Source organism: Delphinapterus leucas, chromosome 10 (genome assembly GCF_059928025.1).
Source record: "Delphinapterus leucas isolate spDelLeu-1000000601 "Yukka" chromosome 10, BTC_Dleu_Yukka2, whole genome shotgun sequence".
NCBI classification, from domain to species: Eukaryota; Metazoa; Chordata; class Mammalia; order Artiodactyla; family Monodontidae; genus Delphinapterus; species Delphinapterus leucas.
In genome coordinates, this window is record NC_143138.1 from 34072556 (window position 1) to 34357174 (window position 284619).

At 46.2% G+C, this 284619-nt stretch overlaps 11 protein-coding genes across 38 annotated transcripts; 7 read left to right on the forward strand and 4 right to left on the reverse strand.

Annotated features, from left to right (window-relative positions):
* Positions 1-24095: 24095 nt before the first annotated feature.
* LOC149748196 (uncharacterized) lies at positions 24096-25765 on the forward strand. Its single transcript, XM_089918769.1, has 2 exons — positions 24096-24222; positions 24321-25765. Exons 1-2 carry the CDS (start codon positions 24146-24148, stop codon positions 24865-24867), a joined length of 624 nt encoding a protein of 207 aa, XP_089774895.1. The 5' UTR covers positions 24096-24145; the 3' UTR covers positions 24868-25765.
* Positions 25766-42078: 16313 nt separating this feature from the next.
* LOC111178792 (adenylate cyclase type 10-like) lies at positions 42079-160137 on the reverse strand. 9 transcript variants are annotated; one of them, XM_089918778.1, is made up of 39 exons: positions 159938-160136; positions 158919-159023; positions 156343-156381; positions 155482-155625; positions 151292-151497; positions 150922-151012; positions 150737-150825; positions 149942-150133; positions 149097-149218; positions 144683-144759; positions 144394-144583; positions 143847-143902; positions 142994-143147; positions 142646-142868; positions 141341-141427; positions 139056-139327; positions 138394-138530; positions 137595-137720; positions 135111-135380; positions 133932-134261; positions 131620-131683; positions 130189-130408; positions 129724-129849; positions 127226-127398; positions 126517-126673; positions 124926-125130; positions 124740-124836; positions 124169-124287; positions 123801-123918; positions 123002-123200; positions 122246-122453; positions 121388-121743; positions 91491-91681; positions 90636-90710; positions 83670-87789; positions 77816-77930; positions 65855-65964; positions 48422-48583; positions 42079-43385 (listed from the first exon to the last, which is right to left on the reverse strand). In XM_089918778.1, exons 1-32 carry the CDS (start codon positions 160092-160094, stop codon positions 121676-121678), a joined length of 4821 nt encoding a protein of 1606 aa, XP_089774904.1. In that variant the 5' UTR covers positions 160095-160136; the 3' UTR covers positions 42079-43385; positions 48422-48583; positions 65855-65964; positions 77816-77930; positions 83670-87789; positions 90636-90710; positions 91491-91681; positions 121388-121675. The 9 variants fall into 9 exon arrangements, with proteins under 9 accessions (XP_089774904.1, XP_022437569.2, XP_089774896.1 ...); XM_022581861.3 differs by lacking the exons at positions 42079-43385; positions 48422-48583; positions 65855-65964; ... (3 more) ...; positions 91491-91681; positions 121388-121743 and having other exon boundaries at positions 121752-122453; positions 142646-142835; XM_089918770.1 differs by lacking the exons at positions 42079-43385; positions 48422-48583; positions 65855-65964; ... (3 more) ...; positions 91491-91681; positions 121388-121743 and having other exon boundaries at positions 121752-122453; positions 142646-142835; positions 150737-151012.
* Positions 50229-74598, forward strand: TREM1 (triggering receptor expressed on myeloid cells 1). The gene is given in 8 exon segments (XM_089919864.1): positions 50229-50365; positions 54531-54961; positions 56142-56326; positions 56328-56352; positions 59954-64360; positions 65320-69020; positions 69378-69502; positions 72210-74598. Coding segments are annotated over 5 exon segments (885 nt in total). The 3' UTR covers positions 60061-64360; positions 65320-69020; positions 69378-69502; positions 72210-74598.
* On the forward strand, positions 76721-86015 carry TREML2 (triggering receptor expressed on myeloid cells like 2). 4 transcript variants are annotated; one of them, XM_022581865.3, is made up of 6 exons: positions 76721-77019; positions 79353-79673; positions 82208-82628; positions 83699-83805; positions 84107-84185; positions 84660-86015. In XM_022581865.3, exons 1-6 carry the CDS (start codon positions 76971-76973, stop codon positions 85057-85059), a joined length of 1377 nt encoding a protein of 458 aa, XP_022437573.1. In that variant the 5' UTR covers positions 76721-76970; the 3' UTR covers positions 85060-86015. The 4 variants fall into 4 exon arrangements, with proteins under 4 accessions (XP_022437573.1, XP_089774905.1, XP_022437572.1 ...); XM_022581864.3 differs by having other exon boundaries at positions 76866-77019; positions 79353-79451; XM_022581863.3 differs by having other exon boundaries at positions 76868-77019; positions 82208-82598.
* On the forward strand, positions 102012-107182 carry TREM2 (triggering receptor expressed on myeloid cells 2). Its single transcript, XM_022581869.3, has 5 exons — positions 102012-102187; positions 103663-104013; positions 105453-105543; positions 106276-106469; positions 106552-107182. Exons 1-5 carry the CDS (start codon positions 102148-102150, stop codon positions 106566-106568), a joined length of 693 nt encoding a protein of 230 aa, XP_022437577.2. The 5' UTR covers positions 102012-102147; the 3' UTR covers positions 106569-107182.
* On the forward strand, positions 110436-119555 carry TREML1 (triggering receptor expressed on myeloid cells like 1). Of its 2 annotated transcripts, none has more exons than XM_022581867.3 (6): positions 110436-110599; positions 110787-111119; positions 113164-113281; positions 113672-113754; positions 114251-114303; positions 114663-119555. In XM_022581867.3, exons 1-6 carry the CDS (start codon positions 110557-110559, stop codon positions 114975-114977), a joined length of 945 nt encoding a protein of 314 aa, XP_022437575.1. In that variant the 5' UTR covers positions 110436-110556; the 3' UTR covers positions 114978-119555. The 2 variants fall into 2 exon arrangements, with proteins under 2 accessions (XP_022437575.1, XP_022437574.1); XM_022581866.3 differs by having other exon boundaries at positions 110439-110599; positions 113669-113754; positions 114663-116302.
* A 1859-nt stretch (positions 160138-161996) lies between the features above and the next one.
* On the reverse strand, positions 161997-185981 carry NFYA (nuclear transcription factor Y subunit alpha). 9 transcript variants are annotated; one of them, XM_022581853.3, is made up of 11 exons: positions 185741-185980; positions 180824-180909; positions 179662-179809; positions 178010-178096; positions 175139-175285; positions 171378-171509; positions 171073-171178; positions 169741-169907; positions 167185-167358; positions 166304-166405; positions 161997-163695 (listed from the first exon to the last, which is right to left on the reverse strand). In XM_022581853.3, the coding sequence occupies exons 3-11, from the start codon at positions 179734-179736 to the stop codon at positions 163642-163644; spliced, it is 1044 nt and encodes a 347-aa protein (XP_022437561.1). In that variant the 5' UTR covers positions 179737-179809; positions 180824-180909; positions 185741-185980; the 3' UTR covers positions 161997-163641. The 9 variants fall into 9 exon arrangements, with proteins under 9 accessions (XP_022437561.1, XP_089774907.1, XP_022437563.1 ...); XM_089918781.1 differs by lacking the exon at positions 185741-185980 and adding an exon at positions 182901-182918; XM_022581855.2 differs by lacking the exon at positions 180824-180909 and having other exon boundaries at positions 178013-178096; positions 185741-185981.
* A 46-nt stretch (positions 185982-186027) lies between these two features.
* On the forward strand, positions 186028-192256 carry OARD1 (O-acyl-ADP-ribose deacylase 1). 8 transcript variants are annotated; one of them, XM_022581850.3, is made up of 6 exons: positions 186028-186368; positions 187127-187206; positions 187543-187687; positions 188722-188780; positions 189810-189922; positions 191314-192256. In XM_022581850.3, the coding sequence occupies exons 2-6, from the start codon at positions 187168-187170 to the stop codon at positions 191414-191416; spliced, it is 459 nt and encodes a 152-aa protein (XP_022437558.1). In that variant the 5' UTR covers positions 186028-186368; positions 187127-187167; the 3' UTR covers positions 191417-192256. The 8 variants fall into 8 exon arrangements, with proteins under 8 accessions (XP_022437558.1, XP_022437557.1, XP_089774911.1 ...); XM_022581849.3 differs by having other exon boundaries at positions 186029-186303; XM_022581847.3 differs by lacking the exon at positions 186028-186368 and adding an exon at positions 186375-186503.
* Positions 192257-192802: 546 nt separating this feature from the next.
* APOBEC2 (apolipoprotein B mRNA editing enzyme catalytic subunit 2) lies at positions 192803-206082 on the reverse strand. Its single transcript, XM_022581846.2, has 3 exons — positions 205610-206082; positions 197011-197574; positions 192803-194343 (listed from the first exon to the last, which is right to left on the reverse strand). Exons 1-2 carry the CDS (start codon positions 205738-205740, stop codon positions 197031-197033), a joined length of 675 nt encoding a protein of 224 aa, XP_022437554.1. The 5' UTR covers positions 205741-206082; the 3' UTR covers positions 192803-194343; positions 197011-197030.
* An 8115-nt stretch (positions 206083-214197) lies between these two features.
* TSPO2 (translocator protein 2) lies at positions 214198-217716 on the reverse strand. Its single transcript, XM_022581450.3, has 4 exons — positions 217619-217716; positions 216025-216217; positions 215534-215675; positions 214198-215295 (listed from the first exon to the last, which is right to left on the reverse strand). The coding sequence occupies exons 2-4, from the start codon at positions 216195-216197 to the stop codon at positions 215095-215097; spliced, it is 516 nt and encodes a 171-aa protein (XP_022437158.1). The 5' UTR covers positions 216198-216217; positions 217619-217716; the 3' UTR covers positions 214198-215094.
* Positions 217717-223229: 5513 nt separating this feature from the next.
* On the forward strand, positions 223230-231669 carry UNC5CL (unc-5 family C-terminal like). Its single transcript, XM_022581844.2, has 8 exons — positions 223230-223906; positions 224430-224730; positions 225466-225728; positions 226437-226538; positions 226800-226867; positions 227735-227835; positions 227984-228097; positions 229918-231669. Exons 1-8 carry the CDS (start codon positions 223522-223524, stop codon positions 230138-230140), a joined length of 1557 nt encoding a protein of 518 aa, XP_022437552.1. The 5' UTR covers positions 223230-223521; the 3' UTR covers positions 230141-231669.
* Positions 231670-284619: the final 52950 nt, after the last annotated feature.

Below are 284619 nucleotides of genomic sequence, written 5' to 3' on the forward strand. Positions count from 1 at the left end.
CTATATTATTGAAACTCAACAGTAACCGCAGTAATTGCTTAGAACATAGCACAACAGATGAATTTTTTTTTCCAAGGGAGCAATGTTTTATCGCTGACACAGAATTGCTGGCGCTTGGTGATAAGAAAAAAGCAGACCGACTTTTAGTCGATTTTATTATTGTTTTAAAGTTCTCTACACACAATGGACCTCTTCTTTGCCTGCACCTGAGGCAGACTGTTCCCTCTGCCCCCAGCCTCGGTTCTCCACTGGGCTTTGCACATTCAAACCCCTTATTCCAGAAATCTTGGCTCCAAACCCTTCCCAATCAGGGCAAGTTAAGAAAACAGAGGCAAATAGCAATACATGTTAATCACCATCATCGTTGTTATTTTTAAAAAGTAAAGAACCTAGCAAATTTCACAGGACCCATACCATGGTCTAAGCATTATGTTTAGTACGTCACATCCATGAGCTCATTTGATCCTCACAATCATCTTGGGAGGTAGGTTTTATTAAGCCCATTTTATTGATGAGGAAACTGAGGCTTATGGGGATTGCATACTTCAGTTTACATAGATGGCAAGCATCAGAGATGAATTCAAACTCCAAAGCCCATGCTCTTACCCTCTATGCAATGGACAATACAAGGCTTTATTTGATTACACATCCAATGAGTAGAGCCAGCAATGTTGCAGACACTCAGAGGACAGGGGGTCATTTTGAAAGGCCGAGGGGGTCAGAGAAGACTTCCTGGACGAGGATGCTCTTCATTTAGGCTTTTATTTTCATTTTTTGTTGTTGTTGTTTGTTTGTTTTTGCGGTACGCGGGCCTCGCACTGTTGTGGCATCTCCCGTTGCGGAGCACAGGCTCCAGACGCACAGGCTCAGCGGCCATGTCTCACGGGCTCAGCCGCTCCGCAGCATGTGGGATCCTCCCAGACCAGGGCACGAATCCGTGTGCCCTGCATCGGCAGGCGGACTCCCAACTACTGCGCCACCAGGGAAGCCCTTTTTTTCATTTTTCATTTTTAAAAAATTTTTTGGCTGTGCTGTGCGGCTTGTGGGATCTTAGTTCCCTGACCAGAGATCGAACTGGAGCCCTCAGCAGTGAAAGCCTGGAGTCCTAACCACTGGACCACCAGGGAGTTCCTTCCACTTAGGCTTTAAAGCAGACTGCCCTCAGGAGCAGCACCTTCCCTGCTCATCCAGGTAAAACATGCTTTGTCTTGGTGACTGGTCAGGACGGAGCTCCTAGTGCCATCCCAGGCCCAAATCTTTTCCTTCTCTCTGAAGACTCAGCCTCCCGCCACAAGGCCGCCTCTGTCTCCCAGTCAGTCTTGCTTCCTCCACCACTCCTGCCTCTGGTTAACCCTTACCTGATTCTGCCCTGCATTGCACTCACTTGTAGACACCAAACAATCCCTCCCACCACCCCACCACCCCCTACACAGACAGAAGGGCTTTATTTCTATTTTACTTTATTTATCAAACACTTATTGAGTGCTTACTGTGTTCCAGGCCTCTTCTAAATAATTTCAAACATTAGCTATTAAATCCCCATCACAAGACTATGAGGTGGTTACGATTACTGCCTCCACTTTACAGATGGGGAAACTGAGGCACAGATGTTCACTTATTAAATAGCAGTTGAGATTTAAACCTAGGCAGTCTGACAGCAAACTGTGTATTTAACTACCAAGGTAAGCTTTGAGAGTAGGAAGTGTTCCTTAGTCTTTTCTGCAGACTGGACAAACCTGGGCATCAGGTCTTCTTCCTACGGTGTCAGATGATATGGAAATTTTCCTTTGAATGAACTGAACCAGGTGAGTCTGACACCTGGTTCCTGACACCATGGGGGTCCAACTGGAAGCGGTGGTTCTCAGCTGGGGATGGTTTGTCTCCCTCCTCCTTGGGGACATTTGACAATTTCTGGAGGCATCTGTGGTTATCACAACTGGGAAGAGGAGTGTGTGTGATGCCAGCACCTAGCGAGTAGAGGCTAGGGATGCTGCTAAACGACCAGCCCCTGAGTCTCAGTTTTCTCATCTCTAAAGCAGGCTTTGGTCAGGGTCAACCAAGATAATGGCTAGGAAGGTAATTGTTATTGTGACCATTATGGGGCGGGACTTGGGGTGAATCTTGCAGGCTTAAGTCTGCCTGTTCCTGATCCCTGCAGGAGTTGCTGCTTGTGTTGGTGGTGGGGGGGAGGGGGACAGACCTTGCTCCTCCCTCTCAGGAAAAGGGAAGGAGGGATGGGGAGTCCCACTAGGCGTCCCAGGCCTGCAGGTCTTTAGGAACAGTAGGCAGAGGAGCCAGGGGTCCGGGAGGCGCTCAGAGGCCAGCAGCAAACTGAGCTCTGTCCCACCGGGGCCTGGAAGCCACTTCCCCAGACAGGGGCAATTATCACAATCAAACAGTTGACACCAATTACGCACCAGGCCGAGAGGCGATGGCGGCTGTGCGGCAGCCTCGGCTTTGCATTTCTTAATGCGGACTGACAGACGCTGACCCTAGGGGGCACCGAGCTTGCCAGCTCTCAGCTGTTTCTGAGGCTTCAATTTTGAGAGCCAAATTACTGCCAGGGCCCGCCCGTTCGCAGCACAGACCTGCCTCTGGAAGGCAGAAGCATTCGCGCCTCCAGGGTCCCCATAATCGGCAGCGCAGGGCTCACGGGGCTTGGCTGGAACTGCCCTTCCCGGGAGGGCTGAGGATGCGCAGTGGGCCAGGTGCGCTGGGTCCTGAGGGAAGCGTCCACCGGGTCCCTGCCGCCCCACTCAGGGAACCCACCGAGCACCGTGGAGGGGGCGCTCAGCTTCACTCTATGTGTCCTACACTGTGAGGTCTCACTCTTTTTCCTGCATCCCCTAGGGAAGAGAGAGCAGGAGGGTCTTTTAGGAAGTGGAGCTCTCCCCATCGGAAGCTGGTCCTGGACAGTTTCTTTTCTTTTGGGTGGCAGGGAGGGCGGGTATTAAGCAGTGCTTACCATGCTGTTGTGCTGGGCACGCAGGAGTGCCAGCCATGCCCCGAGGGGCTCGGCTACAGGCAGCAGAGGCCACAAACCCAGCCTGCACGGTGAGGGTGTGAGGATGGACAGGCCTGCGTTCATGCCATGCTGTAGGTCAGTCAGGGACCTGTGGAGCTTTAGTTTCCTGACCTGTAAGTGCCTTCCAGTTTTAGGATCCCCCAAAGCAGGAGTTATCTCCTGATAAGGCCACAGGGAAGTCTGGGTCAGGATTCCTCAAACTTCAAACATTGAGATGATCAGGGCAACGTGCTTTCCCTCCGTTTACTTCCAACTTCATCCACCTCCCCCTTATGGGGTGCAAATTCCTGCTCGTACCCCCACCTCTGCTCAGTCCCCCCACCTCTGCTCAGTCCCAGGCACTCCGGAAGACTACTGGGTGGTGAAGGAGAAATGAATCCAGTTCGGGGCTGGTCTTTTAAGTCCCCAGCTTTGACAAAGTAAGCCCTCTGCCCATCAGTGCCTCTCAGCCTCCCCAAGGCTGGTTGCCCTCTGTGCACCTGAGACACACAGTGCTAGGAGGCACTAGGCTCTGTGAGAGGGGGTGCCTGGCCGTCTAACATGTCTCCTCTTTGCCCCCAGACCCTCCCTGGGCCCCATGCCAGCCAACCATCAGGCCTGCCTGAAAGTCAAGGACTGTGATGGGAGGGGCGCCTTCAGGGGTAGGAAGACTCACCAACCGTGCCCAGCGGCCTCTTTGCCACTGGGGTAGGAGGCGGATCACGTTACAAGAGGACCTTCCCAGGCGAAGAGTGCGTGTGCCCCCCAACCCACAGAGTCCCCAACACGCCCCTTGAGCTTCCCACTACCCCCTCTGGACTGCCAGCCCAGTCTCTTAGATGCACATCCATCCTATTTTCCGATCTTGTGAAAAAGAACCCTTTCTGGAAAACTGAGCATTCCTCCCTCCCCCAACGGTGTTTGGACTTCCCCACTGTTCAAACGGAAAAACAGGATTCAGCAGGGGCAGGGCGCCACTGATGGGAGAACTCCAGCTCGGCACATCAAGGGCACCTCCTGCGTGCTCGTGTAGGGTTCCGTCCTTGGGCTGGCCATCCTCTGCCCAGTCATGAGGATGGAGTAGCGCCAGGGTAACTGCCCTACTTCCGAGACGTGGCCTGGGGACCCCACTGAAGTCCCAGCGGCTCTCCTGGCCTGGGCGTCTGGGCTGAAACCACAGTTACCGCGCGGGTATCCGGGGCCACTCTCCTGAGTCCGGCTCAGACCCGGCGGCCCAGGGATCCTGATTCTAGGCCTTCAACTCGGAGCCGCCAGAGCCGAGTCGTTGGCGCTAGAGCATTCAGGGCTTTGCCCCGAGATCAGGGCAGCCGGGGCGTGGCGGCGTCCCCTCGGGCCCTCGCTGCCACATGCGCGTTCCGTCGGGCAGCCGCATTAGTCACCGTCCCCGCCTCGTGTGGCGCCCGGCCCAGGAGGCCGGGCCTGGGTGCCAAGCGGAAGCGGGTGAGATCCCGCCGTGCGCCGCCGGGAGGAAAGGAGCCCGAGCCCCTGTGCCGGGTGGGACACCCCGGCCACAGCGCGCCCGCCCCCAAAGCTGGGCGACATTAAACCCAGCGCGTGGCGATTCCCCGGGCCTCCGCGAGGGCGGGCGACGCCCCTGACAAGGACCGGGAGTGTTTATCTGTATATCGTGTCAGCAAGTGCATCGGCTTTAAAAGGCCAAGCGGGGTTCCTGGGGATTAAGGATCAGACACAGGGAGCCCTGTTCTCTCTGTCTCCGCCCTCTTTCCCACCCCAGGAACAAGAAAAAGAAAAATCTGTTGGAAATGCACTTTTCCCCCCCGCCACTCCACCCCCCCCTTTCCTCTGCTTTCACCGACTTAAAAGAAAAATAAAATACATTCCAGGAACTGGGACGGCTGCGGAGCAAACTCAAACCAGAAAATGCTTAAAGATGTTTTAATGACTTAAACACAGGGCCGGTTTGTGTCTAAAAGTTTCCACATTAAAAAAAGAAAAAAAGAAAAGAAAAAGAAGAAGAAAGAAAAGAAAATTCAATATTAAATATCCTTCCACCACCTCCTGGGCCCCTCCACCAGGCCCTCCTGGTTCCCCTCGCCTTCTGGGGGCTCCACGTCCCCATTTTCCTCTGCATCTTTGCCTTCAGCTGTGGGCTATTAGCACCCGGTGTGAACAGAGACCAGACCCCTCTATAAACTTTATATTCACATTCCAAAAACGAAAAAACAAGGAAAAGGGAGAAAAACAACACCCTTAGGTACAGGCCCAAATGTTCCTGCGAGCTGAGGCCTTCCCCTCTCCCCAGGCTCAGGGTCAGAACTGTTAACTAGCAGCTGACAGATTTTTACAACACGAATTAGACCCTCGTTTGACTCAGGATTAGCTCTATCTTCCATCTCATTGCTGCTCTGCCTTGTTGGAGCCCCCTTTCTTGGAGGTGGGGAGTTGCAGATAGGTCTTTGGGGTCCCGTCAGAATTCTCGCTCTCTGAGCTGGGGTGGGATGGGATGAGGAGACAGGGAGACACAGGTAACTGGTGAGACTTGGGATCCTGGATGGGGCTGGGGGTGGCTAGCTGGAGGGCCTGAATGAGTTTCTTGAGGCATTTGTCAGGTGGAGTGAACCAGACACCTGCCTCGTGATACAGGTAAGTTATGTGGTGGGTAAGGCAGGTGCTGGGTTAGAGATTGATCTTCTCATTATTCCAAGGGATCACAAACCTTGGGAACAACAATAGTGATTGCAATATTTACTGAGCACTTGCTATATGCCGTTTTGTATTTAATCCTCAAATTAAACCCATGATGTGGGCACTATCGTTATTATGCCCATTTCACAGATGACGATGCTGAGGCTTAGAGAGGGTAGGAAATTTACCCGAGGACCCTGCCAGTAAGTAGGAGATTCAGGATTCAAATCTGGCACTGGACGAGTCTAGAGCCTGAGCCTTCAGGTCAAACTGCCTCTAATGCCAAGATCACAGTGGGTGCCTACTACGTAAACATCTATCTCTAATCTCTTTGTTTTCATTTCACTCACTAACTGAATTTTAGGAACTTTAAGCCTGAATTCCTGCTGGTAGAGTTCTGACCATCCCCTGTTATCTAGTGTGAGACGAAGACCAGCAATCATCCTCTCATCCTGGATCTACCTCTGGGATTCAAGAGCTGTTAGGATAGGATCCTGGTTGGGTGACTGGCTTCTCTCTTATTCTTCCTGCATCCAAAGAAGCACTTTACAGGGTGTAATTTCTAATGAAGGCAGTTAGGCATTTGCCAAGAGGCCTGGGGAGAGAGAGGCGCTTTCATGTCACCAGAATGGAGAAGGGCTGGAGGAGCTGGAGCCCTGGGCAGCTGCCCAGATGTTTGGCCTCTGGGAGCTTGACTACAGAGGTAGCTCCAGCTGCTTATGCCGTCTTCTCCTCGTGAAGGTCAGCACAGGGTGGGGAGAGGGGAGGGTGGTGGAGCTACTGGTGTCTGGACACCAAGGACACAGTGACACTTTAGTATTCTCAGCTCAAGGGCTCGTCATGGGAAAAGCTGCTTTATGGACACAACTTACTACTCAAGGGTCAGCCCAGAGCAGAAAAATGTCTGGGAATTCTGGAGCCATTCAGAGTCTTTTTTTTTTTTTTTTTTTTTTAGTGGAAATTTGAGGAAATTTTGAAGCGTATGTAATACTTTGACTTTAAGTGCCCTTAACAAAGTTAAATCACTTTGTCAGTTTAGGAATGTAAAAATGCTTTATGTATAACTTGGTTTGCTCATAAAATCTTCATTTGGGTGTATTTAGAAACATGAGGCCAGAGAAAGGAAAGTTGAAATTTGAGGAAAAACCTCCAACCCTCTGACATGGAGTGAGAAAACAAATAGAAGTTTCTTTATAAATTTTGTTTGTCTCCTCGTGTGGTTAGGCACATGTGTGGTGCTGGAGGTTGGGGGTCAGAGACTGCCCCCCATATCTCAGGAGGGAGCCACCTAAGGAACAGGGCAGGGAGAAGGAGAAACATACAGAGAACTGACAAGGGCAGCAGAGCCAGGGAGGCTGGAGCTGAGTTTTCCTAGGGATTTTGGAGGAGGAGCAGCATGGCTCTGTGCAAAGGGTAGGTCATTGCCCTCATGGCAAAGTCACCCCATTCCCAGCTGAGACTGAAGTTTCAATGTCTTCCTATTATATTAGTTCACCCCCGACAACGTTTTCTTCTTCTCCTAGTCTTCCTTTTTTCTAGTCTTCTTGCTACCCTCTGACTTCTAACCTTTTCCCCCGGGAGCAGAGAGTCTCCCTGAAGTTCTCCAAAAGCTCCCAGACTTGGTTCATTCCAAGCAACATTTATTAGGATCCTTCAGGGATAGGGACGTGAATTAGACCCTGTCTTTGTCCTTGGGTGCCAGGTGCAGGCCGAGTCAGAAGAGGATAACTGCTATTTATTGAGTACTTTCTACGTGCCAGGTACTGTATTAAGTGATATATGTATTACATTAACACAGTTAAACTCAAGAGTTGAGTCTCATTAAACCCATTTTACAGATAGTGAAACTGAGGCACAGATTGATTAAGTAACTTGCTCAAGGTCAACTGCGGTTTGAACTCAGGCAGTCTGGGCTCCACATCTGTGCCCTTAACCATGCCAGTATCCCAAGGCCAGGGGTGTTCCCAGGATGCTTGATGATCACTGGGGATAGCACTGTCCCTGTCCTTGGGCATCTCAAAAGGCCTCTTTGAGGAGATGACCCCTGGGTGGCTGCAGAGACAAAGGAAATGGGATAGAACATTCCAGGCTGAAAGGATGGGAGAGAGAGGCATCACAGTATAAAGTCCAGTATCGCATGTCAGGAGATAAGCCATTTTTGGAATTTCTAGAATGTAAATAAAGTGTGAGGTCAGAGCACACAGGGGAGGAGGCTGGGGAGACAGGTAGGAGAAGGACCAGACCATGGTGAGCTTGTCCCATGCTTGGAGTTGAAGGTATCTTCTGTAGGGGATGAACAGCCATCCAAGGGTTTATGCCAGGGAATGAGGCAAGAAATGTGCATTCTTGATAGAATTATCTGGGGGAGGGGAACATTGTGGAGAAAGGACCGGATAGAGGTGAGACTGGAGGCATGAACACCAACTGGGAGTTGAATGGGGAATCTGAATAGACAACTTAACATTGGGAATGGAGAAATGGCTTGAACTAGAGGCAAGAAAATTTTGTTTCCTTTCATTTACTACTTACAGTCTGCCTTATTCCATTAAAGATTCTCAACTAGACCTCTGACTTCCTAAATTCTTCCCAGAATGTTTCCTTATTTTTCCCCCACTAATTGCTCACCGCTGGGTAAGTTGGCCCGGTTCACATTACTCAGCTTCTTCTCTGAAAACTGACCTATTTATTACAGCGAGGTGACCATGCAAGCTGGTGGCTGAGTTCAGTCCTGATTCCCACCTGTTACACAACTATTAATAGCACTCCCTTTTACTCTGCAAAGTGTTCTGCTTTGAACTACGTGGTCACCCTACTTAAAGCACATACATGAAAAACAATTGCGACAAAGCCTTGAATCTAGATGGCATTAAATTATGTGTAGGTACATTAAAATGATCTTACTTGCTCAGTGATAACTCTGAGAAGTAGGCAGGATAAAGGTTATTGCCACTCCTTTTTTTTTCCTCCTTCCTTCCTCCCTCCCTCCTTCTTTTTCTCTCTTTCTTTCCTTATTTCTTGTTGTTGTTTAAGACACAAAGAAAAGGAAGTTCAAGTACATTAAATGACTTGCTGAAAGCACACATGTAGTAAGAAGTAGAGGTAGGGTTTGGATTTGAATCTTCTCATCCTGCTACACCACAGTTTCTCTTTTATGCTGTGGTAGATTAAAGATGGCCACATGCTCTTTGCAACCCTCCCATTCAAAGGTAGAGTCTAATCTCTTTCCTTGAATCTGGGTTGGTCTTAGTGATTTGCATAACCAATAGAACGTGGGAGAAGTGACAAGGGTTGAGTGAGTAACAGAATTAGGTCCTGAGCCCAGGTTTCCTGACTCCTAGTTCAAAGCTCCCTTCACTTCCCCATGTCTCATCCCCAGTCTTCCCCTTTTCCTAGGGAGCATCTTCTCAGCCCTTCCACTCATCACTGATGCCCTGCACCCCTATCCAGCAACAGAAAGGAGTGGGGAGAGGCATGTCTTTCATCCGCATATACAGATCTGAAGATGGAGAAAGTTTAAGTTTCACAGCCCTGGAGAAAAAGAGAACCCGAGAGTGAATGCTGGGAAAACATGGGGGGAAGCAGCGTGGTGTGAGAGGGAGACCCTGGAGGATGTTTCAGTAGGTTAATAACCTAAGCTGTTGCCAAGCTGAAATTAGAAAGAGGAAGGCTCTGCCTTCCGAATGTGGAGGAGGGGGGCTAATCCTGTCCTTTGATAAATGGATCACATTCTAGCAAAATGAGATGCTCCGCCCCAGTAGCTGCAGTGGGACATTGGGCTGGGGAGGCGGGGGGGTGGGTAGGGGGCCTCCGGAGCCCCAGCAATGAGGTTAAGACGCAGAACTGTGAGGCATGGGTACATGAGCGATGAAATTGCAGTCACTTTGGTGGCTCTTTATTAAATAACCTGCAATAGAGACGATGGGCAGAGGTACCAGGCTCAGTTTGGACTCTTCACCTCCCCACCAGCCTTTCTGGAGACCTGTCCCCTCCCCCTGCCTTCCTGGGCCCTCTCTGATCAAGTCCCCAGCTCTGCTCTTTCCCCTTGTCACCCATTTCTTTGGTTCAGACCTGGGTTGGCGCGGCCTCAAACAGCAGCAGCTTTTAGTGCCTCTGCACGTGTGATGCTTTTGAGGCTCCCAGGGAGAGTTCAGGGACTCTTCTCCCCACCTCTCCCTTCCCAGTGTCCTCCATCTCTGGGTAGCAGCCTGGAGTGAAGAAGTCACTTGCCTTTTGGACATTTCAGGAAGGGCCAGTGCTGGCTGGGTCTCCCCACAGAGGGGTGGCCTCCTGGGAGCCTCTGGGTGTGCTAAATGTTCAACCACTCCCAGCTCTCCAGGGATGTATTTTTAAAAATCTCTTTAATTCATAGACTTTTACACCTCCAGAGGTCTCAGAGACAGGAACTGGCCCGTGCAAGCTTAAAACGAGCTCCCTTCCTCCCAATTACTCCCCCACCCCCACCTTCAAGTCCACCAAATGTTGAGTGAAAGGCCAGACATAATTTGGTGGAATGATTTTCTGAAAGGGAAGACAGCTCGAGGAGGTTAGGCAAAGCTCTTGAAACCTAACTCGAATGATGCAATGACAGTTTATCCCAATTCTCTCCATCTTTCATTGGGGAAAAAATTACTGAGCTTTTTATACATGCTGGGCAAAATCCTAGGCATTGGGGATTTACAGAGAAAGGGGATATAGCCCTGTTCCTCAAATCGCTCAGTTTGGTGGAGGAAACTAATGATAATAATTATGTGCTTATTAGAGCTGTGACAGAGCACTTCATATATATCACAACATATGAATATGTGTAACATATGCATCATTTAATTCTCACAACAACCCTATGAAACCACTACTATTACTGTCTACCATTGAATAGTGAGAAAATGAGGCACAGAGAGGTTTTGGAACTCATTCAAGGTCACACAGCTAGTAAGTGGTAGAGCTGGGATTTGAACCCAGGCTGTTTGTCTCTAGCTCCAGAATTTGTGCTCTTAAAAACTAAATTACAGGGGCTTCCCTTGTGGCGCAGTGGTTGGGAGTCCGCCTGCCGATGCAGGGGACACGGGTTCGTGCCCCGGTCCGGGAAGATCCCACATGCCGCGGAGCGGCTGGGCCCGTGAGCCATGGCCGCTGAGGCTGTGCGTCCGGAGCCTGTGCTCCGCAACGGGAGAGGCCACAGCAGTGAGAGGCTCACGTACCGCAAAACAAAAAACAAAAAACACTAAATTACAATTCAGTATAATTTTCATGGCGAGGGAAGGGAGGTGGCTAGTATTAGACCAGAAGGAGATGTTAAAGATAATCCAGACAAACCCGAATACCAGCTGAGAAACTGAGGCTCTGAGAAGTTGAGTGACTTTCCCAATGTTAGCATTACTAAGTGGGCGTTGAACTCACACCACCCATTCTAATGGGCCTCTTTCCCTTCCTCTATTGCTGCCAGGAATCTGGGAGAGCTGCACCCAGCAGGGGAAGGACATTCTAGTAAAGGAGCCTGGCAGGGACCAAGATGGAGACCCAAGATCCTGGCAGGTTCTGGAAACAGCAAGTAGAGTGGGTGTGGCGGGAGCACCTGAACGTGGGGACAGGGAAGGATGAGGGTGGAAAGGCGGGGTGGGGACAGATTGGAAAGGGCCAGGATATTTTGCTAAGGCAAAGGGGAGTTATGAAGGATGCCATGATCAAATGCACTTCACTTATGTTCTCTCTGGCCATTGTGTGGAGGGAAACAAGGAGACATCCAGAAGACTGGCTTGGGGGCGTCGCTGGGGATGCTCTGGTGTGAACAGGACATTCACAAAGGTGGTAAGGAGAGCATGTAACAAGAACAGAAAGGGGGACATAGAAACTCCTCGTAGGTTAGAGCCCTAACTTAAAATTTTCAAAAAGAAAGTTAAAGAGAAGAAAGTGTCAGGACGAGTCGAAAAGCCTTGGACCAATGGGGTTTTGCTAATAGATAAAAGCAAGAGTGAGAGCTTTCAACCTGTATTTTGCACTCATCTTCACAAGGAGAAGAATCTTTGGATCGAGGAGTGGAAGGTAAACAGTAGTAAGAGAGAGCAGAAGCTTGAGAAGGGCTAAGAGGCTGTGAGGCAGCACTTGGGCTCTCTAAGCAAATTCAAGTCTCCCGCGAGAGACCCAGGGAAAGAGCTCGACCAAGGCACGTCAGTATCCTTGGAGTGATCAGGGAGGATGGGGATTCCGCAAACCGCTGACCAGCTGTCTGACACTGACCTCAGTTATGATTCCAGATAGGGTTCCTGAGGGCATGCTTGTGACAGTCTCCCTGGCTTCTGTCATAAGTGTTCAAGCAACTTTAAAAAATAAGTTATATATAGTTTAACAAAAAACAGTACATGTGGATAGTTTAAAAAGTCAAGCAATGCTCAAAAGCTCACCACACAGCCCAGCGGCCTCCTGTGCTTCACTCCCCATGCTGGTTACTTGCCAGGCTCACTAGAGGCACCATCCTCAAACCTTTCCGTTTTTTCTTTTAGCTTTTCAACATGTTCTGGTATTTACTTCTATATTTTAAAGTAACATGCCTATGATGCTGTCTCTTGATTCATTCCTTTTAGATTGTTTTGTAAACTTCACCTGGTGAACGGTTCAGAGCTCATGGAAGAGTGCACTTCTGACACGCCTTCCGGTGAGAGAGGGACACGTGATTGTTTCTGGCCAATGAGAGTGTAAGAGGAAGTGATAAGTATCACCTTTGAGACAGGAAAAGCTCAAATGTGCTTCTTTAGTCTCTGCCCTGCCATGGGATTGAGGATGCCATGTATTCCAGATGGGGTAGCTACAAATTGGTAGAGCCACTCACTGAGTCTCTGAATGACCGTATGGAGCAGAACCCCTGACAACCCACATGAGAATAATGTGAGAAAGACATAAACTTTTATTATGTTATGTCATTTAGATTTTGGAGTTGTTACTATAGAATAACTTCATCCAACCTAATATATACCTTATGAGTTTAGCTCACTTATACCCCTTCTCCAAAGCCTACTAATTACATTTCAATTTTCAAAAACTTTGTATAAGATATACCCTATTACATTTTTCTACTCTGTCACACTGTAATTGATCAGTTCCATTCTTCTTTTTTCTTGGAAAGAGATCTCCTGGAGCGCTTCAAACTTCTGCTGTAATATGGACTGAAGGCTCTTGAGATCTATACAATTGTTCTTCCCTGTATTCTGGATTCCATGTTGTCTTCTTTTTTGGTTTAATTTCTCTTTTTGGTGGAGCACATTTTCCAGTAGCTTTCTGACAAAGGGTCGTTGGAAGATGCATTTTTTAGATTTTGGGTGTTTGGAAATGTCTTTTTGCCATCCACATACATGATCTGGGTATAAATTGGCTGGGTATAGAAGCCTAGGATGAAAATAACCATGGCACAGGCTACTAGCTATCCACCAAAATCTTGGGCACGCAGTTTGAGTGCATTTTCCAGCTTCCTTTGCAATAAGGTTTGGTCGTGAGATTAAGTTCCCTTTAATGGAAATTAAAATTCCAGACCTGGCTCATTCAAACTCTCCTATGTATGCTCTCCCATGCTTTTGTCCTTCCTGGCAAGATGGATGGAGGTGATGAAAATGAAATTCTATGGGTTTGCAAAGCCATGAGTTGAAAGGAATGTCAGTTCCTGAATAACCACCTAGAGAACTGTCCTGCCCTGAACAATGCACCCAGGTATGTTATGTGAGCTAAAAATAAATATCTATTGTGTTAAAAATAAACACCTATTAAGCCAGTGAAATTTTAAGGTCTATTTGTTCTAACCTGCTAAGGTTAGTCCTTAGCAGTCTAACCTACTCTAATTAGTACAGAAATTGATTCTAGGAGTGGGGTGATGCCATCCTAAAAACGAAAATAGTGGCTTTGTCTAGGGGTAGGTGGTGAGGAAACATATAACAGGATGGAGAGAAGGAGATACCGGTTATGCTGGGACAAAAGCATTTGGTAAAACTGATACCAGAGATAATTTAATATCCTACTGAGACTGTACTTACAGTGGAAGAGGTTAGAAAAGACAGACAGGCTTTGTTATCAGTTACTTACTTCACTTAGGTTGTCACCAGGCAAAGATGAGCTCAGGAAAGCAAGTAGAGACTAAAGTTTGAAGAAACAGTTTCTGGACCTAACAAAGGAGTTGATAAGACTAAATAAGTCTTTAAGTCACAAAGACCATGAAGTCATCTCAGTTAAACAAAGGAACTCGGGCTTCCCTGGTGGCGCAGTGGTTAAGAATCTGCCTGCCAATGCAGGGGACACGGGTTTGAGCCCTGGTCCGGGAAGATCCCACATGCCACGGAGCAACTAAGCCTGTGCGCCACAACTACTGAGCCTGCACTCTAGAACCCGCGAGCCACAACTACTGAGCCCGTGTGCTGCAACTACTGAAGCCTGCATGCCTAGAGCCTGTGCTCCGCAACGAGAAGCCACCACAATGAAAAGCCCGTACCCGCAACAAAGAGTAGCCCCCGCTCGCCGCAACTAGAGAAAGCCTGCGTGCAGCAGCAAAGACCCAACGCAGCCAAAAATAAAATAAATAAAATAAAATAAAAAAATTTATAAAAAACAAACAAACAAACAAGGGAACTCATCCCTGCAGCAGGATAAAGTTAAGGACATTGTCTCTCTAATAAGCCTCTTGCTACAGATAGCTTTACAGTAGCTGGTATTAATTTGACAGTTAAATTGGCATAAGGACAAAGCAGCAAAAAACAAACAAATAGATTTAAGAACCATGTCTAGGAAACTTTGGATGTGGTTACAGCATATGTAACCAATGGGAAGCAAATAGATCAGAAATCTATTTGAAGGAAGAAATTACATTCCGAAGGAAACCATAAACATAGCCTAAAAAAACTTTACAACAACATGGGACTCCCAAGTTTCCATGAGCAACAAGTGGGCTGTGAAAGCAGTGGGACCCCAGAAAGGGGAATCCTCCCAATACCCACTTCAGGTGTGGACACAGGAGATAACAGAGAATTTCCCAGAGGGACGATCAGGGGCTATGGAAGACAACGGACAGTGTCTCCAAGAGAGAAGGTACGGGCTCCCACGAAGTAATCACCTCCGTTGGCAAGGCTGGGGATCCCAGCAGGGTGCCACCATTGTTATGGACCAGGGACGGCCTGTGTTTCCCAATCTTAACTGCAATTATCCTATATATTGGGTGTGTGCAGGGTTGGAGTGTGGAGCACAGTTCCTAACTCTTTGGACCAAGAGAAATTCCATCAGACTTGTTAGAAAACACTGCACATCACCTCGAGGACCTGGACATGAAGCAGAATGCAGAGGCTGCATGGGGCTCTGCTTTGACTCCCTTGGAAGGGGACTGAGTGTGTCCTATGAGACGCAGGAAGGCCACACATGCCACTGACTATGGAAGACTGCTAGCTGGGCACCCAAATCTGTTCTCTTCTCTCTGGGTACACAGATGGGCTTATATTTCCCAGTATCCCTTGTTGGGAGGTGTAGCCATGTAGCTAAATTCTCTCCAGTGGAATATGAATGCAAATGACGTGTGCCAGTTTCAGGCTTGGCCTGTGCAGACTTAACCTGTGCAACTTCATATGCTCCTCCCTTTCTAACAGCTGGCTGCAGACAAGAGGGCTCCAGAGCAAGTGTCCTAACCTGGGGTTCATGGACCCAAAGGTCAACGGGTTCTATGAACTTGGATGGGAAAAGTATATCTTCATTTTCCCTAACTTTGAACTGAAATTTAGCATTTCTTCCTATGACGAATGCAGATGACAATCTACAGTAGTATTATCAGTACCTGCAATGTTGTCACCAGTAGAAATCACAGATAATTTCATATCATGTTACAGTTGTTGCAGATATCTCAAAATATCATTACAGTCATCACTACTAGGAAATTACGGTGCTTATTAGACCTGCCACTAGATTGCACATAATTGCAGCCTCCCTGTTGACAGACAGTCATGTAACACAGATGGCCGGTACTGAGCAGAGGAGGCATTCAGCCACCGAACGGGGAAGTCACATATTCTCACTGGTACAGCAGAGATCTGTGCAGCTTTCCGGTAGTCCCTGCCTGCCATCGTTGGTCAGTTAATATGTGAAGGTAGGTGAGTGGTTTTCACTGTTTTTTTAAAGGTTTGCAAAACCGGATGATTCAAATAAAAATTCTTCACTTTCCTTAATATTGAGAGGTATGCAGACCACAAATGTCGCCAGCCTGCCCATTGATAACGTTTTTTTAAAAATAAATGCAACTTTAAATCACCTATGCTTTAATTGTACTGTCCTGTTAGCTATTGAATTAATGTGGAAGCACATGTATTAGTTATTATATTACAGATTGTCTTTTTATATTTTGATAGCTATATGTCCATATAATTGGTTTGCTTTTTACTACTATGAGTTTTGTGTTACAGATTTAAAAATATTCTGAGAATGGGGCCACAGGCTTCACCAGACAGCCAAAGGGGACCAGGGCACAAAAAAGTTTGGGAGGGAGCCTGTGGTATGGCTGAGCCACAATGTGGAAGGAGCTTGGGTCCCATGAAAGAAAGCCTGCCTATTACCTGAACATCCATCCAGAACTATTATGTGAGCAAAAAATAAACTTCTGCTGTGTTAATTTGGGATTTGTTATTACCAGAGCACATCCCACCTCAAGCAAAGACATGGGTCCATTGTAGCTTTTGTTGTTATTTTTGAGCAGTTCAGTGCCATATGGATATCTGTTCTTCTGTGTCATTTCTCTGCTTGGTGTAACCCTCACTCCTACTGTTAAAAAAATATTTTTTACTTAATCTTTTTGTTCTGAAATTTCACTTGTGCCCTAGAGTGGCTCCATTAATTTTGCCAGGCCCTCAGTGGGCTTTTTAATTTTTTTAATTATTTTATTATTTAAAAAAAATTTTTGGCTGCACTGCGTAGCATGTGGGATCTTAGTTCCCCGACCGGGGATCAAACCTGCGTCCCCTGCAGTGGAAGCATGGAGCCTTAACCACTGGACCGCCAGGGAAGTCCCCTCAGCAGGCCTTTTTAAATGTGGCAACTTGTATCTTTCAATCTGGGAAATTTCGTTATCTCTTAGTCAGTGTTCTGGTTAGCTATAGCCTTGTAACAAATCACTCCCAAAACTTAGTGACCTAAAGCCAGAGCAATCATTTTATAACCTCTGATAGATCTGGGAAAAGCTCAGCTAGGTAGTCCTCTCTCATGAGATTATAGTCATATGGTAGCTGGAGCTGGAACAGTGGGGACTGAAGCATCTGCAGCCTTACTGGGAGCCTCTCTCTCTTCTCAGGGTAGCCTATGTGATCTCTCCACATGGACTTGCTTGGGTTTGCTGGCAGCATTGTGCCTTGGGGCAATAGGACGGCTTACCTGGTGGCTCAGGGCTCCAGGACCATTCTTCCAGCAGCAAAGCAGGAGGAGAATTGCCTTTGATGACCTAGCTTTAGATTTCACATAGGCTACCCTCCACTACATTATACTGGTAAATACAGTCACAAAAACCTTTCAAGATTCAAGGGTAAGAGAGTTAGACACCACCTCTTGACGGGGGCAAAGTTCTAGAAAAGTGTGTAGGATAGGAAATACTGCAGCCGTCTTTAGAAAATACAACCTGCTACAATTTCCTCTTCCTTTTATTTCTTTCATTAGATTTCTCCTAAGAGTAAGTTTTGATCCTCTGGACTAATCCTTTAATTTTCTTATCTATTCTCTGTTATTATCCTTTACTTTATCTTTTTGTTCTACTTTCGAGGAGATTTCATTGACTTTTTCATCAACCCTACTACCGACTTTTACATTTTGACTGCCGTTTTTAATTTGTTCTTTTTTTTTTTTTAATACTGCATCCTGTTTTCGTCTCATGGATGTATCAATAATATCTTCTGTTATCTTTCTGAGGCTATAAATTATAATTTCTTTGAATTGTTCTGCTTTCTACCATTCCCTCTTTTCTTTATGAATTCCTTTCTCCTTCCCTCTTTTTTTCTTTAATGTTTTCTCAAATACTCGATTAATCTTGGATGTTTCTGTTGGAAGCACAGTGGGCTTGTGGACTGGCATGTCTTGATCAGGTGGACAGGTGGCTGCTTTTATCGGGAGTTCCAAATCTAGTATTTGTTGGTCTTTTTTTTTTTTTTTTTTTTTTTTTTGTTGGTCTTTTCTGTGGGGTCCTTTGGTTTCACTGGAGAAGGCTTCTTCCATCTCCTGTGTGGGAGCCCAGCCACTGGCATCCGGAGCTCAGTGGGGAAGTGTCTAGGGAGGTCTTTACCAGGCGGACTCTGGTTTGATTTTCTTGGGCCTTTTGACGTTCCCATTTTTGAAGTCTCCCTGCTTTACTTATTTTATAACTCCCTGACTCCAGAACAAACGTCAGGTCTCCTGCAGGGTTTGGGAGTTCCCTGGAGTGGCCTCACTACCCCTTCACACAGGGTTTCAGATAATCCCCATGTCTAGCCCTCTGCCTCACTTTGGTTTTCTGCTGTATCTGGCGTCTCCCATTTCTGAATGTTTCCTAGGTTTTCTGTAACCCATAGGTTTTCCTCTTCTTGATGCCTCCTGCAGATACTCAGACTCTCCTCGTCTTTGCTCGGTCCTGTGCCATTCCGCCATTTGCTTTGTTTCTTATGTGCTTCAGGGATTTAGATGTCTCCTAAGTCTATTGATGGAGTCGTGTTTCTGTTTCTTGCTTTCTTTTATATTTTGGGTGACATTCAAGAGGAGAAGGGGGAAACCTGGAATCCCTCCATGCCTCCAAGGTCACAGCAGGCTTCATGGATGAGTTCCCACAGGCCCCATGCTTAGAAGGGCCCTGTACTTGGTTTCATGCTCTTCTGTCACCATCTTGAAATTTGAACTTATTTTCATTTTGCACTGGGCCCTGCAAACTATGTAGCCAGTCCAGCCCATTGTTGATCTCCTAATCCACCTTCCATGCTGCCAGAGTGACTATTTTGAAACAGAAACCGAGTCATGTCATATTCCTGCTCAAAAGACTTCGGTGGCCCCCAAACCTTCAGGATGAAGTCCAAATCCCTCAGTGTGGTATCTAAGCCACCATGAGCACGAGTAGACCACCATAGGGCTTAATAACTGGTCTCAGTTTCTATTTTTACCTCCCTACAGTGCAAAGAGGCCTCTTTAAGAGATAGGCTGGGGACTTCCCTGGTGGCCCAGTGGTTAAGACTTTGTCTTCCAATGCAGGGGGAGTGGGTTCAATCCCTGGTCGGGGAGCTAAGATCCCACATGCCTCGGGGCCAAAAAACCAAAACATAAAACAGAAGCAATATTGTAACAAATTCAATAAAGATGTTAAAAGTGGTCCACATCAAAAAAAAAAACCTTAAAAAAAAAAAAGGTAGGCTGGATCAGGCCACTCCCTTGTTCAAATCTGTTCACACTTAAAATACAGTGTGAGTCCTCCTTTGGGCTCTCAAAGCCTTCTCACCCTCTGATCTTGTCACACCCATCACCCCCTCCACTCCCCCACTGGCCTCCTTGCTATTCGCTCTGTCTGGAAAATCGTTCTCCCAGGAAACTGTACCCTCTCCCCTAATGCAGGTCCCCACTCAAATGTCACCTTCTCTGAGGGCTTCACAGATGACTCCAGCTAAAACGTACTTCTCAGGAATTCTCTGGCGGTCCAGTGGTTAGGACTGTGCACCCTCACTGGTGAGAGTGAGAGTTCAATCCCTGGCCAAGGATCCCACCAGCCGCGTGGCCAAAAAATAAAAAAAAAATACCTTGCGTCATCCTCTCTCCCCTTACCTGGCTTTAATTTTCTTCCTCATTGGCCATGCTAAAGTCACATTTGCTTATCTGTTAATTACCTGTCTTTCCCAATAGAACATAAGTCCCCAAAAGGTAGGACTTTTGCTTGTTCACTGTTTTATCCCCAGGACTTCACTAAGTATTTGTTGAATAAAAAAAAATTTTTTTTTGGAATGGATACATTTCAAGGAACATGCAGTAATCCTCACCCCTGGGTAAAATGCACAGAGGTAGCAGAATCTCAGCAGAGGTGTGTTTGGGTTGAAAGAAGCTCTGGGTGACTATGGCGTGGCAGGAGGGAGGGAGGGGGAACCTGACAGAACAGTACTGTGTGGGGTTGGGGCCATCTTCTCTGATATCCCAAGGGGCTAATTTAGGCATCCCCTTCCTTGGGGCTCAGGAAGATATGTCCCCTGTGCATAGATCGTATGTTTACCTGTCCATTTCCTACTTGATTAGGAACACGCAGAGTAGAGACTATTTCTTATTTACTTTTATTTTTCTAGATCCTAGGAAGACATCTGACACATAGGAGGTACTCAAGTGTCAACCGACAGTGAATAGATAAAGCAATTCCAAGATCACAAAAGGTATCAGGAGCAGAAGAAACCCCTGAGAGAAGTTATTTGACTGTTGAGAATTCTCCTAAGGCTGGGGCTGAATGACATGACTCTTTGCGTGTCCCTTAAACGTGACAGCAGAAGCAGTCACATCCTTGCGAGAGTAAATTCAGATTGTCAGTTGGTGGGAGACATTGCAATGAGGAGAGTGATGGAAGATGAGGTCAGAAGTTGATGACAGTTGATGGTGGCTTGGACTAGGGTGGTCCATGGTGGAGGCCACGAGATATGACTGGATTTTGGATGTAGTTTGAAATTAGAGCCAATGTAATTTGCTGGTGAACTGCATTTGATGGGTAGAGCAAGAGGGGAGTGAGGGATGCCTCCAGAGTTTTTGGCCTGGGCAACTGGTTGTTAAGTGTCCACTTACAGAGAGAGGGGAGGACCAGGGTTGCAGAGCACTGTTCATTCAGAACATGGTACGTCCGAAGGGATGGCTGGGCATGTGAGCAGAGGTGTGAAGACGGCAGCAGATATGAGGCAGGAAAAGCAGGAACCAACTGTGGGCTGGAGATATGTATTTGGGAGTCAGTAATGTATAGATTGTATTCAAAACCATGAGACCACGTGAGATCACTGTGCTGAGTTGAATAGCGTCCCTCACCCCATTTATGTCCACCATGAACTGTGGGTGTGATCTTATTTGGAAATAGGGTTTCGAAGATTTAATCAATTTAAGATGAGGTCATTCTGGATTAGGATGGTGTCCTTTTAAGAAGGGGAAAATCTGGACACAGACACACATAGAGGGAAGACTCCATGTGAACATGGAGGCAGAGGTTGGAATTTTGCTGTGAAAGCCAAGGATTGCATGCAACCACCAGAAAGTAGGAGAGGCTAGGGAAGAGTCTTCCCTAGAGCCCTTGGAGGGAGCATGGTGCCTGGATTTCAGACTTTTAGCCTCCAGAATTGTGAGAAAATACATCTCTGTTGTTTAAAGCCGCCCGGTTTAAGGTCCTTTGTTACTGCAGCCCCAGGAAACTACTGCAATCACCAAGGATATGTGTGTAGGTTGTGGGCAAGGGACTCCCAAGGATGGAGCCCTGCAAAACTGACTCAAACGAGGTCAGGAAGAGGAAGGTGAACCTGCAAGAGACTGAAGAGGCACGGCCAGGGAGGCAGGAGGTCGAGCAGGAGAGCATGACGTTCTAGAGCAAATGTGGAGAAAGTATTTCAAGAAGATAGAAAACCCAAGATGCTCCAGATACACTGATAACAATGAGGACTGAGAACTGGTCATTGAACTTGGCCATGAGGAGGTCACTGGTGACCTTGACTTGCCCAGTTTTGGTGGAATGATTGATGTGAACTGGAGGACGGGAGAGGAGGAATCGCAGGTAGCAAGTAGATAATAACTACCATTGCCCTTGATTTTATAGCCAGCAAAGAGAATTTTCTCATCTCACCCTTATAGCAAAGCTATGAGATGTGCATCATTATTTATAGAAAGGGAAACCAAGGCTCGGTATCAGAGAATTTGTCCAAGGTCCCTGCCAGACAGGAAGTGTAGAAACCCAGACCTTCAGAAACAAAAATCCAAGCTATTCCCATACTTCCAAGTGGTAGTTGATCTGATAAATAAACTTGGAGAGGGTTGGGGAAAAAAAACCCTAGCTTTTGCCTGTACCCAAACGGCTCCAGGGCCTTCCTGGGTGACACTTCCGTTTAAAGAGACCTTTTCCCCAGCCCCTCACCTGGGCTGTACTCTCACCTGGCCTCTCCCCTCCTGCGGGTATCTTTGCCTGGTGGGGGGAGGAGTTGCACAGGGATGGGAACCTTGCCCTAAATGGCTGGTCCGTTTCCTATTCTCGACTCTTGGTCCTCAAGTAGAGGCTGGGCACTCAAAAGCCTCCTGGGGCTGGGCAGGTAATGGACAGCAGTAAGGTGGGCCCTGGACAGAACAATGGGGAGTGGTCGAGGCTGAGCGTAAATCTGAGCATGAAGGCCCTACCTGAAGGTGTTCAAATTCAAGTTTCAAAACCTTGGAGTCTGCCAACGAACGTACCCAGGCCTAAGTTTGATCCTGAGCCAGTGTGTGGACTCAGACGCCTTAAGTGCTACCATCATACTTCTTTTCCAGGATCTGGCGTCCATCCTTCTACCCCAAGCCTCCCTGCCCTGATACAGATGGGTACCCAGAGCTCACCCACACGACTGAGGTCTAAAGAACACCAGACACGGGGTCTGGGGAGACACCCTCACTCCACAGTCTCTGTACAGATCTTCATCTGTACAGGCCCTTCCAGGGCCTTCATCTGTATCCTCTCAGTCTTGCTGATTGTCAACCCCTTGCTGGCTAACTTCCGTCTGCCTCTCCAGAACCCCTTCTTGGCCACCTTGGGAGGGTGATCTGTATGGGCTGCCTCAGTGGGCCCCTTGCCTCTGGTTTCCTGTTGGGTGGGAAGCATGACTGAAGGTGTGAGGGAGGGAGCAGAGGGCAGAGCACGTGTTGCCCTGCTGCTTTCCACCAAAGGTCACAGCTCTCCTCCAAGTGGCCTTCTTTGTCTGACTTTCCTTCCTCTTGCCTTTAAGAGGTGCTCACTGCTCTCTCCTTTTATAGCCCTGGATGCTGCGCTGTCCCTTGGGGTTTCCCTCCACCTTTGTAAATAAGAGTCCCTTTGTGCTGAGTTGAATTGTGTCTCCCCCCTCCCAAATTCATGTCTACCTAGAATCTCAGAATGTGACCTTATCTGGAAAGAGGGTCTTTGTAGATGTAATTAGTTAAGGTCATACTGATTTGGGGTGGGCCCTAACTCCAACGAGTGGTATCCTTCCTTATAAGAGGCCATGTGAAGACAACTAGGAAAGAAGCCCATGTGATGACGGAGGCAGAGCCTGGAGTGATGCAGCTCCAAGCCAAGGACGCCAAGGATTGTCCGCAATCACCAGAAGCTGGGAGAGGCACGTGACAGTTTTCTCTGAGTCTCTAGAAAGAACTAACCTCGCCGACACCTTGGTTTCAGACGGCTGGCTTCCAAAACTGGGAGAGAAGGAAATTTCTGTTGTTTTAGCATCCAGTTTGTAGTAATTCATTACAGAAGCCCTAGTAAACAAGTACACACTTTATCAAACTTTCTTTCAATTCTCCAAACTTGAGTGTGCCATCTGTTTCCTGTGAGGACCCTGCCTCTAGCTCACCTCATTTCCCTGGGGCTTTCCATTACCCTCAGTAAGCCCCAAATCCTCACCTTGGCACGCAAGATCCTCCCCAGTAGGGTTCCACGCTGTTTTTCCTCCCCTCTTATTGCCTGGTTCCCACGAATGTGAATCCGCTGCCCCAGCTGAGCTGGTCTTTCGGCTTCTGACCCTGCTTTGCAGTTGTCCCGGTTACCTTTTCTGGGATCCTCCACTCAAATCTCATCCATCCTTAAGCCCAGCTCCACACTTTCTCCTCCAGCAGGAAGATTTCTGGACTCCCCAACCCGCAGAAATGGACCTTATTAGCTCTTGGTGCCAACACTCTTGGTCCAGCGTACACACCAGTGGGATCCACAGAGTGTCCTTTGTGAGCTTCTCTCCAGCTAGACTGCAAGTCCCAGGAGATCAGGGAGACTGGCACGTTCTTAGGGTCAGGTCCCATGGTGCAGGCACACGGTAATGCATATGAGTGTTTCTGGAAAGGATGCTCCTAGTGTACCAGCAGGGGAAGAGGCAGAACCTTCCAGGCTCCAGGGAGAACCTGGGGTCCACAGCTCTTACCAGCTGGAACCCTTCTGTGACATCATAGTAGGGACAGGGGCCCTACTATGATGCATACCAAGTAGACTTCTGTGGAGTCAAAAAGACTTCAGTAGGTGGGAAAAGAGAATTCCCCCTCTGTCCCCAGTTACATCTTTCCTCTCTTCCCCTCTCACTTTTCAGTTCCAGACTATATAACAGTGAGTCTGACTGATTCCCCTACTGGAGGTGTGTGTTGGGACAGAGGGTTTGGGGGTCTTCTAATCCTCCACCCTGAAGGTACCACGCTTCTCCTTGCCCTTTGCCCCCCATCCCTCCTCTGAAAGCTCCTCTGGCTCACTGCTATCCTGAGCCCTCAGTTCGCTCCCCGCCAGCTCTCAATTCCACTCTCTTTTCAGAGAGAATGAAGAGATACTCTGTTGTAGAATCTGTCAAGTCCTCAATCCAGGAGGAAGAGAGCGTTCTTCAGAAAGAGGCAGAGTGAGTACTGTATTGAGGTAGGGAAGCACTGTGCCTGCATTTAAAAAAAAAATTCTTCTAAGTCTCTTTTCAACTGATCTGCAATTTCCCCCTTTTAGGAAAGCCTGGCACCCCAAGGAGTCGAGATGGGAGGCAGAGGGCAGCCTGGGGGCTCTGCCCTGTCACTCATCAGGGAATAGGCTCTGCTTCTCTGTGCCCCACGCCTCTGAGTCCTGCCTCTGTGGGTGCAGCCTGAGGACCAAGGCCGTGTTACACCCCCGGCCCCCTCCAGTCTCCCTAGCCTCTCCGGCGCTCCCCAACTTGTCATCAAGAAGGAAGCAGCTGCCTTCTCCGGGGATTGTCGCATTCAAATCTCAACTCTCCCGGAGTTCTCCAAAGCCCAAGGCCAAGGCTAAGTCCCAGCTGCTCTCTCGGGACAGGTCAAGAGCTTCCTGCAGTGCCACGCCACTACGCAGGCCGGTACCCATGGGCGTGTGGCCTCAGGGATTTCTTAACCCATTCTCCAAGTGCTGGCCAGAGGAGCCCCTGCACACCTATACCCCACTGGGAGGGAGCCACTTCCCAAGCCAGGAAGCCATAGCCCCAGTGATGTCACTTGTGGAGGGTGACAAACCCCAGTCCTCTCTACCATTCTGGTTTAAATAAAAATACATTTAGTCACTTATGGTCTTTCTCTTGTGTCTACTGAAAGCATGGTAAGGATCTGTTTTAACTGAAAATATATTTTATCTTCTCACTCTACTCCCGATTGGGTTTTCCAGGGTCCTGATCTTATGATTGAGGGTCCTGATGGTCTTTCAGCTATGGCTGCCTGTAACCCTGTGTATGCGGGACACTGTGACCCTTGGATTTTATTCTATAGTGTCCAGTTCCAGTGGGCCATGGAGTCAGGTCCACCTGAGTTCAATGTCCATAAACCTGATGATGGGATTTTGATTGGAACTGTATTGAATCTATAGATCTGTTGGTGAGAACTGATATCATTAAATTATGAATCTTCACATTCATGAACAGGGTATATCTCTCCATTTATTTAGGTCTTTAAATTCTCTCAATAATGTCTTATAGTTTCAGGGTAGAGGTCTTATACATTTTTCATTAGATTTATTCCTAGGCATTGGATGGTTTTTGTTGCTGTTGAAAATTTTATTCTTTATACTGAATTTTTCTAAAAATCGGTGATGGGTAGTGTAGGAAGGGGAGCCTCTGTAACACCTACTCTTAATTTTTTTTAAGAATAGCTTTATTGAGGTACAGTTCATATACTGCATTCACCCATTTAAAGCGTACAATTCAATGGTTTTTAGTATATTCATAAATATGTGTAACCATCACAATCAACTTTAAAACATTTTATCACTTCAAAAAGAAACCTCAGGACTTCCCTGGTGGTCCAGGCGTTAAGACTCTGCGTTCCCAATGCAGGCGGCCTGGGTTCAATCCCTGGTCGGGGAATTAGATCCCACATGACGCAATGAAGATCCCACACGCTGCAACTAAGACCCGGCTCAGCCAAATAAATAAATAAAAATAAATATTAAAAAAAACCCTCATACTCTTTAGCTATTTACCTGCCAATTGTATTCCTTTTATAATATTATTTTCTATTTTTTGTTGCTGGTATAGATTTATCTAAGTGTATCACTTGTATTCAGTGATGGCTAAGTACAAATATTAATTCTTGTAGTTTGTAGAATGTTTTGGATTTTCTATGTATGACATGTCATCTATGAATAATAATATTTCAACTTTCCCTTTTCAGTTCTAAGTCTTTTATTTCTTTTTCTTGTCTCGTCTTGGCTAGGACATCTAATACAATGTTGAATAGAACATTGTTGTGAATGGACATCTGTATCTTATACTGATCCAAAGGAGGAAACTTTCACTATTTTGTCTTTAAACACGATGATTGCTGTAAGGTTTTGTTTGTAGACAGTCTTTATCGGATTAAGGAAGTTCCCTATAAATTTACTAAGTGTTTTTTTTTTTTTTATCATGGATTGGTCACCTGGTTTCAAATCCTGAATCTTCCACTTATTAGTCATTCTACTCTGAAGAAATCACTGACTTTCTCTGAGACACAGTTTCTCCATCTTAAATTGGGGGAAGGAATTCCTATCTTGAAGCTTCTTGTGGGGCCTCTTGCAGTACAGTGGTTAAGACTCCATGCTTCCACTGCAGGGGGCATGGGTTTGATCCCTGGTTGGGGAACTAAGATCTCACATGCCTGTGGGTGTGGCAAAAAAAAAAAAAAAAAAACTTCTTGTGAAATTGAGAATATTTATGAAGAACACCCAACCCATAGTAGGTGCTCAATTAAATACCTAACATTACATTATATATTGTTTTATTTATCATCCTCCTGCCCACCCCAGTCCCATCCCATACATATGCCCCATGAAGTTTTGCTTTGCCTCTCTTATTCAGTGCTGTATCCCTGGTGTTGAGAACAATGACTGGCATAGATTGCTTCAGGAAAGAAAATTTTTGATTAACCAATGTCTATTTCCTCTTTTCTGGAAGCCTATGGCTATAAAGCATGGTTTTAGAGCCCAGAATTATATTTGTCCTTAGAGAATCACATAATTCTCTCGGGCATTTCCAAAGTTCAGTCCCAACTCTCCTTCTGGCTTTTAAAAAGTTCATATTTTCTGCTTCTAGATTATTTAATCAATTTCTGCAATCCCTTCTCCCTTAACTTATTGTACATCAAGAATAGAGCTTGGGCTTCCCTGGTGGCGCAGTGGTTGGGAGTCCGCCTGCCGATGCAGGGGACACGGGGACACGGGTTCGTGCCCCGGTCTGGGAAGATCCCACATGCCGCAGGGCGGCTGGGCCCGTGAGCCATGGCCGCTGAGCCTGCGCGTCTGGAGCCTGTGCTCCGCAATGGGAGAGGCCACAACAGTGAGAGGTCCGCGTACTGCCAAAAAAAAAAAAAAAAAAAGAATAGAGCTTGAGGATCAAGTCCCAGCATCCCCAGCTGCACTACATGATGGTGGACAAGTCTCTCCCCCTCTGACCCCTGAGACCTTAGGGGTTTCCTCCAATAGTGGTTCCAATGAGACTTGTGGCCTCACAAATTTCCTGAGAATCTGCTCTGCTTTACCCAAGTCTCTCCTAAGAGCAGCAAAGAAACCAGATCCAGGATGAGCCTTCTAAACCCTCAGCAAGTTCTGAAATCAGGGAGGTGGACAAGAACTTGCAGCCTGAGGGATGAAGATTGGAACAAGGGCACTTCTGGACATTCGCCAATGCTGCTTGGCCGCAGTTTGTATCAGGACTTCCTTTTCCCTGCTGGAATGCTTTCCCATTGCCACCAAATCCTATCCTCCAGATCAAGGTTTCTCAACAATGGTGCCACTGACATTTTGGACCAGATCATTCTTTGTTGTGAGGGCTGCCCTGTGTATGGGAGGATGTTTAGCAGCATCTCCGACCTCTACCTTCTAGATGCTAGGAGCACTGCCCACGCCACCTCACTGTGAGTTGTGACAACTAAAAATGTCTCCAGACAATGCCAATGGCCCTTGCTGAGAACCACTGCCCCAGATGATCTTTGTAAAGCCCCCCTTTCATCAGCCTCTCCCAGTTCAAACTGTCTCTTATTCAGTAGGCCTTTCCTGCCTCCCCCAACTTAAACTCATCCCCCTCTTCTCAGAACTCTGAGCAGCCCAAGCCAGAGCTGCCACCACCCCAGGTGAGAACAGTGTCTAACATCTATGGAGCACTTAGCCCATGCTGTTGCCCAGACTATCTGAAGGAATCCTCACAACAGACCCATGAGTAAATACATGTATGGTTCGCTCCATGTTTCAGATACTGGAGCCCAGAGAGGTGAAGTCACTTGTCCAAGGTCACACAGCTGGTGAGTGGTGGATCTGGGATTCAAATTCGGACTCACAACGATCATAAACCACTCACTTTATGCCACTGGATATTTCCTCATTTGTTTCCTATGTGTTCATCTGCCTCCAAATCCAACAGCAAACGCTTTGAGGGTAGGGACTAAAATACATTTGTGGATTTTCTGCTGTGCTCAGCACAGGGCAGGAGGGCCAAATACAACTTTAGCAATTGATTTCCTGCCAGTATGGAGTTTGACGCATTAGAAGGCACAAGTATGTGATAGAGACACAGACGTAGAGAACAAACGTATAGACACCAAGGGAGGAAAGGGGGGTGGGATGAACTGGGAGATTGGGATTGACATATATACACTACTATGTATAAAATAGATAACTAATGAGAACCTACTATATAACACAGGGAACTCTACTCAATGCTCTGTGGTGGCCTAAATGGGAAGGATATCCAAAAAAGAGGTGATACCTGTATACGCACAGCTGATTCACTTCGTTGTACAGCAGAAACTAACACACCATTGAAAAGCAACGGTACTCCGATAAAAAAAAAAAAGGCATGAGTATGTGGATGAGACTGAGGATGGGGAAGAAGAAATTTTCAATTTTAGGCTTAAATAAATATATTCACGAAATGCATTGAACAGAGATGCACATCTCAATGAATTTTCACAAACTAAACACATTGTGTAACCACATCAGGAATCAGAGCATCGTCAGCTCAGACTCCTCCCTCATACTCCCTCCCATTCGTCCTCTCCTCAAGCATCTACCATCTTGCCTTCTAATGACAAAGGTTAATTTTGCCTCGCTTTGTACTTTGAATAAGTGGAACCATGTATTCCTTTGTGTCTGATTTGTTTTGCCCAGCATTGTCAGAATCATCCATGGTGTTGTATGTAGCAATAGTCCATTCTTTCTCTTTTCTCTAGAGTGTTCCATGTGTGACTATACCACAGTTTGTTTACTGTTAATGGACATTTGTTAAGTTTCCAGTTTGGAGCTATTGTGAAGAGCGCTATGTGACATTAGGGTATATGTCCTTTGGTGAACACAGTATGCATTTCTGTTGGGGCAAGGCTTACCTATGGAAGTGCTGGGCCATAGGTATGCATCATGCTTCAGCTTTAGTAGACACTGAAAGGTTCTCAAAGTTTTTTATATTTGGAGGCTTTTAAAGCATAATTGATGCGCCCTTCCCCCACCCCGGGTGTTTTTCTGAAGAGATGGGAGGAGAGGAGTAGTAAGACGACCTCCCTGGAATCTTCCAGATGACTACGCCTGTACTAAGAACTTTCTTTATAGGAAAATTATGTCAGAGATGAAAGGGACCATATAGATCTCAAGTCCAAGGCTTTCATTATGCACAGGGAAAAACTGAGGCTCAGAGACAAGGGTTGACTGGTCCAAGGTGGTGTGGCTCTAGCCTGGTCTGGAAGCCAAGTTTCTGGATTGTAGATCCTCATTTTGCTACCTGAGTACTTGAAGAGACTGCTCATCTGGAAGGTGATGGGGTGGAACTAGATGCTGGATTGGACGCACCAGGATTATATGTGATGCGTGAGAGATGGGGGTGGGGAGGTGGGACTGGGAACTTGTCTTGCCCCCTACATTTTCCTTGAGTCTGGGCTGAAGCCAAGGAAAACACAAGCCTGGCGGCTCCTCCCACCAGGGGAAGTCAAAGTGAGGGGCTTTACAATTAGAGCTTGTGAGCCTTCCACCTCACAGCCTCCTCCCCTCTCCCCTCTCCCCTCTCCCCTTCCGCAGTCCAGGGAGAGGATGGGGTGGGGGAGGGCTCTGCTGGCAGTAGGGACAGGGGTTCCAAGGTCTGGAAACAAGATGGGCTTCCCCCTCAAGGGGCTCACAGTCTTCGGAAAAGCCAGACAGACTTTGGGCATAGAGCAAAACCCCACTTATTACGTACTGAAGTTCCATCCACTAGGAACCTGGCCAGAGCCTTGAGCCAACTTCCAGCGGAAACGGCTAAGCCCACGAGACCACCAGCTGCAGCCTCAGTCCTTACCTGGCGCCCCAAACCCACCCCTATTCCTGCAGCCCTCAGACTTCCGCATCCAAGTCCCCGCCCCACGGTCCACATCCGCCCCGCCTGAAATTCACTTTCCATTTTCATTAAAGTGGTTTAAGCCAACCATCCGGAGGGAATAGAAGATGTCCCCCTACCTTGCCCCAACTTCTCTTATCTCACACCTCCTTCCCAGATCCAGAGGTCCCCACCAGGTAGATGAGACCTAAGGGAAGGATAAAAGACAGGGGTTGTTTCTCTGTGCAAACTCTTTTGGCATCCCCTCTTCCCTCCCCATCTGCCTTCCCGCCCTGGCTCCCGCGCCAGGCTGGGGCGCCAACTAAATCTGATCAAAATGCAATTGCCAAGTCGTTAAGGCATTTGAATTAAAAAAAAACTCCCGAGAAGGAAAGTATTTGATGGCTAATAATCTCATTTCAATATAATGGGACCTTCTTCTGCAGAGAGCAAGACAGGTTAAGAGATATAATTATGACTTTGCAAACTCTCTCCCAAGCGCGGGAGACGCACTGACAGGTCTGCGCGCGGCTGCGCCCGACTCCGCTCGCTCCGAGGGGAGACGCTTTGTCTGCAGGGCCCGTTAAAGAGACACGGTCTCTTTTCCCCCCTCGGCCTACATTACAATTTAACTGTCAGCCGCGTCTTCACCCCAGGATCGGCTCTGAGTCCCACGCGAGGATCGGGGGTGGGATGGAAGAGGAAGACCGGACTAGGGGGAGGGGGAAGGAGAACGAGGGCTGACCTGTCAAACGCTGCCCCCTGGAACTGCGAGCTGGGCTGTCAAACCCGCTCCCTTAGTGGTCTCTTTAAGGTCACATTTACACTGTAGGGTTCCGGTGCAGCAATGATTGGGCGGGGCGCTGGTCGTGGTGGTAATTCAGGAAGCTCAGATTTATCTATCGCCCGTCTCCAAAGTAGCCCTTTCTGAAGGACCCCAAAGGAACAGATTCCTTCCTGGCAGAATTGCTCGGTTTCAGCTGGCGGAAAGGAACCGAATTAAGAAACTGGGGAGAGATGGCAGTGGTGCTGTTCATGCCTACCTTTTCCTTTTTCCTACACTCTAAACAAACTTTTTCCCTCCCCTTTACTATAACGGGAGAAAAATACTCATTTGAAGCCCAGATAGGAAATCCTTGAAGAAAGAGAGATTTTCTCGGTTTCACATCTCGCCCCTTCAAGAAAGGGCGAGAAAGAAAATCTCTAATTCGGTGTATACGTGTGTGCCGGGTGGGTGGGGAGGAGGCAAATGACCGGCCCAGCACAGTTAGAGAGTATTGATTGCAGTTCGGGTCAAGAGACCGGGGGAGAGTCAATGCCAGAAGCGCGAGAGGTGTTTGAGCCGCGGCAGCCAACGAGCTCAGCGGCACAGCGGCGCCGAGCGACCCGGGGCCCCGACTTGGACGTGTGGGCGAGCGTCTGTGCGAGCAAGTGCGCACGTGGGTGAGCACTGCTTCCAGGAGAGCTCTCCGCTCCCAACCCAGCCAATAGTTGGAGCCGGAAATCGAACGCAGGGACGCAGTAAAGACAGACCGACAGACTGACACGCCTGTCCAGAGAAAAGGAGCCAGGGCTAAGGGGGACCGGAAGCCCGTGGGGTCCCTGTCTTCGCTTGTCCGCGACTCTCTCAAAGCAGAAGGGAGATTTACCCTGGGTATTTCCCGCCGATCTCGGCGCCGCCCAGTTTTGCGCTGAAAGAATTCGGAGGAAGCGGGTGCGCCACCACCTCTCCCCAACACTCCAGGCCCCTCGAAGAGTGGCCGGGGGGACGCCGGCCATGTGGCCGCGAGGCGTGAGGCTCCGGCGAATCCCTGGGCCACTCTGATGGCGGGGCCGTTAGGCCCAGAGGCGCCGCGACCCCTTCTCGAGTTGATGAGGCCGTGGGGCCGGGGTCCCAGGATTCCCTCCGATCCTCGCGCCCGGCCCCGAGGACTGTTCGCGACGCCTAGCCGCACATCAGCCACAGCGACTCCCTAGAGTCATTCGCGCGGCAGTAAAAATGAGGTTGGCACTGTCGTGTCCTGCGTGGACAGCACACCTGGCTGCGTATCCTTAAAGTGCGGTTTGTACGCGAGCGGGGTCACCCTCACTCGCCAGACAGCTCCCCCTGGCGGCCCGGGACGCAGATTTCCGTGGCCGCGGAGGACTTCGGGAGAACCAGGCCCCCGAGAAAGAGAGAAGCGATGCTCACCTGGTTGGTTCGGGCTGAGCACCCGCCCCAGCTTAGCTGCCCCTTCGGCTTTGTCGGGCCCGGGGGGGCCTTACCCTGCTGTGGCGACCCTAGCTTCTCCCGCCGCGCACCGTAGGATGGAGAGGGGACGTATCTGGAAGCAGCCCCCCAACCCTGCTCAACTCACTAGTGAATACTTTGCTAGGCGGGTTTCTGACACCCCTGCCCTTTTTTTTTTTTTTCTTGGTGTTCAGTGATCCTATACGACAGAGGCCTGGCGCGCGGCCGCCGCAGGGGAGCGTGGCTGACGGGAGCCATGTGGCTGCGAGGGCGGGGGACTCGGCTGGGATTCCCCGGGTGGCGGGTCTGCACTGGGGATCGAGCCGATGGCTCTGGGGGCGGGGGCTAGTTCGCGGCGCCGAGGACTGCGGGCCGGGGTCCTGGCCCGGTGGGGGGCGCCGGGGAAGGCGGGCGCGGGCCGGGCGCGCCGCCGGCGGGGTCAGGGGCGAAGGGGCAGGCGGAGGGCAGCGCGCGGGGAGCCGGCGCTGCGTCTCGGGTTACGCGGCCCGGCCCTCCCACCCGCAGCTCGGGCGCGGGGGCCCGGGCGGACTCGGGCCGTCCCCCGCTGTTTGCATTTCTCTGGCAGGCGGCGGAGCTTGGGTTGAAAGGAATCGCCTCCATTTGGAACGTTGTTTATTTTTCTTAACTAGCCAGCGCCGACAGACGACCCCGAAAGCACGGCGGCCGGACTCGGCCGAGCCCTAGCTGGGAAGGGGGTCAGGACCGCAGGCGGCCCGACGAGGGGGGCTCTGCGAGGCCCCGCCCGGGGAATGCGCCCGGGTGCCCTCGCGGCCGGATTGGGGGAAGGGTCGCGGTAGAGCAGAGAACGACTTTCTTCCATGTAGGAAAACCTACTTTCTCCTGTCGCAGTTACCTTAGCTTTGACCTTGCTCGAGGCGGGGCGGCGAAGTGGTTAAGCTTTCCGGCTTGGGCGTCCCGCCGCCTTGGATTTCAATTCCGCTGCCTCCCTTTTTTTTTTAACCTCCGTGACCTTGAGCAAGCCGTCTTTGTGCCTCAGTTTCCTCAGTTTTTAAATGGGTATAACGTAGTGCTTAGCTCTTCGCGTTGTTGTAAGGACTAAATGAGCTCCTTCACGTAAACCCTTAGCGCTGGGCCTGGAACTTGCCAGGAGCTCAGGAGACGTTAGCCCCTCTCGTCGGGGCTGCGGATGGTGGTTGGTTCTCTGGCCACGCGAGGGTGAGTGGGGTGGGGGCCGCCAGCAAATGTGCGGCCCACCGGGAAGAGGCTCGAGCTGGAGGCCCACGGCTCTCAAGCCCCGGGAGAGGTGCGGGCTAGGGAGAGTTCTGAGCGTTTTGACATGAAATGAATAAAATGCAAATGATATTCCAAGACAGATGCTAATGAGGATCTATGCTTTGAGCGTCCACAGCCCCGGCAGTGCCCAGAACAGTGGCGGAGCTGGTGTGAACTCAGAGATGGACAGGGTCCAGCAGCCCGGGGCTCGTGTGTGTGTGTGTGTGTGTGTGTGTGTGTGTGTGTGTCGGCGCGCGCCTGCTCCGGAATGTGCGTAGCCGGCTCCGGGTGTGCTCGCGCCGTCATGAAAATGAGGTCAGGGAAGGTCGTTCCACTCTGCAGCATAAATCAAGGAGGAAAGGAGAATGGATGTGAGAGACAGTCCCTGGAGACCGCCCCGAGAGAGGCTGAGCGAGGAAAGCGGGAGGGGGAAAAGTTCTGCGGAGAATGGGCAAGAAGCGGGCCCAGGCGCTCGCCCTCCCCGCGCTTCCCGCCCGGCGGGTCCCTTCGCCGAGCAGCGGCGCCCCAGACTCAGGCGAGATCGTGCCTTTAACCCCAGCATCCTCCTCCCCAGGCTCCCAACACCTTTCTCTCCTTTCCCCCAACCCCCTAATTTAAATGGTCCTCATCTAAGCGCTCTTTGTGTGGACGGTGAAGCGCCTTACGCCCAGCCTCCTCAGGAGCAGATCAGTGCTCCCGCGCACACGCCAATTGCACTCGCAATCGCACACTTGTTACTCCCGCGCACAACCTCCGGGGCTCCCGGGGACGCCCTGCGGGGATCGGAATCCAACGTCCCGGAGCGGGCTGCTCTCCGCTGTCCTCGTGCCGAGCGACTCCGGCCCCGCGTCCTTTCTCCACGCAGCCCGCCTCCCCGGTCTCGATGACACTCACTACCATCGTCCTCCAGCCCCTCTGGCTCTCCGCTTTCCACCAGCCGCTGGGGGAGCGCGATGCTCCAGGCCGGTGTTTCCCTGCGCGCTGTCCTGTGACCCCAACCGGGGTCCTGGGCCGGAACCGAGGCACAAGTCCCGGGCAACCTGGCTCTCAGGGAAAGGGGGACCAGTGTGGGGCAGTTCGGTATGGGGGAGGGGGAGAGGGGGTTAGCTCTCCCTTCTTTCTTCGAGCTCCAGGCCCAGAGGGCTGAAAGTGGGGCAGGGCACAGTGCAGAAGGACCGCAGCCCGAAGCGCCCCTGTGGACCCTGGAGCGCTTTGCTCTCCGCTGGCACAATGGGTACCCGCTGCTCCAAGAACGCGAAGAGAGCAAGAAGGAGGATGGACTGGACGGCACCCACAGTCGGAGCTTTGGGCCTGCATCAGATTTATTTCCCACTGCATTCTTTTTATGAAAATAACAATGACGTCTAAAGCCTGTACGGTAGGCACAAAATCGGCACACAATAATATATATTGAATTAAATTTACATAGAGCTGTTAACCATCATGATTCTTCCTGAGCCTCCACATTTTGTAGATTAATTCATTAAGTCATGCATTCATTCAACAAATATTTAGTGAGCTCCTACTAAGTGACAGAGAAACAGAATGCCAAGAGCCTGGCCCTCCCGGCACTTACATTCTCCTGGGACAGAAAGACAGTAAAAAACTCAGACACATAATACGACTGGGTATTAGGCTGGGTAGCCCTGTGTGCTGTGAAGGAAAGATTAAGGTGGGTTAGAGAGGGCCTCTCTGGGGAGAAGACAGAGACCTGAATGAAGTCAGGAAATGAGCCATGCAAACTTCTGGAGGGAGAGGGTCCAGGCAGAGGTACCTGCCAGTGCCGAGATGGAGAGTTGGAAAGTGCCTGGGGTGCAGCCTGACAGGGAGGGGAGAGGAAGGAAGTGAGATGGAAGGTCAGGCCTGGCTTTGTAGGTCTTGGAGGGGAGTTTGGGATTATATATACGTGGTGTGATTGGGGAGCCACATGAGAAGTTTTTTAAAAAAGGACTGACACAACTTGCGTTTTATAAAATTATAAACAAAGACAGAATTTAACTACCATGTCCATGGGTTCCAGGTTTGTGAGTTTCTTAACCCAGACCTCCAGCTTTGTCTTAGTCCGACATGTCAGAGATGCATGCCTAGGCAAGACTGCCCCAGAAGGAGCCCAGGAGACATCTTGAACGGTACTCCGTTCCTCCCACCCATACTTTTAGGAAGGTATCCAGAGTGGGGCAGTGGGTAGGGTCTCTAAATCTGCCAGCCCGGGAATCTGGGCTGTGGGCGAGGACTCCCGGGCCTCCGGCTTGAGGATTCCTGGCTCCCCACCCCACCTGTTGCCTCTGCTCTGCCTACCCTGGGCGTTTTCCGGGCTGTGGAGACTGCGAGGGCCACTCTGACGCGAGAAGGTAAGATCCGGTCTCTCCGCGACGCTCCAATTCCTCTGCTCCGGCTTCAGAAATCTTTCTCCCAGAGCGAGCGAGTCCGCCTTTGCGCACAGCCAGCACCGTGGTCCCACACCGCCTCCGGGTGGCCAACAGGGGTACTGCAGCCGGCGTCGGTATAGGGGTGCAGACCAGTAACCAGAGACCGCAGGGGGCGCCGGAACAGGCTTACTGATGGCCTACCAGGTGCCAGGTGTTGTGCAAGGCGCTTCGCTTACTCTATTTAACCATCAGAGTAACCCCGGGAGAGACAGCTAGCATTTCCCTCACTCTACAGTTAAGGAAATTGAGGCCAAGAGAGGCAGTGTGCTCTGTCTGAGAACATATAGCTAGTAAATGGCAGAGTGATTTACTCACTTTTGCACTGTCTCTTGGTGCACATAGGGTGTGTGAGAAGAGGCAAATATTGGCCTCCATCCTAGGAAGCTCTCCCTCCCTTTGGCCTTGTAGAATCAGCTAGAAAATGTCTTTAGCAGGTGCACTGAGCTTCCAGATCCGTCCCTGGGAATGTCCCAAGGTCTTTTCACCTTCTCCCTCCGAGCCCATTTCAGACGGGTCCATAGTGTGCAGGTTGAGATCAGTTCAGGCACAGCTGCACAACTCCGTCTTGCCTGCTGCATGACTGAGTGGTGGTCAGGGTGTCTATCCCCTCTCTGAGATTCAGGCTGGTCGAGCACCCTTGTCCCTCACGGGGAAGAGCAAGGTGCACTGAGTGGGGAGTTCTTGAACCTTAGCACGATGGAAGGGAAGGCAGAGGTTGACCACACTGAGCCCACTCAGTGCTCCTTTTCTATCTTGAGTCCCAAATTCGGGAGATCTCTGATTGGCATTGGGGGTCCCTCTTATCAGGGCCTGGGACTGCTCAGGCTGGTTTTGCACCTGCAACCGGTGGGGAGAGGACACCTGGGCAGAGAGAGGCTGCCGCTCCAGCGCGGACGTGGGCGCCGTTCTCCGTCCTCTGCTGCCCCCTGGTGGTCTAGGATATGGCTGCCGCCTCCAGCCTCCTGCCCACCCAGCGGAGCAACCTTCTCGTCTTCTCACCTTCTTGCCTGGACAAAAAAAGGCTCCTTCCCAGAAGCCAAAGGTATGCTGGGAGAGAGATGTGAAATTTCTGGGAAGGTTAGTCTGCACAACATCCCTGAGCTGCGTCCACATAACACCAGGATTATTAGCCCCAAAAAATGTTTAAGAAGAGGCTACGGTGCACTACCCTCACAGGGCTCACAGTTTAACAGAGAAGACAGACCCCAAATGACTCCTACTATCTTTATTATTATTAATTTTTTTTTAGCTTTTAACTTTATTTATTAAAACAATTCTTTTTTGGGGGGGGCACGCTGTGTGGCATGCGGGATCTTAGATCCCTGACCAGGGATTGAACCTGTGCTCCCTGCAGTGGAAACGGGGAGTCTTAACCACTGGACCACTAGCTAAGTCCCAGCTTTTAACTTTTTTTTTAAACATCTTTATTGGGGTACAATTGCTTTACAATGTTGTGTTAGTTTCCGCTGTATAACAAAGTGAATCAGCTATATGCGCATATATATCCCCATATCCCCTCCCTCTTGCATCTCCCTCCCACCCTCCGTATCCTACCCCTCTAGGGGGTCACAAAGCACTGAGCTGATACCACATGGAAGATGAGCCTCCAGAGAGGACACTGAGACTTCCTGCCACCAGGAGACTAAGCCAGGACCAGACACACACAGCCTTCCACTGCTGTCCTGGGGCAGGGGGAGGGGTGGAGAGAGCAAGGCTGCTGGGACCTCTGATGTCCTCACAATCCACTCACTTCAACAGTCATGAAAATATTGCCATCTTATTTTACCCAAGTGCATTTTATTGTAAAAATATTCAAACAACGCAGAACACGGAGTAAAATGTGAAAGTCCCCCTTCACACACACCCCCACCCCTACCCAGACTTAACTCCTGTTAGCACCATGAGGCAATCCTTACACACTCTCCCCTGTTTTTACACACACACACACACACACACAGTATCTATGGATATAGATTTATCTTCATTTTAACTCATATTAATGAGGTACTATGACTATATGTGTCACTCAGCAGCTTGACTTTTTTTTGCACCTAAATGTTTTGGTGAGCTGATCTATGTACATCAGTACACACAGATCTGCCTCATTCTTTCCAACCTGCTGCACAGTGCCCTGTACTAGTGAGGAAACATCACTTACTTAGCTCCTTTCCTTGTCAGGGTCAGTTGATTTATTTCTCAGTTTCATTATTATGTAAAATGTTGTGACACATAGCCTTTTATTTACCTCGCTGTGCACATGTGACTATGTTTTCTCATGTAGACCCCAGGAATGATTGAATTGTTTGCAGAAAGGGGATGCCTGTTTAATAGTTGATAAATCTGGACAAATTGATTTCCTAAAAGGATGCGCTAATTTATATGTCCGCCAACAGCTTTTGAGACTGCCCATTTTCTCACAACCTTATCACCACTGGAAATGACCAATATTTCAAATTCTTATTAATTTAATGGGTGCAAAAATGATCCCCTCTCTCAATTGTTTTAATTTGCATTTTCCTATTTACTAATAAAATTGATCCTGTCTTCTGTATAACTTTTCCATGGGTGTTTTTTGGATTGCAATTTCTGTCCTTTTTCTTTTTTTTTTTTTAATTTCTGTCCTTTTCTGTTTCTTCTGTAGAGTTGTTGCCCTACTTATAAAGTAATTCAGACCAGTAAATTTGCAGATCTAATTGGCTTTATTCAGGGGTTCATGAATTGTCAGCATTCCATCTAGAAGGGCACTCCAAGGAGTTGTACAGAATGGAAGGGTCGGGGGCAAGGGAGCTGTTAGCAAAAGAAAATAAAGTATTATCTTAAGTCCTGGGCATCTTTTTTGGGGGGAGGGGAGAAAGGGTTTTATCATGCAGACGGCCTCTTCTTCCTCTGAGGGATTAGCTCATTAGTGCTGACCATAACATTCCAGACTGGTTGACTGATTGTTCCTGGGGGAGGTTGAGACTGCAATTAGGTGCTAAGTCTAGGTTAGTTGTCATGGGCTTTAGCACAAGTGGTGCCATTTTGGGCCTGTGGTTTTTCTCTTTAACACCCTTTACTTACTGATTTTATGAGTTCCTTATACATTCTGTATATTTTTTGTTTTTGTTTTTTTTTAGATTTATTTATTTAGGCTGCGCCAGGTCTTCGATGTGGCATGCGGGATCTTTTAGTTGCGGCATGCAGACTCTTACTTGCAGCAGGCATGTGGGATCTAGTTCCCCGACCAGGGATCGAACCCGGGCCTCCTGCATTGGGAGTGCAGAGTCTTACCCACTGGACCACCAGGGAAGTCCCTGGATATTTATTTTTTGTATAACATATATTATTTTTCTATCCTGTCACTTTTTAAAGACAGTGTTTATAGCATCTTTTGTCATACGTAAGAATTGGTTTTCTAAGTAGAAAATCTGTAAGGCTTTTCCTCCCTGGCTTCTGTGTGGGGAGCTGTTTGCATGGAGGGGCCAGTCCTCTGTGGAAAGGGTGAGGGGCATTTCTCCTGGAAGCCTGATGCAAGCGGAGACCCATTTCCTCAGGGAAGGACTTCACTAGGGACACCGTGGGCGATTATGAAATTTTAGCAGCTGCAGGGAGCCCTGTGTTTCCCACCAGTGTGCCTGAGCTCGCCTCTCGGAGCCCAGTTAGGGCGACAGTGAAGCCAGACCTGGGCTGAGTGTGGGGAGGACATAGTCTTGCTGTATACCTGGGCCCAGGGACTGGCAGGTCACTGTGATTTGCTGAGACTCCCTCCTTTACCCCGTGAACAAAGAACAAAGAACTTTGCTCACCATCCAGTTCTGCAAGGGTTAAGTCATAACCCACTGCAGTGGCCCATGACTGTACCCTGAGAGGAATTCGGGGTGAAAACCAGCATAAGGCACAATGAGCTGTGGACAAACGGGCCCCTAGAGAGTTAGACGCGTATGCCAGGAAGAATTCCAATGACCCCAGATTCTTGCATCTTCCCGTTCACAGGAAAGCACTAAAATCATTAACTCAAAATATCCGTTCTTTGTGATAAGCAATGATCTTTTACCAAGATGTAAACTTGACTGCACATATACCCTGGCCCAAAAAAATCACATAGCTGGCTTCTCCTCTTCCTTCTTCGGAGCAGTTTCCTCAGGGCTGCTGAGCAACCGTCTCTCGGGCTACAGTCCTCAGTAAGTGTCCCTGAATAAAACTTAAACGCACAACTCTTATGTTGTGTGTTTTTCTTTAAGTTCAACAGCCCTTCTTCCCGGGGTAGGCATGGCCCTGCCCAGAGAAACCCTTCCCATTCCCTCGGACTTGGGTGTCTCTCCCCAGGAGCCTGGGATAGCTAAATGGCCTCAGGTCCAGAGGGCCCTCAGACTGGGGGAGGGGAGTGGCCTCCCATGTGCCACACTGAAACACACCTCCTGGCTGGCCCGCCGGCCACAGGGCCTCGTCTCTCTGGCCCACCCCTTCCATCTCCTACCATCTCTCCCACCCTCCCCCTCAACCCCTCATCTGAAGTCAAGGGCACGTGCAGGCCAGGTGGAGGTGGTGTTAGCAGAAGGGGTCCTCCCAGCCAATCCGCCCCCTGCCCTGAGCCCTTGGGTGGGGTTGGAGGGTCTGAGGAATGATGTGGTCCCTGGGGAAGGGGCCTGATTCATCAGGGCTCCCCCAGCACCTTTGAGAAGAAAGAATTGAGAAGGATAAAGGCCTCCTTAAGAAAGTGGGAGGCCTGGGGTGATGGGCTCTAAGGGCACAGGGGAGAAAGGAAGCAGAGCCAGGAGAAGCCCCTGTCCCCCAGGTGCACAGAACATCTCTGGGCCCTTAGAGACCTCAGCTCTGGCCGCCCTACCCCACCCCACGGCAGCCACAGGAAACTGTTGTGCTCTTGGCTCTCCTTGCCCAGCTACCCCTCCCCCCATTCAGGTGGGGCAGGGATGGGGTGGGCAGGCAGGGGAGGAGTTGAGAAGTCCCCGGAGGACACTGTGGTCATCTCAAGGCTGTCCACTCTCCCCCGCCCCCGGCACTTTCTACACGGTGTCTCTCATTTCCTGGGTTCTGGTTTTATCCCCCCCACCCCCCAAAAGTTGGGCTAAAGACAGCTGACAAGGTCAGAGCATCATTTGGATCCTGACCACTGTCCTAAGCCCCATTGGACCTCAGAGGCCTCACGCTCAGGTCTAACTGGTGGGTCAGTGATGTGTTTCCACCCTGGGAGGTTTTGTGGGTACTGGAGGGGAGAAAAGAGCTGGGAGCAAAGGAGGGGGGGCGTGCTGAGCAGGGGTCCCCAGGGGGGCTGGGGCTGGCTCAGGAGGAAGGCTGGGAGTAGGGGAGAGGCAGTCTGGGTGCTGGGGGTACCACTGAACCTCAGCTACCCCGCCAGAGGACATGAGGTTGGTGAAATGCTGCTTGAAAAAATAAGTAGACGAAAGAATCTAACCTACTTTCCTTTAATGAATCTGAGGATTTTTAGAATCAGGAAAACATTGGTGTTTATATGTAATTGACAAAGAAGAGAGCAAAAAACCAAAAAACCTAGTGAGGTAGGTGCAATTCGAGGTGTGGCCATTGCAGACAGCAGCCGACCAGTGCCGAGTTCAGGGCTTCACTGAAACGGGGCACGTTGCTAGGACTGTGGCTGTGATGGTGACTGCATTTACGGCCATCATCTGTTGACACCAGGTGGGCCTCCCCAGCTGTGCCAGTCATCGGGCCTGTCCGGGGGCACAGATGAGGCTGGAAGCCCATGAGGTGCTGCCTGGGTAACCCCCTAAGAAGGGGGTGCAGTTTTCTAATCAGCAGGCCCAGAGAGGTGCCTTTTTGTAACCTCCCCACAGGAAGGGGGGACCATTTGTCTTATTTCCAGAGAGGAGCACGATGTGCCTGCCATTGGCACTGTCATCGGAGCTCAGGGCCCAGATATGCCACTCTGTTTCTTTATTTTTAACTCACTGTATTTTTTATGAGGAAGTATTTAAAAATAAATTGCAGATATCCTGACATTTCACCTTTAAATAATTCAGTAGGCATCTCTAAAAAAAAGAGCTTCTTGCTACATAGGAAATTAATATTATCACAGCCAATGCAATTAAAAATCATTTCTTAATAGCCTGCGTTCACTAGTCCGTATTCAGATTTCCCCAGTAAACTGAGCACTTTAACCTTGACCAGGAACCCATCTGCTTGAGATCTCTGGCTTCTCCAGAATCCCCTGCCTGGGGTCTGGAGCAGAACCTGGTCCCCAGAGGAGCCCAGAAAGAAGGCAGAGAACTGGAAAGAGGAAGTGAAAGACTGGGGTTTCTGAGGAAAAGACCCCAAACCTGGGAGCCCAAGGACACCAGCATATTGCCAGACTCTTAGAGGTGAGTGTCAATGGAATGGGGGCTTTGGCACCTTCCTGGGACTATGTACCCTCTCCAGGAAACTGTTAAAAGAAAAAGACATATTACAATGTTTAAGAGTTTATTTGAACAAAAACAAATTTGAATTGGGCAGCATCCAATCTAGCAGATAAAGAAGAGCTCTGAGCTTTTCATAAAATGAAAGACTTTTATAGGGGAGTGGAAACAAAGAAGTTATACTGGCAAAAAAGCAGGCTGGTTATTGCAAAGTTGCTTTCCTTTAGGGGATGGCAGGGGTCTATCAGGCAGAGACCTTAACTAGGGGTGATCAGGTGATTCCTGATGGACTGGCTTAAGATTTCATTTCTGGGAGAGCTGAAACCGTAGATTAAGTTTTGGTTTGGTGACGTGGGGCTTAGCATAAGTGACTCCATTTTGGGTCTGTTGTCTTGTTTTAACAGAGCTCATGTGAAGTCATGGCTATTCTGACTCATCTTCATCCCCTCCCTTTTCTAGAGAAAGAAACAGAGGTTCAGAGAGGGGCAGTGACCTACCCAAGCCCACACAGGGAGAAACTAACCCGGGTCTTGGTTCCAAGCCTTGTTTACCCTGGACCCCTCCACTCACTGGGCTTATGTGCAGAGCCCTTCCCCGCTTCCAACAGCACCCAAGGGGCTCCCAGGCTTCCGGTTGGCCCACAAGAGAACTGAGGATCTGAAAGGGTGATGATGGAAAAACAGAGGGCAAAGTGGAGAAGGTGGCCCCCTAGAGATCAAAGGTGGGAATACAGGGCAGAGTTTTAGAGCTTGAAGGAAATGTAGGAAAAAATATATATTCACATAATTTTATAATCTACAAGGCTTGTTCATTTGCACTGTTTATCTTAATCCTCGCAACAGTGTGGAGGTAATATGCATCTCCCTACGGGTGAGGAAACAGGTCCAGAGAAGGTCAGTGACCTGCTGAAAGTGGCAGGTGGCTTTATTGGCGTCCGAGACTCCTGAGTTCCATCAGGATTTTCCATTGCGGCTCCCCCTGCAGTCAGAACAGGAAGCCAGGAGGGGGTCACGGGCTGCTGCAGAATGGCGCACAGCCGCAGAGGCAACCCCGTCCCCATCCAATCGTATATCAGGTTGGTGGCCCCAGCCTCCTGGTGAGGAGGAAGGCTGCCCCTGGCTGCTGCTGACCAGAAAGGGGTATCGGTGAGGATGCGTGTGCTTTGGGCCCAGGATGGTCAGTTTCTCACCCTGATTCTTTCCTATGTCCCCTCTGCTATCCACAGAGAAGAGGAGCTGACTTCCTGTAGGTCTGCAAGTTCACCGTCTGCCCACACATTACCTGTCCCTCCAGCTGAGAACAGCTCTTTTGTCTCTGCTGTGTCACAGGCCAGTCCTCTCTCTGCTATACCTCACTCTCTCTAAAGCTCCGCATTTGTTCTGATGCTTCATGAATAGATGATCCTACTTAGTAATCCAAGTAGCTTGGCAATGTGGATGTTTTCAGTTCTGTTTCTAAGCAATGAGGAGATTGGAGGTAGAGACCGTAAGAACGTAGACCAGGTTCACTTAGCCAGTAGGTGAGGAGGAAAGGGGTCCCTGTCACGTGGTGGCAAAAAGTTTGCCAGCACCGCCACCTGCAGTAATGTGGAAAGTGGAAAATGTACCTGATGAACTGGGTGGTATAGCTGAGATCTCCAGGCAAAGTGTTGAGGGAGCTGCCTCGTTTTTCCTGTGGCTTATTATGAAATGTGAGAGGAGAGAGAGAAACTACAGGCAGGGCTATTAAATGTGAAGGGAGCTGGGACTTGATGGCTTCGAAAATTCTCAGCCTCTCCAAACAGTAAATGTTACTAAAATCAAATCCAGAGCACTCTCAGGAAAATATGGTCTAAAGATGAAACAAAGGGTATGATTGTAAAATCCTTTGTGAAGACCTCAGAAAGATCAATGATAGTGCCTCAGACCGAAGGCCCTTAATGAGTTTAAGGGCATGTGCCTCACAGATTCTTTCAATCAAACATGAGGTCTTCTAAGAAGCTTAAAGACAGTATGGAGGTTTCTAAAAAACTAAAAATAAAACTGCCCTATGACCCAGCAATTCCACCCCTGGGTATATATCTGAAAAAAACAAAAACACTAATTTGAAAAGATACATGTGCCCCAATGTTCATAGCAGCAGTATTTAGAATTGCCAAGATATGGAAGCAACCTAAGTGTCCATCAACAAATGGACAGATATATACATATATATACACATACATAAAATGGGATACTACTCAGCCATAAAAAAGAATGAATTTTACCATTTGCAACATGGATGGACTTGGAGGGCATTAGGCTAAGTGAAATAAGTCAGACAGAGAAAGACAAATACTGTATAACATCACTTATATGTGGAATCTGAAAAACACAACAAACTAGTGAATATGACAAAAAAGCAAAGTCACAGATATAGAGAACAAACTAGTGTATACCAGAGGGGAGAGGGAAGGGAGGAGGGGCAACATAGGGGTAGGAGAGTAAGAGGTACAAATTATTCTGTACAAAATAAGCTACAAGGATATTGCACGACACAGGGGATACAGCCAATATTTTACAATAACTATAAATGGAGCATAACCTTTAAATATTGTGAATCACTATATTGTACACCTGTAACTTATATAATATTGTTCATCAACTATACTTCAATTAAAAAAAGAAAGAAAAGCACTATTCCTCAGCAGAGGAAGCCCAAGGTACGGAAGAGATCTTATCTTGAAGAGATTTGAGGGGTGGCTTTTGTCTAATTGAGTGAATCCCAGTAAGATACACAGGAGACCCACACTTTTTTTTTTTTTTTTTTTTTTTAGGAGAATAACATTCACAGAACACTGCCAGCTTGGACTGAAAGGCACGAGGGAGCATAACATTTAAAAAGTCCTTTGTGAAGTTATACAATACAGATTGCCAACAAACACATGAAAGAATGCTCAACATCACTAATTAGAGAAATGCAAATCAAAACTACAGTGAGGTATCACCTCACACCAGTCAGAATGGCCATGATCAAAAAATCTACAAACAATAAATACTGGAGAGGGTGTGGAGAAAAGGAAACCCTCTTGCACAGTTGGTGGGAATGTAAATTGATACAGCCACTATGTAGAACAGTAGGGAGGTTCCTTAAAAAACTACAGATAGAACTACCATACAACCCAGCAATCCCACCACTGGGCATATACCCTGAGAAAACCATAATTCAAAAAGAGTCATGTACCAAAATGTTCATTGCAGCTCTATTTACAATAACCAGGACATGGAAGCAACTAAGTGTCCATCAGCAGATGAGTGGATAAAGAAGATGTGGCACATATATACAATGGAATATTACTCAGCCATAAAAAGAAACGGAATTGAGTTATTTGTAGTGAGGTGGAAGGACCTAGAGTCTGTCATACAGAGTGAAGTAAGTCAGAAAGAGAAAAACAAACATCATATGCTAACACATATATACGGAATCTAAAAAAAAATAATGGTTATGGGGCTTCCCTGGTGGCGCAGTGGTTGAGAGTCCGCCTGCCGATGCAGGGGACACGGGTTCGTGCCCCGGTCCGGGAAGATCCCACATGCCGCGGAGCGGCTGGGCCCGTAAGCCATGGCCGCTGAGCCTGCGTGTCCGGAGCCTGTGCTCTGCAATGGGAGAGGCCCCAACAGTGAGAGGCCCGCATACCGCAAAAAAAAAAAAAAAAAAGATTCTCACACCCAGTGTCGGCGAGGGTGTGGGGAAGAACCTATTATCTATGTTTATAGTGGCATATAAGTTGTTCAGCAGTTTTGAAGGTGAATAGGAAGGATCTATGAAGTTTAATGTGCATATTCTTTGGCTTGCCGATTCTACTTCTGGGTCTTCATCCCTGAGAAATACACACATGCGCGCGCACACACACACACACACACACACACACACGGGCACAGAAGGACCTGGACAAAGATGTTCATCACACATTGTTTGTAATTGTGAGCCCCTGTCGAGGGTTTAGCTAAACTCCCTGGTGGTCTTGCTGCCTGGACACCCATGTTGTTTGGCCAGGAGGCCTGTAGGGGCCTTAAACTGACGCCAGCCCCTCCTAGAAAGCAGTCCACAGAGTCACAAACAAACCTAAGCTCCCCATCTGACTTCCCTAATAGCCCTGTGGTCAAGAGCCTCCCCTGCAGCCCTGGGCCTTCCCTTTACCAAAACCCCACTCATTTTGGTTCAGGCTCAGCCTGGGTGCCCCAAAGCACTCCATCCACAGACCCTAATAAAGGCTTGGGCCCCAAGGTCTGTGCTCTGCCTTGACCTCCCTGTGTGGCCCCTCGAGGCACCTGTGAGTGATAACTTCTCTATTTCAATTTCCCTTGTGGCCTTTTGTTGAACACTAACTCACTATCCAGCATCCTTAACAACTGTTAATTTAACAAAGTCACAGCAGCCCCATGGGGCAGTAATAAGATAACCTGTGGTGCACCTCTTCCATTTGGTACCACAGAGCAGTTCAAAAAGAATGGGGTTCACCTTAGATGTGAACATAGCTCCATCTCTAAACCTCGTGTTGGATTTAATGGTTGTTGCAGAATGGCATGGATAGTATAATTCCATGTCTGTAAAGTAGAATCAACTCAGACTGTATATTTATTTGCTCATGCAAGCCTGTAGCTGCAGAAACTCAGAAATTGTCTGGAAAGCTACACATTCATCAAACAATGGGGGTACCTTTTGAGGGAAGGAGCTTTGTTAGTGTTGGGGGAAGGAGTGGAGAAGGGAACTTTATCTGTTTACTACTGTGGTGCTTGTTTTTAAGAAAGAATCTTTATGTACATGGGGACTTCCCTGGTGGTGCAGTGGTTGAGGATCCACCTGCCAATGCAGGGGACATAGGTTCGATCCCTGGTCCGGGAAGATCCCACATGCCACAGAGCAAGTAAGCCCGTGCGCCACAACTACTGAGCCTGCGCTCTAGAGTCTGTGCTCTAGAGCCTATGAGCCACAACTACAGAGCCAGCGTGCTGCAACGACTGAAGCCCGCACACCTAGAGCCCATGCTCTGCAACAAGAGAAGCCACTGCAATGAGAAGCCCGTGCGCTGCAACGAAGAGTAGCCCCCGCTGGCTGCAACTAGAGAAAGTCCACACGCGGCAACGAAGACCCAACGCAGCCAAAAAAAAAAAAGGAATCTTTATGTACATAATTTCATATGTTGCTGTGTAATGAAGATAATGTTTTACATGTTATATTTTAAATGGTAAAGGAGGTGGGACGGGGAAAATGGGCATTTGCCGAGGACCCAGGAGCCTGTGCTCCCGGAGGCCAGTGCAGGAGGGGTGGGTGGTGACAGCCCCAGGGCAGGACACCCCACCGAGGTGAGAGGCTTGTCTGAAAGTCCAAGAAGAAGGTATAAATTGAACAACAGCACAGGAGAACCAGTGAGAACACAGTGCTCAGGAGATAGCCAGCAGAGAGGGGCTTTAGACAAACTTGAGACCAGGAAGTGTCATGGGGACTGGAGCCCTTGATGACCAGAAGAGGGGCTGGTGAAGGGCATGGTCAGTAGTGATGGGGTTCAGGGCAGGCCACCCCAAAATATGCCACTTTGGTATGATCATTTTGAATGAAAGTTACTTGGGAAACAGCTGGTACAAGAACACTCTGACTGGCCTTTGTCTCCCTGAAAGCAGGAAATTAATCTCCCATGTAAAGGTACCCTCCCTGTAGCAGGAGGATAGGAAGCATGCTTATTGCTAGAGACAGGGAGTTCAAGGCTGAGAAAGCTGTAGAAACAAACTTTGTTACTTCTTCATTATTTGCAACCTCAAGCCCAAACCCCTTTGTTTTGTCAAACCTTCACAACTAATTGTTTCTTTGTCTAAAAGGTATAAAAGCTGCCTGCTTTGGTTGCTTCTTTGAACCTCATGTCTTTGGAGTTCCCATAGGTATGAAATCAAATTTGATTGTTTTCTCTTGTTGATCTGGCTTCTGTCAATTTAATTATTAGATCAGCCAAAAAGAACCTATAGGCCCTGCCCCAGGCCCTGGGGAATCTTTCCAAGTACCTTCAAGAGCCTCTGACTTGAGCCTGGCCTTGTCCCGAGTCCTCAGGTGCGTCCTGTGCTGTCCAGGTATCCTGAGTGAGAGGAGGTGACAGCGGGGGCATGGGGGGCACAAGGTCCACAATCTGGGACCAGAGGGGACAGTGCCCCTCAGCAGACGGCAGCCTGAGAGAGAGAGAGAGAGGGAAGAGTGAGGAGTGAAAGCCTGAGCTGGTGTTAAGCTAACCATGCCAGAGTGACCGTCCCTTATTCTGCCTGTGCCAGGCTTGTCTTGGTGGTTTCACAGACAAGGAACTCACATGCTTGTTGGAGTCAAAGTCACGGGCAATTTTGGTTTTCTAAATGACTGCTCAGGGTTCCCCACGCAAATGGTTTAAACCCTTGCAATGGTCAAGATGGAAAAATTTTTAAAAAAACAAATAAAATTCTCTAATTAAAGAAAAAACCCCTTCAAGTACTTGTATGTTCCTCTGTCGTAGAATATTGGAAAACTTTGATAAATATGCAATTTGAATCAATTGTGTTACAGCTTCAGTTCTGTCCCAATTTGTGTCGAACTTCAAAACTGCTTTCAAATACTCAGTTTCCTTAAGGAAAACTTTTTCAGTTTCTAGAATCCTTTTTCCGGTCTTCCCAGTTTCTGGAATCCTTGCTGCATTGCCCAGGTCTTATCTCCTTCCACCTGGTTGACAGCAAGAGTCACCCAACTGGACTCCCTCCCTGCAGTGTGGGCTGTACCTCCTGTACCTGGTCTCTGGAGGTCACAGAATTAATGGTGAGCTTTAGAAGGAGCATGGAGGAGTGGAAAGAGCCCTGACTCAGACTGATCGTGTGTGTGTGTGTGTGTGTGTTTGTGGGTGGAGAGGTATTGAGAAGATCTGGTCCTGAGCCCACTCCTCTGTGGGGGACCAGAGCAGAGGGCCCCAGGCAGGAAGACTCCAGAAAAAAAACATCTAAGGGAAGGCCACTGGAAGTCTAGCCAGAGCTATGGACCTCACGGACTTGATGGGAGAGAAAGTGTAATATTCCTATTTTACAGACAGGGAAATTGAGTCCCCTCTGTCCCTGCAGCCTTACTAAGAGGGAGGAGCGGCAGGTGGAGCTGCCTTTCCTCAGCCCTCCTGGGACTGCTGTGGCCTCAGCTTCTCCCAGATTCCTCTCGTGTCCTGAATCTTGGGGTTGGAGGAAGAAGTTACAGGTACTCCCTAAGCCAACAGAGTGGGTATGGGGGCCATCCTGGGCTGTTTCCTCTAACAGGGCCACAGACTATGCCACTCTTGGCAGTGACCCTGAGTGCCCCATTTCCCAGGCACCTCCCAGAGCCCAGTTCCCACAGAGCCACCTGCCCCCAGCTCCTCCTGGGGGAGCTGCACCTGTGAAGAGGAGATGGACCTCAGGATTGGGGACAGAGACTGATGTGGGGCATTCTCTCTCTGCAGCTTCCATTCGCAGAGATCACTCTGAGCTTCCAACAAAGGCCCAGATATTCAGCAGAGTCTGCACCCATGGGGGCTCTGAGACCTCGGCTCTGCATGAAGGATGCTCACCCCATTGACACCGGTGGGGAGACCACAGCTCAGAGAAATGGTGACTCCACCTTCCAAGCGCTCACAGTCTGTGGCGAAGGGAGGACCCCTTGTCACACAGCAAAGAGCAAGTCGGAAGGACAGAGGGCCACAGGGAGTAGGGTGTGGGGAGAAGGTGATCTTGGGACCCTGCTGGGAGGAGGGAAAGGAGGGATCGGTGGGAAGCTGCGGCGCTGTTCACACACACACACACACACACACACACACACACACACACACACACGATGGCTGTCGTAGCGCGCTTTGGCCAGCAGGGGGCGGGGCAGCCCGTCCATCACGCCAAGCGCACCCCAGGCTCCCTGGCGCTCCCCTGCTCTGCTGCAGACCAGCCCTGGCTGAGCTCCCTGTCCGGCCCGGGGAGGTACCGGCATCAGAAGGAGCTCTGAGCTCGGAGGCCTGGGCTCTGGTGATGCCACTAATTCACTGGGAAACCTTAAGAGAATCAACGAGACTCCCCGTGCCTCAGTTTCCTCACCGTGAAAGGGGATAGTGACAACCGCTTCACAAGGATTTTGTGGAAATCAGATTAGATCAGTGGTAAAATAGATAGCTAGTGGGAAGCAGCCGAATAGCACAGGGAGATCAGCTCGGTGCTTTGTGACCACCTAGAGGGGTGGGATAGGGAGGATGGGAGGGAGGGAGACGCAAGAGGGAAGAGATATGGGAACATATGTATATGTATACCTGATTCACTTTGTTATAAAGCAGAAACTAACACACCATTGTAAAGCAATTATACTCCAATAAAGATGTTTAAAAAAACAAAAAACAAAACAGAACAAAAAGAAAACAAAAACAAAAAACACCGATGCCTGGTCCCACCTCACTGGGATCATTTCATTGGTCTGTGTCTGGTGTGGGCGTTGGCATCTTCCCACACCGCCCAGGTGATTCTAAGGTGAAGATAAGTTTGGGAATTCCAGAGTTAGATACTCAGGTGACCAGGCTTTGGAAACTCTAAGTTGAAAGTTTGTTTTTAACTCTTTCTCCTAAGGTCCCTTTTTTTACTACCTTATTTTCATAAAATTCAAATTCCATCTTCTCTCTCTTTTTATCTTCATAGCTCCTGCATAACCTCTCGAAATGGAAAATGTAGATTTTCCTAACAATCTGAACTCAAATTACTCAACTATGCACTCCTACCACCTATGATGTAAATAAACCTGTGATGTAAAGACAGATGAAATCATTAGTTAGCCTGAGCTGAGGGCTTGTTTCCTAGGCTCCTGGGTGGTGTGGGCAGTGCAGGGTCAGATAGTTGGGAAATACCAGTTCTCTTCCCAGGAAGGTGAGTATAAGAACAAAAACCGGGGTAAAGGAGTGGTTCCAGGTCATTGTTCCAGGTTAGTCACCAGCTCCAGGCCCCAGGAAATGGCTCAGAACTCTCCATATTTTATCTGGGACAACCCTGTTGCTGAGGAATATGACAGACTCCAGTGGGAAGGAGAGACTTCAAGGAATGAAAAGGGACCTGGGCCAGGAAAAGGGTCTGATGGAGGAGAAGGCATGGAACAGGGAGTGAATGAACTTCACATCCTGAATTCCCCCCTCCTTCCCCTGCTCAAAAATAAACAAATGAGGGGCTTCCCTGGTGGCGCAGTGGTTGGGAGTCCACCTGCCGATGCAGGGGACACGGGTTTGTGCCCCGGTCCGGGAAGATCCCACATGCTGCAGAGCGGCTGGGCCCGTGAGCCATGGCCACTGAGCCTGCGCGTCCAGAGCCTGTGCTCCGCAACGGGAGAGGCCACAACAGTGAGAGGCCCGCGTACCGCAAAAAAACAAAAAAAACAAAAAAAAAACCAAAAAAACAAAAACAAATGAGACCTAATGAAACTTAAAAGCTTTTGCAAAGCAAAGATAACTACAAACAAGACAAAAAGACAACCCTCAGAATGTGAGAAAATATTTGCAAATGAAACAACAGACAAAGGATTATTTCCAAAATATACAAACAGCCCATGGAGCTCAATATCAAAAAAACAAACAGTCCAGTTAAAAAATGGGCAGAAGACCTAAATAGACATTTCACCAAGGAAGACATACAGATGGCCAAAAGGCACATGAAAAGATGCTCAACATCACTAATTACTAGAGAAATGCAAATCAAAACTACAATGAGGTATCACCTCATGCTGGTCAGAATGGCCATTATCAAAATATCTAGAAAAAATAAAGGCTGGAAAGGGTGTGGCGAAGAGGGAACCCCTCCTGCACTGTTGGTGGGAATGTAAATTGATACAGCCACTATGGAGAACAGTATGGAGGTTCCTTAAAAAACTAAAAATAGAAGTACCATATGACCCAGCAATCTCACTACTGGGCATATACCCTGAGAAAACCATAATTCAAAAAGAGACATGTACCACAATGTTCATTGCAGCACTATTTACCAGCCAGGACATGGAACCAACCTAAATGTCCATTGACAGATGAATGGATAAAGAAGATATGGCACATATATACAATGGAATATTACTCAGCCATAAAAAGAAACGAAATTGGGTCATTTGTAGAGACGTGGATGAATCTAGAGACTGTCATACAGAGTGAAGTAAGTCAGAAAGAGAAAAACAAATATCGTATATTAACGCATATACGTGGAACCTAGAAAGATGGTACAGATGAACCGGTTTGCAGGGCAGAAACTGAGACACAGATGTAGAGAACAAACGTATGGACATCAAGGGGGGAAAGCAGCAGGGGGTGGTGGTGGTGGTGTGATGAATTGGGAGATTGGGATTGACATGTATACACTAATATGTATAAAATGGATAACTAATAAGAACCTGTTGTATAGAAAAATAAAATTCATGAGCAGTCAAAAAAAAAAAAAGGCACTAATCCCATTCCTGAGGGCAGAACCCTCATGACCTAATCATCTCCCAGAGACCCCCCACCTCCTAATACCATCACCTTGGAGGTTAGGATTTCAACATATGGATTTTGGGGGGACACAAATATTCAGGTTAATAATAGCAGCAGTAGTTGTAGGTAGTGGTAGCCTGACCTTGGTAGTGGTAGGTAGTTTGACCCAGCATTACTGTCTAGCCCATTATTTGGTATTCCATGGAGGGAGGTATCCCAGGCCTGGGTGGATATACTGTAGTCTCTCAGTAAAGTTATAGAGCCCTGCTGTGTCCTGCTGAAAACACAGACCTGGATCTTCTTACTGCCATTCTACTTGGTCCTCCCATCAGCAAGGCTCCATTGGACCAGACCAGAAAGTCATTCCAATTCTAGGTTCAACATCCAAGAGTGTGATCAAAACTTTTGTCCCTGTAATCCAAGGGTTCTCAGCCTCGGCACTACTGACATTTTGGGTGGGATAAATTTTTGTCATGGCGGCCGTCCTGTGCATTGGAGGATGTTTACCAGCATCCCTGGCCTCTACCCATTCGATGCCATTAGCACCCCCCTGCTCCCAGTTATAACTACAGAAAATGTCTCCAAGCATTGCCCAATGTCCGCAGGGGGAAAATTGTCCCCAGTAGAGGACCACTGCTGTGACTCCTTGACATCCCATAATATTTAGAACTCTTTTGGATGCAAGCAACATAAACCCAACTAAAGTAAAAATAGGAGGGGGGATTTCTTGGCTCAGGCAACTGGGAAGTATGAGGGGCGCTGGTTTGGAGCACAGCTGAGTTCCTGCCTCAGATAATGTTGGCAGGTCTCTCTCTGTCTTTCTCTCTCTTTTTTTCCCTTTCTTTCTTTGCCTCTGCTTGGCCTCGTTCTCAGGCAGACTATTTCCTCACAGTGGAAACGTAGCAATTGAAGTTTCACATCCCACTGACCAATCAACACAGCCAGAAAGAGCTTTCTTCTCAATAGCGGCAGCAGTCTCAGGGAGGATTCTGACTGGCCCAGCCTCAGTCATGTGCCCATTTCTAGGCCAATCAGCATGGCCAGGATGATGAACGTCTTTGATTGGCTAAACCTGTGTCTGGGTGTCCATCCTGGAGAATAGGGTCAGCCCCATCAGTAAAGCTACATAGGATGAGAAAGATGAGCACCCTGAGAAAGAGGTGCTCTGCTACCCAAGGAAGGGAGAGGGGAGAACCACACAGCCAGACATCAATGTCCACCATGTCCTTGAGATGGCTTCCTCACTGTTTGTCCAATAGTCTCTTGAACTGATCTCTCTCCCCTGACTTAGATGAAGTTCCTCTAGCTGTTCAGTGGAATCGCTCTCTGCTAGTAGCATGTCTTCACATCCACTCTGCACCCTGCACGTCCTTCTCTATATCCTTCCCTCCCATCATGCCCCTGTTACTCATGGTCTTAGCATGCAACCCAAGCTCTGTCTTTATTCAAGCAATTTCTTCCTCTCAAAAACAATCATTTATAAAAGTTGATTTGCACAAACCATATGCAGTCTAGCTCTTGTAGTAAAAAAAAAAAAAAAAAAAACTCCATAAAACTACTCACAGTGATAAGATCTGGGGTCTAGTGCTAACTTGCAGGGAAAGTTGCATCTTCTCCGGACACCTTGAGGATCTTGTCTGAAAATTGGGTGATTGAACAAGTAAAAGAGGTGGCTCCTCTTTCTTTTTTCCAAAGAGAGAAAAGCTATTCCTCACAGAGCCTAGCTCTAATTCTCTGCTTACAGAAATCCAAACTGCCGCTGAACTACCCGAGGAAAAGTGTACTCTAGCAGAGGAGCGGACCTTGAAAGTGGACTGTCCCATCACCCACGACACGGATTCCAACAGCCGGAAGGCTTGGCAGAGTCTGAAAGATAAAGGGGAGGTCCAGATGCTGGCAATCACAGAGAGAGTCTCGGGGGAGTTTAGTCAAGTCCAGGTGGGGAGGTACTTCCTAAAAGACGTCCCCAGTGAGAGCATGCTGCGCGTCCGAATGACCAACCTTCCAGTGGAGGACACAGGACTGTACCGATGTGTGATCTACCAGCCTCCCAAGGACCCCATCATCCTGTACTACCCTGTCCACCTGGTGGACCAAGAGTGAGTAACCTGGGGGTGGGGGGTTGAGGGTGGGGAGAGCCAGGACGGGTGGGGGTGGAGCAGTGGTGGTAGCACGAACGGGGCTGTGGCTCAGGATTTCTAGAAGCCTGTGCTCCCCCAGAAGCTCCTTGTCTCTCATTTGAGGTCCTTGAGAGACATTTAGTCCAATACTAAGAAGGGGCTTCTTTGTATGGGATTCCTTTTGGGGAGTAGAGCCTAACGTGCTATGCTGTTGTAGGAAGTGGGTGAAAGGTGAGCGGTGGACTTGGGACAATTTAGTCTCATTCTTCAGGTCTTCATGTAGTAGTCAATTCCTTGGGAAGCCTCTGTGAGTCCCCTCCCCCTCCTAAGGATGCATCTGAGGGCCCTCCTGTGTGCTTCCAAAGCAGTTCTCCCCAGACCTTACTGTGGGCATGAATCTCCTGGGGATCTTATTTCAAATGCAGACCCCGATGCAATAGGTCTTGGGTGGGACCTAGATTCTGCATTTCTGATCTCTTTGATAGACAGCACTATTTCACTGGGTTAAGTAGTGGCCACTTTCCTTATCTGTCTCCCCTATTCATATCTGAGAACCTTGAGGGCAAGACCTGAGCCTTGTTCGGCTCTATATCCCTAGCAACTAATGAAGTGCCTGGCACACAGTAGGGCCTCCGTAGATGTTGATTGGATGAATTAAGGAAAGCAGATTAGAGGGAGGCAGGTTCAAATTCCTAGCACCTGTGGAATTCTAAGCCGAAGGAAGACAAGATACATATGCAATATATTAATAAAGATAACTTGTAAAGCAATATGCCACAGGTACAGGTGAGTGCAAGGCAGAGAGAATGGTATAAAGTAATCAGGGAATTATTCTTGAAGAAGGTGGGAGCATGTGGATTGGTGAAGAATAGTAGGCAAGTGCATTTCTAAGGACATGAATAGCTTGGAAATTCCTTCCTTGTTCCCTATCCCCCTCCCTCTGTCTTTCCCACTCTTCTTCCCTTCTTCCCTCTCTCCTCTCCCTCTCTTCCTTCTTTCCTTTTCATTGTCTCTGACCCAGACAGATGCCACACTATTTCTTTAATTTTAGCAAAAGGAAACCTTGCTTCATGAATGGCCATGTTCATTTCCCTTCTGAGTTCCATTTACCCTACCACTCATCCATCCATTTGTCCAGCCACCCAATGTGCCTTCTTACAGATCCTTCGGGTACCCCTGCCTCAGGTGAGAATCCTACCCAGAACTTTGCTCAGATTCCCACCCTTCCTCCTATCACCACCAAGTACTGAAGCAAGCTCCATCCCAGCCCCAGGACTGTGACCCAACCCCTCCCCATGTCAGCTACCAGCGTCTCCTCTCCTGGCCTCAAAGTCACCCCCCACAAATGTGACAGATGTCACCAGGTATGGTTTCCAGGTCTCTGGGTCCCTGGTTTGGACACCAAGCCCTTCGATTCCCAGTCCACGTGCTGAGAGTCAGGGATGGGAAGGGTGCAAGGCAAGGGTGGACTTGAGTCACCTCAGTTGGGTGGACCTTCCCAGGGGAGGAAGGAGGTCGGGCTGGAGTGAGGAGGCAATGGTGAGGCTGCCACTCTCCCCATGGTTCCCCTCTGTTTTGCTTCTTGCACACCAGAGGAGTAAGAGAGGAAAATGGCATCTTTGCTGAATTCCAGTGGCTCAGCCAAACCCTGATGGTGTAGTGGAAAAAGAGATCCTGTCTTCTAATGTCAGTCAGACCGAGTGAAAGTGTAACTCTGGGCCAGTCAGGAGCCCTCTCTGGCTTCAGTTTCCTTGTCTCTGCAGTAGGGTGGGGTGGAGCTCGAAAAACCAGAGCTGGAAGTGACGATCTAGCCAAACAGCTCTGAGCAGCTGCGACATGTTAATATTTCCTGGACTGTTAGCTTTGGCTTTTATTTTTTTTCAATACTGATGCATGTGACCTACTGCAGACCAACAGAATTAGAATTTCTGGAGGTGGGGCTGGTCTTAGTATTTTTTCTGAGATCTTCAGGAGACATTTTTAATGTGCAGGCAAAGCTAAGAATCACTACCTTTGCATGCACACCCCTCCATACAGCTTATTACTAAATGTTGATTTATGTTAGAACATATTTATCATTAAATATTGAATGAACAGAGAAAGAAATATTCTTCCATATTCCCACTAATCTATCATGTCTTTTTTTCTCCGTCTTCTAGTTTTTATTCATGCTTATACATATTTTAACATAGCAATAATTCTAATTATACACATTTTCATTATTTTTCTGTGCTAAAACTCTTCTCCAATGTTGCTACCTAGTCTTTGTAATTAGAATTTCAGCATACTTTTTTATCAATAGAAAGCCATATATAATCATTTGCCTTAGACATTAGATTATTTTAGACATTGAGATTATTTTCATTTTTTGTAGCATTGATAACTCTGAGATGAACATATATTTGCAGATGTCTTTTTAAAAATATTTATTTATTTATTTTGGCTGCACCGTGTCTTCGTTGTGACATGTGGGATCTTTAGTTGCAGCACGTGGGATCTTTAGTTGCGGCATGAGGACTTCTCAGCTGCAGTATGCAAACTCTTTGTTGCGGCAAGCATGCAGGATCTAGTTCCCTGACCAGGGATCGAATCCGGGTCCCCTGCATTGGGAGCTCGGAGTCTTACCCACTGGACCACCAGGGAAGTCCCCTCTTTTTCTTCTTTTAAATTGTTTATTCAAAAGAAATTCCCTTAAGAGAATTTGAACATTTATATTGTTCTGTATACATATTGCCAAATGGTTTTCCAAAGATTGGAAACAATTTGCAGTGGGATCCCTAATGCATAAGGGAAGCAGCATCACTGCAGGCTTGTCTACAGGGATTTGGTATTTAAAAAATATACCTGTCAAAATAGATGTGAGCTGGGACCTGCTTTAATCTCTCTATTACTGTGGACTCTGAGCTCCATAGCGTAAAGGCAGCACCCTTTCCTCCTTATGTTGTGCCTAAGTGCCTGCTACCTAGAAGGTGCTCATTAAATCTTGAAAATAAATGATCTAGTGAGAGTCAATGTTTTTCTTTTTTCACTAATTTTCCAGCATGTAAATTGAGAGCGCAAACCTTCGCCCACATTCCTACTAAAGGCTGCATCTCCTTCATCTATTTATCTGTTAATTAACAGGAACCATTCTATGAGTCATATTCCAGTCAGGGAAGCAGAAGCCACTGAGCTGTTTGAAAAAGAGAGAATTTAGTGGAGGGAGCCGTTTGTCCAGGTGGTGGAAGAGCTGAGACACCAATCAGGGGATGGAGGGTGTGGTGCCCCTGAGGAAGCCACTGTCTCCCTGTCTTAGGAGGGTTCTGCTGAGGCAGGCCATGGGGAAATTCTGTGCAAATGGTTTAGGAAGTGATCTCAGGTAAAGCCATTCGGGAGGTGGGACCGGGGAGGGAAGGAAACCTAGCAAACGGTGTCATAACCAAGGCAAGTCACACAGGAAGAACCTTTGTTCAGTCCTGCAGGGGGTTCTGGGGACCACGGGAGTTGTCTGTATGTGGGGGGCTGGGGAGCTGGAGTGTTTGTACTCCCAGAACTCAGTGAGGGGCCATCCCAGCGGCACAGGAATTCCCAGGCACTGTGGCTGGGGTAGAGGTGGGATGGGGTGGGATGGAGTGCGGGTGTCTGGCCACCTGCGTGCAACCTCAGAAAGGGATGCAGTTCTGGCCCTCGAGAGTGGACACGTTCTAGGAGCTCCGTGCAAGAAAATGTTCAAGGGCTGGGAGGGGATAAGGTAGGGCACCGGCAGGAGAGACTTGGAGAGGATGGAGTTAGTGGGGATGGGACCTTCAGGCAGCAGGGCTGGAACCGGGCACAGGCTGGCAACGCAGAGGGCACAGCTGCAAGCTTGAGGGTCCAGAGAGGCGCTGCCTTCCAGGCCGTGCCCCAGTCCCCAGCCAGCGCTGCCAGCGGCTGAACTTGGCTGGGCTGCCTCAGACATCTAGTTCCCGGAGATGCAAGGCAGTGCCGCAGGCTGGGGGCGGATTTTAGCACAAAAGGACCTTTGGTGCTTTCTATCGCCATTCTGTCATTTCTCCCTTTGCTGGTTTGCACATTCAGTTTTAAGTTTTGCGTAGGCAAATGTGTTGATTTTTGAATTATTTTGTGTTGATATTTTGAATTGCTTTTATTCCTTAATTGTGCTTGATTCTATTTCCTGGTTACTTCTCTATTTTTTCCTCTTATTTTAATCTTAATCCATGGAGGGGGGGTGTTACTTTACTTTATGGTATAAATTATAGAACAAATGCCTTTTTCTTCATCTTGTTATCCAGATCCCACAAGACTATTTACTAGACAATTCTTGCTTACTTACTGGGCTACCGATTTCCTTAGATGCTAAATTCTTAGATACCCTTAGATCTATATCTGCTTCTATTTGTTGCCCTGCTGCCGATTTCTCTTTTGGACCCTGTGTCTCTATAGATTAATTGTGCTCGAACCTATTTCCACATCTGCTGAGTCTAGATAGGCCAAGTTTCCTCACTCATTTGCATCTCTTTCTTATGGTACCTACTGACGTTTACCCAGGACTTTTAGAATCATGTTGCTAAAGTCTATAAAAATTCATGATGGGATTTTTCTCAGTTTATAGATGAGGAAACTGAGGCCAAAGAGGTGAGGTGACTCTCCCAGGAAGTAGTTCCTGATGCTGAGAATGGAAACCAGGTTTCCTTGCTCTGGGAGCCCTCGCTCTCTCTGCTGCATCACAGCAGGAAGGAGCCTCGTCAGCCTGCCCTTTCTCCCTGATGCCTCTCTGGACATGGACCCTATGCTCTCTACTAAGTATATTTCTAATCGGTAGTTTTAAGCAATGGAACAAGCTAAATGCACAGGACAATCCCAGTTAGTATGGGGAAAGGAAGGATGAGAGCAGATGAACTAAGGGGTGTGAAGGACTTTTGCAAATGCTCAAGTGTGCAAGAGCATGCGTGCCAACAGCAGCACTGAATCTCCTCTCTTCCCCGGGGCCCCTGGGACCAGCATTGTCATTCCCGTGGCACGTGGGCTCCTGAGTAAGAGCCTGGTCTTCATTGCTCTGTTTGCTGTCACGCAGAGGTCATTTGCATCCTAGGCGCTGGAACCCATGAGAATGAACTCTGACCTCCATCCACGTCCATCTGGCAGTTGTGTCCAAAGAGGAGTGTGAGGGGCAGGGGATGGGGTAGGGGGTCAATGACATGAATTGAAGCTGTAGCACAGGTACTTTCTAAGGCTCAGGATTCCACCTTCTTGGCCCTGCTAACTCCCCTCACTTCACTGATAACCTTGGGTGTGTGCTTTGCCCCCTCACAAGAGAAGCTACTGCCCCAAATGTGCCATTCCACCAGCAGCTCAGGGTGTGCATTAAATACACTGTCCAGTGCTTTTCACTGTCAATGTCTTATGGGGGTCGTGAGACACAGGGGGCACAGCTGCTCACTCTGCCCTGGTAGTTGCCCTGGACCACAACATTTTGGCCTGAATTGGACAGAATTCCCACTAGAGAGCATCCTGCTCGCCCGACTGCCAGGGCCGTCCTCTCCTCTACAATCAGATGTTTACGTTTCTCCCCGTAATTTATGGCCCTTTCAACACTCCCAGAAAAGACTGTTGAAAAGCACGGAACGAAGAGAAGGTGAGATCCACGGTGAGGATTCCATATTTGGGAGGATGAGCTCGGACCCAGGGCATTGGACGGAAAAGAGGATATCATCATTTGACTACTGCGTGCGTCATCAGGGATGCATTTTGCCACTGGACCCTCAGAACAGCCCCGTGAAGGCAGAGAAGTACGTGGCTGGAAGGAGACCACGTGAGAAGTAAATCTCCTCTTACTGGCAGGAACAAAAACTAGAGCTCCTTTACTGAAGACCACGCACCTAAAAGCCATATAGAATGGAATAACCGGGAGCCTGCTCTATCTAAATGCTTCTTCCTTGTACCACACGAGGGGCAGGGATGGTGGGTGACCGGCTCTCACCAGTTAGGCTCCTGAAGGCTGTCCCCCATGTGCACTTTCCCCCTCCTCTCTCTCTGTTCCTTTAACTCCCCTTTCACTCCCAAGCTCTTCCATAAAATAGGCATCCAGGGCCACCAACAGATTTAAATCACTAGTTTCTGATTTTCTACCTCTTCTGACTCTAAAGGGGAAGGGGTCTCATTAGTGGGGAAGAGATGATAGGTCCTTCCATTCCCATTCAGGAACGGCCAAGGCCAATGTCATCCTAAATTCCCCAAGAAAAAACACACTCTATCACCCACAATCCACCTCGTGTTAGGAAAACACATTCTTACCATCAGGTTGCCCTTCCCCTACTCCTGTGAGCTAAGGTACAGTCTTCCCCTCCCTGGCCCCACTGCCATCATATGAGGACTTCCTCACCAACCTGGGGCCTGAACCCTCCAAGAGGATGGCACTGACCCCATGCAGATTATCTCTGATCATCCAGCTGAGTCCATTAGAAGGTGATGAAGGGAATTCATGTCATCCTGGTGCCGTGGTGAGAGTCTTCTGAGAGGCACTGGATCCAGAAGCTATTCTGCTCAGCACATCTATTGATATTTTCCTGGCCAAGAGAACCCAGCCACACGGAGGCTGTAAGAGCATGGCATGCAGTGTTTGCTTTCTCAGGTGGCTTGTTTGGGACCTGCATTTCAGCAGTTTCAATGTTTCCTCTGTTTGCGAAGTTGACAAAAAAGGCTAGGGCAAGGGAGGAACCACCGTTAAACGCTCTCTAGGAGAGGCAGAGCACTTTAGGGCAGTCTCTCTCAAACTGCAGTCCTTAGGCCACCCGCATCGGATACTCCTGGAGCATTTGTTTAAAATGCAGATGCCTGCCCCCCCCCTCCCGCCAGACACCCACTGAATCATAGCACGGGCTGTCTCTTGGTGGTTCTCAAGCTTGTTTGGGAGATAGGGTTCTAAGGAGTCATCGTGCTCCTTTCCAAACACCACGACACACTTATATATTCATCCTGAGTTAACCAACTGCATGATTTGGTGTGCTTGTGTGATTAATTTAATTATAGATGAAATAATACTTCAGTTCAATATATTAAACTCGCCTGAGGAATTACACACACTAAATTGGAAGGCAAATGGTTGTACTGGACGCTCTCCCACTTGCACCATCAGGCCAACTCTCCATCCTTTTCCTCCCTGGTCTGTTCCTGGGAACTGACCAGGCTCCCTTTCCCACCAGCTTCTGGTTGGGTGTGGCCAGTAGGCAGCAAGAAAGAAGGGCAGGGGATGGAAAGAGAATGAGGTCAGAGTTTTTATCCTCTGGGTTCCTTCTCCGTGGAGAGGCACGAGGGGCCCTCAAGGCCCCTTCAAGCCTTGCATCAAACAGCTGTTATCTTCAAGTTTGGGCAACTGCTCCGGTCCCTTGATTTTAGGCCACGGCAAGTAGTCACTCACCACTGCTCCAGCCCCAGGGTACTGCAGCCTACCTTAGTGGTTTCCCCGAATTCTACCCACACTTTCATTAAACACTTCTCAGTCACCTGTTTCAGTGAGCCACCTCTTTCTTGCTGGGACCTTGACCTACACAACAGTGTTATGTGGTTAATTACACAGGCCTTGGCATTAAACAGGACCCAGGTTTGAATCTCAGCTCTGTCACATCCTTGACGTATGTCTGATCTTGAGTAACTCAGTTAATCTTGCTAGGCCTCAGCCTGAAGATATTCCTCACTGCCTCAAAGGGCATAATAACCAGGGCTTCCCTGGTGGCGCGGTGGTTGAGAGTCCGCCTGCCGATGCAGGGGACATGGGTTCGTGCCCCTGTCCGGGAAGATCCCACGTGCCGCGGAGCGGCTGGGCCCGTGAGCCATGGCCGCTGAGCCTGCGCGTCCGGAGCCTGTGCTCCACAACGGGAGAGGCCACAGCAGTGAGAGGCCTGTGTACCGCCAAAAAAAAAAAAAAGGGCATAATAACCAATACGAGTCATGATTCTTGATGCTACCAACTGAATCCAGTCGTGGCTAGCAGAGGAATTTAGAAAGATATTGGTAGCTCACAGAGTCGAGAAGGCTGAAGGACCCGTTTTAGAAAATGGCAGAAACCGAGTTATAACTTGAGACAGTCCAGTGGTGTTGCCGTTGTCACTGCCCCTGTACACGTGAAGCCACCAAGTACTTGCCACCATACTATTCCTGGACTCTCAGTGCTTCAATTGCCTCTGAGTAAGTCACTTACAACTGGCCCTGCATCTTGTATCGCACCCCTAGGATCCAGAATCCTGGGCAGAATCATGCATTTGCCCATACTTAGGTCAAGTCACATGTCTGTACCATAGGTGCCAGGGAGAAGGGGCAGAAGAAACATCTGCCTCCATGCTCAAGGGAAGGGGGCCTCATGAGACCCACACACTGGGGCATAGCCCCCAAACGGGAAAGCTGTTGGGTGCTGGAGAGCCAAAAGATGACAAGTATTCATTACACAATCCCAAAGCTCACAGAATTAAACGAGATAACCTGCATAAAGCACCTGGCACACAGCAGAACTTCAATCCATGGAGGTCACTCCTAGTGCTGTTATAATTGTGGTCTCCAAGCTCATGCCTAGACTAGGAGCTCAGGGAAGCACACACCTCAGACATAGGGAGAGCACCTGAGGAATGCTTTGGGGCCCACCTGACTCACACACAGCTCTCACAGGTATCCTCTGTTTGAACCACTTACTTCAGAATCACCTGGCCTGCTTGTTAAAGCGCAGGCTCCTGGGCCCTCTCCAGACTTACCAAATCAGTATGTCCGGGGTGGAGCTCAGGCACATGTATGTTTGCTAAGCTCCCCAGGTGATTCAGCCACATGCCCATCCTTGAGAATTGTGGTGTGGCATAACATGAAAGATGGTGGGTCATCAGGAAGGCTTGACTCGGGCCTCAAAAGGCAAGTCAAATCTGGATGCACAGTGTCAGGCAGGCAGGGATAATGGTGGGAGGGGTTGTGGAATGTAGCGGTCAGTGGTCAATGATGAGAATGTCTTGGTGGCCTGAGGAAGTGAGTGGAGCAGAGGTGGGACATCAGATGGGTGGGTCTAGACTTGCTCCGGTGGAGAATGGGGAGCTACTGAGTGTTGCCCAATTGGGCTGTGACAAAATGAAAGCAGGAAGGAAGATGTCACAAGGGCAGTGATCTCTCTTTTCTGCTTCTTCTTCTGCATTTTCCTGAGCTGCCCCCTCTCATCACATTTTCCTCAGGGTTTCTCAACTGCAAACTGACAACCAAGCCTCTCAGGGAAGATGGGAAACACCCAAGTGGGGCAACATCCTCCAGTAAATGGAAAAGGCACTGAAGCGACTGGCACACAGTGGGTCCAGGGAGCAGGATGGAGTGAGGGGAAGGGCTCTGGGGGTGGCCGTGGCTACCGCTGCTGCTCTAGGTCTCAGGTAAGGAGAGGCAGGGAGAGGGATGTAGATGGCCAAGGGGAGGTACCTACTAAGAGGGGTTTTCTCTCATTTCTTAAGGAGGGACTGGAATGAGATCAGGGTATGTACATGTTAGAGACAGGAAAGCAAGAAAGGAAGGTCATGAATGCGGACTGTGCTGGTTGACCCCGTCCCATCAGGGATTGGATGATGAAATAGAAGGTGGAGGTTCTTCTAGAGCATCTTGAGGTTGAGAAAATTATGTGAAGTCAAACAAACAATCTCTCCTCGCTGTGCTGATATCCTGGGAGACGTCAAGAAGTGTAAGGCAGTCTCCCCCTAAAGGAATCAGGCGCTAAGGCATAGGGGCATTAATAGAGGAAAAGGCAAATGACGACAAAAGAGTCAAGCAGCAACATGAAGGCCAAACTACGGTGGAAGTCACTCTAGCAAGCCACAGAGAGGGGATGTGGAAAGAAGGTAAGGGCAGACAGAGCTGGGTTCAAATCCTATCTCTGCCATTTTCTACCTATGTGACCTTAGGAAGTCCTCTCTCCTCTTTGAACTTCATTTTCGTCATTTGTAAAGAGTACCTACTCAGAAATATTCATTTGTAAATGGTACCTACTTCAGGGGGTGTCCTGAGAGTTTAAAAGCAGACTGATGTAAACTACTGGCTCAGGATTTATAGCACAGTAGGTGCCTAGTAAAAGGTATAGTGGATGACGATGATGTACCCAGGTGTAGGGTGATCAGTGGTATTGAGGGTTGAGAGGAGAAAGAGATTAGTGCCAGCGGACCTGTTCAGGTAGACTCCCCGTGCTTTCCTTTTGTCTGTATCTGAATATGGTATTTAAGCCAGAGTTCTAAACTACCTTGGGGAGCTCCTCATTTTACCCTGGGTATTTCCCACATATACATGAGGTATACACGTTTAAAAGCTTGTTTGCTTTTCTCTTATTAATCTTCTTTTATTACAGGGATCTCAGCTGAGAACTCAGAGGGTAGAGGGAAAATGATTTTTCCTCCCCTACATCTGTCAACCTCTAGCTTCCTTCCTCCACTGAGGTCTCTCCAACTTCAGGCAGCCTTTTTGGACCAGATCTATGAAACCTACGCTGGTGGTTTCACATATGTGCAGCCCACATCCGGTCCATGGGACGTAACCATTTCATTCACCCCAGCAAACTCATGGAGCCCTGGTGGATCCCCATACAGCCATCTTCTCTTCACTCTACCGTGGGGACAGCTAGTCATTGGCAGTCTCTGCCCATTGTAGTTCTCAGGTTTGAGTCAGACTCCAGTCTGCTGTGTCTCCCAAACTCCAGGGGACGCTTAACAAGCTCTCCAAGTTGTGACCCTGAAGCCCCTCTCCCTAAGCTTGTGGTAAGGGGCAGGTGTCCACTCCCTTCTGCGCCCAGGGTCACAGGACACCAAAACTGTCTCCAAGAATCCTCTCCTAGTCTTCAAAATCCCCACAACTTTATATCCTTGATGTGGGTAAGGTTTAGATACCTTTTTGCGTGTGTTGCGCTGGTCTCCCAGCTCACTCTGGAATGGGGCATCTATTTCCTTGGGACTTGCATTAGTCAAGGTTCAGCTGCAGACAACAAAATCCAATGTACCTATGTTAAGTAGAAAGGGATCCTTTTAAAATAGAATATTAAATGGTTTACAGAATCAGATCCTACTCTGAGCTTCTGGGAATGACTGTCAAAGCCACACTACAGTGGGGGGAGATTAAGGGGCCACTGCTCTTCCCACAGTCAGCACTCTGAAGAATCAGCAAACTTTGCAAATCAGGAAGCTACTGGCATAGTTTCTCCAGACCCACCCCATGTCAGCCACACTCTATCCCACCAAAGTGGATGCCTTTTTCCCTACTTAACTCAGTTCCAAATTTGTTTCATACAAATGCCTTTGATGGGTAAAGCCTAAATTATCTCTGGAGCCCTAGCTGCCAGAAAACCTGAGAAATGATTGTGCAGACCTTTCATAATAAAGAGCCCCACGAGAAGGAGGTGGGAACGGAATTTAATTCCACAGCATCTGCCCAAACAATCTCAGCGAAAACTGAGATGAAAATAGTTCAAATTTTAAAGATTTTCTTTCTTGCTGTCAGTGAAAGACAAATTGAGTGGAAAACAAACACCCACTCTTTGTTGTGTTATGGCAAATACATTCTTTTATCTATTATAGAGTTATAACAGCAAGTTCCTATTCACCAAAAATAATATTTTGGATATTATTATATGCTATATATCACCCTCAAGCCATAAAAAGATACAGACCCAGAGAACAAATTCCAAACTTTATGGTACTTTTCTTGGAAACTTCAGTGTGTTCTAAAAAATGAATCCTATTTCCCATCCATCTACTTTATTCTATTCCTGGGATACTGACATGATCACTCATTGTGCAGTGACATTTGGAAAATTCACCTTCCACGGCAGTCACGAAAGTAAAAATAGTTCCACTTTAGCATCCTGTATATTGAGAGTTTTCAGAACTTCATAAAATCAGAAACGAGTACTTTAGGAACCAAGTGCAGGTCTTTGGGGGTAGGGGTTGCTGTTTCTACCAATTGGGGCTATTATATTGTGATCCTTCCTCTATCTTAATCCAGCCCCATCTTTGAAAGACTTGCCTTGAACCAAACTTCCCAGTACATTCGGACCTTGCCTTATTTATCTAAGCCGCTCTCAGAGCTCTGTTGAGGCTGAGTTCTCCTTGAACTCCGTGAGGAATAAGTTCAGCTTTCTCTTATTAACACGTTGTGCTGGGGATATTTGAGAAACAGCATGGGACAATGTAATTAAATCCATCCATTTCCCCCTTATGACTTATGCTTTGGGATCTTATTTAAGATGTCCTTCCCAATCTGAAGCACAATTATATTCTGAATATTGTCTTTTAGACAATGTATGAAGAGAGTCTCACACATTATCTTCTATTAGCTTTACAGTTTTGACACAAACAGGACACAACAAAGAAATCTGCCCCTTAGGATGGTGGCAGGGTCTTGTTAAAGTCCACCTCCGTCATTTAGAGCTGTGCTAGTACTCTAGCCATTAACCTCATGTGCCTATTTGCATTTAAGTTAATTAAAATTCAACAAAAAATAAGAATTCAGCTCCTCAGTTGCACTTGCCTCATGTCAGAGCTGAACAACCACACGTGGCGAGCGGCTACTGTGCTGGATGGGCAGGTACAGAACAGCTCCATTATTGCAGGAAATTGTGTCAGACGGCACTGCTTTCTGTATTTCTGTTTCAACATAACTGGCCGGCAAACAAAGCTTTCAGTTCCTTGTTATAAATTTAGTGTCTTACTAATACAGATGAAAACTTTTTATAGCACACTGTACTTTCACACCTGGATAGTTTGCTTTAGTGTTTCCATTTAACTAAAGCAGATTTTCCTCTTAGAGAATCACACTTCTGATTTTGTACTTTCCTTTCTCAGAGAAGGGTTTATATTATTTTGGTGCTTCAATCCTTTTGTCCTATTCCCCCCAAGTCTCCTCCAAAGCCTTCTTGCCCTCGCACAAAGCAAGTGCAAATGCGGCCCATTTGGATGGATGAGGGGGATACACTGCCGGAAGCCAGGGTGCATGGGGGCTGCTCGGCAGTGGGCAAAGCGCTGGGGGGCCGGGTGTTGGAGGACAGGGTCCAAATGCCCAGCTCGGCTTTGATATCTTTCTGTGAAGTCTGTGAAACGTGGGCAAGTCACTGGCCTGCTCTTCAGCTCAGCCTCCACAAGAAAAAAGGCTGGAGACCCACTCTGGGGTCCCCTCTGCATGCGATCAAGGCACATGCATGAACAGCGATGCAGAGTTGAGCAAAGCAGGGCTCACGCGGTTAAGTTAAGCCCCCTTGGCCCTCGGGGGACTCGCAGGCTGTCTAGAGAGGATGGAAGAATGTCCACAACAGGGTGGTGACAGAACACAGCACAGAATCAGGGCCAGGGCAGCCAGACGCTACGTGCTCAGGGCAGGGTCCGATGGTGGCTGCAGGCTGGAGTCCTCTGCACCAGCTTCTTGCAAGAGGGCCCCCTTGTGGCCCAACACAAGTGAGGCTAGTTGGGGAGTAGCCCCCAGAGGCATTCCAGGGGCTGGTGAGGGGGACAAGCTCCAGCAGCCTGAGGCACGACCAGCATGGAGTGGGACCATAAGGAGACTGGACACCCCGGGGGCTAGAGACAGGGTGGGCACAGATAATGGGGTCTTAACGCAGACCCAGGCCTCTAACTGAGCAGTGAAGTCCAGTTAATGCAGGGGAGCTGAGCACTCTCGTGAGCTCAGTAAGCAAGACACACACTCAGGGACAAGTAGCTGTAGACCCCTCCCCAATTTGTCCCCTCTTCTCTGGGCTGCCTAGTGACCACTTGGCCTCCAGGTCTCTTCATTACTTTCCTCAGAAACTCCAGCTTCCCAACTCCTCTCTCCTGTTGTCACCCTTCTCCCTGGGGCTCCTGGAGGCCCAGCTCCGTAGCAGGACCAGGGCAGGGAGAATTCTGCTCATTTTAGGGAGCTGAGATAATTACATTACCTGAACAGGACACTGTGAATACCAAACACACCCAGGGAGAGCTGGGTTATAACCAACTGGGAAAAACAGTGAATTCAACACCCACTGGAATGTATGCCTGACCGGCGTGCAGTGCAGCAAACCCACCTCAGGTAAACTAGTCACTTAAAATGACCTTACTCGGTGTTCTTTAAGCCTAATCAAACTAAGTGTTTTAAAAACGTTTTCTTTGTTAGTTATCAAGTACTTATAAATATTTTGTGCAAATAGTCTCTCTCCCTTTTTAAGTGAAATTTTTTATTTTAGAGTAGTTTTAGGGTTCAGAAAAATGAGGATATTACAGAGTTCCCATATATCCCACACCCAGTTTCCCTTATTGCTAATATCTTACATTAATATGGTACATTTGTCATAATTACTGAACCAATAATGATATATTATTATTGACTAAAGTTCGTACTTCATTCATATTTCCTTAGCTTTTACCTAATGTCCTTTTTCTGTTCCAGGGTTCCACCTAGGACACCTCATCACATTGAGTCTGCATGTCTCCTTAGATTCTTCTTGGCTGTGACCATTTCTTAAAATTTCCTTATTTTTGATGGTGTTGACAGTTTTGAGGAGTACTGGCCAGGTATTTCATAAAGTCTTTCATTTGAGAGTTGTTTGATGTTTTTTCTCATGGGGTTAGGGGTTTGGGGGAGGAAGACTGCAGGGGTAAAATGTTCTCATCACATCTTATCAAGGGCTCATGCTATCAGTGTGATTATCACTCTTGATCTTAACCTTGATAACCAGGCTGAGGTGGTGACTGTCAGTCTCGTCTACCATAAAGTTACTCTTCCCCCCTTCTCCATGCTGTCCTCTTTGGACACTATGGATGGCCCACACTTAGGGGGTGGGGAGTTATGCTTTCTATCCTTGAGGGCAGAGTATCTACATAAATTATTTGGAATTCTTCTGCATGGGAGATTTGTCTGTTCTCCCCCATTCATTTATTTATTCAATCATTTCCTAGGAACCATCTTTACAGTTCCTTGAATTAAAACTTTGCCCCCCACAAACCTCCCAGGGTGGAAACACATCATTGACCTCCCCCATGCCTGGAACTCAGGACCCAGCTCAGGCCACCAAGGGCCCCCTGACCACTCACAGGCAGAACACAAAGTGAAAGAAAAGAGGAACAGCCTCTTACTTCACCACGGTTTCATTTTGGGCATCCTCAGGCTCCCCCAGCAACAGTGAAGGAGTGTGTTGGGGTGGAAGGTGTGAGCTGTGGAGATGGGGAGGAGTTGGGCCACAGGGAGCAAGTGAGGCTTTTTAAAAATTTTTTGGTCACGCCACGTGGCATGTGAAATCTTGGCTCCCCGACCAGGGATTGAACCTGCACTCCCTGCAGTGGAAGCATGGAGTCTTAACCTCTGGAACCCCAGGGAGGGCCCAGCTTTTTGCTTCAAAAGCATATTTTTTTTGAAGTATAGTTGATTTACAATGTTGTGTTAGTTTCAGGTATACAGCAAAGTTATTTATATATGCTGGATTCAAGTTCTTTCTCCCAATCCATAGCTTGCCTTTTTGTTTCCTTAAATAGGTGTTTGATGGGCAAAATTTTAATTTCTCATTAAGTCTAGCTAATCAAAATTTGAAATTTTGTGCTTAGTGTTTTTTGTGTCCTATCTAGAAAACATTTGACTAGCCCAAAGTCATGAAGATACTCTCTAATGTGAGGCTTTTTTCTTTTTTTAAATTTTTTAAAAGAGGAACAGCCTCTTACTTTCCTCTACAATGCCATTCTAGAAGCTTTATCGTTTTAGTCTTTACATTTACATTTATGGTCCATTTTAAACTAATTTTCATATATTATATGAGGCAAGACTTGAGGTTCACTTTTGTCCTTGATCCAGTTGTTTAAGCATCAATTTTTTAAAAAGACTTTTTTTCATATTTAATTACCTTTAGCAAACATTGATTTACTGTATATGTGGGCCTATTTCTGGATCCTCTATTTTATTCTATTGATCTATTTGTCCTTACACGAATACCACGCTGTCTTGATTACTGTAGCAAATATTTACATCAGGTAATGTAAGTATTTCAACCTGTTTTTCTTTTTCAAGATTGTTTTGGCTATTCCATAACCTTTGCATCTCTGTATAAATTTTAGGATCATATTGTTAATTTCAACAAATAAAATGTCTATTGACTGATGAGTGGATAAACAAAATGTATATCCATACAATGGAATATTATTCAGCTATTTAAAGGAGTGAAGTACTGATATAACGTTGCAGAAAGTACTGCTACAACATGGCCAAATCTCAAAAACAGTACCCTAAAGGGGCCGATCACAAAGCACCAATACTGTATGATTTTGTTTTCTTGAATTGTCCAGAAGAGGCAAATCTATAAAGATAGAAAGTAGTGGTCACCTGGGGCTGCAGTGTGGGGAGAGGCAGGAAAAGGGAGAGTGATAAGCTGGAAAGTGGCCTCCCCAAGGATATCCACATCCTAATCCCCAGAACCTGTGAATGTTACCTCATATGGCAAACCAAGGGGCTTTGCAGATGTGGTAAGTTAAGGATTTTTTTTTTTAACATCTTTATTGGGGTATAATTGCTTTACAATGGTGTGTTAGTTTCTGCTTTATAACAAAGTGAATCAGTTACACATATACATATGTTCCCATATGTCTTCCCTCTTGCGTCTCCCTCCCTCCCACCCTCCCTATCCCACCCCTCCAGGCGGTCACAAAGCACCGAGCCGATATCCCTGTGCCATGCGGCTGCTTCCCACTAGCTATCTACCTTACGTTTGTTAGTGTGTATATGTCCATGACTCTCTCTCGCCCTGTCACAGCTCACCCTTCCCCCTCCCCATATCCTCAAGTCCGTTCTCCAGTAGGTCTGCGTCTTTATTCCTGTCTTACCCCTAGGTTCTTCATGACATTTTTTTCCCTTAAATTCCATATATATGTGTTAGCATACGGTATTTGTCTTTTTCTTTCTGACTTACTTCACTCTGTACGGCAGGCTCTAGGTCTATCCACCTCATTACAAATAGCTCAATTTCGTTTCTTTTTATGGCTGAGTAATATTCCATTGTATATATGTGCCACATCTTCTTTATCCATTCATCCGATGATGGGCACTTAGGTTGTTTCCATCTCCGGGCTGTTGTAAATAGAGCTGCAATGAACATTTTGGTACATGACTCTTTTTGAATTTTGGTTTTCTCAGGGTATATGCCCAGTAGTGGGATTGCGGGGTCATATGGTAGTTCTATTTGATTATCCTGGATTATGTGGCTGGCACTAAATGCATTCACATGTATCCTTATAACAGGAGACAGAGGGAGGTCTGAACACACACAGAAGAGAAGGTGATGCGGAGATGGAACAGAGAGATTTGAAGATGCTGGCTTTGAAGACTGGAGTGATACAGTCACAAGCCAAAGAATGTTGGCACCCACTGGAAGCTGGAGGAAGCAAGGGCTAGATTCTTCCCTAGAGTCTCTGAAGGGATCACAGCCTTGCCAATACCTTGATCCTGGATCAGTGATACTGACTTCAGACTTCTGGCCTCCAGAACTGTGAGAGGATACATTTCTATTGTCTTAAGCCACCACATTTACAGTAATAGGAAACTAATGCAGGATGTGACTGCTAATGGGCATGGGGCTTCATTTTGGGGTGACGAAATGTTCTAAAACTGGACTGTGATACACTGAAGTGTATACTTTAAATGGGTCAATTTTATATTATGTGAACTTTATCTCAATAAGGCTGATATACGATGTTTGTGGGGACTCCCCTGGTGGTGCAGGGGTTAAGAATTCGCCTGCCAATTCAGGGGACATGGGTTTGGTCCCTGGTCCGAGAAGATCCCACATGCCACAGAGCAACTAAGCCTGTGTGCCGCAACTACTGAGCCTGCGCTCTAGAACCTGTGAGCCACAACTACTGAGCCTGTGTGCCATAACTGCTGAAGCCCGTGTGCCTAGAGCCCGTGCTCTACAAGAGAAGCCACCGCAATGAGAAGCCTGCGCGCCACAACTAGAGAAAGCCTGCGTGCAGCAACGGAGACCCAATGCAGCCAAAAATAAATAAATAAAATAAATAAATTTATTAAAAAAAGACATATTAGACTAAAGAGCCCTTAAACTCATTAAGAAGAAAACAAACAAATAAAAATGAAAAAAATCTGAAGAGACCCATCTCAAAGAAGATATGTTGATGGCAAATAGATACAATAAAATATACTCAGTATCGTTAGTTATTGGAGAAATGCAAAATAAAATCACAATGAATACTACTGCACACTATTAGAATGGGAGAAAAAATACCTGGCAACAATAAAATGCTAGGAAGGATAGGGAGCAACAGGAACATCAATGCAAATGCAAAACGGGCAGCCACTTTGAAAAACAGTCAGTTTCTTTAAAATTAAACATAATCTTACCATACAACGCAGCAATTTCACCGTAGGTATTTACCCAAGTGAAATGTAAACCTATGTTCACACAAAAACCTGTGTATAAATATTTGTAGTAGTTAAAAAAAATTATTTATTTATTTATTACACAGCAGGTTCTTATTAGTTATCTATTTTATACATGTTAGTGTCAATCCCAGTCTCCAAATCCATCTCACCCCCACCCCCCTGCTTTCCCCCTTTGGTGTCCATACATTTGTTCTCTACATCTGTGTCTGTACTTCTGCCTTGCAAACCAGTTCATCTGTACCATTTTTCTAGATTCCATATATATGTGTTAATATATGATATTTATTTTTCTCTTTCTGACTTATTTGGAATAATCCCAAACTGGAAACCAAATCTGATTGTCCCTGACCTGGGAGGGATATGTATAAACAATTGTGATACATCCATACAATGGGGTCCTGCTTTGAAGTAAAAAGAAACAAAGTACTGATATACTCAACACACAACATCTCAAATGCCTCATACTAAGTGAAAGAAGCCAACTTAATATGCTTGGCTGGAGAAAAGGGAACCCTCCTATACTGTTGGTGGGAATGTAAGTTGGTGCAGCCATTATGGAAAACAGTATGGAGGGTCCTCAGAAAACTAGAGTTGCTACATGATCCAGCAATCCCACTCCTGGGCATATATCCGGACAAAACTATAATTCAAAAAGATACATGCACCCCTATGTTCATAGTAGCACTATTTACAATAGCCAGGACATGGAAACAACCTAAATGTCCACTGACAGATGAATGGATAAAGAAGGTGTGGTACATATATACAATGGAATATTACTCAGCCATAAAAAAGAATGAAATAATGCCATTTGCAGCAACATGGATGGAACTAGAGATTATCATACTAAGTGAAGTAAGTCAGAAAGACAAATACCATATATCACTTATATGTGGAATCTAAAATATGACACAAATGAACTTATCAACCAAACAGAAACAGACTCACAGACAGAGAACAGACTTGTGGTTGCCAAGGGAGAGGAGGTTGGGGGAGGGATGGATTGGGAGTTGGGGATTAGCAGATGTAAGCTATTATATATAGAATGGATAAACAACAAGGTCTCACTGTATAGCACAGGGAACTATATTTAATATCCTGTGATAAACCATAATGGAAAAGAATATAAAAAATGTATATATGTATAACTGAATCACTTTGCTGTACAGCAGAAATTAACACAACATTTTAAATCAACTATACTTCAATAAAAAATATATGCTACACACTGTACCAGTCCATTTTTATAACATTCTGGAAAGGGCAAAACTATAGAGGGGAAAAAAAAAACCAGATCAGTTTCCTAGGAACTGAGGGTGGAGCAAGGGGAGAACTAAAAAAGGACACGAGGAAACTTTGGCGGGTAATGAAACACTTCTATATCTTGATTATGGTGGTGGTTACAAGTTCCCATGGGTTTCTCAAACTCCCAGAACTTTCTACTGAAAAGGGTGAATTTTACTCTATGTAAATTAGAACTTAATTTTTTTAAATCCAAAATAGAAAGACACAAAAATATCCTGCTATGTTAAATTATTTTGTACATAAAAGCCTAATTAACGTATACACATTTTTAGAGATTTTGATAAACCCTTCCAAATTTCCCTCAGAAACATTGGATCCAGTTTATACCTGTCTGTCAATGGAATGAGAGCATTTGGGTTTTATATCCTTGTCAGCACAACTATCAGTGATTGCGCTTTTCACAAGGCCTCACTCAGGGCTAGGGACACAGCAGGGATTTAATAGAAGCATTTATTCCAAGCACATGAAGTCCCCACAAGAGATAAATGAGATTTTCCCTGAGTCCTGAAGCCATTTACTGTTCTGATGGAGGAAAGAAAGGAAGGAAGATACCATGTGTGTTGGGAGGAGAGACAGCCTCTGAACTCAGGGGTCTGAGGAGCAGTGTTAAACTGGGGGAGAATATGAAAAAGGAAGGGTGAATAAGGAAAGCATACTATGTCTTATGGGGGCTGAGAGGTCTGAAGTGACAACTGTATCTCATTTCTATATTGCTGGTGCCCAGCACCAGGCATAGCACATAAGGCTGTAAGAACAAACAAACTGATGAGCGAATGAATGAATGTTGAGACTAAAATTTGGGATCAGCAAAGATAAAACTTCCTTGCTTTGGGAATTGGGGGTTCAAGCTCAGTTTAAGACTGTGGCCATGCAAACTTGAGGACGTTTTACTCTGAGTCCTATCTAAGGAGAAGAAAGTCAGCATAGGTGAGTAGGGGGAGGGCACATAGTCATGAGGGTCCACCTGGGTCCCCACGCACATAGGAGCCTACGACACAACTCCTGGATGTCAGAAGTCTATCCTTCTGATTCTCAGCCCTGGGGACTGAGTGAAGGGTGGGGTCTTGGGCCAAATGCTGGGTCATTTTAGCAGGAGCTGGGCGGCTGTATAGGAGAGATAGGGTTGGTTGAGAGGAAGTTGAGTGCGCATGCCTGTGTGCTGGCTGGGGGCTGGAGCAGGGGAAGAAGGGGCAGGGGGCGTGGTTTCTGGAGAAGAGGTGGGGGAGGGGAAGCATTGGGGCTGCTTTAGGAAGGTTGCAGCAGGGAGCCAGAGTCTGGACAGAGCTGATGGGTGATTAGAGGTGTTGGTAGGAGAGGCAGAGAGAGGGATAAAGGTAAGGAGATGTGAGCATTGAAAAGGAGAGGCAGCTGCCGCTTGTGTAAGTATGAGACAGTGCATGAGTGTGTGTGTGTGTGTATGAGAGAGTGTGTGAGTGTATGTGTATGAGTATGAGAGAGTGTGTGTATGTGTGTGTGTGTGTGCGTGCGCAGGCATACGTGAGAGCACGGGGGCTCCTCCCTGAACCCAAACTTTATGCTCCGAGTCTTACAATTTGAATCTTCTTTTCTCCTGTCACTCTAACCATGACAAAAATAAGGTTGCATTTGAGCATGTAAGGGGTTATTTGCAAGTGTGAGCATGAGTGACTGTTCTGACCAGCCAGGAGCCTGGGAGAGAGAGAGAGGCAGAGAGCCAGAACGAACACACATATGCACGAATGAGTGCATGAATAAGCAAATGGGAGTTTACAAGAAGCTCCCCGTGAATGTGGGTTCGTGAAAAACGTTGGGTCTGAGATGCCCCACCCAAGCCCCATAGCCTATATCTCTGGGTCTCTGAGCACAGAGAATTCCAGGGACGTCTGTGCCTGAGGTTCTAGAAACCTCACACTAGCCCACCCCCTAGAATAATGAATAACTGGCTTCAAAGGATGGCATTCCTAATGGACCAGATTCCAGGAGGGAATCCAAAGAGGGTGAGGAGTCTTCTGACCCCGAGAGCCCTCCCTGGGCTGGGAGGCCCCGGACCGGGTGGAGCAGCCACACCTGCCTGAAGTTTTGAGTAAGAGGGGGTGGAAACTGCACCAGCACCGCCCTCTCGCAGGCCCTGCGGGCCCCTGCGGTCTGCCGGTCACAGTGGGTCCCACACTTCCTCACTTCCCTAAATGGGCAACTTCATATTTAGAACCCCAGGTCTTCCCTGGCAGCCCCAAGTGGTACGTCCAGCATAGGCCTGGGGCCCTAACCTCGGATCCCTGCCCCCTGCTGGACTTGTGCCCGTCCCCACTGCTCGGAGCCATGGCTCCCGCCTTGCTGCTGCTGCTGTGGCTCCAGGGCCCTGTCGCAGGTGAGAGGGTGGGCAGGTGGCTTACGGGGGAGGGAATGGTCTGCTCCTGGACCCCCTTCCTGCTTTTCCTTTGCTCAGTGATCTTGTGGGGTTGGAGGAAGAGGAGACGGTCTGGCTGACCTCGTAGCTCCCCAGCAGAGACCGGTGAGAAGGTGCCCTCCTAGTATGTGGCCCCGGGCAAAGCTAACCCAGGCCTCACAAACTAAGATAAAGCTCTGGACCCTCTCTGCATGGGCCCCTTTATCTGCCTGTCTTCCTCAGGACCTCTGACCAGGGCCACCCCACTTCCTCACACACAACAAGCCCTCATCCCTTGGCCTCTGTCGGGAGAGCCCTGTTTGGTGCCTATGGGAATCATTACCTTACGTGTGTGCGCTTTGAATTTGCTTTTTCTTGGAATGTTGATGCCACGACCTCCGTCCTTACCCCCTGTCCTGGGGTGGGGGTAGGGAAGCAATCCCTGAAGCAATCTCTCCCACCCCACATCTACTAAATGCTCCTTGAGGGGGCCTCACCCCATCCTGCCTTGCTTGCTGCCATGACAACCAAGTTACCATTCCCTGTTCAGTTTTGCGCACCTCCTGTGTGAGGGGTGGAAGGTGGGCACATGTAAACACAGTGCCCTGGAGACCCATTCCAAGGTCACCCTATCTGTACGCCTCTCCCAGAGAGACCCGCTTTTCCAGGCCAGAAGAGTGTCCCCTGGGGTCCCCCAAACCTGCCACCTGCCAAATAATTGAGTTGGATCCTTCTGTTTAACTTGCATGGGACAAAGTGATACGAAAGAGGGCATTACCTTACTCCAAGCCTCAACTCTAGTGGCGGCTGGGTTGGAAACTAAGGTGGATGTCTGGGGTGCTGGGCCTTTGGCTATCACAGCTCTGGGTTCCATTGGGAAAGTCTGGAGCAACCTGCATTTGGGAGAAGGAGACGTGCACTGAGCATGTACTACATTCAAGGCACTGTCCTGGGGCACAGTTCTCAGAGCCAGCCAGAGACAGATAAGAAACAGAGACATTAAGTGATCTGCTCACATGGTTAGTCAGTGGTAGAACCCGAGTTTTGACCTATGTTTATTTAGACTCCAAAATGCTGTCCACTCTGTCCTACTGGGGAGGACAGTGTGCGTGTTTGCAGAAGGCTCGGAGGGTGTTAGAGGAGGAAATGCCAAGCTGAGGGTGGGTAGAGGGCTGGAGGACCCTCACTGCAGCTTTCTCTCTCTCCCTGTCCCCTGATTCACCACCCCAGCCTTAGTTTTACCCCCTCCCCATCAGACCACGGGTTATGAAGCTCACTGACCACATCTTCTTCCTAGGCATAGAAGGCAACATATGAACAGTGAGTAACTGTAGAATTCTTTGGTTTACACTCCATTGGGAGTGTATATAAATGTCTGGGCATATCGGATCTATGGGTTTTAGGTAACTAGAATATTTTATTTTTTCTTTTTTTTGCGGTACGCGGGCCTCTCACTGTTGTGGCCTCTCCTGTTGCGGAGCACAGGCTCCGGACGCACAGGCTCAGCGTCCATGGCTCACAGGCCCAGCCGCTCCGCGGCATGTGGGATCTTCCCGGACCAGGGCACGAACCCGTGTCTCCTGCATCGGCAGGTGGACTCTCAACCACTGCGCCACCAGGGAAGCCCATAGAATATTTTAAAATTAAACATCACCTAGAATGAACTCAGACAACTTGCTATTTAAAAGGTGACTAGAGTAAACCTGTTTTTGAAACAAATAACTACTCTTAATATTTTCAAAGATTGAATTTTCTTATCTACCTAAGTTCGTTGTGCTCTGGAATTTCAGAATGATGACTTGCGTTTGTGTCTGTGTCTCTGTCTTATTGAGGGCAGGACCTGACTCTTTCCCACAAGACCCTGAAGACAGGGCTTATTACTCTTCCATCAGACTAGAAAATGCCGCAAAGAAAATGGCTGCGTCTGCTGAAGTTCCCTGAGTGTAAGGGCTGAGTTTCCTTCATTAGACTAAGGGCTCCCTGTGGGCTAGGCCTGTGCCTCCACCATCAGACTGGGCGTCCCCGTAGCGCTAGCCCTATCTTCCTCATCATTTTAGGATTCCCCAAGGGCACAGGACTACTGTCTCCCCCATCAGTCTGGGAACTACAGGGCAGGGCTAGTGTCTCCTCCAACAGACCAAGAGCTCCCTGGGGGACGAGCCTGTGTCCCCCTCCATTGGAGTTGGGCTGTATTTCTTCTTCACACTCTTGAGTTCCATGACAGCAGAGCAATATCCACCTCCTCTCCCTTCACCATGAGCTTTGAGTTTCAAGATGCTTCCTTCCTCCTTTCTCAACAAGTCGTGTCTCCCCAGGTGCCCCTGTCGAGAGCGTGTACTCCAAAGTGCGGCACTTTGAAGGGGAGACTCTGTCTGTGCAGTGTTCCTACAAGAGCCGCAAAAACCACACAGAGGGTAAGGTTTGGTGCAAAATCAGGAGGAAGAAGTGCGAGACTGTGTTCACCCGTGTTGGGGTGCAGGGGCCGCGCTATTTGCTGCAGGACGATACCCAGGCCAAGGTGGTCAGTATCACCATGGCAGCCCTGAGGCGCCAGGACTCGGGCCGGTACTGGTGCATGCGCAACAGCTCTGGCATCCTCTACCCTCTGATGGGCTTCCTGCTGGAAGTGTCTCCAGGTGAGCAGGCCTGCTGGGGCACTGGGATGCTGGGGAGGGGGTGTCCTCCCCGCCCTGTACTCCACTGACATCAAATATAACAATAATAATAATCCATCAATAGGCATGATGTACAGTGGGGTTTTCACAATTCCTTTACAGACAGCTTCATGGGCATTCTTGTCACCCTTTTACAGATGAAGGAAATGAGATCTAAAAAGTCCTCGCGGCTCTGACTTTGTCCAGGGTCACAGAACTAGCAAGTGGACGAGATGAGATTAGAACTCAGGACTCTCTGTGCTTGTTTTATTCAATCATCTGTTCCATATATATTCACTGAGCCCTGATTCTGTGCCAGGCACTATTCTAGGCTCTGAGGATACAGTGGTGAGCAAAACCGGACCCATTCCTACCCTATGGGAGGTGACAGGCAATAGCACATTGTCAGATAAACAGTTGCAGATAACAATAAATGTTCTTAAGAAAATAAAACAATGTGATGAACTAGAAAGTTCAGTGGTGGGGGGAGCTACTGAATTAGTGGGGAATCAGAGAAGACCTCCCTGAGCAGATGACATCAAGCAGAGCCTGCGTGTGATGAGAGCTTTCTAGCCCTGTTGAAAGTGGATGATTCAAAGGGCTTTCCAGGTGGGCAGAACTGCATGTGCAAAGTCCCTGAGGTGAGAAGAAGCTGGTCCATATTGAGTGTGGGGCAGAGTGATAGAAGATGAGGCTGGACAGGCAAACAGCAGCCCTAAAGTCCATGATTTGGGGTTTGAGTTTTATCCTAGGTAGAATAGGAAGCTATGGGAGAGTTTAGAGGAGGTGATATGGTGCCTTGTCTTTAAGGTTATCAAAACTCTCCCTTGAGTGTAGAAAAAGAGAGGAGGACCAAGAATGTAGCCCTGTGCTCCTTCCACATTTATAAGATGGGAAAGGGTGAGGAGCCAGACAAAGAGCAGCCAGTGACTGTGAAACTTATTATCCACCCTTCCCTGTTCCCCTAACCCAACTGCATCCCCATCTTCTGTTGGGTCTGAGCTAGGGTAACTGCTGTCTCTAAGATATGGAGCAAATCTCATTCCTTCCCTCTCCGGGTTCTGATTTAGCCCTAGGGAAGTAGTTGAAACCAATTTATTGAAGTCTTAATTTGCAGGGATACAAACATGAAATGGTTTTATTTTTCCCTTAGTGTATCCCTCTGTTGTACTATGTCAGATCTCACTTTCCATCTCTTAACCACAGTTTGGGGAGATTCCAACTTTGCAGACCTTTTCAATTATTAGGAAATGAAAAATGCACAGGCAATTAAAAAGGCGAATCTTCTAGCAATATATGCTCTTCCAGTCCCCCTTGAAAACTAGGTTTATGGCCCCAGGCACTTGAAGTGGAGAAGGGGGACTGCTGCTGTCCAGCTCCCCATCCTTGATCTCAGGAGGTAGGGAAGGGGTACCCCTCTCCATCACCTCCTCCTGGCCCTGCCCCTCACAACCCTTTGGTATACTGAGGCAGGCATGAAGGAGAGGGAAACGGTTGTGTGACTTCACTGACCCTTGTAGGAGGTCTCTCTCTGTTGGATGTCACTCCTTTTCTGCCCACTCTTAGATCCTCTGTGGCCAAATGCCGGCTCTCCCAAGGCACCTGTGTCTGAGTTCTTTGAAAGGTCCTTTGGGGGCCTCTTCACACGGCTGAGCAGGATGATGTGGGAGATCTGGCTCCAGATCAGCCCCTTCCCGCATCCCCACCCTCACCAATGCTACTTGTTCTGGTTCCCTTGCCCAGAAAAATGGGCGCCTTCCACGGTGACCATGTGGCTCTCAGGAGTGCATCCTTGCACGCATAGTAGTGGGAAGCAGCAGCAGCCAGCAGCAGCCCTCTCCCCCTCACCATCCCTCTCTTCCTGTTCCCTGATGAGAAAGAGTCAACACTGCCTTCTAGACTGAGCCCTCACAGCTCCTACCGCTCCCTCCTCTTCTACCATCCAAAGTCCAACCTTCTTCTAGAAAATGGGATGATAAAGGCCTGAACTGATGCATGAAGGTGGCAGGACCAGTTCCTGTGTCTCTTAATAAGTCCCCAAGGAAGGCACCTGGCCCCGCTGCTCATGGCGTTCTTTGGGATCTGGGCCTTTGATGCTTCCTTGTCTTCATCTCTGGATCGCAGTCACCAATCATGGAGCAACTGGGAAAGTTCATGTTCAACATCAGAGCAGAGAAATCTCTGACTTACAGGAATGAGGAAGGTCCAGGAAGTGACAAGAGAGATGGGGGTGGGGAGGGAAGTGTCCTCTTGGCCCAGGTGGCCTGACAGGGGACACTAAAAATTTTGTGAAAGGCTCTTCCTTCTTTCCTGTGCCTACTTCCTCCTCCCTGACCTCACCCTCTGAACAAGCATGCACCTGGTCCCTCGGCAGAGCAGAATCCTAGGTCCAAGGTCAAGGAGCAAAAGACAGGACAGGTCCGACCCAGACAAGTGTGTGGGCTGCCGGGAGCTGCTTCCAGCACCAAGGCCCCCGACTCAGTCTCACCTTCCTCCCTCCCTCTCTGGTCCCTCAGCCTCCACAACCAAGAGAAACACTCCTCTTACGAAGCTGCCCACCATCCTCCAGAGTGGAACTGTCGTCACAGCAGGCCCAGCCCTCACTTCAGGCCCTGATGCCCCTTTCACCACCAGCACGACGGTGTTCACACCTGGACTCCTCACCTTGGCTAGATTCTTGCCCTTCCCTGCCTCAGGGAGCATCAGACTGACCTCTGTGACGGGCTACGGCTTCACTGGCACCAGCCCCTCCACCACAGGGCCCAGTAGGACCATGGGGTCCCAGACAGTGACTGCGTCTCCCAGCAATGCCGGAGCCTCTGCTGCTGGCCCAGCCTCCACTCCCACTAAGGCTGGGCACCTATGCACCATGGGATCGCCCACCACGGGAATGTGCCCCACTGGCAGGTCTCTCCTCAACCTATTATCCCCCAGCAGGTACCCGGGGGGCCTGGGTTGAATGCCATTTTCCCAGACATGGCAACAGTTCTTGGTGCCTGAACAGACCCCAAGGTGAAATGTTGCAGCAGACCAGCCCCTTTCGCCCACCGGGAACTCAGTTTGGCCTGTTGCTGAATGGGAGGTGGGAGAGGGAAGCTGGGATGGACATGGGACAGAAATGATGGCAGTGGGAAAGGAGGGCAGAGGCTGGGTCAGCACAAGAGTCTGTGGATGAAAAGGAGAGGGTAGGGACCAGACAAGGGGAGCAGCCTGGGCAGTAGGAAGTGGGAAATGGGGACACTTTAATTTGGGTTCCCTGAGGAGTGGACTCTGAGACCAGGATTCACATTGTATTTGGAACACTGGAAAGAGCATGGGGACGTGAGACAGGGAAGGGACGGCAGCAGATAGAGAACTTACTGAGGCTGGTTATCACTGTGGGCAGCAAGAGCTCAATCCCATTGGGGAGACTCTAGGGTCCAGTGTGTAGCAGCCACCTGGAGGGCAAGGGAGCTGGGGTATTTATACACCCACTCTGTTGGTCATTGGTAGAGGGCTGCCTGCCATGTGTGGCATGGAGACCGCCAGTAACAAGAGAAAGCCCTCAGGCCCCCCAATTTTTAAATGGAGTTGCTGAGGACTGGTGTACATGGAAGTGATACAGCAAGGGAATATAGGCAGGGCACCTATAGCATCTGTTCCAGAGGACAAAGGTGGGAAGTGCCATCCTCAGTCACCACGAGGAGAGTAAGAACGTTGGTCTCTTCTGTCACAAATGGGGGTCTCTTAGAGCCTTGTCCTCAGCAGATTTGGGGGAATAATGGAGGAGAGGTACTAAAGTGGAGATGCTTCCCTTCGCTGGGGGCAGGGGGCTTCATCCCCTTACCTCTGAGCACCTCACTTCCTTCTCCTACAGCTGGGTCCCCAAGGAAGGGAGGCCATCACTCCCCGCGGGGACTGGCAGGTTTCCCCTGGTCCCACTCCTCTCCCGTGGTGTGCAGAAAGACGTGGGCCAGGGTGGGGCACCCTAGTACTCACCTCCTCCGCACTCTGAACTGTCTCCGCAGGCACCAGGACTTCTATCCTGCTGTGCTCGTGGCGGTGCTGGCCTTGCTCCCAGTGCCTGTGATGCTGATCGTGGTCTATGGGTTCTGGAAGAAGAGACACATGGGAAGTGAGTAGAGCCCACCCTCCTGGCCCCCCGAGGACAGAGCGCTGGGGGGTTTGACACCCTTTCCAAAGTGCCCGACTGCCCTCGGTCCCCAGACGGTGTGTCCTCGCCTGTGTCCTGTCAGGAGGACCGTACAGCACCCAGGTGAGGGAGGTGGGTGGGCAGGCGGCGACAGCTCAGCGTAGCCTTCTGGGGCTGAGCCAACAGCAAGCGGAGGGCAGAAGCAGAGGGGCTGGGCTGGCCCAGGAGCTGTGAGTGGTGGGCAGGGGGACCACCCTCTTCATCTCTGTCCCCATCCTCGCAGGCTACAGCATGTGCCGTGATCCTGCCAGATCCTGGAGGGACCCATCCACAAGACCGGAGCCTCCGTGGAAGCCTGCTTGGTCTGAAGCCACTTAACTGTATGGTGGGGGGGAGCTTCTCCCAGAGGGGTCCCAGGAGACCAGAGGAGGAGTGAAGATGGGGACCTGTCTGGATTGGAGCCAGGCTGGGGATGAGGACTGTGCAATGCTGGACTCAGGCCTTCCCAGAACCGGAGGCTGCACTGCATCCTCTCAGTTCCCCTGGGCTGCCTGGAACCTGGTGGGGGACAGGGGGTAGAGCAGGGGGCACCAGGTGGGAAGTCCCTGGGGGTAGGGGGGGGGAGCCACTGAGGTGATTCTGCTGAGAGACACAGACTCCTGGGCCCTGGCTGGATGGCAGAGAAGCCCCAGGTGTGCTGTTTGCAGACAGAGACCTCAGCTCCCATCGGCCTTGGAACCTCTTACTATCAAGCTGATGGGGGGAGGGGTGGACAGCTAGGGCTGCCCTCTCCCCACCCGGGGCTCTGTCCTCAGTTTCCCTCTGCTCTTTTCAAGCGTCCCCATGCCCTTGGGGGAAGAAAGAGTCCAGAAACAGCTCGTGTCCCAAGGGTCCCACCCTGGAAGAGAAGAAGGAACAGTGACTAAGAGTTGGGGGTCACCAAAGGTGTTGGGGATCCCAGAGCTGCCCAAGCCCCCCACCCCCTGGGCCAAGTGTCCTCTACGGGGCCTCTGGATGGGCCCTGATCTGACTGTGGCTGCTTGTCCGTCGAGTCCTGGGAGCCAGCAGAGCCCACACTCCCGCTGCTGCTGCCTGCTGGCCGGCCCCTCCAGGGAAAGCTGTGACTGGGCAGCTGAGAACCCCTCACCCGCAGGACCAGCTTGTCCTTGCATGCAGAGGCTGATCAGGGCTCTCTCCCCCAGTTCCCACACCCAGGCTCCGGGTCTGAGCTCCTGAAGAGAACAGGGGGCCCTTGAGAGTCCAATGGAGGGGAGGCCATGGCTCAGAGAAGGGGGGGGTCACCTTCCCTCTGGGGACTCATTGTCCCCTGGGAAGAGAGGACCCACTGGTGACACAGCAAAGACAACTCAGAGCTGACCAGAGCCTGGAGGACTGCCTGGGCCGGGAGGGGCAGGGAGGATGGAGCTAAGGAGCCTGGGCCAGGGGCCCAATGGCCAGGGGTGTCTGCCCCTGCCTCACTGGCTCGTGCCTCAGAGTTGGCTTCTTCTGCGGTGAAGGCTGAAGAATATGGACTGCATTCCTTCCCTAGGGAGGGGTATCCACCAGCCTGGAGCCACTGGAATGAGAGACTGGGGGGAGATGTGGCCTGTCCACCCTTGGCCTTGGGACACAGCCCTCCCAGGTGGGAGATCAAATGTCATAGTCAGGGGAGTGACACAGCTGGGGCCTTGGTGGGCAGCCAGCTTGCAGGTGCCACTCCAGGATGGAAGTGGGGAGGGAGGAAGGGGCAGGGGTCAATCCTGGGGGACAGCAGGGAGGCAGCACCTCTTTCCCATGTCCAGGAGAAGGCACTAGAGGGGAGACTCAGACTGAGGAACTGACAGACCTGGTGCCAGGACACACACACACACACACACACACGGTGATAACCGTCCTCCTGATCCTGGTGTGTAACTAGGACGGTGTTTATTCTCCACCCTAAAACCACACGCTGACGGCCCTGCGCCGGCTGAAAGCGGGATGTTGGTGGGTGCAGAGGCTCAGGACCGGGACCCAGGGATGCCACCTGTCACTGTAGGACCCTGTGCAAGTCACTAACCGTATTGGGCCTCATTTTTCCTCTCTTGTGAAAGGGGACACTAATTCCTACCTCTCAAGACTGTTTTCAGGATAAAATGAATTAACACGAACCTCATACACTGAGTAAAAGCCTCATGCTGCTTGGTCCTCCAGTTCTTTTCCAGGTCTGATGCTTGTCACATTCTACCTTTAAAACCATCGGATGCTATTTCTCTGTTTTGTACTTGACGGGAAGGGGCTAGGGAGGGTATAGGGCGACATGGTCTGGTCCCAGGAGGTGGGTCTGGGACCAGGCAGAGGCCTTTGTTACCTGATGTCATGCCGGGTAGCTGTTAGGTGGACCGACCATCCTTATTTGCCCAGGATGAGGGGCTCCTGGAACCAGGCACACCTCCCACCCGTGGAGCCTGCTCCCATGTGAATCCATGGTAAGGAAGGACACAGGGTGCTGAGAAGGAGGTGCAGACTCCGTACCCAGCTTCCTAGCTCTTATGGGCCAGGGTGGCCTCTTTGGACCTCCAGGCTCCAGGACATTTTACTCAAATCCTGGCCCCTTACATGCTCCTTCTGTTTGCCCTTCTCCCCGGAGCTCCAGGGGTATCCAGACCCCCAGCAGATCCAGGGCGGGCAGGTGCAGGGCAGGGGTGGGTGTCAGGCCAGAGCTGCTATTGCCTTTGGTGGACGAGACGAGGAGTCTTCCTGAGCAATGGACTGAGACTACGGGACATGCCTGCGAAGGGCTTCCTGTCGTGGCCAAGGGAAGGAACAAATACAGGAAGCCCAGCACCCATGGGATGTTCACTCTGTGAGCCCTGATCTGATCCCACAGGACCACGTGTTCTTGCTGTGAGGCCAGCAGGCAAGCCTGAGGTTCACAGTCCCAGTGGCTGCAAATGTGCTTTTCACTCTGCATCACCCTGCGTGGGTGGACGCCGCTCTGTGCAGCCCGGCTCCTCCTTCGGGCTGATGGGCTTCTTGCCCCTGTGCTGGGAGTAGTGAAGGCGGAAGGCAGCCTCACGCCTGGGGCAGACCCTTCCCAGGGCAGCCCCCCGACCCCCACCGATTGACACAGGGGGTCTGAAGCCCCGGCACCCCCTGCCACCTTGGCAAGTTCTGAAGGGTATCCCATCTCCAGAATGGCTCCCAAAGTGACCTGAGTTTCCTGTGGCCCAAGGGCAGCCTGACTTCTCCTGCCTGCCCTGCTTCCCCTGCCCTTCTCTTCCCCAGCCTGGTCCCCGAGCACTTTAAACTTCCTGGTACTAATCACTGCCTCGGAGTCTGCTACCCACAAGCCCAATCTGCCCGTCTGCTTGTTTACAGGGTTGTCTCTTTTCTTTGTTGTTTCTCTAGTAACCATAAACGGCCTGTGACAATTGTTTTTCTGTAGCTCATATAAAGACAATTTAAAAAAATGTGTTTGATTAGTGTGGCCTTTCAGCAAACACTAATGGAGTGACTACGGCAGGCTGGGAGCTGGGGCACAGGGATGACCTGAGGGGCAGAGATACTTTCTCCTCCTCTCCCTCCCCCTCTTTCTGCACCCATCTCCCCCTTCCCCTCCCCTCTGATGTTCCTGCCCCCAGCTTTGTTCTCTCCCACCCTTGCCAGGACCCTCCCTGCACCTCCATTCCTGGAAATGACTCTCCATCTCCCTTCCCCTCTTCCCTCAGTCCCCACGGAACTTCCCAATTCCCAGGCAGGCCTGGGCAGGAAGTCTCTGACCCCTGGAGACCTTGCAAGTGTCCCCTAACTCTGTCATTCACCTTCAGCCCCTGCTTTTCTTCGGTGGGGAGGAGAAAGTTGGGGCTTGGGAGGAAGTGGTAGGAGAGAAGGGAGAAGGAAGGAGGAAAGATAGGTTCTTAATTTGTTACCAAGTCCAAGCTCGTACTTCTTGCCACACGACAGGCCAATCCATGGAGAGACAAGCTGTTGGGACAAGGAATAACGATTTCATTTGGAAAGCCAGCAGACAGAGAAGATGGTGGACTAGTGACTCGAAGAACCATCCTAGCCCAGTTAGAATTCAGGCTTGCTTTATCCTAAAAGGGGAGGGGGTGTGGCTGGTGGCTGCAAACTTCTTGGTGCCAGCCAGACCCTGGAGGGGATGTGATAATCCTTTGTTCTTGTAGTTGTCTATGCAGGTCAGGTCACCATGTTCCTGTAAATCTCCAACAAGACAAATGTGGTTCTCTGTTGTGTAACTTTGTATCTCTATATGAATGGAAAAGTGTTATACCTTTAAAGGTCAGAGCCTTGAGAATGGGCTATTATGTATATTTCAGGCTATAAACAACATTCTTAACTCCAAGCAAAAGCAATAGAATACAAAGGTGAAAATAAAAGAAACATCCAATATGGAGTCAGATTTGTTCTTCAGTACTACAATTTCACCATGGTTTCCTCCTGGGCTTTTATGGCTTTCTCCACCCCAGAGAGAGTGAGACAGGCTGACGAGGAAGAGGCTGGGCACAAGAGAGCCAGAGTCCCCTGGAGTCTCTATCTACTCTCAGATGTAGCACCTGCAGCTGAGGGTCCCACCTATAGGCCAAGGTCTCCCCCTCTTCTCCAGTCAGGCTTCAGTGGATGGGCTGAATCCCCCTGGCTCTGGGTTTCTCTCCTCAGGGGCTTCCTTGCTCCCTTGCTTTCCTCCCCCCAACCCAACTCAAGAAGAGGGCCCATGGCCTGGGAGGCCACATACCTGCTGCCACCTGTCCTGCTGGTGCTCTTGGCCTCAGATGAGGGGCAGGCAAGGAGGGCAGAGGGATCAGGGCAAGAGGAGGGGGAGATGGCTAAGTGAGGTAGGTATGAAAGGGGCTCTGGGGAGGAGAGGGCAGGGACAGGGTGGCACTGTGGCCAGAGGCTGGCTCTGGAGCTCATTCTGAGTGTAGACACAAAGAGGGTGGCTCCCTGCAGGGGGGAAGCCCTCATCTCACAGCCCTGCAGTGGCGGTTGGCGGGGCTCCCTGACCTGAGGGAACAGAGGCCAGAGCTGCTGTGTAAACTAGAGGACAGGACAACTCCGTGCAATGCTGGTATCCACCCCAGCAAGGCTTAAAGATGAAAACCCACACAGGGAAATATCAGCACATAGTTGTACTGTATTAACCACGTTCCAGGCTCTGGACAAGCCCCAGTAGCTTTGATTCTCTAGCCAAGATGACCTCAGCTTGGGCTTCTTCATCATGGCTGAACTCAGGGCAAAGGACTGGGGGTTCTATTGGTGTGGAATCTACGAGTCTTCCAGGAACTTTGGTCTCAGAACCATCTGTCTGGTCTATCACAGGGTGAGTTCCTTTCTTCCTTTTGTGTGCCTCTCAGACTTCCTGAATCACAAGATGTTAGGGCTGGAAAGGACCCTAAAAATCACTTCCTTCAACCGTTTCATAGCTGAAAACTAGGGCCCCTTCCCCAAGGTCTTTGGTTGGTCAGGGCCAGAACCAGCACCAGAACTCAGGCCTGCTAGCTTTCGGTAGGTTCTTCTTTTCCCATCACACACATTTCTCTGAACCTTTTTGTTGCTACCAACAGGACTCCTCCATTGATGTGTGATGATTGCAGAGCTTCCTCAGGCTTGAACAAGACTGGCTTATAGGTCCATTCCCAGGCATCCCTACCCCGACCCTGACCCCCAACTTTCTCTCAAAGGGCTGTGCTCGAGATGGGTCACAGGTAACTGGGTGAGGGTCAAGAAATGTGGACACAGGAGACAGCCAGGTAGCGAGGCAGACATGAGGCCCTGGGGGTGGAGCTGAGAGGCATAGCAGCCAAGGCCTCAGAGGGCCTGAACTTGCCCCTGATAGTAAGAGACCTTACCTGTCAGAGTGGGAACTTTGGGGTCATCCCTAACCCAAGGCCCTCAGTATGCCTCTTGCAAACTTCAGAGTTGCAAAGCATCCCCTGCATTCTCTGCAATGGTCAGGGCTTGAGTGACACCTTCCCAGACTCCTGCCCTATGGGAGCCTGTCCAGCCGTTTGGATGCCTGAGGACCCAGATCGGTGGCTGGGTCATTCACTGCCCAAGCCTTGGCTCGTTCCCTTCTCCATGTAGGGCATGGGGCTAGGCTCCGGGAGGGGAATCAAAAACCTTGAGATCCCATCCTCAGCTGGAGGAGCCCACAGCCCAGCCAGGGAGACAGACAAGTAAATTAAGGATTATGATGCAGGGTGGTAGGTAACATCATAGAAGCATGTTGGGTGGAGGTCCAGTGAAGAGAGGAACAGGTTGATGGAGAAAGCCAGGGTTTGGACTCTCCTGGGGGACTCCCCAGAGGAGGTGACACCACCTGGGCCTTGTTGATTGAGCAGGAATTTATCCAGGGGAGACAACACAGGTTGGGAGGGTGGAGGGAGCCATTAAACGTTTAAAGTGTATGACATGTTCAAATGAAAACAGAAGAGACTATAGAACACATCCAATATACAAGTGACAGTGTGATGCCTAATCTAAAATTGTGGCGCTTCACAGTGAAGGAAATCCAACACTACTGAGCATGACACCTCCATTCATCTGCAGGGCCATGTGTGGCCTCCTCTTACCCAGGCCTGGGGGCTAGAAGTGGGGAGCCCTGGAGTGTGGGGCAAATAGATAGGAGTGCTCCCCTCCCTGTCACCTCCTCCAGCTTCAACACTGCTCACCACCAGGAGCACCAGGAGGACCACTGCTGCCATCAGCCCTGTCATTGACAGGCACTGTCCCCTCACCCCTGTCCTCTCAGCCCTTCATTTCCTGCTGACTGTGCCAAATGCCTCCAACTACCACATTCCCACAGATACCTGGCTCTTGGGATGAAATGGAGTCAGACAGTTCGCTTCCGGTCACTTCACCTCTTTGAGCCTCAGTTTTCTCATCTGCAAAATGGGACCAATAACATTCCCACTTTCATCTGGGGTTCTTACCTTTGGCACTGTTGACATTTGGATATTATTCTGAACATTTCTTTGTTGTGAGGGCCCATCCTGTACGTTGTAGGATATCTAGCAGCATCCCTGGCCTCTACCCGTTAGACAGCAATAGCACAAATACCCCCAGACTGCACAGTTGTGGCAACCAAAAATGTCTCCAGACATTGGCAAGTTTGTCTTGTGGGACACAACCTCCCCCAGTTGGGAACCACCATTTTACAGGGTTGTTGTGAAGATTAAATGAGATCATGGACTCAGAGGGCCCAGTGCCAGGCATGTGATCAGGGCTGCTTCTTTCTCCTCCTTCCCATTCCAGCCCTTCTCTATCTTTCAATACAAGCAGGGGAGCTATCCTGGATCCGCAGGGGTCCAGGGAAAGGGCACACTCTGTGGTTACTACCACCCATGGCCGATTTCTTCTCTAACCCCGCCTGATGGTTTCCAGGTGGATGATGGCAGCGGAGGTGGCACAAGTGAGAGTCACTCACCCCGCCTTCCTCCTGGAGGAAGACCTCATCCTTACACACCTGCCCACCGGACCTCAGACCACCCTCCCTTCTCCTCTCCAACCCCTCACTCCATTTCTGGCCATGACACAGGTTCTATGAGCAAGGCTGACATCTCATTATGGCTGAGGGCAAGCAAGGTCCTGTCTAACAAAAACATTCCCAAACGAGCTGTCTGAGCAGGAGGCAGTGAGATTGCAGCAGAGGCTGCGTGACTCACTGGGATTTTGCCCAGGGAGCTCTAGCATCTGGTTGGCAGCTGGATTCGATGACCTTTTATATCACCCTGGAGAAGTGATGAATCTGCAGTTCCAAGTAATCTTTCCCATGATGTGGCAGGACATCACCCTTCTGCCCACATGGCCTGGAGTTCCCAGAGTTCTGAGTCATTCCTTGGGGGCACTTCTGTCTCTGTGTGTGACCAAAGAAAAAAGAATAGGTGAACATACATCAAAATATCACTACGATTATCTCTGGGCAATGGGATTAGAGGAGGGAAGGAAAATTCCACTCAATAAAATGAAGGACTGGCTCTGGAGCCAGATTACGTGGATCTAAATCTAACTTCTACCTTATATGAGCTGTGTGATCCTGGGTAAGTTATTTAATTTCTCTGGATCCCAGTTACCTGGAACAATAATATTATCTACCTGATGGGTAATAAGGTAACACATGTAAAGTATGTGTTTGCCTAGCACATAGTAAGCACTCAATAAATGTTAGTGTGTTTTAAGTGGCGGGATTATGGACAACTTTTACCTTTTTAGAGTGAATTTTCATATATTTTTCTGATAAAGATTAACTGAATATAGTTTTTAAAAGATTTTATAAATGCTGAATACATTTTACATAGTTATTCTTGTAATAGCCATAATCTCCCTTTAAAGCTGGGCACCACCTAAGTGTGGCAGCTGATTCTGGAGGAAATTGCTTGTGGTTTGAAGGTATGATGTTTCAACTGCACAAGAAGTATTTACCAAGTAACTGTTGATATCATTTGCTCTATGTCATCTACTTAGTAAGCATGGTTAAATCTTGAGTCTTATAATTTCAATACTAGGTCTTTAAAAATTATCTAATTTTTCTAAATGAGACTTTAAAAATTCTGCTATAATTTTTTTTCGAAACAAGCAAATTTCACAGCAACTAATTTGTCTTTAGGACTATTTTTGCTTTCTACTCTAATTAAGGCACAAATTATTGCTCCAGAACTCCTGTGGATGTCTCGAAATTTAGAGTAATTTTAAAAGGGTCTCATGGCCAGATAATGTTAGGAAGGGCTGATGCTAGATGCACATTGGTCTCAAGATTTATTTCCTTGTTGATCCCTGATTGCCCAACACACTCTGGGTGTAGAGGGAAGGACTTGTGACCTAGCTTAGACCAGGGCATCACACGGAAACAGTGCCACCGTGTGGGGTCCAGTCTGTGCTAGAGGTGGGAATCAGCCCCTCCCTGGAGAAACTTTTTCTTTCTTTTCAGAAAGGCTGCAATTCTCTAATAATTCTCTTTCATTTTTAAGGCTTTATGCATCCGACTACGGCAAGACCAATTTCAGCTGGCAGATCTCTGTGGTCAAAGCCTGGCCTGATTTCTACCCTGATGGGCATTCTGACTTCTCAACTCGATCTTGGACCAGAAGCCCAAGTGTGCCTTTCTGGATGAGATGGCCAGATATGTCCCAGACTTTCTCTGATGACTCATTTGAGGGCCTTACTTCACTCCCCAAACCCAGGTATTAACCTTCTAGAATCCAGCCACTACAGATTTTACAATATCAACATCACTTCCACATCTAGCAACAAAGAGGAACTGCCTCTTGTTTATTGCATCTCCCTAGCACCTGGCATGGTGCTTGGCATATGGTAGGTGCTTGGAAAATATTTGTAGAATAAATGAATGTGCCCCTGAGAAGAGTGCTCCAGCCTCTCCCATTCCCTTCTATAAGAGGGAAAGGAATGCCAAGAAGGAGGGGGCATTTGAAGGCCAAGTTTCCTTCCAGGAACAAATGGCTTACACAAAAGGGCTGAATTATCAATCATTTTAACAGGGTTCTTTACAGAGGAGTGGGCAAGGATAAGGGAACCAGTAAGGGAAGGGATCGTGATGCATCCAAAGACTGGGAGCTGTTAACACCCCCACACTTGAAAGAGCAAGGAGAAAGAATTGTGTTATTGGAACTGAGTGAGCACCAGAGCCATGGAAGAGGGACCACCAATAAGAGCTGTAGCTACAGAGGAAAGCAGCCCCTGTTTAAACCACGGCAGATGAGGAGGGAGTAGGAGGAAGTAAAGACCCCAACTTATTTCTCCTCCTGGCCTCCAAACTCTTGCCAATATCTTCCCTTGACTCGATCCATCAGTAAGCCAGTAAGCTGGGAGCTTGGGTGATGCAGTCCAGAGGGGGTCAGTCTCCTTGGGACAGAGCAGGACTAAGCAGAAAGAACATGGGTTGGCGGAGGGGGCAGGAGAGGCGAATAACCAGCACAGCGGTCAAGGATGTCAAAGGCAGCAGAAAAGCCAAGAAGGGGAGGACTGGGAGGAGGCCACTTGTGACTTCTAAGGATCAGATTCAAAGGCATGAACAGCAAAGCCATCTCTAAAATTTTTTTTAAATAAAAGAAATACAAGATAGAGAAGCAAGAAGGACTACAATTCTGCAGCCTGTGGGAGAAAAACCACATTCACAGAAAGAGAGACAAAATGAAAAGGCAGAGGACTTTGTACTAGATGAAGGAACAAGATAAAACCCCAGAAAAACAATTAAATGAAGTGGAGATAGGCAATCTTCCAGAAAAGAATTCAGAATAATGATAGTGAAGGTGATCCAGGACCTTGGAAAAAGAATAGAGGCAAAGGTCAAGAAGATGCAAGAGGGCTTTCCTGGTGGCACAGTGGTTGAGAGTCCGCCTGCCGATGCAGGGGACATGGGTTCTTGCCCCAGTCCGGGAAGATCCAGCATGCCGCGGAGTGGCTGGGCCCGTGAGCCATGGCTGCTGAGCTTGCGCGTCCAGAGCCTGTGTTCCACAACAGGAGAGGCCACAACAGTGAGAGGCCCATGTACCACAAAAAAGAAAAAAAAAAAAAAAAAAAAGAAGAGTCAAGAAATGTTCAACGAAGACCTAGAAGAATTAAAGAACAAACACCTAGAAGAATTAAAGAACAAACAAACAGAGATGAACAATACAATAACCGAAATGAAAACTACACTAGAAGGAATCAATAGCAGAATAACTGAGGCAGAAGAACGGATAAATGACCTGGAAGACAGAATGGTGGAATTCACTGCCATGGAAAAGAATAAAGAAAAAAGAATGAAAAGAATTGAAGACAGCCTAAAAGACCTCTGGGACAACATTAAACCCTACAACATTCACATTATAGGGGTCCCAGAAGGAGAAGAGAGAGAGAAAGGACCTGAGAAAATATTGAAGTGATTATAGTCGAAAACTTCTCTAACATGGGAAAGGAAATAGCCACCCAAGTCCAGGAAGCGCAGAGAGTTCCAGGCAGGATAAACCCAAGGAGAAACATGCCAAGACACATAGTAATCAAACTGACAAAAATTAAAGACAAAGAAAAATTATTAAAAGCAACAAGGGAAAAATGACAAATAACATACAAGGGAACTCCCATAAGGTTAACAGTTGATTTTTCAGCAGAAACTCTACAAGCCAGAAAGGAGTGGCATGATATTTTTAAAGTGATGAAAGGGAAGAATCTACAACAAAGATTACCTGGCAAGGATCTCATTCAGATTCGACAGAGAAATTAAAAGCTTTACAGACAAGCAAAAGCTAAGAGAATTCAGCACCACCAAACCAGCTCTACAACAAATGCTAAAGGAACTTCTCTAAGTGGGAAACAGAGAAGGAAAGGACATACAAAAACAAACCCATAACAATTAAGAAAATGGTAATAGGAACATACATATCGATAATCACCTTAAATGTGAATGGATTAAATGCTCCAACCAAAAGACACAGGCTCTCTGAATGGATACAAAAACAAGACCCATATATATGCTGTCTACAAGAGACCCACTTCAGACCTAGGGACACATACAGACTGAAAGTGAGGGGATGGAAAAAGATATTCCATGCCAATGGAAATTTTCAAAAGAAAGCTGGAGTAGCAATATTCATATCAGATAAAATAGGCTTTAAAATAAAGAATGTTACAAGAGACAAGAAAGGACACTACATAATGATCAAGGGATCAATCCAAGAAGAAGATATAAAAATTATAAATATATATGCACCCAACATAGGAGCACCTCAATACATAAGGCAACTGCTAATAGCTATAAAAGAGGAAATGAACAGTAACACAATAATAGTGGGGGACTATAATATCTCACTTACACCAATGGACAGATCATCCAGACAGAAAATTAATAAGGAAACACAAGCTTTAAATGACACAATAGACCAGATAGATTTAATTGATATTTATAGGACATTCCATCCAAAACCAGCAGATTACACTTTCTTCTCAAGTGCACACGGAATATTCTCCAGGATAGATCACATCTTGGGTCACAAATCAAGCCTCGGTAAATTTAAGAAAACTGAAATCATATCAAGCATCTTTTCTGACCACAATGCTACGAAATTAGAAATCAATTACAGGGAAAAAAAGGTAAAAAACACAAACACATGGAGGCTAAACAATATGTTACTAAATAACCAAGAGATCACTGAAGAAATCAAAGAGGATATCAAAAATTACCTAAAGACAAATTACAATGAAAACACGATGATCCAAAACCTATGGGATGCAGCAAGAGCAGTTCTAAGAGGGAAGTTTATAGGAATATAAGCCTACCTAAGAAATAAGAAAAATCTCAAATAAACAATCTAAACTTACACCTAAAGGAACTAGACAAAGAAAAACAAACAAACCCAAAGTTAGTAAAAGGAAAGAAATCATAAAGATCAGAGCAGAAATAAATCAAATAGAAACAAAGAAAACAATAGCAAAGATCAATAAAACTAAAAGCTGGTTCTTTGAGAAGATAAACAAAATTGATAAACTCTTAGCCAGATGCATCAAGAAAAAGAGGGAGAGGACTCAAATCAATAAAATTAGAAATGAAAAAGGAGAAGTTACAACAGACACGGCAGAAATACAAAGCATCCTAAGAGACTACTACAAGGAACTCTATGCCCATAAAATGGACAACCTGGAAGAAATGGACAAATTCTTAGAAAGGTATAACCCTCCAAGACTGAACAAGGAAGAAATAGAAAATATGAACAGACCAATCACAAATAATGAAATTGAAACTGTGATTAAAAATCTTCCAACAAACAAAAGTCCAGGACCAGATGGCTTCACAGGTTAATTCTATCAAACATTTAGAGAACAGCTAACACCCATCCTTCTCAAACTCTTCCAAAAAATTGCAGAGGAAGGAACACTCCCAAACTCATTCTATGAGGCTACCATCACCCTGATACCAAAACCAGACAAAGATACTACAAAAAAAAAAAAAAAAAAAGATACTACAAAAAAAGAAAATTACAGACCAATATCACTGATGAATATAGATGCAAAACTCCTCAACAAAATACTAGCAAACAGAAATCCAACAACACATTAAAAGGATCATACACCATGATCAAGTGGGATTTATCCCAGGGATGCAAGGATTCTTTAATATACGCAAATCAATCAATGTGATACACCATATTAACAAATTGAAGAAGAAAAACCATATGATTATCTCAATAGATACATAAAAAGCTTTTGACAAAATTCAACACCCATTTTTGATGAAAAACTCTCCAGAAAGTGGGCATAGAGGGAACCTACCTCAACATAATAAAGGCCATATACGACAAACCCACAGCAAACATCATTCTCAATGGTGAAAAACTGAAAGCATTTCCTCTAAGATCAGGAACAAGACAAGGGTGTCCACTCTTGCCACTATTATTCAACATAGTTCTGGAAGTTTTAGCCACAGCAATCAGAGAAGAAAAAGAAATAAAAGGAATACAAATTGGAAAAAAAGAAATAAAACTGTCACTGTTTGCAGATGACATGATCCTATACATAGAGAAACCTAAAGATGCCACCAGAAAACTACTAGAGCTAATCAATGAATCTGGTAAAGTTGCAGGATACAAAATTAATGCACAGATATTTCTTGCATTCCTATACACTAATGATGAAAAATCTGAAAGAGAAATTAAGGAAACACTCCCATTTACCATGGCAACAAAAAGAATAAAATACCTAGGAATAAACCTACCTAGGGAGACAAAAGACCTGTATGCAGAAAATTATAAGACACTGATGAAAGAAATTAAAGATGATACCAACAGATGGAGAGATATACCATGTTCTTGGATTGAGAGAATCAATATTGTGAAAATGACTATACTACCCAAAGCAATCTATAGATTCATTGCAATCCCTATCAAATTACCAATGGCATTTTTTACAGAACTCGAACAAAAAGTCTTAAAATTTGTATGGAGACACAAAAGATCCCGAATAGCCAAAGCAGTCTTGAGGGAAAAAAACGGAGCTGGAGGAATCAGACTATACTGATTCAGACTATACTACAGAACTACAGTAATAAGACAATATGGTACTGGCACAAAAACAGAAACATAGATCAATGGAACAGGATAGAAATCCCAGAGATAAACCCATGCACCTATGGTCAACTAATCTATGACAAAGGAGGCAAGGATATACAATGGAGAAAAGACAGTCTCTTCAATAAGTGGTGCTGGGAAAACTGGACAGCTACATGTAAAAGAATGAAATCAGAACACGCCCTAATATCATACACAAAAATAAACTCCAAATGGATTAGGGAACTAAATGTAAGACCGGACAATATAAAACTCTTAGAGGAAAACATAGGAAGAACATTCTTTGACATAAATCACAGCAAGATCTTTTTTGATCCACTTCCTAGAGTAATGGAAATAAAAACAAAAATAAACGAATGGGACCTAATAAAACTTAAAAGCTTTTGCACAGCAAAGGAAACCAGAAACAAGACAAAAAGACAACCCTCAGAACGGGAGAAAATATTTGCAAATGAAGCAACGGACAAAGGATTAATCTCCAAAATATACAAGCAGTTCATGGAGCTCAATATCAAAAAACAAAAAACCCAGTCAAAAAATGGGCAGAAGACCTAAATAGACATTTCTCCAAAGAAGACACACAGGTGGCCAAAAAGCACATGAAAAGCTGCTCAACATCACTAATTATTAGAGAAATGCAAATCAAAACTACAATGAGGTATCACCTCACAGAGGTTAGAATGGGCATCATCAGAAAATCTACAAACAATAAATGCTGGAGAGAGTGTGGAGAAAAGGGAATTCTCTTGCACTGTAGGTAGGAATGTAAATTGATACAGCCACTACGGAGAACAGTATGGAGGTTCCTTAAAAAAACTAAAAATAGAATTACCATATGACCCAGCAATCCCACTACTGGACATATACCCAGAGAAAACCATAATTCAAAAAGACACATGCACCTCAGTGTTCATTGCAGCACTATTTACAATAGCCAGGTCATGGAAGCCACCTAGATGCCCATCGACAGACGAATGGATAAAGAAGATGTGGTACATATATGCAATGGAATATTACTCAGCCATAAGAAGGAACGAAACTGGGTCATTTGTGGAGACATGGATGGATCCAGAGACTGTCATACAGAGTGAAGTAAGTCAGAAAGAGAAAAACAAATTCCCTATATGCGGAAACTAGAAAAATGGTACAGATGAACTGGTTTGCAGGGCAGAAACAGAGACACAGATGTAGAGAACAAACGTAGGGACACTAACGGGGGGAAGCGGCGGGGCGTGGTGGTGGGATGAACTGGGAGATTGGGATTGACATGTATACACTGATGTGTATAAAGTGGATGACTAATAAGAACCTACTGTATAAAAATAAATAAAACTAAAAAATTAAAAAAAAATGAAATACAAGATAATAAAAGAACACCAACTGAAGGGGCAGCAGAGACAAACGAGGGGTTTTCAGGACAGGTGAGACTGTGCCCATGTGAACATGGAGGAAAAAATGGCTCTGGGGGTGGGAGGGCGGTAGAACTTAAAGATACTGGAAGAGAGAGGACATAGGTGAGAAAGCAAGTTCCTGGGGATTGTCAAAGGCAGGGAGTGGGGGAGAGAGAGACAGAAAGAGAGAAAGAGAGAGAGAGAGAGAGAGAGAGAGAGAGAGAGAGAGAGAGCAGTCATCTTGGAAAAGGAAAATGGAAATCTGGGATGGACATAGACAGGAGGAAGAAAGAAAGAATTGAGAAAAATATATTGAAGAGGGAGGAAAATAATGCCCGCTACTTTTTTTGAGCACTTGACAATGTGCCATACACACTTACATACCCAGATAGTGAAGCCAACTGGAGAGTTAGGAAACCTGCCCAATAGCTAGTAAATAACAGAGCTGGGCTTACTCACCATAAGAAGCAGAGCCTGTGTGCTTAACCCCTACTCTGTAGTTTCAATTTCTGTCCCACTCAGCCTACGAATCCTACACTCTGCCCCATGCTCAGGCTAGACATCTGCCCCTGCCCCTGCCAGATCTGGATCACTCCGGATCCAATCAAGTGGCAGGTGAGATTCCCTACACCTGTGATGCCTCTCACCAGGTTCAGTGCCTGGGTCCCTTCTTCTAAGCTCTGGTGTTCTCAACCAGATCTTCCCTTTGGCTGGACATCCTGCCTCACTATGGCCCCTGGACAGGGGTTGAGATCTTTACAGCTTAGAAAATATATCTTAATAATGGGAGAATGGCCTCAGCTGGAAGTGGCGGAGAGTGACAATGCAGATACAAAGAGACAGGTGGGAGCACGTCAAGTCTGTGAGGGATCAGAAGTGAGAGAGAGTTTGGGGGTGGAAGGCAGGGGTTTGGATCCAGGAAGATGAGGTCGAGCAAAAGCAGGACGGGACCAAAGAGGGAAGCGGGAAAAGGAAAGCTTAAGTGGCTGCTTAGCAGCAGGTGATGTTTGTAGGCTCTACTGTCTGTGGGTGGTGGTGCCAGGTAGGGGTGGAGTGGGTACCAAAAGTCACTCTCTCAAGCCCACTTCTCAGGCAGGGCTGGGCAAGGGATTTCCCAGGTTGGGCTGATGGTGTGCCTGGATAGAGTTTGAGTTGTTTCAGTTTCCAGAAGCTTATTTCCCTGCCAGTTGTTGGCAGCCACACCCTTTCCCATCCCAGGGCCTGTCTGGGTGCTGGCCATGGTCCTGACCGGACTCTTGTACTTCTCTGGCCGCCCAGGTGGGCGAGAGTGGGGATAGGAGGATAACAGAATCTGAAAGAGGGTGAGGATGTTCACATATGTTGATTTATTTCTAGGGAAGGAGGGGGAGTAGAGCTGTGTATTTGAGGATAGTGACGATTTGGAAGAGCTGCTATAGGCAGTTTACTAGGAAACTTCCAGACATTCTGAAAGGGATTACGCAGCAGCTGTGAAGTCTTAGCCAAAGCTAGACGTCAGGAGTATGTCATGCTTCCAGTCATGCCTCTGGTTCTCGGGCTCCCCTCAGCAATGGTCACCACCGTATCCAGGAACGCTGAGGCTCCAAGAGACCTGAGTTCTCCAGCACATACATGGTAGTTGAATAAATGCATGCATACGTGAATGATGGCATTCAGCTGGAATGATGTAATAGAGGGGAAAAGATCTCTGTGCCCAAGTGTGAAGTGGCAAGTATCTTTGAACTCACATTTAGCAAAAGGAAAGGAAGGACCCTGTGCTTGGGAGTGGGGTGGTGCAGAAATGTTCCTATGCTCAGACATGAGAATTAGGGGATTGAACTACAGATTAGCACAAGCTAAGGGAAGAGAGAGTTTGATGTGCACATGCTGTGAATTCATATGCGTGAATTGGCAAAGATTTCTTGGTGCCTGCCCTTTGCTATGAGGCTTAGAGGAATAAAAAATATGCTTTTCTCAGGTAGGAAGGATGTGAGAAGAAGAGGTCAGAATGGAGCATAAGTGGGACAGAAAGTAAGATAAAGATTCATGGGGTTTCTGAGTTCTGCTTCTGCCTAAGATACAGAAAGCTAGAAACATTTAAAATAGCACCAAAATCATGAAATACTTAGATAGAAATTTAACAAAATATGTGCAAGATTTGTATGCTGAAAACTATAAAACATTGGTGAGAGAAACCAGAGAAGAAATATGTCCACAGATTGGAAGACTCAAGAGTGTTAAGATGTCTAGTTCCCTCCAAATCGAGCTACAGATTCAGTGTAATCCCATCAAAAGCCTAGCAGGCTTTGGGGAAAGTGTAGGGGGGAGAAATTGACATACAGTGTCTAAAATTTACATAACAAAATTACTAGAACAGCTAAAACCATTTTGGAAAGGAACAATGTAGTTGGATTACTCACATCACCTGATTTCAAGACTTGTTATAAAGCTACAGAGAGTAGTCAAGATGGGGTGATATTGGTAAAAGGATAGACACATAGATCAATGGAACAGAGTAGACAGTCAAGAAGTAGACCTACATGTCAAGGGATTTTCAATAAAGATACTAAGGCAATTGAATGGAGAAAGGGTAGTCTTCTAAACCATGAGAAGGCTGGTACAGGCAGGACAGTGGGCTGTCCTCTTGGAGGTCTGGGATCCTCAGCACCGCGCTGCTGGGCTGCAGTGGTGGCTCCTCCTCTCCTCCCCTCTCCCACCCCACTCCCCCTCCCTGAATCATAAAGCCAGATCCCAGTTCTGATGATTACTCAACCTCCAGGAGCTGGTTCCTGTGGGCAGCGCCTGACGAGCCTGACCCTCTCCTTTCTGCAGTTCAAGGGAAAGACGAGATCTTGCACAAGGCACCCTACGTCTGTCCTCCACAAGGGAAGGGTGACATGGAGCCTCTTGGGCTGCTCATCTTGCTCTTTGTCACAGGTAGGATTCCCTCCCTCCGCTGCCTTCTTTCCCTCTCCTTCCTTGAGTATATGGCAGGTGGGTGGGTGGGTAGGGAGCACTGAGCCAAAGTGTGAAGATAGCTGAAATTCTCGGCATGTCCTGCACCCCCTCTTCTCACTGTGCCCCATATTCTTCATCATCTCCCTCTCTCCCCAGCATCAGATTCTTCATGTACGTGGAAGTGTCAGAGGCTGGTGGATTCGGACATCTAGAAAGGGAAAGAGTTCTGGTGGTGGCATCTCAGGCACTAGGTAGTAGTTGGGGGAAGTTTTGGGGGGCACTGGTAAGAGGCCCTAAAATTATGAACCACTTAACTAGCCTCAGAAGAGTAGCAGCGTGGGAGGGAGAAAAGAACCTGGTACTGGCAATCTGCATCTTTGGGGTGCCCCTCCTGTGCTCTGAAGGTCCTCTTGTCCTCAGCCCTGGATGGGAGGTGAAGGGGCTGAAGATTTTGTGATTGAGCTGGGGAGACTGGCATCCCAGATTCTTGCACATGACGGCCTTTTCTCGTTGGGGAAGGGTGCCTCTTGCTCCCCCAGAGCAATAGGCATACCTGGGTGAGAGGAGAGACTGTTCCAATGGAGCTGGAGCTTCTTGGCTGGAGGTGGAGTAAGGGAAGGGGGATGCGTTGGCCTGCCCAAAGGCAGAGGGATGGACTGGGTAGTATGGAGGGGGCACTGCTCACCAGGTCTTTCTGGTTCCAAAAGACAGGCCACCAGCTCCCCAATCCTTTTTACAAGTTTCTGTCACCATGTGGTTGAAGATGTGGTTGAAGAGAGGGGAGGCTGAGGCAGAGGGCGCTGGGTGGTTCTCTTATAGCCCCTGCCCTGGCAATAGACTGGCACTCTAAGCCCACCCCAAGGAGGGTCCCTAAAATAGCAGCCTCATGTCTCTCCCAAAATAGTTCTGAGACGCATCCCTCCTGAAAGGGGAACAAAGGCACAGAAATAGGGAAGCTGGAAGCTAAAGGTCAGAAAGAGGAGAATGCAGTGCTGGTATGAGCGTGGGCAGCTGCGAAGGAAGCAAGGATGGAGGGCGTGGGGAGGGGGTGCCCAGCCCCACGTGGGACCAGCCCAAGGCCTGAGAGGGCCACTAGCCCTGCTCTCTTGAGATGGAGTGGGAGAGGGGAGGGCTTGATTTCATGTGACAGGAAGAACATGAGTGGACTAGGACTGGAGGGAACTTCAAGACCAAATGTCTCTGGAAATAGGCCCAGAGAGGGTCAGCTATTTCTCTAAAGATGTCCAGCAAGTCCAATGGTGATAAAGCCAGATCCAGGACCCGGGTTTCCTGGTTTCCAGCTTCCTATAAACACATACCTGGGTTATACCACCTTCTCCCAACCTGTGTAAAGGCCTGAGTTCCTTAAGTGTGGGATTTCTGTCTCTTCTGTTCATTGAACATAGTAGGTGTTCAATAAACACTTGGTAAGTGAATGAATGTCTCCTCCCCAGAGCTATCCCGAGCCCACAACACCACGGTGTTCCAGGGCATGGCAGGCCGGTCCCTGAGGGTCTCCTGCCCCTACAACTCCTTGAAGCACTGGGGGAGACGCAAAGCATGGTGCCGCCAGCTGGGTGAAGAGGGCCTGTGCCAGCAGGTGGTCAGCACTCACCCCTCGTGGCTGCTGTCCTTCCTGAAGAGGCACAATGGGAGCACGGCCATCATGGACGATGCCCTGGGTGGCACACTCACCATTACTCTGCGGAATCTTCAAGCCCACGACGCTGGTCTCTATCAGTGCCAGAGTCTCCATGGTAGCGAGGCCGACACCCTCAGGAAGGTCCTGGTGGAGGTGCTTGCTGGTGAGTGGGCAGCTGACTGCACCCTGGCCTGCCCTTGGGCCTGGGGTCGTCTTTAGTATCTGAGCACAAGACCACCCTCAGGGCTTTTGGGGACCCTGGGAAATCCCACAGTGTGGATCTTGTCCCTCCCCACCCCACAACTCAGGGTCAACTCAGGGTCACTGTGGATAGTTGTGCAGGTTGCTAACTGCACAAGGGGGTCACAGTCCAGCCCTGCTGTCTCTCTCCAGGCTGTGCTCCCTGGTGGAGGACTGCATCACTTGCAGGAAGGGTACAGTTCTCTAATTTGCCCAAGGCACCTTATGAGCTAGCTGTGGTCCTGCTTCCCCCAAACAGCTTTATCCATTTGGCATCTGGTTAGGATGTGAGCACTGAGGTGGTCCTTAAGGAGTAGGAGGACATTCATCTATTCCTTCACCCAACCACCCAACGGACCTACCAACATAGATTAAGCACCAACCTGGTACAGAGAAACAACCCTAGAAAGGAACACTGCTGTGACCCTGGGCAACGTGCTTCTCCTCTCTGGGCCTCCATTTCCCCATCTTGAAATGGAGGTCGTGGTGCCTGTGCTGCTGACCCCACAGGGCTCCCATGAGACACAAATGACATGAAAGAGTTAAAACTGCTTGGGGGTCAGTGACAGTCGTTGCCCCAGCCTCCTGCTGCTAACTGCTCGGGATCCTCATTTCAGGCTTGACTAGGTGAGATGCGCAGTGGTGGGGTCCTTCTCATCCCTGAGCTTGCACAGGGGATGCCCTTCAGGAAAGCTTTCTGTCTGTGTCTCCGGAACGTGATTGTGTCCCAAAGGAGAACAAATCTGAGGTTACGTATCCCTTTTCTGACTCTCCCCTTGTCCAACTCCTCTCTCCAACATGGCCCCTTATCATGGAAATGAAGGTTGAAAGTAACATTTGTCTAAGGTGGGGAGGGTAGGGGACACCGCCTGCCTTAGACCCCAAACCCTACCCCCATGAGAGTAGGGGGCGAGGACACACAGATTTTCAGCCCTATCAGGGTCTAAGGCTCAGCTGACTCCCAAGAGAAGAGCAGGAAAAGAATAACAACAACAACAGTAACAATAATCCATAGCTGGTACAGGCAGCTTGACTGTTTACACAGGACTTTCAAAAACACCCATGATTTCGTTTGATCTTCCTAAAGACCCTGTGTGATGGGACGGTGGGAGTTGCAGTTACTGAGCTCCTGTGAGGGGATGGGCACTACACAGGATGCTTTCCCTGTATCCTGCAACACTATTATTAAGAAGGTGTTCCTAATTGCCCCACTTTACAGGTGAGGAAACTGAGGCTCAGAGAGGTTAACAACTTGATCCACCCAGGGCCATGTCCCAGAGAGCCTCACCCCACCCAGAGAGGTTCTCCCCACTGTGGCATCAAGGAGGGGGGCTAGAAGCTCACAGGCTCTGTCTCCCACAGACCCCCTTGATTACCAGGACCCTGGAGATCTCTGGATCCCTGAGGAGTCCGAGCGCTTTGAGGATGCCCAGGTGGAGCACAGCATCTCCAGGTATAGTGACAAGTCTTTCCTAAAATCCCTGGGCAGACCTCCACCCTGCAGAGCCAAGGCATGGGGCGGCAGCTGGGGGGTGGCACGTGCCAGAAGTACAAATCCCAAGGCAATGAGACACTAAAGTGTCTGCATGTGATCTTGTCTAAACACCCCTGCAACCAGCCAGTGTGTGTTGGTATGACTGTGCCAGTTGTCAAAACATTGCAAAACTTCCCTAACAGTTTGTAGGTAGCTGCTGCTCCAAGACCGCTGAGTGGTCGGCCTCCCCCCCCTCCCCTGGCAGCCCTCACGCGTCTCCGCAATTCAGCAACAATGAAACTTTTGAGTATTTTAGTACAAAACTGGTACCCTCAGACCCCTGCTTCCCTGATGGGACCAGAATCAGTTCCGACTGGTTCTTGATTGGTGTTTAAACACTCTGAGTATAACCATGAAGTGCACATGTGCATGCAGACACACGCACACCATACCACACCATCATGCAGAAAACTGCTCAGCAAGGGAGGTAATTGTTTAAAAGCAGTCAGCAGGCAGATCCATGCCTGGAACTCAGGTCTCCTGACTACAGGTTCCCCCAAGCCCCGCAGAGCCTCATCCAGGGATGGTGCTGGATGGGGAGATATCCTCAGCCCCCGGAGCTCCTCGTGTCTCCCCATTCCTTCTTTGAGGGCAGATTCCAGTCTGTGGGTCCCCTCATGGCCTCCCACATGTCCTCTTTTTTTCTCCAAGGAACCTTTCTGAAGAGGAGAGCCCCTTCCCACCCATTTCCATCCTTTTCCTCCTGGCCTGCATCTTTCTCAGCAAGCTTCTGGCAGCCAGCGCTCTCTGGGCTGCAGCCTGGCATGGGCAGAAACGGAGGACACCCCATGCCAGTGGGCTGGACTGTGGCCATGACCCAGGTTACCAGCTCCAAACCTTGACAGGTGAGCTTGGAGAGCACGGTGGCCGCTGGGGGCTGGTGAGGTGGTGCTGAGAGGGGCCAAGTGAGTACTCTGGCTGTTGCAGAGCTGAGAGACACGTGAGAGGAGGACCCACGGTGGAGGAGAGGCCCAGGAGAGGTCTGCACGGACCACCCCAGCCTGCTGCACACCTGCCCCTTGGCCACCAAGTCTCCTGGTTCTGCTTTCGCAAAAGGCCACTCTGCCTGTACCCTGCTTCTCTTGACCCCTGGAAGCAGGGATTTGTGCGTGTGTGCACGTGTGTGTGTGTGCATGTGTGTGTGTGTGTGCATGGGAGGTGGGAAGGACATCTACCAACTTCTGGACATTGGACATTAAACACTCTCACAAATAAATCCAAGACTTCATGCTTAACTGATGGTTTAGGGCGTCATGAAGGTCTGTTTTGCTACAGGGCTAGGAGAGTGAATTCAGATGAGGAAAAGATAAAAGGTCTGGCTCCTTGGGGCCTAGGGTCTTAGGATATCATGTCCCTCCATTCCCACAGGCTCCAAACTGGCCAATCTTTTTATTCTTCTCTCTCCCTCCCAGAGATCTGATTACCAAGCCCTGCCTCCTCCTGTGGAATTTCTCTAGCATCCTCTCCTCTCCTCCTCCTGCCTCCTGTCCATCAGTTTCCTAGGATTACTGCTGGGCCCCCTGCCCCAGGCCCCCTTCCTCCATCCACCCTCCTCAAGTCCATCCAATTCGCAGCTGACTCAAACCTCTGGCAAACCTAGAGGTTTGCTTTTATCATGTTGCTCCGCCTCCGGAGGAATGGCAGGGATTGGGCGCAGAGTGCAGTGAGCCAGAGCCGGGCACTACTGGTGCAGCCCCCATCCTGTGGAAGGGACACTGCGGCTCAAAAGGGAAAGGACTGACCCAAAGTCCCTCTAGAGCCTGGAAATCCTACTTTCACTTGGCGCTCAAGGTGTCCTTCCCTCTAGCTCAATCCTACTCATTTATTTGTATATTTATTCAATAAATATTTTCTGTGCCAGGTACTAGTCTAGGCATTGGGGACATATCAGTGAACAAAACAAGCAAAGATTTCTGCCCACACAGAGCCATGTTCTAGTGGGAAGAGAGCAGACAAACAGAGTAAGTCAGTCAGTCAGATGGTTAGGAGTACGGGGAGTGCAGGCGTGGGGGATGATGCAATTCTGAAGAGCAGTCAGAAGGAACCGTTTGAGAAACGCTTTGAGGAAGCAAGGGGGGAAGAGTGCCAGGCAGCTCAGGGAACCTCCTCTCTCTCTTCAACACACACACGCCAGGTGGAGTGAGGAGAATGGGATGGACACTACCCTGAGGGTGGGTTGCCCCGAAGAGGAGGAAGCAAGTTGGCCACATCCTCAGGTTCTCTGTCCTGGGCCTCAGGGAGGTGGAAGCCCAGGAGCCCCTCTGGCCATGGCCACACGGGGCTGCGTTGCCCCCTAAGCTGGGTGTGGGTACCTGGGGTTTTGAATCACCGGGAAGGAGCCCCTGATGCAGTCCTGTGTTCCAGCCTCATGTCAACACATCACTCCCCTAATTGCAGTCCTGCCCCAGCCCTGCCTCACCCACTCCCTGCTTAGGCTGCTCCGCTGTCTCTGTCCCCAGCTCCAGGACTCTGGTCCAGTCTGTGTTTCCCTGGTGTCCCTGACTCAGCGGCACATGAAACTTCTCCATCGGGTCCTGGGGCAGTCGTCTCCTTCCTGCAGACACAGGCACAGTCTAGGAGCCAAGGCTGACCAGAGCCCAAACTGAGCCCCCTGCACCTCCCTCGCTCCCGCCCCGTCTGGGCACCAAGAGTGATGAGATGGAAGGGGAGGCTCCAGGATGTGCCTGGTGGTGGAGTGCCGCTGGAACTTTCCTCCCCTTGGGAACTCAGCCTTTTCTCCTGCCTGCTCTGCCATGTCAGGGACATCTACCCTGGGATTCAGATTGCCATCGGGGTCCCCTGCCTTGGACTCTCTGGAGTGCACACTGAACAGAAGGGGTTTTCCAATTTCAAGTTTGCCTCCTACTAAGAAAACTTAAGCAAATTCCTTAACTCCTCTGAGCCTCAGGGTCCTCGCATGTAAAAACAAACAAAAAACCCAACAGCAAACCAAAACAAAACAACTCTACTTTGGTGGGTTTTTATGCAATTGAAAGGAATAACATTAAAGTCCTGGCCAGATGTCTGGCACATAGTAGGTCCTGGATACGCGCTGGCTTCCTTCCTCTTCTCTAATGCCCAGTGATAGGACACCTCCCTGGATCCTGGCCACCTCTGTCCTAGGCACCCAGCACCTACCATATCTGTTTTAGGCACTCAGTAAATATTGAAGAGAGATCTCCTCCTCACTCAACGCTCCCACATGGCTTGTTAGTGTGAAAATAATTTTCTTGTAAGGAAATCAAAGAAAGCCTGATACATGCTGGCAGGACAGATATACGTACTTCCATATCACTCACTGGGGAGACCCATCTGTCCAGTTAGCCGGAGACTCTGCCAGTGTTAGCACTGAAGGTCCTGTCTCCTGGAAAGACCCCCAGTGTCAGGTAAACAGGGACAGCTGGTCACCCCATCACCATGTCCACGAGGCTCAGCTTAACGCAGAAGCCGGCTTTCTCGGGCTCCTGCTCCCAGTTTCCCATTCTCAACTCCCTTGCTCCTGGAGAAAGGAGAGAGGAAGAGAGAGGGGAGGAGGAGAGAAAAGAGGACAGAGGAGGGAGGGAGCGTGGCTTTTTCATGCCCCTTTCCAGGTGTGACCATCTAGGTCAGAGCAGTGTGTCCTCCCAGCCATCCCCACCTTGACTGCTCCTGTCTCTCTGAGCACTGGTGCTCCCCCGGTGTCAGCAGGTTTATTACTCACATTCCATGCAGGATCCCCAAACCCCAGTTCTGCACAAGGTGACGTGAATGAGGGCCAGATGTTCCCTGTGCAGGGAATGGGTTTGTGTCATAGGACAGGAACCCCAAATTATGAGACTTGGAACTTATATAGAACATCTGGCACGTTGGCCCTTCTTCCTCTCTGGAGAGAGAGAGAGAGACACAGAGAGAGACAGAGAGGTCTTCACTCTGGAACTTGAAATAATCTTCTCCAGGGAGGGAGGGGAAGGATGGAAGCAAATCTCTCTGGAGCTGACACACTGTCTCTAACTCCCAAGGCATGTTTGCTCTTCAATCGCCCTGGAACAAAGCTTGGTGAGTGCCCTTTCCTGGGAAGGCCTGAAAATGTTCATAGAGAACTGTCTCCTAACAAAGAGGATAATGCATTCATGAAACAAAAATAATATGCTATAAATAAGAAATGCTTGGAGAATAAAAAGTCTTGCAAATTAAAAGCACTAAGGGATAAAAATCTGAAGGACAAGGAGAGAAGGGATGGAAGAAAAAGATGAGGATATCTTCTAGGAATCAGAACAAAAAGATGGAAACTGAGAGAGAAAAGCTATGAAGATGAGATGAATACATGAGGTTCAATATCCAACTAATTATCAAAGCAATAACGCAAATCCTAGAACTGGAGCACATGGTCCACACTCAAAGTGTCTAGGGAGCGTGCATCTGAGGGAATGAAGACAGGCCAGCCCAGGGCACACAGTCAAGGTGGGGCTTCCTGGACGATCTCCTGAGAGCTTGGGTGGGGCACTCACACAGAATTTAAAATCAAGATGGCCTCGGGCCATGAGAAGGACACTATACTTCCCTCCTTCACAGCTCTGCCTCATGGGATTCTATATTTGGAATACCCTGAGGACCATCTTCCCCCTTTCTCTAATGGCTCTCTGGTTGTCACAATCCTCCTCCCCATCTTCATTCCTTAGGGGTGGGCAGGCTCCCAGCCTTCTGTTTTTCCTTGGGCCTTCTCACCCTATCTTGCCCATTCTTACCCTCAGGGATTGTTCCTGAGCACTGAACCAACCAGGGCTTGGAAGAGCTCCTTCTCCCCACCCATGGAGGGGCCCACCAGTGCCTGCTTCCCAGCCCATGGTCACTGAGAACCCCACGTGACTGTCTGAGGCAAAAGTTTCCTGCCCCCAGGGGAATGCTGTGTCAGTGCCCAGGCAAGCCCCAGAGCTGACATCTCCCTGCCCAGCCATGGGCCCCAACCTGCTCCTGCTGCTGTTCCTGGGACTAGCAGGTAAGGTTCAGGAGGAGCTGCACTCTGGGTCCCCACATACCCCGCTCCACGCCCAAGAATAACTGGCATTACCATGGCAACAATAACATGTAGGCCCACAAGGTGGACCTCTAGATCCCTGTGCCCCTATGCAGTGGGTGGGCCAGGAGGTGCCCTGTCCAACATCCCTGCAACTTTCCTTCCCTAGGCCAGGGCTCGGCTGGCAGCCTCCCTGAGGTGCTGCAGGCGCCTGTGGGGAGCTCCATCCTGGTGCAGTGCCACTACCGACTCCAGGATGTCAAGGCTCGAAAGGTGTGGTGCCGGTTCCTGCCAGAGGGATGCCAGCCCTTGGTGTCGTCAGCTGTGGATCGCAGGGCCCCAGCCAGCAGCCGCATATTTCTCACTGACCTGGGGGGTGGCCTGCTCCAGGTGGAGATGGTTACCCTACAGGAGGAGGATGCCGGAGAGTACGGCTGCGTGGTAGAGGGAATCTCAGGGCCCCAGACTGTGCACAGAATCAGTCTGGATGTGCTCCCTGCAGGTGAGTTATCCCAGCCTGGCCACCACCGCTCTAACCTGCCTTCCTGCCCCACCAGCTGCTCTTGGGTCCTTGGTGGGTAGGGGCCCTTGTGGGGGAGGAATTGGGAGCAGATATCCTTTTGACAGCTCTGCAGGGAACGGAAACCAAACTGGGTGAGAAGTCTGAGATAAACCAGCCACATAGCAGTCCCCTTTCCCCTCCCGCACAAGTGGGTCTCCCCACAGGAAGGCAAATTCTCTTTCCCCACTCAGGGCCTTGGCCTCCTTGTCCAGCATTTTCAACATACTTGATGCTATTATTTTGCTTAGAAATGTTTTAAACAAAGTTTTAATTCAGACATATCAACTGGAATTAAGTTTTTTACATCTTCCAGGTTTTTATTGCTGTAATAACAAGTCTGATGGCTTAAAAACTATTGAATTTATATCTTATTTAATTTTATAGGTCTTCACTGAGCATCTAGTATGTGCCTCACCTACAGGCAGGGTACATTCAATGCCTGAATTCCTTCAACTCATTCAGTTTTACAAACAGAAAATAGTGTCAGCAATAGTTAATATTATAGGGTTGAGAACAGTTAATATTCTCAACCCTATTTTCAGTATAGAAACTATGTTCACAGGTTTCATTTTCACAGCCTATAACTTTCTCATGTCTAAATATTTATTGAAAGTACATTTTAAAGTCTTAAATTTTTTCCATAAAAATAGGATATTGTAAAAAAAAAAGTGCTCTGTCGGGAACACGGTCAGCTACCTGAGGAAGCAGAAACTGTCCTACCTTGCACTTATGGACGCTGACATTGTTTTCATTTTCAGGTCTTCCTTTTTCAAGTAATTTGTGCCAAATGCCCAAAATAATGAAATTAAGAAAGGCATTTTTCCTTCTCTCAGTTTTTTCTCCATCTTTTAATTACGAGGATGGACTAAGCTCTCATTAGAATCCCTTGAGTCCACAATTATTATTTATATTATAAATATATTCTGTTAACCCTAGTCATCCTTTGTTCTCCTTCTTCCTTGACACTAAGGTTTAGTAACTCAAGATTACAACTCCCTAAATGGCAAGCTGTGACAAGACAATGCACTGGGAATAGGTGGCAGGGAGACAGGTGCCTGCAGTGGGGCAGGTGCTGAGGACCCCAACAGCTGTAGAGAATGGATGTTCAGGCAGGCAGGTAGAGCACAGTATCCAGGGAGGATGTGGGTGATTTAAAAAACTCCAGGAGATCAGGACATATGCAGCAAGATTGGGGCCATAGCGTCTCCCGTTCCTGGATTGGAATGGGTTGGGTAGTGGGAATGGTGAATCTCTGAGAACATGGCAAGACTCTCCTCTCAGAGGGTCTAGAAGGACTGCCCGGGTTCCCAAGGCAGATCCTCAGGCCCAGAGAAACCAACCCTGAGTCCCACAGACAGAAGTTAAGCATGTCGTTGGGATGACAGAAACCTTGTCACAAAACTAAGTCTCAGGGTCCAAGCAAGGCTCTCAGCAAGGATCAGCTGGCATTGTGTCACATCAGGGCTGACCCTAAGTTCCTTAGCTCCTGAGCGCAGAGCTTGGGGTGGGGCTCAGCCAGCCTGCAGGGGCGGTCACAGGGTTGCAGGTATGTGGAGAGGTCTAGCAGGCTGGGCTGAGGCCCCTTTGGAGAACAAGTGATGAGAGCCAGGAGCAAGGTCTCCAATGAGATGAGTGAGGTTGGGTAGGGAGGTGGGCACAGATTACCCAGTAGGGTTTCTGTATAGTCTGAGCAGCCTGGGTACAGGGGGAGCAGGTGGAGAAGAAATGCAGGGGGGGAGGGTTGGGAGCTGGTGGTAAAGGGGAAAGTGAGCATATTCACAACCAGATAAAGACATAAAGAGGCCATTCCCTGACCTCCAGAATGAGAGGCCCCTAAGGAATATCCCAAGCACCACTTCTTTGTGTTCCTTACTTGGGACTTCTCCTTCCTCAGCTCTACTCCCCCAGTTCCTCAGATCTCAATAGGCCCTTGAACCCTGCCCACAATGGGTATGTTCTCATTAAGTATTTCCTTCTGACTCAGCTCCTGGCCTGAAAGAGGAGGATGAGGAGACCCATCAGGTCAGGAGTCTGGCTGACATCTCCTCTTCAGATCCTGTAGGCAGTGCCAGCCCTTTGGATCCCAGCCGAGATAAGAAGAGGTACTGACAAGAACTGTTATCTGGGTAGCTGGGAAGGGGTGGTGGTGAAGATACGGCTTGTTTAGAGCCCCAGACTAAATTGAAAAGAAACTTTATGATTCTTTCCACTCCTGGGGAATTTCTGACCAGGCAGACAGACAGACAGACAGACATACTTCCCTATCCCAGTTCAGCACTGACCCCTTCATCCCAGATCTCCAGCCAGGATACCCTGATAGTGTCTCTCTCTGCCCTGCCTGAGTCTGTTCTCCTCATTCCATTCCAAAAATCTTTCTCCAACCATGGCTCACCAAGAACTGCACCTCTGTGCCACTTCTCTAGGATTCCTGGCAAGCAGCTCCGTGCCAGGTTCAGGGCTAAGCTCACCTACTCCTTTGTGTCTCTCAGCAGACCCTTGATTTGGGGTGCTGTGCTCCTGCTGGGCCTGCTGGTGCTGGCGGTGGTGCTGTTTGCTGTGATGGCCAAAAGGAAAGGTAGGTAGCTGTCCACCTGCCTATCTCAGAATGGCCCCCTGGTCCTGTATCAGCCAGTCTTGAATTCAAGGCTGAGAATTTAGGTCTGCTCCCCCTACAGATGGGCTTCAGTAAGGGTCCCCAGACCCTAGAATTCCCATGGCTGAGGGGTAGAGGAGAGCAAAGAGATTCAGTGGGAGGCGGCCTGGGGAGAAACAGGAATTGGAGAGGGTGAGACAGTGGGATTGGGGACAGGTGACTGGAGGAGGTGGGGGATTTCGGGAGATGGATTGAGTGTTGAGGCAGGTTGAGGGGAGCTGTGGAAGCAGTAAGTGGGTGGGGGGAGAGTTAGGGCTGGCTGGGGGTGGGGGCTGGGGAGATGGAAGGGGAAAATTTTGCTGGTGGGAGTGGGGAAGGTGGAGGCTAGGACAGAGGTTTCCAAAGTTTCTGAAGGGCGTGAGGCGGGCACTGAGTCAGCACAAGAAGCAGACTGTGCTTCTGTCCTCTGTCCTGCCAGGGAACAGGCTTTCTGCCTGTGGACGATTTCAGAGCAGTGGAGTCTCAGGCTCGGTAAGAGATCTCCGCAGGCCCTCAGCCAAATTCCCCAGACCCTCCCTCTGCCACAATCACTGAGAAGTCCCAGGATGATGAGGTGGAGAAAAGACTGGGACCCAGTAGAGGTCCAAACCCTCTTCCTAAACGCTGTCAACTTGGCAACAATGGTCTCGTACCTTCCCACCTTGCTATCCACCTTCCCAGATTTGTAGAGAAACTCGGGGCTTGAAAATCTTCAAAGTGAAGCCTTCTTGCCCACTGACATACTCAGGATTGAAGAGACAGATCCAGTCTGGTCCTAGGCTTCCCATCTAAGGGAACTGGGGCAGAGGGAGGCATTTTCTCTTTGCCTGATTTGCCTGCTTTTGTTACAGGCCCCCTCCTCAGTGGTCCATCACATCAGTGACTCTGGACTGGCTGCTGACTTGCCATCGGATGTACCATATGTTAGGCTCGACTCGCCACCTTCCTTTGACAATAACACCTACACCAACCTTCCTCTTGATTCCCTGTCAGGGAAACACCCACCCCCAGCCCCATCCTGTTTGCCCCCTCTGCCTCCTAAGGCTGAGATCTGCTCCAAGCCTGTGACATACGCCACAGTCATCTTCCCTGGAGGGGACAAGAGTGGAGGAGCCTCCTTCGAGCCAGCCCAGGATCCACCTAATAGTGAGATTCCACCCAGCTAAGCTGTTCACCATCCTGTAAACTCACAGAGATCATCCCCAGGGTTCTGTGTAGCTATCCACGCAGTCTGTGCCCTAGATCCTTAGGATATCAGAGCAACTAGGGTCTTTAGGATCTGATCTAATATCTTGACTTTTCTCACCTGGTAAGTGATACTTGGAACGATTGAGGTGTCTGGGGAAGCCCCCCCATGCTAGTTCCTCTGCCATTACACCACAGGGCTAAATAAACTCTAAATGATAATATATGAGCTCTTGATGCTTGAGGGGGAAGGAAAGGGCCCAAGTTTGACTTCACATGGCCCAAGAACTGAAAACACTGGTCCAGAGTTTGTGTTGTATGATCTCCTGCCTGTTCTGCTAGCGGGGAAGTGGTTTCCCTCCCTGGTCAGAATACTGCACACAGTTTGAATTAAGGGGCATCAAGAAGACTTCTTCAAAAGTATTTCCTGCCTTTATCAGGATACCTGAAAGTACAGTCATTTGCTCGAGTCTAGAAATCTCTTCTGCTTTCTGCTCTATACCTTGTAAACAAGTGACATCTTATGATGTAACAACATATGGTGGGAGAAGGGGGATAATAGTTAAAGGAGATTCAGGAAAGATGGGGTATGAGAGATGGAGTTGAAAAGAAACAGGAGTAAGATCAGAAACTGAAATAGATACCAAGCTTAATCCTTGGCAGGACAAAGGATTTTCAAGCACCAGGAAATGAAAGAACTTTGCAGACATCAGTTTTACCAGAGCTGGCTCTTTCTCAACTGGGTGATCATCTGGTAGTTCTGTTCCCTTTGGCCTGAACTCTGAGCCTGGGACGAGTCCAGTGGAAAAAGGGCATGGGGGTGAGGGGAGGAGGAATAAATGGTAAGGGTATGGCCATGGTTGAGTGTAAATGAAAGCTAGTCCAGCCTAGGGATAGGAGGCCCTTTAAGGTTTCTGCCATGATTTCTTCTCAACTGTTCAGTTTGAAAATATTTGCCCATACTGAGATGAGAGACTTAAATGGAGAAGATGAGGTGCTCAGGAACCCAGTCTTTTATAATCACGGAGAACTAAGCAAAAAGAGATTTTGGCCATCTGGACCATCTGGAAGGGCCCTAAGCTTGGTCTAGATATCTGAGGAGAAGGAACAGGCAGGGACTGTGTAAGTCTAGTGATGCTATTTTCAGGAAGCTCTGGCAGGATGTTTTGAGCTTCCTCTGATAGTCTCAGCCTGTGACAGAACCTAAATTTACTCTGTCCCTTAGGGAGGCAGGAGCTGCCCACCAATCAACTAAGCCCTCATTTCCCCTGGCTAAGATGACTGGGGACTTGCCTGGTGGGAAGGCAAGGTGGGGGGGGGGAGGGCAGGAGAATGTGGGGGAAGGGCAGACTAGGTCTAAAAAGCACCCCTCTGGGAGAAACTTAACCTGGTCTGAATGTAGTTTGAACTTTTTAGAACGTGACAGAAGTAAAGGTATATTTAACAATACAAAAGAAAATACTAAGATAATCAATTGGCTGGAAGAGAAGAGGGAAGGAGAAATATATTAATTCCATCATTGCTTTGGTTGGTATTCATAGACTTCCAACCAGAGTCATAGGTATAAAAGTAACTGCTAAGATGAAAATACTAAACTAAATTTCATTATAAGAAACACAAAAACAAAGCAAAGAAAATGCAGGTGACATGGTGAGGTGACTGCTTCATATCAGAACCTTTGGAATTCAGTTAAAGAAGTTCTCAGAGGAAAATTCACACCCTTAACAAGAATTAAGCATCTAACTCAAATAGCTAGTTAATTTTAAAGGAGAAAAATGACATAACTAATACATAAATAAAAGAGCTTATTCTTTGAAGTAAAATGAAATAAAGTGTTAGCTAACTTTACTCAAGAAGATGGGTGAAATAAATGACAAGGGGGAAATCGTCACAGATATAAACACAAGGAAAAAAAATAACAAGAGTATTTTGCGCTGGTGGTGGTGGTAGAGTGGGAATGACTCTAAAGGGGCCTGAAAGAACTTTTGGGTGTGATTAAATGTTCTCTATCATGTTTGTGGTAGTGGTTACATGGGAGTATACATTTGTCAAAACTCATCATTTAAATAGGTGTACTTTACTGCATGTAAATTATATTTTGATAAAATTTATTTTAAAAAATACTTGAAAGGTCATTGGGGAATAGTTAAAATAATCTTAGAGGAAAAAAATCTTTAAAGTATTACACAAAACTCAGCAGCCATAAAAGAATTCATAGATACATTAAAACTGACACATTAGGATAAATTAAGAAAAGACTGATACTTTTCCCTTTATGACAAAAACACCATAAACAAAAGTCAAAACACAAAATGAAGAAAAATTTTGCAGCTCATACAAAGGCAGATGGCTCATTTCCCCAACCCCTACAAATCAACTAGAAAACAAATACTTAATAGAATACAGTCACAGAATACATACCTATAGCCCACACAAAAAGAAATATAAACATAATAAAGATGTTTAACTTCATCTAAGGGAAATACAAGTTAAAAGTACATTGAGAGTGATTTTAAAAGAAAGTGGTTAGAGAACTCTGAAAATTCTCTCCTCCATAAAAGAAACAAGAAAACTGGCAAAAATAGAATCAACTTTTTCAGAACTCTGGAAATTAACCAATGGCTTGATTCAATCCAAGGAGTATTTACTCAAGAAAAATGGCTTTCCCCTCCCCTATTTGATTTAGAAGACAACTTCATTAAGCAATAATTATATGCCTGTGTTGATGGGTACACCATTTATTAAGATGTAACTTTTATGACAATAACAATATGAAGAAGGCGGGAGGGAATGGGGCTATATAGAATCAGTTTTTGTATATTATTGACATTAAGTTGGTATTAATCTGAACTATATTGTTTTAAACTAAAATGCTAACTGTAATCCCTACAGCAAGAAAATAACACAAATTATATAGTAAAAGAGATGACAAGGGAATTAAACTTAACTCATTTAATATAACAAAAGACAGTGAAGGAATAGAGGAGAAAAAAAGACATAAGACAAGTAGAAGACAAATAACAAGATGGAAGACATAAATCTTACCAGTAATTATACTGAATGTAAACAGATTAAACATTCCAATTAAAAGGCAGAGATTGGCAGAATGATTAAAAAACACATGATCCAACTATATGCTGTCTCTAGGAGACAAACTTTGGATTGAAAAACACAAGTTGGCTGAAAGTAAAAGAATGGGAAAACATAAATCATGCAAACTAGTTATAAAGCACTGGAGTAGCTATACTAATATCAGACAAAATAGACTTTAGGACAAAAATTGTTACTAGTGATAAAGAAAGGACATTCTATAATGATAAAAGACTCAACCCATTAAGAAGATATAACGATGATAAACATATGGGTACCTAACAACGGAGTTTCAAAATACAGCAAAAACTGATAGAACTGAAGGAGAAATAAACAAAGAGTAATGGTTGTAGACTTCAATATTCCACTTTCAAAAATGATAGGACAAGTAGGTGGAAGATTAGCAAGGAAAGAGTAGACATGAACAACACTATAAACCAACTAGACCTCACAGATACCTATAGAACACTCCACCCAACAACAGCAGAATACACATTCTTCTCAAGTATACATGTAACAGTCTCCAGGACAGACCATATATTTGACCATAATCAAGTCTAAATAAATTTAAAAGGATTGAAATCATACAAAGTATGTTTTCTGACCATAATAGTATGAAATTAGAAGTCAGTAACAGAAGTAAATTTTGGAAACTCACAAATATGTGGAAATTAAACAACTCACTCCTAAATAACAAACAGGAAAAAGAAATCTCAAGAGAAATTAGAAATACTTTGAAATGAATGAATATAATTACACAACATACCAAAACTTAGGTGATTCAGCAAAGTCAGTGCTTAGAGGGAAATTTATAGCAGTAAATACCTATATTTTAAAAAAAAAAGAAGATCGATCGATCTCAAATTAACAACCTAACTTTCCACCTGAAGAAACTGGAAACAGAAGAGCAAACTAAACTCAAAGCAAATAGAAGGAAGGAAATAATAAAAATTAGAGCAGAAATAAATGAAATAGAGAAGAGAAAAACAACAGAAAAAAATCAGCAAAACCAAGAGTTGTTCTTTGACCAGATCAAAATTTACAAACCTTAGCTAGACTGGCCAGTTTTACTTTGATACAAAAACCAGACAAAGAGATCACAAGAAAACTACAGATCAACATTCCTTATGAATGTAGATGCAAAAATCTTCAACAAAACACTAGCAAATAGAACCTAGGAACAAACAGAAAGGATTATACACCATGACAAAGCGCGATTTATTCTAGGAATGCAAGGTTGGTTCTACATTTGAAAATCAATATGATACACCATATTAATAGAAAAAACCCCCCAAACCACATGATCACTTCAACAGGTGACAGAAAAAGCATTTGACAAAACCCAACACTCTATCATGATAAAAACACTCAACAAACTAGGAATAGTACGGGATTTCGTCAACCTGATAAAGAGCATCTATAAAAAATTCACAGCTAACATCATACTTAAAGGTAAAAAACTAAAAACTTTTCCCCTACAGTTGAGAACAAGACAAGCATGTCCACTCTTGTCACTTTTATTCAACATTGTACTGTAGGATCTAGCAAGTGCAATTAGGCAAGAAAAAGAAATAAAAGGCATCCAGATTGGAAAGGAAGAAGTAAAATTATCTCTATTCGCAGATAACATGATCTTGTATATAGAAAATACTAAGGAGTGCACCCAAACCAAAAAAACTTAGAGCTAACAAATGAATTCAGCGAAGTTTCAGGATACAAAACCAATATGCAAAAATCAGTTTTATTTCTATACCCTAGCAATGAACAACCCAAAATGAAATTAAGAAAACAATTCCATTTATAATAGTACCAAGAATAATAAAATTATTTAGGTATAAACTTAACAAAAGAGGTGTAGGACTTGTGCATTAAAAACTACAAACATCACTGAAAGAAATTTAAAAAGACCTACATATATGGAAAAGATATGCCACTTTCATGGATCAGAAAACTTAATATTACTAAGACAGCAAGTCTCTGCAAATTGATTTATAGATTCAACATAATCTCTCTCAAAATTACAGCTCTCCTTTTTGTGGAAACTGTGGAAACTGACAAGCTGATCTAAAAGTCATATGGAAATGCAAGGGACCCAGAACAGCCAAAACAATCTTGAAAATGAATAATAAAGTTGGAAGACTCACACCTCCTCATTTTAAAACTTACTACAAAGCTGCAATCATCAGGACTGTGTGTATTGGCATAAGGATAGACATATAGGCCAATGGAATAAAACTGAGAGTTCAGAAATAAACCCATACATCTCATAAAACCATAAATCAACAAGAGTGTTCAGTCATTTAAATGGGGGAAAGAATAGTCTTTTCAATAAGTGGGGCTGAGAAAGTGTATATCCACATGCAAAAGAATGAATTTGGAAACTTACCATTCACTATATGCAAAAATTAACTCAAAATAATCAAAGACCTAAATAAAAGCTAAAACTGTAAAATGCTTAGAAGAGAACAGAGAAAAAACATCTTTGTGGCCTAAGATTGGCAATGGTTTCTAAGATATGATACCAAAGCACAAGCAACCAAAAAACAAAAACAAAACAGATAAACTGGACTTCATCAAAACAAAACACTTTTGTGCTGCAAAACAGTACCATCATGAATGTGAAGACAATTTATAGAATGAGAGAAAATATTTGTAAATCAAATCTGATAAGGGTCTAGTATCCAGAATATATAAGAAACTCTTCAAGCTCAACAAAAATGCAAATATTCCAACAACAAATGGACAGAGGATTTGAATAGACATTTCTCCAAGAAGATATACAAGTGGCCAATAAGCTCATAAAAAAATGATCAACATCATTAGTCATTAAGGAAATGCAAATCAACACCAAAATGAGATACCACTTCACAATCACTAGAATGGCTATAATCAAAAAAAACAAATAATAACAATTGTTTGTGAAGATGTGAAAAACTGGAATGCTTACACATTGCTGGTGGGAATGTAAATGGTAGAGCAACTCTGGAGAACAATTTGACAGTTCCTTAAAGAGCTAAACAGAGAGTTTCTGTATGACCCATTGTCATACAGAAATGGATATACCATTCCTAGGTATATACTGAAGAGAACTGAAAACATACGTTCATACAAAAACCTGTACACAAATGTTTATCATAGCATTATTCATAATAACCAAAAAGTGGAAACAACCCAAATATCCATTAGCTCATAAATGGATAAAGAAACTGTGGCATATACATAAAAAGGAATGTTATTCAGCCACAAAAAGGAATTCTACAACATGGAAGAACCTTGAAAAGATTATGTTAATGGATCTTACCTTATTATATAAGATGGAATCAGTTCATCTCAAAGCCTCCCTGGCCTCCGGTCTAGCTCTGATTCTAATTTCTGCCATAGTTGCATTAACGACTGTTAAGAGTTAAGAAAGATCTAAGTTTCATGCTTTAGAAACACAGGCTTTTATTTTGACAAAGATATAGATAAAGGCTAGCATATTTAATATGTATACTATACAGTATCTTAAAAAGGAGACTTGGGGGCATATCTTTGTATTACATGTAATGAAAGAATCATGGTCCCTTCAGATGATTTTTGTTTGTTTGTTTTAACATATACATTCTTGAATTTCTTCTTCATCTTTATTCTCCTTGACATCAGCCACTCTGACAAATCCTGAAAATAGGAACATAAAGAGTAATACAAACACAAAGAATTTCCTCAGCAATTACAAATTTAACTCATGGCCTGGAGGAGGAGATTTGCTGGGCCCTAGAGCAAGAAACTATATTCTTTCCTCTCTTTTACTTGCCCATATCTTATCATTTACCTTCACAGACATTACATTGTGGTTTCTAAGGCCTTCTTTCTCCCTTAGTGACCATCCAGCTGCTCCAAGGGAACAATCTATTTGTTTAAGCTGGGACCAAGGAGGAACTTCCTATGCCTAAGGGTTATAGATGCTGAAACAAAGGGCCAAGAGAGGCTCTTATACTGTTGAACAATATAAGGGGTCTCTGTCTAGGGAGAGAAGGACAATTACCTCTGGAGCAAGGACTAACCCTAATTATCTGCATGTCCCTTCTACTTGGAGGTACAGTCTTTGACTGCTTGTGAGTAAGAATCTGAGACTGTTCTTTATGTCTCTCAGACAAGTGTTCCAGGAAGGAATGCTTACTCTGCAAATTTCCTTCAAAGGAGTTATTTTCCTCCAGGAATTCTCCCTCTATCCAAATCCTGGTCAAGCAGGTGTCAAAAGGTCTGATGACGTTAGTCAAGGACATGGACTCTCTCTTTCCATATCTCATTACAGAGGCTTTAAGCTCAGAGACCCACTGGTGATAGACAGGGCAGGTCACACATCGAGAGAAGAACTCCTTAAAGTACTGAAAGGAAGCGAAGGTCCGTTAGCTCAGGGATTAGTACCTTCTTTCGTCCACTCCACTCCATCAGAACTTACAGCAGTCCCCACTCAGCATACTCACTCAGGGCTGGGGTAACAGAAAGGAGTAAAGTAGGCCCAGATGGTAAAGTAGGCCCAGAAAGTCTGTTTTGAGATACAGAGGGACTGGAATGTTTTAGACTCAGAAGGCAGGGATGCAGGGAGATGTGTCAAACTCAGAAGGCAGGGATGCAGGGAGGACAGTATAGACTGAGCCAGAGTGGTCCACTGAGAAGGGCTAAGTGTTAACATTTTAATGGTACTGGGTAGTAGCTGTGCAAATCCAGAAAGTTAAGGAATCCAGTCCTGACCATGCAAGAATATCTGGGAGGATACATGAGGTAGGTGGAAAGACTTTCTAGGTGGAGTGAAAAAAGGGTTCAAGGGTGAAAAAGAGACAGAGGCGGCAAGGAGAAGAGTAAGGGAGAGATGCAGGTGGGAGAAAGAGTACCGTAACTTAGGTGTTAGTTGAGGGGTAATGGAGACAGGTACCTTGAGGGTTTGGCGGGGAGTCTCTGAGGCAGTATGTGCGAAGACACCCTCTGGCATCTTCTGTAACATTAGCACATGGCACTCTAGAAATCGGACAAAGCCATGTGAACCAAACAGTGAGGCATTGGTTCTTTTCACCAACTGGTGAGCCTTGGAGAAGCGGTGCTCAAATAGCTTCCACTGTGAGTCCTGGGCAAACCTGAAAGGGAAGAATCACAGCTCTCAGCTCTCTCCCCTGCTTACCAACCATGGCTCTTTCATAGAACTGTCATGTTTTTAAGGCTCTAAGATCTCCTGGACAGTCAGAATTGTGATTCTGGTAAGTGGCCAAGGCTACTAACTCACATGTAAGGAGACTTAAAAGGAAACCAATGATATTCAGCCTTGCCATGGGTTATCTTGCACTTAAATGTAACTCTAAACCAAACCCTTAATCTATAAGCCCAAACCTGTTAAGGGACAAGAAGAACCCTACAAATAAGATGGGGGGTAAATGGGAGTTGGTCTTTAGAAGTGGGTCGGATGAGAGAAGCCGCCGCAATGAGAAGCCCACACACTGCAATGAAGAGTAGCCCCGCTTGCTGCAACTAGAGAAAGCCCGTGCACAGCAACGAAGACCCAACACAGCCAAAAACAAATAAATAAATTTATTAAAAAAAAAACAAACAAAGAAGTGGGTTGGAGATGTGGAACAGTCCTGCCTGGAAGGGCAAAGGCAATAGTTTCAATGAGTTCATGGTGTCTTCAAATTTCTACCCTTTCCCACAGCCCTGAGTAACATGCTGGTACCCCACATTACCACATGGCCAGAGAGGAGTGGACCCCCAGCATGACATTGCTCTGAGAATTTAGAATGCAGCTGTGCTCATAATGTTGAATGAAATGCAGACATTCCCCAAAGGGCCGACACAGCCATCCTGTGGACAGAGAAAGTAACCAGGTTAGTATAAGCTGTCCACATAGGAAGTGGTATAGAAGGTGTGTGGTACAGGGGAGGAGACAGCACCTGAAAGGCAGACATCCCTGAATCACAACGTGGTTCCTAGACCTTAAGGAACCAGAGGCCATGCCTAAGGGACAGGCTCATGACTGCCTATGTTCCAAACCCAGGGCCCCACCTGAGGTCTGAATCCCTCAGGAGTACAGCAGAGCCTGGCACAAATTTACCTTTTCCATAGAGCAGCAGATCTAAGCAAGCAGAATAGAAGCAGGCCAGGCCAAGGACATCATGACTCTGGGAAATGAGCGCCCACTGACTCTCCAGCACATGGACACACAGATCAAATCTGCCGAGAGACAGAGCCACTGGGACCAGCTAGAGAATGGGGAGGACGGTATAGGAGAGGAGGGGATCTTACACCTTCAAAGCAGCCTAATATCCCCTAAATCTCCTCTCCATAACTCTATTTATATAGAGAGCATCTGTGCCTGGGATCAGACCTGTCTCTAAGGCAAAGGAAGTGGGAAAATGACTCTGAGACAATTTCCAGGGTCTTGATCAATTACCTACCTCCCTGCAGAAAAATGGGGGAAAAAAGGAATATTTGGTAGCTCAGACTCTGCATTTCTACTCCTGACCCCTCAAACTTAAGACAATGCTTCCTGGAGTGACTAGAGAAGAGACAGTCCTGGCTGTGGAGAGGAAACAGTTTCTCCCTCTCCACTCTAAGCGTCTCTGGAAGATCATACCCTCCCTTCTAAGGCAACAAATACAAAGGACGGAAAATGATCTTAATACTTTTTCTTCAGAAATGCAGATCTGAAGAGAACTGAGAGAACCAAATTCTCCAGAGCTGGTTTCTTGAGGTGTCTGCATATCTCACGAGCTTGAAAACCTAAGGAGGTTAAAGAGCATCATGTGAGGTCTAGAGGTGAACCTGGCCTCTCTAAAAGCCCTAGGCCCACCAGCGTCAGGCCCCATTACCCAGTCTGATGGAGAAGTCAAGATGGCCGAGGCAGAGCTTGGTGTAGGCCAAGGCCTGCATGAGCTGGGCTGTGGCCAACAATCCCTCCCTGGAGAACCAACATAGGCTGTTTTTCTGAATGGCCATCTGCTCACAATGCAGCCACTTCTCCTTGTCACCCATGTTCTGGGAGAACTGGGAGAGGGCCACGTAGGTAGAGACAACCTGCAGGGCAACAAACATGGGGTAAATACTCTGACTGTACAGTCAGGCTGCATCTCCATCTCGTCCTTTTCCTGCATAAGAGCCCCCTGCATGCTTTGCTGCTCACTCAGTCAGCACTCCTGGGGGCCCCACCACTCACCTCAACTCCAGCTATGAAAACACACTCCTTCTCACCCCTACACTTCTAATTTGGTCATTCTCACTGCCTGTTCTTGAAACAAACCACTTTCTCCATCTGTGCCTCTTGTTTCTCCTCAATCCGAGACTTTCCCCTTCAAAACGCTGGCCAAACTGCACCTCTTCTATGTTTTCTCTAATTAAGTCCTCTGATTCTTGCCCCTTAGAACTCTTCAGAACTGCTGCCTAGATCTCTGTTATCAGTTGCATGCACAGTTGACATCATTGATGACACTCTTGAAACACCGTGTTCGTTAGGTTTCCAATAGAATAATCTTATTAAAATATAAGCAGACTCGGTTACTCCACTTCTAAGAAGCCACTAACAGCTTCCCACCTTCTTTAGGGTAAAAGCCAAAACCACTACAGTGGCCTACAAGGCCGGCACCATCTCCCATCCCCCTCCCTAGACTCTCTGACTCATCTCCTGGCTCTTCCACCTCTCCTCCCTCCCCTCTAGTCACACGGTTCCTCAAACACAGAGGGCATACGTTGTGCATTCGCTATGCCCTCTTCCTCTCCACTCTTCTCCCAGATAGCCATGTGGCCTTTCTCATCTCCTTCAGATAGTTGCCCACAAGCCAACTGCTCAGTAAGGCTTTCCCTACCATCTTATTAAAATTGCATCCCTGCCCCGCCCCGCCCCGCCCCGCCCCCAGTTCCCAGAACTCCATGTCCTCTGGTCTTCATGTAATTTTTCTTCATTGTATTTATTATCACCTGACATACGACATATTTCACTTATCTGTTTCCCTGGAACCAAGATCAGTGCCTGGCACAGAATAGGTGTTCGTCAAATATTTGTTGAACAGATGGATAAAAGAGAGATATAGACAGATGGACACTAAAATTAGGAAGCCTTTCTTCTTTTTTCCTAAGTCAGCAATTCTGATCCTTTTTTTAGACCACTGGCTTTGAGAATCTGATGAAAGCCATGATCCCTTCCCTACTTCCTATCACTCCCCAAATGCTCTTTTGAACATACACACAAAAGTCAACATTCAGTTCAGAGAGTTCACAGATAGCTTCGTACCTGGAAGCCCATCTATAAACTGCAAATTGAGAACCCTGCTCAAATACAAGATCAGTGGTGTCCCGTTAAGTCTGGGTTACCGTGGAACCACACTTAACCAGGGACTTGGCAGGGTCTCTCCCCCTAGCATTTTAAGTTTCTGAGTGAGGACAGAGGTAAACCAAGGGCTGGCTTACCTGGGCTTCACTGGCAGACTCCTTGGCTGAATTCTCCTGCATAAGAGTGGCCAGGCAGGCAAACCTGCGGCTGCTGGCTGTGGCCTCCAGGTTGTAGAGCTGCCAGAGCAGGGAGAGGCATTGCACCTGCTGCTGCAGGACTGCCAGCTTCTTCTTACTGGTGTGAAGCAAAGGGTGGTTAGCATGCCCTTACTCTTCACCAGTGTCCACTATCCTTCCCCACAAGAAATCTGAGTATACTCACCCAGACTTTCAGACTCAGAAAGGTTCCTGGGATCCCACTACTTCTAACCCGGTATGCCTTTTAAATTCATCCCTCTCAACCAGAAAAAAAAGTTTTCAGAGACGTTTTTTAAAAAAGGTTTCATTCTTTGAATTGCTCTTTTGGTTGAATACATTTCCTATAAATTATTATAGCTCAATGACCAGGTAGCAACTCAGTATTATGTGTATATATATCGGAGAAATAATATTGATATTAAATTGCCACGTATGTGTATGTGTACACACAATACACATATATGTATCTTTATTTGAAAGAGACAGGATAATACCATACTCCAAAAACTAAAGAAGCCCTCATTCAGCTACACTGAATTGGCTGTAAAAAGAGCAGTCTTTACTCAAATAGGCAAAACTCCAGGCTGGGTCCTAGTTTACTTCTCTGTGGCCCTAAATGGAAACAGGACAAGTTGGCTAGGCTTCTCACTTCTCACTAGGATTGTCTGGGGGTTGGCTCAGGGAACAGGAACGCCAGCATTTCTCTAGGAATGTTTGGAAAATGGCACCAAACCAGGTCCAAGGGAAATTCCTTTTCAGCAGACGAAGGGCTTGCCTAGCCAATTTTTTGGCCAAGGTGATCTGTCCCATGTTGAAACAGACCTGGAGATGGTAAAATGAGAAACAGTAATGTAAATGTGGGAAGATTATTAAGGACAAGGTTCTGGATATAACACACTGGCTTTTATTTTGGAATGTGTTCTTGGGGCCCTTGAGGTACCAGAGTGAGCTGAGTTGGAGCAGAGCCTGGCCACGCTACCAGGCACCAGTAGGGCCACGAGCCAAGTAAAGGAGAAAACAGAATTACGGAGAAAGCACTCTCCTTTCTCATCTCCCACACATTTGCCAGTGAGTAGTAGAGGAAGGCTGTGATTTAGAAGGTGATGCTGCTAGACTCAGATGGGATTATCATTTGGGCAGAAACCGAGATGCTTCAGATGCCACGGAAAGCATCTGAGATATCACCAAATCCCGTATCCCTCTTCATAAACAAGTTGTACCACCATAGTGCATTTGAGGGTAAGATCTGAGGAACTACCTTGAGGTTATCATATACCTGCATGTTCTATGGCTAAATCCTCCAAGAAAATGATAAAGTCTATGGTAATTTCTGAACAAGCTTAGGAAGACTGCACAGTAATTCTTTCTTTTAAAGGGGAAGAAATAATTATTTAACTTTGCTCCAAAGACCTTTCGGTTGAAACGCAACTAATGCAATACCTTGGATAACTCTAATATTCCCTTTGGTGTTCAAAGGCATTTATACACATTAGGTTTACTCTCCTAACCAAGGTATCTTAAGGTTCACACTGAAACTAGTTTTTATTTATTTATGTATTTTATTTGAAAGCTTGGCTAACAAAACATCCCCCATGGTTTTATGAAGTCATCATTTATAACTTGATAAATAATCATTCCAACATATTTTGTTCTGTTGGATTTAACAGTAATGAGGCTGGGAGAAGTTGCTGTTATGAGTTATTCATCCAGAATAAGTAAGTTTACCCCTATTTGTCCTTTGAAAATGGAATGTCTCATGGCATGCTTTCCCCAGAGTTTCTATTTGATATACAAATCTCATTCCCTGGGGAAATTTGTTATAAGTGATATAGAATGATCTACAAGGTATATTTATTTATTTTAAAACAAGATGTGGAATGGAGTATAGAGAGTTCCTATTTGTATATAACAAAGGAAGGGGAAAGGTTATATACATTTATGTATGCTGAGCCCCTCTGGTAGAATACATAAAGAGAGGACACAGTGGCTCAGTGGTGGGATTGCGGGGAGAGACTTTGAAATGTATGTTCTTTTCTTCCTTCTAGCTTTATTGAGATATATTTGACATATAACATTGTGTAACTTTAAGGTGTACAATGGGATGATTTTTTTAATTGAGGGCTAACTGACATACAACATTGTATTAGTTTTAGGTGTATAACATAATGATTCAATATGTGTATATACTGGAAAATGATCATTACAGTAAGTTTGATTAACATCCGTCACCACATATAGTTACAATTTTTTTTCTTGTGACGAGAACTTTTAAGGTCTACTCTCTTAGTAAATTTCAAATATACAATACAGTACTGTTAACTACCGTCCCATGCTGTGCATCACAACCTCAGAACTTATACTTTTTGACTACCTTCACCCATTTTGTTCACCCCTGCATCCCCCTGAATTAGTTTATATACACTCTAGTGAGCAAAGGACATGACAGGCAATTCACAGAAATAAATGACCAATAAACATTTAAAGAAGACTTATAATATCTGATGTTGGTAAGGATGTGAAGAAGTGAGAAAAACTCAAATTCATATAATACTGTAGTGGACAATTTGGCGTTATATTTATTAATTGTAAAATCATTCATATTGTCTGCCTTAGCATTTCCACCTCTGAAAATTTCTCTTACAGAAACACTCTCACAAGGGAGTAAAGAGATATTTACAAAAATATTCACTGTAGAAATGTTTATAATAACCCCAAATTAGAGATAACCTAAATGTACATGAAGAAGGAAATGGCTAAGTAAATTTGATATATGGATATAACGTAGTACTTGGCACCTGTAACTATGATTGGATGTATGCCAATATGCAAATATGTTCAATCTGTATTTTTAAGAATAAAAACCAGATGCAGAAAAAAGACAACGTAGAATTATGATTCTATTTTAAAAATAATGGAAAACAATAATGATATGAGTATGTGTGTATAATTGGTGGAATTCACACCAATTATTAACTATGCTGGGGGTGACATGGGATTAGTAAGCGCTCTTTCACCTTCTACATGTATTTCTGTTTTGAATTTGAATCACATTTATAATTGCACACAAAAAAAGAGATTTTAAAGGAAATAACAGGATATTCCTCAAGGAGAAACAACCCAAACTTCAAGGTTACCCCCTGCCCTCACCTCTGACCGAAGACAGCAGAAAGTGGCCTCCTCAAACTGACAGATCTTCACCTTGTGCTTTTTATAAAACGAGAATGCTGAGGGTTGGCCCAGAAGGCTGCTTGCCTTCCTCAAATAAAGGAAGGCCTCCAAACAAGACAAGGGATGGAGAAACTGGATTAGGATTTGGATGTTGCTAAGCGTGTGACTGGGGCGAGGGCTAGATCAAGGTTATGATGAATTTGAACTGGGGCAGGATTTAGTTAGAAATGGGGAGCTGGACTGTGTGTGCAGGAGTTGGGGCAGGGCTGGCAGCACGTGGTGCTCCTTCACTCTCACTTCATATTTTCTCCTAGACCCCTTACAGCTTCTCTCTCTCCCACTTTCCTCCACTTTTCATTGCAAGTTACTTGATGGTAAGAAATCCCTATAAAATTCCCCTAGTCATAGGGCTCAGCTCAGGGGCAGAGAGCAGAGCTTGCTCACCATGTAATTATCTGACAGGTCCAAGGAGGCAGCGGCAGCCTCCAGCAGGTAATAAAACGCACAAGTGGTTTCTCCAATGACCAGGCAGTGCTGGGTGAGAGGTGACAGCACTAACTTCAGGACTTCCTTACAGTGGCAGGGCTTCGTGGTTAACATGTCTTTCTCAGGGCTGGTCTGAGCCAGTTTCCTGTTCACTTGATCCAGGAACTCTTCCTCTGTTCTTTGTGGAGAGAAGATGAAGAGCTGAGAGTGGCCACCCAGTAGCCACTCTTGCTGAGGCATTACCAGGTCTCAAAGCCACTTTGTCCAGGAAGCTTTCCTTTATAATTCATTAATTCTATGTCTATCTTTCTCCTCCATTGCTCCATAGGTTTTGAAAGTCAGGGACCTGGTCTATAATGGCAAAGCCCTATTAGGGAGTTTTAAAAACCTAAAGCCAAAGTACCTCACAAACTAAAGGAAACGACCACACCCGAAGAGTAAACTAACACTGTTGCATGCAAACATAAAAATGATACAAAGCAGTAATAATACCTTTATCTATTAGCACATTTGAACTCCATCATGGCATATTTGAATATTATTTTATACAATACCACCACCTTATCCTACAATAACCCTGCCATTCAGGTAGGCAAAAATTACCTCCCTCTTACAGATGAGGAAACTGAAGCTCAGAGAGATTAAGTGACTTATGTATGACCTCACAGCTACTGAGTAGAACCAAAACTAGAGTTCACCTTTCTGACTACTAGTCCAATGCACTTTCTACAGGCACCACGAGTTCAAAAGAGGTCTGATCTCTCTGAGATAGAATGATTGAAAAAAGTGGGAACTGAGGAGGGCTTTGAAGGATGGTGACCATTCTGTTAACTGGAAGGATGTGGATGCCACTGAGTATGTTTAAAAGGGAGAACTGTGTGAGCACAGACACAATAAGTATGGGGGTGATTCATGTAGAATATAGATTTTTGTTTGAAAACTGAAGAAATCAGGTTGGATAAGTATAATAGGAAACTCGAGAGTGGCTGATGAATTCAAGGTATGAACATGTAAAATTGTTAAGACAGGCATTAGAAAGCCAGGAGGTACATAGTTATGAAATGTAAAATCATTTTAATATCATCTGGGCTCAAAAGTAATTGAGAAGGCAAATTTATAGCTGAAAACAATCTGCTACATGTACAATACATTTGAGAGCTATTAAATACAGTTTTTCTTAATCACTAAAAAATAATTTCCCTACAAACAATCAAAAATTGCCTTTCTGATTCTCTGTTAACTTGAATTTTGGGCTGAGTACAAGAGTCACTGCTCCTGGGTGGTCAGATGCCTTCCTTGTCTGCAGGTAAGGTGAGTGCCCTAGTTTAATGGTTATCTGTGTCTCACTTCCTGGCCTCCTCCATGCCCACTCTCAGCATCTCCACCTACCTGCAGTGTTCCCTTGTGAAGGCCTCCTGACTTCTGGGTGATTCTGTCTGGAACTGAGAACTGTCTGTAGGGAGAAAGAGATGATTATCTTCAATTGCCCGTATTTGTATTAACTGAGAATATTGAAAATTCCTGACTCCTTTCCACTGCAGCTTAGTTCATGACCTAATTGCCTCCCCCATTATAAAAATGATAAGTTTAGGTTTAAAATTAGCCTTACACACAAGATTAGGGTGCTAATTTTTTCCTTAAATGCAACTATTTGTGATTCAAATAGTAACTCCTTTCATTATCAAACTTCCCAAACCAATTCCTAATTCTGTTTGCAAAAGAAATGAATAAAGAATGTGTCCATCTGGTTTGATGACTAATTCTAATAGTAGAAATCCAAGAATATATCTAGATCAGATTTACGACTAGATGGGAGCGAACCACAGATCCTAAGACCTAGTGAAGAAAATCATGAGGGCACAAGATGCCACATCCCACCAGAGTCACAATGACCAGCAGAGATTTTCAGCTTTACCTAGCTGGCCTTAAATAACCTTTATCCTCTAGATTTGCCTTTTTCTCTGCAGCTGTCTTCTGACCAAAAAGAAAAGACTGGGAAGGATGTGGGGATGTTACCTATTTGGGCTCAGGAGCACAGGTGGTGGGATTGAAAAGAAGTCTAAGAGAATAATTATAGGGAGGACTTGTGTTAAGTAAAACACAAGTTTATTATTGTGTTTGTTAAGTAAACATAAGTTTATTATTGATTATTTAATTATGTCACCTAAGGTAAGGTAAAGCAAGGCTAAGGTAACTAAGGAAACTGGAATTTGGCAGCACTACTGCAATGCACAATTCTCAGGGCATCATCATATCATAGCCTGTGTGAATAACACCCTCTGTTCTACATGGTCATGCACAACGGCCCTGGGTCTGAGAAGCCTACTCAGGGTTTGGATGTGCTGGAAAGGTCTTGGGCCTCTCTCACAGCTAGACTGACCAGGCTGTCGAATCTACAGCTGACAGTGACCTCTCAAAAACAAAAGGTCATATAGGAAATATGAATGATAGTGTGATTTCTTCATAATACCAACCAGGACATTCACTACTACTTTCCTCTTTCCTCTCAGAAAGTACAAAAGTGCAAATGACTGTAGAGCTCATCGGCCAGTGACCAATTTCTCCAAGTCACTGGTCCACCTTCATAGAGTCATAAGAATGTTCTGGCCAGAAGAGGTAGGATCATAGATCAACATCTTCATTTTAGTCTTTTACCACCACTGATTCACCATCTCTCCCATATCCCTCTCCCCTGCTAACACCAACACCAACTTCTCTTTTATCAAAGTAGAAAAAGAGAAGATTTGCCTGGGTCTTGACTGCTGTCTTCAAATATGAAAGAAGGTACAACTCTGAAAAATGAGTGGAAAAGTTGCAGGAAGGTAGAGTTCACCTTGATGAAAGAAGCTTTCTAACAGTTACTGAGAATGAAATGGGATGTCCTACAAGGTGAGCTAACTGAAAATGTTAAAACAAAGAGGGTGAACTCTTGGCCCTCAGCAGTGAAATCATGGAGTCCTAACCACTGGACCACAGGGAATTCCTGAGGATGAACTCTTATCTGGGATGTGGTAGAGGGCTATAGGCTTTGGGGAACATCTATCCACTAATCCAAACTTCTTTAAGTAGCTAACTCCTACTTATCCCTCAAATCTCACTCAAGGGAGAGTCTTATCTTACTCCTTTCTCAGGCTGGGCTAATGGCCCCTTCTCTAGGTACCCCAACTCCTATGTGGTCCGTTTTCATCACCTTTATCATGCCATATTGGAATTCTCTATTTATATGACTGTATCACCCCCCCCAAAACTGATAATTGCATTTTGTATTATTAACACCTAACTGCAGCATCTGATACACATAAGGGCTCCATATATGTGTACTGAGCTGAATAATTACAATAATAAAAACAATAACTAAAACGTATTGAGCACTAACCACGTGCCTGGCACTATTCAAAGCACGTTATATATTTTAACTCATTTAATCCTCACAACAACCTACGAAGTGTGTATTGTTATTTTCCTCAATTAACTGAGGTTATGTAACTTGCCCAAGATTGCCAACCAAACCAAGAATAATCTCTAAAGTTCCTTTTAACGCTGAGATCACACTTTTCTTATTTCTGGTACTTCAGTGAGAAATGGCTCTCTCCACCTATTTTTCTCTTTTAATCTGATTTCACCTTTTGAATAAAGAGCTCCAAGTACACGAATAAAAAGAAGTGCTGCCCACGTGTCTTCTTTCTGCCCCCTGGATTTACCTTGGGGAGAAGGCAGCTGCAATTTGTCTGGGATCACTTGTGTCAGTATCGAGCCAGTATCTTTGTAGCTACAGAATCGGGAGGTCCCACTGGAGCTCTTAGTAGAACAGATGGCAAAACGGTGGAAGGGGACAAAGTCCCCCCCATGACAGCTCCCACAGCGGCAGGCCAAATCTCGAAGAAACCAGGCACATTCAAGGTGTAGGGCTGTCTGTTGTGCCTTGGGCCACAGCTCCCAAGCCGCTTCCTGCAATAGAGGCACTCCAAATTCTAGCACCTCGGTTTGAGGTAGGGATAGTTTCTCTTGTAGCCTGAGAGGAGAGCCAGCATCTGAAATATAGGAAAATCTAAATGAGAGTCTCCCTTAAAGTCCTTTTACGCTACCAGGTAGCAAACTCCCAAGCACATGCTGCTGGTGTATAAGAAAATTTTATTTGTAATTCCTATTTGGTATTATGGCTTCCTTTGTATAAAGAATTTTATACCAATCTGAGAGTGATATTGACTGTATCTAGTATAAAGTACAACAGGGAAGAAATGACTAGTGGTAGAGAACTACACTGGATAGATTTCTTAGTTTTTCCTCCTAAATTGAGCTTTTTTACTGCAAATTATTATAAACATCAAATAACGGAAAGGCTCTGCTCAAATATAAGGTCCAAACATATTTCAAAGCCAAATTATTTGTGGATTACGTGTGCTTTGGGTAGAGCCTATGTCACAAGCTTATTCTTTTTTGTGGAGAACATGAGACTGCAGCTATTTAATTTACATCTTGCTTTGTTCATATGTTTCAATATCATGTGTGTTTAACGTCCTTGTGAATTTCTAAAATTAGAAACAGTTTATCCTATTTTCTTATTATTTATCCTAAGAAGCCAATAAAAGACTACGGCAATATTTTCTGAACCAAAAATCAAAATACAAATACTTAACACATGGGCTTAACATGGAGCTAGAATCCTTGAAATTAAGACAATTCTGAAAAATACAGGCTATTCATTCACTATAACCATGGGTCTTCCATGGTTACAATAATTAATTTCCCCCATCTCTTAGACATAAGCTTTAAGAGACTGAGGCCCATGATATATGATATTGATACTCTTTCTGAACACAGATACCCTCACCCAAAGCTCTCTATTCAGTCCTGAGAACAAGGGAGCAGCTCTGCCTCACCTGATTTTCTCTCCTCTTTGGTTTGTTCAATAATCTCGATAGAGGAAGGCATTAATATTGGCTCAGCAGGAAGCTCTTGGCTCTTGTTGCACCAGCGGAGCACATGTATATCCACAAGAGCCCTCAGTACCTGAAGTAGCTTATTTTTACCCCAGCCAGGCAGGAGGTGCTGCAGCAGATCTATGTGGAAGGAGTGACCAATGACTGCAGCACACTTAACCAGCAACTGTTCCTCTGGGCTCAGTTGATCCAGTTGGTTCACTGCTATTTCTGAAGAAAAATAAAATCTGCAATGAACAGGCTTTCTACTAACATAGAATAGACTGTGTTAACAATCCGTTCATTCAAAAAAAAAAAAAAAAAGGGTTTGCTTTTTTGTCCATCTGTTCTCCACTCAGCCAAATGTCTTGAAAGAGCCTTATCTCCATGTCCTCTTTTGTCCCCATTCCCCATTCATTACTCAACCAACAATCAGGTTTTCAGCACAACACTGAAACTGTTCCTCATGGTCACCAAAACGTTTTGCTGGTAGATCCATTTTCTTCTTACTTTCAACTAAACATGGAGGCTGGGCTTCCTGGTCCCAGAACTCTAATTAGTATAAAGATCTTAACTCCAAGCATTTTAGTAAATCTCTCCATATTCTGACCCATATATTAAAGCAGTTGGTATTGAACCGGTAAGTCACCAAGCCCAAAATCTAGGAATAATTCTAAACTTTTCCCTCTCCCTCACAACCAACTTGTCACCCACTCATTCTCTTTCTAAATGTTCTTGAATATATTTCCTCCTAAACAATTTTAGTATAAGTAGTCATTTTCACCTGGATCACTATGCTACCCTGTTCTGAACATCTCCAATTTCCTCTCATTCTTATCTCAATAACACATTAACTAGTGGTAGAACTGTACACCTAAAGTACAAATAGAGTCATGTCAGCCCCCTTCTTAAATACTTGTATAACTTACATGACCTTTTACCATGTAGCTTTGGCCTTTCATTTAGACCAAGGCCTTGCCGACTGGACTGTTCATTTTAGCTTATGAGTTAAATCCTTTTTCCTTCCCTGTGGACAACACTGATCTTGGGTTAACTTTCTAGCTGTTTCCTAGGATCCTCATAAAATCAGAATGTCAGCTGAGTTACCAGGTAACACTGCTTATGCAAAGAGTGATCCCTGATGGGAAACTGAATTTGGACTAGGAAAACTGTGAATAAGCTACAAATACCTGGTGGTAAGCCACAGCTTTGGGGTTCCTTGAGTGTAGTAATTCTTGTAACAGGTCACAGTGCCTAGAAACTATGCCTACAGGACTATTATAAGAGATACCAGTTCCTTGTTGGGAAATGGGGCATCTAAGCACCCATCCATCATGGTCTCATCCCATCACATGTAAGCTATTCCTTGAGGCTCCAGAGAACAGCAGTGGGAACTGCCGTGAGGACCCCCACTGAAGAAAACCACTTGCTCCTGTCCTGCTACAGTGCTGTGTTTCCTGACCTGTACGCTTCTAAGTTAGTAAAGCCAATGCCAAGTGTGGCCTATCACAGTTGTAGGAATATGAACTGTCCAGGTGGACCTAAAACCACCAGAGTGAACAGCTTATAATAGCTAACAGTCATTGACTATTAATTATATACCATGATTTATTTCATTTAATCTTCAACTACCCCCATGAGGTAGGGGCTATCATTATCCTCATCTGAGTATGAGAAGACTAAGGCTTAGATAAGTTCATCTAACGTTTCACAGCTACTAAGTGGAGGAAGCAATGGTATCCAGATTTTTCTGATGCCAGAGCCCTGGCTCTTAATTACCAATGTGTTCTGTACTGCTGTTTCACATGCGTGTCTTATATTCTCAGTAAGACCATGCTTGACTTGAAGGCATGCTTATCCATCATAACATTCCTCAAGAAGGGTTAATAAAGTACCCTGGCCACCAAACATTTGAACAGAACATTAAAAAAACCATCCTCACCTCTAAAAAGAACACCGCCTGTCTAATCATGCCTACCCAATTCTGACGACTTTATTCTCTATCTCATCAGTCATTATAAGCTGACTTTGCACTCTTTTTATTAAACCCCTGCTATGTCCCTAATACTGCCTCTTCACCAGCACCACGGATTTCCTAAATCTCAGCAGCATTATCTCCCTCGCTTCCTGTCTCCTCCAGCACAGGGATATGCACAAAGGGAAACTCAGGTCATAGTTTTTATTAAACAACTAGAAAACTTTCCCAGGTTATCAGTCAGCCTCAAAGAGAACAGTGGGCTCACTTACATAAAACATTACTCAAGTAGCATTACAAGTCTTTAAGAACTCTTCGGGCAGTGCCAGAATTTATTTCTGGAAGGCAGATTTCTTTTTTGAAGAAATGAAGCTAGCATGATAATGAGGGGTCTATACTCAATCATCCACCAAATTACTAAGTGCAATGACACCTGTAATTGATTCACTTGAGGTCTTCAAGGGACCTGCCTTTTAATAACGGTGGAAGAAGCACTGTATCCAAGTTCACGTCATCTTTGACTGTGCAGACATAAAGTTCCTGGTCTTCAGAGCTGGCAGGAGAAATACTATACATTGTGGATTTCATGGCATTGGCTGTAGAGAAAGAAGACTATGACTGAGGAAAACACCATGCTCAGTGACTGTAGTTTTAAAGGCACAAAAACACACTTAGTCAAGAAACTGAAAGGATTAAGATCAATGGAGCATACACGTTTAAAGTGGTTTACCCCACCCATCCTGCCTGTCCTCTCATTTTCTCTTAGGAACGAACATTTCCTGTACCACACGGTACCTAACATTCTCACTCTTCCTGTTTACCTTTCAATAGCCCTCTCTTCTATTACGTCACAGCTCTAGGATGCCTTTCTGGATTTACACATACTTCTATCTCTTTCTTCCTCCCTTCTCCCCTCCCCCATTCAAACCCTCAAGTCATCTCTCTCATCAGTAATGTGCAATTCTCTACAGACTGTCATGTTTATCAATCCTCTCTGATGTTTATAAATCCTATTTTCCTATCCCCGCCTCCTAGGCTGCTCAAAAAGGAACTGAAGTAGATTGACTCAATTACTTCACCTGAGGCAGTATTTAGCGTTTCCAACACAGTTGCGTATTACTTGTATAGTACACTTAGCCAGGAAGGCTGAATCTTGCTCATGATGGCAGCAGGGAAGAGGCGCATGCCTAATTAGGACCAGGTGATGCCATGTTCAAGAACGAACTCCAGCAGTGGGATCAGGGTAGAACCCTGGGAAGCTCAGCTTACCTGACAGGGTCTCCCACTTGCTGTTCTCCTCCTCCTCCTTTTGGAGGTCATGAAAGAGCAATATGTTCTTAGAGAGAAGGTCCTGGCATAAGACCTCACAGTAAAGGGGGTTTCCAAAGCACCTGCGGAGAAGGTAGCTGTAGAGAGGTAAGCAGGGGATTGCTGACTAAAGATGCCCACTTGAAGAGAGCCAAGCATAAAGGTATTTCATACTGACGAATATTTCTTCTTTTGTTAAAGTCAGTTCTTGATGATATACACTAACAGAGGGAAGCAGCAGCACAGAAATGTAAAAAAAAGTTTCTGATTGGTTTTGGCAGTAACTTTTCTCTCAACTATTTTGCTTCTGTTGATGTTAAAAGGAACTAGCATCCCCTTGCTAAAGGGTCCGGCAGAAGTTGGCCTGACCGCACATAATGGACCTATTAAGAAAGCCATCCAAGTCCTAACTGTCCTGTGAAAACCTGGGTGAAGAGCCCAGGGGAGACAGCCCTTTACTGGGTTACTAGGAGACTGTCTACTCTTAAATCCTAGTTTTGGGCCTCATCATGGTTTCTAATGCCATACTCTCCCCCAACTCCGGTGTGAGACCTGAGCCTTCTCTTATACTATGGCACTGGCTCCTCCCTTAATGAGGTGCCCAGCTAGTCCTCGCCACTCACATCTGCAGCTCCTGGGGGATGCTCACCACCCCCAGTTCCCAACATGCCATTCTCAACAGTGAGGTCGCTGCCAACTTCGAAATGGGCACAAAGATAGCCTGAGGGCTCTGCAGGAAGTGCTGGGCCCAGCCACAAAGGGTGAACGTAGGGGTCAATGTCATCACCATGATGATGGGCACACTGGAGAGCAAAGTTCCCAAAAACTCCCAGGAGTCTGCATCCATATACTGGGCCTCATCAATGAGGAAAACCAGTGGTGTTTCCCTCATTGCCTGGAAATAACAGTAAAGAAACGATGACAAGCTCTGATTAGAAATGAAGTCATCTGATTTTCAAATCTACCATGAATTTCCCATCAACAATTTAAATAAAATGTCAACAAAGGCTGGGATTTTCAGAGTAAAATGTATTCTTAGTCCAGGTAATATTTTACTTTATAAATATAAAACACAGCTTATATATCTAATTCCTAAAGAAATGTACTGAGTTTCTTTGAACAAGAAAATACTCTAACTGAAATATGAAATAAGCATCAAAATATTCTCCAAATCAAACTTGAAGCTTGCAAATATTTCACTTTAGCAAAAGATTCAAACTGTGTGGGAATTCATAGTATTTTTAAACCAGTAATTTCCAAACCAGGCTGCACATCAGAAATACCTGGGAGTGCTATAGCTAAAGCTACCAGTTATAATGCCTGCTCATGTAGACTTGAAAAAAAATGTATTCTCTTTTATCCACATTCCCTACTCCCATTCCATTCCTCACTGCCACAGGTAACCATGCCAATGTGTTTATCATATTACCTTCTGCCTGTATTATGTTCTTATAAAATGTGCATTGTTGTTTTGTCATGTAAATTGTTTTTATGTAAATGGTACTGTATAACAGGTCTCATTATTTCTCTTTTTACTCAGGATTTAAAAAATTGGTTTATAACATTATATACTTTTTATGTGTACAATATTATATTTCAACTTCTGCATACATTACATTATACCACAAAAGGTATAGTTTCCATCCATCACCATACAGTTGACCCCCTTTACCCATTTTGCCCTCCCCCCACCCCCCATCCCCTCTGGTAACCAATACTTAGTTCTCTGTAACTATGTGTTTGTTTTTGTTTGGTTTGTTTGAATTTTTTTTTTTTGATGTGGACTATTTTTTTCTTTAAGTCTTTATTGAATTTGTTACAATAATACTTGTTTTATGTTTTTGTTTTTTGGCCATGAGGCATGTGGGATCTTAGCTCCCTGACCAGGGAAACCTGCACCCCCTGCATTGGAAGGCGAAGTCTTAACCACTGGACCACCAGGGAAGTCCCTGTTTGATTATTTATTTACTAATATTCCACATATGAGTGAAATTATATGGTATTTGTCTTTCTCCATCTGATTTATTTCACTTAGCATGGTACCCTCAAGGTCCATCCATGTTGTCACAAATGGCAAGATTTCATCTTTTTTTAATCCAGCTATTCCACTACTGGATATTCATTGGAAGGATATAAAAACCCTAATTCAGAAAGATATACGCACCCTTGTGTTCATTGCAGCGTTACTTAGGAGAGCCAAGATACGGAAACAACCTAAGTGCCAGTTGATGGATGAATGGATAAAGAAGATGTGGTGTATATATATACACAATGGAATATTACTGAGCCATAAGAAAAGATAAAATATTCAGGATTGTTTTTAGATTACTCCATGTTGCTATGTTTTCATCTACTGCCTTACTTCTAACTTCTGCACTATAAACACTCCACAGTGTTCATCTATGAATTCATGCCAACACCTCCCTAACCTCCACAAACAAACGCTGCAATGAACAGACTCCCTGGAATATATATCTAGGAGTGGAAGTGCTAGGTATAGAGGATGAATGTTATTAAAATTTGACTAGTTACTTCAAGATAGCTTTCCCGAATGGCTACATCAGCATCTCCTCGTACAGATTATTGACTCTGTAATCCTAGGTTGGGGCCTGAGTATCTGTATTTTTAATAAATAGGAGGTAAAGTAGCTATCAACCTGCATCCAGAAGCTACTGTTCTAAGTTACTAAAATTTCATTAAGAAACAGGATCAGGAAAGAGCAAAGACCTTTCCTTGTATGCTGTGCTGTAGGATGGATTCAAGGTTAAAGGTAGATAGAAACAATGAAGATATCAATAAATAGGCAGGCCGAGAAATGCCCAAGTGAAGGTAAGATGTGGATAGATTGAAATGAGCATAAACCATCTCCACATATTAAGAGTTAATGGTATGTAGCAAAAGTACCCACCTTCTGCAGCACTTGAAAAAAACATGCTTTAACCTTCTTTTGTCTGGTCAGGTCATCCATGTGCGAAACTTTGAAGGATAAGGGAAACTGACCGGGAAAATTATTCATATATTATCATTCAAAATGACAACCTAATAAAAATATACAGGTTCTCAAAAGGGAACAGAAAATTATTCTATTTTGAGTGAGAATGGATTTCTACAGGATTAGGCATAGGGTTACAAATACCAATCCAACGTCAATATACAGTTCAGAGGGTGAGACTGAAAGTCCACTGGTGGTTAGAGAGAGATAGCTCCTTTCCATACTGGACTCTGGCAAACTCTTAAAGGATCATGACTAAGGAATAAAGTGACAGGTCAGAGTTAGCAATGTCACTTTGGACAACTCCAGTACCCCAGTTATTCCAAGTATACCAGAATGAATGTGTGCATGAGACTTGTGAGAAAGAACTGCAATGGACATCTGCAACACTGTGCTAGGCTAAGGCACATGAGCTACGATGGACCTGAGAGCCAAAGTGAGGCTACTCCCTGACCACTTTGTCCAGGGCCCCAGGTAAGGCCTGTCTTAAGACAGGGCTATGCTGAGGGACTGGACAGATTTTTGTTTTCTCTATTTTTCATTAGATACAATGCCCTGCATGCTGGGTAGATTAGGAGAAGTGATGGAGGATGGACAAATGGAGCTGTGGGCCAGGGAATTCTTAGCCTACTCGCTATTGGGTACCACATAAATCCTAGACCACTGGAAGTGTCTGAGATTCAGATGCTGGTTCAAGTGACATACTCCATGACCCAGGAATGGAAAGGTAAGGTTAAAGAACAAAATGCTGCAACCAACTCAAGAACACATGCATATAATTGCTGGATATGCACATCTGGTCAATATCACAGTGACAGATTTGAGTACTTTCACATTTACGATGCAGTCTCTTATATACTACATCCTCTAAAATCCATGCAAAACCCATATAAAGTACTACTACTGTCATTTCACAGGTGAAAAAAATTGAGGCTCAGAGAGGCCAAGTGATTTGTACCAAGGTATACAACTAGCAAGTTTCAGAGTCAGTCCTAGAATCCACTCTCCTCAAAAAGGAGAAAGCCTGGGGTCTGGTGTCAAAGACTTTTCAAATCTCAATCCTGCCACTGCTGACTGTGTGTTCTTAGGCCATATATGTAAACGTATATGTATACGTATATGTATATGTGTGTGTGTGTTTTAGATTCGAAGACAATCCTGGGTCCAACTAGCCACCAAAAATATCAGTAATCCAGTTCAGAAAGCCACTGCCTTTGTTACCTTCACAAAGAAGAGGTCATTAAACAGGCAGTGAAGCGATTCCTCCACCATCCCATGGAGCTGTTTGTGGAGGCACTCTTGCCGGTAATAGGCTGGGCACATATCAATCTCAAAGAAGATGGCCATGAGGGTCTGGATGGCATAGAAGCACTGCTTGGAATCTGCTTCCTTCAGCTTCAATGGCAACACCCTGGTAAATGTTACTATGGTCACTGGGAGTCCCCTGATCCAGAGAGGTTACTCAGTCCGCCAGCCCAAGGATGCTGAATCTAACGATACAAGTCTCACCAACAAGGGAAAGGAGCCCCAAGAGAAACAGCCGCTAAGTCAGAAAGCAGGAGTCTTTACCTGTGCCCTTCTTTCTGGGCCAGGAAGTTTATTTCAGCCAACAGCTGACTTTTTCCACAGCCTTTTCCACCTTCATACAGAACTGCCTGGCCCTTCTTTTGTTGCAAACTTCCCTGCTGTGCCATTCGGAAGGCTTCCAGTTCTTTCTCCCGGTCTGTAAAGAGACAAGGAGAACCTAACACTCCTGTGCTTTTTAGCAGACACTTATTTATTTGAATTAATTTGTAAAGGTAATTCTCAGAACGGCTTTTTCCCCAGAATCCTTGACAGAATTCCATTATTTGATAAGCCTTCACATCTTTTTCCAGAAAATCAACTCCGGACTATAAAGAAATGTATGCTGGGCTTGGGGGCTTGCTCCAGAGCCTACGTCATAACATTTAGAACAACTAGGCACCACATGGACATGGGTGCTACGACATCTTCTTAGCTTTTTGTAAAAATTTCCATTATAACAATTTAGTGTTCAAAGTCTGTCACTGCTATGTGAAAATAATGGACTAATGGATCTAGATAAAACAAATATAAAGATAGGAAATATATAGTGTGGGTGGAACAGTCTCGGTGCTACTGTCACTATCTCAGGATGAGGAATTTCCCTCTAAAGATTTCTCTCTAAAGATGAGAATCCTTACAAAGATTCTTACTAAATGTTGGAACCTGAAATTTAAACATTCAACATGGAAAAGAAATGGCAAGTCCTCTTCAAAATTAACACACATTCACTAAGAAGGTTGCTCTCTATTTTTTAATACAAGCTTAGAAGCATTTAGTCTCAAATTTTGCTTTTTAAATCACATTTAACCATCTACAGCTGAAAACAATATGATTTAAGGTAAAAAAGAAAACTTACCTAGCAAAGAGTGATTTTTATTTCTCTCTCTGGCCAGATGTCTCTTCCCAAACATTCTGGGAAAAAGGACAAAGGGAAATGTGTTAATTCAAAATAGATTGGGATAGACAGATAATATGTTTTTTAATAGATAGAGGACTTGTCCTTATAAATAAGTACTTTCAGACAACTAAAGAGGTCCAGAGCTCTGTATCAAAGAGTTTTAAAAAAACTAAAAAATTTTGGAAGGGGAGACAAACTATTTATTGTTCCAGGCTCAGGGAAGTAAATAAATTGTGAAGTACACATAGAAAAAAGAACATCTAGACTAGTGACCTATTGCTATTCTCTTCCTGTAGGACAGAAGTTGTTCCCTGAGGAACTAGCTAAGAGCTAAACATAAAAGCTAAAGATCTCAGATATGAAACCCTCCTCTTATGTCTCTTATTCCATCAGGCCAGTACTAGAAGCATCTTTCTTTCTAAGTTCATATAATCAAGCATTGATTATTCCTATGCCCTGATTCTATAAAAGAGATGGGACTGAACTATCACGTAATGACACTCACATACATCTTCTATGGCCAAGGTATTCATACATCTTCCCTGGGTTGGAGATGTTTTTCATCATTTTCTCTGGGAGTTTCTTAAAGTTGTAAGCAGGTAGCATAGATCTTAGATATGTTACCTCATCACAGGACACCAAACCTGGATAAGCAGTTATCATTCTTGCCACAAGGCTTACTTTTGGGCCAATAACTGTATCAGGGAGACAGAAAAGGATGGAGAATTTTTAGATCACCTCCTTTACCTTCACCCCCTAAGTCACAGAGCGAACAGTCCAATGTCCTATTCTACCTGTATATTCGTGTCTTGCTACTGCCCCAACCATGCCACAGAATACTGGTCCACTGGTGATACTGATGGAAACAAGCCTGGGGATCAGAAAAGCAACAGTCGGTAAATACGCACTCAGAAGCCACCAAGTCCAGCACTAGATCTGCCACTCCCTAGATCCAGAAGTCTAGTTTTAGAGCTCAGAATGCAAAAGGCCAGAGGCTGCTGTCAGTTTGCATCACATGGTGGGTGCAAAGTACTGAATATTAGGGAAATAGTCAAAAGGAACAAAATGGTCCCCCTACTCTAGGAATTTTAGTTGAGGAGCTATTATTAGTAAAAACACTAAAAACACCTTATATCTGTCAGATACTCTTTATGTGCTTTTTGAAGTATTTTCAAATTCATTACCTCATCTGATTCTTTGAGGGATAATTAACAACAAACATGTGAGGTACGTAGGGCAAATATTTAAAACCCATTTGACAAAAGAAAAAAAAAACTGAAGGAGTTAATTAACTTTCCCAGGGTTATACAAGAGTTAATATTAGTGCCAGAATGAGAATCCAGGCCTCCTGACTCCCAGACCAATGTTATTTCCACCACACCATGCTGCTTCACATGAAACCCCAAAATGAAAAGTAGATCAACAGATCTATACAGGGTTAATGGATCAAATAATGCCAGAGTGTGAGAGTAAAGGAATACTCAGAATGTCACGCTGCTGATGGAAGGCTTGCTGAAGCAAATTAGTCTTTGGAATAAATTTTTTAAAAGGAGTAATATTTTTTCATTCATCCATTCACACATGCATACATTCACTCACTTAATAAGCTCTGAGAAGCATGTACAGTACCAAGTACTGGGCTAGATGTTTATAATGCCCTGTCCTGGAGAAGTTCAGTCTGGGCTGGTGGTGGAGATTGAGGGAGGAGAAGAGATATATTCATAAGTTAGCAAGAAAATACTACATATTAGAGATCAATACAGCAATCAACAGAGCAAACAAAGGGATGCATTAACTGATACTGGAGATTAGAAATAAAGTATTCATAAAGGAGAGGACATATGATCAGACCTTGAAACCTGGAGTACTGCCAAAGTGAGGCAACAGCATTTTGTCCAGTGGGAAAAGGCACAGGCTTTAGCAATCCTGGTGTATTTGTGCAAAACTAAGTAGTTCAAGATGGCTAGAACACAGAAGGTGTTTGAAATAGGAAGAGGTGGAAGGAAAAGTGGTCCTACCTAGGCCATGGATGGAAAAGCACTAGAAATATAAATTATTTTTAAAAAGGGCATATACTATTCCAGGTGAGGCAAAGGCTCAAAGGTGGCAATGAACAATTCATGTATAACAGAATAAGCAGATTTACTTGACTGACGTGAAAATTTCATGTGACAGGTAACAAGATATACATCTGGAGAAAGAAGGTGCAATGAAGCATAATTAATTTCAAGTTAAATTTACAAAGAACAACTTTCAGTTGTTCACGGAGAGCACAAAAAGTGGCAACACTGATGTCTCCCAGACCATCCAAATTCTCCTGTCTTCCTCTAAGGACAGGATTGAGGACTCTTATATTCACTCACTGGGCCCACTGCCCAGGGTGAATCAGAGACACTCAAGACAAGAACTAGGCAGTTGGTCCTGCTACCACCCCAAGAATGACTGAAAATCTGCTAATGTTTCACAATGCTTCCTTGTCTAAAATACTCTTCCCCACTTTCACCACCTGCTGAACGCCTTTCCTTCACAACTGGCTCAAAAATCATCTCTATAGTCAAGACTTCTCTAGTACCTCTGGCGAGAACTATTTCTTCCCATAGCACTTTTTTGTAGCTCCTATGGCGTTTTATTCCTACATTTAAGTTTCACTGTATTAAAATTAGTTGTTTACAGAGCTGAGGAGGTAGTGTCTTATTTCTCTTTATGTCCACCACACCTAGCACAGTGCCTGGCTTGAGGCTTATTCAATGAATGCTTGTTGAATGAATGCATTTATGTATGCCAGAAACTCAGCTGTTAGCGAGACTATGATAATGAAACAAGTAATACTTTTTTCAACTTGGTTATTTCTTATTTCTTTCTGTTGTACTTTATAATTCCCCCTTGCTCTTCCTGGTGGTCCATGTTCTATCCTTTCCAAAAAATATTTTAAAAAGTGTTCTTCATTGAGGAATTATATATTATTTACTCATATATGTAAAGTATTTCTGGTGCTGCAAAACTGTTATGATGAGATATGGAGACTGCACTCCCTGGGTCTCAAAAATATCCTGGAGAAATAGTCACAAACCAGAAAAGCCTGATCAATCACTGGACACAGGGAATCATCTTTCTTCTGTAAATGAACTGAAAACTGAAGGTTATTTCCTAGACTAGAAAGAGGAACTTAGAAGATGACCCAAGGTGAACAGGGTCATTGAGAAAGGAGACATGGATGTGGTTTTGGGTCTGGGTGAGGCTGATGCAACAGTATCTGCTACCGACGCCACACAGGCACCTCTGAGACTCTGTCTCCAAACTTGAATTACAGGTGAAGAAGGCAAGCTTCAGCATCTGGTTAGTGCAGCATTTCCCAAAATATGCTCCTTAGAACATTCATTCTTCTGGGTGTTTACAGGTCTTGGTGTTTGGTGATCAAGTAAATTTGGGAAATATTGAATAAAACAAAATATAACAAATTTCTTTACTGTAAGACTGCTCAGAAACTTTGATGTTAATGTATATTGTGAATCTTTAAGAAGGAAATATAGTTGCATCAATTCCCAAACATATTTGGCCATGAAAATATTTTTTTCAGGATTTTTTAAGGGACTAATGTTCTACCAAACACGCTTCGGGAAATTACTAAATTAGTCATTATCTTCAAGGAAAAAAACACTGACCTGGAAACTAGCTTTTAGGATCTAACACTGTCAAACTATTTGGCCTTCCAACGTAACCTCTGGATCTTACTTTCCTTAAGTTAAGGAGGCCAAATGAGATGAACTCTTAAGATCCTATCTAGCGCCTAACATCTACTGTACTCTCAACTAAAAAAGACCAAGTTATGGTCTAAGAGTCATAGAAGGCATCCTTAAAGGCACTGTAAGATGGCCTCTAATGACCAAGAAATGACTATCTTACTCAGGAGTAAGGGCTAACAGCAGGACTCCTGAAGACCAGAGGTCAAGGCAAAATTTGAAAACAGAATAGACCAGCACTGAAAGGAATGGCTTAGCCACACTCACACTGGAGATACGACTGGAAAGTAGGCTGTAGGAGTATCTGCAGATCTCACCGAGCCTGAAAGAAGTGCCACCACGTATCTGCTTTGGACTAAGGGTTTGAGTATCTATGAAACAACTGTAGCATCTTTATTATCTATAAAATAAGGAGTTGGATCAGATAATCTCTAAGTTCCTTTTCAGTACTAATGTCCTATGAGTATGCCTCTACAATGGTATCACAATAGTAATATATGCTATCCCTTTTGGGGAATATTTGTATTTTAAAAGAGGCAGCTGTGAGGTAATGAAAATAACACAGGATTTGAGGGCAGAAGTTCTGGGTTTCATTACCAGCTTTGCTACATGCTACTAACTACTCTTCTGTGGTCTTAGTTCCCTCATGTGTAACAGATACCAGTAACTGCTCACACTGGTAGCATATACTAGAGTATTCTAAAAATGTTAAAGCTTTATGTAAATATGTGACATAATTTGTATTCATCTTGAATAAGTATGGCAAGCAAACAAATCTTTGACTCTGTTGACATGAGGAATGAGCATTTTTCAAATCTATTCATGTACATGCTTTCCTCATAGCTTTCTAGTGAAAAAAGAAAAAAGGTCATTTGAAAAACTCCAACCAAATCATGTCATAGTTGCACTACAGAAAATGGAATTTTCTATAACTTCATTAGGGCTAGGCTTTTGTAGGTGGGAGGGTGGGGTGAATATGAAGGCAGGAGATCAGTTCAGTGTGAATTCCAAAAAAATCAACAGGACTGGGAAAGACCAAGAGTGAAAGCCAAGGAGAGCATTAACCAGCTGTGGTCCCTTCCTATCTAGGCAACTGTTCCATAACATCTCTTCCCACGCCTCCCCTCCCCATAGACAGGCAGCCTTCTCTTCACATACAGATGTATTATGTGCATATTAATTTATATGTTTGCTTGTTGCTTGAATCTTGCTATGCGTATTCTATACTTCCCCCTCTCCCACCCCACTGGACAGAAACGTATATCCATTTCCCCTGGGTATCTAGTACATAGCTCTGTACCTAGTAATTTCTTAATATGGCTTGTTTTCTGACTTCCCTCAGCATGTTCCCACCCCTATAGGCAGACTCTGGATGCCCTCAACCCCTGCTACTTGTTACTGCCTCCTACCCTGCCTGAAGAGCCCCCTGGGCCTGAGAAGCTCCTCTCTGCCCCACCTTCCTCCTCACTTGGTCTCAGCAAGATTCTCCCAGCAGAAGCCGAATATGCTGAAGGAGCTCTCCAGGGCATGTGCGCACTCATCTGGCTTCTTATCCCCAGGAAGGCCGAAAACACAGAAGAACATGAAGCCCTGAGATAGGTGACAAAGAAAGAAAAGGGAAATTGACCTGGGGAAGAAATATGGCTCGCCTCAACGGAACCAACTTCCCTAAATGAAGCCAGACCCCTTCCTGGCTGGTTTTCTATTAGGAATGTAGGATTCTATAAGACTCATGAAATGGACGTTCTAGGCCACATCAACACGGACATTTAAAAAAAAAAGAAAAAAAATCTTGATTTAACTATTTAAAGAACTGAAATCTAAAACATAAGAAAAATCGATGTTAAGAACTTTTCAAAAATTCAGTTTCTAGTGTCTACCTTCAGCTAAGTCCATCTGCCTATATTTTGTTTACCTATAATGTCAAGTATGATACTGCTCTTTTTCAAGCTCCTAAATTACCTCAGAAGGATCTGATTATACTTACTTTACTAATAGAGCCAGAAAAACATTCTTCATGCTTTCGTAAGGATTTTTCAACAAGAAGAGAATAAAAAAGATATGGAGGATAACACTCAGTTACCCTGAAAATTAAACTACCTAGAACATCTCGTTCCTTAAATATTATTACTTGAAGTTTTAATGTAACATAGCTTATTACAAAATAAGAAGCAGAGAGTCTGACTTATGCCTGTGTTATGTGAGAGATAACATAAGATGTTATAATAATAACATAAGACTATTATAATTGTCTTAAGACTATTATTCCTCACTCACCTTTAATGTTGATATGTCAAGTTCCCTTGTACTTACTGTCTCAGACATAAAGATCCGGCTCAGCTGGCCACCCCCTTTCTCTATCACTGTGGAGATGTATAAGGCAGCCTCCTGGATAAGATGACACAAATGCAACATCCATGCTGTCTTGTGGAATTCTAGGCTGACCAAAACCATAGTCACAGTACGGAATTCGGATATATACTCCATAGGTTGGCCTTCATCAATCTACAAAGACACAGTGAGTTACCTTGACTGTAACTTCAACTTTTAGTATCATGTTTAGGCATTTAAATTCTATATTGCATGGTAAACATGAGAAAATGACTTATAGATGCCAGACAAAAAACTTAAAATTCAGGTTCAAGAGGTATAGAAGATATACAACCAGTGCACTTGGAGTTAAAATTGTTTGACTTTAAACCTAATTCACTGACGAAATTTGCCAAGCTTTTATATTTCCTAAGACACAGTTTGATATGTCCAGTTCTATTAGTCATTATATCACTTACTAAGGGATTCACATATAAACAATCAATCAACACTTAATTACCAAGCACATACTCTATACCCTGTTTACAGTGTACTAGTTTCTAGAGGGACAAACAAACAAAAACCAAATATGGTTTCTATTTTCTAGGACTGAGAAATCTAAACTTATAGGACATGTCATCACAGTAACTGGTGCAGATGGGAAAATCTGCTGGTATTACAATGGGAAGCGGGAGATGAACTGGATCAATCAAATGGTTGTCACATTTGTACATGTACACTTGTTTACACAAACACACACACAGTCTACGCACAATGACTCAAGAGCTAGGAAATAACCTTCTTCAAAAGGTTTTTCATTATGTGCTTCCGCAGGGTTTGCTCAAGTGCAGAGTCTGGATCCAACTCCAGGGCAGTTCTTAGAATGTCTGAGAGAAGGAAAGCAAACAAAATGTCTCCAGCCATGTGGAAAATTAATCTTTGAAATTTTGGGCATGGGTATAATAAAGGACAAAATAACTTACCAGCACTTGTCCGGTAATGTGGCAGGTAATCGAGGCACTTGTAAAAATGCTCATCAAAATCAAATGGGTCAATGATCCGCATATCTCTTAACTATAGAAAGGAAACTGCTCAATTCTGTGCCCACCCACCAACTGGATTACCTTTGGTCCCTTAATAGGGGGGCTAAGGATGCCATCTCCCTTGTTTATCACTTATCTTTTCAGCCTTACTATTCTGCCTCGTCTGTCCTCCTGGGAGAATACCCCTCACCTCCCTCCAAAATAAAGTTCCAGTGGTTGGTCTGGTCTGGTGTTGAGCACCACCAGAGCACTGCCCTATGCAGTAGGAAGGCCTTTTCAGGACGTTCAATGGATGTGACCAACCTCCTACCTTTACAGCTTCATCCTCCCTCATGATTTCCACTTCAAACATGTACTGCTCACAGAGCTTCCAGCAGTTCCAGGACAAGACAATCTCATTTGCCTGAGCCAACCGCTGGGCTAACTGGACACCATCTACATCACGCCCAATCACCAAGAGGTACTGCCGCTGCTCATCTCCAACAATAATCTGGGAAATCCGACCTGCAGACAGACCTATCCAGAGAAAAGGAGACAAGTGGTGAATAGACAAACTCAGCTGGAAAACTACGCAAAGGTTGGGGTCTGGAATCCTCACATTGCTTTATGCATCACACTGTATCTCGTTATTACCCACAGTTGCAGAAATATTAGGAGAGCTCCCCCTCAAAAAGAATACCTTGCCCCAGATTTCCTTCTGTCTTAAACACACCTAGAGACAGACATTCAGACAAGCCTGAGTTGTATGAGGGAAGAAGCTCTTGGATCCTAGGCATCCAAGAGTCTTGTCTCTAAATTGCTCTTCTAATGGACAGCTAGGTCCTGATGGCAGAGACCAAATGATTATGCTCAGAAGCTGCTGCCACCATGACCACACCAGCTCTCCTCATATGTAACCAGGGCTCAGTGAGTAGACAATCAGTACTTTACCACACATGGGCTTCGCCATACCCTTTATTTCTGCCTCCTGTTTTTCTTGCCCTGGGGGATTTCTTACTGCTAATAACAGCTGAAAAATGGGTTTGCTTGCCAGGGAAGAAATTACTATAACCAGGAGAAGTATGCCCTTAGGTAAGTCACCCAATCCACACTAAAAACAAGGGAAAAAGCAGTTTTAAAAGAATGGCAGAGACATATACTTTTGGCCAATGTGCAGCAACGGGCAGTGAATTTACTTTAATGCCTGGAACAACCAAGGAACTGGAAAAATACACAAAACAACAGAAACAACAATTTTCAAGATATTGGACATTAGGTAATTAAGGACAGTATGCTTGAGAGATGAGAAACAAGGCAAACCCTCTGATACCCCAGCTCACCGCCTAGAGAGAGTTTCCAGTACACATCTCAGGGAGGGTGAGCCCAGGTGCAGCCCAGAGGACTCCCTGAGTTGAGGGGACAGAGGTAGGAGTCTGAGAAGGCCAAGCTAGCTAGAGCTCACAGGGCACTGTGAGTGCTGGAGAGGAGAGTTTGTAGAGAGAAAACGCCACAGAACTCCAGAGAACTGAGTCCCCCTCAGGTCTTTAAGTGCATCAGTGTGAGGAAACAACCTGAGGCTAGGGAAAGAGCCCCCGGAAAAGATTAGAGGGAACAATCTTAGTATCACACAGGGCTGGGAATAGTTCCCATTTCCACGAGCCAGAGTATTAAACTTCATACTTCACAGGACATTAGGTACAGTACTTGGAAGTGGTCTGCCTCAACAATGGGGCAAAACTAGCTCTGGACTAAACACTGCTCTGGTCCTATCCAACAAAATTTGAAAGCAAAACCTATTAAGCTAACCACATCTCAGAACTAAGTTCAAGAATATTTACAGAAATATTTAAAAATCCAGCACTCAACAAGGTTAAATTCACACCTGGCACCTGCCAGAAATTACCAGGTATGCCAAGAAAAAGGAAAATATGACCCACAATGAGAAGAAAAATCAATCAATCAAGCCCAATGTAGAATAACATAGACGAAAGAATTAGCAGACAGGACATTAAAAGTTATAACTATATTCCATATATTCAAGAACTAGAGAGATACTAAACAAGTAGGGACATGGAGGATATGGTATCTTCATATGGATGAAAACCACAAGGACTGAGATGAAAAATACACTACAAAAATACACAAGAAAATATATTAGATCAAAGGCAAATTAGACTTTTCAAAATAAAAGATCTGTAATCTTTAAAACATAGCAATAGAAACCATCCAAAATGAAACACAGGGAGAAAAAAGATAGAAGAACAATGAACACAGCATCAGTGAGTCGTGGGACAATTTCAAGCAGCTTAATATGTGTGTAACTACACAGAGGAGGAGGAAGAGAGAAAAAATTATTTGAAGAAATAATGGCAGAACATTTTCTAAATTTTATAAAAACTAGAAACCTAGAGATCCAAGAATCTCAATGAGTCCCAAGTACAAGAAAAATGAAGAAAACTGTACCAAGGTACATCACAATCCGATTACCTAAAACCAGTGATAAAGAAAAAATCAAAAAGCAGCTGGGGTGGAAGGGGAGGGACATTATATACAAAGAAACAAAAATACAGATGAAAGCAGATTTCCTGTTGGACATCCTGCAGGCTAGAAGACAGCAGAACAACAGCTTTCATGTAAGAGGAAAAAATTCCTGTCAATCTAGAATTCTATACCCAGGGAAAATACCTTCCAAAAACAGAGGTGAAATAAAGGTTTTTTTCAGACACACAAAAGCTAAACTAACCCATCTCCTGCAAACCCACACTATGAGAAACGTCAAAGGAAGTTCTACAAACAGACAATAATAAATGTTGACTAGGACATGGAGAAAGTGGGACCCTTACACACTGCTGGTGGAAATGTAAAATGGTACAACCACTTTGGAAAAAAGATAAGCAATTTCTCAAAAAGTTAAACATGCATCTACCGTTATGACTCAGCCCTTTCACTCCTAGGTATTTAACCAAGAGAAATAAATGCATAAGTCTACACAAAGACTTGTATACAGATGTTCATAGCAGCCTTATTTGTAATAGCCAAAAATTGACAATAATCCTATTGTAGATCAAAAAGTGTATAAATAACCCTAGTCAGAGAACTAAGATCCCACAAGCTGGCCAAAAAAAAAAAAAAAAGCAATGATAGAAAGATCTGTGGTTGCTTGGGGATGGGGAGGGGAGTAGTGGGATGGAGAGTTTATAAAGGGGCACAGGAAACTTTAGTGAGTGTTGAATATGTTCGTTATCTTGATTGTGGTGATGGTTTCAAAAGTATATAAATATGTCTATGTACAGTATCAATTATGAATTACCTATCAATAAAACAAAAACCAGAAGAACAAAAAAAAAGATGGTAGGATAGGAGAGATGCCATACAACTCACAATATGATTCTTCACTTCTGTTCCTCAAAATACAAATGAATAGCTAGAGCCAACTTTTGCCCTAACTTCAGAAACCCCTTGAGGTTTCTGGACTCCTGTGAAGCAGTTTTTTGTATAGAGCTTCGCCTTCAATCCTGACTCTGTTGAAACTATGGCCTCTGTGTACAGCTTTTAAATTTCTATGGCATTATATTTTTGATAATGTAATACAGTAACATAATTAAAAAACCAAACTATATAAAGGATATACATTGAAAAGTCTTGATTCCACCTATATACCCATCTACACTATTTTCCCCCAATAGGTAACTTTTATTAGTTTCTTACATATCTTTCCAGTGTTTCTTTATACAAATATAAAGAAATAAGAAAAAATCTTATTTTTCCTCCTTACTCAAAAGGTAGCATACTAAACACAGTGCTCTGCATCTTGCTTTTTCTCATCTATATTTTGGAGATATTGCTATACCAAAACAACTTTTTGTAAAGTGGCAGAGAATCTCATTGGGTAGACCTATTATTGTTTATTTAACCAGTCTCCTACAGATAATTTTCAACCTTTTATCACAATCTATATTGCAATCAATAATCTTATACATATGATATTTTATAAATACTCAGGTATACCCATAGGATAAACGCTGGGGTTGAAGGATAAATGTTAGGATTGCTGGGTTGAAGAATAAATGCATTTGTAATCTTGGTAGAGATTACTGAATCACCCTCCGGGGAAGTTGTACCACTGTTGACTCCCACCAGCACTGTGTGAGAAGGCTTATTCCTCACAACCTTATCAACAGTGTGTTCAGCATCTGAACTTTTCCATGTCTACAGGTAAGAAATGATCTCAATTGGTACTTTCAACTGGCATTTTTCTTATTATGAAGTTGACCAGTTTTTCCCAAATTACAAGGGATGATTTCTTTGTTTATGTGTTATTTATTCATGTTCTTTGCTCACTTTTCTGTTAGAATGTTAGTCTTTTCTTGATTTCTAGGTGTTTTTTCTATGTTAGGAAAATTCACCTGTTGTCTACGTGATATAAGTTGCAAATATTTTTTTCCAGGTTGTCATTTATCTTTTGAATTGTTTATACTGGATTTTTTTTTCCCAACTGATCACTCTTTTAGTAGCTAATACCTATCTTTAGCTGCAGGTCCTGGCCTTCTCTGGTATGGTAGATCCCAAATTTCTCCTGTATCTCCAGACTGCATTTTGCCACCAGGGTAATGATGTCACTCAGTTGATCCTGTTCCACTGTCCAGAGTGCCAGGAGCACATTCCCTGTAGAGACACAAAGATAGGCTGACAGAGATCAAACATCTGGATTCACTTGCCAGAGCAAAGCCCCCAATAATGCAGAAGATATCATGCAAGGTGTCAGACAAGGTTTCTTGGCCCTATACATCATACTAGGTTAAAATACGGCCTTAGATCCTTAAAACTATCCAGCATATAAAAACATGACTAAGTAGAAGCTGAAATGTTCCTAAAACCTAGGGCTATTTTTGGTATTCTTCTCTCCATCAGTATACTAACAGATTTAAGAGGTTCACAAAGTGTAGGTTTACATTCAAGTTGAATTTTAAGTGGTTTGTTTAAGTTTAAATGAAAAGATAGGCCAACTCTATGGCATATAGCTGTTAATAATCCTAAGAGTTTTCCAGATAGGAGACAAGCTAGACTTCTTCCCTACTTAGCTTCTGCTATTAATGACCAAGTTTCTCATTAGTTTTCTCATGAATGCTTTATAGGCACTTATTTTCCTGTCATTCAATGTGAACAAAATGTAAAGTACTTGGGAGCTTAATATGGACAAGGTTTTTCCATTAGACTGGGAGGTCATGTGAGGCAGAGACTGTGTCTTCCTCATCTTTGTTTCCCCAGGGCCCAGCACATACTAAATAATCAAACAATGCTGAATAAACAAACATGCCAAATTCCACCTATAGTCTTCCTTGCTTACAGTGCTTTAAATATTCAGGAAAAAAAGAAAAATACCTGTGATATTTAGGATATCCCCTCCAAAACAGAGCACATCTGAAATCAAGTAAGGGAGAGAGAGGAAAATGAGTCGAAATCAGAGACATGCCAGATCATGGCAGAATAATATAGGATGAAAAGAATGGCCTACAGAGTTTTTCCTCATATCTTTTCTGGTCAATTTATTCACTCCAAGGCTTAGACTCCTTCTTCCTTTCCCCTAGCTTCTCCTCAAATCTGTCTGTTCCTATATCCATCTTCTCTAAAATGGAAAAGTCCTCCTGTTATCTTCAAAGCCATCCCCCTATTCGTGCTCTGCATCTTAGTCCCTCTCACCCTCCCAAGAACTCCTTTCCTTGTCTTCTCTCTGCTCCATCATTCCCATTAATATCTTTTTTTTAAAAGAAAACAAAACACATCAAAATTAACCCACCTAGTCTTGACTCTGCCTTCTTCTCTAGTTACTAGCTCAATTTTTGTTACATTCCCAGCAAAACAATTCTCAAAAGAGCTGGCGATATACAAGTTTCTCCTCCTATCAAATTCATGCTTAATTGTTTTCCTCTACCATTCTCTTCTTAGTTTATTCCAATCTGACTTCCATTTCCACCACTTCAGTAAAATGATCAAAATCATCACAGTATTCATTTTGCTAAATTCAGTATTTTTCAGACATCACTATATTTGACACTTTTCATTTTCAACCCAGCTGGAATGGCCCTCTTCTTCTAGAGACACTATCTCCCCTTTGGCTTCAGGAATACCACAGAATCCTACCTGACTGGCTGCTTTATAGTCTCTTTTGTAGGTTCTTTCTTCCTTCCCTGGAGTTCCTCAGTCTTAGGTTCTTTTTCTTCATTTACACTCTCTCCACGTGGACTCAATCAGTTCTTTAAGTAACCTCTTTATGCCATCAATTCACTTTTCATCTCTAACAGATCTATTCTCTGAGCTCCAGGCTCAATCATACCTACTAACTTCATTTCTCCAGTTGACTGACTTATTAACATCTTAAACTCAATATACTTAAAACAGAACCCTTGATTTTCTCTCAAAGCCATCTTTCCCATCTTGATAAGTGACATCACCATAAATTCAGTTATGAAAGGCAAAAAACTTGAGGGTCCCTTTCCTCACCACTTCCCACTGAAATCCAACACATTAGAAAATCCTGTCTGCTGAACTGCAAAATATATTTCAAATCAATTCATCTCTATACAGCTCCCTTCATTGCATGTATCTAGACCAATGGTTTCAACTTTTACTGCACACTGAAATCACCTATGAAACTTTAAACATCCTTATTCCTGGGGCAAACCCAAGACATTCTGATTTAACTGGGGTGAAGCCTAGACCTCAGGATTTTTAAAAGCTTCCTAAGTGGTTATCTAATGTGCTGCCAAGGTTGAGAATCACTAACTTAGATGAAATTTCCATCATCTCTCCACAGCTGCTCCAAATGCCTCTTCCAGCTTTCATTCTTACCACCTACCCTCCATCAGATCACAATAATACAATCTCCATGAGGGCAGACACTGTGTCTTTCTTATTTTTCCATGTATTTCTAGTACCCAGCAACTCCTGGTGTTATCATACACATGATTATCTATCATACACACATGATACATAATTTCTATTTCTTTCATCTAAACTTGATGAGATCAATTGAAAGACTTTTATTTTTAAATTAAAAAAAAAGTTTTGGCAGTGCCGTTTGGCTTACAGGATCTTAGTTTGAACCCTGGCCCAGGGATTAAACCCCGGCCCCGGCACTGGAAGCGCAGAGTCCTAACCACAGGAACGTCAGGGAATTCCCAAAGTATTTTTTATACTTGTTCCTCAGGGGTAAGGAGTGAGTCACATAGCCACTTTATGTGGCTAAAGAAGATGCCACAAAGTAATCATTCTGGTGAATCTCAGAATGATGGACATAACTCAACAGGATACTGTCAGTACATGAAGGGAATGTTATATTAGTACTAAAGGGTATAGGGCCAGAGTAATTTCTGTTAGGTAGACCTAACTAGACTGAAAACTCCTCGAAGAATAGGTTTTTGCACTCCCTGCAGCTATTACACTGTTATGTCACAGAGTAGGTACTCAAAACATGTTTACTGTACAAACGAAAAGGTTTTTTTTTTCTCCCCTCAGATTAGGCAAATATCCACAAGCTTAGTATTGATACATGGCAGAAAATAAAACACTCAGTCCTACTTCACAGGATCAAAATGCAGTAATACAATGGGAAGGTGTTCTGTAAATTATATCTGATATACACACGAGGCACATTATATTACTGTTAGAAGACACAACCTGAGGAATACTTTATTTTGAAATAAAACACAAACATGCAAAGTAAAAATCAGCATTTTCCCCCCTTTCTGAACACCGAGTCAACAGGATGTGCGACTGCGTAGAATGGCAGATACAGGCAAAGATCTAGCTCGTCAGAGGCAACCCGAAGAAATAAAGGATGAGTGACACTAAAGGGATGTCACTTTAGTATGTTTTAAAGTGCCCCCGAGCCCCCTTCTGTTACAAACCCTCAAGAGCCCATCACCACGCCTTCTTGCTCCCCTACAACGGTCACTCACGCTCCACGATGTCACTAATGTAATAACTGAAGATGTGGGCCAGTGTGTCCATGTCATGTTCCGACTTGCAGCTCAGGCTGAACCTGTCCATTAATGCTGTAAACCCTGACCAACAAAGAAAAAATTACTATGTTAGCTGCAAATCCTAAACTTTGAGGCTCTATTCCCTCCACACATCAGGCCAGTGGAACAGAAGCAGATCTTTTCAAGATGAGTAATTTCATTATCCTTTAACAGGGTGTTACTTAGCAAGTACTCAGGGCCAGGCTGGCTGCTGCTGCCTCTGGGAGTCCAGAGGGCTACCCTCCCCATGTTTCTAGAAGCGGCAGATTCACCCACAAGTGCCCTTTTCATTGGAATCCAGCTACTACTGCTTTCCCATCATACTCTCTTAAGGCTCCCTGGCTAAGGGAACTTGTAGGATTCCCCTCTCCCCACCCACGTGAGGGATAGAGAAACCACTGACAAGGAGAATGGATGAAAGCTTTGTGGAGAACTCATATGGTGAGCTCCTCCGAGGACAGGCACCCGAATCACTCATCTTCATATCCGTGACACATAAACTCCACAAATACCTGTTAAAGGAACGACTCTCATAGTAGCTGCTAGGTCTCAACTCCTAGAACAATGGCGGGCACCTACTTATGGGCCCAAAGAAGGAAATAACTAAACAAAATCATTGGATGAAGCAGAATGCTTATTGGAAAATGCTCGGGACTGGGGAAAAACTTGGGTCCAAAGCCTGCCATATGGCCCCGAAAAAGCCCTTTCCCCTTTCTGAGTCTCAATTTCATCATCGCTGAAGTGAACTCCAGGGCTACGACAGGTCGTCCGAAACGGCGTCCTCCTGCTCGGAAAATGACTCTCAGGTTCCGGCGGCGGCGGCGAAAGTGCAATGAAACCGTGCCTTTAGCTAGCCCCGGGGCCAGGCCCGTAACCGCCGCGGCCTCTACCAGCTGTGGCTCAACGGCCAACCCTCTGGCAGGTCGGCGGAGCGACGCACCTCCCCTCGCCCTCACCCGTCACGTGGACGCCAAGGAGGACGCCCTGGGCCGTGGCAAGCTCGTATTCCGATCCCCGGGGCTTTCTGAAGACCAGCAGGTCTGGAAGCAGCGCCGCCAGCCGGGCCTCTACTGGCCACAGAGGCGGCGTCGCCACACCCTTGCCCGTCGCCATAGCGGCGACGGCAGCGGCGAAATTTTTCGCCGAACGACCTGTAACAGCGTTTCTCCGCGTAGTAGCCAATCCGCAACGACGGCCCTGACGGGTCCCTCCCGCCAACCAATCAGTGCGGGCTTCCTTGGGGCCCCGCCCACCTGTTTTCAAAGCTTTTGCGCTTGCTCTGGATGCCGGGGGCGGAGGGGCGGAACGAGGGCAGGGCGGCGCGTTCGAAGGAGCAAAGCGTGACGTTTTAAAATCTTTTTCAAACGTGAAGCTGCTTTTACGATAAAACTGATTATCTGGGATAAATATCAATAGGGTGGTCTTTTCCTCGTATTAGTTTCTAAGGACAAGTTCCATTGGCATCTGACTAAAGCAAACTCAGGATGGTTTTTAAATTTAACACCGTTAGACTAAGGCCGTTTAACACAGGAAGTCTTTTTCCTTGTTAGGGAACTTATTCCACTTCTGTTGTCTGCCAGGACAGGTCATTTGGTCTCATGGGAGTACTCCCCCTGAGCCCTTTTTCTCACACTTCCGTGTGGTAATGGCCCATTTGAGGCTGCCGGTCTGTGGCTCAGATTGGTGAACACAGAGCAATAAAAGGACGAGCGTGTTGTGGATTTTTAACAATCAGAAATGCATCTATGTTTTTCTGCATAAATAAATCTAAAAATTACATCTTTACTGTTCTTAGTTCTACAATATATCATATAACAATGCTGTTTTGTTGGTAACTGAAGGGCTAATTTTACTCATGGAATTAATCATCGTGTTTTCAAGAACACTTACAGTGGGAAGACCAAATGTATCATCAGTCCACAGGCGACAGAAAATATTTCCTCAGTAGGGTGGGAGGGCCAAAAGGGAAGGAAGAGAGATCAAGGGGAGACACAGCTGAAAGGCTGGACACTCTCAAGTTTGACACACTGTCCACAGAGCTTACATGCGTGTTTACAGAGTTCACAATATCAGCATTATAAACACAACCCAGAACCCAGGGGATGTAGACTCCTCAAAATTCAAGACACTTTTAAAGCATTTTATAAATTTATTTTTAAAAATAACAATTGAAATGACATCAATGATCAATCACCTGTGCTCCCCCGACAGCTGAGGGAAAAAACCTTCTGTATAGTTGAGTCCCAAAGGAAAATCAAGACATTATTATCAGACACCCATTAGCCAGAAAAATGCTGTTGGTCCAGTGGTATAGACACTGACATGTTCAATGTACCAGTGCAATTAAAATATATATTTACAATTATCCTGCGAAAAAAAGCACTCAAGAAGTGAACTATGCATTAAACCAGTTATTCACTCATCCATTCACTCTTTTTGCATCTATGAAGCCATCACTAGTCACAAGGACAAATGAATAAAAGAACTTCTAGTAACAAAAAAATCCAAACCTCACCCCCACTTTGTGGGTTATTATGTGCTAAAATGACCACAATAAAAGGGCCATGAGCTACCTGAAATGGCAATGACAAAATGACAACTGAAGCATTTCAAATAAAACCAAACTCAAACTCGTGAAAAAAAAAATCCGCAACAATATGAGGTTGGTATTACTATGTACAAACTTACAGACACAAATAAATAGCATTTTAGAACTGTTGTTGGCTTAAGTACTAGAAATTAGGTCTGAGGAATTTCTGAACTCTGCATCTTGAAGGTTCCTAAACAAACCAAAGGATATAAACTCTTCATTGTTTTTAGTAATCTATCATCTGAAGAACTTGGGGCTTACTGAATAAAGTTAACACCTGAAACTCACATAAAGAGCCAGAAGTTTCTAGTGAGCCCACAGGTCAACCCTGCCTAACATCCGCAAGCCAGGACAGATGACTAGATTCAAGGGACTAGGGAGATACTTCACTTCCTGCTTTCTTTGCATAGCTCTGTACCTCTACAGTGATTTCCCTTTGTGATGTTTTCTTTAGAGGGTTTAATTTCTTTTCCTTCTTAATACAGCTAGAGTGAAATCAAAGAAAGAGCCAATCTCTACTCTTGGTATTTAAATCAAACCCAAATGTTCTTCAAAAGGATTGTTTTCCTTCTTTGTTTCCAAGAAAACAGCAACTCTTCTGAAATATCATCTTAGTTCTCCCAGGGTTCCACGTTTAGAAAAGAAACAGATTACTGAGGCACAACCCACTCTGGGAGTTGTGGTCCTGTTCCTGACCCTGCAGGAATCTCTATTTCCAGTCCACAGTTTATCCCCAGAACATGGATGCAATGTGAAAACCTTTCCGCACAATGCCTACGGAGAAAAGGGGAAACAAACGGAAACTGGCACCAAAGAATCAGCTGCCATGGGAAGAATGAGAATGTTCGCTCTCCAGGGCCAGCACAAAGCGCAGGAGTGAAGCCAACATACATCTCAAGCTCTAGTAGGCAAACCTGGACTATGTCCAGGATAGCTTGATTGAACAGTGCTTTCCAGAAATTGTCAAGGACCAAATCTCAGACTTTTCCCTTTCCATGCTTGTTAAAAGGTTATAGTATAAATGTAAATTATTCTCTTCATCTTAATGATCCATCCCAGGTATCCATCCACTGGTGAATCGTGCTATGACAACATGAGAGTATATATACCACCCTTTGTCCTTCTAGACTGAAACAAACATGAACCTTTCTATTCCCCAAATGTTGTCACAAAGCCTGTGATTGAAAATCTCTAGCTCTGCTCTGTTAAGGAGTTACTACAAATGTCCTCAGCACTTCGGCACAGAAGTTCTATAATTTTGTTCTCTACTTAGGAAAGGCAGTGTCAAGGCCCAGCACACTCTAAATTGTCTTAAAAGTAACCACAGCAAGAACTACAGTCCATATGACCTGTCGACAGACAAGCAGACCACAACTTGTCAAAGCTAAGAGATTCAGCTATATTTTTAGTGCTTGAGTCTTTTATCAGTCTATCCCCAGAGTTAGCTTCTTCTTGGCTGGAGTCCAAAAATACCAACCTATCATCTGGGTAGGAGGGATTCTTATTATTACCACAGATTAGATGAATGTATCTCAGAGAATTTATTGTTTCCATATCATGAGATGAAGCTTCCTTGCCTGGAAACCATCTCTGAATACAAAGTGTCCATTAGTCAGCCTGAGATCCCCCATCAGAGGGATGGGTGCTGTTTGGAATCCATGGGAAGGAGTGGGCTGCAGCTTCCCTGACTGCAGTTTAGGTTGAGAAGGTCGTTCTCCTCTGCTGAGATGGCTGGCTGGCATTACCAGTCAACATTAAGTGCTAGGTGTGGTACTGCTGGGCTGGTATGGGTCCCCTGCATCATCCCAATCCATGAAATGTCAATGTCACCAACAGTCTGAAATAAGTCCTGACTGAAAGGGTGAGTCAAAGGCTTGCAACTTCAATTTGCCAGACATCCTTGCAATTATAATACTAAGCCACTTATTAAAAACTAAGTGGTTTCTGTCCTGTAGAAAAGGGCAGAATGTAATCGTCAGTGTCCCATTGGAAGAGGTGATCAGTTTCCTTGGAACAGTGGGAAACAGTGCAGGAACATGACCTTGATCAGTTCCATCGCATGGCCTGGGGTTAGGACACTCGGATGATCTGTGTCATAGCCTCTTCATCTGCTTGATTTGGATCCTACAAAGAAAGCATAACAATTAAAGTCCTTTGCAAAAGAACTGGGAACTCATGGCTCTCACTACTTATCACCAAGGGGAACACACAAGCTAAGTAAACCAAAGGCTTGTGATGTATCTAAGTCTGCACACACGGATTGAAACGCAGCTCCATTAGCAAAGAAGAGACAATACACCTTATTCTTAAAAAGATTCCAAGTCTGGCCTGGCATTCCATTAATAAACACTCCAGAGTTGAGAGTATCTCTCTTTTCTAAGCACCTATGCTGTGCTCTATGCTTAAGGATTAAGGGTCCTTAGGCGGCTAAGAAAAAGACCCAGAGAAACCAAGTCATGTTGTATATTTTCTGATCATCATATTTAAATACTGAGCACTTAGCAGGGCTGGAAAGGACGCTGGAATTTACTTTAATGCACTCATTTTGTAGATAAACCTGAAGCCTGGATGGGTGAAGTGATTTGCCTGGACTAGAGTCAAAAAGTTAGTGAGGGGCCCAGCAAGAGCTAACTCCCAAATCTCTCGGCTCCGATTTAATCTTCTTTCCATTAAACTCTGCCTACTGCCTGCCTTTTACAAAAAACCTGCAGTGTTCAGACAAGGAACAGCCCTTGGGAGTTCCCTGGTGGTCCAGTGGCTAGGATCTGGCGCTTTCACTGCCATGGCCTGGGTTCAATCCCTGGTCGGGGAACTAAGATCCTGTAAGCCGTGCAGTGTGGCAAAAAAAGGGGGGAGGGGATCAGTCCTTGGAAGCTTTTTGCAACACTCCACAATAACCACCTTCAGTTCCTCCATACCAACACTCTGAAGCCTCAACTGGTGTGATCCAAGAAAAAGCTGAAACATTTCTGGAGGTGGTAGGACCAGAGGCTGGGTCTTGATCAGTGAGCATGAACAATACCCAGCCTCTACTGAGCTCTCACCATGCGCTAAGCACTGTGCTAAACAGGTGCCTAATGCGACTTACTGCATGAAATCCCAACATTCCTATAAAGTATCAACAGCATCCCACTTTACTGGTGAAGAAAGTGAGGCTGAGTAACTTACAGAAATAGTTTGAGATCTGCTGCAGAAAGCAATGAGCAACTAGCATGCATCCTTGAGCACGGGACTGACATGATTAAGAAAGCACCATCTTATAAAGACAGATTTGACAGTAGTGCAGGTGGGATGTGATGGGTATACAGAATAAAGCATCAGTAAACGGGAGGAACCCATTAATTCAACAAACATTTACTGAGTGCTTGTTCTTAAATGGGCATCATGCTAAGTACAATCGAGAACAACAATCCTTGACTTTCTACACAGCTTACAGTCTAGTGAAGGAGACAACTACTGCACGATCACACAAATAAAACAATATGATTATTATCAATAGTGCACTCAAAAGAAAAGGAAGATGTGAGAAAATAATGGGGTAGAAGAGACCTCTGGATATGGCCTCTCAGATTTAAACCAAGACCTAAAAGAAGGAGATAGCCAAGCAAAAGGATGGCATGAAAAGCTTTACAGACCAGCTACTATTCTGAAGACAAAGGTTCCTGAACACTGTAACAAGAGCATAAAGACCAAGCAGCAGGAGGAAACAAAGCCAGAAGTGGGCAGGAGCGAGATCATGCAGGGCCTTCCTGGCCATGGTGAGAACTCTGTATTTTAGTCTAAGTGCAAATGGAAAAGGGTGGGAGTAGAAGGGATTTGAGCAGGATGGTGATGTGATATGATACACGTTTAGAAAGATCACACTAAGATGTGGAGAGTGAACTAGAGGGGCACAAGAGGGGAAGAAGGGAGACTAGGCAGCTGCTGTAACCGAAGCAAAGAAGAGCAGGTTAGACCAGGCTGACAGCAGTTACGAGGGAAAAAAGTAAGCTGATTCAGAGTGTATTTTAGAGTTAAAACCAAGAGGACTTCAAGAATTGGACAACTGTAGCTTTAATAACTGGGTGAATGGACATGTCACTTGTTGAGATGAGTGTCTGGTTTAGTCATAAAAAAATAAAATAAAAACCAACAGTTCTATTTTGGACACATTGACTAGAAATGCCAATAAGATACAATCAGTGAAATTAGATGTAAGAACCAGTATGGTTACAGACTAAGTTCTGGAATTACACTGCCTAGGTATGAATTTCAGTCGCACCATTTTATTAAATATTTTACCTTAGGCAAATGACTTAACCCTTCTAAACCTCAGATTCAAATGGAAACTATAATTCTTACCTCATGGGGCTTGAGCTTGTTGTAAAGATTCAGTGAAAAAAATGCTTACAAAAGAAAAGCGCTTAACGTAATGGCTGGCACATAGCAGTTAAGTGTTAGCTGCTGCTACTGCTACACTAAGAAACAAACCTGTTCTTTGAAAATCAAGAAAGGTGAGAATTTCAGGAAGGAATTAATAGTAATAACTGGCAAAGACTGGAAGGAAAAAAGGCCACTGATTAAAGACCTTAGTTCTTTTAAGGTGAGAAGGGCTCTAAGGCACACAATGTCGCATCTAGTTTAGAGACTGATGAGCCCCTAGTTTGAAAATCTCAGGAGGACAATGCGAAGGCTTCCACCCAAGAAAATACAAGGCAGTAAAGAGAAGAATAAATGGTATAGATCTTCTTACCTGCATATGGGGACTATCTTTTTCCTTTGGAGAAAAAAATCGTCCACCTTCACCACGCTTCCGTGCCATGGCATGACGGTGCCGAGACTCATGCAGGTATTTCTAAAATAAGAAAAATAAAACTACTAGCTGAAACTAGCATAGCTGTCTAATGCTCAAAAGTTTAGGACAGCTGTGATCAAAGCCACCGGGGGCAATTATGACCCTGTATTATGGAGAAATCTTTGGAGAAAACATAAACAGCAGCTAACCATATCTAACTGTCATAAGAATGTAAATGCCAAATGAGTAATAACTAAATAAAGATTCCCCAAAGATATAAGAGAGATCACTACCTACCTCCCAATATATATCCTCTCTTTCACTTTAATAACAAACCAAATTTTAGTTGGCTGCTCAGTAAAAAGACTGCATTTCCTATACTTATTTGCAGTTAAGTGTGGCCATGTAATTAAATTTTGGCTAGTGAGATGTATGGAACTTCTTGAATGTTTCCTTGAAAGAATCCCTTTCTTATTCCCTTTGCTCCGAGGCTAGAGCCCAGACAGTCATCTTGGACTATGGACAGCAAACTAAGAATATCAGGACAGTAAGAAAGGAGGAGAATGGGTCTTGAGGACTGGAAATGTGCTACCACAGCCCAAGACAATTTATCTCTGGACTTCTTTTATGTAAGATAAAAAAAACACCCTATTTATGTCATATTTTTTAAATATTGCAGTTGCAGCTCCATATAGCAATAATAAATGCTTTTACAAAAGGTAACAGCTATCTAACTTCAATGTTTGGAAGGTATTCAAGGAAACAAACTACATAAAAGGTAATTTCAAAAGTAGAAGCCTGCCGCTCTCATCCTGTATCCTTCCCAGTGCTATACATACCCTTCTTTCCTTTGGAATTTTCCCTTCTGCCTCTAATTTAGCCCGGGCTTGCCTCCTCTTAAGTATACGGTGGTACTGTTTGGCATTCACATAGAGAGGCTCTTCTTCAAGCATCTCTGCCCCAGGGAGAGGGATTCTCTGGATAGCAGGCACAGAGCCAGCACCAGGTACCATCTGTGTGAAAAGAAAATCAGAGCTTATTAAATAGTGACATGAAGTATGGACATGGGAGACAGTTTATTGGTCCCTGTTAGTTTTCTTCTGAATGCTACAAAAAGCAGCTTTTATAGGACACTTAGTTAAATGCAGATTCTTGGAGAACATTTACACCAAAGGCCTGCATTTTATTTTTTTTAACATCTTTATTGGAGTAAAATTGCTTTATAATGGTGTTAGTTTCTGCTTTATAACAAAGTGAATCAGCTATACATATACATATATCCCCATATCTCTTCCCTCTTGCATCTCCCTCCCACCCTCCCTATCCCACCCCTCTAGGTGGTCACAAAGCACCGAGCTGATCTCCCTGTGCTATGCAGCTGCTTCCCACTGGCTATCGGTTTACATTTGGTAGTGTATGTATGTACATGCCACTCTCTCACTTCGTCTCAGCTTACCCTTCCCCCTCCCCACGTCCGCAAGTCCATTCTCTAGTAGGTCTGCATCTTATTCCCGTCCTTCCCCTAGGTTCATGACCTTTTTTTTTTAGATTCCATATATATGTGTTAACATATGGTATTTTTTTTTAACATCTTTATTGGAGTATAATTGCTTTACAATGGTGTGTTAGTTTCTGCTTTATAACAAAGTGAATCAGTTATACATATACATGTTCCCCTATCTGTTCCCTCTTGCGTCTCCCTCCCTCCCACCCGTCTAGGTGGTCACAAGCCACCTAGCTGATCTCCCTGTGCTATGCGGCTACTTCCCACTAGCTATCTATTTTACGTTTGGTAGTGTATATATGTCCGTGCCACTCTCTCACTTTGTCACAGCTTACCCTTCCCCCTCCCCACATCCTCAAGTCCATGCTCTAGTAGGTCTGTGTCTTTATTCCCGTCTTACCCCTAGGTTCTTCATGACCTTTTTTTTTCTCTCTTAGATTCCATATATATGTGTTAGCATACAGTATTTGTTTTTCTCTTTCTGACTTACTTCACTCTGTATGACAGACTCTAGGTCCATCCACCTCACTACAAATGACTCAATTTCGTTTCCTTTTATGGCTGAGTAATATTCCATTGTATATATGTGCCACATCTTCTTTATCCATTCATCTGTTGATGGCCAGTTAGGTTGCTTCCATGTCCTAGCTATTATAAATAGAGCTGCAATCAACATTGTGGTACATGACTCTTTTTTGAATTATGGTTTTCTCAGGGTATATGCCCAGTAGTGGGACTGCTGGGTCATATGGTAGTTCTATTTTTAGTTTTTTAAGGAACCTCCATACTATTCTCCATAGTGGCTGTACCAATTTACATTCCCACCAATAGTGCAAGAGGGTTCCCTTTTCTCTACACCCCATCCAGCATTTATTGTTTGTAGATTTTTTGATGATGAAGGCCTACATTTTCAACAAACATTCCAGATGATTCTGTAATAGGGGCCAAGGAGCCATACTGAGAAATGACACAACCATGTCCAAATTTTTGTCCACACAACTGCTCCATTTTCTAGGAATGTCTGCTGCCATCTAATGGTCATGAACGGTAATCGTAAGGCAATAGAAGAGCACAAGGAAAACACAGAGGAACATAGGTTCAGATTGACCAAGTGCTACTAAATGCTTTTAGTTATATAAATAATTTAATTAAATTGTTAACTTACTATATAATTCAACCCATATTTTCCTAAACAAACAAAAACAGAACACTGTACTAAATGTATGAGGAAACAAGTAATGGGCTCCCGTGCCCCACTACCTTCCCAACTATAACAACTTTGAATGGTTGTATTGTTTTCTCTGGAAGTTCCTCTACTTCTGTGCAGGTTTCTACTCTCATTCTTAATTTATCCATTTTAGGTACTGTATACTGACACCCTATTTTGACATATATGAGGATTTAGCTTTCACTCACACCACCCAACTCTCCTTCCCTATCTTCCCAATATATTTACATCACAGTTTTTGGTCTCTCTATTGATTACAATCTTTCTAATTTTGAACTTACTTCTTGTTTTACCCACTCTGGGCAATATACTTTCCACTTCCCGAAGATCAGTAGTTTGTATCTCCCTTCATTATTTGAATTATGAATACGATTACAGAAAAGCAAATACATCTGTTTATCTTCTGCTATATCTCTAGCACCTAGAATAGTCTCTGGCACATAGTAGGTGCCCAGAATGAATTATGGTTTGTTGTAATGTTTATTGTAAAAGTAGATCTCTGTAAGTATCTTAAGGGATTAATTGCAATCCCAAGAGGTCAGCATTATAAACAAGCTTTATGAGAGATATCAAATTGCAAGTTGAAGAAATTTTCAAAGACAAAGATACACGGAACAACAAATTACAGGTGAGAACAGTGAAATGAAAAATCAATTTTCTTACCATGACCATCCCTCCTGAATTGACCACATTGCCTGCCACTGGTAGTGTCACAGTGACAGTCCCTTGCCCACTGCTGGTTGTGTTGGTATTGGCTCCGGTCTGAACAATCTGTGCTCCTGCCAAACTGGCTGCAGGGATGGTGATCATGCCTGAAACAGGGACTGTAACTTTAAGAAAATAAAACATAAAACAAACAAAAAACAGGTACACAGAAAGGAGGGAACACAGTTAGTCCCTCTTCCATGTGGCACACGCTTATTCACCCTGGAAAAACATACTCGATAGCACAAGGGGAGAAAAAGCTCTCCTCCATTCTCTCCCTGGTTTGCTGTATATAATCCAAGTAATCACAATCTTAGAAATTCTATTAACTATCTGGGTTCCAGTTGTGAATAAAACTACCCTTGAAATGGATAATTCACTGGGTATTCCAATAATAGTTTTCAGCGGGTGACCAAAAAGTTTGGAGGCTTCCCTTTCTATGGGTCAGTATGACTCCAGCTATATCAACCATTCTTATATATATGAATAACCTGCTTCAGGATGAAGATTTTTATAAACTTTTAATTTGTCTACCCTAAATTGACAATGAGTCAAACAGCTGCAGGACTAAAACTTCCAATTAAACCAGGTACTCCAAGCCCCCAAGCTATCAACAGCAGCACTTGAGAATTTGTTCATCATTCTCTGAGCTCCTGCCAGTTCAGGCCCGAGTCATGGGAGAGCACGCTTACTGCACTCACTGGATCTTGTATACTGCCAAATTTTAATCACAGGTCAAACCTTTAGTCATAGAATACATACCTCTAATAAGGGCTATGCACTGTGTTTATTTGGTCACATGCATGTCTCACTTACTAGACTAGAGGGTCTTTGAGAAGAAAACTACTTTAGTAATGTGCTACATATACACAGTGGGCATATAAGTCTTCTTGGAATAAATTAATAATGAAGAGTGGCCCAGAAAAAAAAGGAAAGCAGCAAGAGCAATAAATGCCAACTTGACTTATGATGTATGTCTCTACCACTAAAGAAACTCCGTATTTCTAACCTTCTATTTAGAAAACATTTCTCCCCAGAAAGAATAAAAAGCTTATATGATCCGTAGGGTCCTAGTGGTTGTCTTTAACAACCACTGTAGTTCTACAAATGGAATCAACATTGGTCGCATATTGGTGGCAAGGAACTAACAATCAACGGAGACTTAGAGGAAATTTTGTTGTTTTTCAAAAATAGGTCGTATAGAGGTCACCACAAAATTTCGAAAGCAGTCATTTGCTCAGGATAAAAAGGATGCCCCCAAAGTGCCACAGAAATGACGGGCGCACGTACCTTGCTGGAGAATGGTGCCATCTGCGTTAACTGGCTGATAGACGATGGTCTGCCCCTCGGCAGTCTGTGCCACTTGCTGCCCCTGGACAGCAATCTGCTGTTGCGTCTGTAGGAAATAAATAATGCCACAATTGAACGGATTCCAAAGACACCACAAAGAAAAGGACTATGTAGTCCTTTTTAAGAAAAAGAAAAATTTTGGATGGTTTTCGTCCCCATTTCTACATGTGAAATATCTGACTCAGTTGTCTAACCCTCCCAAAGCAGCTGTGCTCCGGTGTTGACACAGTGGACAGTGGAATTACCTGCGTCTGGCCAGCAGTGACGGCTGTCTGGGGCTGCTGGATGATGATCTGCTGGGTCTGGCCCTGCTGGCCCTGTACCTGCACAGCCTGCCCACCCTGGATCTGGATCTGTCCAGGTGGGACCAACTGTATCTGCGGAACAGAACATAAAAGATTGGTATCCTGCTGACACTGGCCTCCTATGGTTCTGGAGTGTTAGTTACCCAAATTCCTCTAGAAGGCAGGGAATGCCCTAAAGAGGAAAAAAAAGAAGTCCTGTTTTGCTCTATTATGAATTAGAGATAACTTGTTTTCCATTTATGAAACAATGGGGGAATTTTGAACACTGTCTAGATATTGGATGATATTAAGGAATCAATGTCTGTTTTTAAAACGATGATAGGCTGGCATGTGTATATATTTTTAAAAGCATGTTCATTTAAAAATATACCCTAAATATACCTAATATACCATATTTTTAATAGATGAAATGGTACTACATATATTCAAAATAACCCTTGAGTAGGGGAATACAGATGAAAATGGATTTACTTAAACATAATACTAGTTTGTGTGTTAAAATGGGTGATGAAGATTCACCATACCATTCTCTTTGTTTTTGTCTGTTTGAAGTTTTTTATAATAACATATTGAAAAAAAATTAAATAATTCCTAATTTTTCCAACTGGGATTCTATAAATATGCATATACAAAATCCTTAAAAGATTTTGTACAGAAAGGTTGAGACTATCATATCAGACATCCCTGCAGTCAACACTGAGATTTAACAAATTAAATTAGAAAGTGTTGGTAAATAAACAAAGAAATGTATCTGGTTATCTGGATCTTTTTCTACCTGTTTTGGATAGCAAGGAATACGTGTTACTGGTCAATAGGGTTTCCTCTTCTATCTATTCATATTCTTTGCCCATTTTTCTACTGGATTGTTATTTTCATATTAATACATAAAATTTTTTTTTAATGTATTCTGGATACGAACCCAGTTTAAGTGTTAAAAATACCTTCTCCAAATTTTGTCTTCTACCTTTGTTTTATGATATATTTTGATGTATACAAGTTTTTATTTTAAAGTAGTCTATCAATTTTTTTTTGTCTTGAAGAAATCCTTCTCTACCCCACAGCATAAAGAAAATATTCCTGTAAAGAGAATATAAATGTTTCCAAGTATGCTTTTTTCCATTTAGATTTGTAATCTATCTAGCAAGTAGTTTTGATATAGCATGAGGTAGAGAATAATTTTCTTTTTTGATATCATTCTTAAACCATTTCTTCACTGATACTTTATACTATTTTTGTTATATACCAATTTCCAATATTCTTGCATCTATTTTTTGGCTCTCTACTTTAGTTCCATTGTCTATATCAAGCCAGGGATATTAATCTGACAGCATAGATTTCACTGGAATCCTAAAACAGAAGATGCAATCCAAAAAAAAGGTTAAGTACACTTCTAAAAGACACGGTTATTCAAAAAACACTAAAGCAACCTCTAATAAAAATGGATCGAAATTTTAAGCATTCTAAGGGAGGCTATGGGATCTTACCTAGAGCCATATTATATAACATTAACAGAAAATAAATTTTCCAAGATGGTTTGATTAGTTACAGTCCTGCTTGGAGGGAGGGGAATAAAATAACCATTTCAATGTCTCTTAAAGGCCAAAAAAAAATCCCAAAATTTAGAGCTGAAAAATCACAGAATTTAGAGCTGAAATGAACCCTAGTAATCACCTGATATAAACTGCATTTTCAAATGAGAAAACACTCAAATGACTTGGCCAAGATCAGAAAGTTTGTTTAATGGCAGACCTGTGAATGAAGTCAGGTCATCGCACTCGTGGTACAATGTTCCTAGCACTGAATCACCCTATTTCTATTCAACAGAGAAGAGGGAGTGGCAAGGGGGGGGTTGGAGACGAGGCAATGACAGCAAGGACAGAAATGAAACAGCAGTGTGAAACTGAGGCAAGTACACACACTAAAATATATTTAAAGGCTCACACATTTATGCATGGAGAAACATGGAAACTATTTTTAATCCTAACTAAAACTCTATCTTGGCAAAAATATGCCAATAGCCTTAAAAATGATCTTACCCTTTGCCCAACCAATTCTTCCAATCCAAAGAAATTACCATAAGATTAAATTCAACTGAAAAAATAAAGCTATAAAATTCAAATACATTTATAGTAATCTTACCTATAAAAGCAAAAAAAGAAAAATAAAACAAAAATCCCTAAATACACTTTGTAAATTAGAAATTCTGATTCATCAAATTGACCATTATGAAGGAATTAAAAATGATAAGAAAATCATGTGGGGGATAAAAAAAAGCAAAGTAAAACAAACAAAAACACCAAACACACAACAATGAAAACTATATGCATGTGTATAACTATGTCTGAAAGGTGTGCACAAGACTACAAGGGAATATGCAAAACTTAAAAGTTTGATTTATCAAGCATAGCCAAATTTTTTCAACTTATATTACATTCCTCCAGAAAAATGAAGACATTAATGAAATAATTGTAACTGTTAAAACAAATTAAAGATATAAACAGCTTTAGAAAATTTTAGTAAAAAGTTCATAAACATATATACTCATTGGGATTTAGCTATTAATTACAAAGGTGAGATGACTTAAGTATATACTTCTCTGAAAATTATTTCTCACTAACAATACTTCAATATTAACCCCTCACCCAAAGTCAACAGTTCATCCTTTTTAACAAGGACATAACACTCCATATGAATATAGTATGATGTATTCAACCATTTCTTTATCCTTATTAACAGACACTCAGGCTACAATTTTTTATTTATTTTTTTGCTAGTAGAATGCTGCATGTACAAATGTCTTTGTATATTTTTCCCTACATATTGATGATTTTGTTCCTATAGAATAGATTCTCAGAAGCAGGACAGGTAGATCAAAAGGCTTATGTATTTAAGAGTGAGATACCTTTCCAAAATGACTTTAGAATTTGAAAATTACCAAAAGTAATGAGTGTTTCATTTTCTTCACACCCATTCTAGCACTGGATATAATTACTGTTTAAAATTTTTGCCAGCAAGATAAAAATCCCTCTAAAAATTTTATGCCACAGAGTTGTGTGTCCTGTTTACTTTTGTTTTCTGTTTCCGAATCAGTCTTTCCAGTGGATTTACCTAACTATATGTCTGTTTAAGGAATCAGCTTTTATTTACTTTTCTACATTTGTTGGTTTTCTACTTCATTAATTTTAACCAATCTTTTGCTCATTTTGTTCTTTTCCTAACTTTCTAAGAGAAATACCATTGTTTATTTGCAGTTCTTTTAAAATATTTAAGTTTATAAATTTTGCTCTAAGTACAGCTTGAGGTGTGTGCGACAGGTCTGAACTGAAATATTTCCATCACTTCCTAGATAACTCAAGTTATAAATTACATGGAAGGAAATGAAGACTATAGAATTCCCTCCCCCAGTGCCCAGAAGTGCCAACTGAGATCACACCAATGAATTATTTTATTAAACTAGATTCTTTTTATATTCTTTACATTGATTTGAGATCACGTCTAGTATCTTAGTCCTTACCAGAGATGTCCAATTTCTGTATAGCCCTGCTTTATATCACTGACACTACAAAGGCGGGAAGTCGACTAAATGCGAACAGAAGGTAAGAAACAATTAAGTGCAATATCAATTTTCAGTTTGCAACAACCTATTTCTTAAAACCTGTATCCTATTATTCTGTCTAAACATTTTTAAAAATACCACTCACCTGCTGCAAACCCTGTGTCCCAGATACAGGTACTTGCATGATGGTTTGACCTTGTCCACCAGGAACAGCCTGGACCATGATGGGTTGGCCAGTTGATGTGATTAACTGGCCTCCACTGACTTGTACCATTAATGGCTGCCCCTGGACCTAAAATAAAGTAAAATAAGAACAATGAAATAACATAAGACACAAAATGTTTTTTACCAAAAGACAATCACTGCATCTACTCTGCTGCCTTGCTAGAGGAGGAGAAGGTAGGAGAGACACTAAGAAAATAAGTCTCAAGTCCTCATCCTCAAGTAGTCTTCTTTGAAAATACAGTATCTGACTAAATGCCAAGCTGAATACTTTAAGGTCAGATATAATGGAGAATAAGCAGAGTCTTTGGGAAGTCTCAATAGATACAAGGCATTTATCATCAAATACAGGCTAAACCCATGAGAAGTATTTAATCAAATCATCAAGGCTATTATTTTTGTTTTTAGACCAATATCCAGGAATACTCTCTAGTGAAGGCTGGAGAGGAGGCAATGAGAGGGAGGGCTGATGGTGGGGATGGTGGTTGACTGCAAATAAATTCTAAGTAACTTGTAAGGAGTAAATCAAACTGAACCTAGCAACCACTCCAGGTTAGGTAGTGAGCAGCTCTGGGAGCTTTTATAGAATGTCCTTCCTCCCTACAGTTTCTCAAGCATAAATGAAACATATATCTTTTACCCTCTCCACCTCACTGAGAATTCTAATCCTGTGGTTGTTCAAGGGGCCCACTAGCAAAAATGCCTAGAAATATATTGCTGGTCGGTTTGCAGTCTCTGTGGTGGAACTTCTCACACTGGACCCTGCAATACCTGCATAGTTATTTTAGCTTTAACAAATATGAAAATTATACAAAGCACTCAAGTGCACCAAAAACTCCCAACTTTCAAGCTCCAATGAGTAAATGGATTACTCTAGAAGCCGGGGCATTGTAAGTGCTCTGTGACATCTTGAGTCTCAATATAAAAATATCTAGCCAACTGCATTCTGAAAGCCAAAAAATAAGCCACTTTAGTTCAATAGAATAGCTAAAAGTCCAAACTTTCTATCTTTGTTTTGAGGAATTACTTGTAACAGATCAAGAGAAAATCCGTATATCTGAAATAATCATTCTTAATGCTAGTGAAAGTATGTTCAAATAAGAGGAATTAGTTAAAAGACCGAACTGTCCTAGATTAGTAGATTAGATATTAAGCCTCCCCCGACCCCCAAGCATATCATAATCTTCAGGAACATTCAAATCCTGTATTTTGTTAAACTGTTCATTGAGAAATTCCACTTTACTTTTTAAAGACTTGCATATGCTCTATGAGGAAAGACTTTCCAGAATATTTATTGCATGACTAACTGAAAGAAGTATTTAAAATTCTCCAAAATAGTGAGAGCGCTAGAGGAAAGGTTTCCATTATTTTCATAAAGTACCTCCCTTTCTTTAAATAAAATCTGCCTAAGTAGGACACACAAGTTTTAAGGCACAGCTATTAGTAATTTTCTGGCTATCCATCATCTTAACTTTTCCCTTCATTGACACACTTTTCCCTATATATGCACACGATGAACTATTTGAGACTCCAAGGAACCCACTGTTTTTACAACATGTGAATGAATACAAGCATACATGCATCAGACAAGAAGCCATACAGTTAAGAGCATGTTACATTCCCATTCCACAAGTGGTTAATGACAGTACTGTTTTATATTTCAGTAAGATGAAGCAAGCATGAGAAACATGAATAACAAACTGCTGAGCTGAGATTTGAATATAGTTTGGGAGTACCTATGAGCTCAGCTTATTCCAGCTTAATTTATGTGCGGAATTGGCTGTACGTCATCATCAAACACTATGAGTGGCAGGTTTGGGAGTGGGGCTGAAAGGGTAAAGTGAAATGATTACCATAAGGGGTAGTGCACTGCAGGATACTTGCTAAGCAGCACTAATAATAAAGTGAGATGCCAGTTTTACATTCTAGGTCCTACTCTGAATCATTTCCATTCCATGGAGGGAAAAAGGCAGGGTACTCAAATCTTGTCAATTTCTCAAAAATATGGTCATTTTAGTTAAAGTAACCTATAAACTCAGAAAAGACTTATGCTTCTTCACTTATCTTTATATAGGAACCGGCCAAAATATAACCCCAATTTACATATTTAACTTGGTCATACATAATGTTAGGAAACTGCATCATTTAAGCAGGAATTCTTATGGTGGCTATAATACTTCAAGACTTACAGAAAGCATATCCCACCTCTGTCCAAGAGCTATGGGGCAATCTCTGCAGATCTAACAATAAGACAAGTCATTATTTCCCCAAGAAAGGTAATGAAAAGATAGCAGTTAAGAGATTAACAAGATTCAGAGATTAGATCAATCTTGTCAAGTGCAATCATTATTGCAGGACAGGACAGCCAAGTTGTCCTTTTAATAAAAATAAAGCACAATCTACCCTAGTAAAATGTATATATTTTCTTCTCCACTATCATAATACAAACTCAAGAAAAGTTACCATGCAATCTTATTACAGTTTGATCTCTAAATAGGTTCTAAAGCCACTTGTAAGAATTTCTTCCTGTCCCTTATACTGATTCTTTCCCAGACATTCCCAAAGAAACATTAGCCAAATGGCACTTTTCAGAAAATTGATACTGGGGTCACTACATGATTTAGCATGAAACATTAGGAAACTGGCATCTTCTAAGCCTCAAAGACAAGTTAGCAGCATCAAAGACATGCAACTGACTTTGCCATTTCTCCATGAGATCCTACCACAAACAGCACCAAACATGAGGAGAGGAGAAGTTCATGCAGTGCTTACAGAGAATCAGAGAGGGCACCACTACCTGGAGGGTCTGGACTTGCTGGCCTGAGGCGGATGCCACCTGGGCCTCAGTCTGCAACTGGACAGCAGTAACACCACCCTGCTGCTGAGAACAGGAACAGGAAGAGCTTGAAATGTGTCAGGAAGGAAATGTATAGTTCAAGACATGAGGTCACCTTACCTCTTATGGGAGAGGGAGGGTCTTCTTTCAATAGCCCCACCCTACACAGGACTTTCAAACTGTAGACTCCCTATACTGAAGCTGTTTTGTTGAAGTAACAGATTACAGATATTAGCCCTTTGTCCCCAAGGTGGAACTCAAAACACACTTCCATGACTCAAAAAACCCAATATAGCTGACATCATTAACAAAAACATTTTTAACACAGTCTTTCCCTCCAAAAATGGGTAGTTGATCCTTCTTCGTGAAGTTATTTTAAAGCTCTTTTTATTTTCTCAAATGAATTCACAAGAACAAAAAAGTTAATCAGGTTTTAGCAGCTTTGAAGCTACAATGAAGAATTTCTGGAACTGAAATGCAATCCCCAGAAAGGAAGAATGAAGGTAATCACTAGAGCCAAAATCATCTTCAAGAGGTTACTGCTCTTGTGTCCCCAAACTAGGATTACTCCTACTCAGCTGGACTACCTTAGAAGCAATGTTTTCACAGATTCAACCTAATTTTTATTACTCCTAATAGTAAGTTCTGACAGAACAAGAATTCACCCACCAGGGCATTGGTATGAATGGAGGGTCCTCTGTGGAATCCCCTTTTCTACCAAGGCAGTTGAAGGAAGCTGCAGTTACGTGGAAGGAAAAGCCAGCAAAGGAATTTCGATAATTAATCTCTTTTAATCAAGAGCAGCTCCTTTCTTTGATCATTAGATGGAACAACTCACCATCAAAACATGCTCTGCCCTCCCTACTAACTACTTTTCTATATTATCTAAGTTCCATTTTGGAAATAAAACATTCCCAATCTTGGCCTAAGGTTAAATCAATGCATAATAAATTTCTTTTCTTCCAGGGAGAAAAAACCAGTGAAGTTTTCCTAAAATAAAGCCAGGTATAAATCATCAGAAAATGTAATCTGTGTATAAATTCAAGAAGGCAACCTATATTAATTAGGATAAACCAGCAGCAGGGAATTCCTTTCTAATATGTGCTTATCCGTAAGTGTGGCTATCTAAATATTATCCTCATGTTAAACTAGAGCTTTTCAAAACAAGCACTGTGATGGATCAAATCAAAGGACAGTGGATTTCTTAGAAGCTATCTTGGTTTGTTTATTGTGGCCAAAGCCTTACTAGACCACAAGGTAGCTTAATCAATAAGAGAAACAACCAAATTGAATCCAGGAAGAACAAAAAAAACCCCTCCATAATTCCATCTGAAAACAGACTAGGTGTTTGATTTCTAATACGATAAAAGGGGGCAATTTACTATTAAACCAGGCTCCCATGAAATCAAATTCTAAGTGGTTATGGACTGGATATAGACTTCTGAACAGAGAAAATGAGAGAAACTGCAAAAAATCCAATCTTTGAAAAGCACTTCAGCACAAGTCACCAGACCCACTCTTATAAGATCTGAGACCTCTCAATTCCGCTACTGAGCAGTGCTATTATCAGCTCTTTTGCTGTGATGTTTAAAGCAGTTTTACTTCCATACCTGCTGCTGAATCTGTCCAGCCTGTACAACAATCTGTTCTGTCGAACTATTGCTGTTTGCTGTATACTGTTCCATGGTCCCTCCAAGTTAGAGTCTTGACCACAGTGATTTTCACTCTGGAGATCCTAGAAGACTTCAGGATGCACTCCTATTAGAAAGGTAGGAAAAGTAAAGTGAGATTGTTAATAAAGGCTTCACCAGATGCTTAACCTTGATAACGCTAATTAACATATGTAAAAATGCTTTGTCATTTCTCATCAGCAAACTTTCCTTTCAATACTACTAGAGCAACACTTAAGAAATTCTCATTAAGCTACAACATCACTTTGTTACAAGGCCTATTTAACACTGATTTTCAGGTCTGCACATGTACTTTAGAGAACAGTTTCCTTAATTTGTAACACATTTGCACTACATATGGCAAGCAATTTAAAATTTCAGGGTTTATTATTTAGTAAGTAATTACCCAGAAGTCAAACACGTTGCTTATCAAAATCTCCATTAAGCAGTGTTAAGTAAGAAAGACCGAGCAAAGGTTTAGGAGTTTGTGTTTTAATCCAGAGCAAGGAATAAAAAGGAATTACAGAAACAGCAGGCTATGATTTTCTCTGAAAAGAGTTTAAGTTTTCCTCAGTCATGAATCTGAATGCCTAATAATACCCCACCCTTTATTGTATAATTTTAACTTTTACTATGATAATTTTCAAAAATGTATCAAAATAGTGAGAACATTATACTGAACCCCTATGGCCATTACCCAACTTCAACAATTTTCAACCCATGGTCAATCTTATTCCACATATATCTTATCCACTTTCCACCCATCCCTGCATTATTCTGAAGCAAATCCCAGACACTTTATTATTCCAAACTCCAAAAGTACGTCAGCATCTATCTCCAAAGAGTAGATTCTTTTCTTTATCGTTTTATCACAATGACATTGTGCCTCTACAATTACTTCAAAACATTAAAAAATTTGTAAGCTCTTAATATCAAATATGCAGTCAATGCCCAAATTTACTATTCTCATACACTTTAACAGCTGAAAGCTCCTTTTTGAAATAAGCACACAATTAGATAAACTGAAGTGATATTTGAGAACCTTGAATAAAGACCTGATTCAAAAATTTTAAATTATATAAATTATCAAAGGGTAATTCACCTTGGAAACATGGGGGAGGTACAGCTGTATATAAGCAAAATGTAGATAAATCTTTCCCCAAACTTTTCTCCAGGCCTTCATGAATTCTAAAATTTGAATGACAAAGTTATGTGAGTTACATGATCTGCACATCACAGCAGCAAAGCAGTGCACCACTCTCCACAAATCCACACATGGTGGATGACATGAGTCACCCACCATGATTGTAAGGTGTCTCAATGTGATGTGAAGAAATCAAAATATATTCAAGTGCGTGCCCAAATATTAGGAAGAAGTATATTGATGGATGAATAGATGGAGAGATAGATATATATAGGTATCTCTCTGAAAAGGCAAGTATAGTACATTAACAGTAGACTCTAGACGAAGGGTATACAGGTGTTTATTGTAAAACACTTTCAACTTTACTGTATGTTTGAAAATTTTTATACTAAAATGTTGGGAGGAAAATCTAATAAAAATCGATTGAGCCTATTACTCATAACCAAATTGGTATGTAGTATAAGAGTGTAAGTTATAAACAAGTGACAGGATGACTATGCCATCACAGCATGATGGTGTGCGGCGATGTGGTTCTTCAACTCACTACCCTTGCTCTAATGGAATACTCACCAAGCACACATCTAGCTATAATTTGGATTTACATATACAGTAGCCGACAGGGAGCAGATATGATCAGAAACACAAGTAAACTTGATAGTTATTTCTCATTGCATACTGAAAAACTGGCTTTCTGATTTTTATGTCTCTTCTGAATTGGGTGACTCAGTTGGCTCCTGAGAGATTCTGGGAACAGTACAGAAAATCAGATTTGCAACCAGACGAAGTGGCTCTTCCAGGGAAGCGAATGGTCTTCCCTGAACTCTATCTTGTCTCTAACTGCAATATACACAATACATTTATATTTCTAAACTAATAAAATTAAAAATTAAGGGTCATGATACAAAACAGTGGTGTGATTGCATTTATATGAAACCCTGAATAGGTAACAGTAATCTAGAGAGAGCAGATCAGTGGTTTCCTGGAAATGGAAAAGGGGGAAGAGGGGAAGGTGGGAAGTTGACTGGAATAGAGCATTTGGAACTTTTCTGGGGCGATAAAATGTTTTATATTTTCACTGTGCTGGTGGTTACATAGGTGTGTAAATTTGTCAAAATTCATCAAAATGTACACTTAAAATGATTATCCTTTATGTCTAAACTATATCTCAAAAGAGTTGATTAAAAAAAATAAGGATCAGGAAGGAATGTCCTCTATATTTTAACAACCCACCCCACCCCAAATCCCCTTCCTGTATAAGATTTTTTCCTTGACCGCTAATTTCCAGAAGTTTACATCGCACTGGAAGTGCAGGGAAATGACTAATAAAACGTCATGCAGATTTTCTTCTTAACTAGTTTATCCTGGTAATACAAATGCTGCAATTTAAAAACACTTAAATCCACTATACTTTGAAGGGTCAAAAGGAAGCAGCTTCAAGTCTAACAGCAATTCTCTGTCATATTAACGAGGGAGCGATTCAGCGTGGAGCATGATATTGAGACTGCTAATGGTGAGGGCTGGACGCAACTGGCTTCTATGAAGCCACGTGTTCCCATTACTGTGAGCTTCAATTAGCAGAACTGCAAACATCGTCGTCTTTCCTCAAGTGCCTTTCGGCCACATTCTGACAGAATTAAGCCAGCCAGCTTTAGTCTGTCTAGCTCTCACTCCTAACTCAAAGTTTGAATGTTTTTTCCTCAAAGAGAGAAAGTATGTTTATTCCGGTTAGCAAGAAAATTTCCCTTCCTCTTCACTTCAAGCTGCAGAACCTGAAATGCAGCTAACTACTTAGGAATCCATTCATTGTGGAACCACACACATTTTTATTTTAAAGCTAAAACTTCCAGAAACTCAACTATAAGCAAGTGAAAAACCCCATAGAATTATCATATTTGACAATCACTACCAGGTAAAAACTAGAACGGCAGCTTTCAAACTTTGTTGACAACTCACAGTAAGAAAAACATTTCACATCACAAATGCACATGCAACATATTAAAAAAGTAACTAAAACAAAAGTTTCATGAATACTTACCTTCATAACATAGGATGAACTGTGAACTATTCTATTGTAAAAAATTACCAGCATTGGCCCACTAAATTGACTTCACAACTCAACAAACAGGTTCTGATCTGTGTTTGATAAAAGACTAGAGAACAAAGGACTGTCCAGCTTCCCCATCATCCAAAAGGTTCTGGATTGCAGTTCCTAATTTGCTTCTTAATCTCCACTAATGATGTACCACCTGTCAGGCACCGTCCTGAAGGTTTTAGAAATACAAGTAAAACTGTGACTAAGATTTTAACTTCAAAGAGTCTTTAAATTTAGTAAAGGAGTAAAAATCTGTACTGAACCCCTAAGAGAAAAACAAAGTAGTATGGGAGTATGGAGGACACAGAGTTCTTCCAATTGGGGATCGATAAGAAGGCTTTAGAAAAATGTGGCATCTGACCTGGTCTTAAGCATGAGCAGGATTTATATATGTAATGAAGTGGGAGGGAATGGAGTGCTCCAAATGAGGATAGAGCATAAAAACAAGGAGAGAAAAATTTCCACATATGAACAGTATATACAAGGCCACATGTCAAGAGAAAGCTAAGGCCAGATTACTGTATCTCAACATTCCAGGCTAAATTTTTCTGCAGATAGGTGGAGTCTCTAGAAGGGTTTAGCAAAAAAGTGACCAGACTATAACTGTCGTTTAGAAAGAAGTCTAGCAAAAATGTTTGCTGGTGTTTTAGTGACTAGATATAACCATTTTTAAGTACCAAGGTATTCATCCAGTCCAAAGGCAAATGTAAACATTCTAAAAGATATCTAAACCACAGTGCTCCATCTGTTAGATATTTTAAGAATTAAATAAAATTTAAAAATGACTTAAACAATGAAAAACTCATTACAAAAAGTGAAAACAAAAACTGTCCCCAAATTTTTAGTAGTGGAAAGAGCACTACTCCTCAGGAGTAGTTTTCTGCAACCTACCAATTGTATGACCTTAGTAACTGTGATTATACTAAAGGCCTACTCTATGTGGCAAGGACTGCTGCACTCCGTGCTTCACATGAGTAAAAACTTTTAAAGTCCTAGGAGAAAAATCTTCCTTTTTCCCCCAAAGTCAGCTGCTATTGTGGAGCAGAACCCCATAAGCCAGAAACTTATTTTTCCAACCTTAGAAAAAAGTGTGTTTCTAGATTTCTCCTATCCGAATTTCCACAAAATAACTGCTTCCGAAAAATGCCTTAGCAAGATATACAAGTGTTTTTACCAACTGGGCTTTCCAGCCTAAACTCTCACGGCAACTGCCCACTGCCCTATACTTTCTTCCCCCTTGAACACACAGCAAAGCTTGGTGCCTCTGCACTTGCTTTTCTCTTTGTGAGCAATGCTCTTCCATTCTTTCTTGTCCGAAGAAATCCCATTATCCTTCAAGGCCAATCAAAAGTGTGGCAATGCTGGCCTTCCACCGGGGCTGTTGGTAGCTCACACATCAGTGCACCACAGAACTGAACTTGGTCCCGTTACAGCACTAACCGTGAGATATTAATTACTTGTTCACCTGTCAATCTCCACCAGGCTGGGAAGGTTCTTATCGGCCTCTAACCACTCCCTCCCCAGCACACAGATGGACGCCTGGTACATACTAACTGTTCGATACTTGGTTGTCAACGGAGATTTCCTTTCACCCTAACCAAAACCCCACAAGACTGTTACGTTTCTATAAATACCTGCTGAGAAAACATCAACATACTGGAAAAAAACAAACCAAGAGATGGCTGTGGACTGAGCTAATGCGTGAAACCTGACACGTTCAAAGTGACACAGAAAGGTTAAAAGAAAATAATTGTGCATTCCCAAGGGAGCGAGAGTTCACAAGATGAAAAACAACAGATAAGACTAATGAAGGCAAATTGTGCAGCCTCCGGGAAAAGGAATGAACAGGGCTCGCCACCTTCTATAGTGAGGTTCCAGGCACCGAATGGACAGGCCTTACAGCCCGGGCAAGGACGGGTGACCGCCTGGTTGCGCTCCAAGACAGAGGTGTGCAGTTGTGCCCGGCGATCGGGGCGGGGAAGAGAGGAAATGACGAGCCAAAAGGGGGTGGTAACGGCGCCGGGCCGGAGACCCGGGGCGAGCGTGCTGGGAGGTGGGGCGCAGCGGGGCCGGGGAGTGGGTGCACTAATGGATCCCCTCCACCGATCAGGGGGACAGCGGGGACGACGGGGTGGGCGGGGCCCCCCTTTCGGCCCACCCCCTCTCCGCGCTGCACACGGGGCCCGATGGCTGCGGCGCGCGTCTTCCCCGGGCCTGCCTCCCGACCCAGAAGGGCTGCAGACAGACAGACCCGCTCACGGAGGGGTGGGGTGCGCGGGCCCCGCGGGGGGAGACTTCCCGTCCCGAGGGCCAGAGCGTGTTGAGTGCAAGGGCGGGCTTAACTGTGAGGCCGGAAGGACCAGGAGGAAACCGCCAAGGCCCCGGGCGCACGTGTGTGTGTATACCTGAGCTTAGGGGCCTTGGTGGCAGGCAAACCCAACACCCCCCGGCCTGGGGCCTGAGAAGCTGTGCCTAAGGGTCGGGGGGACGGGGACGAATCGCATCAACTGGCTCTGGCACCCTGCGAGGCTCTGGACCCCGAGATGCCTGCTCCCGAGGGCGCCATCCCCGCGCGGGGTGGCCCCCTGCAGGCCTCGGCCGGGAGTGCCCTAGGGCGCTCGCAGGCTCCAGCCTGGGCCGTCGGGAGCCCAGCTCGGCTAGGCTCAGCTTGACTTCCCCGGGCTCGACGGGCGCCTGGGCCTCTCCTGAGTGGTCAGCGAGACCCGCCAATCGGGGCGCTGGGGCCGGCTCTGGGCCGCTGGATATTGGCTCCTCACACTCACCGTGCCTCGCTCCCCCGGTTCGCTGCCCGCGCTGATTGGCTCCAGTACCGGACCCCGAAACCCAATCAGAGGCTCCAGCCGCCGCTGCCGCCGCCACTGCCGCTGCCTAGCAAAATGGCGAAGCCGAACAAAGGGGAATCGGGCCTCCCTCCAACTGCCTCCGCGCAGGCGCCTCTGAGATCACGCCCCCTAACCCGAGCTCGGGCTCGCCCCACCCCCAGTTGAAGGAGCATTGCTCAGGCGTCCCCTGAAGCCACGCCCACTTCCCTGATTGGATCACACCCCCCGGCCGAAGGAATACGCAGGCGCCTTCTAGACACGCCAGACCCTTCAACCCTTCAACCTTCAAACACCGCCCTGAGCATAGTACCACGCAGGCGCTAAGTAACTCCTTTGCCAACTGCCCTCCCCCGTCTATGCGGCCCCTGGAGACACGCTCCTGGGGCTAATGCGCAAGCGCCGTTCTACCCAACTCGCTGTCTCGTTACGCATGCCCGGGCGGCGGCGGGGTACTCTATGGAATTTACCAACGGAAGTTCGGCGGCCATCACCAAAGAGTGCAGGTTCGGCTAGCTAGCTAGAGGGGCTCGTTTCCGCCCCGCTCCCAGGTGGTGGGCGGCCATCTTAGGTGCGTGCAATTAAGAACTTTGGCGGGATTGGCTCCACATCTGGGCTCTTCTCCTGCTCCCCACCTACCAGAGCCTTTCCCCGCGGGGCGGGACCTCCTAACAGCCGACTCCTTTCCAGGTGAAGGGTAACCCCGGTACGTTGGGGCTTTGCACGAACCTCCCCGCTCCCTACCACGGGACCCCGGGACAGGCCCCACGCCCTTGCTGATCCGCCCTAGGGTAGGAAACAGAGAATGGGAGGCCTCTCTAGACTTCTTCCCGCAGCTCCCCCCAAAAGATGGGGGTGAGCCTTCCTTGAGAGGCCGCCTTCCCTCTTCACCTGCCCACGCCTCGGCAGTACACTCCCCCAGGCCTGTATACTCCCTAGATGCGGCTTAACGGGACTGTGGCCAAGTCCCACCTTTTTGCTTCTGGGCCAAATACAATGGGGAAATACTTTTGCATCTTGCAGGGAAAAGGAGACTGTCTTGAATCAGCCTTACTCGGCGCGGGCGCGGGGAAAGTAGGAGGCGGGTCCTAGGACCGCCTTTCTTCCGCTCCAGGAAAGCGCGAAATGCGAGCGGGGCCTCCCGCCTCTGAAACCAGGCATTCTTTCTTTTTCTTGCCCCAGAAGAGTTTTGCATTACTTCCTAGAGGCGAACTTACTTTCAGCGATAAACGGTGGGGGGGAAATGTTTGTACGTGGGTGGTCAGGGCACTCTGAACGTAATATATTCAGGTTGCCTAAGTATTTTTACTTCCTTTCCCCTTTTTATAGTTGAAGAAACACTTAAATTCTGGAAATAGCGACTCAGTATCATGGCTGGCAGCCCTAATGAAGATTCAGAAGGAAGCAGAGTGCGTAACAACTATTAATTTACTGGTGAACTGAAATTCAGAACAATTGAGGTCAAAAGCATAAACACTTTTTAATTAAACCAGTAATTGAATTGTCTTTCTCTCTCCTGCTGATTTACTTTAGAAAGGCTGATACAGTCCTAGGCAGAGACCACCCATCACTTTCTTATGCACATGCTTTAATTCGCTTTAGATAACCCCTTAAATTAAATTCTGAGGATTTGTCTTTAAATGAAGGAGGGACGGAGAAGTGGTGGTGGGCACAGTAAAGGAAAAGAAATAGCTTAGTATTTTTCTGTCACTAATGAAACTTTTCTTTCCCTTTGCACATTTTAGATTACTTATGTGAAAGGAGACCTTTTTGCATGCCCCAAAACAGACTCCTTAGCCCACTGTATCAGTGAGGACTGTCGAATGGGCGCTGGGATAGCTGTCCACTTCAAGAAGAAATTTGGAGGGGTGCAGGAACTGTTAAATCAACGTGAGTTTTGAAAACAGCTGAACTTATCTGCCCTGGCTAGAGCATCTTTTGATGCTCTTGTTATACTTAATGATTAAACAAGATATACATGCACAGATGGGGTTCCTAACTACCGAGTCCTTTTAACTCTGCAAATTAAGTTTTTCCTCTACAAAAATGGCCTCTAGTTTGGGTCCTTGTCACAAGAAACCTGAATTCTTGTAAAAGTTTTAAATTTCTTCCCCCTCTTTTATAAATCTTTCTTGATAATATTACTCCATTTCTCTGAAACCTTTAATAACTCTGAAGTGCTTAGAAAAGTCCACAGATTTTAGCTTGACATTCAAGATCCTCTGTTTACCCATATTGTGCTATGCTTCAAAGAGTTTAGAACCTTTTCCTTACAGACTCCTCCCATCACTTTCTACCAGTGATTTTAAACCAGAGATGTGTATCAGAATCACACGTGGGCTTCTGAAACAGTTGCTCAGACCACAGTCCAGGCTTACTAAATCAAAGTTTCCACTGGTGATTCTAATCCCAGCCTTTAAGAAAGCAACTTCTTACTGCTTTGTATTATACTTATTTCTAAACATGACATGTTTTCCTGATTGAAATCTCTTTAATAATTAAGAACTTTTTAATACATCTATGTTCCCCTTAATGCTTAACGCATTAGCTGTTTTTGTATGTAAAAGGATTATTATTAAACACACATTTGGCAAGTAAAAAGTGCTGTGCATTCTAAAACATTTCACGGCAATAGACATTAAAGTTTTTTAAGTGAACAAGTAAGGGTATATTTGAAAATGCAGCAGGACCAAAGATGGGGTGTGAGGAAAACATGATTCAGAAAACATTAATAAGAAAGCTGGAAGTTAAGGAATACGGTATCTAGGAAGGCTGATAAGGATCAAAGTGTTCTTCAGGGTTGAAAATTAATTCTAGTTCTGAAGTAGACTCAAATTTATAAAGATTTTTTAAAAATCTAAGAATGGAGATCAGTGTTTCGGTTTTCTTTTTCTTTTTTACTATCAAATAACTGTTTTTCTTAGAAAAAAAGTCTGGAGAAGTGGCTGTTCTGAAGAGAGATGGGCGATATATATATTACCTGGTAAGATGGGGCCAATTCTCAGTAAGTTCTAAGGATTGGTAAACCAATGGGCTGTACTGCATTTACGTTGATCACAGTGTTTCATTCCAGACAACCAGAGCTGTCAAAAAGCTGACCTCATGCCAACTCAGATCCGGAAGTGGTGGCCATTTGGTGCACTGGATTAGAAAGGAACATGAGGCTGCATCCCAGCTCCATGGGAAAGAGTAGTGATATTCACCAAAGACCTGTGCTGTGAGACTTGGAAAAGTTAGGGATGCCTCCCATAGTTTAATTCCTTCCTAATCATAGTAAGATAGAGACTATAAAGTCTCAAGAGATAGATTGCCCAAAGGAGTTTTTCTCTCAGTCTTCCCAATCAAATGCAGTGCCAAGTAATACTCATATCCTTTCCTGCCTGCTTCCTCAGTGTGGGATTCTTCCACTATCCAAAGGGTCTTTGGCCTCAGAAAGAGTGCAGCTTTTTGGCGATGGTGCTGGATGACTTATAGCCAAGTCACTACAAGCCTGATTTGGACAGCACACTGAGTGGGGACATGTCCTAGCCTCTTTGAATGTCCTTAATGCTACTGTGACCTCCAGTCTTGTTTGGAATGCTACCAGTTTGTCTCTGTTCTTTTATAGGGAAATAAAAGGCGAGCACAGTTTTTAAATAAATAAACCTAACAGGAAATTTTTAGGTGTTATGGATTCTTCCTGTTACAGATATGCAGCTTATCTCTTGGAAGTGGCACAGAAACTTTCACCTACTTTGCTTAAAAACAGTAGACAGTAGGCATACCTGCGAATCTGGTTTTCTTGGGAAAAGGAAAGATAATTATATGGCAGTGTCTGGGTTTCTCAGGCTCTATGTAGTGGATTTCTGAGGAGCTCCCGTAACTGGAAGGGACAGTATGACATTTGTCATTTAGACTATTCTGTAAAAATATACTTATTATTTTAATTATCAGGATGTTGGGAGAATATGACGACTTTTCTTTGGCTCTCATTTTGGACTAATGGAAATTTGAATTCGTTCTTTGTACTTAGATTACAAAGAAAAGGGCTTCACACAAGCCAACTTATGAAAACTTACAGAAGAGTTTAGAGGCCATGAAGTCCCATTGTCTGAAGAATGGAGTCACCGACCTCTCCATGCCAAGGCAAGGAAATCCAGGGCCCTAAATGAAGACTTGATTAGTGGGGTTTACTGTCTTACCCAAAGACAAGTGACTTAAAAGCTTAATGTAACCTAAAGTACAGACTTAAAGGTGGAAAAATGTCAAAACATTTAAAAATCATCAGTAAACAAGTTGTCAGATCTTAGCCTAAGGTGTGCCCATCTTTTAGCCTGGGCTAAGTGAATCAGGATAATTAAACCACAGACCTGCCTCAGCCTACTTAGTAGGGAGGAACCATTGTTCACAGACATTTGTTGAATTCTGGGCGTCCTCTACCTGAAGCTTGGCCTCTATTTCTGAAGCAATACAGCTAAAGAACAAAGACTGAGCAATTGTGATTTCTCTCTGGGCCCCTCAGGTGTCCCAAACCTGTTAATTCTGTGTGAAGAAAGTTGTAAGTTACCACTGCTTTTTAAACTGCATGCTTGTTTGTGTTCAGTGTGGACAATAGCCAGAGGATAGGTCCCTTATGTAATGTCTTAGACCCTAGATATTGGGAACTTAAGGGACTGACGTTAGGGGTTCAATATCCCCTTTGTTTCCTTTTCAGGAAATAGGCTTGGGGTCCCTTCTTCTCTTCTTGTCAGACTAGTTTTGTCAGTGCTGAGCATGCATGCAGGTTTATTCCAAGGTCCAAGTTACTTACGAGCGTGGCTACATGGTCCCTTATCTTACGCTGGTCTTTAATATGTTCATCGCTTATGTACCAGAAACTTTTTTTTAATCACAATTTTTTCAGGTACTTAACCACATTTATAGAAAATTATCAATTTTAAGCATCTCTTTTCCCTAGGGATATTGAGGATCAGTTAAGTAACATCTTGGAAGAAAGGTGCCAGGTAGTAAGAGTTTTGTGGGCCGATTGGGGTTTCTCACCAGAGTGCTGCAAAGTTCCGAATTACAATCAGCTTGGCATTTCCCAACATTCCCTCTTGACTTCCTGTGTGCAGAGATCCTGTCCTTTGTCATTCTCCTTTTTGTCTTCCTAACATTTCATTATCATAAGTGTATTTTAAAAATACCAACCTTTTGCCATTCACCCACAGCTAGTTTTCATCAGTAGAAATAGAAGGATAGTAAGTTCTTCCATCTCACGGCAGTTATACATTTCTAAACGTAGCCTGAAGTAACTGGGAAGTGGTACTTTATTAGGCAAAAGAGAAGTGACAGCTGTTGGATGTTAGGGCGCTCTAGGAAACAGCCTTAGGTGACTCACAATAGGAGTTAACTTCCCAGCTCCCACCATGGCTGCCTATAGGTGTGAGACCAGATGATACCTTAGGATTTGGGTGGATGCAGCCTAGAGGAAGAAGGAAGGAGTGTTTTCCCAGATACCTTCATCACAACCAGTGGGGATGTTTTGTCTTTTTCAGGATTGGATGTGGTCTTGATCGTCTGCAATGGGAAAATGTATCTGCGATGATTGAGGAGATCTTTGAGGCAACAGACATCAGAATTACTGTGTACACACTCTGATCAGATGAGCATTTTGGATACGTCTACCTTCTGTGTCATCTGGGCCTTAGGACTGAGCAAACTGACCTTAAAATGGTCAGAGGAAAGTTTCATGTGAAGTAGCCTGTTTCACAGGCCAGACTTTGGTTGCTGTATTCTCACGATTGGACTGGGAATCTGGAGGAGGGATTGCTTGGGAAGTGTTGCTGGGAATTTTTTTTTTTTCCAGGAAGGTAAGGCCTAGATGGCCTGATACTAGGTGGGGAAGCCAAATGTTGGGCCTATGACCCCTGTTTTGCTAGGGATGCTACTTGATTTGTTTGGGTTGCCACTAGGTGTCAGCATTGCTTCTACTTCTGCTGTTTAAGAGAAATTTCAGGAAGGATGAACATTTCAGTTAATTTTGTATCTTTTGTCATTTGTGCACTTACCTGGTATTATCCTTATGTCATAATATTCATCCTAGGAGAGAATTATGGGTTCAGTTTTGTTTAAATTACAAGGAAGAGTTTTATGTTGTTAACAAGGAATTTGTGGTGACAAGAATGGAAAAATAAATTCTTGGGGGGGGGCGGGCAGTGAGGTTCTGTGCACATGTCTGTGTTGTTCTGGACTTGGGTAATGGAAGATTCACCTGTAACTTAATCCGGAGGAGTCAGATAGAGGGTCCAGTACGAAGAGCAGCAAGGTGAGAAATAAGACATCAGAATGGGCAAGAACTGTGGGTCAGCACACTGGAAAGGCAGGCTTTTAGAATCTCCCCGTGGTGAACTCCTGCTCTCTTTTGTCCACCACATAGGTTCTGTGATTGAACCTGTTTGAATTCAGTCATGAAACAAATAAAATACTATGTGAAATATGTGGCAAAGTTCCTAGTGTGGAGTAATGAGTCAATAAATCAGTAGTTCTCAACAAAACCCATATGAATCTCCTTAAAAAAAAATAAAGGTCCACTTCCTCCAAAAAGAATTCTAATTTGGTAGTGGGGGGGGCGGGGGAGAGTGGCCAGGTTTCTTTGTATTTTTAAGCTCCAGAGGATTCTGATGTGTAGCCACCTGGGATCGAAAACAGTAAATATTAGTCCCCTTTTCTTCTACGCTGAGAGAGCAGTGCTTTGTCCACTCTTGATTTCGATGGTGGAAGAATAAGGTTCATGGATTTAGCCAGTGGTTCAGTATCAGAGGTGTGGGGAAAACTAGTAGAGTATTTCAACCCTCCACCCCCTTACTGTGGTGTTGAGTTCAAAGAGACAGACCTACTATTGATTTTCTCCCTAGAGTGAATTCTGGGTCTGTCATAGGACTTGCTGCTTTCCCAAGTGTAAAAGAACTGGATTTTAGAAGGGGCTCGTTAAAACACCAGGAAAGCACTGGTTAAATATAATCTTTGTACCTTAGACTTGTGTTTTTATTGCATCTCAGCCTGAATGAGGCAGCAGTTTCAAAAAGTATTTCACTTCTTTTGTATCTATGTGCAACAGACAAGTTCTCCATGTTGTTGGGGGTAGGGGCAGTGCCGGGGGCAAGTTCATTGTCAAACCTTTAGACTAAGACTTTTTTGGAGCTTTGTTTCTGTCCACATACACACAGTAAAATTGAAGGGGAAAAAAAAGGGAGAGAATGTCTATACAAAACAAAATGAGAGTGGAGTGGTAAGAGGAAACTTAGAATTAAAGTATTTTGCCTAACTATGCAAATAAATCTTAACACTGGGTCAAAACATTGATTTTCTAGGCTGCTTCTACATTTTAAGGGATTAGGGTTAATTTTTTTCATGGAGTATGAGCCTCGTTCATATTTCTTTAACAAAACCTAGTCTTGTGGAGGTCTGGCTGTGAGTGGAGTTCAGCAGGGATGTGATAAAGTGCTTTGTCATTTGCAGGTAGTCTTGGGGTCAAATTCCAATGACTTACCACACTTGAAGCCTGGGGAAAGGAGGCGTGGCCTGATACTCAGAATGGACACATTATTCCTGGAAACCTAGTTAGAGTTTGGGAAACACCCAGAAATTCACGTGTGAAATTTTGCTTCTACATAGGACTCAAACAAGCCTTTTAAGAAATGAGACTTTTGACACCATCCTGCCGTTGCCATCAAGTACCACATACTGACTATTCTTACATTATGTGTATCTGAACATTGAAATCCTACTTCTTGCCCTTTCCTCTAATCAAGGTGCTAATTGCCTATGAATTGGCACTTGGGATGTTTATATACCTTAGAAACAGATTTCTTGTGCCTTTTGTTTCATCCTCTGCCATATTCCTTGTCTTCAGAGGAGGGAAAAGATACTCATTTACAGCTAATCTCAGAAGAAAATATTTCATGAAGGTCAAGACCGAGGTGTGAAGTCTGCATGGGAGAGTTAGTACATCCTGTGTTGCCTAGGCTAAGTTCTGGTTTAAGCCTTCCTCCCACTTTATATATTGTCATGGCTTGGTTCATAGCCTGGGACAGCCCTATTCCTGGGACTTGCTTACTGTCCATAATAACTTCTAAATGTCCAAGTTCCTTAAAAAACTTGGTCACAGAAAGACCACACCACCTCTTTTATTAATGTTGCTGTTTTTCTTAAAAAAAGAACCCAACTTAAGATGCACTTCTGGACATATTTCAAAGATCTGTGCAGACTTTGGGTCTGAGGCTCTTCGACCTAAGCAGCCCAGTTGAGGGAAATGCGGACCTTCAGCCCCGTGGACGCCTGGTGCCCGTATACGGTTGCCGTTTCTCTCTTCGCAGCTCATTTTCCTCTTTCCCAAGAGCAGCCTTAGAGAGAGAGGCACAGCTTAAATGATTTACAGCATAAGTGTATTTTGAGTCCTCGGAGGGCGTTGTGCAGTAGGATTGGTTCGTGTCAAATGTTGTCCAGCTCCAAGTGGTATTGGGAAGTCAGGCATGTCCCAGATGGCCACATGTGTCATTGCTGTCTCTTGGTGGCAGCAGACAGACCTTAGTGAGAAAACAGAAAGCATGTTACTGAGAGCCTTGCTGGCCCTAAACAGTGAAGGGTTTTCTTTTTGAGTTAGGGTTTCTTTGTGCCCTTGCCAGCAAGTGCCTGAATTTCTCCATAGTCTCCTGTGATTTCCGGTTTACTCAGGACTGGATTTGTTTCATTCATGTTTTGGTGTGGTTCGCACAGAGAAAGCCCCAGAAGAGATCTGCTTTAAATATGTTATCTTGAGTTAAATATATGGTTAAATCCTATTCTGTCATTTTTCAAAAAGACGGAATAAGAAATATGAGACAAATTTTCTTTAACAAATGCTCATTTTTTGAGACTATTTTAATTAAGCAGAGTTCTTTGCTTTTAGATGACAACTTGATTTCATGCCAATTTTTTTTTTTAACTTCGTACATTTTAACCTTTCCCTTCAGGAATATGAGCAACTAAAATAGAGTACAGGGAAGCATGTTAATGGGTCCAGATAATACGGTTATGTACACTAATGGAAGGAGGCTTATAATGTGGAACATGTCCAATAATATTTTATTTAAAAATAATTTGACTTAGAAATGGACTTTTCCCTCAAACTGATTTATCTATTTTACTTGTTTATTTAGATTAGCAAAAGATATAACTCTCAGTTATCCAAAATTAAAGGCTCTTTTTAATCCTCCTTGAAATGCTTAATTTTTATAGCAGGTTTAGCTATTTAATTATTATTATTATTATTATTTTTTGCGGCACGCGGGCCTCTCAGTGTTGTGGCCTCTCCTGTCGCGGAGCACAGGCTCCGGATGGGCAGGCTCAGTGGCCGTGGCTCATGGGCCCAGCTGCTCCGCGGCATGTGGGATCCTCCCGGACCAGGGCACGAACCCGTGTCCCCTGTATCGGCAGGTGGGCTCTCAACCACTGCGCCATCAGGAAAGCCCTAGCTATTTAATTATTTGACTTAATGGACAACACACGCACGCGCACACACACGCGCACGCACACACGCGCGCACACACACACACACACACACATCCATCTCTGACGTCTGGTTAGTTGGGCAGCTGGAAGAAGTGGCCTGTGACTCTGAAAGATGCTTAAGAAGAAAGTACACGAGTTAAAATTAGGCTACCAGTCATCATTCTACATAATCTATGTAGGGTTTATAATTACGAGTGACAGTCCCTATACTAATAAAATCTTCGAGGAATTTAAGTTAATTTTGTATTTTCAGAGGCCATCCTTAGAAATCTGTTTGTATTACTACTCACCACCGCTCAGAGTGGTCTTATTTTGTGTGAGCAAAGTACCATGTGGCATTACCTGACCATAGTCTCACTGAGTTCAGTGAATGGGTCCTGCATTTTGTAAGAAATGGCCAAAAACTGTGTCTTCATGGATTGGTGAACGCTCAGCTGGAGAATGATCAGGCACCCTGTCTGCATGTCTTAATAGCAAACACCTGCCAACATCAAGCCCTGGAACACTTACGTTTCCAAAACGTGTCCATGAAGCAACATCTCTTTAGACTATTATGAGTGAGAGACACCAAAAATAAGTTTAATATCTTCATGGAAGCATGCTGCTTTCATGTTTTATTAATAAGTGAGGTGTTCCAGAATTAAAGTTGGATAAGAGGGTGGTGAAGACCCTTTCTCTGTTATGGGAAAATTTTGATCGGTAACTCAGGTCTTGTAAAGAGACTTAGTCATTGCACTTCTATGGGAGCAAACTAGATCAGATGAAATTCAAAAGGAGGTAGTAAAGGATCCTTTACCCTCTTTCCTGAGGGCAGTCGGCCTGTTTCTCTAAGAGTCTAATTTACCCTCAGCAAGAGGCCAAATTTGCCTTAATGGTATCCTAATTATTTGCTTAAATAGCTGATCTTTACTTCCAGTTCTCCTATCACATCTTGATATCTGTAGGAGGCTACTTCTGAGCTGCTGCCTAATTTACAAACATCTTTTAACCCTTTAAACATTGCTGTATAGCAGAACTTGTTGCTATATTATCCTCATTCCCCGCATTCATCATTTTTCTGCGAGTTCTGATGAGGTCTTCTCAACATTAGGGAAATGTTCTTGCATTGTACATTCAAACAGCAATTATTAGTCTCCCTCAAAGCAGAACCATTTGTCTGAAAGCATGAAAGCTTCTCTGGCCTCCAAAAAGTTGAATACAGATCCATTCGGGGACTTTCAAAAGTACCAAAAATAAAAAAAAAAAATGCCCCTGTAGGAATGCAGAACCTACATTAGAGAAAAATGGAATCATAAGATTGCAAATGGGGTGGCGGCAGGGCGTCTAGAAGGTGTCCAGAGTTAGTAAGTCTGAACAGGTGGACATGAGGACATGCTTAGGGGGCTGAAATATCTTTGCTGTTCAGTAACAGGTCCTTGCACCGTCTAAATCTTACTATGAAAGTCATTCTGTCTCATCAAAGCTTCTGGATTCCTGTCACCCTTGAGCACTCCAAGTTATGGGGAAAATCAGTTTGATATAAAAGAGTAGGAGAGAAAAGGATTTAGGGAGAGGAATTGAGAAGAAAGAGAAAACAAGGAGGGATCTTCTAAGAATGTTTTTACAACCAACCAAAAACAGAGATGAAATCCTATCAAAGGAAAATCAAAGAGACTACTCGTTCCACCTGACCTTCTACCCAAGTTAACAGTGAAAAGACTCACGTGAGGCTGAGCCCACTCGCCTACTTCAGGATGTCGGCCAACTTCTCCTCATAGTACAGGAAGTTCTCCTGAATGTCCTCCCAGGGCTCAAAGGCTTTGGATTCACCCTCTTCTTGCTCCACGAAATTCTGCCAGACGTACTCGAAGTCTTGGGGCTTCATGATGCGCAGTTTGCAGCCAGCCTCCTTCAGCTTCCTGAGAGCCGCCTGGATCTCAGGCTCCTCCCACATGAAGAGCCGCCCCGCCAGGAGGAGCAGGCGCAGGTTCTTGGTCTTGTTGAGGGTCCTGACGATGCGGTCAGCGCAAGCTGCGCAGGGGCTGGAGGACACGTACCAGGTGACCAGGTAGCGCAGGGCCGGGTCGAAGGCTGGCATGATGGTGTTGAAGAAGGCTTCCTCCGCGTGGGCGGCGACGTGCTCGTCCTCTAGGTATCCCCGCGAGGCCTGCACTTGGCCTCCCTTGCTCTGCGCTTCAACCACATAGCAGAGGAAGGTCTTGTTCCGCCCGGAGCTGTACTCCACATTCCGGAACTGAAACTTAAAGAAGTTGGCAGGCAGCCGCTCCCTGTGGGTCAAGGAGGCAACGGCACAGGGAAGGAGAGAGAATGATGAGTTCTTGTTCTAGGACTAGCATGGAGTGGATGGCTCTCCAAGATAAGTACCTCTGAGACGCATTCACTCTCAATACCGAAACAGGACTTGCCTATGCTGACAGCAGTGACAAAAAGACACGAAGGAATTCAAATGTTTATCTAAAGGAGAGGAGAGAATTTGGAGTGAGGTGTGCATCCTGGACACCTCATTAGCACAGGTCTCCAAGCACTCCACCTTCACTCCCAGCACACAGCACACGCTCACATTTCTAATTCAGTGACTCTTTAACCTGGCTGTACGTTAGAATCCGCTTGAGGAGCTACAAATGTCCATGCCCAGGCCCCACGCCAAGCCAATTAAATGAGAACATTTGGAGGAGGCCCAGGCATCAGCATTTTTTAAGAAGTGCTCCAGGGCTTCCCTGGTGGCACAGTGGTTGGGAGCCCGCCTGCCGATGCAGGGGACACGGGTTCGTGCCCCGGTTCGGGAAGATCCCACATGCTGTGAAGTGGCTGGGCCCGTGAGCCATGGCCGCTGAGCCTGCGCGTCTGGAGCCTGTGCTCCGCAATGGGAGAGGCCACAGCAGTGAGAGGCCCGCATACCGCCAAAAAAAAAAAGTGCTCCAGATGATTCTATGTGGCCAGGTTTGAAAAGCAGTGTTCAAATAGTAATTTTACAAAGTAGCAAGCCTGTAAAATATCTCATGACAGAGCAATAACATTTCATGCTTTCATATCTCTCCTTGTCAGCCACGGATATTACATCTTAGGTACAGGATGGCCTAAAACTTGCAGTCCCAGGCTCTCCCAAGGACTGTTTTTCTCAAGTCTGTCTTTTCCCTCAGGTGAAAGAAGGGTTGTCATGTAAGTGTCCAAGAATGTTTATCTTTGAGGCCAGACTACCTAAGGGTACCTTGATATGAATTAACTTGTATAGTATTGACACATTTCAAAACCATAAAAGACTTGGCCCCTGCCTTCCAGATGCTTGTAATCTAGCAGCTAGATTATAGCTGGAAAGAAAAGATGTAAAGAAGACAGCTGAGAACGGTAGAGGACTACTAAAAATAAAGAGGTAGAGTGGAGGACATGTGATGAAGGTTCTTGAGAGTTTAGCCTTGACTCAGTAGCCAATAGAGAATTGTTACAGGTTCCTGAGGAAAGAAAGGTATAATGAAAGTGAGGTCCGTGGAGGAGTACCGGGGTGGCATTAGGCAGAGAGAGGGAAGCTGGGGGAAAAGCCTGAAATTTAGAAAGCCCATTTGGTGTCTTAGAGCACCAGACTTGGTAATGAATATGTCCAAGGGGAGATGGATGATTAGGAAATGAAAGCAGCAGAAAAAGGCCAGGTGTTTTGAAAAGCTTAGTAGTAATAAGGGGAGAATAAAGGAGAGGGCCTAAAGAAAGCATCAGAGGTGAAGATTGTTTTCACCTTTACGTGTATGTGCATGTTTTTCTAAAATAGGGAAGATTTGTGCAGGTTTGAAGTCCAAGGAGAATGAAGAGGCTGCAACAGGAGAGATTGAAAAGGTCAGAAGGAGAGGAGTGGATGAGGACCAGCTGGAGAGGCTGAATGTTTTCTTTTAAAAAATGTAATCTCTGTGGTTGCCCCAGAAGATACCCTATGGCAACCATTAACTCTGCTCTTGCTTCTCTACACCCCTTCCCTTCCCCCAGAGAGGTCACCCAACTCCCTGGGCTGCAGAGGGATCCCTGGTGTCCCAGGGTCTTGGCTTCTTAGGGGTAAGTAGCGGGTGCCAAAGAGCTGAGGAAACTTGAGCTATTTTCCTGCAGTCCTTCCGTCCCCCATCACCACATTTTCTCCAGCCAGCTTTCCATGTCCCCTGCTGTCAGGTTAAGTTTCCATTGTGGAGATGGATGTGTTTGGGGACGCAGCCCTGGGATTCCTTCGGGTACTATCTTTAGCTCCCTAAGTCCCTCTGTCCCTGGTTGAATGTGTTTATATTTACTTAACATTTGGGGACGATGGATGGCCAGATGATTCCCCTGTCCTCTTTCAATCCCTGCTGGGAATTCACTTACACTGGGCTTTCCCCCATTAAACCCACCCCACCAGACCACTCCTGAACTCAGCCAGTTGCTAAATGATCCCTTCACTTCCTAGAGTGGCTTTTTTTTTCTCCCGAGAAGCACAGAGCTTACCTTTCTTGCTGAAACTGTTTTTGTTTGTTTGTTTTTTAATTGGAGTATAGTTGCTTTACAATGTTGTGTTAGTTTCTGCTGTACAGCGAAGTGAATTAGCTATATGTATACATATATCCCCTCTTTTTTGGATTTCCTTTCTTCAAGGCCTTTTGCCAGACCGCTTCCCCAAGTCCAGTCCAGAGCTACCTGTAGGATGGATTCTCAGGTAAAACTTTTGGAAGGGTTCATGGCTGCTTGGTTGGCTTGGGGGCTTCCACAATAGCTGCCTGTTGGTCCCTCAGGTTTCCTTCTGGAAACCCCGAAGTATTGCTCCTACTTTGCCAAGTACAGCCCAGCCGAGAGCACATGTGTGTGGAAACCCCGAAGTATTGCTCCAACTTTGCCAAGTACAGCCCAGCCGAGAGCACATGTGTGGCCCAGTGTGCAGTTGCGGGTTGGCTGGATGGTCTACAACTGATGCTTCTCTCAGCCCATCCTCCTCTTCTTTAGGCAAGAGGAGAGGACCCAGAGAAACCGGAAACCCAAGGGAGAGGAAGAATGTTCACCTCTCTGTAAATATCAGTTTCCACCGCCGTGGGCCAACAGCCCCATGGTCTACCCTGTCCCTCAGCAGGGCCTTCTGGACTAGGGACCTCAGGAACGGAAGGCATCCAAGGGGCAAAAGGGAAAGTCACGGAAGGTCCTGGCTCCCCGTCTTTCCTTGGGCTTTGCTCAGAGACTGAGCGTGCTTGGCTTCCCAGTGGGATTCTTGGTCTTCTAGAAGGAGCATAAAGGTTGAATGAGGTTCTTTGGGCTTCCTACAGACTGAAACAGCTCGGCCCTGGAGGGCTACCAGGAGAACAGAGGCAGTAGAGGTCTGAAATTTCTCCAGAGAGCTAGCCAACACGGCCATCTTGGGTTACATTACAGAATCACATCACGCTATTATGCCCACTAGTGGAAGGAAGGAAGTAGTGACAGTGATCTCGTAGATAATCACAAACATCTTTTACTTTCTAGTAGCATGATATGCCCAAGTACCACACTTACTTATAGCCCGTTGCTGTCAACCCCAGCAGATACTTTACTGCTAAAGTGTGTGTGTGTGTGTGTGTGTGTGTGTGTGTGTGTGTGTGTGTGTTGGAGTGGTGGTCAGGAGAGAGATGCTGATGGTAGATTCCTTCACCTGGACTCAGTCCCTTCTTCAAGCACAGAAACCAACAGCATGATTCCTGCCCCCTCCTGCCAACTTCAGCACCTCTTTAGGCACCACTTCCTCATACTTTCTGCAGACAAGGCCATTCAAACTTCATCTGCTTAGACCCCGGTTTCTGGGCAATTCTCTAGGCAGGAAGTGGAGGATCCTTATATCTAGAAAAAAGTGGGACAAAGGTCTGCTTGATGGAGGGAGAAGAGATGTGATATATATATATATATATATATATATATATATTCTCACTTTCACATTAAAAAACATTTGCATTTCCTAAGCATAAATCTAGACAGTGAAAGGAAGCAACCTGGAGGGCAGTGGAAGCTAGTCCAAGTTTAAACATTTGCCCCCAAATAATCCATGGAGTGGAAAATCTACTCACAGGTAATTGAGTGTTGACTCATTTCCGCTTTGCTCACGAGACCTTTCGTGACCTACTTGAAAGAGGCAGAATTGCCAGTTTCAGTTTCCTTTTCCCTTTTCCAGACCACTTTTCAAAGATGCCAGGAGTGGGCATCGTCAGAGGAGGAGTGTAGGGAAGCAGAGGGTTCTAACAGCCCGACTTCCTAGAGCTAAGAAGGGGTTTGAGGAACTGCTGGCTCCTGACTGACAGTTCTGGATGGGATTCCCAAAGCCCTGGGCCCGTCCTGTTACCCGGGGAAACACCATCTCTGCACATGAGCTTCCACCTTCCCCCAACCCTCAGTGGAGGCCAGGGTGGCCAGAGTCAGTGGCCGTCTTCTGTTCTTTATAGAACAAACTTTCCCAGCCTGCTCCAGACTCCAGGTGAGGGGTGAGGGGGCCATGGCATTAACAGTGGTGTCCAAGGCCCCTCACTCTTTGCCTGGCCCTTCTCTGAACCCTGCTTCTCCTCTCCATTCCTCACATGGGTGGAGTAAACTACTGGGGGCTAGAGAAGTGGTTGGAAGGAGACTCGTCGCCTGTGCCATTTATCTCTATTCTAGAATAATCCCTTTGATAGCAGGTTCAGCTTATGTAAAATCATACACAACGTAACTAGAGATAAAGAGAAACACACAGCAAGGGGAGCTGCCAGGCAGAGCTGCAGCTGGGGTGGAGACATGGGGAGCCAACCCGTTCCGGTGCCCCAGAGCTTCCCTCAAGCATGCTGAGTTCAGAGGCAGGCATGATCCAGTGGAATTCTCTTGTGAGCCTAGCGCTGCTGGATCTTCATATATATATCCTGAACTTCTCTCCTCAAGAAGCCCTCCCCGCAATTAATTCCCTACCCGAATGTCTGGCAGAGAGCCTACCACACAATAGGTGCTCGATCATGAGTTCACTCACTTGTTCAGCAAATGTTTATTGAGTACCAGTTAGGAGCTGGGTACCATTCTTGGTGCTAGGGAGAAAGCACCTAAAAGGCAGAGTCCCCGTCCTCATGGAGGTTAAATATTTCTGGGGGAAACCGGCAGTAAACAAATGTCTCCTATTCAGAAAATATTTGTTGAATATAAAAGACTCTTCTTTATGGCCTTTTTAGATGCACTTGCATCACTGATGCGAATCAGAGAGTCTTGGGGTTCACACCCTACTCCATCCACTAGCTTTGGGCAAATTATTTCTCCCTCTGAGGATTGGTTTCCTCATCTGAAAGATAGGTTGAGTAATCCAACCTCTCAGATTTGGGACAGCAGTTGACACTCGAGAAATTAAACCTGGTACCGATGGATGGTACCTTCTCCGGGCCTCAGACCTTACCCCTTAGGCACATCCCTCCTCTGCTCTCCTCCTGTTCAGAGGGTTCTCTCTTTCAGTGCTGTGCTGGTTTAACAGCTCTCTGAAAGAAATGTTTTTTAAAAGCCCTGATTTCTAACATTTGCTGATTCCTGTAAACACACCCATTATGGAGATTTCAGGAAACCAACAGGATTTAGTGAACACAGACTTGGTAAGAGATGCACCCGATTGACTCTCAGCTGAGAGGCATGAGCGGGCCTGGGCACACTGCCACAGTTATAGACCTTTCTCTAGCACTTTCTACCACATTATTTGTGTGTGTGTGTGTGTGTTGTTTTTTTTTTGTTGTTGTTGTTGTTTTTTTTGTGGTATGCGGGCCTCTCCCCGCTGTGGCCCCTCCCGTTGCGGAGCACAGGCTCCGGACGCGCAGGCTCAGCGACCATGGCTCACGGGCCCAGCCGCTCCGCGGCATGTGGGATCTTCCCGGACCGGGGCACGAACCCGTGTCCCCTGCATCGGCAGGCGGACTCTCAACCACTGCGCCACCAGGGAAGCCCTACCACATTATTTTTAATGTTCTTAGGTCTGCTTTCTATTTTTTTTTTTTTTTTTGGCCACGCCACGAGGCTTGTGGGATCTTAGTTCCCCGACTAGGGTTTGAACCTGGGCCCTTGGCAGTGAAAGCTCCAAGTCCTAACCACTAGACCACCAGGGAATTCCCTTAGATCTGCTTTCTATCCCGAGTGCCCTATTCAAACCAGAATCACGATAAGTGGGCATGTCTCTCCTTATTCCTGCCCGGTACTCCCTCCTCCCCTCAGACTGTTTCCTGAAAAGCCATCTGCGGTTCTAGTCTGGAGCCCTGTTCTAAGGGTCAGTGTGGCTAGACCTCTCCCCCGTGGGAGTCCAGGCTCTGCTGGTCCTTTGACGCCAGGGCGCCTGGAGAGCGAAAGAGAGGAGAGCTGTTCCCTCTTCCTGTCCCGGCACAGACACAGCCACACCTCTAGGCTATTTTAAGCTGTCTGTTTACTTGGAGGGGCCCAGGAGACAGATCTCCACAGCTGTTCCTTGTGGCTGGGAAACACGAGGGGCTCCACCTCCCCCCTGAACTGCTCTCAGAGTACCCAGAAAGCTGCCCTACTGTGCCTTTTTTTTCTGAGCCTTGGGTCAGGGAAGCCTCTGAGCCTCACCATCTTGAGGATGGAGAGAGCTGGAGCTCTGTATGGGAGACCAGTGGAAAGGATGCTAGGGTGGAGTCAGAAAACTTGCCACTTACTGGTTCTGTGGTCTTGGAGCAGTGACTGGATCTCCCCTACTCTCAGCTTCCCCATCTGTAGAGTGGCAATGATATAGCTCCTCTCCTGGCCTTGTGCCGAGGCTTGAAGGCACTCAGGCCTATGGAAGTGTGCCGAGATTATAAAGCTCCAGAAACATGCAAGTGACATCAGAGGATTTAACCTTTCAAAACCAACCACCCTGAGACCTCAAAACATGTTCAACTCAACAAACATACTCTAATTCTGTTCTGAAGCAACCCTGCCCTGTGCCGGGGAGATCACAAGATCACAACAGTGCGCAGAGCGGGTGTGCACGTGCCCGTGTGTGTGTGTATGTGACCAAGGCCAGCATGGACCAGCATGTTTAGGTATTAGAAAAAGGATCTCCTTCCACTGAGAGCCACTGGAATCGAGGATTCTCCTGTCCTGGTGGCCCTAGGCTCTCCCTGTGAATGTATTAATCTACGCCCCATTGCTCCTTTAATCCTGGGTTGAAGGGGACATTACTTGGTTGGCCATAGGTGAGTGCAAGTTCCGGGGCTCTTTCCTGAAGCCTTGCCTCAGGAACTAGGATGCATTTCCCTCAGGTTCTGTTAGAAATCGGAGACGGGAATCAACTAGTATAACTTCCTCATGTTACGAATGAAAAAACTGCAGCCAGGACTGGAAAAGCACTTGCCCAGCTTCAAACAGCAAGTCCAAATTGCCTCCCAGGGCCCCTTCTGCCCCTTGAAGGCATCAGGCCTCCGTTCTTCCTGAAGTTTCTCTTCCTGTGGCCCTTCGTCTGCTGTGGGCATTGTTGTTGGAGACTCCCGTGAAGGAATCCTAGCGGCCCCACGTACTCCCTTCTTATTCTTTGATTAGGAACTTAGCAGAATCTTCTGCCAAAGGGACAGAGAGGGAAGAGGAGGAAGACAGCTTGGTTTCATTCCTGGAAGTGGCATAATCTGGAGAAGACAGGGGGACCCTGGGTGCAGCCCCCTCTTTGGAGCCTCAGCAGTCTTTGCTCTAGATCCTGCTTCCTGCAGGCTGTGGCTGAGGGTGTTGGAACCCCTCCTCTGCCCAGAAGCTCTGGGCCTGGCCTGTAACTTCTCTGTTTCCCTGGGGGGCGGATGTAGGCAGCCCCTGGGGAGACTCAGAAATGATTCAGCAAGCAAAAAAAAAAAAAAAACAACGCTTCTCACTCTAGCTTGGGAAAGGATGGATCTGTCTTTCCTGTCTTAGGATCTTCTACTCCAGGGAGAAGCTCTAAAGAAAGAGTGAGAGACATACAGGTAGAGGAGAGGCCCACTCAGAAGCAGAGAGGGACGTTGAGGGAGGGGCTACTTTGGGACCATGTTGAAAGGTACCGGTGGCATCCCATGTTTTTACCAAATTCCCTGGGACTAAACAACCTCTACCCAGAGAGGCAAGTGATGCCTCCGGCGTAGTTTCCTCCTCTGGGCCCTGGCCTCCACGGAGTTTCCCCACCTCCCCTGACTGGAGGTGTCTGAGAAGCCAAGAGAGATTTGCTGCTGCGTCCCCTGCAGCCCCTGCTGTGCACACCTGTGCACTCTCATGGCTGCAGCATGGTGACCCCAATCCCTACTCTTACCATCCTAAGTCACCCCAGCCTGTCCCCAGCCGGTGCTCTTCTGGGGAGGAGGAACCCAGTGCACACCCAGCTCTCACCCTGTGACGATCTCAAAGGGAGGCAGCTCCGCCAGTTCCTTCAGCTTCTTGGGGTCCTCCAGGTTCTCCAGATCCTCGCCATCCTGTGAGGTAGGCGCCGTGGCCGCGGCGGTCTCTTCTTTCTGGGCCATGGAGGGGCTGAGGCTTGAGAGTCTCTGAGAGAGAGGAGAGGCGGCGGGTCTGGGCCAAGGCCTGGAGGCAGAGTCCCAAGCAGCTGTCAGCAGCTAAATCTGCCTGGGGGTGACAGGAAAAGGATCTGGCCGTCCGGGAGTGTGCTCACCCGCTGGCCCACAGGCTTTATAACCAGAGGCCCCTCCCCCAGGCTCTCTCGCTCTGTCTTTTTTTAATTGAGTGACGGCGGGTGCCGGGTTGGGGGGAATGGAAAATCTGGCCATCGGTATCCCCTATTTATCAGCAGCAGACAGGAAGCTGGCAGGTGGGGATGGCTTGGCCTGCTCTCCCTCCCCACACCAGGTCACACATGTATTCATATTCTCTTTGTTCTCACCCTCCCTCACCATGTATCCCTCACCTTTCTTTCCCACCCAGCTCGCCTGGGAAGATCGTGGAAGGGGCCTAGGGTGGGTGAGTTTTCGGAGGGAAGCTCTCTCAGAGGTTTAAGCAGGACAAGGCTTGTGTTGAAAGGGGCATTTGCAAAGAGACCCAGGCCAGCTTGGCTGGGGAGACTTGGGTTCAGGGAAAGAGGGTCCTGAGACAGGGGGCGATGAGTAGCGCAAACTGGGAAAGAAACTGTGAGTTGTTACTGAAAGGGAGTGGATGCTGATTTACCTGTTATGACGCATAAGCAATGTCACATCGACTGGGCGCCTCCAGAAGTAACACTATTGCCATTTACTAAGCTTAGTTTTGGAAAGAGGCCAGGCAGTGAGTTTAGTGTTTTATATGTGAAATTGGACTTAATGCCCTCAATAGTCCTGGGAGGCAATGTGGATTATCCCATGTTACACATGAGGAAACTAAGATGCACAGAAGGGTTAAGGGCCTTTTTTACGGTCATAAGCCCCAAAATGGCAGGGCCAGAATTAAAACCAGACCTTTTCACTCCTGAGGCCAAATGTCCAACTGCCATGTATGTTCCCTCTCAGTTGGTCCTTTATTCATTTAACAAATATTTATTGAGCATCTACTATATGCTAGGGGCTGTTTCAGGTACTGGGGTATGGCAAAGAACAAAACAAATGAAAATCCTTGCCCTCATGGAGCTTGAGGGGGTTGAATAATATACAGGAGAAGTAATATATATGGTCTATTTGGTGGTGCTAAGGAGAAAAGGCAGGGAAGGGAGACAGAGTGACATGTTTTTATAGGGTGGCCAGAGAAGAACTTTGAAGAAGGAAATAATTGAGAAAAGATCTGAAGAAGGTGAAGGAAATAGTCATAGGGTTATCTAAGGGGAAAGTGTTCCAAGGGAGGGGAAAAGCAGGTGCAAAGGTCCTGAGGTGGGAGCTTTCCTGGTGTGTTTGAGGAACAAGTAAGGACATACACATGGCTGGAGAGTCCTAGGAGACGAGGTCAGAGAGATAAACAAAGGCTAAGTAGGCTGGGGCCTTAAGGACTGTTATAAGGACCTTGGCTTTTTCTCTGAGTGAGATAGGAAGCCATTATCTTTGAAAAGATGGGACACATGGTCTGACATATTTCTGTAGGATCATCGAGGCTGCTTTGTTGAGAACAGAGCAAAGGTGAGAAAGAGCAGAAGCAGAAGAACTGGTTTTAAGACTATTGAAACTAATGAGAGATGACTGGGGCCCCTGGAATAATCCCTGAGCTGGAACACATCGGGAGGGGCTGGATGATTTTTGCAGTTGACACGGTGGGTGCTTAGCCGGGGCCATGGGTTTTTGTGTCTGGGGCAGTGCAAACATTCTAGGACATTCTCAGGGCAGCAGAAGTGTGGGTCAGAGTCACCTAGATGTTGAAAATGAGGAACCTAAGAACGCTGGGGACCTGATCTGAACACAGCTCCCAGTGCAGGTGGGTGGTGGGAATGAGAATGTAGGGGACCCCTTCCATGGTTGGGGTAGAGAATAGGAGTTAGGATGATTTGGAGGATTTGGGGCTCTCCCCTCCGGAGAGCTCTGAGCCGCATTGCGTCCTATGAGTAAGATGTCCAAGCATTTTGGTTTGCCCAGGATAATCATAGTTTATATCTGTTGTCCAGGCATAATTACTACTGCCTTCCCTTTCACTCCCAAAGTGCCCCAGTATAGGTGAACTATATGGTCACCCTACCTATTAGGCTTATTACTAAAAGCATTCTTATCCAGAAGTTATCTTTTTTTTATTCAGTCATTTTTCCAGGGATGTAAAGCACAGGGTAGCCGTAGTAGTGCCTGTGTCCACAAAGAAAGGCAGTGATAACTGATAAATAGCAAACACACATTATTATTATCATCACACAAACATACAGCATTTAAATGCAAAGAGTTTCCTTCGTTCTTTTATTTTATCAACATTTATCTAGGGCTCCTACATGCCAGGCACTACTGCAGTAAACACCAGGAATCCAGAGACGAATAAGGTGCTGCCTCACCAGGAGCAGCTCCCAGCTTTTATAGCATTTGGGGTCATTCAGGCACTCAGGCTCTCATTATCGCCTTTGGTCCTCATGCCAGTCTCACGTGGGTGTGTATTATTGTGTTCATTTTGCAGGTCAGGGCCCTGCAGCTCAGAAAGGTGATTTGTATAAGATCACACGAAGATTTAGGTCCAGGTCTTCTGAGCCTACATTCTTATTTCCAGGGCTGCCCCCAGCTAGTTCTAATGAATACATCTTTAAAGCGTTCCGGTCACAGCTACAGTGATGTGCTTGGATCGACTGAGGAAGAGTAAAATGTCTTGCAGGGAGGAAAGTGGGGAGAAGGGATCCTTTCAGCTCACTGTTCCCTTGTGGGGAAGACTTCCTCCCTGAGGATAGGTTCTTATATTTTGGCTGTAGTGTATACCCTAGATTGGGAGTAAAAAAAAAAAAAAAAAAATCCATGTTCATATCCACATCTCAATCCTTGATTCACTGTGTGATCTTGGCCAAATCACTTAGCATCTCTGGGTGGGCCTCAGTGTTCCCACCTGCGATGCAGGCTGAGTTATTGCTCTCTATTCCAGGATGGTAAAGGGATGAAAATGAGGAAGCAGGGCTGGTTCCTGAAGACCTGCAGGGTGGAGATGAACAGTGTGGAAATTTTCTGACTCTGAGTGATGTTGGGAGTTGGTCTCCAAGCTGGTCCTCTCTGAAGATGTGACCCCTTACTCCTACCACATCCATACACTTTTACCTTTGACATTTGGGAGAGTGCCCTGGACGCTCCCTGGACTGATGACTGACAGTTTCCTTTTCCACTGCTCCTTTCCAACCCTCCTTCCCTGGAGGCCCTCTGACTCCCTCTGGTTATTTATGGCACCTCTTGGGGGCACAAATTCCTGCCTGGTCCGTGGCTCTCCTTTCCAAGTCAGTCCAGTCTCCCCTGCTGGCCCCAGAGCGCAGTAGCTAATCTGGGGGATCAGGTGCCAGGAGCTGGATTCCTGCTCCTGCAGCTGCCACTATACTCTTTTTAGTGCAGGCATTCCCCACCCCGCCCCCCGTGTTAACACTGCTGGGTCCGTTTCTATCAATACACCCCTTTTGCAGAAGAGGAAACTGGGAAATAAGGTATCTATTTATTTCAGTGGGGTCAGTGGAGTGCTGGGATTTGAACCCAAGTCTGTCAGCCTCCGAGTTCCATGCTTTTCCCACTGGGTTACGCTGGCTGGAATTCAGTAACATGAGAGCTGACACGGGCTCAACCCGCCCTGGGGCTTGACACGGCTCTAAGCAGGTCACGCAAAGGAACTCATTTACTCCTCATAAGGATGTTGGAGTAGGTACTATTATTATCCTCATTTTATTGGTGAAGAGATTGAGATCAGAGAGGTTAAGTGACTTGCCCCCAAAGTCACATAGCTAGTGAGAGCAGAGCTTTGTGGTTCCAGAGTCTTAACTCCTTTACCATTGAGTCCCTACTGCTACCAGGACCCCTGAGGCCAGGCTCTGAGGGAGGAGGGGCAAGAAGGGGACTAGGGGCAGAAGGAGTTCTTGCAGGGAGATTGGGCTCTGGAAGCAATTAGTATATGAGGGGTGTGTGTGTGTGTGTGTGTGTGTGTGTGTGTGTGTGTAGGGGGTATAGGTATAGAGACACCAGACAGCGGGTGAGTGGGGATGGAAACCCAAAAGGGAATTCTCCCAATCTGTCTCCGTAGGCCCCAGGCCCCTCTCTGTGTCTGGGAGGAGCTGGGTTAGGCCCAGGTAGGCTGCGGCCTGCCTCTCCCTGCCCCATTTCCCACGGTCATTTCAGAAAATATTCCAAGGTTCTAGGAGGTGGCTGAGAGGAGGAGACAGGGTCAGGCACGGCTATTCCTTGGGTCTCGGCGGGCTGCCGAGCTGCCGTCACTGGGAAGGGAGTAGAGAGGCCGGGGTGGGGTGGCGGGCTGGAGGAAAATAGCAGCCTCACCAGGAGAAGGTCTACATTCTCACTCTGCGAAGGAAGACACCTCGCGAGCCCGTTGACAGAGTGGATGCTTTATGTGCAGGGACAGCTGGGACCCCAACAATGCGTTGCCCCAGAGACCCAGCCCTGGCGTGCCCGCCCCTCAGTCACTACCAAGACGAGGTACACAAACAACGGGCCACGGGCACCAGGCACAGCCCTGGCGGGCAGGAGCCTGACCCCGCTAGCAACCGCTCTGTTGACATAAACACAGGAGTGTCCAAGAGCCTTGGCAGGGTGTGGGATGGGGGCCAAGGGCCTCCAGAGTCTGAGGCCAGGAAGGGAGGAGGCTCTAGAGTCACAGGGCAGGCGGGAGTTTCCAACCTCCTCCTGTGCAGGACATCACGGTTGGCTGGCCATGCAGGACACACCGCCCTGGGGAAAATGGTGACACCTGGGACTTTATTCCTGGTCACCGCGCGGTCTTCCATTCCAGTGGCCTCTCCTGGCACCGCCTGGCTCCCGTGGCTGGTGCTTTGAGTCTTTGAGGAGAGCGATCTGATAAGAATCATGCCCATTAAGGTGACGAATAGTGTTCCCCTTTGAAAGGGTGTTTGAAGAACCTACTGGGAGAAAGCGATAAACTTACCAATCTACTTTTGAGAGAGACTTTCAGCCCTTAGAAATGTGTTGGAGTAGGTGACGGTGGAGGGGGGAGGGGCTTTTTCGGGTGCTCCTCTGAGCAGATCATTTCTGGGCAGGCTGGGGGACCTCAGAGGTATAGACACTAGAGGGACAAATGGGGTTGATTAGATACCACTGAGGCTCCTGGCGTGACAAAGAGGGCTTCTCTTAACTCCCGCGCCAGAAGAGGGGACCTCTGTTATGGAGGGTCCTTGAAATCTAGGTGGGGGAAGGGCCTCGGTGGACCCTGCTTGAGGATGGAAGTGGCAGGGGTGCCGGATCTGAGTGGGTCCCCCCAAAGTCAGGCTTTGTTTGGATGGGTAACTAGTTCGTCACTGACGAGGATCAGCAATAAATCTTTAAAACAAAAGGGTCTTGTGCTTGTTTTCTGGAACAACGGGAAAAGGGATCTCTGGGAAGACTCTGAAACTGGGCTTGGAGTGCAGGGAAACCCCAGGAAATAGATTGGATGGTGGCCACCACAAGGGAAGCAAGACTTTGGAGCCCTGGCCCGGGCCTGACAGTTACGCCTCCACTAGGGCATCACCTCTACCTGCCCGTAGGTAGGAGGGACCAGAGATGCACAGAGAAAACACTTCCTGCACTCTGCCCGCCTCCCAGCCCAGCCGACCGACGGTTATCCACTGGACATACACCTACCGTTCTGCCCCACTTCACCTGCCCCTATGTTTCCCCATTCTGCAGACATTGGCAAAAGGAAGAAGAATGAAGGGATCAGGGGAGAAGAGAGGGAACTAGGATACAGTAGAATGAGACATCACACTGCCTCCTGGGGTTGTTTTTTCACCTGGAGCTGCTCCCCACCTCTCCAGACACTGGTGAAGGCCTTGCCTCTCCCCTACCCACCGAGTGAATCATATTCAGACACCAGGTGCCCACTCAGAGGCAAATGGAAAAACACTGCCCAAGGACACAGAAGCACACACACGTGATTTGGATGGTGGAATCCCGGGACACATCTGGCAAAGAGAGAAGGCAGCTCCGATTCGATTTGGGCACAACTCTAGGTAACAAGAGAGGAGGGGCCGAGGGCAGTGTGTGCTCCAGACTGGGCTCAGGACTGGGAGGCGGGGTAGAGGAAGGGCAAGAGGCCAGGCAGGTGGGGAGGCTGGAGGATTAGAGGCTCCCACTCAGGAACCAAGGAGCTGGTGCTGAGGGGGATTTTAAGGATGACTTTGGGGTCAGAGGTTACGAGTTTGGGGTTGGAGATCCTGCCCTTTCCAGCTGTTTTTGCACAAAGCCAGGAAGCTGTGCCGGGCAGTCATGCTATTCCAGGGCTTGGGACACTGCCCAAATCAAGCTTCCTTCTAGGGCCAGTATCCAAAACTAGAGGCATCTGGACCCCGGGACTTGTGGTATCAGCGTGCCCTGCAGAAGTCACAGTCACGTGACAGGCATGGTGCATCCTCTCGGAGGGCCAGTTTAATTTCTAGAATTAGTTGGCAACATGAATAAAATGTGGTAGCAAGTATCTGCAATGCCTACATGAGATGGTGATGGTAATGACAATGACAAATACTTCTGGGGTGTAGACTTGTTTAAGTGGAACTAGGATAAGAATCCGTGCAGTGTGGCTCCTGAGCCTGTCCTCGATCAGTATTTATAGATTACATTTATAAATTTAAAACAGTTACCTGGATCGATGGAGTTATCAATTTAACTGAAAGCTTTAAAAAATCTGATTGAGGGGAAGTCAAAATCCACGTGAATGTGTAAGAAAAAGAGCCCATCATTTTGTGTGTGTAACATTGGTCAAGCTGGCCCACAGACCTGCGGGGAAGGTCACTTACTCTCCCGGCCCTTAGGAAGTCTGGGAAGTACTTCCGGGGTCTCAGAGCAGGGTGGGTCCCCATTGCAGTGTGAATCAGAACCATGGGTGCTCATTAAACAGGTGGCCTCCCGGGGTCCCCTCCTAGGACAGCTAACATTTATTGAGCACCTCCTCTGTGCCAGACACATTTACTCTTACCCCAAATTCTCTGAGGTCCCCGTTTTACAGATGAGGAAAATGAAGCACAGTGAAGTAAGTTGTACCTGGTTACCAGTTAATGATAGGGTCAATATCCAAGCCCAAGTCGGTCTGTCTCCAAGGCTGGAACTGCAAACCACCGTACCTTATGGCCTGCATTCCTCAAGTTGATCTGATTCCCTGAGTCTGGAACCAGGCTGGAGTCCAGGCCATCAACAAGGGCCCCAGGAGGTCACTGGGCCGCACTTTGAGAAGCAACGCCCCACGGCAGCTGCTCTCAATCTGCCCGCACATTAGAACCACCTGAGAAATTTCAACAACTATTAATGCCTTTCCCTCCCCCGAGGCTTTTTCAATTGGTCCAGAGTGGGGTGTAGGTGTTGGTGGGGTGCTGGTCAGCATTGTCTTTTAATGGGATCATGTGTTCATTTATTCAATCAACCAATCAACAAAGATGTATGAACAGCTTCTTTGTTCTGCTCTGGGGCTGGGGACACAGAGGTGGGTGGGGCACTGTGCGTGCCCTCCAGGAACACTGGTGACCGATGTGCCGAGTTGGGCAGGACACGCCCTTAGTGGAGGCGGGGAGATTGCAAATTCCTTCTCGCTTGTCCTCACTTGGTGAGCTCCAGGAACAGCCAATCTCCTTCTCAAATGATGATGTCCTCTGTCTGTTCCCGCTGTGTGGTCCTTGGTTCCAGACCCAGAACTCAGCTCGCAGAACCAAAGGTTGTCAAAGCAAAAAAGGCCCTGAAAGACCATCCATGTCTGGAGCTCTCAGATTTCAGCGAGCAGCTGACTGAAGTGCTGGGAGCTTGTTAAATCTAAAGATGCCTGGAGCCCACCCCCAAAGTTCTGATTCCTAGGTCTTGGGTGAGGTCCGAGGAATACGCATTTTTAATAAGCTCCCAGATGGCTCTGGGACACCCTCAGCAGTGTTTCTCAAGTGGGTTGCACATGAGGGGTTCCTGGCAGTTTTAAAAACACTGATGCCCAAGCCCCTCCCTAGAGAGTCTGGTTGGTATTTTTAAAAGCTCCTTCCGCAAGGCGCCTGGGTCTTCCAGCTGGCCTTATTTAAGATTTGGGGAGCCAGCCCCGGGGCAGTCACTTCTTGCCACCATCAGGGCTTTCAGACAAGAGGAGAGGAAAACAAGAGGAGGGAAACGAGGAAAATAAAAAAAGCCAATAAGAAAGTTTAGAAAGAGAAGTGAGAGAGAAGGCTGGACATGAAGCTCCTTCTGAATTCACTAGCCAGCACCGAGGCTTACATCTCTCCTTTTTCAACATTTTTTCTTATTACAATAATAATTAATTGATGTAAAAAACTAATAGTATGAGTATATGAAAACAAAAATAAAAAAGATCTATAATCTTATCAGAGATAATGACAGGTCTTAATACGACAAATATAATGTATAATATATCATAGAACCATAATATATACTATGATACTGTTATTAGTGAAATTAATATAATATAATAATTAAAATAAATTAATTAAATAAAATTAATATACTGTAGACTATATAATATTTTATATGTGATACATAATATATATTTATATTTATGACACATAATACAAAATATATAATCAATATAATATATAGCTTGACAAGTATAATTGGTATCTTTTTTACTTTATCTACTTTTTGGTTTTGATTTTCTGTAACTTTTCAAAAACACTTTTCAGGTAATTAAAAATTTAAGTCCTGGGAATTCCCTGGCGGTCTAGTGGTTAGGACTTGCCACTTTCTGTGCCAGGGGCCTAGGGTTCGATCCCTGGTTGGGAAACTAAGATCCCACAAGCCTTGCAGCGTGACCAAAAAAAAAAATCTGTTAAAAAAAATCCGAGTCCTAAATTTTGGGGTCAGGTTTGTGAGGGCATGTGAGCGGAAATGGTGTGCCCACTCTTCCCACACGTGCGCTCACACCTTCATTCACGTGTGCACATGCACACAGATGTACAGACACGTCTATTCCCACCCTGCAGCCCTGGACCTCATACACTCAAGTATACATCTCACATCATACCCTCAAAGATAGTTAGGATTTTATTTATTGATACTACTAAATTAATTCTTATTAATACAGAATTTATTATTTTAAGTGTGAAATAAGTTTCCCTCCTTTCCCATGTCTCTGAATCCTAATGGAAAGTGGCACCAGGGGACCCAGGACAGTGGCCACATTGGAGCGAGTCACCTTCAGGGACTCATCAAGCCCTGCCACCTCCCCCCCCTCCCCCGTCCCCACCCTAGCTCCACAGCCCTGCCTGAGGTCTCCTCTATCCCCACCCTGGCCCTCTCTCCTCTCCCCTGCCCCCTGCCTCAGTCACTCTTCTCCCATGTGGGCTGGGGCTGGTGTTCTGGACAAAGGCTGTCCCTCCACAGGCGATAGGTGATGGAAGAAACCACGGTGAGCCAGGCCAGGTAGGGCAGCAGGAGCAGGGCAGCCAGCTTGTTGATGGGGTGCCAGATCAGTGCCATGCTCACCACCAGCCCGAAGAGCAGCAGCAGGTGCAGCAGGGCCTGGGCAGGGTCAGGGCGGTCAGGCAGGCTGCCCTGGGAACCGGCCCTCGACCTTTCTGCAGCACCCTGGACCTAGTGAGCCAAGTTCCCAGCGCTCTGTGCGTGCCGCGGAAGCTCAGAGAAGTCTGCCCAACCGTTACCTGCCCACACCTGATTGACCTGCTGTGCTATCAACTTCTGGGGCCTGGTGGCCTCATCTTCCCCCACCCTATTCCACTGCTGAGCACTGGCGCCTTACCAGACCGGGGGTGTGGGCTGTGAACAAGAGAATCAGGACAGTCCAGCTGATGGCGAGCTGCACAGCATAGAGGCCGAGGGGCAGGGCCAGGGGTCGCCCAAAGCCCCCTCCCAGGTCCTTCCACACAAGGTAGGAGGCATATCTGTGGAGAGATGGTGGCAGAAACGTTCAGAGGAGGGTGTTCTGTGGTAAAAGGAGAAAGCCCTCTGGCTTAGGGCCTTTTGGTTACCAAGAGGGAATCCTTATGGGCTGAAATCGGGGTAAGTGGGTCTAGGCATCATTTGAGGGCCGGGGGTGGGGAGGTGGGGGAAAGGATGGGGATACTGGGAGAGGGTAGAGGAAGAGGGAGGGGTTGGAACCCGAGGCAGGCACAGAGGGGACACCCCAGAAGAGGCAAGATGAGGTACCATCCCTTTAGAGGTCAGTGTACAGCAGCCATTCAGGGATAGGAGACTTGTTCCCACCCCAGGGCATGAGAAACAGACACTCACCCCGCGATAGAGTAGATGGCTGTCCACACCAGCAACAAGACTCTGTGGGATGGGCACCAGGGCAGCTTTCTCAGGCTGTCACACCAACCAGACATCCAATGATGGGTGAGCAGCCAGACCAGGGTGGGCCCCAGGAGGGGCAGGGCCACAAAGGCGGCCCCTTGAGGCCACATTCTCCTTGAGGAGGTACAGCCTGGGGAGGGAGAGAACACACTGACGGTGGCCTTCTCCTAGTCCTTTCCCCGTGTCTGCCCGTCTGTCTCCTCCTACCTGCCACTCTTCCCTGGCCTGAGCCCCTCATAGGCCTGGCCTAGGCCTCCTCCCTATGATTGACAGGATTAGAAGGAAAAAAAAAAGTGGTTATTCTCAGTGTCCGGAGTGACTGCCTACACCTTCCTTTCCTGTCAAGTGTCCATGAACATGTCCTGGAGGTGCTGGAGACAGGGCTGACCAGCCCGTCTGCCTGTGCGTCTTTCTATTTATGTTTCATAGAAGCCCCACTGGGTGAGCAAACACCCTCCTCCTCTGAGCCCACACTGCCTTCCCCCTTTTCCACCCTCCATGGACTTCCTTTCTCCACACTGCTTATTTGGCACTGGGAGTGTACTGTCTAGTATTGATAACTGCTTCTCAGTGAAGGACTCCTCTCCCCCAGCGTGTGTCTGGCTCCTGGATCTCAGGTCCAGGTAGGCCCGTCTTTTCTGCCTCTCTCAGTGGGTGGCACTTGGCCAGGTACATAGCAGTCCCTCGATGGGGACAGTGTCTCAGACTGAACTCAACCAAGCTGACATAACCAACCTGGAAGAACCACATTTGGAAGGCAGGAGCCAGAGATCCTCAGGGGTCTTTTCTAGTCCAGAACTGGCCTGCCCAACTGCCCCGGGCTTATCTCGCTATACCAGACCAGCAAACCCCAGGGGCCCACCCTGCCCGAGCTCCCGCCCAAATGCAAACTCAGCCAAGTGACACTGTAGATTCCTTTCTCCAAAGTTCTCATCTTCCCCTCAGGAGCTGGGGGAGGTTCCCCCTCCATCCCTCTGCTTCCAGAGGGTCGGGGCCACAAACACAACCACCCAGATTTTTTTGTGGCCTGACTTCTCGAGGAAACCACCGCTTGGTCTTTGATTAAAACACTGCCATACTCATTTGCACGTAGCTTTGCATGTCCTTTGCACGTGGGATGATGCACAGACCCTCCTCCAACCAAGGCCCCCACCCAATACCATGCTTCTCATTCGCCCGTGATATTTCAGCCTCCACCCCATGATTGACAGGATTAGAAGGAAAAAAAATGTGGTTATTCTCAGTGTCCGGAGTGACTGCCTACTCCATCCTTTCCGGTCAAGGGTCCATGAACGTGTCCTGGAGGTTCTGGAGACAGGGAGAACCACCCTGTCTGCCTGTACGTCTTTCTATTTCTCTTTCTCTGCTTTTCACCGTCCATTTCTTCACCTTCTGCCTTCCTGTGTCTCTATGTCTGTGTTTTCTACCTTTCTATCCAGTGTTGGAGGTCCCCCCGACCCCCCTTCCCTTTTTCCTGTCCTCCCCACTCCTGGCGCCCCTTTATTTATTCCCAGGCCTGTGTTCTCCTTACCTCAGGCAGCATACCGCGCAGACTGAGTGCCGGGGATATAAGATGTGTGGAGGGCAGAGGAGGCTTGGGGATGGGAGGAGGGTGGAGGGGGCTCCTAGTTGCCCTGCCCTTCTCCAGTGACAAGGGTGGTGACACTGGCTGGGGAGCCCAGGCTGCTGCCTGCATGGCCCGGAAGCGTTCGTCTCAGCAGGGCACGCCCTGGCCTGCTAGACCCGGCCTCTGGAGAAGTCCCCTTGATGGAACTGTTGAGGTGTTGGTGCTGTGAGACCCGGACCTCTTGAGACGGCTGAGCCCCAGGCTGCCAGGCTGCTCATGCCTGTAGTCACTGCATCCCATGAACCAGCTTTGTGTCCGTGGCGGTGGTGGGGACCCTCAGATTTCCCCGGAACTGGGGCTGTAACTGGGGCTGTCCCCAGTGAGGCAAGCACCAGCTTCAGAAATGATCTTATGAGACATGGACACAGCCCCTGGTTATTGCCTGCTAGTTGGCTTGGAGTTGAGCTTGAGAGTTGTTTCACAAACCCCTAGAACCTCATGACTCAGAGGAAAAGGCAGCCAGCCTCCTGTGTGACTCAGACAGAGCTTTGTCCAGCAAAGTCCAACACGTCTGCTCTTCATTCCTATCAAAGTTCTGAGCACCTCTTCCTTGCTTGTGCTTTAGACATGAGGTCCTCTCCCCAGGCTGGCTGCTCTCCACCATTCCTTTGCCCCATCTTTCCACGTTGGGGACCTGGGCACCCCTGGGAGGTGTTTATCCCCTCCTCCCGGGGAAGGCAGCCCAGGGGAAGGGGGTGCAGTCCGGGACAAGAGGCTAGAGAATCATTAACTAAGACGAAAGCAGCAGCACTTACTTATTTTCCATGGTAGACGATCACTTCGGGCCTGGGGGAGTGACCGCCGCTGCAGGAGGCCAGACCACAGTGACAAGTTACCACTTACTGAGTAACCATTTCGTGGTGTGCACTTTATATTTATTAGCTCAATAATGACCATCATTATCCCTCGCAAAGTAAATATTATTATGTGCATTTGATAGACAAGGGGAGTGAGGCTCAGAAGGGTTGAGAAACTAGCCCGTGATTACACAGCCCGCAGGTGGGTCACTGGTTTCAGTGTTGGCAGTCTGGATTCAAAATGCCGCCCCTTTTCTCTCAGCTGGCCCATTCATTCATTCGAGTCTTTATTGAACACCTACTTTGGATCGGGCTGTACTGAGAGCTAAGGATACAGAGCAAATGGCTGAAGAAACATCCCTCTGCACAGGGAGCTTTCATTCCAGTGGCAGAGTGTCAAAGGAAGGACCAGGCTGGCAAACGGCCTGAAGTTCAACTCTCCCCCAAGGGACAGCATCCCTGCGGGCAGTGGAAAGAGCACTGGGTAGGGAGCAGATATAGCTGTGCCCCAATGCCGCCAGCAGCTGTGGGTCATTAACTCGGTGCCTCCACCATCATATCTGTGCAGGAAGGGTGTAGAACTAGGTATTGTCTAAGCCCCCTGGACAGCCTGCAATGGCATCACCTGGGGCCTTCTAAGATGTAGAACCTTAGGCCCCACCCCAGACCAACGGGATCAGAACCTGCATTCTAACAAGGTCGCTCAGGTGGTTCGTGCACATTATAGTTTGAGGAGCCCTGATTAGGGTTCCTCTTACCTTGTTCCGTTTTAATAGTCTCTGGTGGGGGACAGCCGCTGACCAGCAGAGGGCACTCTAGAGAGGTCTCACCTGTACCCAGGTTGTCTCCCTCTGTCCCCTCCCTTCCAGACCTAGACTACTAGTCCTAGACCTAGTACTAGACCTAGTCCACTGACTCCTGCGATCCTCCCTCACCTTGGCTGGACTTTGCCAATAGACAGGGACAGACTCCCCACCCCTCCTTAGGGCAGCTGAGAGGCAGGACTTTGACGGGAAAAGGAAGTGCCAGGTCACTCCTGCCTGGATTCCCCGCCCACCTCCACTTGTCTGCTGGCTTGGCGACGGGGTCTGGCTGACCTCTCTGTTTCTCAGAGAAGGAACTACTGTTCCTGGACAAGCCGGCAGCCTCTGGGAGCACCTACACGGTAATGTGAACACCCTCTGGGGCAGCTGGGGGTGGGGTGAGCGTTGCGATGGGGCCACCTGGGGCTCAGGGGAGGAGCCAGGCCCAGCTGAGCTGTGGAGACCCTGTGCTGGAGGAGGCGACTCCCTAGAGACAAGTGATGGCAGCATCCTAAAAGACCCTCATCTTGGGGAAGTGCTACCCCGCATGATCAAGGGTCTGCGGCAAGACAAGCCAGAGGCCTGGGTAATAAAGGGTCAGCCGTGGGGTTGGGAGGCTTCCGTCTGCATTTCCCTAGTTGCTGTGCTAATAGATTTGGGACCCTTCCCCTTCCTGGGGCAAAGGGGAGAATGGAGTGAGGGCCAACGCAGGCTGGAGAGCTGTCAGCCTGGGAGAAGGGGGCTGAGCTGGGGGAGGAGTTAACCTGCTTCTGGCCAGGTAATGAATGGGCCCCTGTGAGAGGCCCTCCAGATTGGAAGGTTGGGCAAGGGAACTCTTCTGGGCCACCCAATGGGGTGGAGGGGATTTGGACTCTGGTCTTTGGAAGCCCTGGAAAGGTTGTTGCTATAGAAATAGGGCAAGCCCCTCCTTTCTTTCCCAATAGGTAGCCCATCCCCTGCTGCTGGTGCCTTGGTGGGCAGGGGGTGGGGGGAAGCATCACTCGTTGTCGCACCAAGGATGTGCCTTTAGTTCCTTATGTTTATTTTTCCTTGTATTTATTTTTGTTTCTTTCTCTTCTAACTTCATTTCCTCTAGAAGTGGAAACGAAGAGACCCTGGGGAAAAAGAAGGGGCACGGAGAGAAAGGGAGTGTTTCTGGAAGCTCTCATCTTTGCTCATCCTTCCCTTCTGCTTTCAGTTGTAGCTTAATAATCTACCCTCTGTCCTCCCTGGGGGAGAAAACTTGGTTTCCTTATCTGGGAAATGGAGATAAAAATAAAAGCTAGCTCATAAAGCTGCTGTGAGGATCAAATGAGCTAGGCCACGCAGAGCGCTTTAACACACTGGCTCAGCAAATCTCCGTGAATGTTAGCTATTATTACTACAGTTATAATTCCAATTGTCTTTACTATGGAAGGACCGAAAGGATTGGATGGGACGTGAAGGGAAGTCTGCGGCTCCGACCCCCATCCCCACCCGATTCAGGCGTCACCGGCTCACTTACTTCACTTGTGTCCCCAGCCAGGGGCAAGGTCTGCAGGGTTGCATGCTAAGGCCAAGGGAGCAATGCCATGCCTTCCCTTCTTGTCTACATTTTCAATGAGGACATGGGGGAAACAGATCCCGCCTCAGTGCTCCATCCTGACGATACAGAGGAGCTGTGACCCCTGTTGGGGATTGGCGGGGGAGATGGGAAGGGGGCTCAGGTTTCATGGGTCCTGAGAAGGAAGGAAGAAGTTGGGCAAGGAAGGACCAAGGGGTGTGGGGCAAAGCCTCAGCTCCTGGTGGGTGGCATAAGTGAAGGGATGATTCACTAGTGCAGATCCTAGTGAATCAACCATGGGGACCCTGGGGACTTTGAAGGAGGATATGGTGTCTCACAGAACTCCGCCTCGGAGTAAATGAACCCCATGCCCTCAGAAGCTCCGTGAGAGCCGAATAAGACATCATTGTTGGCAGGACTGAACTTCCCACGGTTCCTGGTCCACAGCTGGTGCTCAGAAATTGTTCATTTGAGTGGGAAAGCCACACGTGACAGCATATGGTCAAGAGTTACTTAGGGGCTTCCCTGGTGGTGCAGTGGTTGAGAGTCTGCCTGCCGATGCAGGGGACATGGGTTCGTGCCCCGGTCCAGGAAGATCCCACATGCCACGGAGCGGCTGGGCCCGTGAGCCATGGCCGCTGAGCCTGCGCGTCCGGAGCCTGTGCTCCGCAACGGGAGAGGCCACAACAGTGAGAGGCCTGCGTACCGCAAAAAAAAAAAAAAAAAAAAAAAAAAAGAGTTACTTAGTATGGTGGGAGGCAGCAGTGAGAGGTTTCAGAGGGCGAGACTGTCAAGGGCTGGTGAATGGGGGCCGGGACGGTGGGTGGCAGTTACTCCTGAGCAGGAGGGGTCCAGGCAGGTAGATGAGGCAGGTGAGGAGAGCATGAAACAGAGAACAGCAGGACCAAAGGCCAGAGGCTAGAATTAATGAGCTGTGAGGAGCCTGGTCTTGCCCGAGGGTGGGGATGTTGGAAATTAAGGGAGGAAGAGGGAAAGTAGGAGGGGGAGGCAGTGGATTCCAGAGGGCCTGGGGAAGAGCTGACATCCTCACGGGAAAGTTGCTGGAAGGCCCCAGTCTGATGCTGGGAACCGGGTGAACCTCACCGGAGGCCCCCACCTTTGGTTTTCTTTCTCTTTTTGCTTCCACTTTTAACTTTTGTTACTTTTGTATTTTACATATCCCTGTGAACTACGCTCCAACCTTTCTGGCAGAAGGAGGGGCATAAATAAACAAACATATTTGGACAGGGTTTTATCATCTACAGAATGATTTCCACATGATCTCATGCCATCTTCACCATCACTCTGAGAGGCTGGGTTTTTTTTTTTTTCACTTTTATTCGCTTTTAAAAAGAATTACAAAGTTAATATACAGACACGCTTGGTGGGGGGATTCAAAGAGTACAGAAAAAAGAGTTTAAGAAAATAGAATGTCCTCTTTCACACCTTCCAGTCCCCTAATTTTTCATCTTTCAGTAATGACCAATGGGAATAGTTTGGGGTGTGTCCTCCCAGACCTGCACGTCCAAGGCAGGAATCACTAGTACACGTGGCTACTGAGTCCTTGAAGTAAAGAGAATCCCAATTGCGATGTGCTGTGAGTGTAAAATACACATGGATTTCGAAGACTTAGTAAGAAAAAAGAATGTGAAATATTCCAGTAATTTTATGTTGATTACCTGTTGACATGATAATATTTTGAATATATTGGGTAACATAAAATATATTATCAAAATGAATTTCTCCTGTTTCTTTTTACTTTTTTTTTTTTTTTTTTTTTTTTGCAGTACGCGGGCCTCTCACTGTTGCGGCCTCTCCCGCGGAGCACAGGCTCCGGACGCTCAGGCTCAGCGGCCATGGCTCACGGGCCCAGCCGCTCCGCGGCATGTGGGATCTTCCCAGACCAGGGCACGAACCCGTGTCCCCTGCATCGGCGGTGGACTCTCAACCACTGCGCCACCAGGGAAGCCCCTCTTTTTACTTTTTTAATGTGGCCCCTAGAAAGTTTAAAAAGAAAGCCATATCTGTGGCTCACGTTATATTTTTATCACAGAGCACTGTTCCAGACCTTTCTCTATCATTTACATCTATACACCCATAAATATGTAGCTACAGTTGTATATAGTCTTGTTGTTTACATTAATGAGATCAGAGGATTTCTAGCTCTTTGTGACTTGCTTTTCTACTTTAAGATTTTCCTGTGTCAGCCCATGTAGATCAAGGGGGCTATTTTGACAGATGAGGAAACTGAAGCACATTAAACAATAGGACAAGCTCACTCAGGCAGTGACCAAGGTGACATTTGAACCCACATTCTGTAACTCCAAACCCAAGCTCTTTCTGTCTCATGAGAGAGAAATTTGATGTACTAGGTCATGGGGAGCCATGGCAGTTTCTTAAGGAAGAGAGAGAGGGAGAGAGGGAGAGAAATTAATAAAGAAATTAATTTCTTTAATTTCTGTTAAAGGAATTGATCTGACCGAGGTGCATGGGTGCACTGGGATGAAGACAGTTTGATCCCTCGTTGCAGCCGCTTAGAAGTCAAGTCTTAGCCTCCACGACCTTGAAAAGGCTTACCTGACACTGACCTCCTTTTCCCCCAGGCCCTTGGCCTCGGCTGGCACAGGGGTGCAGGGGAACTGGTAGCATCAAGTGACCAGGCGGATGTGCTCCTATGAGGGTTCCTTCCAACTCGCCCAGTTCCTACTGCTGGTGGGGGTTCCAGTGGCAAGTGCTGTCCTTCTGGCCCAGTGCCTTCAATGGCGTTGTCCTCGCCGGCTGCTGGGCACCTGCTGGAAGCTGGAAAGCCAAGAGGAGCCAGCGTCCCATCCCACTCCCCTACCTGACAGTGAGTCCTGCGGGGAGGCACCCCCAGCCTCGCTGCAGGAGATGGCTGCCTTCCACCAGGAACTGCACACGCCCACCCAAGGCCAGACTGTCATCCGACGGCTGATGCACAAGCTGTTGGTGTTTTCGGCTCGAGAGGTGGACCACCGCGGTGGCTGCCTGATGCTCCAGGATACGGGCATTTCCCTGCTCATCCCGCCAGGTAACAGCATCCGGCTTCCTTCTTAGTGTACGGTTGTTCACGCTGCACACTGGACAAGGGCACCAACTCCAAGGGAGCACCATTCAGAGACATCTTCATAATTTTGAAAATTGCTTCTATGTTTAGTATGACGTTTGTGACTCCAAAGATGGATATATTACATATTTTTTATGACAGTTTTGTGGCAGGTGGAGGTAAAGGGCCTTGTTTTAGTGAACAGTGTGTTATGACGATTCTCCCATAAAGGGAAGTAAAATGTCTGGAGGAAGAGCACCTTTTGCAAATTCACACAAGGCCCTGAGTGAGCTGGCAGCAGCCCTTGGAGGAGGGGGCGACTTGCTCAGGGTCACATCCCAAGTCAGTCACAGTCACCTTGTTCTCCTTCCGCACTGCCTCTCCACGTGCCCTGCTGCACGCCCGTTCCTGGGCTCCCGCCCCACCTCCCCTCCCACTCTGGCCTGGCCTCCTCTGCCGCAGGGCTGTGCCTACCTGCTGGGCCCATCTCAGCTCTCCCCCTCCCCAGGTGCTGTGTCTGTGGGCCGCCAGGAGCGGGTGGCACTGATCCTGGTGTGGGATCTGTCAGATGCCCCGTCGCTGTCCCGAGCCCAGGGGCTGGTGAGCCCCGTGGTGGCGTGTGGCCCCCATGGGGCCTCCTTCCTGAAGCCCTGCACCCTCACCTTCAAGCACTGTGCCCAGCAGCCCAGTCAGGCCCGTACCTACAGCAGCAACACGACCCTGCTGGATGCCAAGGCCTGGAAGCCGCTGGGGCGGCCGGGAGACCGCATCTTCCGGGATGAATGTCGCATCCACCTCTCCCACTTCAGGTAGGCACCAGCCCGTCAGCCTGTACTTCCTGCCCCATTTCTCTGTCTGCCTGACCCTCACCTCTCTGTAGGGGACTGCCCCTCTATCTGTCCAAGAAGGCCTGCAAACCCCATATCCCCCGTCCTTCCCCGGTTCCTCTGTCCTGGTGCCTATGGCAGCTTATCTTGCTCCAACCCCATCCAGGACCGTGTGTCCCACCGTGGTCCCTCTGCCTGTCTAGAAGGGTCTGGCCCAACCCTGGTCCTGTGTCTAGATGGGGCCTGTCCCATCTCCACCTCTGTCTCTAAAATTGTCTGTCTCTTCCCTGTGCCCCAGTTCAGGACTGTCCCCAAGCTGTCTAGGGCACTTTGCCCCTCCAGTTCTCTGAGACTCTAGCCCATGGCACGCCTGTCCTTAGCTATGTCTCTCTAGGGTCTTAGGTCCCTCTGCCTCCCAGTCTCCTTGACACCCACTGACCAGAGCAGGGCGATGCATGGTGGCCCTGAGCCCAGTGTCCTTCTTTCCCACGCTGGCTCTTCTCCGGACCCAGTGACAGTCGCTGTGCCATGACTCACGTTCCTTCCCCCAGCTGACCCCTCCACCCCAGTTCTTCCCTACATGCCCTGGAATGTTCTCCTCACCTGGGAGCCCACACAGAGGCCCCTGGTGTGGTGGGAGCCCGGGGGAAGGTGGGCTGGTCTCCCAGCCTCCCTTGCCCCACTGTGCACGGTCCCTGCCACCGTCTCTGCCCGCAGCCTCTACACCTGTGTGCTGGAGGCAGCTGTGCGCAGGGAAGCCCGGAAGTGGCTGCAGCTGGCCGTGTTCTGCTCGCCGCTGGCCGCCGGCCAGTCTCACCTGCAGCTGCGCGTCTACTTCCTCAACAACACGCCCTGTGCCCTGCGGTGGGCTGTGACCAATGAGCAGCCGCACGGCGGGCGCCTGCGTGGGCCCTGCCAGCTCTTCGACTTCACTGGGGCCCGAGGGGACCAGTGCCTGAAACTCAAATACATCTCCGAGGGTGAGGGGGACAGGGCCAGGCACGGCGCGTCGGGGGGCCCGTTGGAGGGAAGGGTCTGCGCCTCCCCTGTGGTGGAAACCTGGGGCGTTGAGTTTCTTTTTGAGACTCCTGGGCAGGCAGCAGCTTCAAGGGGGCCCTCTGGCTCTTGCTGCTGCCTCTTGGAGACCCCAGCTTTCCCACTTCCTCCCTCTGCTGCCCACGGAGCCCCGGTGTTTCCGTGGGAGGCCAGCCCAGTCAGGTGGGTGGTGAGAGGAGAGGCGTTGCACCAGCAGGGGCAGGGAGAGAGCGAGAGGCTTCTCTTGTCCCACCTGGATGGAGCCGGTGTCGGAGGGGGAGGCCCAGTCTTCTCTTCCCTCGTTCCTTTGTGGGTCGGCTGCGGGAATTGACAGTGGGGCTAAGGGTGTTTGTGGGGTGTCAGACAGGGGCGCATGCGTGGCTGCATCTGGGCTAGTGGATGGGAGGGAGGGGGGTGAAGGGGAGGGTGGAGAGGTGGGGGGAGGAGTCTGTGTGCCGGTAGAAGTAGGACCGCTCCCAGGGTCCCCACCCAGGCTCTGGGGCCTCCCATCCACTTGAGTCACCCTCCTGCCTTTGCTCCCTCCCCATCCCTCCCCTCCGCGCCCTGCACAGTGCCTGCCACAGGGTGACCTCCTTAAGCCCTTGTGGAAGTCTCCCCTCTTGAGGCCCTCTGTCTCTCTGCCCCCTCCCCAGGTTGGGAGAATGTGGACGACAGCGGGTGCCAGCTGGTTCCCCATCTGCACATCTGGCATGGAAAGTGCCCCTTCCGCTCCTTCTGCTTCCGGAGAAAAGCAGGTAGCCCAGGAGCCCCGTGTCTACCTCCTACCCTCTCCTCTCCCCTCCTGGTCACCCTGGAGCCCTACAGCTCCTCATTCGGCCATGCCTGCAGACCCTCTCTTAAAGGTTAGGGGCCGCAGCAGATCTCTGCAGAGAGAAAGATGGGGGGCTACGCAGCTGCTTCAGATTTCCAAAGCCTTACATTGGAGTCCCTTTTGCTCTCCTGCTGTCTTCTCCTGGGCCTTTTCCTCTCTCACCTGCTACGTCTCCTCTTTGTAGCCAATGAGAACAAGGACTGCTCAGCACTGACCAATGAGATCATTGTCACCATGCACACCTTCCAGGATGTGAGTTGGAGCTGAGGGGCAGAGGAAGGGCAGGCCCTGGGGGAGTCCTGGGCAAAGTGGGCGAGGGTCTGGTGCCTAGGAAGTATGGCTCTAATCACATAGCCAAGCAGGTGAGGAGGGCATTCTTCCAGGGGCAGGGACTGCCTGGCCTCCAAGGTACCCTCCGTCTTTGACCCTCCTGTCTATCCCTGGATGAATCTAGCAGGAGGGTGAAAGAACCAAACCCTACATGAACCCTTTCTTCCAACCTGGAGGAACTTGGGCATCAAAGAGAAGTGGTTTCTTTCTGGACCGATTGTCTACGTCTGAGAGATGGTGCTGTGTATCTTCAGGTGGAGAGTGACCCAGGAAGGCGGTCTTGAGTAGGTGGGATGGGAGTTAGAGCGCCCACTCTCCCGAGGGAAGACGTGAAGAAATCAGGATTGGAGAGTCTTTGGGGAACCATGTGGCATCTTACTGGAGAGTAGGCAGATACCCCTCGGGGTATCACTTGGGGAGGAGGAACCAAGGAGGGGAGGAACGGAGGAAGGGGGCACGTATGCCCAAGTTCAGTGTCTCCATTATTAGATGACCTCCCCTGCCCTTGACCCCACCCAGGACTTCTCCTGGTGTCTTAGGATGTACCTTGTTTGGTCTTCATGTCCCAGGTCCCAAAGAGCTCTGAGCAAACTTAAGGCTGAAGGCTGTGAGGTTGGGGAAGCTGAGGGTAGAGGGTGTTGATTGGGGTGGGACTGTGTCTCCTGGTTAAGTGTCTCCGGTGACAGGCTGAAGGAGAGACACGAGGCACGGAGATGGGTGCCCCAGCTTCTTGTTCAGAGGGGTGTCTCATGATCCCTAACTGTGTTCCCTGCCCCTCTGTTGGCTCAGGGCTTGGAGACCAAGTACATGGAAATCCTCAGATTCCAGGCATCGGAGGAAGAATCCTGGACAGCGCCACCCGCTGTGGCCCAGCCACCCCCATGCAACAGGTGAGGCGGTGGCTGCTTGGGCTGCTGCCCGGGGCATTGGGATTCCTGCCCCTGGGCTTGCAGGGCGAGCATGGCATTGAGGTGTCTGTGGAACCAGGCTGGGTCTCTTGATCCTCCCCTCCAAGGCCACCCTTTCCCCCTGCCTCAGGCTGCCCCCAGAGCTCTTCGAGCGGCTGCAGATGTTGTTGGAGCCAAACAGCATCACTGGCAATGACTGGCGACGACTGGCCTCCCACCTGGGGCTCTGTGGTATGAAAATCCGGTAAGAGGGATGAGGTGTGCGTGGGTGGGTGGGGGAGGGTGGACTGGGATGGGTGTTCTCAGGACCCCTTGGAGACTGGACCATTCACAAAAGAGTGACTTAAAAGTCAGGGAGCGACTATTCCCCACCCTATTTCTCAGAACAGGGTTGATTTCATTGACAATGATCTCATTGGTTTGGGCCGAGCAGTCCTCGTTCTCATGGTTACAAAGAGGAGAGGAAATGGCAGGTGAGAGAGGAAGAGGCCAGGGGAGAGGAGCAGGAGAAGTGAAAGGGACTCCACAGGAAGGCTTTGGACATCTTTCTATTTTATCACTGTTCTTGGTACCTAGAATGATGCCTGGCTCATGGCTGGTGTTCAATACATAAATATTGGTTCAATAAATATTCAAAAATGGATCGGTTGACATGTAAGTCATTGGTACATACTGAGTGCTTGACATGCTGTGCCCTGAGGGGCAGAACGGCGGACTATAGGATAATGTGTATAAAGCATGTAGCTGAGTGCCTGGCACTAGTGGTGACAGCGCAGCCATGGTCTCAAGAGAGATCAGTAAACCAATTCTGAGCTAAGCCTCAACTCCCGGAGGATGACAGGTGGTCAGGGAAGACTTCGCCCAGGAGATGGGACTAGAGTTGGATCTGGAAAATAGGGTAGACTTTAAAATCACCTTCTAAGTCCTGGAAAAACTATGCTAAGCATTGGGATACAGGATGAATGAGACATGGTCCCAGAACCAAGGAGGTCACCCTCTAGTAAGGGATACAGAGAGCTTAAAAAAAATCAAGGCAAGTGCTCCTTTGACCTTACTGTATGTATCCCATATTGCATAGCAAGTTGAAAACAGAGACATGAAATGGCTGAAGCAAGAATAATGAAGACTTATGTCAATTACAGTTGACCCCTGAACAATGTGGGAGTTAGAGGTGTGACCCTCCATGCAGTCGAAAATCGTAGTATAACTTATAGTCGGCCCTCCATATCCACGGTTGTGCCTCCACAGATTCAACCAACCAGGGACCATGTAGCAGTGTAGTATTTACTGTTGAAAAACCCTACATGTAAGTGGACCCACATAGTTCAAAGTGGTGTTGTTCAAGGGTCAACTATATATCTCAATTAAATAAAAAAGAATAATAAAGACTTGTGGGAGCTATGACCAGAAATCTGAACTGAGGGATGCAGAATGGTCTCCTCCACCTGGGAGGTGGGAATGAGGGCTCCAGAAACAGGTGTTGGGGAAGTAGGGGATCCACCTTCCTGTTTTGGGGGAGGAGCAGAGGAGGTGGTGGGTCTGGCGTGTTTAAGGTGAGAAGGAAGCTTCACGATGGGAGCAGGGAGAAAAGGTCAGAAAAAACAGGGCAAGGCCAAGTGGTAGGTAAGCCAGAAAGTCAGGGGAGGGGGCTTGGTTAGTAGGTGAAAGAGACTCTGGAAGGTTTTTGAGCAGGGGAGGGTCCTGCCTGGGAGCAACTGTTTCCTTAGTGGTGGGCAGGATGGGGCCTGGGATGGGGGGTAAGGGGAGAGTGTGTTTGGGCTGGGGGTGGGGGGTTGAGAAGGCAAATACAGAACATCAGAGCTGGAAGCGACCTTAGAGGTCCTCTCACCCAAGCCCTCGTGTAAGAAGAGCAAACTGAGGCCTAGAGGGGAGTAGGCTTTGAGCCAGGGCTATCTCCGATTTCAAGTCCTGGGCCCTCCCACCATCCCAGAGTGTCCTGGAAGGCAGTTAAGAGCAGGATGAGGACCAGAGCTGGGGGAGGGGGTGGATCTCCCTGTAGAGCCCCTCCTCCCCCTCACCTCCTCCCTGCACGCTCCCGGCCAGGTTCCTGTCCTGCCAGCGCAGCCCCGCGGCAGCCATCCTGGAGCTGTTTGAGGAGCAGAACGGCAGCCTACAGGAGCTGCACTACCTCATGACCATCATGGAGCGGCTGGACTGCGCCTCCGTCATCCAGAACTACCTGAAGGGGACGCAAAGCGGCAGCCCACCCCGGGTCTCCTGGGTCGCCCAGGAGAACCAGGGCCTGGAGCTGGATGAGAAGCTCTGAGAGCCCCGCTATGGGGGAGGGTGGAGCTCTGTCTACCGGGATGTACCCCTACACCTAGGAAGAAAACAGCTGCAGTTCCTGGCTGTGCCCACCGACCTCATCAGGACCCCTGGACTGTGCCTGGGGCCACCGCGAGTCCAGACGCCTCCTCGGGTCAGGACCACCCTTTCGGCCCACGTCGTCCTGCGTGCAGATCCCTTCCTGGCCGGCAGGGGGCGCAGGAGCCCAGGAGATGGCCCCAGCGTGGCCAGCCTCCGGGAAGCTATTAGACCAATGGACTGTTAGGCTGCCCTGTTGGCGCTCCTTGGGGACTGGTTAGCCCACGAGTATTCACTGAGCATTTAGTGATACCTGGCACTGGACTGGGTATCATGGGGACTCCTGGAATATATGAGGTCGGGTTTGGAGCCTTGTGGAAACCACAGTTCTCTTGTGGGAACCAAGATGCCCTCGTAGGAGCTGAGGACAAACGCTAAACCAGCAGCACGTGCCCTGTGGTTAGGGGATGTGGATGTGGTATGAATTGTACCTGCATTAGGAGTTGGGAAGGGAGGGAGCTGAGTATGGGCTGGAGCAGTGAGAAACCATCATGGAGGATGTAGGAGAAATGATTTACAAAGAGTGAGATCTTAAGGTGGGGGAAGGTGGGGATGTGACTGGACTTACAGTAGGAGCCCGGTGAGCATGGGGTGCTGAGTCATCAAGGAGCCCAGCGTGCTGGGTGTGAGGTGAGAGCAGGACAGGGGTTCAAGGCCAGATCTAAAGATGGACAGTCATAGCTGGCTGTCCACCTGTCTCCTTTGACTTCCTTTGTCTCTTTATCCTCCCATCCTTGCCTTGTCTTCCTCTCTCTGTGCCATTATCTCTGTCATAAAACATCAAAGCTGAAAAGAAACTTCAAGATTATTATTGTTGTCCAACCTTTTAATCTCTTTATCTTGAACTGTGTGAGTTTTAAGTCTCTCTGACTTCATTTTGCTGTTCCTGGCCCCTGCAGTGGCTCCATCCCTGAATCTATCTCTCTTTTACTACTGGTCTTAGCATCTTTTTATCTCTACCTACTTGCTGTACCTGCCCTTGTGTGTTTCTTTCTTTCTCTGAAATCCTCAGTCATTTCCCTCAGGTAAGTGTCTCTAAACCACGGTTAAGTATCAAAGGCTATTGAAAGACACCGGTCTACCCTAGGAATGGATGGGTGGGGATTTTACCCCATGAGTCAAGATCCACTTTAGGGTCAGGAAATAGAGGATAGGGATTAAAGAACATCCCATTCAGTCAACTCTTTATTCAGCACCTACTGCCTGTTAGACACTGTATAGAAAATAAATCAGTAGGCTGGGTCCTGAAAAGAGAACAAAGATTTGACTCAATTTAAGCAATCCTTTTGTTTGCAAACATGTGTTGCTAATTTTTTCAAGGGCAGACAAATGATCTCTCTGGCAACACTAACAATTTCTTCTGTATTTAATTAAAAATATTAAAGCTTTTTCTATGATGAACAACATTGTATAATAAAATATGAAAACTGCCTTTCTTTGTTACTAGCTGTATTTTGCTCAGACTGATAAATTTGAATGTGGGTATGAATGGTTTTATGTGGTAAAATTGTACCAATGGGGGCCGGCTGGAGAGAAGCATTTTGTAGATTGTGCTTCCAGCGTGGTAAATCAGGGAGGTTCTCTTCCCTTTCTGTTAGAAGCAAGCCTTCAGGGTGGGGCCCTCTCACCCTCCCCTCTTCCCCTAACCCCATCCATTCTCTGTTAGTCCTCCCACCGCATCGGGGGCTGCCAGCCCCTCCAGGCTGGTACCTTGGCCTTCTCCCTTTTCATTTGGCTCAAGATTGAACTACTAAGAGCATCTTTCTCCCCTGGAGTCTGGTACAGTTTTCTCCTTTTCTCCTATTGTCTCTTCCTTGCTTTCCATGCCAGCGAGAGTCATCTTTATTTTGTGTTACTCGCTACCCTGGAACAAATCACTTTAAGAGTTTCAAGTCTTTTGGAATTGTAAATAAAAGCCATGAAGGAGGGACTTCCCTGGTGGCGCAGTGGTTAAGAATCTGCCTGCCCACGTAGGGGACATGAGTTCGATCCCCGGTCTGGGAAGATTCCACATTGCCACGGAGCAACTAGCCTGTGCGCCACAACTACGGAGCCCACATGCCACAACTTCTGAAGCCCATGCGCCTAGAACCCGTGCTCTGCAACAAGAGAAGCCACTGCAGTGAGAAAACTGCACACCGCAACGAAGAGTAGCCCCTGCTCGCTGCAACTAGAGAAAGCACGCAGCAGCGAAGACCCAACGCAGCCAAAAAAAGCCATGGAGGAAGGGGGGTTCTAGGATGGGAGGGACTACCTTCTGCCCCCCACCTTAATCCATCAGAATGGGCTCACAGTGCAGGGAAAGGAAGTCTTGGATATCTTGAGGTAGGTGGCAAGCTCCCTGATGCCTGTAAGGTGGATCTTTCCTTTCTCAAATCAAACCTGATTGGCACACATTTGCCAGTACCTAAAGCCAAGAGATGGCGTGTTCCGGGGGCATTGGGACATTTAGTGTCCTGACTGTAGTGCTAATTAGCCTGGCTCTTCCCTTCTGGCTTCAGTCTCTACTTTGGGATGAAGGGACTATGTTCAAGGCTCTCCAAGGACCTCTTTTGATCTTATGGGCCTGTTCAGAGATGGCACACAGATGATCCAGGGAACATCCACTTGGGGAATTTTCTTTGTGCATTGCCTTTAAATAGAGCAATTGGTCACTGCTTGTGGCCTTACCTCCAGGCCTTTCCCCAGTAGGTTACCCCCCTGGTCCCTAAAGACACCAAATTTGTGTCTTTATGCATCTTCTCTTATGCATGTTGCAGAAGCCCATGCCTAAACTTCCACCTGTTGCGTTTAGAGCCGGGAGGAGAATGAACAGTAAAGGTTGTGTCCAGGTCGGCAAGGTTAGAGGCTCCAGTGCCCAGAGGTAACACATGTCCTTGGGACCTCATCTGCCTGCGAGTGACATTCATGCCAATGTCAGATCCAAGCTGTCCATCAGAATACAGTGAAAGCCACATAGTGAAGCCTACAGTTTCTAGTAGTCATATCAAAAAATGTAAAAAGAAACGGGTGAAGTCAGGTTGTGATATATTTTGCTTAACCTAATATATCCAGAATATTATAATTTCCACATGTAATCAATGTAAAACTTATTAATAGCATATTTTACATTCTTTTTTCATAAAGTATTTGGAATCTGGTGTGTATTTTACAATTACAGCACATCTCGATTTGTATCAAAAATGTGCTAAATTTTCATTGGAAATATTTGATCTGTACTTAGCTTTCATAAAATTTATAGCTGAAAAAGTACATTTACGTACACAAATTAAGCAAGCTGAAAGTTTTCCAAAAATGAAATGAGGTATGAATTAAAAAATTTAAATCAATTGAAATAAAATAAAAATTCAGTCCCTCAGTGGCACTAGCCACATTTTAAGTGGTCAGTAGGCATGTCTGGCTAGTGGGTACCGTGATAGACAGTGCAAGTCTGGATTATGGACCCAGTTGGGTATAACTTTATAGTATACTCGCCTATTCATTCATCAAACATTTGCTGAACACCTGCCCTGCACAAAGTGTTGGTTATAAAACTTCAATGAAGAAGAGCATTCTTGTTCTGTTAGAAGCTCCTGGGATGGTGGGAGTCAGAGAAGAGCACTTGCCTTCCATCCCTCTCTGCACCTGACTTAAGAAGGGAATAGGGGATGAGGCCCAGGCAGACACCCTTTGCTGCAGGAATGGCTCAGACGGCAGCGTGGTACTGAGGCATGGATTTAGAGTCAGGTGTTCCTGGCTCACCCAGCACATCAGGTGGGTTCTCAGTTGCTGACAACAGAATCCACTCTTGCTGGGGATTACAGACAGGAGATCTTACCCTGAAGAATAAAGAATCATTTGGAGGGCTGAGAAACAGGACTGAGGTAAAGTTTCCAGAATGATGCCCTAAACTGTGTGGTAGTATCATCCTAAGGGGGGAAACTGGTATTACTGTGGCTGCTGCTACCAGGCTCTGGAGAGCAGGACCTCAACTTTACTGCAGCCCCTCCTGCCACCACCTCTGCCACTTCTGAGTTGGGAACCAGACCTCACCACAACCTCTGAAAGCTGAGGCCTCTGCTGTCATCCATGTCGGCCGAAATGGAAGCTCCAGGCACTGCCCACATTTTCATACTACCCATTTCTGAATCAAACCTCAAGTGGAGGGGGAGAACATCAGAGAGTCAGAGCCCAGATCACATGGTGAATCCTAGTTGCAAGGGAGTCTGGAAATTTGAATTCTGACTTTAATACTGGGAAGATGGGACTCATTACCTGCAGATATCCCCAAATATGGAAAAAACTGCTCAAAAGGTGATGGACAGCCGTGAATATGATAGATGTCCACCATAGCCAAGGTGTGGTTAATGCTGTGGTTCCAGGGAGCAAACTCTCTTCACGAATATAGTCATGCCCTCAGCAGGTGTCGGCCTTATTCCTGACTTGCAGAATCTTCTCAATAAAGCACAACTGCACACATCCCTCCGATCCCTGCACAATCCAGGATCAGACTTGGACACGTTTCATGAGCACACAGCAAAAGCTCACCAGCAGTAGTGAACTGATTTACTCAATGCTTCTCCAGCCCCACTTGCCTTCCTGTACTGCAGAGGCTGAAAACTAAACCTACATTTCCCAGATTCCCTGGCAGATGGGGACCTAGATGTGTTTAGGTTCTGCCAGTCAGCTGAACTCAGGTGGGACTCCGACTTGGCATTGAATAATGGGGGGAGTTGAACAGGGCAAGAGGCTGGTCCCTGTTTTGAGGAGTGGATGGAAGCGGTCCAGGAACCAGCAGCTGTGGCTACACCTTCCTGACGTGGCAGGTTTCTCAGTGGCGTGGTGTGGTTTGGGGACTCAATACTGGAAGTCCTACTTAGAGTCTATTCTTTTAGCCCTTCCAATGATTCTGTGAACTATCTAGACTCTATAATATATTGCTTTCTGCTTAAACTAGCTCGAGGGAGAATCTATCATGCACAGCTAAGACCCCTATCCAATGTGCCCATGAGTCTTTCTCTGGAAAGACTGTCCTTTGTTCTGTGATCATACCCTTTCTTCTTTGCTGGTGTAAAAGGGCCTGTTAGCTTATGAAAGAATAGTAATGGAGATGATAGTTTTATTAAAATGCCCTTACTTGTCAAAATAAGAAGGTAGTGATCCTATGTTTATTTTGCTCTTCCCAAGTTAAAAAACAAAACAAATAAATTTACTGGTCTTTGAAATTCAAAAGCCTGGGAATATTCTTTTATGAGAACTGTCATCCTTATTCACCCTTTTTAAAGCCTTACACAGGTATGTTTATTCATCTACTCAGCACATTTTTGACTATTTATTATGTGCTTAGAATCCCTCATTTATTTCCTTATCTTCAGGTAATCTTTCTCGCACTGGCTTTGTTCTAATCTATGCTAGTTTCTTATTGGTAGAAATGTTATGGCTCCTGGCCAGCAAAAAGCTATCATCCATACTAGCTGGTTAGTGTCATGTCATATAGACATTAGTCTGAGGACAGGAATATGCTTTATACTAGCTATCAACCCTCAGGTGGGAATGGATTTGTTTTCCAAATAAACTAGGAAAGATGCACTCCAAAAATTAGAATAATATTTATGAAACGCTGAAGTGGGTGAAGATGGGATTGTAGAAAATTCCTTAGTTGGGTAGAGAGTAGAGATGGGAATAGGGAAGAGCCTAACACTTGATCCAGGGAGGAGCTGGCCATCCTGCCCCTGGGAATCCCAGGAAAACATAAGGAGAGTGTGTGACAGAGAAGGGGACCCAGTGGCATTGGTCATCTTGGAGATCTACCAGGAAAACCTTCACATCTTGCTTGTGCCCATCCACGGGGCTACCCCAAAGTTGGGGCTCTTGAGCTCTGGCTGAGGAGGCCATCTGTGGCTAGGTGGCAGAAGCGGACCACACAACCTGAGCCCTTGGGAAGTTTCAATTTCTGGAAACTCTCCTTCTTTGTGTGTCCGTGCTGTCCTTTCTGCCGATGACTACCCTCTGCTTTCTGGGCCAAGCTGGTCAGATATGGTCAGAAGGTACATTCCATCCTGGGGAGAAGATCAGGTGACCTTTTTACTTCAGCCTTTGTTTCTCTCCCTTAATGAACTTTTAATGTTATTCGATTTTTATCAAAGCATAATGTGGTTCCATTCCCTTGAGGCCAAGTCTTGGAAGATTAGGAATATGGCCTGACGCTGCTGTTTACTAGCTGTGTGACCTGGAGTGAGTTGATTAACATCCATCTGATTCCATTTTCTCATCTGTGAAATGGGACTAACAGCAGTGCCACAGTAATAGTGCCAGTCTGCAGGGTTTTCAGGGTTAAATGAGATAGCATATAGAAAACACTTAGCTTTGTGCCTGGCACTCAATAAGCCCTCACCAAACGTGAGCTGTTGTAACGAGTATCAGCTTCATCTAGACAGATTATATATTTTAGTAACTTGCACAGTGGATTGGTTCGTCTCACTGTGAACACACTCACTGATGCTTGGAACAAGAAGCCTCTCCCTTCTCTAGTGTTTGCTCTTTCTTCCCCTTCCTCCTCAGTTATCTTTTGTACTATTCCAATATTTGAAGAATACGGCTTTGTAAAAATTTATAGGGTTCCTGTATAGCATCCAATTTACTGCAGGCTTTCAGGAAACTGTGTTCAATAAGTACTTGTTAACTCAATCAAAAATCAACTCATCCATGTGGATAAATGACTAGCTGTCCAGCTGGCTGAAGCAGCGCACATGCGCGCCTGCACAAACACACACGCACACCCACACCCACACACAGAGGCAGAGGTGTTCTTGCCGTGCTCCTCCAGGCTCACCTTTGGAAATCTACTCATCTGAAGCCCAGACCTTGGACAGGGTTTCCACAGGCAGCTTTGGTGGTAGAATGCACAGGTCCCCTCAGACCAAAAATAATCCCAGACATGTGACAGCATCTCTCAGCTTAAGAGGCCATGTGACACCCATTGTCTTCCTGGATTGTCTTCTACAGAGAACTGAAGGTTGAGGGGTTTAGTGATTTTTCCTAAGTGAAGGCCCTGGACTCAAACCCAGGCCTCCTCATGCTAAAACCTGGATTATAATGCTGCTCAGACAGGTCTGCCCAAATCCCCACCCCCGTTAGAGCTATACTTCTGGGTTAAGTCTTGCACCTGCATTAGATCCCTGTTAGTAAAACATGCAAACACACATTTTATCTGAAGGGGACCCAGCTCTACCTCGATGGCTAAAATTAGTTTGTCAGATTGGATAGCTGTTACCTAGAGTGAACATTTATCCATATAAGCATCTCTGAGCGTAACTGAGTGGAGGCTGACAGCTCTCTCTCAGAACACGTCTCCCCCTTCTTCACTGTAAAAGAATTGCCCTGGGCACACATTTCCCAGCCTCCCTGCAGTTAGGTGAGGCCAGGTGACAAAGTTCTCACCAGCAGAATGTGAGTGGGGTGGGGCATGAGACTCCCGGGCCCCCGGGTCCTTAGGGCAATCAGCATGCCTCCTCCACGCCCCCTTTCTCCTCCCCACTGGCTGCAGACAGACCTGGCAATGAGCCAGCTTCCACTGGGAGGATGAGGACAATGTCTTGAGGGATGGCAGAGAAACGAGTCGGAAAGGGCCAGGGTCACTGACTCTCTGCTTGAAGTAGAACATCCCGCTGACCAGGAAGACTCCCTCAGATGTTACGTGAAAGAGAAATAAACTTCTAACTTTTTTAAGCCACTGGGTTATTGTTGGACCTCTTTGTTACAACAGCCTGCCTATCTGTCAGAATTAGATGTGTTTTACCCACATGAAATGCTTGGCATGGGGCCTGGAACATAGTAAACGTTAGCTCTGCCTATGACGCTATTTGAGTTTCAGATCAGAACTTTGCATTCATCTCTGAGCCTCTGAGTGGAGAATTCAGGAGTGGTTTTCACAAGGGCTCTGTTGGACCTGGCTGCCCTGCACTAGTGCCCAGGTGACCAAGTGTGGCCTGGAGTGGCATCTGCCCTCATACCACATGGAACATTGAGAGGCTTCAGGCAAGGGGAGTCCAGTGAACTTAGCTGGGTTTGCTGATATCAGGAGGTAGCTTCTTGAACCCAGGCCCTGGTGACCTCTACGCCTGCTAGAGGGGCCCCAATGAGGCACAGCTGCAGATGGGATGGGAGTGAGAAGCAGAAGACAGTGGAAGACCGGTGGGCTCGTGGGAGAACCTCCAGAGATTCCCAGCAATGACCGGGTGACATTTGGCTTGGGGTAGAAGCTCTGTAATAGTAAATAGGGGCAAAAACTGGTGAAACATGGGCAACATATGTAATTGTGAGTCCCTGGGTAGACAGGTAAGACTGGAAAACTTGGGTTACCCTAAAATAAAATTACCCTAAAATGAAAGAGTCTGCTAAGTAAAGGGGAAGCTATCATGTTTTATACTTGTGTTTAGAATGAGGGCCAGTACTGCTCTCTTAATATTCTTGGGCTGTTTTTTACTTGCTAGGAGCTATTTAGAATTTCCCCACCCCCACCCCAGGCCCTATATCTTCAAGAGGATGTTGCTATATATGTATACATATTTTTTTAGATTTTCACTTTTAGCAAATTATAGACTTATCGGAAGTTGCATAAAGAGTCCAGAAAACTCCAATAAGGTCATCACCCACTCCCCCCAGTGGTGGCATGTTACTAATTATCAGGCATCATTAAAATGAGAAAACTAACACTGGCACAGTACAATCCGCAGATGTATTAGATAACAGACCTTACCCAGGCTTCACCAGCTTTTGCAAGTACGCATGTTTTGGGTGTGTCTTTGGGCATAATTCTATGTTAGTTTATCACATGTATAGATTCCTAGACCACCACCGCCACATCTAAATACCTTTTGCTTCATAGCAGCAACAGGTGTGTTAAAAACCTACAATGCAGTGAGGAACAGCAGGAGTTTTGTCAACAGACAGATGTGATTTCGAATCCTGGCTTCTCCACTGGGCAGCTGTGCGACCTCGGGCAGGAGGGGTAACTCAGTCTTCCTGAGCCTGTTTCCCCATCTGCAGAATGGGGATGATAAAAATAGTACCTGCTCTCTGGATCGTCTTAAAGATGAAATGAGATCATTCCCAGCAGAGCACATGTATATGTTCTTCTATTATCAGTATCTCAGTGTCAATGTCTTTTGACTTTATGACTCAGGGCTGTTGACTCAGCTTCTAGAATAATTTAGTTCATAAGACCAAAAAAAAAAAAAATTGAAGCTGCATGTGACGTACTCAGCCCACTGGGGCTACACTTCTCAAATCCCCTCCTTAAGACTCTTGCCGGTGACAACCCTAGGCCAGGGTCCCTGGCATCAGCCTCACTGTCACACATCCCACTCTACCCCCCCTCACAGATGCCCCATAAGGGGAGCTCCTCAGAAGCCCTGTTTGACGCTTCCCCATCTTCCTTTATCTTTCCAAGTATCTTTGCAAAACCTCTCCTCTGCTTTGCATCTGCCTTACCACATTTTCCCCCCTCCTTACCCTCACCTCCTGATTTTTAACTCACGGCCAATGGGAGCGACTTACATTGTATTTATGAGACATCACATATAGAAATACACATATGCAAACCAGGATTTTATTTAAGGGGAACTTGGCTGGAGAGAGATTACTATACCCATATGGATCTCTCTCTCTCTCTCTCTCTCTCTCTTACTCTCATTAGACTGTGAGCTCTTTGAAGGCAAAGATTCTTTGAGTTGTTCAGGCATATATCGGGTGCCCATGAACACTAACCTCCCAAATAATAATCTCACACAAATAATGGTAGCTTCCATTGATTGAACCCCTACTACGTCCTTGTCATGGTGCTTAAAGCTCTAATTCATTTAACATCCTGCAGAGTAGGTATTGGGATGATCTCCATCCTGTGGATGCAGAAACTGAGGTTCAGCATGATTCAGTGACCAGCCAGAGCTTGTTCTGTTTTCTCCCCAGAACCGATGCACTCTCCACTTTGACAGGCTGCCTCTCCCTCCATGTCTGCTTGATTAATAACGTGAAACTCCTTATGCAGCTTCCTTGCATAGTGACGTCTGTGAAATGGTGCTATGCGTCTCTGTCTTGTTTATGTCACAGGACCCTTAGTGAGGATCCCATGACGGGTGTTGGGAACGGCCCACTGCAAACCATGGCACAGTGAACAGGATGCATGCGTGAAGGGACCTGCCATCCTCCACTACTTGTAGGAGAGACACTCCCTACTTTTACATCCCTTTTATTCCGTCTCCTGTCCCTAACCTCACCTGCAATGCTCTCCTAGGCACACAGGAAGAGATACATTCAGATTCGCCGTACATGATTGAAAGCCGTCTTTGTTGTAGCCACTTCCACACTGTTTTTTTTTTTTTTTAACACATTCTCAGTGAGTGCTAACAATAACCCTGCCATATAGGTATTATTCTCACCCTTGCTTTACATATGGGGAAACCAAGGCTCGGAGATTGAAGCGACCTGCCCAACATCACACAACCAGTGGATTTGGGTTTGTCTGAACGCAGGTCTGTCTGACTCCAAGTCCAGTGCTCTTAAGCAAAAGTTTATATATTTTTAACAGTTTAAAATTCAAAATGTATAAAAGGGAACTCAGTGACTGTCTTGTCTTTTGGACCCTTGGTTTGCTTCCTCAGAGAAAATATTACCATTTCTTGAGTTTTCTTCCAGAGTTATTCTAAGCATAATAACTAGATATGGGAGTATATTACTTTTTCTCACTTTTCCCATATTCTTCCATACTCCGCTTTTTTTTTTCACTTGACAATGGATCTTGAAACCTTTTCCCAATCAATTTATAGAAATTTCTTCTTATTTTTCTACAGTTGCAGTTTACAAGCGATTCACACCCGGAGTATCAGTGAACCCTAAGACCCTCGGCCAACTCCAAAGGAAGCTCACGGCTAGAGACGCTGGTGGTGGAGGTAGGCTACAGGCTTAATTTAAATATTAATAATAATATTAAACATTTACTGTGCCTTAATTCAGGGCTGGGAACTGTGCTAAACACCTTACACGGATTACCTCGTTGAAGCCTCCAGATAACACTGCAAGACGGTACTGTCATTATCCCTGTTTTAAGGATAACTAAATGGAGATCATGGGATTGAGTACGTTTCCCAAGACCACATAGTTAGCAATGACACCGCTGGGGTTTGAGCCCTGCTTGTTTGATTTCATTCTCAATCACTGCCCCAAAGCACAACTCAGGAGAGCAGAGGATGACCTTTTGGAATCTTCCCCTCTTCCATGCTTAGTTTCCATCTTTTCAAGAGACACCCCACCCTCCCCAAGGCTGCCTCTTCTCTGGCAAGACTCAGCTTCCCACCTCCCTCTCCCTTCCCCAGCACAACTGATCTCTTCTTTGTCCCAGCCCCCAGCTTCCCAGAGGGGCCATGTTTATAACGATACAAATAATAACAGCTACACAGGTCTCCACTGGACTTAAGCCTGGGGAATTTCAGGTACTGAGATGAGCCGGTGGGGTGGGGAGAGGTCGTTTTGTGATTGTGTGTGTGTGTGTGTGTGTGTGTTTTCTGTCCTCTTAAATCACACTGAGCAGCTGCCACTGTGAGAAGCTTGGCTGAGAGGCTACTGACGCAGTCAGGTGTTAGTTCCGGAAGCCTCTGCCTCTGTAGCAGAGATCTGTGTAGAAGAGCTCGGGCTGCTGACACCGCCCTGGGGGGTGCTTACTGTTCTCCTTGCACAAAAGGGAGGCTCTGTTTCTTGCCAGGAGACGTCTGGCCTCCTTGGAGGCTGAGGGGCAGCAGGGCTTTCCCGGGGAGGCAGTGCAGTGGAAAGGGGCTCTGGTCTGAGAGTCTCCGGTTTCAAATCCTGGGGCCATCACGTCCTGGCAGTATAACCCTGGGCACGTCACTCCGGGTCCTATATTGCATAACTCTGTGGGGGGGGGAGGTCTGGGTCTCAATAGACTCTGGGTGCCATTCACATAGAACACAATGCAGATGGTGTGCCTTTTAGCCTTGGACAACATGATGGAACAGAATCACTTTATCTCAGAGTCCATTTGCTGAGCTTTGTCTAGAGGAGAAGATAAGATCTACTTCACGGGGCTGCAGAAAGAATTCAACGAGGTAACATCTTTGTAGGTACTTGATAAATATTAGCTCTTGCTTCCCTTCCCTTTCCTTCGAGCCCCCATGTAGGCAGTAAGGTACAGCACAGTGGTTAAGACTGTGGGCTTTGATCCCAGATTACTAGGGTTCAAGCTGTGTGACACTGGGCAAGTTAATCAACCTTTCTGGGCCTCATGTGTCATGGCATAAAATGAGGACAACAGTAGCACCTGCCTCATGAGGCTGGGCTGTTGGGCGGATTTCATGAGATACAGTGGGTGCAGCGCGACTGCAGCGCCTACACCTAGAAAGGCCCAGTGTGAGCGAGCGAGTGTGACCCTGCTCTCTGTGAAAGACCGTCTTTCTTCCCGCTTCCTCTCTTTTCTTCTTTGATCTTCTGCCTCTGGGCTTTTCTTGGCAAAGGGAGATCATGTGCTTTTTCATCTCTCCCACTGAGGGTGACTGTGGGGGACGCAGTGTGGGTGAGCCCACCTGTCAGATATTGGCTGAAGCTGTAACCAGGAGGCAAAGCTCTTGCTGGAGGCCATGGGAGCACAGCGTAGGAAGACACGGCCTCTGGCCTAGGGGTTCTCGAAGGCAGAGCTGAAGGGCAGGGTGAGCCTGTGCCTCAGAGGGCAGAGGTGCTGGGCAGAGGGCCCTAGGCGGGATAGGCCGTCCTGCTAGAGGGAACCAGAAGGACCTAAAAGTGGTCAGGGTTCCTGTGTTAAGTGGAAACTTCAACAAAATTGAAGGAAGTTCTACTTCCTCACTCTCTCCTCCTCCGACTGAGCTTCTGAGTCAGAGTTGCTGAGGCCAGCTGGAGACTGAGATGCCCCTGTGGCCTTTAAGGTCCTTAAGATGCCCCTGTGACTTTATTTCTAGGGTCCTTGGAGGCTGAGGGCAGATGGTGGGGGTGAAAGATGCCATCATGAATCATGTAGGTCAGCAGGTCCTCAACCATGGCCGCACAGTAAAAGCTTCTGCAGAACTAGATTGTGATTTAAACGGTTTGAGGTGGGACCCAGGCAACTCCTACTTCAACTTGTAACTTTCAAAAACTTCAAATCTGTAGGTAAGTTGAAAGATGAGTACAATGAACACTTAATACCTTTCACTTATATGCACATATATTTTTATATACATATATCTACATATATACTTCCTATATATGTACTGAAAAAAATCTGAATCGTTTGAGTATAAGTTGTAGACATCATAATACTTCCTCTTAAATACTTCAGCATGTCTCCTAAAGATACTCTAAACCACAATACCATATTACACCCAAGAAATGTAATATTGATATAACATTATTTAATATATCATCCATATTCATGTTTCCCCTATTGTCCCCAGAGTGTCCTCTATAGCCTTTTCCTGCCAAAGCAAGGATCGTGGTTTTTTTTTTTATTATCCTTGAATAGAGAATAGTTTCCTCCAACTTTCTGGTCCTTCTTGACATTGACATTTTTGAAGAATCCACGTAACTTCTATTGTGGAGTGTCCCTCAGTATGGGTTTCTCTGATTGTTTCCTCTGATTGAATTCAGGTGAAAACTTGGGTAAGAACACTGCCAGGATGGGGTGTGCTTCCCACTGTAGCACATTGGGGGCCGCTTCACGTCAGTTGGTCCTGCCCTTAGTCATGCTTAGGATGATCCTTTGGTCAAGTGGTGTCCATCATATTTCTCCACTGTACCTTTCTAATTAATAATTAATCTGAGGGACTTGTACTTGGATTGTCTGAATGTCCTACCAACCTCTTACCCGGTTGTAGGATAGCGCGCTGATGGCCGCTAGTGGAGTGTGTTAGTACACTGTGATAGGGTAAATGGTAATTTTCCTAATTTGATTATTCCTTCTACTTCATTAACAGGCTTTCTTCTGTAGAGTTTCTCCACTCTTTTGAATATCACCATGAACTCAAGGACTTAAAAAAAATTCAGTGTGTCATAATTCGTTACAAATATTAAAGCTCAAATTGTCCCAAATTTGGCCAACGGGAGCCCCTTTCAGATTGGTTCCTGTGTTCCTGTGACATGTCTTAAATTAGAATTTAAGCACTTTCTCGATTTTTAGTGGAACCTGATATTCTAGGCTCACCTTGTCCTCTGCTGCAGAATTGAATTAGTCATTTCTCCAAAGAGCCCCGTCTGCTTTCTTTTAATGGAGAATGGTATTTAAAAACCAAGATCTGGGGACTTGGTATGCTCATTATCGCTGGGGGTATTGTTACTTCTAGGCCTTTTCAGTGCTAGGAAATACTCTTTTTTTTTTCTAAAACAAATCTTGAATTAACTTTGATATTTCCGATCAAATCCAACACCACGGGCTCTTCCTCCGCTTCCCGCATTCCGTATTGATGTCTCCTTTCTCTCACAGTGGGAACCTGCTTCTCAGCAATATCAATATATTTATTTACTAATTTTCTCTGTTCTAGAATACACACAAAGTCATTTTAGAATTACTACCGCAGAAATACTACTAACAACAAAACTACCAAATCAGCCTAGGTTTGAGGCTCCTGTGTAGTTCTTTTTCACTTTAGAATATATCCCACTAAGGATGCATAGTCAGAATACTGTGTCCAAAATTACTTGAATTATGTTTTGTTCCTATATGACTTAATATAGAGTTAGTTGTTGATTTTTAATTTTATTTTTGAAACATGTAAAACATTTAACTAATTGAAAACTCAAAAATACATAAAGAAGTGTAAATGCGCCGAAGTCTCATCCTTACCACTTCCACTGCATTTCTACCCACTTCCTGCAGATAACTTTTCATTGGATTCTCATTTACTCTTCCTGGCATCGTTGTTTTAAAATAGCAATGATCCAGCTGAAGAGGAAAAGGGGACTTTAGCTAAAGAACTAGGTGAATCTCTTAGTGTCTAGGTTAAAAGAGAATAGTACAAAAATGGAAGGAAAAATAGTAGTAGGAAATGGGGGAACACACAAGGCAGAAGCTGGGAACCAGGGGGTCACTCGGGCTAGAGAGTCTCAAACATTCAGAGGACCCTAAAGACAATTGCCTGGGGGCCAAACTTGCAAGAAGTGCGTGCTTCCTGAGGGCAGGTCACATGGGTCTCCTCTCAAAGTGATGGAAGGGGGCAATGTCATGAGCTCTGCCCTCAGGAATAAGAGAAAAAGATTGGAAGTATGGGCCAAGGAAGATGACTGAGAACTTTTTAGTCAGGCTCTTAAGGAGGGAGATGACAAGGAATAAAGAAGGAGGGACAGCTGTCAGCAAAAGAAGCAGCAGGCTGGGTCCCAAAACAGTTGGCCTGGGATTCAGAAGTGGCCATGGAGGTTAGGTTTGTGTAAAAGGGTCCACAGGGTCCCCTGATGACACAGGGGGAGGGCTGAATCCAGCAGTGCATCCCCATCTGTAAGAACCAAGGTGGGAAGTCTGATACCTTGAATGAGCTAGGAGTTATGAACTCTATGAAGAATCCTATTTATCTCTGTTGAGCATGCACAGATTAAGGGCAGGCGTTGCTTAGAGAAAATGATTTAATGTTTGGGGCTGAAGACAAAGTGAGTGCTGTGCTGCTGACTTCCTATTTTACCTCCTCTTTCTCCAGGGGGGAAAGAAGTCTTCCAATCGGAAAGGGTGGGAAAAGCATTGCAAAGAGGGGATTGAAATCAAGGACAGGTGAGGAGGCTGGAAAGCCGGGCACAGCAGCTGTGATGAACTTGGGGCTCTGAGCCTGGTGAATTATGTCCTGTGGTCCTGGAGGGACTTGACAAGCAATTTCAGAGCCACTGTCATTAATCTTTGTTAAATTACAGAGGAGGAGATTTGTGCTCAAAGACAAGAGATGGGCATATGTGCTCTTGACATTCAAGAAGTGGAAAAGAGTGGATTCTGGAAGTCATAGCACGTGGGCTGGGACGTTCTCACCTCAGGGTTATGAGAAGATGTGTGTGCCTTCCAGAGAGTTGGTTTTGAGTTCCAGCTCTGCTCCTGGCCTAGGGCAGGGCTGGGGAAGAAATTTGGAGGTTTTATCCCCACATTTAGGACCAGGATGGGGGAATTCCCTGGCGGTCCAGTGGTTAGGACTCCATGCTTTCACTGCCGAGGGTGCGGGTTCAATCCCTGGTTGGGAACTAAGATCCTGCAAACCGCGTAGCATGGACCAAAAAAAAAAAAAAAAAAAGAACGGGACAAGGATGGTCTGGAAAGGGTCAAACCAGGGGGAAGGTGGATGCTTTGAAGTTTTCTCACTGCTCCTTCTTTAGTGATGCCTGACTTACCACTGTGGACATCTGACAGCCATGTTTGTCTGTCTCAGTCTGGGTTCCCCAGAAGCAGACCCTGAGATGAGGGTTTGTGTAAAAGTGTCAGGAAGTGTCCCCAGGAAAAATCAGTAAGGGTGTGGGGAAGTGGACGGGGAAGAGAAGGCAGTATACAGCAAGTCCCAAGGGTAACTTTGGACAGTGAAGGTCTCACTTTGGAGTTGTCTTTATTGGGAAGGAGGCAGCAGTATGTTTACTCCTCATATTGTCACTTAGTGATGAAGGGATGCCCCAGGAGGATGTGAATTCCCAGGCATGAGGCAGCTTGAGATCAGGCCCTGACAGAGACTCAGGTGCTGGCTGACTCAGGTGGCTGCATGCCAGGAGCTGGACAAGGGTTCTGAGGGGACGTGGGTGGGGCGCCGACAGCCTTCACACACTGCCTGACCCCACAGCCCTGGCTGGACGAGCCGAGCCTGGGGAGAGCACCCATCCAAGGTCGGCCAGGTTCAGCCAATCAGCTTCCCTCTCCTGGGAACTTGGAGCAGAGCCTGAGATCTGCAGGGTGGAGCCTGGGCTCTGTGCGACAGCCATGCTCCCCTATTTGGGCTCCAGGGACATTTGTCATGTTGTCTGACCACATGGCACCTATCGAATACTGTTCTAATGCTTGCTGGAATTCCCAAGGCAGAACCCAGAGAACTGGGAATTCTAGCATCCCTTGTAGCTGGGGCCAGGCATGCGACTCAGGCTGCACCAGTCAGGAGAACCTACACGAGACTTCCACTCAGAAACAAATACAAAGCTCTGGGGGGGGGCATTGATTTACTGGTGCTGCTGGCAGCCTCGGCTTCTCGCTTTTGGGATACAACGTCAAATTCCTAAGGCATAGGTGGCAATAGCACAGCTGCAGGAGAGTTGAGTTCCTGGCGTTCAGTACCCATCTATTTCCTTTCGTGGGAAGGCATTAAGAGTGACAGGTCTGAGGAATGTTGTGGGCAGAGATTCTTTGGAGTCCAGAGAGGCATTTGATCAAGTCTCTTGGCTATTCCAGTGGACAGATGTCAGTAATGTGATGGACTCTCCACTGATTCGACCACATCAAAGGAAAAAGGCGACTCTAGTGGCATACCACAGGGATCTGCGTTAGCTCTGTCCACTCAACATTGTTATCAATGACTTGGACGAAAACATAGAAGGTGTGCTTCTTGACGCTGTGGAAAACACAAAGCTGAGAGGGCTGGAAAATGCATCAGGTCACAGAATCAGTTTGCAAGAGGATCTTGATCTCCTGGAAAACTAGGATGAAAATAAAACTTATTGAAATACATCAGTTCTACCTTGAGTTAAGAAAAAAATGCCAGTGGGTGGAGAAAACACTTTGGAAGAAGACGGAAAAAGTGTTCCTCTTTCTATATTTATACCTCACTTATTCCACAAAGGATTTCAGGGGGATTATAAAATTTCGTGAAGTGGAAAAGAGTTAAAACATAGCTGAGAGAATTGAGGCAGAATTAAAGGTAGAAAAATACTAACAGCACAGTTAAGATGAAATCCGAAACATGTGTATCACCCAGTTCCGCAGATGTTACAGGAGGGCCCCTGAGCTCTCTTGTGGCTGAAGCAAACAGGGAAAGTTGATCTAATTTGAGATTTTTTAGTATACATAAAAGACATATAAACCATTTACCCAGTAGAAGCACTGCTTTTCTTTATAATGAGACCTGAAGGAAAGTTCTCCTCTGGGTGCTTACGAAAAGGACACCTTATGAAGCAGGGGATGAAGACCTCAAAAAGTCAGGGTATCAAAGCAAATTCAGTGAAAGCAATTCTACTCGGAGTCAGAAAAATGTCTAAGCACCAACTCTGAATTGGGGTGGGATGCGGTCTATCTCTCAAATTCAATGTTTCAAAAACTTTTTGCTGGGTAGAATTGACCTTTGGAGAATCATAAAACTTTTAAATATCTAAGTTTTTTTGGTCTCCCCCTCTAAGAGCCAATTTTCACCCCCTTGGGGGTGTTCTACTGCCCCTGAGAATACATGCTCTAATGGGATGGAGGATGGCATGTTCTATGGCAGTTCTCCTCAATAATAATTGCTCAAGGTGTACATTTCTCTCTTAGGTGCATTTCCCCTCCTGGTGGTGTTTTTGTTTTTTTTTTTTGCGGTACGTGGGCCTCTCACTGTTGTGGCCTCTTCCATTGTGGAGCACAGGCTCCGGATGCACAGGCTCAGCGGCCATGGCTCATGGGCCCAGCCGCTCCGCGGCATGTGGGATCTTCCCGGACCAGGGCACGAACCCGTGTCCCCTGCATCGGCAGGCGGACTCTCAACCACTGCGCCACCAGGGAAGCCCTGTTTTTTTTGTTTTGTTTTTTTTTTTGCCAGTGTGACTCAACGAGGTACAATTAGGAAATGGCTTCATTTTTTGTTTTTCTTCCCCACCTCCTGTTTTCAATCTTTCTGTTGCAGTTCCCTTCCTCAGCCCTTGATATAGTCTCAGGCAGAGGCTACAGCTTTTTGGCCACCTTCAGTTATAATAACTAGCCTTATTTTGGCTGTTTCAACTTTCTTTCAGGCATTGAAAGTTTCAGCCCAGGCTAAATAAAAACTTCAGTCTCACACCCAACTCAAGGCTTCTCCCCTCCCCATCCTTCAGCTCGTGCCTGAGCTGGGGACCTGCCTTGGAGAGGCAGGATAGTCTGCTTTGTACCACCCTGTTCCCCACCTTCTGGGCTTCCCCTTTGGGTGGAGGGCTCATCACACTCCCGGAGGAGGGATACATTCTGCCGAGGCCACGTGGCCCAGGTGTCACAACAAATGATCAGAGGAGAGCCGCCCCCATGTCCTCTCTGCATCTCTGCCACCGCAGGCCACTCTGGCCAGCCCCCCCGCCCCCCAATCCCTTCATAGCTCTCTGGGCAAAAAGCAGCTGCCAGTCTCCCTGTTCCAGAGCCTGGAGGGCAAGGACAAGGATGCTCCCCAAGTCCTGTCCAGTGGGAACACTGTGTCAGACTAATGGTTTCTGTGGCTCAACCAGCATCCACTTCGGTGTTGAACTCAGTCTCTCTGCTTTGATGGCGTCCCAGCATCCGAGCTGCTCTCCTGGACCCCCTTTCCTCCCCTGAAGGCTGGCAGAAGCCTCGTGGGGAGGGGAGGGATGGGGAAACATCCCAGCCTTTCTCACTACTAGGCTGACGACTCCCTACTCTTAGAAATGCCCCTAGTTCAGGGGACTCTCCCTACACTCCTCAACTTTTCTTGGGGTGCTGGAGGTGGAGGTGACAGGGCTGCCTGATGCACCCTTGAATAAACCCTTCAGGTATGTTCAGATCACTTCCTCTTTAGAATGTGGGAGCACTTTTGCCTTCTGCTAACTCCTCGCTGGGGTGTTAGCAGAAATTCCTAGTGTGGGAAAATTCCCATTCAACACCCCACTAAGTGTTCAAACTTCCTCTTTGGCTGGGGGAACCCAGGACCTTCTTGCCAAGGCATAAGCATAACAAGGCCAAGGCCAACCCCTGGCTCGGGACAGCCCTCTCCAGTGGCCACAGGAACCAGATAAAGAGCTGTGGCCACGGCTGCTCCCGGGGTTAGGGGTTGCTTCAGACCCTGCCTTTCCACAGTTTCTCAGGAAGCATCTCTCATCACTCCCTCTCTGCTGCTATTAAGGAAAATTTCCTACCTGGGTTTCCCCATTTTCCTGTGCCTACCAAGGTTGTTAGGAGTAAAATTCTAGAAGAGTTCAGAGCTTATCCTCTCTGGTGCCCTCTAAAGGGGGATGTATGTTGGACCAGCCCAGTTCCCGTGACCTCACCTGCTGATTGGGATGATGGGTGAGGAGGATGGGAAGAAGGTGAATGTAGTATCACATGGAAGAGAATGACAAGAAACGAGCTGGGAAAATAGATGCTGGGGGTTTGAGACATAGGATGGAGTTCTGGGGAAAGAGAGAGAAGAGAGAGCTTGGGCAAAGAGAGCAGCCCCGATGAGTGGGATGTTGTGGGCTATGGAGGGATGAAGAGGCTTTCGGGGAAGAATCCAAGTTTCTTCAATAAAAGCTTTTGTTATTTCCTATGTCTTTGAGAGCCAGACTTTTTTTTTTTTTTTTAAATCAGGAACCTCTAGAGTCCTAAAGGTATATGAACAAGAAGGTCTAATTTTGTTGTTTCGTTTAGTTTTGGGTTAAACTGGAACTAGCGAGCCTGCTCCAGTGTGGCATTTTGAGACGTGAGGTTCATGTTCTTCCCGCTTGGCTCCAGACACTGTGCCGTTTTCTGGGTACAGTGTGGTTTCTGGATCACACTAAACATCAGAGTCTCAGCGCCTCCAGCCCTGACTCCCTAGAAAAGAGAATCAGCTGGTTACCATGTCTGAACTCTAAGCGGGCTATCAGGAGTGTGATGACTTTGTTTTTTGGCCACACCACGCAGCTTGCGGGATCTTAGGCATCAAACCCACGCCCTCGTCAATGAAAGCTGAGTCTTAACCACTGGACCACTGGGGAATTCCCAATGACTCTCTCCTCCTGGTAAGACTGCGTCCCTGCAGTGAGAAAGTCTGGGTAAGGAAGACTCTGCCACATTTTAGTCCCATGGGAGACACATTAGTCAGATAGACTAAGTTTTGCTGGAATCACAGCACAAATAACCACAACTCTGCGGCTTACAATGGAGCCTTATTTCCCACCAGTACTACATGTCCACTGCAGTCCAGTTGCAGCTCTGTTCCATGTTTTCTCCTCTTGGGGACCATGGCTGTTGGATAAGGCCCTTTCTAGAATATTAATGGTCATCATGATAGCAGGGGAAAGCAAAGCCAGATGGCCACATGCTAGCTCTTAAAACTTACCCAAAATTGACACATGGGACTTCTGCTCACATTTCCTGGGCTACAAGTCATATGGTCACGTGAGAGGTGTATATTTCTCCTACAGGGTGGGGCACTGAGTATTTGGGACAATAATACAGTCTTTCATGGGAGGCTATCAATTCTGCCTAAAACAGCAGTTGCATGCCGTTTGAAATCTGACAAAAAAGATTGTCAGAAAAGATCTGAAGGAGGCTGCCATGTGGGGAATTGTATTTTTTCTCCCTAAAGATTATTTCATGCTTGTTGGATCCATCATATTCTGAAATCCTTTTGTCGTCCAACAAGTATTGATAAGTAGAAACTGTTTGGTCACACAGCTATTAGCCATATCTCTCCAGAACTCCCTGACATACATTTACTGGCTGGCTTAAATTTCTCCTAATTTCTATCTCCCTGATCCCCTACCTTTTTGGCCCACTTTATGTCTTCTCTGAGCTCCAAAACCTAGATGACTGTGACTCCTCTGAGGTCACCTAAGATTTTCAAACTCCTCTCTCAAGAGGCTGGTAATTTCCACTTATGGGATTTTCCTACTATTTGTCCAGCAGAGCAGTGGAGTCTTAGGAAGTCTTTCTGTCTGAGGAGCTGAATTTCCACTATAGACGTGATTCACTGAGAGAGATTAGCATGCTTTTTGCTCTTCATCATCATTACCAAGAATTTTAATATTTTATGAAATCATCTGGTCAGAAAAGCAATGACTAAAAATCATAGCTGTAAAAGCACCTTAAGGAAAGAAATACCTGGGACCCGTTTGGTGTTTCGTCACTGTTCTTTGGGCCAGTCCCATCTAACGCCCACCCTGGATGTACGCCCAGATTGAATCCCCAAGTGTCTGTCCTACTCCTGATGGGCCAGCCTGTGTCGTGGCTCTGGGACCCTTCACCATCAGTGACCAGAAAGCTCTCCTGGGGGGAAGGTTTTGTTTTCTTGCAGAGATGTTTCTGGACCACGGCCACAGGCAGCCTGTTCACCCACCTAGTGGGGAGAGCTCATGAAAAAGACAGCCTTATTCATGTTTTTCTTTGCCTCCTTATCAGTTGGGAGAGTTTGTTTTTCCCTCTGACTCAAAGATTCAGAATTTCAGGACTGGAAAGGGGCTCGCCTGCTGTTTCCTTGAAGTGACAAAACACAAAAAGCATAACCGACAGTGCCTCGTTACATTTCAGCGTGAAGAATATTTATAATTGTCTTTTCCAATCAGACATTTCCCCAGCCAGTATATTTACCTTATGTTTGATTTGAGGAGGTCTATTTCCTACTTTGTTTTGTTTTGTCTTACCGGCCTTAGCTGGGTCTTTTGTGAGCTGGTAATTTGTTCTCTGGTCTCTTAGCAACCAGGAACTTTTCCAGCCCGCCACTGAATCAGACCTTGGAGTTGCAAAGTTTATAGCAGAACCTGCTGAAGGACAGTATCTCTCCCAGAGCCAACTATGTTAAACCAATGTTTGAACAAGAGAATTAACCGGGGTTTCAGGACATGTACGTTCCTTAAGGCGACAACTGACGGAACACACGTCGGGCTCTCCGGAATGTCTCCCCTGGTCCCAGTCCCAGCTGGCTGAGTTCTCTTTATCCGCTGCTGCAGTGCAAGGCATTTCCCCATTTCTGCTCCTGGGCTGATGTGAAGCAGATGGAGCCTGCCTGGAGAGGAAACGACCGTGCCCTCCCTGGAGGAGGACAAGGCGGAGGAGGTCCCTAGCGCGACTGATCACGTGGTCTTGTCCAGTTTCACTCCACACACATTGATTTCGTGCCCAGTATTTGTGAGGCACTGGCTGGAGAAATGCACAGAACACAGCCGTGCCCTGTAGAGCTCACAGTCTAGTGAAGAGACATCAATAAATCACTTACTATCCAGTGTGCTCAGTCTGACATTCACGATATAAACAAGGACTCCTGGAGGACAGAAGAGAACTTGGCCTGGGAGTGGGGTGAAAGGCCACGCGAGTGACTGCACTGGAGGCAGGATGGGGGGTGGGGAGGGTGAGGAGACGGGGGCTACCTCTCTCCACCTGCAGCAAGTGTGCTGTGAGTCCCGAACTCCCAAACTCCTGGCATTGGCCACTCAGGGGCAGGAAGCCCCAAGCTCAGTTATTAGCCGGTGTGAGAGCCGACTGATTCTTGGAGTTGCCTATGGCTATGTAAAAAAAACACCCCAAAGCTTAAGGGTATAAAATACCGCCGTTTTATCGTGCTCTTGGATTCTGTGGGTCAGGAGTCAGAAGAGCGCAGGGGGAGGCTCTTCTTTGCTCCATGGTGTCTGGAGCCTCGGGTGAGGACTTGAATGGTGGGGGGGTACCTTCAACTGCGGGGGCTGGACCACTTCGAATCTAGTTTCTTCACTCATACATCTGGCAGCTGGGCTGGACTGGGCTAATGTCTCCATGTGGCCTCTTCAGCATGGAGTTCTCAGGATTGTTGGATTGAAGGCTCAGGGCTCTAAGAGCAAGTAGATGGTCTCTGAGGGCGAGGCAGAAACTGCATGGCCTTTTTTGCCCTAGCCTTGGGAGTCACATAGCATCACTTCCATACACCCTATGCGTCAAGGACCCACCCGGATGAAGAGTAGGGGACATAGACCCACCTCTCAAGGGAAAGAGGGTCAAAATATTTGCAGTCATGCTGAAATCACCATACAAGGAGCTAAGAGTTCTAACTTCTTGTCTGACTCTTCCCCTCACTTGCTGTGTGACCTTGGGTTAGCTGCTTCTCCTCTCTGGGCTCTGGCTTCTTCATCTATACACTGGGAGGGGTTCTCCAGGTGAATCTAAAGTCCCTTCTCATGAGGAGCAGCAGCAGAGGAAGTGCTCCTTGTTATCTATTGATTCCGAGTGAGCTGAATTTTAATTATAGGAATGGATCTCCAGTTGAATCGTGTGGATCACTGGGTAGACATGATCGTTAGAATTTTCACACTGATGGAAACTTGAGGAACCTTGGTCTAACTCCCTTGTTTTACAGCTAGGGAAACTGAGGTTTAGAGAGGCTAAAGGTCCAGGAGTAATGTAATGATGGACATTAACTAAAGAATAGAACCTGGGCCCCTGAGCCAATCATCCTGTGTGCTTTTCACTTACCTTATTATATTTGGAATTATGTATGAAATTTCATTCAAATAACCACCTTCAGGAAGACATCGCTTACATAAACTGAGGGATATCTGTAAGTAGCCGTCTGGAAATTTTCCATTGTGTCCAATCTGCGTAGTTGTTAACTGGGCTTGAAGGTTTATCTGCCAGATCCATGCTCACTGGTTGGCCCCTCTCGGGGCCTTGGCCCAGGACTGGTGCAGCATGACAGTGGAATTAGGAGGAAGGTTGAGAAAAGAGGTGACTTTGCTTCTGGTTTGGATCCTAATTTTTTTCATAGCAGCCATATTCAGAAATGGCTTCTGTGCATATATAATAAGGTGATTGAGTTAAATAATAAATGACAAGACAGGCCACTGGAGGTGGGGAAGCAAAGGCAAGGGAGAAGGAGTCTGATTTCAGCTTAAATTGGAAAGGACATTGAGCTGCTGAGAGAGGGAGATGGGAAGGCAGAAGGGCCCATGGTAACAGGAACAAAAAAAGAACTGACAAAAAGAGCCATGTGGCTCCCTGCAGCCTAGGAAGGCTGAGAGAGCAGGGACAAACTCAGTGTGTGGAAATATAACAGGACATTGGGCATTTAAAAGTAGAGGGAGCCTGGAGTCATATTTAGTGCTGGGGAATAAAGCAAAAAAAAAAAAAAAAAAAAAAAAGAAAATAGAGAGTAGGCCATGAAGCATTGACTCTTCATGATAAATGGGCTTTATCACAAACATGGCCTTAAACAGAGTCAACCGGGCAGGACTGATTTTGTCATGTTGTTTGAACATTGACCTGGAATAAGGCTCATTTGTGCTTGGCCACAGATGGATGCTGGGAGGATGGAGGAAAGGAAACACCGAGGAAGCCACATGGGCTTTTGGAAAGAGCCTGGCTTCCCGACCCCATCCACCCTGTTCTCAGCACACACGAATCCCATCCACTCTCTCTCTAACCCATCGCCCCCTGTTCTCGGCACAATTCATGCTGGACCTGCCTCCATGCTCATCCCCTCTCATCCATGCCACCGAGTCCCAATCCAGCACAACCTTTCATCACAATTTTCAACCAGCCCATTCCCATCTCGACTCCTTTTTATCCTCTCTCATTTCGTTTACAAATCTCTTTATTAGGCGCTCATCCCTATGACAGTCTAAGCCTTTATAGGATCAAAGTCTCAAGACACTAGACCTTAGGGGTCTAGGAATTTGACATCCCTAAAGCAGGGCATTTCAGCCCTTTATTGTTGTGAATACATAGAAAATGATATTTGTACTGCCCATTAGGGTCGAGAGCTCCAGCCTGATCCAGGCCCCAACCTAACTACCCCATGGACCAAGGTATCCAGGCAAAGCTGAAATCCATTCTCAGAACTCTGTTTTGGGGGTTCTGCAGAGGACTACAGGATTTTGCACACTCCCAATCAAACATGTTCTCCCGGTAGAGTTGTGTGTTCCCTATTTGCCCTTTGGCTGATTCAACAAATGACATCCGCTCCAGTGACATGAAAGCCTCCTTCTTCTTCTGGCATCTAAGATAGCAACAAAATGGAATAGCTGGGTGTGGTGCAGTTCATAGCAGGGCCAGCTCATCTTCCTTGGTCTGGAAAAAGCAGCCGGGATGTTCCAATACATTTAGGGGGCGGAAAACCATCATGATGGTTACAGTGAGTAAAAGTGCTCGGGTCTGAAAGGGAGACAAAAGGGAGTCTCAGGTGATCCCTGCTTTTGTGAGCTTTTATTCTAGTAGCAGGGACCAGACAAGCCTGGGAGAACGGTAACAGAAGGCCAGAAAGATGAGAACTGGAAGAGAGGTTCACAGCCCCTGGGGGGTTGAAAGGAGGCACAGGGTCTGTCCAGCTGGGTGAGAATCCTACAAAGTTCCTCCAAAGTCGTGTCACTTCACATGGGCCTGAGGGAGGGACAGGATTTCCCCAGGAGTAGAGAGGGCTGGAAGAGTGCATTCCAGGCCCGGTGAGGAATATGGGTAAAAGGCTAAAGTGGCAAAAACAACAAATGGGGTGGAGAAAACCTTGTAGGCCAGGAAACAGAAGAGTGTGTAGACTGCCCAGGGATAGTACAGGGACGTATGTCAGAGGCAGGGTGAAGAATGGGATGAGATTAAGAGGCAACAGGGAACCACTTGTTTGAACTCTCCTTCTGGACCCAGGAGAACATTGGTTATCTTTAAAACGCGCTTCCGGTGTGTGGCCAGAGTTGAGACTGCCGACCCACAGGATGAAGTCCAAACTCTTGTGCATGGCGTGCAGGCCTCTCTCCCTGCAAAGCTCCTGTTTACCTCGTCCGGCTTATCTGCCCCTGCTTGCTCCCGGAGCTCAAGCCGTCTCCTCCTCTGCCATCCCCTGAACACTCCATGCAGTTTCGTGCTTCTGCGGCTTCACACCCGCTCTTGCTGTGCTCGGGAAGCCCCTTCTGCTTGTTGGTTACGTGGATGTTTTTATTCCAGGCTCACTCAGCCTAAGAGCTCATCTCCATCTGCAGGGTCCCCTTGGCCTTCCAGGTTGAAGTGAGTGCTTTCTCTTGGGCGCCCTCACCTGGTCCTGTTCTGCCCTTACAGCCCCCATCACCAATGGTAAAGATATGTATTCATCTCTCTCCGGGACTTTGCTCACTCACTTACCGTGAGACTTCGGGCAAGTTGCTTCAGTCCTGTGGGTCACCGCCTTAGCTGTAAAAGGGACAATGGTACCCACTGCGTGAGTTTATTATGAGGATTGAATGAGATGATGTGTGTCCAGTGTAGACCATGCGTAGAGCACGCCACACACGCGGTAGTTATTATCATCTGACTTGCTACCTCTAGACCAGCACTGCCCAACGGAAACAGAACGCAAGCCACAAAAGTGAGCCGCATAGGCAATTTTTAATTTTCTTATGGCCATATTAAAAAGGTAAAAAGAAGTGAAGTTAATTTCAATACTATGTTCTATTTAATTCAATATACTCCAAATACCTTCTAACATTTAATCAATATACAAATTATTAATGAGCTATTTTTATCTTTTTCATATAAGCGTTTGAAACCCGCTGTTATTTTATAGTAAGAGCACATCTTATTTTAGACTAATCACAACTCAAGTGCTCAGTTGCTGTATGTGGCCAGTAGCTACTGTCCTGAACAGCGCAGTGCTAGGTTCAAGGGATTCTGTGAACTTCTTGAGGATGTGCATTGCACAGCGTCTGATTCTTCTCTGCGTCACTCAATACTTGGCACAGAATAGTGTTTGATAAATGTTTATGAAATATTATTGAGCTAAGTCAGGTCATTGGACAGGTTGCCAAGGACAATAAACTGATAGACAATCACAAGCTATAATGACAGGCTAGGGAAACCAGGCGGCGACCAAAACTGAGGTGTTGCCTTGTGCTGACAAAGCTGGGGTGAAAGAGCATGAGCTGTCTCTGCAGCAAGCCTGGGGTAAAAAGCCTAGAATGGGAAAGGTTCAGATGGTCTTGATGCTATAGCCACTAATATTTGTGTTCCCTTCAAATTAGAGGCAACCAACTTCACCCAATGATAGAATGGCTGGTCTTTTTACAGGGTAGGATCTTGGGACCACTATAAGCAAATCACTTCACCCCAGAAACCTCCCTGACCGTGCTGAATTCCAGTGAATGGTTATAGAAGTATGCTTGTGTTTGAATTCTGCTTCCACTGTCGATGAGCTGTATAACTTTGGACAACTCACTTAACCCTTCTGAGTTTCAGCTTCTGCCATCTGAAATGCAGAGAGTAACAATAGCATTTATCTCGTAGGGTTACCATAGGAGGTCATGTATTGAGACCGTGTCTTTAAGAGATCATGTGCTTCTGACAGAGCTCCCAATTATCCCTGCCTCTCGGTGTTCACCTTTGTGTATCCCCTCCTTTTGAGCGAGTGCGGACCTAGTGACATGATTCTAACCAATAGAATATGGCAAAGTGATAGGACCTCACTTCCATGATTCGATTATAAAAGGCTGTGACTTCCATCATGCTAGGGCTCTCTCCTGCCCTCTCACTTGCTTGCTCTGATGAAGCAAGCTGCCATGTTATGAGATGCTTTATGGAGAGGTCCACATGGTAAAGAACTGTGGGGATCCCAGTTGTGAGAGCTCCAGGAGGAACGGGGTCCAACAGCTCAAGAAGAAGTAAAGTCTTGATGACTACCACGTGAGTGAGCTTGGCAGTAGGTCCATCCAGTCGAGGCTTGAGATGAGACTGCAGGCTTATGAGAGCTTAGTGGACCCAGCGAAATTGTGCCTGGACCCACAGAAACTGTGAGACAATACATGTGTTTTGTTTTAAGTTGCTAAGTCCTTGGGTAATTTGTTACACAGAAATGGATAACAAATACATGCATGCGACAGCTTGACACAGCATCTAGAATATAGAAGATGCTCAGTAAATTTAAATATTACTCTTAGCAGTGGTATTGGAAAATTCTGCCATTGGTAAGGGGGTCTTGTCCTATACATAGAAAATCTCTAAGCTAGGCAGACGATCAATGGCCTTCATGTGCAGCCGAGATTAAATCAGACTTGCTTAAGTGGAGTCATTTATATATTTTAAATTACAGTTCGTTCTTTCGCACTGGAGTCAGCACCTGCCTGTTCACTCCGGGCACGGTTTCGACCCCATCCCATTACTCTCCACTTCCAACCAGTGCTAGTGCATTCACGCTGTGAGAACACAAATGAGACCTTTTTCTGGGACGGGGAGTCACAGCTTACTTGGGGGCCAAAAGCAGTGACAGGCCTGAGAATAAGGTATAATCAACCCATAGGTCACAGTAGTGGGTTTTTTTTCTCTTTTTTTTTTTTCCTCTTTTTTTTTTTTTCTCAGAACTTGGTTGTCCTCTGAGAGAAAAACTAGTAAGAAGAATCCACGCATAATGGAGTTTAGCATCTGTGATTGTGAAACCTAACCAATTGTGAAATATAATCGATCACAATGTGCCTTGTCTGGGAAACAAATGTGTTAACTAAAGGGGGGGGTGGTCTGTGCATTGTCTCGAGGAAGAGGACCCTAAGGAACAGTGATTTGTCAGTGTTTTTCCAGCGTGGTTCAGAGCAAGGGTGCCCGTCTGGCTGACAGAAACATCCGCTCTGCTTGACAGGCGGGCCCGAGAGATGCCGGGAGCACCAGGCAATCATAACTCACAGACACGAGCCATTAAGATCATCTCGCTGCTGTTAGGCGTGAAGTCCTTGCTTACCATGCAGCCTTCTGACGAGAACAATTCATTTCTCTTGTACATTGGCCTCCCACCAGTGGACATGAGGTTCTGGTTTTCTCAGAAGTTATGGTTTTCTCTGGAACTAATGAAACGATGTTCTGACTTATTCATCAGCCTATTGAGAGTTTACACAGCCTGGGTCAGTCTCTGACCTCTGACCACTAAGGCACTGACCAGATAGAGCTGCTGCCTCTCCAAGTGGAGAGCAAATGCCTGGGACCTAGGGACCTTCTGTATTCCCTCCACCTTCCATCCCTCCTTCCATTATTTTCTTCCTCTTTCTCTATCTTCACCAAAGATAACCTTGAATTACAGTGGCCACAGTGGGGAAGTTTTTAACCTAGATAAGCTTATCTATTTATGAGGTGTTCTAGAAAAGAAAACCATCCTGAATTTCCCCAAAACAATGGGATGCTTTTTCTTTTTTGTGGTACACGGGCCTCTCACTGTTGTGGCCTCTTCTGTTGCAGAGCAACAGGCTCCGGCCGCGCAGGCTCAGCGGCCATGGCTCACGGGCCCAGCCGCTCCGCGGCCTGTGGGATCTTCCCGGACCGGGGCACGAACCCGTGTCCCCTGCATCGGCAGGCAGACTCTCAACCACTGCGCCACCAGGGAAGCCCGGGATGCATTTTTTATTGGTATGCAAAAGCTTCTAAGAAACCAAATGAATTAAAAATTGCCTCTTTAAAGATTCTTTACAAAAGGCAAATGAAAAACTTACCATGGTGAATCTAAAAAGACATGTACACTGACCAACTTCACTCTGACGACTGCTCCTTCCTTTCCTCTCCCTAAAATATTCAGAATCTACTAACCCCTTTACTCACTGCCTTTCATGCTGAAGATGAGCCAGATGTTAAACAAATGGCTTTTAAAGTGAGGCCCTTCAATGAGCCTGGAATATCAGATGTAACCATCTTTTCTCCATGGTCAAAGGCTGATCTTAGGTTCAATCTGATATTTTTCAAACCCTAAAGAGAATCCTCAAAGATTTTATGAGGAATTTAGAATTCTAATTGGAGCTTATGGTCCGGGGCTTCTGGATCTTTCCCAATTTATTCATATGGCATTAGGATCTGGTGATGCCTGTACACCGATGGCTGAAGCCAAATGGGAAGATCCAGGGAGTGATATTAAAGACCCACATAATAATCGCTCTGCCAAGGATGGCCCAAAGTGCACTAGAAAAAAATAGCCCAACATCTACTTGAAAGTATTGATAAGGTATTTCCTCAAAAGACTGACTGGTCTATCCTTCAATCTTGCAAACAAAAGAAGGACCAACCAGTCAGACTGTAAGATGAGATCGGAAACCCTTTTTGTGAAACATTCTAGGCTTTCTTTATTAGATGCCGGCACAGAAAATGCCCTGAAGTCCTTATTCATGAGCGGCCTCTGGACCAAAATAAGGAGGCTGATAAAGTGACACAAGCAGGGCTGGGAAGCCACCCTTCTTGCTGAGTTAATAGCCCTAGATGAGCATGTTGAAAAAACTTTGGAGCAAGATAAAATTCAAAAGCCAGCAAACATATGGCTCTGCAGTTAGAGCAGCTCTAAGAGCTGGGAGGACCTTCAGGTACACTTTTCCACCCAGAACACAGAGGTCCTCCAATCAGGAATCCTGCACCCCGAAACGGCTGCCTTCACTGTAAACAACTAGGGCACTGGAAAAAAGGAACGCCCCCTGCTGAATGGGACATTAATAGACTTCCACCTCCTAATCCAGACTGTTTGTCCCTGGGGGGAAGTCTTAAAAAATTTGATTACTGAAATAATAAGAAGCATTGATGGGACTCAGGGATCCTCTGGTAAATTGCTCCTCATGATATCTCTAAAGGAGCAGAGGGAAACTACAATAAAAAATAATAGGGGGACTTCCCTGGTGGCACAGTGGTTGAGAATCTGCCTGCCAATGCAGGGGACGCAGGTTCGGGCCCTGGTCCGGGAGGATCCCACATGCCGTGGTGTAACTAAGCCCGTGCGCCACAACTACTGAGCCTGCGTTCCTGGAGCCCCTGCTCTGCAATGAGAGAGGCCACCGCAGCGAGAGGCCTGCGCACCACAACGAAGACCCAACACAGCCAAAAATAAATAAATGAATGAATGAACAAACAAATAAATAAATAAATATAAAAAGAATACTTAAAAAAAAACTATAGGGGGGCTTCCCTGGTGGCGCAGTGGTGAGAGTCCGCCTGCCGATGCAGGGGACACGGGTTCGTGCCCCGGTCCGGGAAGATCCCACATGCTGCGGAGCGGCTGGGCCCGTGAGCCATGGCCGCTGAGCCTGCGCGTCCGGAGCCTGTGCCCGCAACGGGAGAGGCCACAGCAGTGAGAGGCCCGCGTACCGCAAAAAAAAAAAACAAAAAACAACAACCCATAGGGGATCCTGTACCGTATTGGTGAATACTGGAGCCAATTTATCTACTTTAAGCCCCATTTTCATAAAACAGCAAATCCCTCAGAGTAAAGAGAATGTTTCTGTAGTGAGGGGTGGGGTTTCTAACGACATTTTGAGTGTACCTGTGTCTAAACCAGTCAGGGTGACATGAGGGCCATTTTGGGGAAACTGTACTTTCCGTCTGTGTGACCCTGCCCCAGTAAACCTGTGAGGATGAGGTTTGCTTTCTAAATTGAGGAGTCATATAAAATTTAACTCAGAGGGAAAATTATCTGAGTTAAATTTCCTGTATTTTTTTTAAATAAATAAATTTATTTATTTATTTATTTTTGGCTGTGTTGGGTCTTCGTTGCTGCGCGTGGGCTTTTTCTCTAGTTGCAGCGAGCGGGGGCTACTCCGTTGCGGTGTGAGGGCTTCTCATTGCAGTGGCTTCTCTTGTTGCAGAGCATGGGCTCTAGGCACGTGGGCTTCAGTAGTTGTGGCACATGGGCTCAGTAGTTGTGGCTCACAGGCTCTAGAGCACAGGCTCAGTAGTTGTGGTACACGAGCTTAGCTGCTCTGCAGCATGTGGGATCTTCCCAGACCAGGGCTCGAACCCAGGTCCCCTGAATTGGCAGGCGGATTCTCAACCACTGTGCCAACAGGTCAGGAGTAGAATTTCCTGACCCTCCTGAACCTGAGCTGCTCTGCTCTCAGCAAACAGGACTTGATGAAATTGAGGCTCTAATGCATGAAAGCCCTAATCTCTCCAAGGGTCCTGAATGCCTATGGGCTTCTTCCTCATCTGACATAGGCAAAGTAAGAGTGCTGAATGCATAAAAATCCAAATAGATCATTGCAAACCTCAGCCTAAATTGCTTCAATATCCACTAAAACCATAAGCTACACTAGAAGTTACCAATCCACTCTCCAGAAGCTACCAACTGTAGAAGACTTAGTTGACTTAATTAAGCAAGGACTTATAATTCCATGCACTAGTCCCTATAACACTTTGATCTTACCCATGATAAAACCAAATGAATGAGGTTGTAGATTTGTCCATGATCTAAGCGCAATTAAGAAAATTGTGATACTGGAACTTCCCTGGTGGTCCAGTGTTTAAGACGCTGCGCTTCCACTGCAGGGGGTTTGGGTTCCATCCCTGGCTGGGGAACTAAGATCCCACGTGCCATGAAGGGCTGCCAAAAAAGAAAGAAAGAAAATTGTGATACCAAGTTTCCCTGTAGGTCCAAATCCCACTACTTTGTTATCTGATGTACCTACAGACTCAAAATGACTCACAGTGGTGGATCTTTGCTTTCTTTAGTATTTCAGTTGACAAGGAGAATCAATATTTATTCACTTCCACTTGGAAAAACCAACAATATACCTGGCTCTAAAGCCACAAGGGTTCACTGAAGCCCCATCCTATTTTTCACAGATTTTACATCAAGACTTGGCAAACTTACAGTTCCCTAAGGACTCTATACTCATTCAATATGTAGATGACTTATTACTATGTTCCCCTACAGGGTAGGACTCAGAAGTAGATGTGATTTATCTATTCTAGCTATTAGCTTGTAAAGACCATAAGGCCTCCAAGGAAACACTTTAATTTTCAAAAAAGAATGCTTAGGACATGATTTGACTGCAGAAGGCGTTTCCCTCTCACCTGAAAGAAGAAAGACAATCCAAAACTTCCACAGACCTACAACTAGATAACAACTAAGGAGTTATCTTGGACTTGCAAGACGTTGTAGATCTTGAGTTCCAAATTGTTCTCTGATTGTAACTCCCCTGTATGAACTTACAAGGAACTCAATTCCAGAGCCTTTACCCTGGGAAGTTAATCATAAGCCAGCCTTCAGCCAAGTAAAATTAGCCCTGCAACAAACTCCAGCCCTAGGGCTCCCAAAATACACTCAACCTTTCACCTTATTTGTCCACATGCGTGGTAACCAGGCTCTAGGAATTGGAACGGAAGAGCGTGGAGGAAAGCATAGACCTATTGCTTATGAGTGTAGCTTATAGTTAGACCCAGTAGCCAGAGCACATCCAAACTGTTTGAGAGCAGTAGCCGCGACAGCTAAAGTGGCGGAAGCCCCAGACGAACTGGTTACTAGGATACGACTTATATTTACAAGTGCCTCATACTGTTGAGCCCATTAAATTCTGATCAGACCCAACATTTTTCAGCAAACAGACCAACATCTTATGAGATCCTTCTGTCACCAGTTAACCTTCATCTTAAGCGCTGCAACGTGCTCAACCCTGCTGCCCTAGCCTGATGACGGTACAGATCACTGTAACTTTATAGACGTGGTGTCATGGCTGTTGACCCCCAGCATTGACTTATAGGAGACACTATTAGAAAACCCAGATGTGATACTCTTAGTTGATGCTAAGAATGCAGAAGGGAAATATCAGACAGGATGTGAGGTTACAGCTCAGTATGAACTATTGGAAAGGGGACTCCTTCCCCAGCTTAAGACTGCTTAACCCGCGGAACTACATGCCCTCGCTTGGGCTTGTCAGCTATCCAAAGAAAACTCAGTAAACATTTATACCGATAGCAGATCTGCCTTTGGGTGGGTCCGTGACTTTGGTATGCTGTGGAAACAGAGAGGGCTCCTCACTTCTGACAGGACCCAAACCAAAAATTCGCCACAAATAAATGAATAGCCCTCTGCCATTCTATTGCCTAACTGAATTGCAATTATTAAAATGGAAGCTCATACTAGAAAGACAAAACCCGAGTATCAGGGAGATGCTGTAGCAGACTTTCATGCTAAATCAGCCAGCACTTAAACTGTTCCAATATGCACCTTGAATGAATTCCATAAGACTGATTCTAATCAAATTATTTATGATCTTTTATATAAAAGACAAAATCAGGCATCCTAGCTGGAGCAACAATATTGAGACCAGTGAGGGTGGAAATTTAATATTAAATGGAGACACCGAAGGCCCAGACAGCCACCTGGTTCTTCCTGAGTCCTTAAAAATGCGATTACTAAAAGCTCTATATTCTGCAGTGCATCATGGCACAGATAAAATCATCCAAATTATGAAAAAGTATTGGTGCGGTGACTGCTTCAAGGTTGCAAAATTGGTTTATGACCAATGTCTGATTTGTCAAGCCTATAACCCTGGAAAGACCATTAAGGTATCAGATGGAGCATTCCCACCACCTACTGGGTCATTTGAACACTTACAAACAGATTTCATTCAATTTCCTCCTGCAATGGGTTACCGATACGTTCTTGTAATTGTTTGTTCTCAGGATGGATTGAAGCCTTCCCATGCGGAAAGACTGACGCCACAGTCATGGCTAAAGAACTTTTAGAAAATATATTTCCTTTATGGGACATCCCCAGAGAAATCTCCAGTGATAAGGGAACTCATTTCACTGGACAAATAATTAAGCAATTAAATAAGGTGCTGTTGACACAATGGCATTACCATTGTCTTTACCATCCTCAGTCATCTGGTAAAGTCAAATGGACAAACGGTAACTTAAAACTAAAGCTATCTAAATTAAAAGAATCAACTGAACTGCCAAGGCCAAAAGCTCTACCATTGGTTTTGATGACAGATCACCACTTAGGGGAAAGCGTAGATCAATGCTTATGAGAAAGCATAAATTAACACCTTATGAAATAGTAACAGGAAGACCTATGCCTTTGATAATAGAGTCACATGTGTCTCCTGTACTCATAAATTCTGAGATGACTCAATATTGTAAAGCTTTAATGCATTATGCCAAAGTGTATTTCCACCAGGTAAAGGAATCTTTCTGTGGCCCTCCTGCAGATGGTCGAACCTTCCACAACTTAGAACCTGGAGAGTGAGTCTTCTGAAATGACACCTAAGAAAGGCTATCCCTGAAATCTCATTGGAAGGGACCATACCATGTTCTCCTCACTACCCAGGAGGCAGCAAAACTTTAGGGACCTGAACTTTGGGTCCATATCTTCCAATTGAAAGGGCTCCTCTAAATTCTTGGAATTGCATACCTGCTGGAGATCTAAAGTTAAGATTGACTAGGAAGATTCCGCCCCAGAAGCAGGCAACATCTTGAGGTGAACAGTTCTCCCAAGACGATGAATCGAGATCATCTCTAATGTGACATCTTTACCTCTTTAGCCTATTTGCTAGCTGCTTTTTCTCTCCGTTACTGCATAAGAAGACAACGCTATAATTAGGATTTTACAAACCATAGCTGCTGCACGAAACTTAACTAACTGCTGGATTTGTCATGCGAGACCAAAGTCAGTATGTGAATGGAGAGACCTCATGGTTCACCCTATAAGTAATGCCAATTTCACTGGAATACCAAACGCCATTTAGTATGCCTAAATTGTTCCATAGTTTCCTTTCGTAAAGTTCAAATACTAAACCCTCACATCCCCGTTCCTTGCCTCAATTTAACCCACCCCTGGGATGGGAAAACGAGATCCACTGAATATATATATAAAAGACACTGTAGAGCAGGCAGTGCAAATCAGACCATTCGTAGGCTTGCCGTCAGGCTCATATATTTAGGTGGTTTTTCAATATGTAACAACACGGTATTTAAGTTTGGATTGAATGATGCTAAGAATTCTATACCAATGGATGGGTCCGTGAATGTAATATTTATGAGGGAGCCCTCTGTACACCTCCTGGCTACTCCTTTCTATGTGGAGGGTTTGGCAATGGTTCCTATGCTTGGGCAACTCATTGTCTTGACAGCTGGAGGATGAAAGGACAATGTGCTCTTGCCGTATGTACTGTTCCATTGTCCCTTCGCACTACCTCAGAAACTCATCGGTCCAATCCCTTGAGTGTGCACCATCGATTAATGAGAAGTTTACCAGCAGATAATAACCCCCTGGATGGGTGTCATCTGGAGCATCCCTTCTTCCCTGGCTTGGAGCTAGTACAGATGAACATATGACTGGAAACTTATCCTTAACTCTGGCAACCATCGCTGAATCTACTGCTAAGGCCACGGCTGCACAACAAAAGTCCCTAAGCTCTCCTGCTAAGATGGCTGTAGATCACAGAAGTGCTTTAGGTTCCTTGTTGGCTGGACAAGGAAGAGTCTTGCCATAGCAAATACTTCCTGCTCTCCCTGGATCAGCACCTTGGTATTGCAGACACTCAAATACAAGAAACTAACACACAAGCTACTTGGCTAAAACAGGTTGATACCTCATGAGGTGCACCCTTTGATTTCTTTGATACCAGCTGATTTGGTTCATGGGGGCCTGGCTAAGGAGTATACTTCAGTTTCTTGGTTTTATCCTGCTAATAGTCATCATTATAGTCTCCCTGGTGTGCTGTGTTCTCTCAAAGATCCTAAATGCACGTTTGCAGCCATCAGCAGCACATCAGATGGTCTCACTGCACTTGGAGAAACAGAAAGAAGATGAACAATGGGATAAACAGTGCAAGCAGTTCTTCCACAGACCTGACATCATAACCTATGAGTTTCACAATGAAACGAGAGCATTTGACTCTCATAGTGACTGAGAGTGGCATAAATGCCACATTTTTGGTCAATCTTTCATGTACGAGAGGATGACCAAAAGGGGGGAATTGTTAATTAAACAAGGAGGCCCTTAGACTGAGGTGGCTCTGATGCCCTGACACCTACATAAGCAAACCAAAATCTAAGCCTGTAAATACCTTAGGGTTATGAAAGTGAAACCCAGGCAGAGCCAATCACAAATAGCCAACTAGGATTTAAGCTCTAGGCTATCAGTAATTTCCTACTTTTCTTCCACCTTTTCTCTAAATTGAGTTTTCCCCCAGCTTCCCCCAACAGAGTACTTCTACCTACTTCCAGTTTGGCGTTGCCCTATTTGAATCGATTTTTGCTCAAATAAATTTCTGAAGTTTTAATAACAGTTTCTCTTTTAACACAGGTCTGTGCTGGTGATGGATGATTCAGAGACACCCACCTCTCTCAAGAGCACTTATTGGGAAGGCAGGGAGGCTGGGACATTGACAGGCCCCTTCAAAGCATCCCTTGACCAGGTGCTGGCTCACTGTGAGGGCTGGGGTCCTTTGGGATATCAGAGTCTCATTGCTTCTTCGTTTCTCACTGCCACAGGGGTCACTGCCCAGGTCTAAGGGGGTGTAGCATGAGGGTCCAGGAGCTTTGTGTGGGAGGGGCCCTGAGAGAGGGGCAAAACCTACAAGGGAAGGTGGGGAGGGCATGGGAGATGAGGTTTGCTTCTGTCCCAAGGTCCCCTGGGGTGATGAGGGCTGGACCTCACATCCTGTACTGGTTGGGTAATAATAGGCGCAGTGGTGAGGTCTTCTCTCCTGGTTTCTGGCCACTGCAGCTCTGGTGGGTCGCCCAAGTGGGCAGGAGGGTGTGATGGTGAGTCTGTGAACGCCACACGATCCTGGTGAACCTTTGTTGACACTGGGACTGACAGTGGTCTGCTGGCTGAGACTGGCAGTGCCCAGGAAGACCTTATGTCATTTCCAAGAGGAAATGAAGAGATACGATGGCCTCCTTAGAGTTATGGGAAGGGAACCAGAAATCTCACACTGCTCTCTCCCAGGGGCTTTGAGCCCCTCCCCTGAACCTCCCACTAAGGGGTTGGCTGCCTGAGCCTGCTCACCTGAGACCTCTGTCATATTCTACCCTTCTCCATTTTGTCAAATGCTTGAATTCTGTGTCTTTGCGAAAAGATGTTGCAATTTAAAACAAGTTTTAAAAATCAAATTAATTTCTTTTCAAATTATAGGTGTTAGGAATAGGTGATGTGTTGGCATGTGTAACATTCAAAAAACAAAAAGGTACTAAAGGGCATGTGAAAAATGTCTCTACCATCCCTTTCCCCAACCACCTGGTTCTTCTCCCCCAGACAATTAGTGCTACCAGTTTCTTGGGCAATAGTAAAATCTTTACATAAACGGGACCAGGAGTTATAAAATGTATATCAATTCAACAGTTCTTTATTGAGCATCAGTTAGATGCCAAGCGCTGGGGATAGGAAAACCAATGGGAATGGTCTCAGCCCTCTGAGATCCCACGGTCTAGCAGGGGAGCAGCCAGGTGGGCCAGCAATTATAATCTGGTTTTATTAAAGGAGAAATAGAGATATGTGTGGGGTGCAGCGGTAACACCAAGGGGTGGAGAGAAGGAGATAATCTAGCAGTGGAGACAGAAAAGGGTCCACAACCCACCTTTTGAGCAGTCCACACCCACGAGGATGGGGGTATTACAGAATTCACTTCTTCCTTAGTGAATTATTTTTTGGTTCTTTCTATTAGCCTGGTCTCAAAGATTGGAAGTCCATATTGGACAATCTGCCAACTTTTTAAAAAAAAGAGCTTTATTGAGATATAATTCACATACCACACAGTTCACCATTTAAAGTGTGCAGTTCAATATCTTTTCGTATATTCATAGAGTTGTACATTAACACCACAATCAATTTTAGAACATTTTCATTATCCCAGAGGGAAACTTCACACCTCTTAGTTGCCACTCACCAATGTCCCCATCCTCTTAGCCCCTGGCAGTGACTAATCTACTTTCTGTCTCTATAGATTTGTCTCTTCCGAACATTTCATTTAAATGGAATCATACAATATGTGACCTTTTGCGTCTGGCTCCTTTCATTTCACATAATGTTTTCAAGGTTTATCCATGTTGCAACACAGATCAGTACTTCCTCTCTTTTTATGGCCAAATAATATTCCATTGTGTGGATACACCACATTTTGCTTATCCATTCATTAGTTGATGACATTTGGGTGGTTTCCATGTTTTGACTATTGTAAACAGAGCTGCTGTAAACATTCATGTACGGGTTTTTGTTTGAAAACTTGTCTTTAATTCCTTTGGGTATATACCTGGGAGTGGACTTGCTGAGTCATCTGCTAATTCTATATTTAACTTATTAAGGAACCACCAAATTGTTTTCCACAGTGGCTGCACCATCTTATAGTCCTACCGGCAGTGTATGAGGGCTCCAATTTCTCATCTTCCTGCTTTTGAAACTAGACTTTCCCCCAGGATGCTCGTCCTGGAATCATCCACTTAGCTCATCACTCTGCTGCTCGTGGACTTGTAATCCTCCTGAAGTCACCCAGGCCTCAGCTGCTACTTGCTCCGTAGCAGGCCTGGACAGAATTCTTAAAATGTGTCTATTTTTAAACTTTAAATGTGTTATCCACAGGCCACCACGCCAGTACTCACTTCTGGAGAGCAGAAGGAAAGATCTTAGAAAACAGAGAAAGGGAGGTGGGGTCTATTCAGTAGCTGTACTGAGCTTCCTCTTTGACCCCAGAGGAGTGACTAGTTTCTTCTTTCTCAATGGTAGACAGAGTCCACTCTGGGTGAGTCCAGTGGGCAGGAGGGGGTGAACTGGGCAGGCAAGCAGAAGGTTGAGGACCTCGTAATCATTCAAGGTCAAGCCAGGACAGACATGGAGGCCAGGCAGTGTCTGGAGGGGCCAAAGAATGTACTGTCCTGTGGTCAGCAGCAAGCCAGAAACCTGGAGCCAGGAAAGAGCAAGGTCAGGCCACGGTCTACACTGGGGAGGCCGGGCAGGCCCGTGCCGCCCCAGCAGAGTACTTCACAGAGGCTGCTGGCCCCGGAGCCCGGCTTGATTAAACACCCAGCTGTGGGCTGCTGGGTTTGGGGGTGCAGAGGTGATTGCAGGTGTTGGGAAGGAAGACTCTTGTTGCTACTGGCAGGGGCAGAGGGAGGGGACCTGGGGTGCTGGGGATGGAGAAGTGTGACTGCGGGGGAGAATGGTTGTCCCCAAGAGACCCCACGCCACATTCCTGCACCTCCGCCCCAGGCAATCAGACCCCAGGCGTGCTATGTGGCTATCCAACAGGGCACCGACTGACAGAGAAGTGGCAAACCCAGTGGCTCCGGCCAGCCTGGCCTTTGAGAAGCCACTAGATAAAGGTAAACACCAACATGCGGACCCGGTCTGGCTCACCTCTGTGCAAGATGGGAACTGACATTCGTATGTGCCAGGCAGTGTTCTAGGCACCTTACGTATGTCCATCCATTTAATCCTCAGTAACATACGAGGTGGATTCTCTTTTAATGCTAGTTTGCAGACGAGGATACTGAGACACAGGGTGGTTAAGCAACTGCTCCAAAATACCTGGCCGGTAAATGCCAGAGCGAGGAATTTGAACCTAGACAGTCTGGTTCCAGAGTTGGTGCTTTTCGCTGCTAGGCTGTACTGTTGTCTCTTAACTGTTGTTCCCTGCTCTCTGCCTCCACCCCCGCCCCACCCTCCAAAGTCTTGAGGACCCAGGGCACGTGGTCTCATAGATTTGGGTGAGATTCCTCTTCCTCCAGTGTCCTGTCCAACATCCCTCTCTGCCGCCCCTCGACCTTCTCACATGGCTCTTCCAGCTTCCCTCTGTATCTTCCTGTCTAAGGTTATAAGACTTAGCAAAAACCAAAATTAAAGATACACAAAAAACATCAAAGCAAACAAACAAAACCCACAGAAAACCAGAACACCCAGTATCAGTTCCATTTCAGAGAACCAGTGAATACTTCTGTAGTGTAAGTATATCCCCACTATCACATGGGGCATACTTATACTTGAGATCTACTTATACGACACAACTGTCTGTTGTCTCTCTGAAACGCAAATATAACTGGCAGTCCTGTGTTTTATCTGGCAACCCTATCCCTGTTTTCTGAGCTTTGGGCTGGGGTCGTATGTAGATGAAGGGTTGCTGCTGTGAATACTCCCTCTTCTAAATAGTTCCCGAACTGTTCACTTCCTGTTGGTCTCGGTGACATCACTGAGGGAGCCCCATTAGCAAGTCTCTATTAAGTCATGTGCGTATTTAATCTTACCTCCAGTTTTGAGGCCACAGTCTCACTGATCCCAGAGTAGATGTATGTTTACGAGCCTGTGTTTAAAAACCACACCACAGATTTTTTGGAATTCCACATATGACCTGTCCACTGGTCCCCTCCTTCTCCCTCCCGTCAGGCCTCTCTAACTGCTCCCTTTGAAAAAAGAATTTGCAGATTAGCCTTTTCTGAGTCGCCTTTAGGAGGAACCCTGCCAGCTTTCCACCAAGTTCATGTTCTATAGGTGTCCTGTGGTCTCGCATACAGATTCTATCGGCATGTTTGGAATAGAATGCAGGCCCATTGCTCTCTGGTTCTCAGACTTCTCTGCAGGCAGTTTTGTAGGTGGGAAGGACTTTAACCGTCCTCCAGGCTTCTGGGACCTGAGGCCTTTTATATTAATAGGTCACGCATTTTGGCCAACATTTCTGCAATTACACCCTTCAGAGCTCTTGGGTGGATGCCATCTGGTAGGCAGGATTTATTTACATCAAAATTTTCAGTTAGGTCTAGAGCATCTCATTAGTTTACCACTATTTCATCTATTTCATCCCATGTCTTGTCTGCTTCAATAGACACTTTGAGGGGTAGAAAACTCCCTCGGTCCTTTCCCAACTGCTAGCAGATGGTTATTAAGGTTGATTATAGGCTACGCCCTATATTACATGCTGCAGGAAGCAAAGATGTAGAAGATATGGTCCCTGTCACTAGAAAGCTCTCAGTCTGGTAAGGAAGATGATTTGAGTTAGGAATGCTTTTTAGACGCAAGTAACAGAAAAATTAACTAAAAGTAGATTAAACAAGTAAGATTAAATTTTTTTTCTTTTTTTTTTTTTCTTTGTGGTACGTGGGCCTCTCACTGTTGTGGCCTCTCCCGTTGCGGAGCACAGGCTCCGGACGCGCAGGCTCAGCGGCCATGGCTCACGGGCCCAGCCGCTCTGCGGCACGTGGGATCTTCCCGGACCGGGACATGAACCCACGTCCCCTGCATCGGCAGGCGGACTCTCAACCACTGCGCCACCAGGGAAGCCCCTAAAAAATTTTTTTTATAATAAGTAGTCTGAAGGTGAGTGAATGTTGATGTTGGTTTAGCTGCTTAGCAATGTCCTCAGGGACCAGGCCCTATAGGTCCATTTGTAGCAACTGGCTTCTCATCCTTGTGCTTGTTTCCTCATGGTCACAAAATTGCTGCTGCAGCCCCAAGCATCATGCCAATGTTTGAGGCAAGAACAAAAAGGAAAGGTAGGATACCAACTTTTCCTGTCTCTTTTATTGGGAAAAATGTTTTTCAGAAGCACCCCCTACCCCTACCTATCCCACTCCCACCAACCCCATGGTGTAAGACTTGAGATTACCTATCATTGGCTACAACAGGGTCACGTGGGCATCCTAGCATTAAAAGAGGCTGGGAACATGAATGTTTAGGCTTTCTGGCCTCTGTGGTGGAGGTAGACAAGGTTGGAAATGGGTGGTAGTTAGCCAGCTGACAGCACCTGCCTTGGAAGGGAAGCCAAAACATTCAAAGGTCGCTGACAACCTAAGGCAGTTTCACTGGCAAAGGAGTAGCACAGATCCAGATCCAGCAAATCCTTTATTCCCCTGGTTTCTTTTTTACATGGAATTCAGAGAGAAGGAAATTTCTCATGAACTGGGTGTAGACGTGGGACTTGAGCTGTGCCAGAAAGGTTGGATGAGACTTAAACATGGTTGGGTCAAGGCCATTCTAGGCTGGGGAAATGACGGGAAGGACTAGAGATGGGGATACATAGTTGTTTTGAAGGGCAGTGAGCATGGAATGGTGGGCTCATGTAGAGGAGAACATACCAAAAGAACTAATTTGGGTTAATTTTCAAGGAGCTGCACTCTTGCCTTTGTCAGAGGCTGCAGCTTGCCTTACACGCGTGGAGAAGAGTAAGCACTGCGTGGGGAGCAAGTGCCCAGCAAAACTGGCTTCAGATGCGTCATGTTGCCCAGCATCAGCCTCTTGGGCTCGGAGCAAACACGCTTCTCACAGCTCATGCCGAAGGGCCTCTTGGGCTCCAACTCCAGCACTTCTGCCCGTGTGGTCCTTGTTTCTGGGACCCAGTCTCTTGCTTCTCCTCTCGGTACTATTTTCTATCTCTAGAATGATTCTGTTGTCTTGACCCACTTTGGGATGTTGTCCCTTGTGCTCAGATGTTGGCAATTACATTCCCTCCTCAGCCTTGACCTTTTTGACCATTGAAAACCCTGCCCACACTCAGTTACCTCTTGGCAACCGGTAACCTAACTTCACGCTTGAAATCTAATCTTGGCCACCATCTTGGCCCAACCGTTCAACTGGACTTGGCCAAGCCATTCATCCAGCCCTTCGCGGGGGCTCAAGAGCTTTGAATGTCAGGCAAAGCATTTGATCTTTATGTAATAGACACAAGGTAGTCATTGAGAACCTCAGTTGGGAGAATCAAAGTCAGGAGGGGGTGTGGTCTTGGGAAGCTCTCTTTGACAGTGGCATTTAGAAGGCATTGGGGAGAGGAGATACAAGGATGACCAGACCAGTCGGGAGGCTGCTGGAGTAGCCTATAAAGATCTGGGCTGGGTGGGGGCAGGGGAACGGTTGGATAAAAGAAAAATATGAAAGGGTGTGTCAATAGGATTTGAGACATGATGAGTTAGTTTGGGAAGAGAGGAAGAAGCACAAGAGGAAGCCAGTGTTTCTAGCAGATATATTCAGACATATTATCAGGAACAGCATATGAGGATCCACTGAAACAATTTTTGTTTGTTTGGTTTTTAAGAAGCTGCATTTGGCTTTAGGCCATCTTAGTAGGAAGGGCTTCTACTCAGAGGTGTGTCCACGAGGCAGTGGGAGAGATGGAGTGAGAGGTGAGGAAAGACCCCCTGTGGAGGTGGAGATTTGTAGGTGTTAGCTGGGAATGGGGAGAAAGTGTGGGTAGGAAAGAGCAGAGAGAAATAAAGGACCCTTGGAGCAGGCGCTGTGTGGAGGTCGGGAAGAGGAAGGAAAGTCAGAGAAGGAGCTACAGGACATGTCAAGGGGCTCAGAAACTAGAAGAGGAGAGTGTCTCAAACAGGAGGGAATGGCCGGTAGTGGCAGACCCCAAGTGTCTTCCTTCACAAGGTAAAGAATTTGAGTCCTTTCTCTGGGTCCTTGTCATTTCTGAGTCCAGCCCTGGCCCTGTGATAATTAAGTCTCCTCTCCCTCTCTCCAGTTTTCTCCCTTGGGGTGCTTATTTTTACTTTTGAAGTTAAGTCAGATCCTGCAAGACACTTTTCCAATACATTGTGACCTGAGTCAATTCTGATTTTCACCTGCCTGTCACAATGAGTGAGCTCCCCAATTCTCCTGATTTGAACATTTCTCTGTTTTCTTTTTTTTTTTTTTTTTAATGAAGACAGAACATCTTATGTGGCTTGCTAGTCAAGCAGTGCTGTTAGCATTTGGTTGCCTTGTAAGGGTTTTTTTTGGCTTCTTGTTAAACTTTTTCCCTGGGCTTCCCGAGAGATGTTGGTGAACATTATTCAGGATTCCTGTGGCCTTTTCCTTCTTTCCATTCTTAGCTCATTCTTGTATTTTCCTCATTCCTCTGTCAAAGCCCTTATTATGGATTTCTTTTCTCTTACATTGTTGGAGTTAATTTTGTGTTAACAACAGCTAACATTTGTACAGCGCTTTACAATTTACAAAGCATGTCACATATGTTTTCTTATTTTATCTTCACAGCAATTCTGTGAAGCAGTTTAGGTACAGTTGTCCTTATTTTACAAACCAAGCCTCTGAAGACTTGGCTGGTAATAAATAGGATTCAGGGTGACTTAATGTCTTTGACTGCTTTCTTTTTTTATAATCATACTGCAAAAAGAAAAAAAAAACCCAATCTGTGACCATTTGAGGAAATTTGGAAATTCTAGGAAAGAATAAAGAAGGAAACATACATTACTGGCCAGCCTAGTCTAGAAACTACTACTGACAGCACTTGTGGTATTTCTTTCCAGCCATATTTCTATGAATTGGTAAAGACTATATAATTAGAAACTAACTACATCTTGATGTTGGACTCTGATTTTTAATTGTAACAGATTGTGAGCATTTTCCCACGCCAGTCAACTATTTCAAAATGTATTCTAGAGCTTCCCTGGTGGCGCAGTGGTTGAGAGTCCGCCTGCTGATGCAGGGGGCACGGGTTCGTGCCCCGGTCCGGGAGGATCCCACATGCGGCGGAGCGGCTGGGCCCGTGAGCCATGGCCGCTGAGCCTGTGCGTCCGGAGCCTGTGCTCCGCAACAGGAGAGGCCACAGCAGTGAGAGGCCTGCGTACCGCAAAAAAAAAAAAAAAAATGTATTCTAACCTATGGCTGTATCATAATTTATGTAACAATTCCCCTCTTCAAGGACCTGGAAGTTGTTTCCATTTTTGGCGCATACAAAGAACGTTAAATGGACAACTTTATACCATAAACACCTGCCTGAGGCTCTGTTCTAAGCATAAGGGTGGAACGGCTGGGCTAAAGAGCATATTGTTCAACTGCATTCCACAGGTGCACCAGCTTTCATTCCAACAAGAAGTATGCATTTGTGTCTATCTTACAACACCCTTGCTAACATTGAATATTATATTTCAAACTCATAGTTAATATTATTATGGATGAGAACCAAAATCTCACGGCTTTGTTTTACATTTCTTTGATTGCTTATGAGACAGAACTTTTTCCCTTTTGATGTTTGGAAGAAGTTAAACTCTTTCTGGCTCTTAAATCTTAGCTGTGCTGAATCCTCACAGATGCAGTGACAAAGAACATCCAGTAAAAGCCCCCCAACATCTCAAATGCTGTCGACAGGAGCAAGGAAGATCCCCAGTGGGAGGACTGGGCGCGGTGGGAAAGATGTGATAGAGCTGGAGCCAATATGCGTCTCTCACGATTCTCTTCCTTAGGAAGACGCGGGGAGTGTGAGAAGGCCACTTCATTCTAACTATATTTATTGCACTGATTTCTGCTGCTTTGATGAGGAAAACTTCCAACAGGAGATGCAAATTGCCTCGGGACCTACAAATCCTGCTAGCACAGCCCTGGCATTCTCAGACCAGACCAACCAGTGTGGTGATTTCTTCTCCTATGAATAGGTGTCTCTGAGTTTTGCAGTGGAGTGGGAGGAGTGTCCAGGGCCATGGGGTGGGGTGATCCAGCCTTGTGGTCTTGGCCTTGGGAATCTCCACTAGTGAGGGTCTCAGCTTCCCAATCTATGGTCACAAAGGGCTACCTCTACCAACGTGCTGCTGTGAATCAGACAGCTGGCTCCATCACTAACCTTGAACAAGGTACTTAAGTTCTGTAGCCTCAGTTTCCACATCTGTGAAATAGGGACAAAAGCAGTACTTACCTCATAGAATTACTCTGAAGAGTAAATGAGTTACTCTAGGTAAAGGACCTAGAACAGCAACTGGTTCATGGTAAAATGCTATGGAAATGTTGGCTCTAAAAATGTTTCCTTGCCAGACTGGAAGCTTTCTAAGGGCAGGATCTCGACTACCTGGTATAACATCACGCCTGCGGTGCCTACCTCCGTGCCTGGCCTGTAACAGAGCTTTAACATATATTTATCAAGTAAATGTTGAGTGAATGAGAGTGCTTTGCAAACTGATAACTGCAACCCAGGAGTCTGGCAGAATTATTATCTATTACTAGTTGTCATCTCCCAGTTTCTTTCGGGGAGTCTCCTGTAGCTCAGAAATGGGAGGGTACAGAACACCTTGGGTCTGGTTCATTGATCTGATGCTTTCTGTCAAGATGTTTAGGGTCTTGGGACCCATCCACTAGTAGTCACGGGGCAAGGCCTTGAACACATAGATCAGCTGAGAGAGAAGAGGCAGTGGTAGAGTATTGTAGACCAAGTGCATACTTTTGGTCAGAAAACTCCTTGTTTAACCAAAGCAGGCATTTGAAACACAAAATCTCCTAAGGGCCGGAGAGGTAACATAAAGGGTAGTGCTGGGGGAGGGGTTGAGCCTTAATTGGCCAGTATTGTTTTGAAACACACATAGCCTATTAAGCCCCTGCAATTATCCTTCTCTTCCACCAAGAACTGCACTCGCTCACATGATCTCATACTGTGCTGTCCTGTGGTCCAGGCTTGGTGTTCCTGGTGCTGATACAGACACCGACACAGAAACACGTGTCCTCACTGTTGGAAGAACAAAGGCAACACCTGACGCCTGGCTCCCAGTCTCCCAGGGTTGGCACCCTGGAGAGTACGGCAGCTCCAGCCAAATGACGCCGGTGGATGCTGCACAGAACCGTGGGACCAACATGGCAGGAGCTTCCGACTTTTCCAGAGAAGGTAAACATCTGGACTCTTAGATGGAGCCTCGTAATGTTCACACAACAAATGGAAAACGTGTTGTAAGCGCTCCGCAAGTCAAACAAAATACCTCCGTGTCCCCATTCGGTCTGCAGCCTCTACTTTCTGATTCTGCCAGAAGGTAGGGAGATAGTTCAAGTTCAGATGAGGCAGCCCAGGGCAGCAGCCATCGGCCCCTGTTTGTAGAATTGTTCTTCTTTAAGCAGTTCCAGGGGCTTTTACCTGTAGCATCTCACACCTGGTTATGCAAGTAGAATGGCAAGGACGAGGGAGCTGAGGCTTGGAGGAATCGGGAGGTGGCTTAAGGTCCAAAGCTACGTATGCAACACAGGGCTGAGACTCACCTCAGGTTTTCTGACACCAGGCCAGGGGCCTTTTGCTGAGAGTCCCTCAGTATTAGCACCCTGGGTGTCCTTTGTGAAATGAGGGGCTGGTTAGCATTCTGCCCTCCCTCCCCGCCACCCCCCACCCCCCGGCCCAGGATGTGTGTGTGATCTCGGACAAGTGGCTTCCCTCCAGTCAAATTTTCAATAGGAGCAGCAATAAAACCTACCTTCCCAGGTGGTAGCAAGAATTAGACGATGTAATGTGAGAAAAGGGCTTAACTCAGAACCTGACACGAAGAAAGTGTTCAAGTTTTAGTCACCATGCAGCCCCCTTTCCGTACATTGTACGCCGAGTGTACGCACAGACAGATCCCGCACCAGGATGGGGTTGGGGGGAAGCCATTCCTGCCCTTAGCAAATATTTACTGAGGGTCTACTGTATACAAGGCCCAGTGCTGAGCATTCAGGAGACAGTGGTGAGCAAATGGGGCTGATCTAGGCCCCGTGGGACTTAAATTCCAGCAAGACAGGTAACTGTTAATGAAATATCCATATGGAAAAGATACCCTGATGATGGGTGACAAGGTTTGTGAAGGAAAATCTGGGGTGTTTATAAAAGAGAGTATATACATACTACTCCTTGATGTAGATATAAAAGGACCCCTCCTTTATACAAATAAAATATGATACTTAAAATATATATAAAAATATATATAAAATTCTGGGGAAGTGATGCCTAAGTTAAGACCTGAGGGATACAGCAGGACACGGAGGACCAGAGCTGCATTCTGGCCATGTGAAGCTTGAGAGAGACGTGGTCAGCCAACCAGGCCTCTGGCTCTGTGATAACGGAGCTCAGCAGAGAGGCTCTGGCTACAGATGGAAATGTGGGAACTGTCCTCACACAGGTGGGATTTAACCCATGGGATTGGATGAGCTCACCCAAGGAAAGAAGAGCTACAAGAAAGCGGCTCAGACACAAGAAATGAGAGACCTGGTCCCTCCCACTGTGGGGAGCTTGGAGTGCATTTGGATGGAGAGTGAGTTCCCACACCTGGAAAATGGCCAGAGGCAGGCAGCAAGTAACCTGAGCTAGAAAGTGAAAAGGGAGTTGGAATCCAGTAAGGTGAGGAAGATGGAGAAGGGCATGTTCTGTCAGCTGGGGTTAATCAGGAGGAGGGGAGGCTGGGGCCAGGCTAACGATGCAGCACGTACCTAAGATTTCCTGTTGCCCCAGCAACAGCATCCGAAGGCTTTCTGGCACCGAAAAGGACGGATGGTGATAAAGGAGTCAGCACCAGAGGCAGAGGACTGTGTGAGAGCCGAGTGCTCTCAAGTGTGTGTGTGTGTGTGTCTGTGTTTGTGTCTGTGCATGTGTACATGCACAACTCATCTATTTAAAACAAACAAGTTTTTAAGAGCTCTCTTTGAACCTTCTTTTTTAAAAAATTTATTTATTTATTTTTGGCTGCATTGGGTCTTCGTTGCTACACACGGGCTTTCTCTAGTTGTGGCGAGCAGGGGCTACTCTTCGTTACAGTGCATGGGCTTCTCATTGCAGTGGCTTCTCGTTGCGGAGCACAGGCTCTAGGCGCACGGGCTTCAGTAGTTGTGGCACACAGGCTCAGTAGTTGTGGCTCGCGGGCTCTAGAGCGCAGGCTCAGTAGTTGTGGTTCACCGGCTTAGTTGCTCCACGGCATGTGGGATCTTCCCGGACCAGGGCTCAAACCTGTATCCCCTGCATTGGAAGGTGGATTCTTAATCACTGCGCCACCAGGGAAGCCCCACTTTGAACCTTCTGATGTCCAAACGGCCTGTGCTATGTGTTAATGCTGTGCAACTTCAAAGTGTCCTTAATTTGAAAATGTTACTATCTGGCCCATGAAAGTTCAAAGTGTCCTTAATTTGAAAATGTTACTATCTCCTGCCAGTGCTGTTTTGGTTAAATACATTTCACCTGCATTTGGGGAAGACAGTGACCATGCACACTGGCTCTCCCTTCTCACACGCCCAGTCCACTTCTCTGGGTTTTTCAGGTACCATGGGAGCTCGTTCAGCCTGGGTACAGAGTGACCCAGCGGGACTGGAGGTGAAAGCCCCTGGGAGTGAGTGAATATTTTTCTGCCTTCCTGTTCAGCACTGGGCGGCATAATTCTCTACAGTGTCTCCTGGTGGGTATGAGCTATGAGCGCAGGTACTTGCAGCAGTAACCCCCTCGTTAGCAGCCCCTGCCCCCAGCCACGGTGGGTTTTCTTCCCCTCCTCATCTCATTTCCCCTCTGCCTCACTTGGTGTCTTGGGATCACCTCTCAAATAGACCTCCAGCACCCACGATCTGGTCTCTGGGTCTGCTTTCAGGAAACCAAAACCAAGGTAGGCAGGGTGGGATAGAGACATTTCCAATACTATAGGCGGAGGCATTTCCAATACTATAGAAAAAGTCAGTAACCCAGAGATTTTCCTGCGGTCCTGACTCTCCAGCAATCTGCTGGCAACATTGCCCTTGATCCCTGGTGGGGAGGTAGAGTTGGGGTGGGGCAGGGAGCAGCAGAATGCAGGGAAAAGGCAAAAGTCCGGGTGTCAAGGGTCCTGGGCTCTGTCTCAGATCTGCTACTAACATGCTGTGTGCCCTTGGCAAAGTCCTTTTCCCTCTCTGGACCTTAGTCTAGTCACTGGCCTAGTGAAGTGGTTGGGCTGAAGCTTCCTTCTTGCTCTGGGACTCCAGCCTCATGGTTTGCTTTTCTTCATTTCTCTCCCCCTCATTCATTTTAATTATCTGCATTTGCCTCCCTGTCTCTCTCTCTCTAAGTCCGCATGCTGGGCCAGTTTTGGGGGGCTGGCTGGTAAGATACCCAGCTTTAGCTGTCCCTGGTAATGAGAGGTGAGGCTTAATCCATGCAGCATTCGTTGGGAACCTGGAGAAAGCCGTTTTCTCTACATCTGAAGTGTCATTATTGTTAATAATGATGACATCAATCTACCTCATCAGACCCACAAGTGCTTAACTAAGAAAAATGCTTATGTCACTGTTAGTAAATATAAAGTGTGCCCACTCAATCAGAATGACACTCCCCAGACAGCGAGTTCGTTCCCTTCCCCACACCCTGACTGCTCGTTTGCAATCCTGCCCTTCTTCAAACGACCCTGCTTATTTTTTATTGATGTTTCAGCACTTTGACAAATACATTTTTCCATGAAGAGAAACATAATTAACTTAAGTCATTTATATTAATCACAAGGTGGGGGGGAATCATGCAAAACAGGGGTAATTTCGTATTGAACAAGCCACGTTATCTAATAAATATAGATGATTCTGATTTATGTGTTTATCCAAAAAGCATCAGCGAGAAAAAGAACCATCACCAAACCCCACCCCATCCCCCCAAAGTATGTCACTAAATCACAGAAAGTTCCAGCCGGAAGTCCATACCCAGCGTGATACCCACCCCCTCATTTTCCCATTGAGGAAACTGAAAACCAGGGAATAACAACAGTCGGCATTTATTGAGCGCTCACTCTGTATCAGGCTTTGTTCTCAGTAATTTTGGGGGTTATAATCCTTGCAATCATTTTAATGAGATAGGTGCTATCATTGTCCCCATTTTGCAGATGAGGAAACTAAGGCTCAGAGAAAGGAAGGTGCTTCTGCAAGGCCCCACAGCAAGGGATGGTCTGAACCAGACCCTAGATTGTGGTCTTTCTAAACCTCATCCAGAAGGAGAAGGAAGCTGGTCATCCTGTGTGTATGAAATTCCCATGGGGAGATGTAGAGCAAGACTTTGGAAAGTTTTTTAGAGCTCTCTTCTGTTTCTCTTCTTTTTGTTTTATGTGGTCTGTTCCCTTTTGCCGTCACTAGCCATAAATATCCCTACAAAATCTCAGAGGACTGTGAGCTTGCCTCAGGGACACAGAGGTGACGGTTTAAAGAGCTGTAAGATGGTATTGCAGGGGGGAATCGGGGTTGAAGTTATGGGGTGGCAGTAGCAAGAGTGTGGAGGCAGAGGAACCTGGGACTGGGGTTCCTAGAAGAAGAGAGGGGTCAGCCTCAAAGCTGCTCTGGCTCCGCGAGACCCTGCAGGGGCGGCAGCAACTACTAATTCTGCAGGTGGAAACCTGAGACAGGATGGCAGTTCCTGACTGCTCAGCAGGTTAGTGGTGAGCCTGGCGGGGCAGCTGGATCCTTTGTCTCTTCTTCCTGTTGTCTGTCCTGGGCCCACAGTGAATTCCCCTCCACCCTAGACCCTCAAATAGAAGTCCCGAGGGGCAGGGGACGGTGGAGCCAGACTATCTGGATTCATATCCTGCCTCTGCCATTTGCTGTGTGACCTTGGAGGAGCCTCCTAACCTTTCTGGTCTCGGCGTCCTATACCTGCACTAAGGGATGGCTAAGGACAAATGTTCAGATTTAGGACAGCGCAGCATATATGAGTGCAGGCTACTATTATAATTATTATGAAAAGGACCAAAATCTCATGAGCATCCTCCTCCTTATCTACGACCCCACACAAGTCCTAAGTGCGTGTCAGGTTGGACAGGCGTGTGCGTGCGGTGCGGGAGGATCAGGGAGAGAGCAGGGAGGGCCCGGAAGGGTTTCTGGGTCGGAGCAGAGAGGGGAGGCAGGCTCTGAACCTCCTCGCCCAGCCGCCGACCAGGCTGCAATTTGTCGCTTGCCTGGTCTGCGGCTCCCTGCACAGGCGGACTGAACGGGTGCCAGGACCCCATCCATCCTCGGCTTCCTGGACAGCGGCACCAGAGAGCACATCTGTCCCTGTCTCTGGTGGCATGGATGACTGGCTTGTCATCTTTGACAAATGTCTGTGCCAGCGAGTTCTGTGCGGCTGTGTGTACTTACAGATGCTGAAAACTCACAAACACAGACAGGAAGCTCCACACACCAGAGAAAACAAATGAGGACCAGGGCCAGGATTGATTGGAGGGGTGGGGGAGGGGAGGCCTCAACCAGACGACCTGGGCCCTGCCTCACTTTTCCTGAAACTCTGGGCAAACCATTTCCTCTCCCTGTGCCTGGGTTCCACACCCCCTCCCCTGCCCCCCATGAAGGGGGCATAAAGGTCCCTGTCCTGCCCTCAGTGGTCTTGTAGGAATCAGTCATAATTTTCATCACACGGTTAGCAATTAACCCTTATCAAGAAACTGCTTTGGGTCTGGTATTTTATGCATGCATATTCTAGCTCACCAAATTCCCCAGGGGAGCCCATTTTATAGATGAGGAAACGGAGATGCAGAAAAGCAACTTATCTGATGATCCAGGAAGGGATTTTTTTCTACTGCCTGGGTCTGGCAAACACAGGTGGGAAGAGCAGAGACTGAGGCCAGCCTCCTCCTGTCCAGACACAAGCTTTGGAGACCCTTCTGTCTATCCAGGCACCTGAGACCAGCTCGTTCCCAGCCCAGGACCTTGTCTCCTTGCTAGCTGCTAGAAGCCTCCATATTCTTGTCTGGAATGTTAATATTCCACCAGGGTTATTAAGAGGAGAAAATGAAATAGTGCTCACGGCAGGGCCCACCTTAAAGAGCCACGTATCACATTTAAAGCATCTGAGTCTCCATAGGACTCAGGGCTTGGCTTTCTTGTGTTTCTCCCCCTTCCTACCTCATCATTTGACACTTCTTTCTCCACTTCGCTCATCCATGTTTCAATACCGATAAATACGTTGATAAAGCCTGTTGCCCAGAGATCACTAGGATCCCTCACAGAGTCAAATAAAGTTCGGTTTCTGAACTTGCTGCCACGAGGTAGAGCGTGGGCCATGGGCAACCGTGGAGCAGCCTCAGTAAGAGGCCGTTGTAGGGTTTGTTTTGCATGATTTTAGAGAGGGTTGAGGAACCAAGGGCTGTCCTTGAGTGGGTGCTGTCAGGAGGTAGGAGCATTTTGCCAGTTGGGTATCATCGTCATTCTTATCTAGGAGACAACAGGAATAAAGCAAGACCAGAGATGTCAGTGGTAAAGAAAG

Coding starts and splice junctions, on each gene's coding strand:
- NFYA (XM_022581852.3), bottom strand. CDS start 179,736: ATGGAACAGTATACAGCAAACAGCAATAGTTCGACAGAACAGATTGTT. Junction 169,908..171,072: donor TGGCACCATTCTCCAGCAAG/GTACGTGCGCCC, acceptor ATTTTCTTAAAG/TTACAGTCCCTGTTTCAGGC. Junction 167,359..169,740: donor ATTCAGGAGGGATGGTCATG/GTAAGAAAATTG, acceptor CTTTTCACACAG/ATGGTACCTGGTGCTGGCTC.
- OARD1 (XM_022581850.3), top strand. CDS start 187,168: ATGGCTGGCAGCCCTAATGAAGATTCAGAAGGAAGCAGA. Junction 187,207..187,542: donor AAGATTCAGAAGGAAGCAGA/GTGCGTAACAAC, acceptor TGCACATTTTAG/ATTACTTATGTGAAAGGAGA. Junction 187,688..188,721: donor GCAGGAACTGTTAAATCAAC/GTGAGTTTTGAA, acceptor TGTTTTTCTTAG/AAAAAAAGTCTGGAGAAGTG.
- TREML2 (XM_022581865.3), top strand. CDS start 76,971: ATGGCTCCCGCCTTGCTGCTGCTGCTGTGGCTCCAGGGCCCTGTCGCA. Junction 83,806..84,106: donor GAAGAAGAGACACATGGGAA/GTGAGTAGAGCC, acceptor CCATCCTCGCAG/GCTACAGCATGTGCCGTGAT. Junction 84,186..84,659: donor CCTCCGTGGAAGCCTGCTTG/GTCTGAAGCCAC, acceptor GCTCTTTTCAAG/CGTCCCCATGCCCTTGGGGG.
- TREML1 (XM_022581866.3), top strand. CDS start 110,557: ATGGGCCCCAACCTGCTCCTGCTGCTGTTCCTGGGACTAGCAG. Junction 111,120..113,163: donor TCTGGATGTGCTCCCTGCAG/GTGAGTTATCCC, acceptor CTTCTGACTCAG/CTCCTGGCCTGAAAGAGGAG. Junction 113,755..114,250: donor TGTGATGGCCAAAAGGAAAG/GTAGGTAGCTGT, acceptor CTGTCCTGCCAG/GGAACAGGCTTTCTGCCTGT.
- LOC111178792 (XM_089918770.1), bottom strand. CDS start 160,094: ATGGCGACGGGCAAGGGTGTGGCGACGCCGCCTCTGTGGCCAGTAGAG. Junction 143,148..143,846: donor TAAAAATCACTCTTTGCTAG/GTAAGTTTTCTT, acceptor GTCTCTTTACAG/ACCGGGAGAAAGAACTGGAA. Junction 130,409..131,619: donor TTCACAAGGGAACACTGCAG/GTAGGTGGAGAT, acceptor CTCTCCACAAAG/AACAGAGGAAGAGTTCCTGG.
- TREM2 (XM_022581869.3), top strand. CDS start 102,148: ATGGAGCCTCTTGGGCTGCTCATCTTGCTCTTTGTCACAG. Junction 104,014..105,452: donor CCTGGTGGAGGTGCTTGCTG/GTGAGTGGGCAG, acceptor TGTCTCCCACAG/ACCCCCTTGATTACCAGGAC. Junction 105,544..106,275: donor GTGGAGCACAGCATCTCCAG/GTATAGTGACAA, acceptor TTTTTCTCCAAG/GAACCTTTCTGAAGAGGAGA.
- APOBEC2 (XM_022581846.2), bottom strand. CDS start 205,740: ATGGCCCAGAAAGAAGAGACCGCCGCGGCCACGGCGCCTACCTCACAG. Junction 197,575..205,609: donor CCCTTTGAGATCGTCACAGG/GTGAGAGCTGGG, acceptor CTTGACCCACAG/GGAGCGGCTGCCTGCCAACT.
- TSPO2 (XM_022581450.3), bottom strand. CDS start 216,197: ATGTGGCCTCAAGGGGCCGCCTTTGTGGCCCTGCCCCTCCTGGGGCCC. Junction 215,676..216,024: donor GCCATCTACTCTATCGCGGG/GTGAGTGTCTGT, acceptor ATCTCTCCACAG/ATATGCCTCCTACCTTGTGT. Junction 215,296..215,533: donor CAGCCCACACCCCCGGTCTG/GTAAGGCGCCAG, acceptor GACCCTGCCCAG/GCCCTGCTGCACCTGCTGCT.
- LOC149748196 (XM_089918769.1), top strand. CDS start 24,146: ATGAAGAGATACTCTGTTGTAGAATCTGTCAAGTCCTCAATCCAGGAG. Junction 24,223..24,320: donor GTTCTTCAGAAAGAGGCAGA/GTGAGTACTGTA, acceptor TCCCCCTTTTAG/GAAAGCCTGGCACCCCAAGG.
- UNC5CL (XM_022581844.2), top strand. CDS start 223,522: ATGTGCTCCTATGAGGGTTCCTTCCAACTCGCCCAGTTCCTACTGCTG. Junction 224,731..225,465: donor ATCCACCTCTCCCACTTCAG/GTAGGCACCAGC, acceptor CTCTGCCCGCAG/CCTCTACACCTGTGTGCTGG. Junction 226,539..226,799: donor CTGCTTCCGGAGAAAAGCAG/GTAGCCCAGGAG, acceptor TCCTCTTTGTAG/CCAATGAGAACAAGGACTGC.